Genomic DNA, 276,329 nt, shown 5'->3' with positions numbered 1-276,329 from the left:
CCTGCAGGTAGGGGAACACCTCTAGTCTGCAGGTCAAACAAGCCCATTTGCCTGGAAGGGTTCAGCCTGGTGACAAGGATCAGCCGCTGCTGGCCATTGACGCACTGCTCTTCCTTCTGGCCCTCTCACAGCCCTTCCTTTGGAATGGCACTCCCGTTACCGCTGCTGATACAGTTGCAAGGCTTTAATTACAAAGTCATTACTGCTACATGGCTGCAGCAGCCACACATGAAGCAACTCTCAGCAGCTATAACAGACAGCTGAGATGGCAAATTAGGGGAAAATAGCACCAGACAAACCAGATTTTACACTTCAGTTTTCTAATGAGGACCATAAGAAGCACTGCAAGTAAGGTCGGATTTACACGGGGAGGTTAGCGCTTACAGAAACGTTCCCTGTCAAGCTGCTGGGAGGGTGGCAGAGCAGGGACATGAAAAGGCAAGCAGCACCAGCTTGCAGCTGAAGAGCTGCCACACTCACTACACGGCACATGTTCTCCTAACTCAAGAAGGAAGCCTAAAGCAGAGAGCTTATTTTATCCAGAACTGGTCTCCCCGGTGGCTTTAATGTGTCCCTGCCATTTCTGCAAATTCATAATGGTTGGACTTCTGTCTTATCTGGGAACTGGCAAAGGGACAGGTAAGTTCTGCCTCTTCAGTGTGCCAAAAGCAGGTAAAGCTCATGGATCCAATGCTATGATTCTGCAAGCACAAAATTTATCTCTAGCACTGTGGACGACAGACACTGGGACAAATTCCCAGTCTACAGAAACAGTGGAAGAAGCATATGGCATCCTTACTCTGTTTTAAAAACTTGAACCAAAACTGAGGGGAAAGGGAAAAGCCAACACTAGCAAAAAACATCCATAAAAGAATGTCCCACAAAGCAGAGGCTCAGCATAAGGGAAAATGTAATATGTTTGAATAATAAAGAAAACATAAGGTCGATATTTTTACACTACTTTCCAAAGCATCTGCATTTGCAAGATTTGATCCATCTGGCCTCTCTGCCAGATGTTTCTTATACTTTTTGTAGTAGAGATGGGTGAGAACAAGCAGAGCTCATCTCTTTGCTCAGAGCAGCCTGCATGGGAATGATTGTATTCCCACTTGCCTGCCTTGGAGGCAACCTGAGCTTCACAGGGCTTGGCACGAAAGCAATCCAAATCACGGATTGTTGCAGTTCTGCACAATTTTCAATATGACAGTAAAAAAGGTTTGGTTTGGATTGAGCAAATAATTGCATTCAACTTCTACATTTGTTGTAAAGCAAATTTCTAACCGTTTTTCATTGAAGAGTTCTGAAAAAGATTACATGAATTTTAGAAATATTTCCATCACAAAATCCAAGTAGTCTACAAAACAAAAGCTTTGATAAAAACTGTGCTACATTGGAGAGTAGAGTCCTCCTGCCAAAGCCAGGCAGAATCTCATCTGCTGTGAAATCAAATCTCTATTTGAAGGCACATAATAACGTAGGTACAAAAAAAAAAACACTCTGTTCCCTGCCAGCAGCTAAACTCATGCAGTGATGTGCATGAAGGACATCTTCCAATACTCACACACTCAACACTTCCTCTTCTTCTTCTACCAGCAAGACTAGCTTGCTCAGAGGTGTCCGGACCAGGGAAACACAGGTACATTTACAGTGTGGTTTGTGCTCTCAGCCATGTGTTTTGTGAACACCTGCCTCATGCTTCTGACAGTTTCCTGTGCTGGGGGTCACCACTGTGCTCCCTGCTGCTGGGGCTGCCTGTCGGGCTCTGCCTTCCCCTGGGAGAGATTTTCCTGGTAAAACAGAGGTTGGATATCAAAACCAGCTGCCATGAGCAAGCATGGCTGCATGAGAGTGGCTGGAGGCAGAAGGGGACATCTGCAGCCTCAGGGCTGGGGCTCTGAGGTCAAAGCCCGACTTTGACTGTGGCAGCTTCCTCAGGGCAGCACGACACTGGGAGGAACTCCCGCAAGGGCTGGGGGGCCCCCAGGAGCTCTACCACCTCGTCTCCAACCACCTCTCATTCAGAGGCAGCACACTGTGCAGCCAGCCCGCAGCACTAGCACCCCAAATTAAGCCCCCGATGCTGCTGCACTGGGTGTAAGAGTCAGACGTTTGATACCACCCTGGGGCCAACACAGAAACCAAATTAGAATGGTCTTTTTTATTCTTAAGGCTATTACAAGATGAACATAACATGGAAGTCTTCAGTTTAGTCCAACATGCATGACTTTGCTCTCACAAGTGTTTAACACTGTTTTTGTGAAGTCACTTTGGATGGAAGTCAGACGGACCCCAGAAGTCCCTGCCAACCTCAGCCAGCCAGTGATTTTGTGAAAAGAGCTCTTGAGTTCAAACATAGGAAACTGATATTTTGTCAGGGTGCAGCCACAGGTTATTCCACCTATTCTCTGCTTTCAGTGTTAAATGAGTAAATGTTGCCTTCCTCAGCAGCTCTAGGGGACATGGCCTCTGCTTGAAGGGAGAAAAAGAGAAGTGTTCATCCTTGAAGTAGTTCCGTCCTGTATCAAATACAACTCAAAGCACAGAAAAGAATAGTGAAGTTGTTTTAAAACAAACTTAGTGTTTCTCATGGGTAGCTAGTGCCTCTGTTACAAAACTAAAGAAAAATGTGCAAAACATTCTCAAATTAAGTTGAAAGTCTTCTGTGACTAAATGCAATATTTACTAGAAGTAAATCTGGTATTTACAGATTTGTTTTTTTCAAATGCTTTGAACAGAAACAAGACTTTATAAATACACTGGAAAGTGTTTAAACTTCAGCCAGGGTTAAATGTTTCACTTCATAAATTAGCATTGGCTTTTGGTTGACGGAGGAGTAGTTCAGCATGACAAAGGAACGTCGTATGGGCTTTTTGATGAAGAACAGTTTATGACAACCAGTTTCCAGTTTGTAATTTCTATACAAGCCCATGTTATATCATGTTACAGAGAGCTAAGCTTGCTTTGGAAATAATTTGTCCAATTATGCTATCCAAGTATAATCAGCACTAAGACAGCATGGGGAGGAGGGACATTTTCTCTTCATACCACAAAATATGCTGGAAAGCATGAAAATTAGAGGCAAACATTGTTGTAGAAATAAGAGAAACATTGCTCAGATTTCCTAACAGAGCTGTCGAGCATGTGGTTTAAGAACTGCTGAAAGAATTAAGGGCACATTCCTGTCCACTTGAGTCAACAATTTTCTTCGTATAAAAATTACAGTTTTAAGCTTACTGTTGTGGAAAGCAAACACATTTACTAGTTTTTAATAGAGAGTTAATAGCTTTTAATGTAAAGCTTTCAGCCAGGATTCACTGTCTGATGAAGTTTTACCCAAGAAATACATTAAAATCATTACTGGTCCAACTACCCACAGCCACTTGTTTCTGTCATTCAGGAACAGAGTATTGCCAACATCCTGACCTAAAACAAGGTTATTTTTATAGCAGTTCTTAGGGAAAAAAAGACACCTCCCATACCTCCTACAGACAGCCCCGATAAGGAACCTTTACTAGTCAGGTGAAATAAAATCTCTCACTGGCTGGCATCAGCACTGATGTCCTGCCTTGAGTGGGACATACGGCAAAGCATAGGACAAATGCAGTTGTTTCAGAAATGCAAGCTGCAAACTAGATTTAAGATAATACAAGTCTATATTTTTTAATTGTAGGGTTCCATATTCTACGTAGAGTCTGTAACCATCATACAATTTCCATTTTTTTAATTTCATTTTGCATTTCATCAGCATGCCACAGTAATAAGAATAAATGGTTTAGTCACAAAATGCTAAGAAACAAAAGGAACCCATAATTAAGAACCATGTTCATCTCTTACGGAAGGGTTATTAGGGAAGGGAGAGAGAGGTGATAACAGAACAAAGCGCTATTCATTCAGAAGTAAAGCAGTAAGTCCATTTCTGCTCCTAAGGATGTTAGACTTTACTATTGATCCCTACTGCAATAGGGTGAAATAAAATGTTATTTATTTTATTATCCAAAGCTTAAAGCCGGTTGTGTGAAAGGAGTGCAAAATAAAGGGTTACCAGGCATTTAATCAACAGACGCTCCTGCTGCCTGCTGACATTAGGACAGCAGTTGTGCTGTTTTGGCCCAGCGTCTTTGCAAAGCTCGCAGATGTGTGGGTGTCTCGTTCCTTCAGCATGCTGCGTGCCTCTGGAGAGCCACGCTGAACCGTGCACGTTGGGAACCTTCCTGCAGTGCAGACGCTTCTGGAGGCACACACAGGACTAGCTAGCGTGTGAATACAGGAACAAATCCGAAAGCTGTTGTTTCTCAGTGCTGTGAAATCAAACCATTGCACAAAGAGAAACAAGAGCTTTAGCCAGTTAATAGATTTTAAAATTTATATTCTTGGAAACACTATTTAAAAGCCTTTATAAGCATTTGCAGTTTATAACACAGATACAGGCTTAGCAGCTACCTGCATCACAAAAGCACAGCTGGGGAGCTCGCTGGTGGCAGTTCAGGCCTGGAATGAGGACCGTGCTCCTGCCACCCTCCTGCTGCTGCCTGCTTACAGCTCCCTGTGCCAGGCACACCCGCGGCTGGGTGCAGCGCTCAGCCCCTCCGGCCACCCTGCATTGCCCTGCAGGAGGATGCATTTTGGCTGCCGGTGCTGCTCCCCTGCAGGAGCGGGGCCGCCTTTGAACGCTCCTGGCCTCAGGACAGAGCAGCCTTGAGCACAGACAGGAGGGAGCCAAGCTCCGGAACATCCATCTCAACATTTCTGGGAAAGTTAAAACAGCAGCTGAGCGAGTCTGGTATTCTGCTGCTTTTGCACATTTTGTTTGTTAATTGTTCTGCTCCCATCTCCTGCTCTTGGAGGCACAAGTTTGCCTGCTCCTTTCGCTCCCTGTCATCACTGAGGCTTTTCAATCCAAAGCTCAATCCATTCCTCCCTGCGTCAAAAGAAACTTCTACACCACTGAAAGATGCAGACAGGATGGAGGAACCCCCTTGCTCTTTCCTGTGTGCTCCCATTCCCTCACCCCTGTCTGCCTCTTCCCATAGCAAATGCCTTGCCTTTGTGGCAAGATTCTGCCCTTCCTCACTCTGCTGGCAAGCCAGGCTCCTGGCGCTAAGGATTCCTTAGCTGTGGTTTCTCTTTTAATACATAACAGACAACACGAAACAAAAAATCCAAAACAGTCAATACCTATCCAGCAAGCTTATGGTTTATAGGCTGCATTGTGAATGAAGATGTCTTAAAAAAAAAAAAAAAAAAAGCTATATTACGTGTCTGGAATTTGTTTCAGCTTTATAAAGTTTAACACATCTGTCAGTTGGTGAGTAGCTAATTTTTTCAGTAAAGAAGTGAAATCACATAGTTAGATGTCAGATTCACATGCAATGCTACATATAGTCAGCTTTAAAAAAAATCATTATTTCTTCTTAGTGCAATAAAAAAATGAAGGTTTGCTTTTGGTTTTGAACTGTGTTCAATTAAAGACTTAGTAAGACAAAGCTTTAGACTCTTAATGCATTACCATTTAATTTTTGAATGCAAGCCAAGGAATAAACAGAAAAGAACATTTATTTTAGTGGATGTCAAGTTACTTCCAAATGCTCTCTACTCCACATCCCTAACAGAAAGCTAATAAAACAAACCAGATTATGCTGGACTGAATGCAATGGATCCCGAGGCTCAGAGCCTGACTCCTCACCAGAGGATCACTGCTTCCCCAGGTGTCCCCAGGGCCCTGCCACACCTCCAGCTGCAAAAACGCCCCACGGGCACCGAGCAATCCTCCCGTGGGTGCTGCAGCAGGGCAGGCCCAGGAGCTGCCCTGCAGATTCAGTACTGAGAAGCAGAGCCAGTAGTTACAGCAGGGGTGCACACAAGGCAGACAGGGTCTGTCACTGCACTTTCTACAGCTTCCCAAAATTTGAATTTGGCATTAAGGCTTATGCCAGCAGCAACAAGGAGACAAGAAATGGGAGTGAGGTACAAGATAAATTTAGTTTTATTGCTCTTTCATCTGTATGAAAGCATCAGATTTCTTGAATGTTGTTAGCACAGCAGTCTGATATTCTATAAGAGATTTTTCATGGAAGAAAACTGTTTTGGAATGCTTGCAACACTCATCCTTGGAGAGCATATTACATTCAGTAATGGAAAGGTCATTTGAATTGACTTATGGTTCTGACACAAACCAACAGAAACATACAGTTAAGTCTGAAATATACAGCATGTTTCCAAAACAAATGAAACATAATAGCAGTCACTTAGGAAACCAGTAAGAAAATGCTGTGCTCCACCAGTCTATTCTTGCCCTACGTATGTGCTAACACAAAAAACGTTTGTTCCATTTGTCACCCCAGAAGGTTCCCCATCTCATTCCTCTCTTCATTAAGCTCCAGATCAGCAAGCAGCTCTAGAAGAGCTAGCAGAGATGGCATTTCCTCCTGTTTCCTCTAAACCCTGATAAACACCCACAGAAGATAGCACTGGTGGAGCCAGTTTGCAAATGTCTAACAGTCCACCCTGTTGGGGCAAAACCTGATTCCAAATGTGTTTTAAATGAAGTATTGTCTAAAAATAAGTAATAATGAAGTATTCCACAGCTAAATAAATGCTATTACAAACTTAAGTGAGCTTTTTTGGATGTACCTGATCAGATTATAGATTCATGAAAATGGAATGAAGTTTGCTTTGGTAAAAACAAGTTGTGAACTTCTGGACCCAAGAAACCTAAAGCTATGTACTTGCCTACAACTCCAGAGCTCAGGGCCATCCCACTGAAATAAAGCTGGAAATGCCTTGAGTCATACAATCAACTCAAAAAATCCCACCTTTCCTTTCAATCAATAAATCAATAGCATGATACAAGTAGCACAGGTTTTTAAACATTACTGTTATGAATTTATTGGGAATTATACTGATGACTTCATTAGTATAAATGTGAGTCCAGTAGCCTACATTGAACGTATTTACTAGTACTGCTTTTACAGCAGAAAGTACTGCTATTTACAGCAGAAAAGTTTTATATTATAAATTTAAAAGTATATTTTCCTGTGGAAGCTTATTTTATGCGAGCCACCATAAACGTTCAGTAAGTGAAATAACATAGATATATATATGTAAGCTAAAACATTCTTACTTCCTATACTGTAAGAACAAGAATATTCCAGAACAGTCATCTCAGGCTTTTCCCTGTAGAACTGGCATCTTTCCTTCCCTTCTCCCCACATCTCAATACAGAAAACCTCCAGTTTTCTAGTGTTGACCTTGACTTAGCAAGATCTGCGTAAGAACACCATTTGCAAGAGATCTTATGTCCTGCTGCTGCTGCTCTTCAGTTCTAAGCCTCCAAGTTCCTCACTGAATGGAACACAGAACAGAAGTGCTCGACCAAGCAGAGGCTGAGCGTACACTCATCTAAAAGCAGCCCCAGTAGCTCTGTGTACATAACATCAGGCAGTCTGACTCACCCTTCTAACATCTGAAAATAATGAAGTTCTCTGGTTAATTAAAAATGCTGACAAATAGAGAGCAAAATTTACCAGCTCTGCAGAAGAAAGACTGCAGCTGAGAACTGAAGAAAGTCTACATGACCTTAAAGAATTCCACTTCTAAAATTTTAATTGTGAAATAAAACATAATACAATTTAGAAATACTCTCATCTGTAACTTTGAAATAAACCACCACACCTCATTTCTTTTACCTGAGATGTATCTGCTTATTTGGGGAGGCAGGTGGGGTGTTTTATTTTTATTATTATTTGTTTTAAACTCTGTTTACCATACAAAATAAAGGACAGTGTGCAGGTCCACCTTCATAAGGAGATCACAAATTTTTACTTCATCACAAGCAAAAATTATCCATGCCTTGCACCAACAATCAATTACTTTTGTTTACAGATAGGTTTTAAGATTCTCGTTAATTAACAGCCGGAATATCTTCCTTTAGTTATTGCACTATACCTGTAGGTTACACAGGGTTATATATTTTTAAGCAATAATATATTGCTCTTTGGACTCACTTATTCTTACTTAAGACACCAGCAAACTCCACTTAGCAATTGTCACATAGTTAAAGATGGCATCATCTACTAAACAACTGCTATTCCAATTCCCACTGATACATTATGTCAGTAATGAGAACCTACTTAGGGATGTGTTTGTGCACGTAGTCATGACATTTTTGCATTACAGGAACTGTGATCACATTTTATAAGTTAATTTAGTGTTATCCTTAGAGCATAAGAAAGTACAGCCTTACCCAAACCATTATAATAAATAAAATGTGGAAGTCATATTTTTTGAATTGATTATTTTGCTATCTCCAGGAATTGGTATCTACTGCCCAGTAGGTGCTGAATGCCTCCTGGTGGTGAAGTACCCTCAATTCAGTGACCACATTTACAGGTAACACTTTTTAAACTATCATGCTGGGCACTCAAAGGACTTTCAGTTCCAACCTAAAGCATATACGTACACCTGGAAGTGCACAGAAGACAATGGAAATACCAGAGATTATTTTGGCAGGAGCTTAAAATAGGAATCTATTCAAGCAAAGAACTTGAGAAGGCTTATCTCTGCAAACCCAGACTTGAATCCCTGTCGTTCCTGGCTTGCTCAGTTCCCATCAAGCTACATGAAGTCCAGCACCTCTCAGACAGGTTTTGATGCGTTCTTTCTCCCAGTGCACTGGTCTCTGAGCCAAGAGAGGCAGGCGATCCCACATTGCCTTTTGGTTTAACAAATGAGCACAGAAACCAACCTGAGGAACTGAAACTGTTGTAAAACACATGGACCAAGTTTTCCTACCGTCCAGGATCCAACCCAGAAGCATTCAGCAGTAGAAGCCTTACCAATTTCAATAAAGCATCATCTCTGAAATGCACAGAAGGAGAAGAAAATCCACACATTTATATGAACTCTTCATCCATATCAGATTATAGAAATGAATAACTATAAGTTTACAGAAAAGGAGGAAAATACTGAACTAGCAAGAGTGTGTGATAGTCAACCTATAAAGTAGCATAAGGTGCTGTGATTATTACTGATTCTTAGTTTAATTTCAGAATAAAAAGAATATCTTACTGTTCATACAAATATTTTATGATGGCTGTTTCTCACCTTGCCCTGACAATGACTTAAACTTGCAATGCTAAATGCAAAGCAGAGTGGGCAACAGCAGCCTAAGCCACAGTTTCTGTTTTAGTGCCTTTGCCTTTGAACAATCTACTACAATGGACTACCATGCTGGGACCCAGGACAAACTGCAAGATTTTTCTTTCTCTGTGAAGTGTCATTCAGAGATGGCCCCTGAAGTTTCACAGGATTTTATATCTGATCTTGTATTTGTCCAGGTAGACTGTTTATGCTGAAATACTCTTTTCCAGAAAAAGTAGCTAAGACAATAAAAATGCTTCTTTGAATTAAAATTAAAAAGCTCTATCATCATAGTATCTTTAATAATAAAAAAAAAAAAAAAAAAGAAAAAAGAAGAAAATTTGCTGACTTATCCTATCCATGTAAATTCATAACGGACATCAATAAGCGATGGCATGCCTGATTAGGTATCTTTACAATTAGTTACAGAAAGCAACACAAAGGCTCTCCTAGATCTGATTTCTATTTCACTTTTGAAATTAAAATATTTTAACTAATTTTTGAGATTAACATTGAAAATATCCAGTCTACATCTGCAATATTACTTTAACAGCAATATCTGCATTTCAGTTCATCTGCTGCTTGAATATATTTGCAGGTTAACACCTCTGCTTGCAAGGTGGTCTGAAAGGAGATTGACGATCTCATTATAAATCATGTTTAGTCACCCAGTTTGAGAATATGTTCCAATAATGAGGAGAGCAGATTTTGCAAAGGCATACAGAGTTAAAAAAAAAAAAAAAAAGTTAGGTGATCCCTCTTTATGCCCATCTCCAATAACCATCCAGGTAACAGAGAAAGATATTACAACTTTTCAAAAGGCAAGAAAACAGACCTTTCTTAATGAAGTAAGTTACAATGTGTGTGCCCGTATTGAATGCACTAAGCAGGAGTTTTTAATGTGCCTGTCAATACTGTGGATAATTTATTAGGCCCCACGTTAACTGATATGGTTAAAGTTCAAAAGCCATAGTCAGTGGGTGTCCTTGGCTGCTCAGACCCAGTGCAGACATCAATAATAACCTATCCCAATCAGAAAAGATTAATTACTTTCTGGTTTCACATGTGAGATGCTCAAAGGTCAGGAGGGTAGAGAACAAGAACAAAAGAAAGCCTAAGCTCGTGACAAGCAGATTGCAGACAAAGCTGCTTCTCTGCTGTGACCTGTCTGAACTAAAATGACTTGAAAACGCAGGGTCAAGGTGCAGAGCGGTGAGACAGCTGAATTCCACACAGCATTCTCCACACCCTATAGAAGAGAATAGTTTTCCTTCTTAGAGATTCATAGAATCCTACAAGGGGCATAAGAGTTTAGCTATTGGTGAAAATTTATGTTTGTTTGCAATGTGTTAGCATTGACCAAATTCATCTCTGTATTTTAAAATTAATTCAATATCTGAAACAAATACTCCAAGAACTTTAATGTAACTCCTGAGTTACACTTTGCTCCTGGTTCTTAAATCGTGTTCTATCTACACTTATAAATTTGCTTTTTTTTTTGTTTTGTTTATGTGGGGGAAAAACATTACTTATCCAGCAGAAAAGGAAAAAAAAAAAAACCTACAAAATATTTACACTGTTCTCCATCCTGTAAGTTCCAAGAACAATGCTAATTTACTTTCACATCCCCTCTAACAGTAACTTACTTGAAAAAAATGGAGAAAACTTAGAAATTAATGTACCTGACCTACAACTCCGCCTTTCCCTAAGATAAGAATCCTTGAAAATGCCTTATTGCCTTAAATTTTAAGTCTTTATTACTGATACAAAATGATGGTCATGAACTAGCAACTGACAGCAATGTTTAACCAAGCAGCAATACACCTTATACTGTTTTTCAACTATTGGCGAGAGTACAAAAAATACATATATACTAAAAATCAGAGCAGTTGCATTGTATGTTATGGTACCTCAGTCAGAAGGACCTCAGTCTCCACAAGTCCTTCACTGCATCACCAAGAGAAATCTGGACACCACTGGAGGCTTTGCAACAGTAGCAAAAATAACCTGCAAAAGAAGTATAAAACATGTGAATACAATATATGGAGAATACAGAAAATCAAGGAAAGCAGAGGCAACAAATAATCAAATTATATGTTGTTTACACGGATAGTCACTTAGCTTTTTACACTAATTTTATGCTAATTGAATTTCAGAGCATTTCAAACAGCTGGGAAGAATCAACATAGGTGCCAGAAGGTATTGAGTTCCTCATCAAAACAAAAACATTGCACCTTGACTGGTTCTAGTTATCACCCTGACAAATCTGTGTCCCTGTAAGTTGTGTCCTCTGGTAAAATGCTAACTATTAATACCTGTCAAAATACAGATGATATTTAGAAGGTCCAACTTTTTAATGTAGATGTTAACTGCAAAGCAGCTTGTTTTACTTTAGATGCCACTCTCTGTTGCTAAACATACTCAACAGTATATAGAAAGAGACCTATTGTCTCCTGGTAAGATTTTTACATTGCTGTAGTTTCACTGAAATCATCTGTATTTCTTTAGGCAGTAACAGAGGTGTAGGAGTGGAAACAGGACCAGGAAATCCGAGGTGCATTGTGAAGTCAGACTTTCCCTTCCGAAAATTAACAAGGCCACTGATTTAAATCAAAGTACAGCTGAACTCCAACAGGATTATTGTCATGAGATTTTGGCAGTAGGAAATGAGAGTGGAATCCGTTTTCCCATAGACTAGCTGCCTTGTTCTCTCTGCATCAATAGAAATGTTTATTTAAGCTTTGTCAGCATTAAATGCTAAAACACCAAGGTTCAAACTGTATGCCTGAATGTGTTTCCTTATATGTATGAGAAAAACATGATCTTCTGTAGATCTACTCCTCTGACATATTGTTTGGTTTCTTGGAGCGTTGTATACAGCACTGCATTGCATAAAGCAGGTATGGCTAAAAGTCCCCATATTAATATTTGCACAAATACACTAGCAATTTAAAAACACTAATTGTATTTTAAGAATCAATGGATGCTTTACTGGGAACTTGTCCAATTCATTACAATAAAACTAAAGTGCCTAACCATGGCCTTGAGCCACAGAAGTGTACCTAACTGTGTTATTTTGAAAATTCCCAGTGAGGCACTCAGAGAGTTGTGCAATTCTTTTAAAGGCTGTCCAACAACCCACTGAGTCAGCCCTTAACAAAACTTTATCATACTTATGTTAGTTGTTCTGTTAGAAACCTGCATTTCACAGTCTGCAGAAAAAGACTCGCTTTAAAACTTACTTAAAGAAACTGATTTATACTACAAGCTTTAATCAGGTGCCAGTTATGGTACTGCTCCTGGAGGTGCTGTGGTCACATCTAAAAACTGCCATATTTGCTTTAGAAAACCAGATAGGATGACCTGAAGATTTGCAGAGAGTGTACCTTATAAGTCAAAGTAAACTTTCCCTTAATGTCTAAGAACATGAATACATTACATATTAAATTAGAAATTTCTGCATGCTCTTTAAAGTACAGTTTATTTATGTTCTTGGGTGCTCAGCCTCTGAAGCTAAGATCTACAGCTCTGAAGAGTACATTGGAAATACCACAGTGAAATGTAAAATACCAGTCTGGTTCTGGCTCTGTCTGTCAGAATGGGTCAGAATGCCTAATTGTGCATAAAAGATTCTGATATTGAAGATGTCCTTTGGAGCATTTAGGTTTGACATTTAGGTTAAGGGAAGCTGAGAAGATCTCACTGAAAGTTGCTGCTGAAAGTGCCACGCATTTTTTTGCTTACAGCCTCATCCCAGCACTCATTTTGTTAGGAATGGAGGAGCATGGACATACAGCATCTGCTCCCAGAGAAACAGGTAGCAGCAGGGGCTTCCTTCCAGATGCAGCAGTTACTGCTGCAGACGTGAACCGGATGCTCTCTTACTGTACGTTTGTTTCAGGCTTCAAAAACTTTGGCAGATGCAACTGCCTTGTCACATCTGCTTTTTTTTTCCACATGTAGGTTATGGTAGAAGCTTTATTTTTTTCAAGGGAAAATAGTTTTTGATACAAATACTGGAGCTGAGTGATTCCTCTAGCACTGGCCATGTATCATTTGATCACTTTTAACAGATTCCTATCCTCCTACTTGATTATTAAGGAAAAATGAGATGGTAGGCAGCTTTGTGCCCTGTGAAGTACTTCACACAGGATTCAATTCTTGGATAGATTTGGATCTTCTACATTTCTATATGCTTTATTTTTTCAACATGAATTTTAAAATAGCATATTCCTAAAGCAACTGACATTCTCCTTTATCACAAATGTTAATATTTTGTTTTGCTTGGTATCACTCTCCTATTTAAGAAAACAGTAAGACAATCCAGTTCTGAAAAACGAGACACTTGATCTGGTACCATACAGAGAATTGGCACGGAATGTATTAGGAAAATTTGGCCGGCAAGAAGCTGTGAAGAAAAAGACAGAACATGAAAACATTTTGCAAAGAGCCTCTAAGGAGAACTGGTGTGATGTGGAGAGAAAGGATGTCCTTGTGCTGTGAGGAATGGAATGAGGCAGAGTGGGAATGTTGTATGGCAGGAGCTGAGACACCTGGAGTAGGAGTAGGGGTCGGCAAAATCAGCCAGAGCAGTCTCACGAGGGAACAGTAAACTTTGGGGGTGGGGGGGAATGGCCGGGATCTGCAATGGAAGAACAAATTAAAAAGTAAACAACAAACAAACAAAAACCAGGTACATTATTCAGACTAGAATTTCACCAAAAAGTTACGCTGCTGCTGATGCACAGAACACATCCTTAGGGGGTTCTTTAAAATCGCGACCTGCCCTGTTAATGTAATGTCTTTCAACTACTATAAATAAAGGGATTGTTCACAATTTCCTTCAAGATCTCAGCCTTGTGATTTATCACAATTAGCTTGAAAGAAACCAGTAATATACCTAAAAGATACAGAAACCTTGGGCAACAGCTCCTAATGTGCATAGACAGCGTAAAGCTCCCCTCTGCTGCTTTCTGCTGCTGCCACACCAGGAATAGCAGTATTCTCATATTCTGACTTATTTGCAAGGTTGCCCACTGCAGATGCAGAGTTGCTGCCTGAAGAGTAACAGCATTCTCATTTTCAAAAAAAAACAAAAACAAAAACAAACACATGAGGAATCATTCCTTTCATATATCATTTGCTTTCTGTGACTTCTGTGACATCATTCTCTAAAGTTTGAGTCGTATTTGCACTTATTCCCTGAGGAAGAAGAAAAAGAAAATGCTCATTAAAAGGTAAGCAAAAAGTCAAAAACCAAAATAACAACACTAAATTATGAACTCTAATACAAGATGGATTGAAAAGCCTGTGTATATTTGACTTCATAGGCCTGGCTTTCTTCAAGGATACAGAGCTGTAAGTGATGCTGAAATACATAATGAACTAGGTGTGTTTAGTTCCAGAGTCTAGACTTCTGCTTGGTTGGAATGGTATTTTTGCCTGGAAAAAAAGATCTCAGAATTGAAATCTGGAACTATGAATTTTACACTAATAACACCGAACTAATGTTCAGGAGAGCTGCCTTATTTCCTTGCTGTGCCACAGGTATGTCTGTAGGTCTGTACCAACCACCCTGCCAACGGGACCCCTCTCTGCCCGGAGCCCCCCTGGTGCCAGGGGTGCCTCGCTGCACACCCAGCCAGCGCTGCCGATGCCCTAACGTGCAGGGCTGCCCCAGGTACACCAGGCTGATACGTACAGGGCTGCTGCTGCCAGTCATGGCTAAAAGCACGACGGCAGCAACGGTGCAACACAAAGTTAATGAATGTAATCTGACCGCAGTGAACTACCGGTGCTTCCAGAAGCACACAGACCAGAGTTGTAGTGATACACTGCCTTGCCTCCTTCCTTAGGCATGTGTTATATCATCTAAGTGTATATTGGGAAATGAACTGCAAAAAAAAAAAAAACAAACTGAAATTGGGTCCCATTTTTGGTATGTATAATTTGCTATGAAAATCCATCTCCAAAATACTTTCTTCACTCTACTTTCCTCTTAGAGCTACTCAGTCTACACTCAACCACCCTTTCTTGCCAAAATATAGTTTCATTTAACAAAAAGCTCCCTTGATTTTTCTGAATAATGACTTCCATCTAAAGCAATATCTTTTAATATCAGACACTCCAGAATTTGCCAGCAAAACAGAAAGATCAGCATGGGTTTTTCGAACCATTGTATTCTTTCATAAGTCAGGCCCATTAAATCACAACCGCATTAAAATGGAAAATATTCCACATGTTCTTCTGCAACCTTATGGAGGGAGAACTTTGTAGTTTTTGTAATTTAATACTGTGTTTCTCAGAAGCATAGTAAGAACTGGGTTTTAATTACAATACACATAGTGTATCCCTAGATGAATATGCTTTTCTTAAAGCTTTGACAAGGTACATTGTGTACTTTATATGTGTGTGTATATGTATTTAATTCTAATGCAGTTTTTCAAGCATGTGTTTTGGAAGAATGTTCTCGGAAGAAACTTTAGTCCCTTTTTTACCACAGATTATGGAGACTACTACAAATCATTTGAAAATGTCTTTTACATCATTTTTACCTCTCACCACCCCCCACCCCCAAATAAATAATTAAATAAAATCAGAGTGCATCACTTGAGAAGTCTTGACTTCAGCAATCTAGAAGAACAAAATAACTCATTACAGCAATTCAGCTTTGCCCTTCAGACTGAAGTTAAGGTTTAGAAATATGCCTAATGATACCCCTGCAAGCCTCTTTTTATCTCTCAGAGGAACAGAATTTGGAAGGACCAGGGACAGTGTGATATCTCCCCTTTTCTCCTTTCTCTTAAGGTAGCACCTAAAAATGTTAGCAAATAATTTAACGCCAGTGCTCAATTGAGGCTTTGTTGTTTTCCTGAGACTGAACGTGCCAGGTAGTACAAGTAGGTTAGTGTTTCTTTACAAAGTTCCCATGCTGAATCGCACTAAGACCACCCATGTGTTTCACAAGGACAACCACTGCAGTGATAATGAACCTCAGCCGTAGGTACCTCAAGTAAAGTTCTACCAAAATAGCACAGTATGGAAATAAGAGGCAAGCCATCTGAGTAACCAAAAATGTTATTTTAAATATGTAATTCTCAGAGAAGTATTGCTGATATGTGTGAAGGACTTAATTAATGTATTTATGTTCATGATTCTACAAGAACAGCGATATTCATATATTTTTTACCAAAACATTCTAAATGATTTTTTGTCTTTTTTGTTTTGTTTTGTTTTGTTTTTCCCCAGAACCAAGCTGACAAGAAAAGAGAAGCCCTTCTGTACGCACACCACAGCTCCTGTTTGGCACTGTGGCACAAAGGCAGATGTAAGTAGGTTCATACTGACTTCAGATGTTTTGGCTTTCCTCGCAGAAAACTGGGACATTTAGTAAAATTAACATGTCTCCAAGAAAATATAAATTCTATGGAAAGTGAAAAATCTCAGTAAATACATCTGGGTTGAAAATTCTTACTCAGTTCAAGTCATAAATGACGATCTTGTTTGAAGGGTCATTTGGAAGCCATGTGTCACCTTCCTTACAGACTTTCTTACACACATAAAGTGCCGTCCAGCATCATTTATGTTACGTGAATTACATTGTTTTTTTTCTTATTTCATGATATGCCTTGAAAACAATCTTTGCCTTATCTTTTAAGCTGGCAGTCCAATATATGTAAAACTGTAGCAAGACACTGTTAGAAATTGTTTAGTCAGATTTGTTTATAAACTGATGCAAAGGTCTGAATATTTATCTGTAAGAAAGCAGCAGCTGGCTGTTTGCCTGTCTAAACTTACCTAGAGAGTTGCACTGTGGTGACTTTATTGCATACTAATATAACTATTCCTTGTACAAAGTTTTTTGGTGCAAGTTTAGCACCTATATCAAATAGCAATAATTTCTCAGGCATAACTTTTCAGACAGATAAACAAGAGTACTTCTGCAAAAGAACATGGGGTTTATGTGACATTGCTAAGGGATTTGTTTTCTGGGACAAGGCTGATACTTTGCTAATTTGGAACAGAGACAGAGGAACAAATGTATACTGCAGACAGAACTGACGTATCCTGAGCGGGGGTTGGATAATCTGTGTGTCTCACCCAGGGTATCTAAACCCAGCTGCTGTTTGCTCTGCAAAGACAGAAATCATTTTGTGGCCAGACCATAGAGAACAGCAGCCGTATTGACATAACCAGCAATGCGCTGCACCTCCAACCAATTGATCTCGGAGGAACTACATAACTGACAAGAATCAGGGGCAAAGAGTGCCAAGTGGATTTGGCCCTTACTGGGATAAATTCAGGTACTGGGAAAAAAAATCAGTGGATTTTGCTGGCAGGCAGGGTGTTGCTGGTGGGTAACACTGTGGAGTAGGAGGCTGGGAGGACAGTAAGAAGCCACGCGCCTTCTTCAGGACCATCTGAAAGCTGCGTGACCGCACAGGTCCTAAATGCTGCCTTAGTGCAAGAGGTGATGGATGAGCAACTGCCTTTGGATGAGAGGGTTTGTGTTTATTTTTATCTAAGGCTGACTGCATAAAAATATAATCATCTGGCAACGATAATTTATTAAACTGCCACCGCAAAGTCTTGCAGCTCGAGAGCAGAGTGGAGAACAGTGCGCCTTCACCTTTCCTAAGGCGACAGAGCCACGGCTTCAGCCAGGCGTGTGGCTGCCGCCAAGCCCAGGTAGCAGAGCACGGGGAGACGAGGTGCCGGGACCCGGCTCTGCACCGGCAGCTGCTCCGCGCCGCGCCGGGCCGGGCCGGGCACCCGCGGCGGCGCCCCCCGGCAGGCGGCCGGCTGGGCTGGGCTGGGCTGGGCTGGGCTGGCCCCTCCCGGTACGGCCCCGGTACCGGCCCCGGGATCGGCCCCGGGATCGGCCCCGGTGTCGGCCCCGGTACCGGCCCGGGCGGGCAGGGCCGCGGGCGGTGCCGGGGCGCGGGGCGGAGCGGAGCGGGGCCGGTCGCTCCCGCAGCCCGGCGGCTCCACGCGCGGGGCTTTGAAATTGGTTAATTTTGTTTGGAATAATTACTGGCAAGAAAGGAGCTGACGTGTTCCTTCCCCAGGACAAATTGCTAGCAGATTTACAGCCGGAGTGGCGGTGCAGCGGCAGCCAAGTGCCCCAGGCTCCCCGCGGCCCCGCCGTACCTGCAGGCAGCAGCTCGCGGGGCTGCCTCCTCGAAACGACAAATATTTCATTTCAGTATGCAGAGCTAAAACCAGGGGAACCCCGAAAGCGGCGGCTCTGTTCCGTGGGGTGTTTTTTTCTTTAAGCTGCAGACTTTTGCTCGTAGTTGAGAACCGAGCGACTCCGCACAGATGGCACCGTAAATCCATAAATGCTTGTGTTTTGTTTCCTTGTAGGAATCCGCTGGCTCCCTGTCGCTGTGAAGGATGGCGTTGTAGTGTCCTCCTGCAGGATGACAGCAATGCACAGACGCAGACCCTGGTGGCTGGAGGTCCTCCTCGGTGCCTGCCTGGCCGCCCTGCCCCGCAGCACCGCCTGTCCCAGGCTCTGCGCCTGCTACGTCCCCACCGAGGTGCACTGCACTTTCCGCTACTTCACAGCCGTCCCACCACGCATCCCTCCAAACGTGGAGCGCATCAACCTGGGGTACGTCTAATGCCAAGATTTCAAATATTCTGACCAGTTACCTTGCACCACTTTGCATGTAATTACAAAGAGTTTTCAGATTTAGGGCTAAAAATTAATCAAGGCAAGGAATAAATCTTAGGCGGATGTTTTGCATTAATCAGAAGTGGTCGCAATGAGAGCTAGCAAAGTTGAAGACTTCCAACAGTGGGTGGAATCTTGGGGGATGCAAGAACATTAAAAAGCTTTGAACTTAAGTGAATCATTTTATATTACCTGAATATCTTGCATTTTTTAGTATGGAACTCTGAAAGAGCTTGAAATTGAGCTAATTCTTCCTGGAAAAAAAGATAGCTCAGAGCTCAGAGGGGACTGGAAATGCAGTATGTGTGTTAAAATCTTCAGAGACTTCTGATGTGATTTCAGAATGTCACATAATCTTATTTGCTGTGTTTTTATCCATCCAGTTTATGGAACTATTGCCTGTCTGAATATTTCAGCCTCCAAAATGGTTCTGTATGTTAAGTGGTCAAAAGAAACCAGGTACAATTGGCCTGTCAATGCAGTTTCCTGCAGGTATCCTGTCATACAATCAAATGAGAAAACCAATCAGCAATGTTTGACTGACCCTGGTATCACTTTTGATACACATAACCTTTGAATTGTCCGTATGTGTATGCAAAAAGTACAAAAGAACTTTACTTGGAAGTCTTCCCCCTCCTCTGCTGCGAGGCAATATAACGCGATCTCAGCTCCTGACTCCTGTCTGCCTTTTCCCTCCTTTGAGTTTGCCAAAGTTTTCCCAAAGTGCTGTATGTGAAGACTAAGGACCAATTCCTCTAGGCTATGGGTCACCTGAGGTGTGGGACATATATTTGAAATACGTTAATTGCTGCCATGGACAGGCCTTCTGTCTGGCTGAGGAATTAACCTCACTCACTTGTTACCATTGGACGTAGGAGGTGTGGCTGCAGCATGAGAAGATTCCTCTCATTGGGTCATGTAAGCATGGCAGTAATCATGATGTCAAAGGCACCACGAGCAGGTGCTCTGTATTTGGAAGGCTTGCACAACACCAGTTCCAGGATACTGGAGCATCAACACTCTGAGTACTCACGCTGGCTAGGTTTAGATGTGACCTATGGTCAAACCTCCTCTGACGGTAGAGCTCTCATTTGAAGAGCTCTCAGTGTTTCACTTTTGGCTTCCTGTTTAAATTCAGCCTCGATTATCCAGGCTGTGTGTATGCTCCTTGAGATCAGGGGAGGCAGAGGCTGTGTCTACATGAACAGGTAGCATGCACCGTTGAAGACCTGTGGAGTGGAAATGGATCTCAAGATGTACAACAGAGAAGAGCAGACAGCACGGTCCAGCCACCTCTCCTGACAGGAGGACAAAGGCAGGGCTGCGAGACCCTCAGCAGACCCCACCTGCACCATGGTCAGGGCTCAGCCATCGCTCCTCAGGTGCTGGCAGAGGAAGGGCACGGCCCAGGCCCCGTAGTTGTATGCGGGTCTCTGACCCCAAAGAAAGCTGTCTGTTGTGCATCATCTTCTCTGTGGTACGGCAGTGTTGGGAAAGCCCTCATTTAAAAGAGGCATCAATGTATTGCAAAATTCTACCATTCCATGAAAACCCTTTTACACTAAAGCCCAAAACCATCATTTTTGTCTGCATATTTTTGCAGTTATTTACCCTACCCACTTTGAATACAATCTTAAGGAAGCTGCAATGGACAAGTTACCAAATTTTGTGCTAATGTGAAGGTATGATTTAAAATTTAATCTTCACCATCAGAAGTACTCCCTACCTTTATACATATCCAAAGTGTTGTTCTTTTGTTTTTGTTTGATTTGTTTTAAAATTTGTGAAGTTTAGCTGTCTGACTAAACCCAGGTCTGGGATGAAATGTTTATTACAGTTACAACAGCTTGCTTAAACTGACTGAAACAGATTTTGCTGGCCTGGAGAAACTGGAGTTACTGATGCTGCACAGCAATGAGATCAATGCAATACCCAACAAGGCGTTCACTGATTTGCATTCATTACAGGTAAGAAATAAATGTTGGGGATGACCTAATCTCAGTTTTCATTATGGCCTTTAAACAATCTGACAGTAATGACTAATTTGTGGAGGCTGACCAGCGGTCTCTTGCCTCTTACTTTTCTGTTTCTAATTGTACCCATATGAAAGATAAGGGCCTGCAATACCCAATATTCTACTGGGAAATGTATTTCATTCCCAGGTGGGCGTTCAGTTATGGTATAAAAAGTGTAATGAAGATGTTGGTAGACATCTGTCAACAGTATCTTAACTGGCAACCACAACTGAGACTTTCACATGATAAAGATTATAAAGCTCCAAGTACTGTATTGTGGTAGTAAACTTGTTTTTAGTTAATTTGTCACAGTTATTGTCATAGTTAATTGTGTTTTTTTTTTATTATTTTGCTTTTTTTTTTTTTTATGATAGTTTTCCATTCAGATATCCCTTTCCTTTCAGTACAATGTAGTCCTGTCCCTTTCCATCTTTCATCAAAAAAAGACTCCTACAGAATTGAAACTGAATATATTACATATAAACATTTTAGTGTTTTAAAAAGAACTACAGTTCCTTGGTTTTATAATTATATATGCATGTAGATTTTTAAAATGTATTATTTGATGCCTGTTTTGTTCTTTAACTGAAATATAGTTTTAGTGGAGTTATATTTGGCAAATAAACTTGCACATTATTTGGATTTTGTAGTTTTTTTCTTCACTAATTTTCAAAATACAGAATTCCTTACTGTAACAGAATAATTCTAACAGTAAAAGTAATAATGAAAAGGGTGTCCTAGGTACCATATTTAACACCTGAGCAATATGCCAGATTTGTTCATCTCATAGTTACTGAACTTGAACCTGTCAGCAACAAAATGGCACCTCAGAGTTTAGGTTTGGCAAGTACACATCTCACATGACACAAATCCTGAAACTAGGAACAACCTGGTAGTTCTATTGTGCTTTAACTGGGACTTTTTGGGTGAGTAATTAAGCATTGATTTATTTTGTTTTTAATCTCTACATTTTGTGAATGTGACTGCAGAAATGGCCCTGATGGATGGTTGGAACAAGAAAGTATCCTTGTTGTCCTTTGCAGCTAACATTGCATTTAAAAATAACTTCTCCCACTGTTTGTTTTTTTTTCCCGGTCACTTGCATTACTGACCCATTGAAGTATTTTCACTTCACAGAGTAACCATCAATGAAAATTTGTTAGGAGTTTATAGCAAGTTATATAGGAGGAGTGTTACAGCAATATAACATGGGTTAATAATATACACTTGTCACTTTTTCATCAACAGGTATTAAAAATGAGTTATAACAAGGTCAGTGTACTTCAGCAAGATGTTTTTTATGGTCTGAAGAGCTTGGTACGGTTGCATATGGACCACAATAAAATTGAAATTGTAAATCCCAACATTTTCTACGGACTAACATCGCTAAGGTTGGTCCATTTGGAAGGAAACTTAATTAAGCAGCTTCATCCAGATACTTTTGTCACCTTGAACTATGTACAAATATTTAAAATATCCTCCATAAAGCACATATATTTGTCTGAAAATGCGTTGACTTCACTACCACAAGAAATGTTTTCCTACATGTCTGAGCTAGAGAGTATTTACCTCCACGGAAACCCATGGTCCTGTGATTGCAGTCTACAGTGGTTTGCAGAATGGTCGAGACAGAGGCCAGGTGAGCTGAAGGCTTTGTCTATGCTTTTTAACCCCATTATGAATTTTCTTTTGAATACAATTATACTTTATTTAAATATTCTTCCAAGGAAGACTGGAAATGCAACTACATCTGATTACTTTTTATTTGTTTCATGTAAATTACTGGCTTGTTCATACCATCTACATACTGATCTTTTAAAAGTGTGTTGGATGTGTTAGCAGCTGTACCACACCACATGAAAATCACTGCAAATTCAAAACTAAAGTACCAGATGTGAAGCATAAGAAGCTACAGGAAACTTGTCACTCCTTCATAGCCTGCCACTAACTGATTATGTATAGTAGACCATTATAGCACACTGACATGAACCTGATATTTTCTTTTGCACTTTTATAATTTCTTATTTTTTTCCCCTCTACTTAAAATGTTATTTTCTATCTTTTTTCCTTTTTTTTTTTTTACTCCTAAAATAGTGCCATGCATCTGCAGGAAATATATATATGTATATATATATATATATTATATATATCTATGTATAATATATTCTTCTAAGCTCTTCTCTCTATTATTTCCAGGAGTGATGGTTAACAGGATTTTTGTAGGTGTATGTAATCAGGATAAACAGATTAATGCCCTCCAGTTTCCTGAATTAAATGAATCTAGTGGCCCTAATCTGTTCCCAGGTACAGCTTTTCATAACAAAATGTTTTCCTTGGCCACTCTGAAGCTTCTGTGTGCTAGGAAAATCCACAGGGAATAAGGAAGCTAAATTTTACCTAACTCACAGGAACGAAGGACACATTGTACGTGATTCTTCAAAAAAAGAAATGAGAAACAGGACTTGAGGGCTTTTTGTTTCTGCCCTGAGAAGCTGCAGGTGGTAGCGTAGTGTTACCCCGAACTGCTCCAGCCTCAGCAGGAGGCGGTGGCCGCGTGCCCCAGCAGAGCGCTCCCAACACCAATGCCACTGAACGGCCCCTTACTGGGCGGCAGGAACAGTCACCAGGCAGCTTCCCTAGGGAAAACTCACAGGCTAGTGGCTACTGTAGGATGAACTTTGTTTGTATTTCACTCAAGAGAACAACTTGTTGGTAACTGTGTGTGTCTTAATGCTAAAAACTGTATCACAAAAGCTTACTGTTTTTTTTTTTTTCCCTTCAGATGTCATAAAGTGCAAAAAAGACAGAAGTTCTGGCGCTCAGCAATGCCCAGTTTGTGCTAGCCCCCAGAATTATAAAGGAAGAAACTTTGTCACTGTTCCTTCTGCATCTTTAACCTGCACTAAGCCAGTCATACATCACTCCCTGAAATTTAGAAACCTCACAGTGCCAGACGATGGGGATTTCAGTTCTGTGTCTACCAAGGACTTCATGGCTCCTATAGGATCCATGGTTTTGAACATGACTGACCAAGCAGGAAGTCGTGGCAACTTGGTTTGTAACATTCAGAAACCTAAAGAAACGTCTCCACTGTCATTTGACAAAGATGGCAACAACACAATACTGAAAACATCATTCACAGCATTTCTGGTGTGCGATATTGCTTATGAGCATATCCAGCAGCTATGGAGCATACTGGCCCTGTACAGTAATTTCCCCCTAAAACTAGAAAGGAATGCCCTAGCAACTAAAATGCCTTTTACTGCTTACCACTATAAACAAATCTACTCTGAAAAAGATGAACTTCACACCAATGTAGAGGCAGAACTGAGAGCCGAACCACCTTGGTTAATGCAAAGCAAAGTAGCACTGCAGCTAGACAGGACAGCAACCACACTTAACACGTTGCACATCCAGTACTTCACTGATGCCCAGATTATTTTGCCCAGTCCTGACCAAAAAAAAGTGAGAAATAACTGGACAATCATCTCCAGGGACAATAAAACACAAACACAGCACACTGTTTTAGTTGGGGGGACCGTAGAACTAGATTGCCAAGCAATTGGAGATCCAGCTCCTGCAATAGAGTGGATATTAGCTGATGGGAGCAAAGTGAGAGCCCCTTATATCAGTGAGGATGGCAGAATTATAGTAGTTAAAACTGGAACATTTACGTTACGAACAGCTGACACCTTTGACACTGGGCTTTATCACTGCATAGGCACGAATTACAACGACGCAGATATTCTCACATTTAGAATTACTGTGGTCGATCCTTATGTGGAACACAGCAGTGTAAATGGAGCCCACCTTTCCACATCTGTTGGCAGCACACTCTACCTTCCCTGTACATCTGCTGCTGTTCCAGATGCTGCTATTAGCTGGGTGTTACCTGAGCGTGTGATTCTTCATCATTCTGTCAGAAACAAACACATTTTTGACAATGGTACCTTGAGAATACAAGGGGTAACAGAGCAAGACAGTGGCTATTTCAGATGTGTTGCAGCCAATCAGTACGGTGTTGATCTTTTGGTTCTCCAAGTGCTAGTTAGAAAGGACAAAAACACTCCACAGAAAATGCAGGTAGCTGTGGGAGAATGGGAAGAGAGTGATGGCTCTGGAAACGCAATGCTGGCCTCTGCTAGAAGGCATACAAATCCTTCAGCTCCTCTGGCTCCCTTGATAGCTAATGAGGAATCTGCTGCCCCAGCATCCAGGAACCAGGTCACGCAGAGTGCCTATAAAAGGCACAGTTACGGGAAACCATCCTACCGTCACTACAGGGACAAAATGGGCAGGAGGTTTCGGGGGCAGAGGAGACAGTTTGTTTCCTCAGCCAGGAGGGTTGACCCGCAGCGCTGGGCAGCCTTTCTGGAAAAAACAAAGAGGAACTCGACTCTTGTAGAAAAGCAAGAAGTTGAAATAAAACCAGCTATTCAAGGTCGTCAGCAATCAAAAGCACCTGTGGATGAGGAGGAAACATCTGGTGATCTCTCATCTCCAGAACAAGAATTCATGATACCAGTAACAGAGAGTGCCACTGCATCTCCTCTGGGGAAAGCAACACCGAGTGTGGTACCTGCAGGGCGCAGCATGCCCACCAGTAACAGTCCTGCTGGCTCAGCCTCCCTCCTGGCTGCAGAGGCTGTAGCTCCGCTACCCTCTCCTTCTTCACAGTCTGTCTCGTCTGACAGCAGGCAGCCACAAACATATCTAAACCCTACAATTACAAATTCAAACTCATGGGAAAGACCTGCTTTAAGTCAAATATCAGCAAATGTTATAAAACAATCAACTCAGCAAAGACTGGTATCTCCTGGAGAAAGTCCCAGCCCGCAATTAAATCCTGTGTCTTCAACACCCAGGGCAGATGTTACAGACACCAGTAAACCTGTAACTTCTGAAAATACGGTGGGCAAGCTACATGTTTTTACAGAGTCTACTAATAAGATTTCCACCAAAACGGATCATCAGATATCTGCAGCAACAGTCAGTGAACCAAATCCTGAAACCGGTCACGTTTACCTTCATAGCACCCAGAAACCAGTAATTACTAAGCTGCCACTGGGCTCAAACACCATTACTCATCAGAAAATTCAAATTATTCAGGATGTTACAACTCATGCACCTCAGCAGCAATATGGAAGAAGGAGAAAAATTTCTGGTAGGAGAAAAATTGTCAGGCCAGGGCGTATTCCAAATATGAAAGAGCACAGGTACCATTTTGGGAAGCAAGACTCTGTCAGAGGAAACACAGCTCCAGGTGTCCTCTTGACTTCAAAATATACATCAGATTTACCTACCTTAAATAATTTAAGCAGCTCCATCAACCTAGTTAGCCCAGAAGCACCTCTGCCCTCCCCCTCCACCATGAATATGTCATTAGAGCACCCAGCAGGAGCTGTTCAAAACACAGCACTCCCCACAGCAGCGAACAGCGAACATGCTGCAAGGCAAAGAACTACTTCTGCGGTGATGCCTTTCTTTACAAAAAGCACCCAGGATACCCCCCAACAGAAATCAGAGACCAGTGCACCATTTCAGACAAGTACTTACAGAGTCCAGCCTTTTAGCACCAGACCACCAACAGCAACCTACACAGCTCATGTTACTGCAGAAATTGCACACACAGTAAGCACTAAGATACCTCCTACCCTTGAATCACTCTCACCCAACACTAAGTCTAGAGCCTCATCAAAAAATTCCCAAGGAGGAAAAATTACTGGGGAACATCTCTTTGGAAATGACACTCAGAAGGAAGTACTGAAAAAGCTACCAGAACACCAGACGGATGTGTTTCCATCAACAGAGGTATCAGTATTGCTTCCTAAGACTACAGCAGCATTACCTACATCCAAAATTTCTCCTTTGCCCTTTACACCCATTTCAGTGGGTGGGGATCCCAGTAGTGGTTTCCTGTCTTTAAACAAGTCCGTTCATTATGACAATGGTAAGTCAGGAGAACATCTCCCCACTGCAGAGCTGCATTCTCACCCTACTCCTGCAGCTAGCACAACTGAAGAACAGGATGTAGCAAGTTTGAAGCCAACAGCTATACGTATTGTTACTCCTCAAACTGACACCAAAATCACCAAAAGTAAAACATTCAGAGTGGGAAGAAAGAGAGGTCAGAGGAGGAAAAGGCCCCCTAAAACATCTACTTCACGAAGCTTGACCACAGGCCATAGCACTACAGCACTTCCTCCTGGGAATACAGCCATACCTGCCGTGACAACAGTCAAATCAGCAGCCACGCCTGCAGGTCTTACACCTGCACAACCTCTCCCTGAGAGTGCAAGAGCGGTCTTAGTGACAGAAATGCCAGTGCCATGGAGCCTTGCTGCATCAGATACAGCTCAGCACATGCCTACAGCAGCTAAGCAGACATCAGCGACCCCAAGCACACGGATGAACATCCAGTCTGTTACGTTACCACCCAGTGGGCTTATTCCTCAGACCCCCACCACAACAACCCAAACCACACCACTGCTTTCAAAGCCGTTCAGTGCCACAAGCACACAACCCACTCCAGTTGGTGCTGGATCAAAACCCGCACAGCAAATCAAAGCCACCACAACGGCAGGTGAGATGGAGAAGAAAGTTACCCGAGAAAACCACGTTGCACAGCCCACGTTCCCAGGAAGAAGTGAGCCAAGTGCCGGAGCTCCTGCAGCCACGGGCACCGCTGCCCCCCGCGCTCAGCATCCCACCCCGCTGCCAGCCCCAGCAGCAGCCAGGACACCCGCACCTACGGCAGAAGCCTCCTCACCTCCAAGTGGGGGGATCGGATTCAGGCAGAAGCCACGTACTGAAGGCACAGAGAGAGGCAAAATATTAGCTGGCAGCACCCTGACTGTTCCAGAGCCATCCCAGACTGCTACTCCGTGTGCTCCTCCGTGGGGTAGGGACAAGAACAATCCTGCCAAAGGCAGGTCTGACAAGAGACAAGATCAAGAAACTACCACCAGGAGCCCTATATCCTTCCACCCTTTAAGCAGAAATCATTTTGCAAAGCCCAGAATAATTGGAGGAAAATTAGCTGCTTTTACTGTGCTAGCTAATTCAGATGCTTTTATTCCTTGTGAAGCCGTCGGTAACCCCCAGCCAACAATACAGTGGACCAAGATATCAACAGGTAAGCTTCACAGACCTCTCTGGAATTTACCTCCTGCTCTTATCTTGTAACTTGGCAGATGGTTTGTAGGACAGAGTTAAATATTGCTTCATCTAGGAGCACTGTGAAGTGATAATACGAACTTGGAAATAGTCAGAAAAATGTTACATTGTTTAATACCAATTATGAAAACAGTTGCTTATGTGAATTTTAAACATACATATATAACCTATATTTAATGCTAGTTCTGCACTTATTGCCTGTTATTTCAGAATGATGAGACAAATGAAAAGAAAAAACTGTCTATGGTAACAAACCATCAGATCCAGTTACCACAATAGCAAAGTATTTTTGAACATGCAAAGCCAAGTTACAACCATGCTAAAATATTTTTTGGGTGTGCAAAGCCTTATCTACCTCATTCAAGCCTTGTCTCTACTGAGGAACTAGGTTTTGTCTTAACTTTAAAGCTTTTCTACTGCAAAAAGCAGTAATTTCTATTTTATAAGCAAATTATTATTTCTCTCTTTCTTACCACTATCATCTTGGTTATTTGGGCAAAGCAGACCAGGATAAGGAAAGCGTATTCAGGCGCGGAGTACAAAAGCAGCAGAGCAGGGAGGGCCTGATGTGCTGTGCTGTTTCCCCCCACTTCTGCAGGGCCCCCTGCTGCAGAGAGCCCGGATGGCAGCAGATGGACGGTGTTTGCCAACGGCACGCTGTCCATCGCGCGGGCAGGCCTGCAGGACCGCGGGCAGTACCTGTGCTCGGCGGGCAGCCCGCTCGGCACGGCGCGGCTCCTGGTCACGCTGTCGGTGGTGGCCTACCCGCCCCGCATCGCCGGCAGCAGGCCGCGGCTCCTCACCGCACACTCCGGGAAGGCCGTGGCAATGAAGTGCCAAGCTGAGGGCAGGCCTCCTCCCACGGTCTCGTGGGTCCTGGCCAACAAAACGTACATCTCCAGCTCTTCTAAGGAAAATGAAAGAGTTCACGTGCAACCAGATGGCACTCTAATCATCGAGGAAGTCACTGTTTATGACAGGGGCCTCTACACATGCGTGGCCAAAAATCCAGCAGGCACTGACATGCTGGTTGTGAAGCTGCAGGTCATTGCGGCACCTCCTGTTATTTTGGAGGAAAAGCGACAACAGATTGCAGGAACGGTGGGGGAAAGCCTGAAATTCCCTTGCACCGTGGAAGGAAATCCTCATCCCAGTGTCCACTGGGTTCTCTTTGATGGAACAGTGGTGAAACCTCTGCAGTTCGTAAATGCCAAGCTGTTCCTGTTCCCCAACGGCACCCTCCACCTCAGCAACCTCGCCCCTTCCGACAGCGGGAACTACGAGTGCATAGCTACAAGCTCGACTGGCTCAGAGAGGAGGGTGGTAAGCCTGCTGGTGGAACAGAGAGATACACTTCCCAAAATAGCTGCTGCCTCTCAAGAGATGACGCGATTGAATTTTGGGGATAAATTGCTTCTGAACTGCACAGCGACCGGGGAGCCAAAGCCCAGGATAATCTGGAGGTTACCTTCCAAGGCAGTTGTAGACCAGTGGCACAGGTAGGAGTCTTTTTGTTGCCCATCTCTTTGAAAAATTCAAACACTGTTTTCTCCAATGCTTATGTAAGGGGCAGTTATGTCACTGAAACAATACATTGTGAACTAAATTCATTTTCAGACTTCCAATGCTCGGTATTTACCTTCAATATTTTGTTCTGTAATTCTTTTCCTCTTTCCCCATAACAGAATGGGAAGTCGAATCCATGTGTACCCCAATGGATCCTTGGCTATTGAGGCAGTTACTGAAAAGGATGCAGGTGACTATTTGTGTGTTGCAAGAAACAAAATTGGAGATGATCTGATACTGATGAAAGTCAGCATCACAATGAAACCTGCCAAGATTGACCAGAAACAGTATTTCAAGAAACTGGTACCATATGGAAAAGATTTCAAAGTGGACTGCAAGGCCTCTGGGTCACCTGCACCAGAAATATCCTGGAGTTTGCCAGATGGGACTGTGATCAATAACGTGATGCTGGCAGATGACAGCGGACACAGGTCTCGCAGATACGTCCTCTTTGACAATGGGACTCTGTATCTCAACAAAGTCGGCATAACAGAAGAGGGAGATTATACCTGCTATGCCCAAAACACGCTGGGAAGAGATGAAATGAAAATACACATCACTGTCGTAACGACAGCTGCTCAGATAAAGCACAGTTACAAGACATACATAAAAGTGAAAGCTGGAGACACGGCATTATTGGACTGTGAAGTTGTTGGAGAACCCAAGCCAAAAGTATTCTGGTTGCTGCCTTCCAGTGACATGATCTCCTCCTCGACAGACAGATACTTCCTGCACGCTAATGGTTCCCTGTCAGTGAGTCAAGTCAAACTGCTGGATGCTGGGGAGTATATGTGCGTTGCCCGTAATGCTGGAGGGGATGATACAAAATTGTTCAAACTGGATGTTGAGGCTAAACCGCCTATCATAAATGGTTTATACACAAACAAAACAATTATTAAAGTGACAGCAGTGAGGCATTCAAAGAAACAAATCGACTGTAGGGCAGAAGGGACACCTCCCCCTCAGATTATGTGGATTATGCCTGATAACATTTTCCTAACAGCTCCATATTATGGGAGTAGGATTGTAGTATACAAAAATGGAACACTTGAAATTCGGAACCTGAGACCTTCTGACACAGCAGATTTTATCTGTGTGGCGCGTAATGACTGGGGAGAGAGCATGTTGGTGGTGCGGCTGGAGGTACTGGAAATGCTAAGGCGACCAATGTTTAAAAATCCATTCAATGAAAAAATAATAGCAAAACCTGGAAAAGCTACCACACTGAATTGTTCTGTGGATGGAAACCCTCCACCTGAAATAAGCTGGATGTTGCCTAACGGCACGTGGTTTTCCAAGGGGATCAAGACTTCCCAGTTTCTTACAGGAAGCAATGGCACTCTTACCATCTACAATCCTAACAGAGACAAAGCAGGGAAGTATCGCTGTGCAGCTAAGAATAAAGTTGGCTACATTGAAAGGCTGATCATCTTGGAGATCGGCCAGAAGCCCAGTATTCTGGTGCACCCCAAGGGGCCAGTGAAGGGCATCAGTGGGGAATCGTTATCGCTCCACTGCCTGTCTGACGGGAGTCCCAAACCAAACACAGCGTGGACCCTGCCAGGTGGCTTTGTGCTGGACCGACCTCAGATCAATAGGAAATACATTCTGCTGGAAAATGGCACTCTAGTTATACGAGAAGCTTCCATTCACGACAGAGGGAATTACGTGTGTAAGGCCCATAATAACGCTGGAGAGTCATCTCTAACTGTTCCTGTCATTATTGTAGCCTATCCCCCCAGGATTACAAACAGACCACCACAGACCGTACATACGATGCCTGGTGCAGCAGTTCAACTCACCTGCATGGCACTGGGAATACCAAAACCAGAAATTATGTGGGAATTACCTGACCACTCGATACTCTCTACAGGTAACCAAGGCCAAGCATCCAGGAGCAAACTGCTTCATCCCCCAGGGACACTGGTCATCCAGGATCCCCGGCCGTCAGATTCTGGCATGTACAAGTGCACGGCAAAGAACCATCTTGGCAGTGACTTCACAGTAACGTACATTCATGTCATTTGAAATAAGAAAAACAGAATGAATAGCAAAGCCTACAGATGGACTGAGTTTATTCTTGGAGTAAGTTTAATCAAAGGCAGCCAAAGGCATGTAAGTGCCTAAATACATTTACAGTATTCACTCTGCAATGACCATGCAAAAAAGGGAGAAAGGGCTTGGGGGAAATTAGATCTAGCGTTACTATCTACCATTGATTCATGATTAAATGGACTTAAAAATAATAAGGCACTTTTGCTCTACCAACAAACTTGGAATATTCAATAAAATTATTTTCTAGAAATGTACCTAGAGACATTCAGAAAAGGATAAACTTTTTAAATAGTTTAATGTTGTCCACCTTGTATGATGATCATGAGCATGGATCACATAAAGCAAGAGTATCTGAGAACCAAAGAGCAGATTTAATTGTGATACAAATTACCTTATTATGTTTGATTATTCAGTATGTTTTGTTTTTTGTTTTTTGTTGTTTTTTTTTTTTAATAAATATTCAACGGTGAAACATGTAGTGAATTATTTTTAATAATACACCTTTGTTTCATAGTCTTTTTGTAGAATTTTGGAAAGATACTTACAGAAAAAATTTGTTCTAATTTTTAAAAAGAGAGTAAGCTCTGCTTAACACTGTTTAAAAATAATAATACAGACTGGATATAGTAACAGTCCAGGTTGGTACAATTTTCCAGTTGTCACAAAATCGCTTTTAAAGATTTCTGACTAGAAAACAATACATCAGTCTGCATGTAAATTTAGAATTTTGCTTTCTCAATTCAGCAGGTAGGTATAAAGCTCTGAGTTTCTTACTCATTTTCTTCCTGAGGTTAATGCCAGGATAGAAGGGTAGATTTGCAAATTCGGGACATACATGTATCATAGAAGAGATCATGGAAAAATCTGTGTTGCCACTTGCAGTCCCAGCTGGTCTAGCAGCCTGCTGCACCCTGCATTGCATCCTCCGTGGGGAGGAGCAGGGCTGCACAGCCACGTGGCTGAAGCCACGGCTGTTTGGCAAGAGCACTGTCCATATCCATCGCAGGAAGTCTGCTGGATATACAAAGGGTTCAGTGCAACCATCCCTGCCTCCTGAGTTCTGTCTCTTTACATCTTTAAAATAATATTTTAAAAAAATGAAGAATTGTAACATGTCTTTTCCGGCCTATAATATCTACCACTTCTAAGAAGAGTCTGCAGTAGAACTCCTCAAAGATAATGCAGTAACAGCAGCCGAACCTCCTGCATTAACATCTCAGCAGCAGCTGATTAACCCATAAGATACTCAGGGGTGAGAAAGTATTCTAGTGCCAAGAGCTAAATGCAGATTCTACCTCATTTAATCACATTATAATCAGCTTGGGGATTTATTTTTAAGACTATAACCTCAGCTGGGATTACTTTTGTGCTGGCTCGATCATTTCCTGACGTAAGTCGCATGCATGCAGTTCACTGTGTGCTTGTTCCTTCCTTCTGTAGTGCTGACAGAGTACCCCCAAACTGTCTGGATTACATGAATCTCACTATGCAATATCTGTAATAGCTACTTCTGCTAGGAAGAACAGTGAACTCTGACACAAGGGATAAGTAAACCTCTGTTAAAAAAAATATAAAAGAAGTTTATGCAAGTAAAACTTCCCTGACTATTCTAAAAGACAATCAAAATATACGGAATTTAAGTATTTATTAAATCTTCCTGGATGGGATCATATAAGGCAAGTATAACAGTCTATAGCTTGAATGATTCCTATTGTTGTAAAGAATATAGAAATAACCTTGTAATATGGGATATCTGGGACACAAATTCCTGAGATTTTGGTGCTGGGGGTGTTCCCTCACTCACCATTGCCCGGCCTTCTGCAGCTCTCTGCGGTGTGTGCCATGCATCTGCCCCCACCCTGCAGGACACCCGACTACACCACCACCTGTAAACTCCATGTATGGCAGATGAAGCATACTGAGTTAATACAGAACAGCAAAAAAGCATTCCTATGTATATTTTTAATGCCCTGCTTGTTCCATATTCAAAATGAAAGCATTTAAAATATCAAGTAGACTGACTCCTAAATTACATAAAATAGTAATAAATTTATTCTTTTGTTTTAAACTCAAAATTATGACATATTTGAACAGGTTTAAATAATGGTTTGATTCGTAATTTACTTGTAGTTTTGCACTCGGCTGATGATAAATAATGCATTACACCACTGAAACTCACTTAGCAATCAAGCATCAAACCCAGAATTTTAAATAGTTAACATACAAAGTAAGTAGTAGTAGACATATATAACAGGAATAACTCATATAGGGCGACTTCAGTATACACACGTGTCAGCTACAGAAACACTGAAACAGCAAGAAAGACTCTGGTGGCTTTTCCACCCTCTCCTTGTGAACCCTCGTATGAGATATTCTTACTGAACCCATCGAGATACAGAGTCGTCTCCCGTCAGGCTTTACCAGGACTCAGAGGCTGCCCTACATGAGCAGAGTAAAACCTATTCTGACTGCTCAGTCCTTGTTACTATGTTTTGTACTCTTTCAACTGATCACCAATGAACTTTATATTGAAAGGACCAAATATGAAAATACACTGCTACTTCTAGTAGGTTTATTAACATTACATTGTGGCTTTTAATATAAATTTTAAGAGGTTCTAATACAAGCAATAAACCCACTTCAGCACCTTCTGACCACAATGAGAGCGAGAGAGAATTGTTACTTTAAACAAAGAACTTTATAAAGTGCATATGAAAATTACAGTCAAATGAATACAATTTAAATTAACACTTGTTCTACCATTAAACAAAGATGTGAATATTTTAATGAACAAATCAACTTCTATGCCAAAATTGGAAGTGCCTTTCAATTCAGTAGTTTGGTCCAGTGCAGTTCTTAAAAAATAACAACAAAAAAAAAAGAATAACAAGAAAGTGTTTCCCACAAATAAATAAATCCAGCATTCTTTGTCCTCTTTAAAAGTAACAGGACCTAAAAAGCACCAAATTCATAAAATCTGCAATAACATTCTTCAAGTAGGCCCACACATCCCTACATTTAAATCTAATTAAATGCAAAGGAAATCAAAACCCCAAAAAAACTTGTTACATATTCACATCAACTGCAGCACAAAAAAATAATTATTGAAATAAGAGAAGAAAACGAAAGTTTGCTTTCTAGCAATAACTAGTGCATTGAAATTTGAGTGTTCTGTTCTTCAGTGCAAACGTAACACTACGTCTCCTTTCCATCTTTTTCATTTAGAAGTGTGAAGGATGCCCATATTGATTCACTCCTTGTGGCTGGTTACCTGGTTGACAAAGTAAAGGGAAGTGTTTGTGCCTCACGACTGTACTCTACAAAAATACAGAAAAACACCTATATTTCACATAGCAATAGCAAGTAATAGTCAACACATTCCCTTATATACCTGTCTAATGCACGCACGATTTGCTAATTTCCTCGGGGACTTTGCCAGCAGTATGGCTATGGAAGTGAGGGGACAGAACGGGCAGCAGATGGTGAAGGGGCCACCAGTCCTGCAGGTGCCTCCAGAGACCAACAGAAGTGCAGGGGATGTGCAAGCACCAGAATTGTGCTACTACATTGCAGCTGGGGTCTGTAACCTGCTGTTAAATGACTTACACGCATGCATGGCAGGACTTAAACAGGCAGACTGTCTCCAGAAAAGTAATTCCATGCCCCGGTACAGACACACACGTGTATGCACAGACTCCTACTTACTAGAGAGCTGCTTCTGGAGTTGCCTGACCAGTGCCGCCGTCTGTTGCTGCTGCTGTGTCTGTTGTAAGCCTTGCCGTGGAAACTGCTGAAGTAATCAGAAAGATGGAAGAAAGGAGCATAGCGTGAGTGGCATGTCAAGTAACAGCAAAAAGTGTTCAACTTGTGCCTTACCACATGTTACAGAAGTGCAGCCGTGAACAGTCACGGTGCTGGCGGACACTCAGCTCTGTGTGTCCCCAGCACAAGGATGTCTGGGGGTCAGCCCCCCACCTTCTCCAGCAGGGCTGTGATAGGCATCAAACACGGCACTGAGTGAGCAGAAAACCCTCAGCAGCTGCCCCAGTGCCCTCCTGAGAGCTGCGCTGCCGAGCTCCTGGCAGGGCTGGCACAGGAGCACCGCTGCTGGCACGGCAGGTCACTGGGACACCACGACCCATCCCACCCACCTCCAGGCTGACACCACCAGGAGAAGATCCCAGCATTTCTTCAAAACTACTTTCTTCTCTGGGTCTTTTAAAAAATTCCTGCCTTGCTCCTCTGCCAGCACTCACAGAACCACGTGGCGATGAGGCTGAGCAGCGGCAGAGAAGTGCTGGGGAGGTGGTAGCGAACAGGAGGCAGCCCCAAAGCTGCTGCTGCCCGGGAAGAGCCAGTGCTTCACAGGAGGCAGTAACACAGATGCTCATGTCCTGATCTTACAGCAGCTGCTCCAGCTGGGCCTTGTAGTGGGGAGCTATTTCAGTCACCTAACCCAGGAGGAAACACGAGCATGCGAGCTGCTGACAGCGCAGGTAGAGGCCAGCAGAAGAAAGGCAGACCTGCCTTCGATGCAAATCCTGACCAAATTTTAATGGCACAGTAAGGAGACGTGGAGCACACTTAAAACTTACAAAATGTTTGTTTTCTTCATTCCCTGAAATTTTACACTTTTCCAATGATGTTGTAGGTATCACGTGTGTCCAGTCTCTGTTACAAAAAGCTCATCTTTTCCAGCTCTGGAGAGGCCAGTATTCATCCCACAAGTCACTTTAAGCAGCTTTACTGTCTGCTTTGTTCAAAGCTAAGGCAAATCAAAACTGCTAATCAAAATTAACAGCCTTGTGGGCATTTTTAAACACTTGCAAGTATTTTAAGTGTAATGCTCAAAAGAAACTTAAGCTTCCAAAAAAACGTTTCTCCCAGGGCAGTGGCACTTCAGATAACAGGAGGGATAAGCACAAGGCAGAGGTTGTTTGGTCCGCTGCAGGGCTGTAGCTGCGTGCTTGATTCTTGGCTCCAGAGGAATGGGGACTGCTTGGTGCCCGCCCAGCTGGGCACGCTCATCCGCGGAGCAAACCGGTCATCGCTCTGACCCTGACCTGAAACCCACAGGGATCAAGGCAAAGCCCTCACAGCGTGTGCCACTAAGCACAGTGGAATTAGACACAAAAAGCATCCAAAGAAATCTGCTGTTAATGAAGTAAATCATGACTTCGATTGCTTCAAAAGCACCCTTGGTGTAAACGCACCGACTTTCACCAATTTGCACACTATCTGTATCTACATCAAAGCAGAATTTAATCTCTAATTGGTCTATCTGACAGCCTGCATTATTCCCTAGCTAGACAACAGTCTATTTTTCATGTAAGCCTAGGTAGGAAAAGAAGCACCACTTTGTTTTTAACACCTCTACCTGTCGTTCAGGAGAAAACCATTCTGTTTTACTAACTTACTGATCAGACAGATATCACAGTACTGGGTTATGATGGACAGATCTGGCACAGACCATCTGAAGCAAAGGTACTGTTAGGATGGATACCTCTCTGCAAAAGCTTTGCATACACAAGAGGCATTTATTCCCTCTGAAAACCCAGGTGTCACCTCTAGGAAAGAGATATCTGTGTAACAGTTACCTTCAGGCTCTCCAAGGACAGAAAGCCAAAGGCAAGGCCCTCACACTTCCCTACTCCAGGGAGGAAAATCGTGATGAATGAGACGCTGCTCTGCTAGTGCTGAAAACAAACCTGCACCATTTATTGTATTACTTATCTTCAGGGCCTCTAAGCTCTTCTCTCAGTCCATTCCTACATCCTGTAACTTTCCTTCTCATTGGATGTGGTGAAAGGACACTGCTTCTAATTAAGTAGCGGGTTTTGTTTGTTTTTAAATACAGCATCCACAGATTCTGCATAATAACATATCCAACCACGTTGAAAACCTGATGTACTGAATAAAAATATTCGATGCTCTTGTCCATCACATGCCCTACAGAATACACCCATGCTTTAATTCAGTGAAACTTCCTGGTTACTGAAGGGACTTTTCAGTGTTTTAGTAAGACTTCAGCTTCTTTTCCCTTTCTGAAACCAAATCCTTTACTTAAAATACATTGTGTAATCTTCTGGCAAACAGTTCTTAGTAAATGCTGAGGTCAGTCAAAAGCATTAACTGTACCAGGGCTTCTCAGGGACGTGAAACCAGCAAAAAGCATCCTGCTGTGCTAAGTGTTGGAAAAGCCAGCCAGCAGCCAGGCAGGTGCTCTGTCTCCACGACAGACAGCCTTTCACATGCAGTTTGTTCAAGATAAAAAAGCTATTAGGAAAAACTCAAAAACGGATGTAAATAATCCTTCAATAGCTATCAGATAAACATCCTTCATTTATCCTTACTCCTGCACCTACATGCTGCCTTCCAGTTTCTCCATAAGATTGTATTGATTAATGCTTATAAACTCAGCAGTTAGCAATTCCAATTTTTCCATTTTTCTAGAACAACCTTTTTCTAATTATCCTCAACTACCTTAAATGCATCTGAAAAAAATGACAAAGTAGAGAAAACATGGACAGCAGCACTGCAAATTCAGTGTAAGCATCCATAAAAGTTATTTGGTAGCGATAGTGATTTAGCAAAATCATACAAAAAACTATGAAAGGCTCCAATTCAGCCTAAAGGAATGTCTTAAAAATAAGTTTGTTTGTACAATTGCCTTCACGCAGCTCTCTTATATGACTAATCATTTAATTTTAAAGGACCTTCAAACAATATAACCCTTTATTTTTCTCCCCCCAAAAATGTTAGCATTACAACCTAAATATCAAAGGCCTGAAGTCACCGACAGCCACTGTGAACTGAATTAAGGCAGGGGCAGGAGCCTGGCGGCAGTGGAGCAGCCACGATCCGCAGCCAACACCAGAGGGAGTGCGGATGCTCACACAAACACAGCACAAGCCTGGCAACACAGGACAATGCTGACAACCAGCACCGTATGTTTCAGAGTCAATGTTTTTCTTAGCGTTACAGCAAAAACTTCTCCCACAAATAGCCTCACGTTATCCTGTGTTCACCTTAAAAGCCTTCAATACAAAGACATAAAAATCCACCCATTTACGGGCATCAGCAGCAATGCAGCAACTGTATATTTCTCATCAAGCTATTAGCTAGCAAGGGCTATTCATTATTACTTCTTTTTTTTTTTTTTTTTTTTTTAACTAGGATAACGCTTGTAAAAACACATAGCACAGCAATTATAAACGGAAAAAAAAAAAATCCTGCAGAAGTAAGATGCTAATTCACCTTATCTTGCTGCTGTGGGACAACTAAGTCCTTACACTTCCAGAGGAAAAGATCCCTGACTTTTCAGTGAGTCTTACAGTACTTGGTTCTGTACCAGATTTTAAAAATAATCATTTATTTATGCCTTAATAGTAGGGGTGAGGATGATTTCACAACCTCTCATTTTTTTTCCCTCTTTGAACTCGCACACAGACCTAAGGCAGCTAGTCTCATCAGGCTTGTTTTACTGGTGATGGAAAAGAGATGTACCGAATTAGCAAAGCACCAGTACTCATTTCGTAACTGCATCCCCAAGCACTTCTCTAAAGAACTGCTATGGGTAGTTTTATTGCTTGGGATCTCAACCATTAGCTCTCGTTCAATATTGTTAGCATAATTTCAAAAAGATGCGTTGAAATGAAGCGTTTGAACCGCTCCCCCTTCCCAACACACACAAATCCTTTTTTCAGCAGAACACCTGGTCATAGCTGGCCCAGCTGTGGTAACGGTTCTGCCTGCACGGCTTTGTGAAGCACAGAAGGGCAGGGGGCAGCTGCACACCGCGGCCCTGGAAGGAGCACCTCTGAAAAGCAGCCACCCAGCCATGCTGCAGGGGCTGAGCAGGGCAGTGCACGAGCCCCCTGCCCAGGGCCTGTGCTGAAAGCTGCTGGGGGCAGGCGAGGTGCAGGTCCCAGCTGCCTGTCCCGCTGCCCGTCTCAGAAGCGACAAAGCCCACCCTGTGCTACGCCTGCCCCCAGCCTCACGTTTGCTTACCAAGGGCTGCTGCGGCTGCACGGGCTGGAGACCGAGCGTCTGTGGCTGCTGCTGGCCCTGCTGCTGCCCCTGCTGCAACTGGAAGAAGGAGGGTGTTGAAACGAGGGTGCTGCTGCTCACACACTGCCTCAGGGAACGACCACGAGCCCAGCCAGATGGCTTTCTGTGACTGCTTTACAGGCTGGGATCTGGCCCTGCTTACAGCACTGGTCACTGGAGGCCCCATGTGGGAGATGAACCTCACAGCGCTCCAGTTCTGTTCATCTTCTGCCACACCAAGGCTCACGAGGCCATTTTTAATATATACAAAATATATAAATAGCTGGTATATTTTGTTTATTATGTCAAAAAAATCTAGACAAAATGCCTTATCATTTGACAAGAGCTGGCACAGATAGCTATTGCATTAAAATGAGAATATGAAAATAATTCCAACCATCAAAGGGCACGGGAAGAATTTTTAATATAATTTACTTCCCCTGGGAAAAGCCTTACATACTTAGCTGATAAACCAATGCTTACCTCCAAACTAAAAATATATCATCAAATCAGAATTAAGATAATAGAACAAACAGGTCTATTTAATTTAATTATCAATTTAATTTCAGTATATAAGGCCCAAGAGGGTAGATAGAGCATAACCACTGCTTTTGTCCCAGTTCATTCAGCTAGGCTATTCTCAAATTTACCTTTTCCAAAAGTGTTCTATTATCCTGAAAAACTGAAGTACTGATTTTCACACATATGCCTAGAGGTCTCTTTTGGAAGTCCCAGATATAAGCAATAAATTATTGCACTCAAGTGAAACCAGTTGGGATTAACAGCAGCCAGCTCCTCTACTTTAGGCTTGAATGCACAAGTGAGGCAGTAACTCCATCCCCTGCTACAGTGATGTTTACATTCCCTGCAATGAAGCAACCCTTGCCTTTGGTGCAGTTGGGTCTCTCACCTGGAAGAGTCTCTGCTGTCGAATCTGCTGCTGCCTCTGTCGCATTTGCTCCTGAGGCAGCTGTGCCGAGTTCAGGTTTGGATGAGGACCTGTGGTTGATGCACTGTCCAGTCCCCCTCCTATCAATGAATTTGGCTGCAAAGGCTGATGGCTCAATCTGGTTGAAAAATAATAACATAAAAAAGGAATTGTACTCCATTTGTAAACAGCAAAAAGTTAGTCTAGGAGTACTCAGCTACAAGGTACAACATCAGACTTCTACAGATTTCGAAGATGTTAAGTTTTACAGGAAGAATGTTTTTCCAAATATAAATGCTATGAGATATATCCCATAAGAGAGGCTGTACCATCCTATTGCCTGGCAACTGATATAGGTAATAATTTGACTTCTGCTTTTCTATGTTTCAAGCAAGACTTCCATATAAGCACTAAAATGTTCTGGCCAAAACATCTCTTAGGTGCATTTCCATGAACTTAAAACTGATTGTTAGGCTTCTTAATTTCTAAAATACTGAAAAAAAAAAAAAAAAAAAAAAAGAAAAAAAAATCAAGAAATGCTATCTTAGAACATTATAGTAAAAAAAAAAATCTCCAATTCAAGACTTTCACTGGAAACTCTAGTTTTCCACTCAGGATACTCTTTAACAATCCTGCTTGCAGATGTTGTTCCTGCTTCATTTGCTTTCTCTTTCATTAACATTTCTTTACCACTGTATTTTTCCTGTTTCTTATAGGCTACGACTCAGATTTATTTTCAAACTCAAGTCAATTTAGTGTATTCAGGCTGAACTGAAATTCATTTGTCTATTGCTAGTTAAACTACCAAATTGGTCTTGTGTTTTCTTGACTACAAAACCTGAAATATTTATTCACATTTGATACTGCACACTTATGTGCATAATACAGATACAGCTTATAGAATAGGGAGAGGGGAGCAGGAAATAGGACCCAACAGTCACCTTTAAATGAAATTTTATGCTCCACAAACACACAGGATACAACTGGGCTACAACCTGTGCCAAGACCAAGTAGGGGGAAACGAGAGAAAGGCAAATTTATTGCTAGTTAGACCCAGCATTAGCTTCATTTTGATTAACTTTAAGCAAAACTTTAGACCTCTAAATCCAAGTTGCCATTAAAATCTTGCAATGTCACCAGCTACGAGAACAGCAGGACCTCACCGCTGAGTGCCTGTCAAAGGCTGGATGTATGCAGCAGCCTGCTGCTGGATGTATCCACTCGGCTGCTGCTGCATCTGCCTCAGCCTCTCCATCAGCGCGGGGCCGGAGTGAGCCGCTGTGTACGCCCGGGGGTTGTAGCTGGGGGAGAGCACCACGCCGCCGGGCTGCTGCTGCTGCAAAGGCATCTGTGTGCTGTACATTGTGTATCCATGAGGCATGCTCTGCGTGGGAAACAGACAAGAGAGAGACTTCACTGTGTAACTTAACCCTATTTAAATTAGCTTCATTATAAAAGAAAGAGATGGCTTTTATCAAGGAACTAAAACCCGGCAACTAGAAGCCATCAGTGCGAGGCAGGGTCCCCCATGCTGGCAGTGCTTCTGCTTGCAGCTTCAGGCAGCTTCAATGGGGCTGCACACAAAGGCCCCAGCCTGGTCTGTGCCCTCCCTCCCTGAGAAGTACTGGGCAAGAGCGGGGCTGTGCTCACTGCTCCACCTCCCCTCTCCCCCTGCCCCAAAACCCCAAGTTCCAGAATGAACACATGCACAGCATAACAGAGGTTCATTTTAAACTGTTGCTGGTGTCAATATCTCACAAAAAATAGGTCAAATTTCGGACTTCGCTCAGAAGTATGATTGTCTTTACCAGCAACGTCATTAAGGGAAAAACTGCAAAGTGGCTGCCTTACATTTACTAGCTGCAGCGTGCAGAGAGCAGTGAACACCCCAGAACAGGGCAACACCACTGCCCTAGGCCACATGCATGAGACAAGCCCCAGGCAAACCTTCAGCACGGACAAGCAGACGGGAAGGTGAAGGAAGCCTGTTTAAAAAACATTTTTAGGCACTCACTCCACCAGAGCAGCACAGTACCTGTGCTTGCTGCAACCCTGGGTACTGCGGGAGCTGAGCCGGGGGGCGAACTTGCGGAGTGAACAGAGCAGCTTGGTCCATCGGCTGGCCCTGAAAGACACACACGGATTGGGAACGGCCCCTGCGCCCTGAGCAGCAGCCACCCCCAGACCCACCACCGCATGTAACAAGGAGCCAGGGAGAGGCTTCACCACGTCCTTCAAAAAACGGCACTTTGCAACTCCGAACTGTGCTGAACTGCACTGGCTCACAGGGAGGTGGGAGAACTGACTGATTTCTGACACTGCCCTAACACTGCTGTGGTGAAGAAACAGAAATTTACTGACCAGGGGTTTCCGCAGACACCCTTTAAAATGGAGTTTTGCAAAGCATTTCTTGCGCTTTAGGAAAAAATAAATAAATCTAGCTGGTCTTCCAGACAGAACATGGAATTGCACTGGAAACTCAGAGAGAGTGATAATCTCTAGTTTAAAAACACAGTTGAGCTTTCTCAAGCTACCTGACTGCTAGTTTTTCCACAGATGAAGCAGTCCACATGCTCATTAGCAGATTTCTTGATGACATGCAAAATATTTGTATGATAAATGGCTATGCAAACATTTCCAGCTCCCAACAGCTCGGAAATATGCTTTGTATTTCTGATCAGCAGAGAGCCTACTTTGCTAACTTCAAATTGCCTCCAAATTTATGCCAAACTAACAGCAACTCATTTAAAGATTGCATTAGTATGATTTGAAGCACAAGAAAAGAGGGAAAAAAATGGACATACTTCAAGACCAAGATTGTAAAAAATTGGTGCGTGAGAATTTGCCAGAAATGCAAATCAATCAGTTTTTTGTGGTATTGTGATGTTGCAATTAATCATTTTGAAAATTGTTCTACTCAAGGAATCTTAGTAGCGGACACAAGCTGGAAGCAATGGTGCTCCCTCCACTTAGCTGTCCGCTTCACCACAAACAAAGAAATAAAAAGGCAATTGACATCGTAATCTGGATATTCATACAGAGAAATATCATAATTTAAGGCTAGAAGTCAGTTTGATAACACACAGCAATACCACAATCGGGCTACCAGCTGGAAAAGAAAACAAATACAAATACCAATGGACAAAACCACTGAACCACCAGAGGAACCTTCCTTCTTTATCTGCTCCCAGCCCTTCAGTAGTAACTACACCAAATGATAACAAGTCTGAAAGTGTCTTGCAGATCGGCTATTAATTTGGACTGTGTTTAAAAACAAGGTCCCAGGAAATGAGCAGAGCTGCCTGGCCCGTGGGCCCACGGTGAGCACAGCACACGAGTGCTGCAGCTGCAGCCCCGCCAGCCCCGTGGCACCACCGCCTGGGGCTGGGGTCCCCAGCTGGGGCTTCAGGGAGGGAATGCACAGAAGAGGTCACGAATCAGGGGCAAAGCTGCCATGGGATGCCACGGGGTTGGCACAGCGTTTGTTTTTAATACTTTCCTTTCTTTTAAAGCTGTGACTGACATAGCTGGGGCTCTGGTGCAGGACTCGGGCCACTGCTAAAGGAGCCACAAGGGCCAGACAAGGTGGAAGGGAGCACTGTTACGACAAGCTACACTAAGCAGGCAGAAGCTATGCTAAGGATTTGTTTTAAAAACCAGCCAATATCTCTGGGAAAATTCTGAAAAACAAATCAGGGAGTACCAGAAGTGCGAACAGAAAAACATCTATATCGCTAACTACTGCCAGGACTGAAAGCAAATTTAGCTGGAAAAACATCTGCAAAAATCAGATGGGGAGCTCTCAAAACAAGCACCTGCTAGGTGAGGAACCGAAAAGCTGAGCAGCCTGTATACCTTGCGCACAGCATGCCCATAAAACACTGATCAACTGAAGACGCATCTAGTACAGTGGTACCAGGGGCAGGGGAAAGTGCTCAAAAATTAAGATTTTTTTTTGAGAGATAGAAGAAGAAAAACAACAAACAAACAAAATAAGCGATCATTTCTCTGAACAAACTGCTTCCAAAACTCCTTTGTAAGGTGCCAACCATGAAATAAATAAAGATGTAACCTGAATTCACCCAAAGGTGAACAGTGAAATCTGATAACACTATGACTGGTTTTTCAAAACAACAACAAAACAGGGCCTTAAATATGCTCAGCACTAACACAAATGACCGTGTGGGTTGATTTGAAGTCAGTTTCCACAGACAGACTCAGAGACATGCTCCACGTTTTGTTTTCTTTTTGTTCTCCCAGTGACAGCTCACCTTGCGTGCCCCAAACCAGAATTTCTCCACTCATGCCCACGGGTGTAACCAGTGTCCCTCTAGTGTCAATGGAGTTATATCAATGGAAATTGGGTTAGGCCGAAATTATGTGTGAAAATACTAAACGAGCAGATGCATGATCCCAGCAATATGTGGTGAAATCCACAAATGGCTTTTGTCCACAGACCTTCTTCTCACCGTTGAAACACAGACAAAGCAGCAGAGCTGCCGTGGGGCTGAGAGCTCCAGAGCAGAACACCCTTACCAAAGACCACCACCCGAGGCACCACCACCCAGCCCAGACAAGTGCTACAGACAAATCCAAGAGTGAAATTTAAGCAAAAAGCTGTTCATCAGGCAGGAGATGGATCAATTTATTTCACTGCAGCACATGGCAACAGAGTAAATTCCCGTGTTGTGAGTGAGAGCTCTGCATTCCTGAGCAGCAACAGCAGGGTTACTAAATTCAAAGGCATAATTTAGTAAGAGTTAACTGAACATGCAAGCCAACTGCTGCAAGCCAATTGCTGCAAGCCAGAATTGTGCATGCACATTAAAAAAAAAAAAAAAAAGACGAAGGAAAAGAAGGGAGAAAAACCCCACCACTTTTATTCAATTCTGATGCAATGTTACAGCAATAACCATTGTTCTCTTTGTTCTACTTACACCTTAAACTGAAACAAACACAACTTAGTGCTTTTTCATATTAAGTATGTGACCATATTGCATTTAGAATGCATTTGCTCTTCTATGTGGTGTGTGAACTGGTAATCACACCAGCTATGGTATTGTACCCTGATTATGAATCAAATCTGGTCAAATCTGACTTCAAGAGTAGGTAGTGAAACACTAACACTTATTTAAGTAAGAACAACATCCTATGGTGATAAATCTGACAGACTTCACTGCATACTTGCTGCATATCTAGGTGTGCCTGATGAGCCGTAATACAGTGATCTGTACCCTGTCCTGCAGTGCTGCCAAGTAGGACCTGTAAATACTGCGTATCTATAAAATACTGGCAAACAGGGTAAGCAGAAAAGCCTTTTTAAAAATAAATTTTGTTTTTCCAATTAGTGTTTTTGACAGCATTGCAGTTTCCCTAGGATAGGAAGAAAGTCCTGAAAACTAATTCTGAAGCAGCTTTTCTCATTGACCATATCTGGCAAACTTTCAAACATGGATATTCGGGATGAAACTTCATGCCACAAAGACAGATGTCATCTCTTCTCACGAGAAATGACTGAATTCTATGAAACTTTAGTATCTAGCTATTAACTGTTACTTATATTGGAAGAAACAAAACACGGTTATTCTAACAACTGCACGTCCTGCAGCTCAGGAACACACCACCAGGCACTGTACTGCTGTGCCTACGAGATGAAGTATTTTGGAAACTGCAGTTCACATGGCCCTACGTGCTGGCTGTAAAACCTACGTGGTCCATCCTTTGCCTCTTAGCCAGCCCACAGGGCTGCCTCAGCAGCCACCGCTACTGCACTGCACGGCACAGTGAACACCACCACGGTGGAAGGTGGCAGAGTGGAGCAGACCCAGGCACCAGCAAGGAGACGGGGGCAAAATGGGAAGGCGCAGGTCATGCTTGGATGGACATGGCATCAGGCTATCTTGCAGCTACTCTAATCTTTCACAGAGAGAAACACAACATTTTCTGAAGAGAAAAAAAAAATCAATGATGCAGTTATTGGGAATATTTGTAAGAACAAAATATTTTGTATGCAAGTATATCACAGCCTTCCCGCATGCAGCCACTGCACTACCTAGCCACGGGGGTACCCAAAGCGTATCATTCTCATCAAAAGCAAAGTGTGCAGCCTGTGTGTTGAAAGAAATGCATGTTTGTGCAAAAGAGAAAATAAAAAGAAGAAAAGTTCATGATCTCAGATTGGTTACCATTACGTTGTCAAAGCCATCCTGAAGGGATACAGCAGAGCTACAGACATCCTAAAGGAAAAGGACAGGCGAGAAAATAGCAAACAATACAGAGAATATATATTATTAGGCTCAGCTTGTTAGTACAGTAGAACAGCACCTTTACAGCGCTCACCTGAATGTACTGAAAGAATGCTGGTGTTCTGAAACACTGACAGAACCCTTTCCAGTGTCTCATGATGCTAATGAATCTCCACACTTTTATAAGATTTATGAACAGAAACTCAAAACATGGAAAGGAAACTGCCACCCACTGGAGCCTATTTATTCTATATATAGTATTCGACATTTTGGACAAACCATAATTATTTGTTTTCAAGAGCACAGCATGAATGATACAGCACTGAAGGTCAGAGTCCTTGTGGACTAGTTTCACAGAACTCTTTGGAGGTTTCATGAAACACCAGTCCTAATAATTTCAAGCTGCACAGGTAACTTCATTCTCCAGCTGCTGAGATATAAAATCCAAAGAGGAAATCTTCCCCGTTTAAGCTCAACATAACAACCTACACCACATAGTAATAATATTTACAAGTCATTTTCTTCCTGAATTTCCAAATACTACCTTCAGGCTTCTACCTGTACAGCATTTCCTGCTCTAAATCCATGACTACAGAAAGAACTACCGCAAATTCCCAAAGGCCACTTGGCTGAACTAAGGCACCAGCCAAGCGTGCAGGCGGGTGTCCTGCTGGGGCAGGCTCAGAGAGCATGCAGAAGTTCCAGTGCCACCAGTACCTTGGAGGGGTTTCTCTGGTATCAGTATTGCCAGCAAACACTCAAACACGGAAAGCAAACTGAACGGCCTGGTGAATTGCTCATTCATTTTACCACAGTGCAAGTTTCCAAATAATGTCCCAAATTAATCTCCCCAAACAATCTATAAGCAAAAAATTAGAAGTATACAGCAAAACGTGCCCGTCTGTGGTATTCCCCAGGATGCTACAAAGGATGCCACTGTGTAGAGGTAGTTTGGAGACAAAAGATTGGCTTGACTTGGTTTACCTCAGCTTAATTTGCACTGACTTACTGCTGACACAAAAAAAGGGCTGATACAGACCTGCCGAGTAGATTGAAGAGCACCCAACATGTCGTTTGTTAGCTGAGACATGCATTTGGACCTACCCAGCTGAACTTCAGTGCAACTGTTAGACTGGGCATGCCCTCATAACAGTATTGAATATGAACCATATTTTATGAAAAAGTTCATGACAGACACCTTATTAAACTTATTTAGGCCTCGAATCACATCCTCCTGATAGGCTGTTTCTCATTACTGACAAACTGCCTAGGCAGTACTTCAGAGCAAAATCTAAGCACTGTTCTTAACATTTCAGATATGGGTATTGTTTGAAACCAAAAGGCAAATCCAACATCCTTTGTCCTCTAAATACAACAATGTTAAAAAACAGATTTATTAAGTGTGAGAATACTATGTTTTTCTAGATCTTCAATAATTACTTTTAAATCCACCTAGCCATAAGTAGTGAACATCATTTGTTTACTAAAGGCTCTTATTGAAACCTGCATTCTTTCATAATAATTGAAAACCATTTCAACCTAACACTCAAATATTGAGGTACAGTCTAATGTAAGAGGTAATTCAAGGTTCCTACTGAACAGGAAGCAATGGCTCACTGTAGAAGCCGTTATCCTAACATTTAGGGCAACTGGTCCCTAGTGCCTTCTAGTGCCTATTGGACACCAATGAGGGATCAAATATCCACTGTACCACTGACTTTACAAAACACATAGTAGAGGAGGCTTTTTAGTGGAGGCTTTTTTTCTTTTTTTTAATTTTGATTTTTCTTTTAAAGGAAGGTAGTATAAGACACACATACAGGAAACCCTGGTTTCATCGTTATGAACAGCCCATCTACATGTAAAACTATTCTAGCCCATCAGCAATTTAAGCACTGCAGAGGGCTTTATGTGCATCATAACAGGGAGACTGAAGGAGGGATGATAAGGACAAGGAGGGAGCTCTAACGAAACAGACACAGCATGTGAAAAATTATGAGAATACTTGCCAAAAATTTTGATTATTTTAAGCAAGCGGGATACATCATAAAGTTTGAAGGCAAGAACTCAGCATAAGGATAATACAATACAGATGACTGCAGTGAGGGGAGGAATGGGTAGAGTAGGTCTTTAAAAGTAAAAGTGAGCAGTTACTGGTTGTACCGCCAAATACTGTACATGCATGTTGTTTATCTGGGATCCAAAAGAAAAAAATTATTTTCCTTGGTTCTTATGCCATCGATTCAAAATCAGCCTGGCTGTAACCATATTCTGAAAATTATCTTAGGCTCCGAAGGGAGTTGCATAACAGGCATGTGTGGTTTGGCACACAGCAGCAGTACTCTGTAAAAATGTTAGGAGAGTACCAGCTGCTTCTACAGAACATGCACATCCATGTGCACATGTGTATGGATTTGGCTGCTGCTGGACTTCCTGGAATTTTTAGGAGGTTTGTTTGGAGGTACATAGCACCATGCTAATTCCGTCATGAAAGTCACTGGTGGAACAACAGGGAACTAGAGTAACATCAAGTAGCAGAAGCAAAACCTGATTTCATGAAACACGTTAAAAATAGAAAGGGCTAAAAGGCCAAAGGGCAAATGAAGTTTAAAAGCAGATGGTCCTGCCTAAGCAATATTTAGGGTGTTACTGTGAGTGTAAATGTCAGCTGGCTCTCCACTCCATGTGCCTGTTCAGGGCAAGCAGCCCCAACACAAGGCAAAACCACTGTGTTGCTCTTCAGCCTTTGGAGTTTGGACAAACCTGTTGGAGAGATCGTGCCTGTGCTTGCTGCCTGAGCAGCCGCTGCTGCTGCTGCTGCTGCTCTTGCTGCAGGAGTTTCATCTGGAGCAACTGCTGCTGAGGTGTGATTGCGTGGATAGAGGGGGGCTGCATCATGGTGCCAGAGCGTCGCTGCAGCATGTTCGACAGGGCTTGTTTCGTATTAGTTGGAACAAAGGAGCTTGTTGGATCCAGTCTGGAACCACCTAAAACCCACCAAAAACACAAATGTTTTCTCTGCCATCTGCAGGGAAGTTGTTAGTACAGTTCACTGCTAATTCATCACCTCCTGTTTGATTAGACCTACAGTAATGATGATAAACTCGTCTCTGTAAAGGCAGACAGGGAACTGGATTAAACCAGATTACTGGCCTGAAAAATTGAAAGGGCAAAATTGCTTTGAAGACTACCACTTGTAAATGAGAATGAAAAGTAAAAAGGCTATGGGCTCCTACATGTTCTACATCAGCCAAGATGTTTGACTACTACTGAAAAACAAAATTTGCATGTCACATCAAAAGCATGATACGAACAGCTCATTATGTCAAATCATGTTATCATGAGGTGGCAGTAACTTATGCATCGGCACTACTTGAGAAATAACAAGTACATATAGGTCAACAGACTTAGGAAGGTACATCTTATACATGTTTTTTAAAAATCATAATTTTCTTAATTTTGTAGATACTTTCTGGTATTTTCTGAAGACTTTTATGTATCTTAAATGCAGATCTAGTTATATTTGGAGCTTCAGAAAAAATATTTAACATTTATAATTGGAAACAAACTTCCAAGCTTCTGTGCATAATATCCGAGAAGGACAGAACATCTATTTCAAAATCTGCTGCCCACAAGAACATCTAAAATATGTATGTTAAATTATATACACATAAAGAAACAAAACAAGCATACAAAAAATTGAACACATCTCAAATGCTGAAAAAAGCTAGCCCACAGATTTATTTATTCCATCTAGCAGATGTTAAATTACCCACCATGGTTCTTGATGTGAATCAAAGAAGAAATAACTCCAGAAGAAATAACCCGAAGGTCACTTGTTCCTTTTAATCATCCCTCTCATTTAACTCCTCATTGAACTTCTACCAGCTTTTTATAAGAAAAATTCATCAGCATCACAAAAAATCCAACACAAAATCCACCAAAAAAAAAAAAAAAAAAAAAAAAACACCAGCAGGTCATTTTTGCTTATCTACCAGGAGAGTTTAACAGCTTAAGAGACAGACCTACAACTGCTAATGGAAGGTTCTTCTAAAAATGTCTAACTAAAGGAATAAAACCAATGGCATCAGCCATCACAACCTGCTTCAGAGAAAGTTAGGTACAAAATCTGGTTGTAGTAAGTCAAATTCTATCATAGATCAAATTAAAAAGGCCCAGTGAGTGAACCCAAAGCTTACACATACCTGGTGGGAGGGGTTGGTTCTGCACAAAGAAACCAGGCTGCTGTGGCTGTCCCATGATGTTGTAACCCCACAAGGCAGACTGAGGATGGTGCATCATTTGAGAGGAAATAGGTGAATAATTGGGAGGCACTCTGTATAAGTTGTTCTGTGGATATTCCTTAAAATACACAGTAAAAGTGAATGTAACTGACATTCATACCTTACTAACTCATAAATAATGCCAATTTTCCTACTAAATTATTAAAGGATAGAGACAGTTCCCATTGTCGTTTGCAATGATGTAAAAAACAGATTAAGTCTCAGGCTGCCCACAGGTAATTAACACTAAACTTCTTAGAGACACCATCCATTTTTACCTTATTAGCAAGTATTTTCTGCAGGCTATAATTAGGCAAAGCAAAAGCTCCGCTTGCTGTATCAGTTTATCAATAATGGGATGAACTTAACAGAAATATCAAAAAGGCCAGAAAACTATATTAAAATTATACCTGTTTCAAACACAACACGGTGCCAAACCAGCTGGATGCTGTCAGAATACTGTAACATCTACAAGGCATACAACTATATCAGCAGCACTGTGGAAAGGCTGCAATCATGCAAAATGCTGCTATTGTAAATGTGCATTATTATTCAGGTGGTGCCGGGTCTGTTTCTCAAATGCCCGGCTCTGTGTGATTCTTCAGCTGAGGAACTCACACCTCAAAACAACATTAAAGCCAGCAAGCAGCTGGCAAGCAGCTCAGAAGCCAGAACAAACGGCACGGTGAAACAGTTTATCTGTGTGGAAGAGGTTTTTTCAAACTGGTTTCTGTTTGAATGGGACCTCAGTTTGAACCAACATGCTTGCTTTCAAACATAATTTGAGCAGGAGGTATTTTAGAAATTGACAGAGAATCTAAGTGCTGTAATTGTACTCCAAACAAGAGAAAGCACGTTTGTTGCCTGAATAATATTAGTGAGTTAAGTTCCAGTCCAGCATATTTTATATCGCACGTAAAGTCCTAAGCCCGGTACACTTCTCTACACTGATTCTCCTGGAAGCTCTCTCTGATAGAAATACACCCTCCTGCTGACCATCTCTATCCATTCCCTTTATTAGGACCAGGTCTCCAGGTGGGGGAGAAATTTCTGAAGGTAGCTGAGAGAGCACTATGCAACGTCAGATGCTCCAGCAAGGTATTTCAAGTTTTGCACAGGGCATCAACCACTTACATCAGTCCTTGAGCTTGACTTTGACTTTCTCTTCCTGCCTTTTGTCTTCTTCTCATCATCCATGCCATGTTTTCCCTGATCTGAGAGCTCTCCTGACTTTCTTTCTGGTTCCTGAGAGACAGGTGTGGTAGGCTCTTCCTCCTCCTCCTCTGGAGGAAGGGGCAAGGGCTCGAGGTAGTAGCTCCGTGGCTTGGGTTTGGGGTGTGTGTGATACAGGAGGAGATGCTGCTGCTCTTCGTATTTGATCACTTTCCTATCGACACGAACTGTACCAAACCATGCCCAGGAGAGAGGGGCGGGATTTTTATGACCTTCAAATAAGTCCCAAGGGGACACTTTTTGTTTTGTTGAAACCTGAAGGCCCTGTTTCAAAACAAAAGTGAAGTTAGCATGTTAGGAAAGTTGAACACTAGAGCAAACTACTTGCTTTTGTATGATTTGAGTCAGAAAATCCAGTAACAGTTTTTCTCCTCCACGAAATACACCAAGTGCATAACGGTGGGATTTTAACCTCCATCAAGGCTACCACTAGCTGAAGCAGTTACATTTCTATAGTACTATTTGCTTGTAGCCATGTTAAATATTTCAATTTCCATCTAACGCATTTCAGAGGAAAAGTCAAATAATTAATCTAGTTAATCTGAAGATTGCTAGAAGTTTACATATTTAAGTAAGGGGGGGTAAGGATAAAAAGCTCCACCCTTCTCTCCTAAATAAATTCACCTTAAAAAATACATATCCTTTTATATTGACAAAAATTCCAAACCAGCTAACACACTTCTTATTTTCCTTTTCTTTCCTGTCTTTTGTAAGCAGGATCTCCCCCCAGCTTCCTCTCAGCACGTAACAGATCAAAAGGTTTCCAGGTCAAATGAGCTCTCAGATGTAGGATTCTGCTTGAAAAACAAATCCTTTTGTAAGAGCTGCTGCTGTTCAGCTCCAAGTCAAACATAATCTTCCTTTTTGGCTGATATCAGTCAAGACCCTGGATTGCAAAATCAAGCAAGCTTATGTCAACACTCATTACATTAGGAGTTACAAATTGGCCGTGTACCCTGTGGAATTAATGAGGTAGGACATGCAACAAACATCATTCACTTCTAGTTTGTATAGATGTTGATGGACAAACTTTAAACAAACTGAAAAGTGAAAGGTTATCCAAACTCCTGAACTTGCATGGCTGGCATAAAATTGTTTCCATTGAAGAAGCATGTACATCAAAAGCTCTGAGGCTATTTGCAAGCACTGGTGAGTTGTTAGGAAGAGGACAGACCCATTGTCAGTGCGAACGCAGGGCTGGTGGTGCTGCTGTATCATACAACTCACACCAGGTTGCTCGGACTCATCCAGCTCCCCGAGCGCCCCTCTATAAACCCCGTCCTGGTTTCACACACTGTCCAAGAACTTTCACATGGATCATGCGAGAAAAACAGTGCACATGTATTTCAAACAAATATATTTGGTAACAAAAGAACAGTCAGTCGTTTGCAACTCTTTTTAACAGTGCTGCTCTTACAAGCCCAGCATCGCTCAGCTTTCACATCATTGCTCATAGAGAGCCTACTTGTATAACACATTGCACTGCTGAGGCTGAAGTTGTGGTAATGACTGCATTGGAAAGCTGCACTACAGCAGAAATACGATACTGGTTTTGATACTGTGTGCATGCACTCTACAAGCTGTACCCGCTTGCTTGAATTTCCCATCACCAAAAAATCATGAAAAAAATTAGATGAAAGTAAACATTTACTCTTGCCTGTTTCTTATCAATGGAGTCAAATCCTGCAATTTTGTTGCCCTTGGTGTCAATCAAGGATCCCATAGGCTCACAAGTAATAATATCACATGTCTGCTTTGGCAAAGGGAGCAGCTGGCGAACCTTGTCAATGCTTTCTGACCGCTTGTCTCCCAGCTCTTTCTAAAGAATAAATAAAACAATCAATCAAACAGAAAGGAGAAAAAAAAAGGAAGAGAAACATTGCACGGCTTTCACTATTAGAAAATGTCCAGTTTCTGAATGAATCATTTCCCTGTACTTTTACTAAATTTAAACAAATGGTTTTGCAGAGCTGGTTATTTTTTTGGTTTGTTTTTTTGTTGTTGTTGTTAGTTTCTGGTCTTGTTGTGTTTTGTTTTTTAAGAATGTAAGTTATTATTTCATCTCTTGTTTGAGCAGAATATAGAAACCATATAATACAATTTAAATACAAATTTAGTGTCTCAAACATGAATAAAAGTAATTAAGTCTCTTTCAGGGTCCCTAAATGTAAGGTAATGAGAAGAAAATCTTAGTAGACTGTCTCCCCACCCTCACATTCCTATTTTATTTAATTTCCTTCTTTTGTTCCTTATTACCACTAGTGCTACTTCATTCTCTCCTCTTTTTCCAAGGCCTTCCCAGATACTAGAAATGGCAAGATGAAAAGTTGAAAATGTGATTCAAAAGAAATGCTGAAAATGGCGAGATGTAACACTTACTTTTAACTTTTTCACTAAATTCATATAAGCCCTTTTGTTTTCCTCAGGCCCTCCTTGAGAAGCATTTGACAAGTCGGAGGCAAGTGTCCCGTTGATGAGAACGCCCAGCATGTCAAGCACAGTTGTGAACAATTCACTGAGAGTAAAATTACAAGTGTTACCCGAGGAATTACGCATTGCTAAGAGATCCAGGGACAGATATTCACAGCAAAAGGCACAAACACAGCTCTTTAGACAAGCCGAATTTTTCAGTGCTTTCTGCATGCACACACAACTCAGTTCGCATGCACCGGCCCCGGTGTATACATGCAGGTGAACTGTCAGGATACACACACAGATCTTACACACCACAGCTCAGAGCTACACACAGCACAAAGAGCTAATAGTCATTAGGAACTACAGCTCCGGTTTGGGAAACTGCTAGAAAAACATGCTTGTTAAGAAGCTGTGTAAATAGTGTTTCCAGTGCTTTCCAAGACAGAGATGTTCCCCAGCTGACACCAGCATTGAGCATGTAAGTTGCACTCAAGCAGTAATATGGTAATAATAAGAAAAATATAACAGTAACATCCATGCAATCTAGATTTAAAGGCACGAAGGACATTGATTAGCTTGTTTTAACAGCGCAGACATACTTGTTGGTCTGCATATCAACAGTTCCTGAAGTGATTATCTGAAGGAGCAGAAGTGCCCAGTCAGTGGTCCACTGGGTACTCCTCTGCACAGTATCAAACATGCCACCTACCTGCAAAATAACACAGCAGATAGCAAAGCTCTGCATGTATCTCACAGATGCATGCTTCCTCATCACGTGTTACTTATGAATAAAACTGCCATCCAGTCCCATGTGTTCTTGCGTGCTGACTGCCACTCTGATGTACTGAGCTTAAACAACTTTTTCTCCCTACCCCATTCTTTCAGAAAAAAAAAGCTTCTCCTATGAAGGAACTACAGAAAAGCAAAATAGTACTGCACTGCTCCTTCAGCTTCCTATCTTCACTTTCATGTTTGACGCAACAAATTTTGAAGTGTATGAAAAGATTCTTAGAACTGAAAAGGTACTGAAGTAAAACCTTTTAGTTATTGCCTTCCCCCCACAAAAATTAGACAATAAAATCCACTGCATAGAGAAAAGGACCTAAAGAACAAGATAGCATTGACTGAAAATAAAAACTGCTACATGATGTATTTGACTCCACAAACAATTTTTCCCAATTCCTACGAGTATTTTATGACACTGTAAAACATGCCTTTTCGTTGAGAAGGAGCCATTTCATCAGAACTGTTCCTGCAAAGGATGAACCTGCATCAACACAAGATACCTGCTCAGCTCATGAGCCTGATTTCCAAACCAGCCAGAATAGAGCCCAAACCCCACATTTCAAAGATACAACACTTCTGGCTAATGCAAGCACGGGTCAAGCCTTCAGACAGTGCCAACTCTGTACAGGAATAAGCATCTCCCTGTTACACAACAGGAGGCCTAAGGGAGCTAACGCAAACCAACACTGGTCTTTCCTCGCTGGTGCACTGCAGCCCAGGGTCCTCCTGCTCTACCATGATGCTCCTGTCAGCATTGCTGGTATGTGTATTATCCCTGCATGCAGTATCTGCTTCGAATCATCTTGCCGGTTCCCCATTTTACAACTTTCCAAAAATATTTTTTTCATGTTTATAATCACACTAAATCCTTCACTTTTTATGCCTGTAGTTGTCTCACTTCACGATTCTTCCCAATGCTTAAAGCTTATTTCTACATTGTACCCTGCTCAAGAAACACAGACTGTTTCAAATCTCAGTACCTGCTTTTAGCTCCTACACCTTGTTGACTTTACGTCTAAGATTACTCCTTCAACTACATATGTAGGTTATTGTTTACAAAGGGATAAAATCTTACTGCTTTAGTAATAAACCACTTATTACCCATATCAAGCGTTGGCTCAAGTCCCCCTGCCTTGAGCCAGTGGCAGCATATGGTTTCCCCCTCTGGTTGCACCTGAGCAGCTTCCAAGGAGGTGGGAGAAGAACAGTGCTGCAGTATTACTCCTGCCTTGGAGCTCCCTCACTTGGCCTTACAAAGTCTCTATACACCTACATCACTGTGCTAAATGAGCTGCAGTGACCCTGACATCTACTACAGAAGTTTCAGGAGATGTGGGACATTGAACGACTCAATGGAAACTTTTTAAATCAATTGATATTCAAGTAGTGGCAACTGAAATTGCACATGTAAATTAAACAGCCAAATACTACATTTCCCGAGACCTCCAAAAAGATCAGCTGTATTGCCTAATTCCATAAATCCCTTGCTTGTCACAAGAGGATAAACCAGCCCATCAGTAGACAATAACCTTCAGCGTCTAAATAAAGGTGATACAATTTCTGATATTCCAGTGCCACCGAAAGGATGAAAGCAGCACAAAAACAAGGTGTGAATTGGGCATAGTCTGTCCTTCCTACTCATTTTATATGAACAATGCCCAAACACTATGGCCAGGAAGCATGAGCTGAAACAAGAGAGATGGGAAAAGCAGAGAAACCCCTGTGATGCCACACTGAGGCACGGGGAGCACTAATGGCCTTTGCTGCCCCTGGGAGCCCTGGCCCCTGCACTGCCCAGACACAGTAGTTCTTGCACCTTACCATGTACTTCAAGTAGCTGCTACATCTCTTTATACCAACAGAAGAAGCATGTAAGTTTTTCTTACCAAATTAAGACGAAGTTGTAAGGCTTCATGCATCATTTGTCTAGCTTTAACATCATCCTGGTACCGTTCTTCCCTCCAGTTACTAAGGATCTAAAAGAAACCATTTGAGTAAGGTTGTTTTCTCCCTGTAGAGGAATTTTCTCCCCTTCAAGTTTAAGTATTTGTGACCATTACCTCTGAGGAGCCATAAAAGATTATTAACCTTTCTTATCGTCATGCCTGTTCAAAGCTTAGAGCATATTAAATAAAAAACAAGGAAGGTAAAAATTGAATTTATACAGGGTTAATACTCTGCTATCAATTATGTGACTAGATCTTCCTATTGTAGCAAAAAGAAAATAAGGATCTTCGTTATGCATTTATTAAAAATAGAGTTCAAATATCCTATTTAACTGCTCACCATATGTATCTAAATGGATCTCTTGTCCTGGATGCAGCTTCCCAACAGAATCCTGTTGGGTGCTCTGGATGAGAAAGGACCAAAACCTTAGGGAATCTGGACCAGCTGCATTTCAGAGGAGAAACCATACCTCTAAAGAAGAATCCAAGTGGCAGTAACACCCGGGAAAAAAAGATCAAAGGAATGAATTTAACTAGGATGTGAACCAAAGTCTGAGCCTAGACCTGCAGTGAGAGCAGTATGGGCAAATACCAGCCCTACAAGTATCAATTTTCACTGCCACAGTAAGTTAGAGAAACTAGAGACAGAAAAAGGAAACACATGTATTCCCACTACACTGGGTACTGCATATGTTCACTCAGAGGACTGTATCTAGGATGTAGCAATATTCATGTAGGCTGCAGCATCAACCAGATGGGAACAAGGAGGCTACAGCAGAATCAGAGCTTGTGAATGAGCGTAAGTGAAGGAAAAGTTGTAGGGATAGTTTCTCTGGGCAATAGACCAGTCTGGGACTAGCAATGTTAAAACAAACAAGCAAGAGCAAACAAATAAACAAACAAAAAAACTCACAACTTAACTGTACTAGCTGGAGAAGATTAAAGCTTTTCCCAAAGATGTTAAGTTTCAAACTTATAAAAACTTTTTTCTGACCAAGCTAGAGACTGAGAAGACTCTTCCTCTCAGAACAAGCATCAGTTACTGTGTTTCCTGGAAAGAACTGAAACCAGTCTCAAGTTCAATAGATTTTTCCATAACAATTTAAAAAATAAAAATAAAAAAATTACTCTCATAAATTGATAAAACACTTCCCCATTCTTTCTTCCTTGGACTGTTCCTTTTGGTAGGCCATGCACTATAATTTTCCTGGCTTGAAACTGTCCTATAAACATAAAACTGATGACACAAACATCCAGTGAAGGGTGCTTATGGTTATGTGCTTGTTTTACCTGATTAACTTGATTCTGCAGTGATGTTAGAAGCCCTTCCCGTTGCTCATCCTGGCCCTTAAGGCAAGTAAGTACCAAAGAAAGGAAAGGTTGCTGACTCAAAAGAGACATGCTTTAAGAGAAGCAAACACAGAAGTCAATTAGTAACATTATTTTAATACCCCCCAAATCTTCACCACCTTCCTTGTTTTGTCTATTTTTTCCCCCTGGAAGTGGCATTGCCTGCATCTATGTCTGTTTCTGTTTTAGTAAATTAAAGTCTCACATGACAAATTAAAAGAACATGCACATAAATAGGAAGAGCACCAGCCAGTATAAATGCACACGTTATACATGCCATTACTGAGAACCCACCTAGCTCAAGGCACGGAATGACCAAGAATTACATGGACACTTGAAGGCCTGACTCAGAAGCAGAGCATGCTATTTGAAGACTACTTTCATTAAACAGGGAGATAATTGTAGTGGAGACTAGGCAGCTGAAGTTTCTAATCCATGTTAGTGGTCTGAAGTGAATCCCGAGGTTCCCCTACAAGCACTGATTAGAATGTAAGCCACCTAAATTCCACTTAAAATTTTACACGGGTTTAGTGTATGTAAACTGAGATGCAGCTTTAAACGTTTTTAGGAAACTTTGTAAAGGTTTTCAGAATACATACATACATACATATAGTAAAGGGCATCCATTATGAACATAAAATTTAGACAAACTGAAAGAAACAGAGACAAATCTGAAACTACAACATGTAAAGTAGAAGAGAAGTAAAAAACGTCAGCAAAGGTATTTGAGTAACATTTCGTGCAATGATTTTTACAGTTTTAGGTATGTAAGCTCCTAGAAAATTACATGCATCCTTAAACGCAATAGAGACGTATCCATGCATACACACATACATTTATTGTAAATTTTCATTTCAGCAGTTATTTTCATTTGGCAGTTAACCTGACTTCAGCATTTTATGTGACAACTAGTATTAAGGAATGGCAAAATCTCTAGGTTCCGTAAAACAAGCAAATTAGAAAGTCTGCAATTACAGAAGTCATGTTAAACAGGTTTGTTTGTTTGTTTGTTTGTTTTGTTTTCATATTTGAGGAACACCCATGGTAGGAACATGTGTTCATTTACTCATTCATTTCCATAAGAAAAATTTACAACTTGCAAGATAACTATTATCACAATAGTTATCCTTGCTACACAAAGTGGGGTTTGAAAAAAAGATACAACAAACACCCTGTATAAGATTTTGTCATGATCAGAGTAGGAAAGTTTGGTTTTGATTGAAATTGAAAGGTTTCAAAAAGCCACTGGTGAAATCATTTATTGTTGCAATTATAACAACCTTGTAAATGCTTTTACTTCTGTGCATGGGACCTGTCATGGAGGAAGGGCTTAACAGTTTCTACAGCATTTTATTTGTGGTTTGAAGGGATTCTTCTTTTAGGTTTTCTAGACATGATCTCTCCCATACAAAAAGAAAGCAGAGAGAGGTTCCATACTCCCTTTTACTGATGCAAAAAAACCTGGCAAATTGCATGAGAGCCAGTGAATAGCAGAAGAGCGCTGAAATACCCAGAAATACCTAGCAAAGAGATCAGTAAAGCAAGATGTCATTTTTGTCTATCAGTGGAACAGGCAGGTACTACAAATGAAGTAGAAGGACAAGGATTTAATTCAAAAAGTGAACACGGCAAACCTCTCTAGACTGATATATTTGTTACATGAGAAGCTTCTTAAAGAAAGAGCACAAATGAACTAGGGTCCAACCTGACACAGAGTAACAGGCATATAGCAATTGTCGGGGAAAGAAAAAAAATAAATCTTTTAACCCTATGGGTAAAATAAGCTAGTTGGAAGAGGCTGAAAAAGAGCAGATTTAAAAGATTCCACAGAATTTAATGACAACCATAAGTCAAAAATCAATACATGCAAGAGTACTATAAAGTGGTAATGCCCAATTATTGGTCCCTTGTTCAGGGAAAATATACAGCATGAAAAACATGGAGGATGAATAACAATGCTCACTAATAACACAAGAACAATAAACTTATAGTGGTATCATATGTAACAGTCAAAAACCCTGAGCCTTTAAGAACTGATTTGCTTTCTCTCTAACAAGTGTACTTTGGAAGAGCTTTCCAAGAAGAAAGACGGTCAGTATTTGAAGCTAAGAGGCTTTGTTGTGTAGAGTGTTTAACGTAATTTACATCACAACTGGAACAAAGTAAAAACAAATAATAAACACTGTACAAGAATATTTACTAAATGAAAAATCAATAACTGTTAAATGATTAAAATTCTCATTCCTTTGGAAAAGTTAGAGATGAACTTCAAGCTCCACTACTCTCCACAGGAATTAAGTGACATCTTAGGACAGTTACGGTATCTTACTGGCAAGGAAGTGGCCTACCGCTACAGAAGGGAAGAGACAACAAGCCCTCTGATTGTCCTTTTTAATTTCCAACATTACCCATCAGCAAGCTGCAGAATAGCCACTGGAAGACGTGTTACAAAGCTTTCACATTTTGTCTTCTGAAACCAATGGCATTTTTCAGACTAAATGAAACCTGAAACCTGTCTCGGTTTGACAACTTACTGCTCCAAAGAAGTGAGCCAATGAGGCCTTGTGAAGCAAAAACCCAGTCCAGTATACCCCTCCTTCAAAAATACCTTCTAGATCTGTTAACAGAGATCTCCCAAGGTCATACCTCTTTTGCTTCTGTCTATCTCTTTCCTTCTTAGAAGATGACCCCAAATGTTGTCCTTTCTCCAGCTCTTCTCCCGCAGCTTTCAAGACCCTACCTTGAACTGAGGTAGGCAGTTTTGCAATCAAGGGAGCCACCAGCCATACTCCTCGCCTCTCAGAAGAGCTAGAAACAGAGCAAACGTATTTCAGCCAAAATATCCATGTAGTTTTGCAACCAGTACTAGCTGTTAAAAAACTGAACTGCTTTAATAAAGCAGTTGGCAAAACACGTCTGGAGTAACTAGTGTGGAATGAACAATCATAATTTCTGATTTCCAAAAATTCAAGAATAGCAACTACATTTATTGTTAAACAAAAGTAAATAGAAGTAACCTTCAGGTAACTCATTTCTGTACATTCCTGCTTCAAGTGCAAAATGTCTAGGCAATCTATGCACAATTAAGCATCACGTTGGCTAAAATAATTAAAAAGGTGCTACAGAAAATACCTTAGGAATGTCTTTTTACCATTCTGTCTTGTATTACTTGTGTCAGCATTTCCAACAGAGTTTGGATTGAAGAGGCCTATACCAGAGTTAGAAGAGTTATTGTTTAGATCAGCGGATTGCTGAAACACCTCTATTGTCGCCTTTGCAATATTATCCAACAAGCTGTTCATTTCAGCCACAGACCCAGAACCCTACAGTAAAACATAAGCAAACTAGCACATTCATGGTATGTTTGCTCATGGACTACGTTAAAATTTAACAGTCTTATCTAAACATTTAATGCAAAAAAGTAAGTTTGAAAACAAATACTCACAGACTCCTTCATGCACTGCTTGATCATTAGTTGCAGCTCCAACCAAGACTGACGGAGAGTCCACTGATCTAAATTCTGTGAAAGAAGTAACATTACAAATACAGGTGTCAACACTTCAAAGGTGTGAGGGGAAGAAATATCTCATAATTGAATGTATTATATGCAAAAGCCTTCTTACAAGCAGATCATCACAATCACTACTCTTTTTAATAATCTAATGGCATTCCAGAATATCAGACCCACTCAAGAAACTACGTTAATGGTCCACCATTACTCAGTAACTGTGCAACTTTTCTGAATAAAAATCCTGCTCTCTGCAAAATATGAGTTTAGTTAAATACAAATACAGAAAATGTAATTAGTATTTTCTTTAATAAATATATTTAACCATTGTGCTGTCATCCAAATAGACACGTTTGTATTTAGTACAAGGCCATCTAGACATGATTAAAGTAAACTAAGCAGCTAAAGTGATTGTTTTGCAGAACACCAATCAATTTTTGTTCTGGTCTGGCTATTGTTGACTCGACACAGTTGAGATTTCACAGAAAATCCATTTTTGTAAGATTGAAGAATGAAATAGTCCTATAGTATTTGGATTTGAAGAAGCAATCAGTTTAGGACCACGTGGATTGCATTTGAGCATTTTCCACAGAGCAGGAGTGTCTTTCAAGCCACTGCTGTCACAGAGCCCTACTGAGACAGTATGCATCTCCACCTAAACATCCCCAAAAGCAGCTCCCTTTTCAGCAGCTCCTTAACGGCTGACAATGATAAACAGCAACAATGAGCATGCAGCACACTTGTTTCCTCCAAAACTGTGAAATCAGAAGTAGAGGCACCAGAATTTTGTAAGATGTTTACAGCAAAGACTAGAGATCCTGAGCACATATAATGTTTAAAGAAGAATTTAATGCTTGATTGCACCAGGAATTGCAAATCATCATCACTTTGTGCTGCTGCTGAATGACAGGTTAAGAGTTAGTACCTCACAGGTGGGTTTTGAACCTTCTTTTTCTCCGCTGCATTACCTGAAGTATGCGTTTGATGTGCTGCCTCTGAGGGTTGTCTCCCTCAGTGCATTCTTTAATACCATGAGGATAGCAGATAAGTTGAAGAAGTTTCTGTGCTTGTTTGTTTGAAAGAACAGGATCCAAAATAAGATCTTTGTCTGTGCATAGCCTCTCAGGTTCTTTTAAGCAGTGTTCTCCAACCCATTCCTGTAAGTAACCAGATAACAGATTCAGAAGATAGTTTCAATGTTCAAATATTACCTTTCATTAAGCTAAGCAGAAAAGTGATTTTCTATATGCAAAACTTAAAAGGAAATATGGTTTATCAGAGATTAGAAACGTCATCTGTCATTCAGTACCACCTGAAAGTACGACTGTTAACTGTTTTCAAAAATTAATTTCTTCCAAGCTTTGAAGAACTTCTATAATTTGAAAGCAACTTTGTAATAAAAGAAAGACTACGGTAAAAGCACTTTGAACAGACAGCTGATGGAGTGGTCCTATTGTCTTCTCAAAGTGCTTGAGAGTCAGGTGGGAAAAATACCTCAGATCTGATAGAGCACAGGGAGACGCTAACAACCAACTTATGCCATTATTTCCCCCACTAACATACTACTCAGTCTATTAAATGTCTCTGCTCCAAAACAGGAAACCCAAAGAGAACTCAAATATTTAAATATTTCAGCATTCATTTTATACCAAAATACGTTATCCTTTTCAAATAAAATACCATTGTTTCGCTAAATGAAGACAGAAGAGTAGTTTTTACAAATTACCTGCTGGCAAATAGTTCTTAGCACATATCTAGCATACTCGCTTAAACTAGCAGTTTCTATGGAAACAGCTTTTCCACATGATTTCAGTGTGTGAGAGGAACCCCACATTTCATCCTCATTGAGGTCTTCTAATAAGCCTCTCATAGTGAAGTCCTCGCTCTTCAAGGGGTTGACACTGCTGCTGCCGATCTCAGCATCACCTGCAGAGCAAAGGACACAAGCACAGAGTGAACTTTACCCAAGGCCCCATGCCTCTAGACAGGGACATCTGCACAGGCACAGGCTAGCTGAGGAATAAAACAGGAGCAAAGCTTTTTCTTTTAAAAAAAAAAAAAAAAAAAAAGCAGCAATAAGTTTTAGTGATCTGAAAATTGCTACGGCCAAAGTATTGTCTGCTTGCTTCATTTTGCATGGTATCTTTTTGATGGATATTTCAGAAGCAGAAAAACATTTATACAGATCAAGCACAACTAAAACCGCCGTGCTCCACAGGAAAGTGGAGCACCTTCGAATGCACGGACTTGCTTTGGCAGATAAGGAAGTGTTGGGTTACTCATTGTTCTCAGATGTCTGATTTTCCAAGCCTTCTCTCTTACTTTGATTTATTAACACTCCATAGATCAAGAGACAAGTCTCGACTGATGGTACCCTCAGTTGTCTTACTATGAACTTTTCTACCAGAAGGATGGAGCTTCATGGGAATGGACAAGGGCAGCACATGGTGAGGGAGCCCTGGAAAACGTGGGAGAGCTGATCTTCCCTGCAAGGCATCAGCTCAGCTCTGTGCCAACATCTGCCTGAAACAAGCAGGGGTGAGCAATGGAGGAAGGAAAAGCAGTTAGGACATGATGCAAAAAATTAGACCTGTAACAGTCTATGTTAAAACAGATGTTTAAGGCTTTGCAGCCGTGGACAAGAAAGTAGATGCAACTACAGCATGTAGAAGTGGAGAAAATAGCAGAAAATAGCCCAAACTACTGCATGTAATAACACCCTAGAGCCTGTGAGGCCTTCCAGGAGCGTGCAGGTGAAGCAGGCTAATATAGCCAAATTGTTAAGTCAGCACAAACTCCTGTGGATCACACCTGCTTGACCATATATGATAATTATCCCCTAGAAAACCTCTCAGTTTACCATCAACATCAACTAACACGGCATGACAAGGCGAAATGGTTTGTTTCAGCACCACATTAAATATTTACTCTTTTAAACATCCACTTCCACACCATGGCCTCTGGTTGTACATTATGCTAGGATTTCTTCCTAAAATCGACAACTACCAGCAAAATATTAAAATAAGGAGACTGACAGTGTAAACTGACTGCCATGTGAGTTGCAGTGAAGACACAAACAAGCTGTGTGTCCAGATCTTTCTTCTTATCACCCTGCACCAAGACCCTATTCAAACCATGTCCCTGTGTAGGGATGAAACAGCAAGTGTTCACACTGCACAGTATTAGTGAAGAAAAATAACAGATCTCAGCACTCTGAAGAGCAAGAGAACATAGATAATGGCCATAAACGTATTTCAAGCTCACTTTCAATCTATCAGTCCATCTCTGCTAGCTATTTCCTTAACTTCTTTCCCAGCATAGTCACGTTGTTAAGGACTATGAGCTTTTTGAGAGTTCTGAGACACAGACCAACAGAGAACATAATGTTAGTACTCTAGCTGGAGGTATACCGCTGTTGGTATATGCACATCTGGGAGAACTTGTTTGTTTAATTGGATTTACTTAGCTCCAAAAATACACATCACCACAGTTCCCCAGAGCTTTACCTGAACTTAAGCCAAATCAAAACTCTGAGATAGTTATTTGTTTGAATAAATATTACACTCCTTGTTCATGGAGAGTTGCTTTGCTTAGCAGTGATTCTTTTTTAAGTTTCTCAATGACTGACAGACACAACTTGTGGAAAGCACAGAAAAAGGTGGGAAAAGTGATCTGAGACCTTATTTCCTCTTGAGCGTGACTTGCCTGAATTTGAAGTGTACTGGGACTTGGTGGCAGGGGAGGTCAAAATGTTAAAAAGCCACATCTGCTTGCAGGCTCATCAGCTAGGGCTGACTCACCAGAGAAAAATGTTGTCTCTTGACCTGTGGGGGAAACACTACTCATATGCTACAGAAGCACAGACAGCATCTACATTTTTCTTCTGTCACCGGTGCTTTTCTTTCCCAGTATATGTGAAGTATCACACAACTTTAACCCAAGCCCTAGAGCAAAAACATTACGCATGACTCTGCATAATCTTACCAAGCATCAAAATTGCTTTTAAGACTGCAAACACAGCTCCCACTTCTATACTGTTGTGAGCAGCAGCCAAGAGGTGACGATCACAAGAAGAGCGAATTCCAGGAAATAATTTCCCTATGGAAAGAAGAGCAAATCTTTTGGAAAATGGTTATGCTTTACCATCTAAAATTTCCTTTGTACAAAATCCTTTTCATCCCAAACAGCTATAGAAACACGATAACTGAATGAAGAATCGAATGTCATAACTGAAGTGGAAGACCAAAGGGTAAGTCATTAAAATCAAGTGGGATACACGGTGTTCTGGTTTTGGCTGGCACAGAGTTAGTTTTCTTCGCAGTAGGCTTGCATGGTGCTATGTTTTGGATTTGAAATTAAAATAGTGGTGATAACAGTGATGGTTTTGTTGCTGCTGAGCAGTCCTTACAAAGCGAAGGCCTTTCTGTTTCTCACACTGTCCCACCAGCGAGGAGGCTGAGAACGCACAAGAAGTTGGTGGGGGGTGGACAGCCAGGGCACTGAGGGCATGTCAGTGATGGCATTTGTCTTCCGAAAAAAACATCATGCATGTTCAGCCCTGCTTTCTTGGAAGTGGCTGAACATCTGCCTACCAATGGGAAGTAGTGAATGAATTTCTTGCATGTGCAACTTCGGTTTTATGTATTAAACCATCTTAATCTCAACCCACAAGTTTTCTCACTTCTGCCTTTCCGATTCTCTACTCCCCTAGGGTGCAGTGAGTGAGCAGTTGAGTGGGGTTCAGCTGCCCACCAGGGTTAACCCATGCCACATTGTTGTGATGTATTAATATCAAATATTAAAATAAGTTATAATTACTTAAATAGAAAAAGGAGCCAGTCATTTCACTGTTTCTATATAAACAGCAAATTTAGCCACAATGAGATGTTGAAGTGTATTTTGGTTTTGACTTCACAGATGTAGGAAATGACTTCCTTTACCTAGTCTTCATAACAAATGAGGCAAAATTAATTAATATAAATGCCTGTTGCATGGTTAAGCCTAATCCCACAGTTTAGAAGCAGACTGCAAAAGCCATCAGTGAATGCTTTTTCTGACTTCAAGGAGAAGATACGCAGACTGAAAGATAGGGAGGGAGAAAGGAAAGACAAATCTACCACCTTTCTGAAATGGTCAACTGAGGCACACACAATAGAAGTCTGCAATGTAGTCACATCTTGTTTGATCTGTACTACCTGCTAGAGTTCTAACATGACTCTCCCTTTCCATTTAAATTAATCTCTATTTCTAGGGAAGCCTGGAGCCACGTAATGTATTTCTGTTATTCAGACAGTATTCACAGCCTTTACTTATTTTGTTCAAATTTGTTAAGTGAGGTTTATTCATTTCTGTTGAATGAAGAATGTTGAAAAAGAAGCTACTATTGCTTTTAGATGGAAAAACTTGACGTCACTTAAGAGTTTAAAATAATCGATTTCAGTTTATTTTTGCCACAGAAATAGTCCTGTCATCAAGTTCTCTGAAATGCTTAAGAGTCAAAACACACGTTATTTTAATGGTTATTTCGTTTTAACTGTCAGGTGCTTGTTCCTTGCCCTGTTCCTTCCTCTTTTGGTCTGTGGCAAAACCACCCAAGTCAGACCACAGAATATTCAAATTTTTAAAAATTATTAAAAAAAAATCCAAGAGGAAAGATACATTAATGGATTTTGAGGACGGTTTTCCTCGTGCTTCTGTTGGACTAGATGTTCTACTGTGCCTTACTTAAAATCACATATAATTTCAGTTTACACACAAGGCAACCAAGCTGCATTATGTGTATTCCTATCAGTTTCTACATCACTGCAGGATGACCCACATGCAGCATGGACACACAGGACATTTTTCCAACAAATAAGAATAGTATACATCACCTTTTAACTAGAGAAAAATCTGTGATTTTAAGCAGGCTGTAATTTCTAATTGCACCATGGATATTTTCACACATGAAATCTGAAGCCACCCAAAAACATCCAGATTCACTCTCTGAAATGAAAGGACCATGCAGCAGGCAGCTTACCTGTTTCCTGTGGAAAGAGGCAGACCTGGGGTGTCCTGAAGAGGTGTAGGAGAAGCCGACAGGTCATCCTGGCCCCAGGCTCAGCATCTGGATCCCCGCAGGCTATGGAATATGGGACATGGACATTGGGCATCTACCCAGGACCTCACAAGTCACGCTGGCAGGCCTGGAAAGGTTCTAATTCACAGCCCCATTTTAAATGTAAATACAATAATTTCATCAACAGGAATCAGCATTTATGGCCTTCAGTCATTAAAAAAAAAAAAAAAAAAACACACAGGAAAGAATAGTATGATTTTTGTTAAGCAAGGGACCTAATTAATGGCAGAAGAGAATAGATGGCTAAACTGCCTTTTGATAGCCAATGAAAAAATAAGAAAAACAAATCCAGGCAGAAAATGAAAAGAAATGGGATGTGGCCAACAAAGGGGACCATAGCCGCTGTACTCCAGGGTGGATGAAAAGATGGTGCCAGAGAGAAAATTGATGCCAGAAGGAAATGAGAGAGAAATGCACACTGTGGGCTACAGAGGATACATAGAAAGGTGAGCTTCCAAAATGTTTCACAGCACAACCCAAGTAGATCTGGCAGACACTTGGTGATACTGCATAAAAGAAGAGGACAGAGCATTGTCAACAAATCTGACAGCACTTGTCAGCTGTGGGTTCTCTGATCTAACCTGGCAGCACTCCTTTTGCGAACTGCAGGGACATACATGCTGTAATGTACAACAGGTGGCGATTCACTACTTATTCAATCATTGGAAGCTCACTAAAAAGTCTTGAGTTTTTCATTCTAAGTTTTTCTCTTAATACATTCTTACCAGCTGCAAGAAGAGAAGGCAGTGCAACGTGCTGAACTACATCCTCCAGAGAAAAGCACTGCCGGGCAATCAATATAGCAATGAAAGTGGCCAGGGAATCATGGAATGACAGGTCACTCACCTGGAAAGAAAAACATTGCTATGCTTCACGTGACAGTGCACATCTCGCTGCCATGATTATTAAAGAATTAACTACTAGAATAAACAGCAAAATGTACACACATATGCATGTCTCCACATTTTAGTGCATTACCAAACTTTTAATGACAAATAATGATAGCTTTGAACTTAATTTTAACACAGACCTATTTCAAATAGCACAAATTAATTCCAAAATAAAACTCACTCGTCCTATAAAAACCTGGGACCATTTTATCATTCTATAAAAATTGATAATACCAACACTCATTCCTTAGCTTAAGGACAAGAATACATCCCCAATGTACAGAGCTGCAATCTGTTCCTAAACTACAGCTTAATATATTGGATCAGATATTGAGTAACGTTAGTCACCATAATCCTGCTGACTTATCAAGGCTATGGTAACTTATATCGGGTGAGTTAAGAACAGCAAAATGTACCACAAACTCTACAATTTAAGAACCAACACCAAACACAGGGTCTTTAAAACAGTTATTTACACACCCATCAGCACTTCAGGAAAAGTATGCCAACATCTGCTCCTTTCCAAGAGCACCTCCAATATTCTGTAACATTCCATAATAAAGTAAGAAAAAAATGCTGACAAAGAGAAATCTCTAAGCGCTGCCCAAATTTTACATTCATGTTGAAGATGTAGGTAAGAATAAAAATCAGTCAGGAACCTCATGAAATGCCTTGAATACTGATGGCCATAGGACCAACTTTGTGCCCAGCATTATGCACTGAATGGAGACCTTACTATACCTCTAAGTGCACCTGAGGTAAGTAAGTATAACAGGGACTTTAGAAGACAGTGTGGACTTACATCGACGCTGCAGAGCAGATCATTGAAACCCCACACATGATTTGAAGAGCAGCAAAGAGCTTTTACAACCCCTAGCCACTCTGAGCTCAGCACCGTGCAGCATGCCGTCAGCTCCGCACAAAGGTTTGCTATGTCATTAATCCTACGAGAGAAGAGAAAAACAAATACAGAAGCAAGATCTTTTGAATACAATTAATATTTAGGTCAAAGGAAATCGATGTTTGAGAGAAGAACCGGTGTTTCCTTACTTAAGGGGAGGGTAATGTCCAAAGGTGATTACACTCCTAGTACATGTAACCTATGCGAATCGGCTGTGGACAAGTGCCGCACCTACAAGCAACACGCAGCTGGCACTCACACACAGCAGCGTGGGACCTTTATTTTCTGTGAGCCCAACTCTGTGCACCTTGCCCTGGTACTCGCTCCCCTGCCCGTGCTGAGCCGACCAAAAAGAGGGACGGAGAGCCAAAGCCCCGCCGCCCGCAGCCCCCCGTGGCAGATGGACGCCCTCCCTCCCTGTCGGGGCACGCGGGGCTGTGCTCAGCACGGCCCTGCAGGCAGCAGCTCTGTCCTCGCTCACGGGGCACCGGGCAGCAGTGTCGGTGGTGCATGGCCACAGCCCCCAGGGCTGTGCACTGTGCAAGCCCAGCGCCGCTGCTTAGGGGGAAGGAGAGGGACACGAAATCAAACGGCATGAATGGATCTCATTTGACCGACTGCACACTGTGCAACGTGTGATTCAGTGTGTGACTCAGAGTTGGGTAACACTGCAAAAAACAGAGCAGAGCTGACTCATCCCAGTGCAAGTTATTTTTTCCCTGTTCCACAGCGAAACTCGTTCAGCCACATGTGGATGTTGCTGGTCTACAGAATCGCTGCTTCTTGGCTGCTCTGCTCCCCAAAGTGCCCCCCATCTCCTAGATGGCTTCAGACTGGGGACGGGGAGAAGGGTACAGGAACAGCACACGCTTTGGGCAGAAGCCAATCAGGAAAAGAAAAAAAATCCCCATTTCCTCAGGTTTTGTGATCTGTCAGTAACCTTAACAAAGATGGTCAGCTACTGCTGCACCTAGGCCTAACTATCAGGATTAAGAATTTCTTACTAAAAATTGGAACATAATTGGAACAGAACAGCAAATTCTGGTGATTTTCATTGTTTAAGAGGAATAAGGTCCTGGAGGCAGGGATAAATGCTAGATCCAAAATTGGTGCCCACTTCAACCTGCATTAGGGACTGCAGAACAAGAAACTAGGGCAAAAAGTTTCAACACCGTAACACCACATTTGCACAAGAAGACGGTCTATATACAGAGGAAAGAGGAAGCAATTGAGAAAAGAATGTATGAATTATGACAGAAAATGTACTGTCAGTGGAAACCTCAACACTGATGTTAGTAATTTTACTGCACGAGTTCTTCACACTACTTCTTGTCAGTATCTTGAGATCATCTAGACAGATCTAACAGCCGTAAGGTCCAAGAAGTGACACACAGGCTCAGACAGAAGCTGCACGGTATGGTGACAAAAGGCAGCACCTGCTGGTGTCAGAAGACAGCCATAGCAAGACAAAGCAGGAAAACCTGGTAAGTGCTGATCTCATCCTAAACCTGAATTGTTGGAGAGCTGATGGAACCATGCACCATGAGGTCTAAACTACTCCTAAAATGTAACTGACAGTTGTTATAACTCTAGTAGCTTCTATTTAATAAAAGTTAATACTTTATACATAAGATTTTGACACATTACATATTACACGCAAAGATGAATTTCACTATGAAAAATTAAATTACAATATTTAATGATTTAAACATCAATTGCATCAGAAGGAAGCAACCTAGTGCAGAACCTTCCTTCATTTACAGGCATCTAACGGTTAAACACTGTGCTGGGCCATGCTACCTGACGCAGCACACCTACTGGTACAAGAAGCTTACTGCCTGTCCTACTGTGAGTACTTCCTACTCGTTAATCCCTTCTGTTAAACTATGCAGATTGATTTAATGAATGAAAGTGAAGGGAAGCTGACAAAATAAGCTTTCAGCAATCACAAAGAGTAATGAATGAAAATGATTGCAACAAAGACACAAAGCAAGCAGGTGAAAGGAAGCCTCACCTGTACCGTGTAAAAATCCATACAGTTCCAATTCCAGAAGGGTTTGCCTTACCTTCCTGCATCTTGATGCCCCATACACACATTCATTAGTGCATTGCAGACAAAGCTGTAGCGGTTGGCTGCGTTATCACTCAGGATCTTGCCCAGCATTGAGTAGTTAACGCTATGAGCTGAAGGATTCTCGATAAAATCTAGCATGAACTCTGGGTCCCACAGCAGATTGGAATTTGAAGGCTGAACATTGCTGTATATTGTTTGCTTCACCTTAGAACAGGCACTACTGAGGACCAAAAAAGAGAGAGTTGCCCAAAAAAAGTATTTTGCACAAATACTATTGAACATACCCTGTGGGGTCAGAAAGTTCTAGTTTGATTACCATTCTGTACACAATCTCGTTTTTATAAGAAGCTGCTATGACATCTACTGCCATGGTGAGTGGCTGGACAAAGGAACCCACACACGTTCCTTTCGCGCAGTAACTTCCCAGAACACCACAGGCCTTTCCAGTGAGCTATAATGGTGCTTCGTAACACTGCTCTCCCTCCTCTTTTGTTATGACACAACGAACTGCAGCAGCGGTAAGCAGAGTTAGTTACAGGAAAATGTAAAAACTTAGCTAACTTACCTCCCCCCTATGTCTAGTGATAATGTGACACAATTGACAACTTTTTGAAGGATGAAGTCAGTAAACAGAGAAAAGATACATAAAAGTCATGTTTTGGCATTTAAAATTATGACAAAAGACCAAGAAATAACAAAGGCTAGCAATACCTATATGTTAATCTGCTTTATTTGGTGGTGGGGGTGGAAACATAGAAATATACTATTAGAGAAGAACATAAATTTCACACGCAAAATAGTCTAAGGAGTGTTTGTCTCATGTGTTAGATCTTACACCATAGCTGGGAACAGCATCCACACAGACAAACTTCATTGATTTTCTATCCAATGTTAGAAGAATTTTGGTCAATCTCTTGCAGTACTACGGAAAACAAATCAGCTCCATTAAAACCTATGAAAGTGAAGGCAGGGGGAGGATCCAAAGCTGTGTTACAGCTGCCGCAGCAGCTGACCCAGTGCCGATGGTCCCCACTGCCCTTACACCACACGTGCTCCCTGCACTGCTAACCACAGCACAGCGAGGAGGGCCCCAGCAATAGCTCCTCCACGGCAGGTACTGGCACAAACGCAAGGACTTCACGGGCTCAGGTCCACGTGCTGTGCTGCTGCACTTGGCACACGCAATAGGATTTCATCCATAAAGGTAAAGCAGCAAAGGCAATGTTCCATTGACAGCAAACTTAACTGAAAACAGGAGTCTGCATCAGCCTACAGGTTAGGCAGTAATAAGAAAAATCGTGTTACCACCCACCTGAAGAGGTCTCCAAACTTGCTTCTCAGGTGACTACAGGATACATACAGGTCATAGAGGTAAGCTAAAATACACCTTTCTGGGGAGGAACATTCTGAGGGATTAACGACGTGCTTGACCACCCCACACAACCTGCAAAGATAGAAACCATTCTGAGTTCATTCCAACACAGCTTAGAAATGCATCTCATCCTGTTACATGTTGCATAAACCCCATTAGCTGGGTAACACGATTACAAACGTTGCATCTACAAACTGATGGGCTCATTTGAAGTTTGGTGTCACCTGTGAGTTTACATGGGCTCCAGAGAGGACAGAACTCCCTCCAGGGAGGGGAGCCCAGGGAAGAATCAAGTGAATGGGTAACAAACTGAGATATACAACTCCCACCTGTTCCTAGGCTACCAAGGGCACAGGTCATACCACCAGGAGGGAGCAGGCTGCAGTTGAGCCATCTGCTCGGCACTAGAGCAAGCACAGACCTGAGCTTGCTTGCAGCCTTCCAGCGCTGCTGCAGCAGCTTCCAGTGCCATGCACTGCTTGGTCTCACTACCTAAACCTACACACATTTTTTGTTTAGAAGAGAACAGAAGAAATACTTTTTTGGAAAAGTGTAGCTGCCACGTACCCTTCAAATACTTGCGCAGTTTGCTCCGAGTTGAGAATGAGGCAGGCATGATAACGCCGCAGGACAGCAACAATGCAAACACACAGCCCTGTTGTGTAGCTTCCTGCCAGGCTGGATGACTTCAGCAGCAGCTCTGCCTCCACAACACTCAGCTCGTTCAGCAGCTAAAAACACATACACAAAAACAACCAGCTGAAAATAACTTCCAACCTAAAAAAAATAAATTAAGGAAATACTACATGGCAAGCCAAAACAAAATCTTTTTCACTAAAGAACAAAGGAAAGAGGCAGCAAAATCAACTGTTACAAGTACAGAACATGTCCCTCAGACTATTTTCAGAAGAACACAATATTTCTGGCACCTACATGCTTTACTGTGTAATAAGATGCTTGCGCCTGAAACAGGGAAGCCCATACTAAAATACATTGTGCTAAAATAATCCAGTTTTTTATTAACTATATATATTTTTTTTTTATTTATTTATTTTTTAATAAAGTAGATCTGTTCACTGCCCGTAATGGTCAGCGAGTAGGACAGAAGGGGAAGTATCTGGGTAGTTTTTTCAGAGGTTAGGAAACTGAAAGAGAGAAAGTCTCGTGACAGCAGATCAGGAGAATATAATTGGTTTGTGTTTTTTTTTTTTTCCTGGTTTTACTTAAAAATGTATCACAGCTGATGTACCTATTAATAAAATTAACTCTTCTTACCTGTATTGCAAAGTCTATCAGTCCGTTGATGTTCAGTGCTGGTTCCATGAGATCAAAGATAAGTTGTATATGGTGAGCCAAGGGAAGATGATAAGATGTTCCTGAGGCAAAACTAGTTATTTGTTCGAGAACATTACTGGAGATCTGTGAAAATAAATGTTGAAAAGTTGTATGATAACTGACGACTTCTCAGAGACACTAGTGCTCCAAAAGTACTAAATTTGTTAATTGGTAATAGCAAATTACAGCATTTTGCAGATAAAAGCACTAACAAATCATGCATAAGTACAGAGTATATCTTTACCATCATGCCAGTCAGTTGTAACACTTTTATTTGCTACATAGACAAAGCAGAAAAATGCTGGTCTACTGCTTTATAGCTAAATGTCAAATTGATATTAATACCTAAAATAATTACTTTTTTACTCTGTGGGATCTTTTGAAAATTCAATTTTTGTTTAAAGGAGACAAAATCTATTTTCATCCTACTGTGTTGTGCTGTTTTATTGAAATAATTACTCAAACGATATCCTGCAAACAAAACAAATGTAATGAATTCATTCAAAACACCAGATCTAGTGATGTGTTATAAATTAAGTATCAAACATGAACCTCTTTTACTTTGTTTCTTAGGCTAGCCTGAGGTTATTGAAAAATACTTTAAAACTAGAAGTAATGAAAACCTATGCAGATACATTTGCACACAAGTCCTGATACAAATCAGGAAAAACGGGCTTGTCATTTAAAATAAGTTACGTTCTCAAGTCAGCCACTAACGTAGTTTTTTAATGCTAAATGTTAACTATAAATTTAAAAAGAAAGGAACAAACTGTACTATCCATCTGTTTCTCAAAGAGACAGTCAGTTTGTTGCACAAACACACAGAAAAGAGCTCACCATCCTACATGCACACAGATGCAGTACCATACCTTTTACATACACGAGAGATTGACTGACAGGTATCTAATTTACCAGTGATCCCTAAACAATAACATTAACTGAAATGGAAAACTGATTTCACTTAAAAAATCATGACACCTATAACAGCCCTCAAAGCTTCTTAAAATTAATAAAAAAAGTCCAAATAAACCAAAACAAACTGCCAAATACCTACTGAAACAGATATTCTAAAATACCAGTGCAACATTTTTTTCTCTTGCCTTCAAAGACGCAGTGCACTCAAAATTCTTGGTACATACAAAACATTTCTAAAAACCTAGATTCGCTTCCTATTTGATCTCTCTACAGCAGAATATAAAAGGCTACAATTTTATACATGGGAAGTACCTGAGATGTCACCTGATGTTGATCAAAATATGACAGTTGCTGTAGTTTTGTGAACACCGTCTCAAGGGTTGGAAATGCTTCTTGTTTGTTCTTCCTGGCTTTTTGCCCTTCATCCCCAACTTAACAGATAAAAATATTTTGGTTATTTTATATCTAATGGAGCCCTAGTAGCTCTGCAATATTACTGCTTTATAACACAGTTAAAAAAATTTAAAGCTTCACTCATGACTACATAAAACCCTTCTTCTCTCAGTTTTCCAAAAATACTTGGGGTAAATACAGAGCATAGCAGGTAACCATGTAAAAGCTACTTTAAGGTTATTCCAGTGCAAGAAGGCGCCGTTCAATAATAACCGACAAATAGTCACATTGTTTTACTAGGAAGGTAAGGAATATGTGTGTAAGGGCTGGCCAGTATCTCATACTCCAGGCTTTAGCCCAATGGCAGTGTTGACAGGCAAACTGCTACAATGCTAAATAGGGATTTCTAACCACAGCGCAGGGATTTCTAACCACAGCAGCCTTCTCATGTCCCGGTGCTGCAGCACAGCAGGTGCACTCCGTGCTGTGGGAATGCAGCACCTCGCCCAGTGATTGTCAAGGGGAGGAAAGCCAAGGTAATGATCAAACTTGCTGAGCACCTCAGCTCCCGTGATCTTCTCTACAGGCTACCGTACAGCACTGTTAAAGCATTTACCACCCGTTTCAGTAGTGCTCTTCTTATTCAGAATTTTCAGGATGTCTTTGGTAATCTTCTTCAATTGATGTCTTGCTTCGTCACGCTCCTTACCAACACCATAAAGAAGAATCATGCGCTGGTTACACTCATGACTTGAAGATTCATCCTGAAAAGACCAGAAGGAATGAAGCCTCTTTTTTAATTATTTTTTTTCTGTTATCACTTGCAGAAACCCAATAGCCCAGACTGCAATACACAATAACAAACTCTTCATCACAACAGGCACCTCGTCTGATTATTCACATGGAAAAAATCACTGAAAAGGGTTAAAATACAGAGGGAAAAATGTAACTTCGTATTATGAATTCTATAAATATCTGTAAAGACAGAGTCAGAAGATGCGTAAGGGTAATCACCCTTAGCTGCCCCGTGGATTGATATTCAGTAGTAAGTCAGTAAATAAAAGATGTCTAGAAACTGTATCACTTCTCTTGCTACATACAAATCCATTAAAAAGATGCACCCCAACAAAATTGTGTTCTGTACATCCAAAAGAAATAGACATACGTATATTTTACTTAAATTCTAAATGGCTATATTTAGTCTTCTACTAAAATATATTCCATAATGTTGATGCACAATAACTTAAAAACTTGGAGAACTGATTTGCAAGTCATATAAGGTGTAAATATTTCGTGCAGTAATATAATTACCTTCTCCAATGACTGTTTCTCTTTAAAAATGAGATTGCTTAAAGTTTTCAAACAGATAAGGCTGTGTACAAAAGTCATACTAAACAGCACGCACCACACAAATCACAAGGCAAAAAGATAGCAGGCGGAAGTGCACTCTACACTCATAACGTTGCAGTCTTACAAAATACATGACCTCTTTTAAAAATAGTGTCTCTGTCAAAAGCAGGAAGTAAACCTCAAATTATCTATAAAATTCTATTTCGCTCTCAGTTCTAGAGGAAACAAAAGGAGAAGCACTGACAGCATCACCTGGAATCTGCAGCTGTCTCTCTGGCTGAGAAACCAGTTCAAGCCAGAGGAAGGTCTAAGTGGCAGAACTGGGATGTGAAGCTGTTCCTCCAGCTTCTCCGGGCCCCCAGGGACTTGCACATGAACACTCCTGCCTGCTGCCACAGCGTGGAGCGAGAGGAACCGCAGGCGACCCTCTGCCAGCAACGTAAGCTTCGCAACACAGGAAACACGAGATTTCATCACTTCTCAACAGCCCACTACGGTAATCGCCTCTGTTTTATGGTTTATTTGTTGGTTTGTTTTTTTTTTCCTGATATTGCATGCTTAGTGAATACTTATTTCATTAGGATGACACTCGGCAGCGAAATCTGTCATGTGCTTCACAGCAAAGCAGATTTAGAAATTCCTCTCCAAGTCTTACAGACAGAAGTAAAACTTTGCAGGTCTGTGAGAAAAATGCTGGGGATGCTCAGGCACTGGCTGACAAAGCTGCAGCTCCTCCAGGCGCCTTATTTTACAAAGACAGAGATCGTTCTGAACGATAGCAATTTTTACAATCGCATCGGTACACACCCGAAAGCCGCTCCTTTGGTAATACCAAACTGACCAATTCAACACCCCTGCCTGGCTCCTTCTGGCACCCAGTTCGGATCAAACCCGGTCAGACCAAGGCTTTCAGATTAGGAGCAAGTTTTCCACTGAGTCCCTGCTACGAGTTAGGGGGATGCGCACGGGCGGGCGTTTGCGGTGAGTGGCCAGGCGCTGCGCTCTGCGGGACAGTGCCAGCAGCACTCCCACGCTGCTTGGCACTGTGGTTCAAGTCAGCAAAGTTTGAGATCTATTTGCAACATGACACTCAATAAAGTAACTGATTCAGAAAACTGACAGGATAAACTAGTAGTAAGGTTATACATTAATACTTCGAATACAAATGCCTCTTACAGACCATGCTGGCAAATGTGTAAGCACTGCAGTGAGATGCTGCTAGCTAACTGCTGGCATGCACAACCAAAGAGCAGCCACTCATGTCTCACCTCTGTCCCCCTGGGAGAAGCACACAGGGACTCGGGGGGCCACGTACACCCCCTGGACCCAGCCCAGTGTTGGGAGCACGGCGGCAGCCTGCAAGTGGCTGCTCCCACTGAATGGCAAAGGGCATGGGGGGAAAGGGAGAGAGCAGCCTCAAGGGTAACCAACAGCAGGCTGGAGTAGTGCCTCTGGGAAACAAAGACAGTCAGCCAAGCAGAAAAAAAATTAAAAAGGGACATTTGATTACTTTTTACTTCAGCCTGGCACTGTTAAATCTGCAGTCAAAAGGAATTTAGCTGCCATCTCTCTTCCACACTAAGAAGGATGTGGAAAAGGATGTTTCTCCTTCTTTGTGAGAAAAGGAGGTAGTTTGTACAGCCGCGTATCAGACAGTGAAACGGCAGCCCTGCCGGCCCACACCACGGCCTCACTGCTGCTGCACTGAGCTGCTGCATCCTCCCCGCTCACAGCCCCATGCAAAAATTAAAAATAGACTAAAAAGGCTGAAGTCTCACAATAGATATAAGCCCCACTTGGTTTATTTTTCTTTTGTTTGTTTTCACAAGGAAGGTGGAAAAGACAAAATGCAAGTGAAAGCCACAAACAACTTCAGCTACGCTGGCAACGGCAACAACTGCAGCAGCGATAACAAAATCAGTCAGGTCATCTTTCCTTTGCTTTACACACTTCTCTTCCTGGTGGGTCTCACTATGAATGGCCTGGCAACATGGATCTTCTTTAAAATATCCAGTAAATCCAATTTCATCATCTTCCTCAAGAACACTGTAATTTCTGACATCCTCATGATCTTGACTTTTCCATTTAAAATCCTTAGCGATGCAAAGTTGGTACCGTGGGTGCTGAGAGGATTTGTGTGCCAGGTCACCCAGGTCATATTTTACTTCACCATGTACATTAGCATTATGTTTCTTGGGCTAATAACCATCGATCGCTATCAAAAAGCCACTTCACCATTCAGAACATCAACCACAAAAAGCCTTTTTGGTGCCAAGATCCTGTCCACAGCAATCTGGATAGCAATGTTTACTCTTTCATTACCCAACATGATTCTAACAAACAAGGAAAAAACAGCTGTGAATGTAAAAAAGTGTGCTCTCCTGAAATCTGACTTTGGCTTAGTCTGGCATGAAATCGTAAACTATATTTGCCAATTTATCTTCTGGGTTAATTTAGCAGTCATAGTTGTATGCTACATGCTCATAAGTAAGGAACTGTACAAATCCTACAAAAGGACAAGATGCACAGGAAAAGCATCTAAAAAAAATGTAAATCTGAAGGTTTTTATCATAATTGCAGTGTTTTTTATTTGTTTTGTGCCATTCCACTTCACTAGAATTCCTTACACTTTGAGCCAAACAAGAGACGTTTTTGAATGTTCTGCTCAGAACACTTTGTTTTACTTAAAAGAGACCACGCTGTGGCTGACATCACTAAATGCTTGCCTAGATCCATTCATTTACTTTTTCCTTTGCAAATCATTTAGAAAATCCTTGCTAGACACGCTACGCAAACACACAGAATCGCCAGAACTCCGAGCACAGATGGCAGTGCAGAATGAAGCAGACGACACAGACGAGACACCACTCTAGCACCATGCAGGGACACTAACCATGTCCCTGCTTGGCCACGTACGCTTATTTGGGAGACAAGGAGAAAGCAGTAAAATCCTGCTGAAGGTTATCTCAAATTTTGCCAACACCTTTACAGATTGCCCTACAGATGAAGCACAAACACACTGGAACCGACATCACTGGTTGCAGAAATGGCAAAATTAGAAAGCTTGAATAAAACAAGAGCACCGTCTGATCACAGACTCCATGCTTGTCAGAATTTCTAAGGAAAAAGTTAGAATTTATAGTTGGAGCTGCAAGAAAAAAATAAAACAGTCATGAAATGCTACAGAACAGAAGATGACATGCAGAGATTTTACAGAAATAGCTTAATTTGGGCCAGAGTAAAGTCCATAACAATACAGGAGCCAACAGATGCAAACAAAGTCCACAACAAACATAGTTTTTAAATACACAAAGTTCTTACCTTGCATGCAACCATGAGATAAACAGAAATATAGGACATATGTAGGTAAACTACCTGTGTAGATTTTTGGGAACAGTAACATTTAGCTTGCAGTTCTTAATCCATTGACCAATAATTATTTTATGTCAGAGGAAATTATTTCATCACCAGGCTTACCTTGATGTGTGTTCAATCTTCAAATGCTTCACCTTATTATATGAAAAATAAAAAATGTACACTTTTATAGAGTGTATAATGCACTGGAAAATGCACAAAGATTCAATCTACAGAATACTTAGATCTTAGTGAAAGAAAAACTAATGGTACAATTTTTACTTATTATTAAGGGCAGCCTGTTTGCACTATACAAGAATTGTAACCATTTATGCCTTTTCATTTGGAAAAGTGGGAAAAAGGAGGAAGGTATTCTCAGGAACAATTGTCATTGTAATTACACATGAAAAATACGCAAGGCAAATGTAATAAACTATGTTTCATTTAGTGTAGCTGCAAAACAGCTCCCAGCCAGAAAAGACGTTCCAGCAGCAAACAAGAGCTCAGACCTGCCCCAAGCTGATCCTACAAGTCCTGCCTACACCTCTCCGGTAGTCATCTGGTCCCTGGCGGGGCACAGGGAGCTTTCAGGACTGATATCCAACTTCCTAAAACATCAGAACACAGTTCAATTACTTCAGCACTCAGCCTTGGAGCCGATGCATCTCCTATAACCTGCCTGCCAAAATCAAGGATTTCACAAACTTTTTGTGTATGGCTTATGCTGATTACAATCAGTGCTGGGTCACACTGCAGAAGCACTATTATTTCCCTGAAACCAGCAGCATTGCCAGTCACTTCTGAGTGCATTTTTGGCAACCACCTGGGCCCAGGAGACTGCCCAGCTCCCAGCTGGTGCCTGGAAGGGACTTGCGGGATGCCCCTTTTCCACCTAACGCCCATTCTCCACATTCTTTGCACACACACAGAGATTTATTATTTAATTATCTGCCAGCTGCTCCTCCTGATCAGATGGTGTGCTCAAGCAACAGACACTGCAGCTCCCTGCATACCACACAGATGTCACCGATGCCGCACGCAGGCACTTAGTACCTGCCTCTGAAGCTGGCAGCATTGTCAAGGTGTAAGAGAAGAAAACGTGGAAGAAGCTGACTTGGCAGTTGGTAATAGGATATTGCAACAGTCCATCTCAGCTTTATGTTGTCTTTGAGGCATGTGCAGAAGTCAGGTCAGGCAGCTAGGGGCATGTCAAGCTGATGATGTTGGAAAGGGTGACTGACTCCTCAAGGCACTGTGCCCTCTGCCAGACTTTTAACATCAGCATCAGCGTGTGCTATGTTAAAATGTACATGCCAATACACGGACGTTATCAGTACAGCCACAGACTGAGAACCTCAAAAAGCAATCCAGATCTGCTCACAGAAGGACGGCTTCAACATGAGACCGTTCCCACACCACACCAAGCAGGAAGCCAGAAACAGCTGACACAAAAGCAAGATAAATCACATTACTCAAACAAAACATTCTGTTTAAAGAGAAACGCATTGCATTCCAACATAATGCATAACAAATACATAATAAACACATAAAAAATAAAAAGATATCATGAAGCAGAGGCAGCTTTTGCCAGAAAGAGAAAGTCTCTATATTTGGCATGCCATGTCACCCAGCCACACTGGCATCGAAATGAACCAGAAATGCCATGCTGAAGATCAGAAGTAACGCTCAGGTTCCTGTGTGGGATTAACAGTTCCACAAAGAAAATACACCTCACATTTTAAGATTTTTTTTTTCCTTCTTCTCTTCACTGAATCTTCATCAGGAATTCAAATATTAATTATTGTCCAACAGATTTCAAAGCTTAACTGTTCATTTCAGTGTAAACCACAAAATACAAAGACTGAATGCATTTTTTCTTGCCTTCGGTGGTCTATCTAGCCAATTACTCAAGCTACAGAGGGAGGGTACAATTTCTGAAAATGTCAGTGTACATGATTTTGTAGCCAAGCAACCTCAATGCTTCATCCCACTTTAACAGCAGCTTTGAGCAGACTTTCTGGTGATAGATCTAATGCCAAATAGCACTGTCCAAATCATGGGAATTCACACACATAAGCTACGTTTGAAGATTATCCTGAGAAACTGTCAGGAAACGTTCTTTGTTCATTCTTCTCACTTCTCTAAAGGACCCAAATAGTAATGGCACAGTGTAGTTGATCCACACAAACAAAAATCCAGACAATGTGCCTGCCTTCACAGATATGGTCATTTTTTTCCTTTGTCAGTAGAGAAGAAGGTAATATACTTTTTGACAGAGACCAAAAGGAAAAGAGAGGCAACAGCAAACGTGATTAACTAACTTGGATGATAAGTGGAAATGAGGAAGGAAACAACACATCACCACCAGCAGAAAAAGTTTCTTCATTCTACACATTTCCCCATTCTTAATACTTTGCTTGAGGCTTCTGTCAGCAGAGGAACAGCAGATGAAGTGGAGATAGCCAAAGACCCCTCTTCAAACCAGCTGCTGCCAAGTTTGCTCAGGTACTTGCACTATTGGAGCGTTCATGTGGTATGACGGGGCACTTGGGCATCTGGCTTTCAGATATAGGAGGCTGATAACCAGCGGTGTGCATCTTATTCTCAAAAACATTATTTAAATATGTGCTGAGAAAGGAAAAATGGTACATGCTTGGTACAAAATACCAGAATTCACCTTCCCAGAGGCACCTTGGTTTTCAGCCACAACTATAAAATTTGTATTCAATGTTAAAATACGTGCCCACGTAACGACAAATGGTTCTCTAGGCATTGTGCTGTTATACCTCGCTATTATGTTATCTTAGGCCTCTGTAATGAATATATACCATTGCAACTTTTCATTAGACATTAGTCTGTAAACCACTTAAACTTTGACAAGGTTTAGATTTAGTATCAGCCAGTCTGTTTAATGCATGTTCCAGAGTTTTTGTGTAAATTGTATAAACTTGCTAATCACTGCCAGGAACATGTCATCCTGAATACAAACTGTTACGCTGTATGTTTTCTCTCTCTTTTTCACTCAAGCCTATTCTGAAAAATGGAAGACTTTGCGAACGAGAGTACCATCAGCAACTCCAGCGGAGCACCCTTCTCCACCCCATGCCACCGAGACACCAGAGTTACCCACCTGGTCTTCCCGGTACTCTACACACTCGTCTTCCTCCTGGGACTTGTACTGAACAGCCTGGCAATTTGGGCTTTCTTCTATATTCCAAGCACATCAACTTTCATTGTCTACCTGAAAAACACCTTAGTATCTGATTTCATAATGACACTGATGCTTCCTCTGAAAATCCTGACTGACTCTGGCCTTGGACCATGGCAACTCAAAGCCTTTGTCTGCCGCTTTTCAGCCGTAATATTTTATGACACCATGTATATTAGCATAGTGCTCCTTGGTCTCATTGCTTTTGACAGGTTTCTCAAGATCGTGAGACCCTTTGGGAAGTTCTGGGTGCAGCATGTGACCTCAGCAAAGATCCTCGCAGGTCTGGTCTGGTCCTTCTTCCTTGTTCTCTCTCTACCAAACATGATCTTATCAAACAAGAAAGCAACACCGCAATCTGTAAAGAAGTGTGCCTCGCTGAAGAGCTACTTTGGGCTCAAATGGCATGAAGCCGTCAATTACATCTGTCAGCTCATCTTCTGGACTGTTCTCATTCTTATGTTTCTGTTTTATGTAATTATTGCCAAAAAGGTATATGAGTCTTACAAGAAAACACAGAAGAAAGAAAACAAAAGGGAAAAAAAGGTCAAGGGGAAAGTATTCATCATTTTTACTGTGTTCTTCTTATGCTTTGCCCCCTTTCATTTCAGCAGGGTTCCCTACACCCTGAGTCAAACGACAGCCCGAATGGAATGCCATCTGCAGAACCAGCTCTTTGTCGCTAAAGAAAGCACTCTTTGGCTGGCTGCCACCAACATCTGCATGGACCCTTTGATATACATGTTCTTGTGCAAACCGTTTGTAGAGAAGATATTATGCAGGAGAGTAGGCACATTTCAGAAAACAATTCATACAAATGCCAAATCCGAACTGGACACACGAACGTCGGCAACTGAACCTTGATTCTGTAGCTCATATTCATTTGTGGATATTTGTATATTGTGGAGAAGTTAAAAAACAATGTTTTACTTCTGCTGTAGAAAATTAAAGGGCGGTGGTACTGTAATGCTACTACTAAATAAAAGCGGGACACTGGATTTCCATATTTATGCTCACCGCTTAGCTTTGATAGGCAAAAAGCTGTCCCTCACATTGCCACCCCAGATCTAACACTGATCTTCCCCCGAGCTCTGCCCTCTCATTGGGATCACCGTCACTAATCAAAGCTGGGGAAGCCCAAGTGTGTCTTGGTTGTGCCTGCCCAGCCACGGTTCTGCTGCACTCGCACCACAGAGATCTGTATCACCTCAGTCAGACACTAATGCGACTTCACAGCTGTAACCACACCAGTCTGAATAAAATAAAATAAAATTAAATTAAATTAAAAAAAAAAACCTGCATTGGTGATGCATAAAACTAACAGTGGTCAGCTTGTAGTCTTGCACTGCTATGCTGGCTCTGCGAAGTTAACAAGAACTAGAATGCCTTCGCTTAAGAACAGGATACCGACTAATGCTATCTGCTTTAAGCAAACAAACAAAAACCCTTTCTTATTAACACTTAAACATCTTACTGACAGATGCTTCTAAAGACAATTTAGCTTTATTTGGGAATAAAACACAGAGCTCTTGATTTTGTATGTCTGTAATTTCCCCCCGGGTGCCAGCTCAGCTGGCTGGCTGTGGGGCGGGGAGGAGGAGCTGTACCTGACAGAGGGAAGGAGGACACGCTCCGCTCCCATCCCTCCCCGCCTCTCATACACATAATTACTTTCCTGCCACCTAACCCTGTTTCCTCATCCTTCCTCTCCACCTCCGAGGAGATGTTTGGGGAGGACATGGTTCTGCAATACCTCAGCCCCCAGGCATATGCCATGGCTGGTCGGCAGAGGACCCAAAACTCCCTGCAAAGAGCAGCCCTGAGCCGTGCAGCACGCACCCTACCTCCCTGCCCACCAGCAGGCAGTGCCCAGGAGCCTCCCCTTGGTCGCCTGTTTTTCCCTTCCCAGAGCTGATGAGTGGAGAAGAAAAGGCAGCAAGCAGCGCTGCCTCCCCACTCAAACACCCAGCTCCAGCTGGCTCGTGGTGCTACCCACCTCTCCAGCAGCCAGCCCACCAGGGAAGGCCAAATCTACCACGCCTGAAGAGAAACTGCTTGTAACCCAGAGCCCTGACATTTATTCCACTGTTTTAAGACATGAAAGAGACACCAACCATTTATTGACTTCAATTCTAGAAAATACACTTGACATCTGTTAAAATTACCTTAGACTTCAGCCAGCAGCTTTCTGGCTTCTCCAACAACCCCCTTCTATCTCTGCTTGTCCCTGACATACCCACCACCCGGGGACTACCTCTTCACGTGCTGCTCAGGCAAGGTGGCACTGCAGAAGGGGCCCCAGGGAAGGCACCACAACTTGCTCTCTTCCATCATCCCTACAGATTATTGTAACTGCCCTCACCTCGCCTGCCCCACTGCACTGTGCCTGGACGCTCACCTCTTGTGGCCCTTCTGCTCGGTGACACTGTGGGACAGAGACGGGAGAGTCCCCAGCGCCTGGCTGAGAATCAGTCTCGGACCTTACCAACAAACTTCACTTCTCGAGCTCTCTTGCTAGCTTTGCGTCTTTCTCACGTGTGCCAGATGCTTTGATTACTACTTGTTTGTTATTTCTATAACTTTAAATATTTACAAAAGCCCGTTGCAGTCACGTAGCTTGCTCCATACAGCCTGATTTTTTCAGAGCTGTGTTTAGACTACTGTGTATTAATTACATCTGCCTTTAGGTTTCCCCAGCCTCTGCCACACAGGTAGATGTGTTATTTAGCAGTTTCAACTCTGTATCTTCTCTACTAGGCACGTCACATACTTTCCATAAGTACAACACCCTCTCACAACTGGAAACTGAACTAAACCCCAGCCAGCTTCCAACTGGTTCTGAACTTCTCCATAAATCAGTGTTCTCTCAAACAGTGTCTTCCTCTCAGGATTAAATACTACTCAGGAATTAAGTCTTCTCTCCCACACCCATGCAGTGTTTAACAGGATTTATTTGGCTACTTTAGTTAAAGCAAATATATTAAATTCTTAGTTATTAAAATACTACGGTAGCAACTGCATGAAGAAATGTACAGAGGAGTCTGAAAATGTTCCACTAAGCCTGCTGACACACACAGCAATTAATGTTGTGGCTGAAGCTCAGCAATGGGGGAAGACAGCTTTTACATTAGCTGCGATATTCAAGCAGGCAACCTCCCGAGGAAATCTGCGTTCCTGAGCTTTGGGTACACTAGGGCAGAACCTAGCACAAACCTTCTCATTTGTACTGCCTGGATCACAATATGCTTATTTCATGCTGTGCACAAACCCAGCCTGGCAGCACACGCAGTTAAGCACCAAGAGCCTGTATGTAGGGGTGGGTGTAACCCAAAATGGGATGAGGTGCTCCTTAAACACGGGGTGTGCCAAAGGTTTCAGAGGAGTCTTAATCACCTGTTTCTCAGCAGCGGCATCTCAGGTAAAGGGGAAACAGATTTACCAAAATCTGCCACAGAGAAATGCCAGCTGACTGCAGGGATATCGCTTTCAGGAAAAGTCCCCTAAATTCTAACATTTGGGATCTTGCACTTCTTTTCCGACAGTTTTTAGACCCCTGCCTCCAGACAGAAGTAAGAATGGTAACAGTTAAAATATCTCAAAGTTTAGGTCTCTTCTTTTTTCAGGCTCAAAAAAGGCTAAAGCAATATTTTAAATCTTACACGAACTGAGAGAGATTTCAGGAAGAGGCTTGTGTCAGACGAGGAAGCCAGCAGCCCGGACCACCGCAGCGAGTACCAGCAGCACGGCACAGGAAGCTGCGTGGCCGGGCTCTCCGGAGTTCCCCAGCGCCACTGAGGAGTGGGTGTGATTCCATACAGTCTAGCAGCAAATTCTGTGGTAGTCACCATTTTTCAAAATCTGATTTTTCTCCCAACATAATTTGGAAAGATTGGTACCGACACTCGTGCCCCTGGAGCTACCGGGACACCTGTGCTTCTAGGTCCAGCAATTGTACAGGACAGAGCAAACTCCTGTGACATTGAACATCCTTACTACAGTCCATCATCATCATGAGGCTGCAATGAGGCTTTTCCTTTCCACTTCCAAGTTTTCGTTTGCTTGGCTTGTTTGTGCTCCAGACTACAAACAACACACAACCTAGAAACTAGAAAGCTGGCAGCAGGCCTAAAACTTGTTCAGACAAATGAACTTTACTCCAGGCTCCCATGCTCCTGGCTTCACATGAAAACTATCGATGCTTATTCTCAGTTTTTCTACAGGTTGTTGGTTTACCAAAAAGGGAACTACAGAGCACCAGGCAGTCAAGTTTTGCAGGAAATCAATGTTATTTGGGCCCACAAAGGCCAACTGTACTTCTTATTTTGCTTGCTTTTAAGAAAATATATTATACCTTTGCCTAATATATCCACCTTTTTAGCCTTTTAGGTTTTGCATCAGACCGCCTCTTCTCAGAGGGACAATAAACACCTGAACACCTAAAGACAAATTTTGCACTTCGTATGTGCCCTGACTCTCCAGTTCCACAGTACAACCCTCTCCAACGATGCTCATATGACTCTGAGCACTGAGAAGACTCTCACAGCACTACCTCGGTTAATTAGAAATGCAAAAAAAACAATTTGCATCGTGAATAAGAACTGGGAAGCCAAGCCAAGCAACCAAGATGTTACCCATACGACTACACACAATCACACAGGGCCAGCAGGGTGCATGTGAAGATTGAGGGCTCTAGAACTGCCTTACACCTACAGAAAGGATCCGCCAGCCATGGCGTGCACCTTCCGATCAACAGAACATGAGGAGCTCGAGGATGAAGAAAGAAGAAATGAGCTTTATTAAAATGAATCCTTCAGTTAGGTCCCTTCCTCCCTTTTTATTTATCAAATAAAAAAGCTAGTTTCATGCATTATCCAGGTGGCTAATCTGCTTTAAAAATAAACCCATAGCTTGCACCGCCAAATGTGATAGTAAAGGAGTTTTACAATAAGGCGACACAGTAATTGCTGTAATAAAGTTGTTCTGACTCTTAGGTAATCTGAGAGTTGCTCTGTAATCACCAGAATACAAAAAGGGACATCCAGCCTTTGAATAATGTGAACAATAGCAAAGTTACAGGTTAGCTTTCAGCATTTCTTCACACCACAGCTTCACATTTCTGTGGTGCTGCTTTTACGACAAGCTCTGTAGCATTTCCTTTTTATGTGCTGGCTAGTCTAGACCTGCTCCCGTCTGAGGACTGCCAAAAAGCACACCTGAGTTAAAAGCCTGCTACGGGATGCTCTGACAGTGCTTTCTAATCCATTAAGTTCCGCTGATATATCAAAACACAGAGATCTTAAAGGAAAGTTAATGCATCATATTGAAAAAGAAAAATACAGGGTACCAGCTATTAAACTATCAGATCTCTGTGAGAAACTGTTTTAAACTTTTTCATTTTCTCTTCTACTCTCTTCCCTTCTTCCCCATGACATATTCCACAGAGCTGTTCAAGATCCCAGAGACAACCCCTCTGTTACAGACACCTGAAGAAGAGCACAGATCTCACCAACGGGAGCATATCGCTCCCTGCAGCTGCAGCGCAGGCTGCCAGGCAGGCTGCACACACACTGCAAGACCCATCACGGGCATTTTGTTCAGTGCCCAAACTAAGAGGTCCTCAGAGGAGCAGAGACTTCAGATCCTGGAATTTTGGGTTGTCCAAACATCCCAAAGTAGGACCACCTATGGCAAAAAATCCCAATGGAAGCAAGAGGCAGATTTCTCCTGCAACATCTGCCACATTCCTCAGAAACGTCACACTGAGAGCATTTCTCTTCAAGGAACTTGAAGGTCTATGTGGCCTGCAACAGGTAGGTGTCCGCATCAGCATCTGGGTGAGTGGTCAGACACAGCTTGAGAGCCGGGTTTCTGAAAGATGGGAACTTTGAAGAGCCCAATCCTAGCCAATTTTCCAGGTGTGGAAATGAGGATACAGGATTGTGCCTGAGACCAGCTAACAGCTGAGCAAGCTGGTGAAGTCCTAGACTGTGAGAAGCCAGCACGAGGACTCAGCTTCACCCAGCTCTCCCTTCTGGGGAATTGTCCAGACACAGTTTGGCAGACCAGGACCGTGAGTATGAACCTCACTCAGTGCCTTGTCTCCAGGACCCTGCCAACAGCAACCCGCTTACATGCTAAGCCTGCTCTCTGAGCAGCTTTTTGAAAGGATGCACTACCTGCAGTGCCAAGTGGAAACTGACCTGAGATATCCTGAAGATAATCTGTGCATGGAACAGCAGCCACAGACCATGACGTTACTCAGCCGCAATCCTTTGCACAACCAGGCCCCATAAGGTACAGACTAAAAATCACCACTGGTAATACCTGAAGGAAAAGACTGAGAAATCACCTTGTTAGAGCTTAAACTCAGAGGCACTAATAGGTCTAAGCTGCAACAAGGCTACTTTATAGGTCCTTTGGACTCTGATAAAGGGAGAGGAGACCACAGCGGTGAAAAAGTGGTGCCAGGGTAAGATGCAAATCTGAGTCTAATCAGAGCTGACTCCAGCATCATCAGTTAGTACTGAGGAAGAGATCTGAGAAATCCCCAAGAGAGCTAAGAAACAAATAGCAGTTGAGAGAGGAAAAACAAAACAAAACAAAACAAAAAACAGGCATGGAGCTGCTAAGCTGCGGAACACAAGGCAGAGTTGAAAGCAGGTGAAATGGTGGCAGGCACACACTGTTCTACTTAGCCATGTGCTAGGTCTGAGAGACGCAGAAATGTAGGCAAGGCTCCTCTACCTAACTACAGAAAAAGCCGTGTGCCTGTAATAGCAACTATCACTTAACGTTAGAACATCCATCTCCTGAGATCAGTTTTGCAACTTCTAGTAATAAATCTAAAAACAGATGATAAACATAACACGTGTTCCTGCTGCCTTCATTTCCATTATCTGTTTTGCCTTGCAAAAGCTGGTCTTCAAAGATGAGCCATGTCAGAAGTCTCCTAAGATCAGGGACTGTATCTGATTGAAGGGAGAGGTCCCGAGGCAAGAGGGAATTTTACAGTTTGCCTGCTAGTGAGCAGAGAGCAGAAACGTGAAAGTTATCACAGGTTTCCCCCTGGACACGCAGTCAGGAAGCAGTTCACCAGCACGGGGACAGCAACAGGTAGGTCTGGCTCCTGCTCCGTCTCCAGCTCCTCCCAGGCCTCCAAGCAGCTGTCAAAGGGACCTGTGCAGAAGACCTTCTCCAGCGTTAGAAGAGCAGCACTGGGGATTCAACTACCCAGAGCTTTGAGGAAAAAAAAAAAAAAAAGTGTATGGAGAAATGCAGGCAGAACAGACAGAAGTCCAGTAAATGTGACTTGGCAGCCACTGCTTTAATAGTGGGAAGATTATTTTCATTCCTGTCGATTTAATGGAGAGAGGGTATCGTTTATAACTGTTTTCTATTCAAGAAAGCTAAAGAAATGGGTTAACATCTTCATCCTCTACTGACACACAGTCACACACACAATTTTGTCCTGATGTAACTACTTCTGGGGTTACTTCAATGTTCTTAAGGCACTAGGCTATCTTCCTCTAAACGTGCATACACCCAGGACCAGTGGCAGCAGGACTGCAGGAGGCAGCGGGCCCGCAGTCAGAATCTCAAAGAGCACCATGACAGCAAAAAGGACGAAGTGAACAGACAGTCTAGTCATTTTAGCTGGAATATTTAGTTACAGACTTAACATTTTGCTTTCATCCTACACGCTATTTAGAAGAGAGAATCTGCTCAAAGTACATTAAAGATGTCTAAATATAGTCAAATTAATAATTGACATGATAATCTTCATTAGCAGATATTTGCATCTACCCAGCACAAGAGTTTTCAGTTTACACACATCACATCACACACATCGCATTAAATTCACATTCACCCTGCAGACAAAACAGCACTGACTGAAAGGCACAGGCAGGGCTGCACAGGTTGCAGTACAACATGATTTCAGGCTGCTCGCAACGTCTCCCTGCAGGACGGCGGCTGCCTTGAGCAGGCTCTAACCCACCTCTCAGGTGAATCACCGTCTGCGTCCTGGGCGCTCGAGCTGCTCTGGAGCCAGGAAGTGAGCGGGGAGCGCGCTCGCCTACCCTGGCATGTGAGTCATTCCCGGGAATGAGAGAGCCAGTTGCTCCAGTTGCTCCTGGCCAGGGGAATTTTGCCTCTCTGATCAGGTACCGCAAAAAAAAGCGATTGGAAGCAAAGAAGCTTACTTCCAGATATGGTTTATTTAAGTACCTTATCGCGAGAAATACTCTCATGACTATTTGAGTTTCAAGATGCACTCTGGAGGAGTCTAAGGCACTTTCGAGATGCAGCTAAGAGGCAAATGGAAGGCGACAATGGTGGCAGGTAAGTGATTTTTGATGGTCTGAAAAGCATTTGATAAGTTGCTCTCTAAATCTTCTTGCTCTTAACCACCCTTAACTGGAACCCTAAGTGGGAATTAAGATGCAGTTGCTGAAAACAGGACATGGAACCATAAGCGGAGTATCGGATCCATTAAAAATGTGAAAAGGTCTTAAATAGTGAGACTTAACTAATCTTTTATTCATTCAATGGCAAACGTCACTTGTTATCTTTTTCCTAATGGCAAAAATTTATATATTTCTCCTAGTTATTCTTTCTAACATACTTTTGAAAGTGCAGGAAGGTTCACAGATTTAATAATTTATGTCTTGACAGGGCTTGAAGTCATATCAAGTAAGATTCAGTAAATATAACATCTGAATTTGATGTGAAATGCTTGTATTCTATCCTTTTTGCCTCTTTCAGTAAAGGAAAGCATACGTGAATTCTCTTAATTACATTATACAGAATAAAGGTTTCTCTTCCTTCATACTTCACTCCGATCATGTTAAAACTTGTCCAGATCACTGGAAAAACCACATAGCTCTGAACTAGCAACTCAAACTACGTGTCTGATTAGTCTCAAAGTTAGGGAAATATATGGGGTACTTTTAAAAACCTATGTCATTTAACAAGTATTTTAGATTGAAGCGATTATTCTTAGCTATGAACAACTGAAAACAGCAGTGCAATTGAAGGTTTAAAAAAGTTTGTTTTATATGTTAAAAAATGGCTTAGTGTTTGTGCTCTACGGGGACTGCAGACATCCATTTGTCTTCTCATCGCATACGCTTGGTCTTGTTCTGATAGGGCTTCATACTTTTGTCCATCCTTTTAAAGAAGATTTTGCAATCTCCCTGTTAAAAGAGAAACCAGGAAACACTCGGCCGAGGTCACTAACTCCCTTCCAGAAGCGCAGGCCCTGCTCGCATGGAAGCTGCCGGCCGTTCTCTGGCTGGGAGCCGTCCGGCATTTCCCCGTGGCCCCACTCTCACTCCCCTTCACCAGGCAGGAGCCCTGCAGGGCCCCCATGCTGCTGGGCTGCCACCTCCGCGGGAGGACCTCCAGCCGGGGACAACCCCACGGTGGGGAACAACAAGGACCAGCTCTCGCGCGAGAGAGAGAGAGAAGCTGAAGGGTGTGAAGGGATTTTAGAGACAGAAAGCATCTGTTTGCGTTAGGGGCGTGTGAGAAAAAGAGCAGTGCATTTTCAGCAGCACCGAGCCGCCGGTTCCTCCCTGCCCGCCTGCAGAGGGTTTGTTTCCCAGCACGGCCCTGCTGTCTCACCCTCCGTGCCGCCCTGGCTGCCGGGGCCTCCCCAGGGCAGGGTGGGGAGCAGCGGGGAGACCAGCTCGCCCGGCACCCGCGCCCGCAGCCCGGCCTGCGCCGGCACGCACCCACACCGCTGCTGGGCAGGCGCCCGGGCCCACACCGAGCACCGGGCGGCGGCTGCGTGGCGATGGCTGCGTTCGCCAAGGCAGCCCCTCGCTGGCCCAGCGCCCGTCTCAGCCAGGGAACCCGCCGCACTTGCTGCACGTAACCTGGGGTGGGAGATACCCGGACAACCAGCAGCAACGGGTGGGAGAGACCTCCTTTTACGAGGAGTCGCAGCTCAGCTTTGCACAGCGGAGTTCAGAAGGGCCTCCTCTCCTCTCCTCTCCTCTTCAGCCACATGAGTGCTGGGGAAAGCCAGCCCAGGCACCTGCGGTAAGACTGCAGCAGGAAACTCAAGGCATGAAATACTTATTAAAATTCTGGAACCAAGAGAAAACGTGCCTGACGTACACCAGTGGCTACTGATCACCACACTGCTGTGAGAGACCAAGCTGCCAGAGACACAAACCCAGGTGCTGCCAAGAAGGCACCAGAGGAAGTGAGCAGAGTCCCACATTTCAGCTGTCTTAACCCTTCCCAACATTTAATACCCCAGTACCTTCTTTAAACCAAACAAGCCAGGCAGTGCATTACCAAAAGCAGGCTTCCACATCTGACCAACACCAAACCTCAAGAGATAAAAGTTATCACAGTATGCTACAATTCTTGGTTTTAATGGGGAAAATGTTGCTGACACAAGGAAGTGACAACTGATCGGGAGCATTATAAATTGGCCTTGTGTCACCTTCTGTGCAGCAGCGGCCTCTGCCCCTACAAGGAATGGCTGGGAGCTGGCAAAGCAGCTGGGCCAGGCGACGAAGAAAAGCTCTCTGGGTCCCACACACTGAAACCATGCCCAGGATTTGCAGTCTGTTGATTTCTGAGAATGGCAGACAGGCTGAGAGCACTTCATGAAAAATCAGGGTTGCAACAGGCTGAATTTCTCCCAGTCATACCCAAAAATCCCCACGTCCTTTTCCTTCCTTTTTGAAACACTGGTTGTGCTGCAAGTAGCTGGCATGGTTAGTCCCATGTCACAGCAATATACACCAAGGCACAGAAAAACCCAGCTGACTACAGTAAATGAGAATTTTTTGTCCTTTTGCAATGTGAATTAGAATTGCATATTAAAAAATAATAGAAATTGTTTCAATGCAAAATAAAATCCCTAAAAGTGAGGCTAGAATTACATAAAACTGATTGACATTACCTACACGCATGTACCAGCACTTTTAACTACAAGATTTCTCACAGCATCCCCCGTACACCTGAGACACAAGACAGGCGTGCAATAGCCAGAGCTACAATAGGTGAAGGTACAGCGCAATCAATCACACATCCTCATTCTTGTTTCTACACCTGGACATCATCTTGGCTGTTTTTAAAGTTTCAAGTTTCTCAGCTCACTGTTTTTCATTGCACAAGGCCAATCACCACACTTAAAGCCTAGCCTGCAAGAAGCTGCAGCCCGAAGTCGGTCTCCACCAGGAAGAGGCAGAGGCCGCCTGCGCAGCCCGGCAGCAGCTCCCCACGCCAGCTCTGCCGCGGCGCCGAGCCGAGCAGCCGCCTGCCTGCTCCTCGGGAGGCAGCTCAAGGCCACCCAAACACCAACTGCTGAAACTTCAGCACCAGACTGCTTACCGCCTCAACTGCTGTGTTTATAAAAAACTTTTAAAAGACTGACTTCAGGATAATAAAGTGTATAGGACAAGTAAGGAACAGCCCATGGAATTAAAGGAAATTAACTGACAAAAATTTCCAGGCTGCCTGTTGTGCCAAGAACAGAGCCCACAGAAACACAAGCAGAACAGGAATAGAAGGGCTGGGGGAGAGACTTGTGAAGAGATTAAAAGAGGGAAAAGTTTAAGTTATTCTGGGAAAGTACATCTAAATGTGAACCTGCTTCTGGCTTCCCCCTTGGAAGGGAAGACTAGAAACGTGAGCTGGCAAGGGACTAAAAACTGCATCTTCCAAGCAGCAAACGAATGGCGATCCTGTTGGATGGAAAGGGGACAAAGTTTGCAGGTGACCAGACTGGGAGGACCGGCTGATACGCCAGAGGGCTGTGCTGCCACGCAGGAGAAATGGGCTGCAAGAACCTCTTGCAGTTCAAAGGGAAATGCAAAGTCCTGCCCCTGAGGAACAGCCCCAAGCACTGGGACATGCTGGGGCACCCAGCTGGGCAGAGAATGAGCTGGTGGACAAGCTGAACCTGAGCCAGCAAAGTGCCCTTGCAGCAAAACAGGCCAAGAGCCTCCCGGGCTGTTCTGAGCAGGGACTTGGATTAGACAAGCAGTCTCCAGACCTGCTTCCCAACCTCACCTATTCTGTGACTCTGTAAAGGGGGCCCTTCTCTTACCCCAACACAAATGAAATGAGAGAAGTTAATAGAGAGGGGGAAGGGGAAAAAAAAAAAAAAAGATTTCCACAGCTATCAGCACAATGGTCATGGATTCCTAGGAAGGCCAATTGAAAGGAAAAGCACATACAAGCTGCTGACAGGAAGGGAAAGGATGAAACTGTCTCCAGCTTCATACTCATCACTGCCATCCAGATGCTGACACGATGCGAGAGATCAGCTAAGACGTGTGGTGTGGTGAGGGGACGGATCCAAGGCAGCCAGCACAAGGACAAAGACACTAAGAGAGCCAAAAAGATGGGTTGTTTTTTTCAGGAGCTGAGAAGCAAATGCCAGACAAACAAAGGAGACTGTGACAGGGACCAGGAGAAGAGATGCACAGGCAGAGGGCAACCCAGTGGTGGTGCTGGGGGAGAGGCTGGGACTGTGCTGCTCAGCTTCAGGACTGCCACCGCAACAAGCCTTGCTCAGAGCACAGCCAGTGGAAGCTGCATCCTGCATGGCAGAGTCTTAGCAGGGGTTCAGAGAAAGCAACTTAACAGGGCTACAACACAGCTTCTACTATCAGCAGGCTTTGCACAACCAGAAGCAACCATCAGCAGCATCTTCTTGACAGAAACAAAGGAAACACTCCAGGGTTAATCCTTTCCTCCTTCCTAATTAGAGGCTGCCATACTGAAAAAACATTAATTATCCCAACTCTGCCATCATGGCATTGTCTTCTTCATTTTCACATAAAAAATAATAATAATAGTAATAATTGCAACACTTAACTCCTCTGCCACCAAGAGCCATTTACCTGCTGCCCAGTGGGGTACCTTTGTTGGCAGTTCTCTCCTAAACCTTCATGTAAAGCATGAGAAACCTTCATGCAGCCTGAGAAACAAATTTTAGCACTACGCTTCATACAATGCTGCTTTAGAAATGGCAGTCAAAGTGGTGGCCACCAAAGAACTGATGCCTAGAATCTTGTCACTCTCCCTCCCAATTTTCGAGTGTAGCAGATTAAAAATCCCAAGAGAAGCATAATTGACCTGAGTGCCCGCAGAGCTGAGCACATCTGCTTCACAAAGTTACACTGACCAAAACCAAGGAAAACGTCTCGCTCAGTATTTGAGATGTGCACCTGCACGGCTTAGAATCAGACCTTTGTTCCTCTTTGGCACAAGATTGTCCTCTGCTACAGAAGCTGGCTGGGCATACGCATGGTACTTTTACCTTCATGTACAAAGGCTTAAGAAAGACTAAAACCCAAACTTGAGTAAGTGACTGCGAGTGGGAAGCTCTGCAGTTTACAAGAATAGCTGACAGAATTTTTCTCAGGGCCAACTCCTGAGCTAAGTGACCGCGGAGAAGGAAGTGCCCGCTGGCCACGTGAGGGGACGGCTGCCCCCGGAGCAGGTGTCAGCACAGCGCTGGGCACAGCCTGCCACGGGACAGCTCTGCTCCCGAACCACTCCTGTCGCTTGTCTTTTATTGGAGACCGCTGGGTAGGGCAGGACAGGCGGTCAGAACGCAGCTCTGCCACGGGCTGAAGGCAGACGGGCAGCAAGTTTCAGCACAGCTGGGCTGGGGACGGGATGTGCTGCTGTTCAGAGACCCGTGAGAGAGAAGTCTGGGATGGAGGGGGAAGTGCAAGGAGGAACCTGAAAACCAAGAAGGGGGTTTTCTATTAGATACTAAGGCAGACAAGAAACCTTCTGAGCCAAGGCACTGGTTCCTGTTTGTGGGTATGACTAAGCAGACGGCACAGTTGAAGACGGTTGTACCTTCTTATTGCCTCTTTGCAATCCAGTTGGCTAGGTGCAGCAGCATTTCTGCTTTACGGAGAACCAGCAGACACGGCTGGCACGCCTCTCTGCCAGCAGGCCCCCAGGGGCACGAAACCCCAACGAGGGCTCCCCGAGGAGGGCTGCTTTCAACTCCCTCCCAGCCAGCCCACCCCGAAGCAGTCCCCAGGCTGCAGTGGCCAGCCCGTGACAGCTGGCCCAGGCAGGCAGCTGGCAGCAGCACCACTGCTCGCTCAGCCCTTGGCCGGCAGGCAGCAGCGAGCAACCCAGCTCCCCATCACCAAATTAGAAACCAGCCGAGGTGGGTCCCCAGAGACCCCGGGGCTGGCCCTGCTCAGGCAGGGGCAGCTGCACCCACTGCTGGGCATCTTCCTCCACCTCTTCTCCGAGCACCTTTGCTGGCGTCTGACCGGCCTCACCACAGAACAGTGACTCCTCATGCTCAGCTGCAGCCTCGTGCTTCAGCCTGTGCCCGGTGCCTCCTGCCCACGCAGCGGGCAGCACCCAGCAGCGCCCAGCTCCTTGCAGCAGTGCCATGGGCAGCAGCCGTCTGCCCGGTGGGTGCCCTCGCACCACGTGAGCTCCACCAGCGCTCACGCTGATGCCAGTAGCACGGCAGAAGAGAATAGCAGAGAAATACTAGAGAAGAGAAGAAATAACATTAAAGCTTGCCCAAGTGATGCAGGCAAGGAGTGGCTGGACATACCCAAGGGAGCCTGTGCACAGGCTCTGTACCTGCCACTTGCCAGCTTGCAGATGCAGTGTGCACAAGTACACTGCAGCCTGCACCAGTGTATTTTTTTCCACATATCTTTACAATTAACTGTCAGTGATTTGGTCCTGATGGGCAACAGAAAAGAAAATAATTGCAGCCAGCCAAGTACAAATTGAATAAACTGCCCCACATTTCTAATGCTTGCTTTAATTCTGCCATTTACCAGACTTTAGGCTGACAAATGCAGACTGGCAAGGAGTGACACACCAAGAAGTTAGGTGCTTAAATAAACAAACACCACTTAAAACTCCACAGCCCTATGAGCTAGAATATTCGTTCAAGTTCACAAAGAGAATTTTCTAATTTTTGAGAAGTTGCAAATAAGAGATAAAGGAAGAATAATTAGATTTGAGGATACAGAATTTCTTTAAATAGTGAGGCAACTCAAAGCCTTAGTCATCAGCAAAACCATGCAGTCATTCTGTACCCGTATGACACTGAAATATGCCATTCAGCCTATTGCTTCATTTCTCATCTGAGGCTCTATCAGTCATGCATATAAACCAGTCTATCAACATTAGCAGTGGCGGATTACCTCATCTGTAAAACAGCATGTAATTAACCTGTATTTGCTGTAGCTGACAGCCTTTAGGGAAATGATAGAAAAAACAACCAACCAAATATATAAATGACAAGAAGTAATAAGTATTCTGCTTTAAAAAGCTACCTGAATAAAGGAGCAGCTTCTAAGGATCCAAGCAGAACACATTTGTATGGAAGTGTGAGGCACGACGTTGGAGAAACGCGGTTAGGATGAAACTGGTCAGAAGAAGTGTGTGAAGAACTGGACAAAGAGTTAAAAACCAACCTTATCCAGCACAGAAATAACACGTTCAAACAAGTGAAAAACCCTCTATCAGAGTGCATAATCAGTGAACAATTACAAAATACCTTAAAATGTTCTTTGAAGAGACGACAGTCTTCACTCACCGTTCGAAAAGAACATTTTATTCTGGAGGAGGCTCAGGGGAGACCTTCTTGCTCTCTACAGTTACCTGAAAGGAGGTTGTGGGGAGCTGGGGGTCGGCCTCTTCCCACATGTAACTAGTGATAGGACTAGAGGGAACGGCCTCAAGTTGCAGCAGGGAAGGTTTAGGTTGGAAATAAGAAGAAATTTCTTCTCAGAAAGAGCAGTCAGGCACTGAGACGGGTCAGGCACTGAGACAGGCTGCACAGGGAGGTGCTGGAGTCACCGTCCCTGGGGATGTTCAAGGAAAGGTTGGACGTGGTGCCTGGGGACATGGCTTAGTGGGTGACATTGGCGGTAGGAGGACTGTTGGACCAGATGATCTTGGAGGTCTTTTCCAACCTTTATGGTCCTATGTGAAAAACTATGAACTCTCCATAGGTGATGACCTTCATCTAGTTCCTCAAGTCTACAATCCAGTGGTCTTTATCAGAACTGGAGCTCTCAGAGCCTAGGGATACACCAGGTTTGACTCAGTTGAGCCCTGATCTCTCACCGTACCAGTGTAAATAACAAAGCCATGCTACTTAATGTGCTCTGTCACAGAACTCCTTAGCTTGACAGGCTCTGATGGGAAACTGAACACCTTTGGACTTCTGAGCCTAAAGCAGGATTGTTTCTGTGCATCCAGAAATTTGGTCACACAATCAATTCTGTGCAGCAAGGACCATCATGCCTGCACCTCTCTGCTGTCCTGCACAAACCTGTTTGAGATATTAAAGCTTCAGAGCTACAACAGCATAAGGGAAAGTCTGTAACACATAATTAGGGCAGCCAACAGCAGGTGTCTTCTCTAACCTCCACCCCATGCACGCATGGAGGCCTCTCAGCTGAGCTCAGCTGTGCTGGCAGGGCAGGATACCCAGTGCTGCTAACGTGGGTTAGCTGTCACAGTCTGTAATTGTGGACAGTTCAATTTCTTTTTCCAGCCCATGCTTTACTGGGAATTGTTTGGAATATGTTTTAACATTAAAACCATCCATCAGGAATAAGATGACACAGAGATACCCATTCAGGGGCTTCATCCTAATTGGTCTGCAAGAAGAAGGAGCAAGCTCCCACTATGGTTTCAAGGTGACCCGTACCTCCCTGGGCAATCTAACTGTTCTCACACCTCCAGCAGCCAGGAAGATGCACGTGGCAGGGACTTCTCATAGCCAGTGCCCTGGTCAGGAATCAATAAGCCCATGTGGGATCTGCTAAGAGAAGTGCTGACTTGAAAAGCATAAGAGAAGGGCTGCTGCTGCTTCTGCTGTCCATGCTGCACCTGGAAGGGGAACAGAGCACGGTGACCGAGTGGCTGGACTGCTTCAGCAAGCAGAGGTTTTGCATGGACTGGGGAGATAAGCAAACTGCACCTGAGCAGACCTGTTACAGAGCAAGCATGGGAGCTGCGCTGATATCATCAAACCTGACAGGCACAGCTGGGCCCATCAGGGACTGGGGACTGTATTTTATGCCCCAGAGTGGTAAGATACATGCCTGTCTGGGGAGAGCCTTCTGTGGCAGTGATTTCCACATCACTGGTCCAAGTGATTGCAGTCAGTCCCGTGCAGCAACGCTCAGCTACAAAATTACGGACTGAAGCCCAGCACTCGGACCAGTGGCTTCAAACAACATACGAAACAGAATGCCGTCCGCAGTGAGGAAGGAAACCAGTAAGGTCCACAAACAGCAGGGGCTTCAAAGTCTTAAGCTGCTGTGGATGCCCTGTCTCTGCCGACAGTAAACCTCAGGATACAGATGGGAAAGTGAATGGTGCAAGCTCAAAGGAGAGCCCAGACAAAAGCAAGGCTGAGATCATATGCAGCTCTCTCATCAGTGTCAGAACACCTTTGGGTATTATTTCTTTTTTGGATGCAAGTCAGGAGACCAAACCTTTGGTGAGTGTTGGGGCTGTTTCTGTACAAAAATGTGTTGACCTGTTGTCAGACTTGTACAGTCTCTTAGTGGTAACATCCACCTAAAAGGATAGAGGCACGGGTGCAAACAGGCACAAGCCTCTTTTAACAGAATTTAAAGTGGTTTCCTTTAGGACCTGGAGTAACTGACAGCCCACGAGAAGCTTGTTCAGCACAGATCTGATCCTCAGCTCCATTGAGTCCTACAGCGCTTCCCAGGGTTACTGTATGGGAACACCAGATCCATCAGTCACCCTGCTCTCAGGCAACACAACTGGCGTTTCACCAACTCCTCCGTGCCGAGGATCTGGGAATGCACTTGCCTGAAGAGCCTAGAGCAGGGAGCTTTCCAGGGACCGGGACCAGGAATTACACAAACTTAAAAGGAACTCTGAAATGCAGGGAAATAGGCTTCTATTTGCATAAGATAGAGAGATATGCATCTTTTCATAAAATCACTTGTCCTTTTGATCTCAGTGCCTCCTGGGTAAAAAGGGATAGCTGTGAATTACAAACAACAGCAAGAGTGATGGAGATTTTTCTTATTGTCTAGGAGGAAGGCTACTGCTTGTCAGCACATCCCTCAGTAGAAGACAAAATACCTAAAATAACTGACAGTCCCATTAGGGACCCCAATTTTTATCAGAGCAAATAATGCCATACCAAAAGAAGTCAGACCGAGAAAAAGCCTAAAATAGCAGAATCACAATTTTACTGAGGCTTTAAGATGTAATGATTTGCTTTACTGCCATCTAGTGACAGTTTAAAACTTTTTCACTCCCTGTCACTAATACAGTGATAATCGTGTAAAACAATTAAGATCTGCAAAAGGGCATCAGTAATTTTATCCTCTGTTCACAGCCACAGGAGAAGCAGTCAGGTCCTGCTGAGGTGTGAGCTATTTAGCTCTAGTTTTCTAATCAAAACTAGTAATCAGAAAGTGAAACAAGGAAAAATTGTTACACTCAAATAATAGAAGAATAAACCAATCATCTGGGATGTTGCCTTATAAATTGATACTGTCAAATTTTCTTTATGAAGCTTTTTAACTTCAAGAAATGAGGAGTTAAAAAAAAAGTCTATAAAAATAAGCGTCTGTCAGGAATCAGGCACTGAAATGGCCAAGATAAAACAAACAAACAAACAGGACATCCAGACATGAACTGTCAGGAATAAGGCCAAGCCTTTATCACAGAGTAAGGAACCAGCTGTAGTGGCAGACCAAAGGCACGAGGTGCTCCAGCCAGCACATTGCGCTGCCTGGAGACAGGCTTTGCCTGCTGCAGGATCCAGGGTTGCATGTTTGCATCTCCTTGTACACTAAGCTAGCTTTAAAGCCTAGAGGTGTGGTGTAGAGATACACACCTGCACGGTACCAAAGCCAGGAGCAATTCGTGGCCAGGTCATTAGAGGCTCATTAGTCAGACTACATTTTTTGGAAGAAAAAAAAAAAAGAAAGAAAGCAAACAGGCATTAAGAAGTTGAATACAACACGTTTTCACAGAAAATAACAAACTTTAAATGAAGTTTTCTTGGATAAACTCCACATGATCATGAGGCTGAGGACAATACAAGTTTGCTACCCACTGGCACCAACTGCTGGGAAGCAGAGGGGACAAAGCGTGGCAGAGCTGGCCCCAGTGTGGCTGCTTGCCACTTGCCTGGTGCAGACACAGGGAGGGAGGGAGGAAGTGAAACCCCAGAAAATATTACCTGAGGTGTTTCAGCAGAGAAAACAAGCCACCATGAAACAAGCTTTTATTAAACCTCATTTGCGAAACAGTGAACAATATCTGTCAATGGGGTTCAAGGAAAATCATCTTAACTGAAGCAGATGCAGAGAAGGACTGGTACCTTCAAGACTCAAAAAAGAGAGAGAGAAGAGCTGGGATTGCTTAAACACAGTAAATGATGTCTCGGTAAATACAGAAATGTCCCTCTATAAACAGAGGGACAAATATCAGAGGTGGGGAAGGTTTCATTAAATGAAAGGCATTGGTACAGGAATAATGGAGACAGAAAGTGGCCACAGATACTCAGGTTAGAAGCTGGAGTAATGTTTCTAAGTAATAAGCAATAAAGCTCCAGCACAGCTGTGTTAGTGAGGCAGAAGAAGGGAAATAGCTTTACAGTGAATGCATGGGCTTACAAAAACCCAGCTGGCAGGACTGCCAGCAGCGATGCAGATGCCCGGCTCCAAGTGAGCTGCGGTAGGGAAGATCCTGACAGCAGAGCAGCTGCACAGCCCCCCAGGGCCAGCCATCGGCTCCACCTCAGGCCCTTCCTAGGGAATTCTGGCCAAAACTTGCTTCCCAGAGTTCTCCATGTTGCAGAGAGAAATACGGGAACTTCTGGTTTGCTTTAACTTCAGTCTTTTTCCCCAGAATGCGGAGCTGACGCAGCCCCTGCTGACTCCAGGACCTGTGGCTGCCAGTGGGGCTCCTGAGAGGTGTTCCAGCTGACGACCTACAGCACCACAAATAATGGGGTACAATTCGTCCTATGGAAAACTGCCAGGTAAAATAACGCTGGAAATTGAAGTGCCTGAGAAGCGCTTACTGTATTGCTTACTATCAGTTCCTACCAAGGCTTTAAAGAAATAAGTCATCTCAGAAAAGGTTGTCTGAATACTGCCACGTGCTGCCCCCATGGGTTGCAGTCCCAGTTCACCAGCCAAGTTCAAAGCACAAATAATTTCTTGATTTTTCCCTATTTCTTGATAGGGAAAAAAAAAAAAAAAAAACAACACAGAAAAAATTATAACAATCTGAAGTTTGTTCACAAATATTTATATGTGAAACCTTAAAATACCCAGAGGCTGTGATTTTTAAGTACATTTAAGTAAATTAACTTTTAAATTATCATTTTAATAGGCCCAAGGAGACTCTCCAGAGTCCTGTTTCTTGACAAACACCATCTGAGCTCAAACGCTGTCTATCTGCCAAGACAACCAAGAGCGCACACCCTGCTCTTACATTAATTTTCCTTGTGCTGCTTCACAACATTCACACCCAGGTGTCAGTAACATCCTATAGCCAACTCAGGGATATCCTACAGCAAGGATAACCCCGCTGCCAGCACCCTCCCTGTGCCGGCACCTCAGCGTGGAGAGGCCTACAAAATGAATGCACATGCCCTGCTTCATTCCCTGATTAGGTGACTAAGGGCAGGATTTTATAAAGTCAGTGCAAATGCCCATTATCCTCACAGTTATCAAGTTTCCTGTATGAAAACACCTCTCCTGGAAACTTTGGTAATGTACAGAAGAATTATTCCTGAACTGCTAGGAAAACAACAACAGGAGCAGGTGTGGTAGGAAGGGACGAAAGCATTAAGCATTTACAACTTTAACTTAAGACAACCTTCATACAAAATAGCTTGGTACAAAGCATGAAAGCCACATATTAAGTTCATTGAATCCTATCAAAGGGCAGGAGGGGTGCTTGTGAGTATCACAAGAACTGCTCAAATGGACATTCATTTACTCGCTGCATTTTCCTCCAGCTGTAGTATTGGCAGAGGCACCTTTGTATCCAGCGGGAAGCAGCAGCCATTGTGCTCAGGGGTTGATAAGCCACAGATTAATTTACTTTAACGCATGCAGTACTCAGGACTGCTGTTTCAGGCTCAGGTTTTCTGAGCTGGCTGACATGAGCAGCCTCTGGGATTGCCCAGAGAGGTGACATTTTCTAGAGGATGGTTCTAAAACTGCTCCGTTTATAAAACACTAAAAACATACTTCAAAATTGTTCTTTTCCATAGCTCCTGTAGATGACCATCTGAGCCAAGACAACAGTACCGCATCGAATCACACAGCAGGCCTCCTCGGGAACTCCACGCAGAACGAGTTCACCACCATTGTTCTGCCTGTGCTTTACCTCGTTATTTTCTTGGCAAGCATCCTGCTGAACGGCCTAGCAGTATGGATTTTCTTCCACATCAGAAATAAAACAAGTTTTATATTTTACCTCAAAAACATCGTGGTTGCAGACCTCCTCATGACCCTGACGTTCCCATTTAAGATAATTCAGGACTCCCAGCTGGGCCCATGGCACTTCAACTCGTTCCTATGCCGGTACACCACGGTTTTATTTTACGCCAACATGTACACTACAATCGTGTTCCTCGGACTCATCAGTATTGACAGGTATCTGAAAGTCGTGAAGCCCTTTGGAGACTCCAGGATGTACAGCATCACCTTCACTAAGATCTTATCTGCCTGTGTGTGGGTAGTTATGGCTTTCCTAGCTTTGCCAAATCTGATCCTTACAAACGGCTACCCGACAAAGAAAAATATAGACGACTGCATAAAACTTAAATCACCCCTGGGAGTCAAATGGCATACAGCTGTCATTTACATCAATACCTGCATGTTTGTAGTGGTCCTGATAGTACTAATAGGATGTTACATTGCAATCTCCAGATACATTTATAAATCAAGCAAGCAATTCATCAGCTCGTCAAGCAGAAAGCGAAAGCATAATCAAAGTATAAGGGTTGTAGTGGCTGTGTTTTTCACTTGTTTTCTGCCGTACCACTTGTGCAGAATACCCTTTACTTTTAGTCATCTAGACAAGCTGCTAGATGACTCTGCACATAAAATCTTGTATTACTGCAAGGAAATGACACTGTTCCTCTCTGCATGCAATGTTTGTCTGGATCCAATAATTTACTTCTTCATGTGTAGATCATTCTCCCGAAGGCTGTTCAGAAAATCAAATATGAGAACCAGGAGCGAGAGCATTAGGTCGCTTCAGAGCGTCAGACGGTCAGAAGTGCGCATATACCATGAGTACACCGATGTCTGAAGTCACCCACACAGAGACTTTTGCTAATTTCTGAGAGTATTTGTATAACATGTAAATAAAATGTATCTTTGAGTATCTGACCATGGATGTTCATTAAGGACTGTGCAGACACGTACAGCTTTTCCATTTCAGCTTACTAACATCTATCTTAAATGTCAAAAGCCTGAATTCACACAGAGATCAGGTTCACTTCAGATTTTTTTACATTTGTTTTGTTTTCTTAAGGTCAACAGAAACTAAAGAAATCCAATGTCAATATCTTGTAATTTAAAGAATGTTCTCATTAACCAAGAGAAGCTCTTTTCCCGTATGGCTCAAATGCCAATAATTATTTCAGTCTCATAATGCTCCTTTATTTTCATTTCATTTTTAATGCATTTTTCACTCTTATTGATATTCTATCAGTTCTTCCGTTCTGCTTTCTAGCAGAAATACTTTAAGACAGTAAAATTGTTATTTTCACCTATAATTACTGAGAATGTGAGAACAGCAAAAAATTTGCTTAACAAACCAAAAATGCACGGGTTGTACTGGCAATGCCTGACACTGAAGCCAGATGAAAGGCATCATGTGCTGCAGTTACATGTGCAGAGGAGGAGGAAGAGGGTGACCACTGAAGGTGCAGGCCACGCCAACCCGTGCACACATCTGTTCCAGAGCTGGGGACAGGGAAGTACTCGTACCCAAGGGTGGTTTCACCACTGGCTAGCCCAAACCACAGCACTGCTCTTGACATGGACCACGGTTGGTGAAACAACGTACAGGGTTCGTTTTTAAACACAGACAATGTCATATGTCAGAAAAACGTTGTCAGAATGAAGCTACTTTTGCCTGCCTAGTGGCACTAACATCCCCACGTAAATGGTTCCGGAGCCCCACGCCTCACACGGCTTCTCCCTGAGCCCAATGGCCCCGACAAGACACAGTGCCGTGACGGACAGCAATGCGGAGCTGCAGGCAGCTCCAGCAGAGCCGGGCGTGTTCTCGCCTTGGAGCAGGGTCTCAGGGGGCTGCTGCCAGGGGACAGGGGATCTGCGGGGCTGCTCCTCACAGACGGCACTCAGCTACCTGCCGACAGCTCCTCAGCTCCGCTCCACCACCTGTGTCAGCAGCAGCAGCCTCCTTTCCACAGGCCCAGCCTGCTGCAGCACTTCTCATCACTTTTCAGAATATCAACATGAGAAATTCAAATACTACCCTAGTTTAAGTCTTTTCTCAAAAAACAAACCAAAAACCATTAATTCTTTAGGTTCTCACTTCCCTCATGCTAAGGGAGGGCACAACAGAAAACACTCGTTAACAGACTCACGTGTGACAGAAGCGAGCAGCAGACACGAAGCTGAACACTCAGTTTCACAGCACTTTCTATGCCTGCTTAATAAAGCACGAATAAAACTTAAGGTACCAGGAAATTTTGTTCAAAATTATTTATGTTGGCTGCTTGCAACTCTTGGAAACTAACAGGGTCCCTGATAAGCAGGTGAAATCCTCTTTCGGACAGTTCAGGCTGCACCTCTGGGCTGTTATTCAAGCTGTGGGACACAACCCGACCGGAGGAAACGCTAAAGGAGAGCTTCCGAAGCCAAGGCAAGAAAAAAGGAGTAATAAAGAACCAACGCAGAATCTGCTGCACGAGGAAGAGTTGACTAATGACTAAACTACTCAAGAGAAGACAGAAGTCCTGAAGAGTCCCCACCAGAGCTCACAGTGACTGGGACATTGCAAGTGATTTCACTGGGGCCCGGGGGCCTCCACCACGCAAGCAGCCGACAGCGGTCAGGAGGAGCAGTCGGCAGCCAGGAGCTCGCAGCAGGCTGTGCCAACATCCCCCTGCTCATCACCACCACCAGGTCGGGCAGGCTGCAGAGCATTCCCTGGGAGCCAGGTGGACCGGGGCTGAGCGAGGTCCACAAAGCTGTGGCAGCAGCTCCTCGGCCCCGGGAAGCGCACGGACCTTGCCGCATGGTGCAGAGATGCACGTACAAGTTCCTGCTCCTCTGACAGCTCCGTTTTACAAGGACGGGCAGCTCTCACTGAACAGGGCTGGTGTACCCCCCACACGCCTCCCTGCCCCAGGAAGCCCCAAGAGGAGCTGGAGCTGACTCCAGCCAGCACAGAGCGCTGCGGATTCAGGGCACACCACGGCAGAGCTGGGTGGCTGCGGGTGCACGCCCGTGAGCGCCAGCCGCAGCTCGGCAGCGCCCAGCAGCCCGCAGGCAGGACCCCGCCGCAACAGCCAGCACGGGGGGACCCGCAGGGAGAACGCATTTGGCCTTTCAAGGCTACAAGGGTGTGTTTGAAGTTAGGGCGGTCAACTGAGCAATGCTTACGTGAAATGTTTTGTCCTGTTATTTCACTGGGGATTAAATCAGATTTGCTCAGAGTAAAAGCTCCTCATAAACTAAACAAGCAGCCAACTTAAAAAACATAGATTGCAAGGAGCTGACGAGCGATGTATTTTTGATATGCATCTTATGCAACGCAGTGAAATTGCACAAACAGAAGATGGCAATAGTCCATCATCAAGTGCCTTATTCATATAAGGAATTGCCCTTTAGGATAGAAAAAAAAAATGAAACTGCAGCTTTCAAAGAAGAAAGTAAGATATTCCACGAAAATACCTCTGATGAAGTATTACACAGAAATGAGTGTTTCCTTCTTTTTTTAAACAGCAGTTAGTTTAGTTTTATATTCCATTTTAAGCACAGAGAAAAAGCTGAAGTGTAAGTACTACAGATAATATTTGGATTACATAGCTGAATTAAAACAAGTATTATAAAGCTACTTATATTGTTGAGGGGGGATCACTTCTTGAAAGGAGGGGTGCTTTGGATATTTATCCTACTTAAAGTACAAATACTGTAAGTGGCCAAAATACCACAGAATAAACCCTACTTTCCAATCAGCTCTGTAGAAAACCAAGTTTGCACACAGAATATCAAAGGCTAGTTCTGGGACTGAATTTGCTATTTTGTGCTCTTACGGGTTTTTGCATATACAAAACTATATTAAGAAAACCATTTTGGGAACTGGGTTTCATAGTTCAAATTCTCTTAAGCTTCAAGTGGAACTGCATATTACTGGCCTGGTTTTGCGAAATAGTAATATTTAGGACTGCGAGGTCAGTATGTACACAAAGACACTAATAATCAAAGACCTTCTTAGGTATTATGTGGTTAAAGAAAGTGATGAGCGAGTGCTTCTCGTCTCCCTTTTACGACACAAGTAATAGGGAATCACAGAGGGGTTTATGGCTTATGAAACTGCATCAGACAATTACTCTGAGAAATTCACACACCCCTCCCCGGGGCTCTGCTTTGCACCTTTCGTCACTGCTGCAACATCTGCATAGCTACAGGACGCAGCAGGTACAGACAGCTGGTCTTCTGCTTTAAGGGACCAAGATCACTTCCTATGAGGCTGCAACATCTTCATCTTCATGTCCCCCCTCGCGGCACACTCACCACGTGCTTACCACCCAAGGCTAAGACAGACAGCTCATGCTATGACGGGTTCCCAGATCTTTCCACGGGCTCAGCACGCAAAACAAGTGGCTATCATCACACTTGTACTTTCTTGTAGCCTTCTCCAACATTAATCTTTTGAGTTGAAACGCTCTGCCTACCATACAGGTTATCCTGATTTACCCCAAACCACTGTTTGTCTTGCAACACAGGGATATGTATGCATACAGAGCAAGAAAGCTTGAGCCCCTCTCAGAATCACCACCTGTCTCCAGGTGTATGGTTGTCTTCCTATCCACTCAGCCACTCCAGCAACGCCTGAAGAGCTACATGAGTGGAAGCATCCCCTTCTCTGTTCTGAACTTTCATTCCTCTCTATGTCTATTACTTGCTTAGATTATTTAAATTGCTAGATCTTTAACTAAAGCTCCATTTAAAACAAACAAACAAACAAACAAAACATTTAAAAACAGTACTGGGGTTACAAGAGTCAAGTGATAATGTGCTGGAAGCTCATGTTGTTGCTTTCCACCCAGATCAGTTCACTTTTGACACAGGGCCATAGTGCAGCGCACACACTACTTCTTGCTCCTGTGATACAAGTTTTAATGGCCTAACGCTATTTCCCGTTACAGCCCCTCCAGGACCTTGCATGACTCACTGCCCGCTCCTTCAGCTGTAGTTCTGGGGTTCCTTATTTTCTGTACTCTGCCCAAGTTGAAATAAAAAAGTGCAAGAGAGTTCACAGGAAAAGTCTCAGATCTTGACCAATAGCTGTTATTTCAGAGAAACAGGCCGGGACAGAAGCACGCCTAAGTTTTGATCATGAAGCTTGGGATTCCTTTTTTCTTTTTTTAAACAGGACACTACATGTGCAAGGTGTTTTTTCAGGTGGAGGCATGACAGCAAATCAGACCCAAGAAAGCAAGGAGCGCACAATTCATGAACACTGGTGAAAGTTTTCACTTCAGAAACTTTGCATTACACTGCAATTGAGTCTCCATGCCACAGAGCTACCGTGGAAGGAATGTTACTTGAACATGTACTTAGAGACAGCTCTAGACCACAACCCATGCAAGACTTTTGTCACTACATATAATATGCCCTTTGGTTTCGAGGTTTTCCTAACAGTTACCTTTGCCAGGGCTTTCCACCAGTGCAGCTTCCTAAACACCTAAAAAAAAGGAAAGTAAAACCCCCCAAAAGTTCTAGAAGTGTCTTCATATTGACACACGCTCAAGCCTCACGAGCTCTGCAGCTGTCCCTGTGTGTGGCGTGCCCCCAGACTGGGCTCACTCCGACGTGCCTTGGCTCCCACCTCGGACAGCCTCAGCTCTGCCCCCCCGGCCACCCCGACACCCAGCGTGCGCATGGGAGCCACAGCGGTGCCGCGGGGTACGGCCAGAGACTGCCAGCTCACCCTGAGACTGGTCACTGGCAGCTCCCGAAGCCTACCCAACAGCGATGTAGAGGCATCTCCCAGTCAGCAAAACAAAACTAGGCAGAAAATATTTGCTGGCAAGCTGTGATAGGCTAAAAACTAAACCCGTAAGTCCTGCAGGGCTTTTGTAATTAGCGTGCCATCTAGCGGGATTATCCTACACAAATATTTATCTTGTTCATCCTGCTTTAATCAATTCACGGCGCCTGGCCACAGATATAATACAATCTGCGTGGTTTCACATTTAGTAGGGCTGGAAGCACTGAGTACTTCATTAAAAGGTTTTGATAATGAGGCACAAACCTCTAATAAGACTGGTAGACAGAGACATTGCTTATATATGGCAATAGTTTGGTGGGGTAAGACACATTTAGGAAAAAAACAAATCTGAACCTGTCAGCCCCATTCCTGTTTGCAAAGGTGTGAGAGCTACCACCCCTGTCAGCAGCCTCATCAGACATGACCAACATCACCACCACCACCAGAGCCCTTTCAGTGGGCAGTGTGCCCTGATACACTGTCAGTGTCCTCCCGTCTGACTGTGAGCATGTATCCTCTGGTTCTGATGTAGAAGTCAATCAGCAGGACTATAAAATGGTTTCCTTTCACAGGCACTGAGCTCAAACAAAAGCTTCAAATGATTTTTTTAATAAAGAAAAAAAATAGACTAGAAGATGTGTGATTTGGGGAAAGAAAAAGACTTCTATGGCTAAGGGTAAAATACATTATCAGTTGTTCTTAAGACACCAAAAGCATACGATATATAGCAAAAGTCTTTTCTGGCAATCAAGCTCACTGCTTTCTTTCCAACCCCTTGGAAACAGCAGCTGTATCTGTAGATCCTTATATACTAAAATTGGCTGGTATGTTGGAAAAACATCCATGTTTGCATAATGAAGTGACCCTTCAGTTTGCCCTGATGTCCAGAACCATTCCAGCAGGGTGAAACTGCACACAGAGCTGAGACTTCCTACCCACCCGCAGAGCTCTTAATCCTCTGCCCCGGACAGCTGGTTACTTCTCTGAAGCACGCAAAAAGCTCTCTGTGCCCTACCATCTAATCCATCACAGAATTGCAGCTTGCACTCGAAAGCTCTGCATTTCTTGTTCATTTGAGACCTCACACAGTCATGTAGAGCTGCAGACTTCAGACTCACACTGAAGGCAGCATTTTGACTGATGTACTTCAGTAGCTTTAGTTTAACAACTCTGGCAAGCTTTAACCAAGGATGACACTGCAAACCAAAAAGTACAGTCATGCCTTTAAGCAAACCTACAATGACATAATTTCATAATACAACATACAACACAAAAAAGTCATCCCCAAAGCTGCTCACCCCTGGATTCCGCTACCTTTCAACATATTACCATATTTTAAAATAATTTCATACTATGAAGTTTGAGCTGCATCATGAGTCCTGCACAACTTCAGGGAAACTACCAAGCACCCACACATTCTAGCACTTCAGCTGGTGTCTGAGTTGCCTCTGCCTACTGAGAATTGCCTTCCCTTTCCAGTATGTGCTGGCTCCCTGAGATCTTCAGAGAAGAAGACCACTAACACTTCACTTCTGGTTTCCTGGCAAATCATGTTCTGCTTCTACTGTTCTTCTTCTAACAATAAACAAAATGGAAAAAATGATACAACAGATGAAGTAAGATGGAGAAAAGAGATATCCCTAACAGTCCGAAAACAAGATGACTGTTTAAAGCTGCAGGAACAGCCTTGAACATTTAGCATGAAAAGGGCCCTTTTTAGGGGCTGTTTATAAGCTCTTCCTCCTTTACCTCAATATTTTAAACACATAGGCAAAATTATGTTCCTCGCTCACTATTAAAGGCAAGCACCGTCATCTTTATTTCCTTCTGGGCAATAAAGTTTGTGACTGAAAGGCTCAGACTGCAAGCCTGAGCAGCGAGGTCATGCTGCCCATCCAAAATTCCCACTCAGTTTATTTTAAAATACTTTGGGTGCAACTCCCCAGAAATATTTGGCGAAGTACAGAAAACAACCCTTGACTTTGCAAGAAATAAGTGGCAACGTTCAATCTAAAAAAAAAAAAAAAAAAATTCCTCTATAAAACTGAGATTAAGCTTCCCCTCAAGGACAGACTGCATTTAACTACCTTTGCATAGCTCATTCTGGGAATTTAGCTGAATTACATTACGTAAGTAGAGCCAAACAAAAATAGTTATGAAAATATCTTGTTAAGTTTCAGCAGACATTATTCTGAGAAGTCATGGAAGTCAGAACAGTCATCATGGGTTAACACGAAGCCTGCCGGTGCGGAGAACAAGCATGCTGCATTCCTTGGAGTACTGTGCTGTGCTCTTCGCTGTGTCACAAAGAAGCAAACGAGCTTTGCTAAAGAAAGCTTGGACCCCCAGTAGTGCAAACAGTGGAAATCAACTGCAGTATCAGTTTGCTTACTGAGTTACTCAGTCTAAATCAGCAGTTTTACATAAATATGGTGCTAGCGTTGTTTTCTTCAGAGAAGCAGTCTCTCTCTGCAGAACTATCGTTAAATATTCACTCACTCAACATCAAAGCTGAAAGTGCTCACTTCCAGAACGCTATTAAGCAAAGTTTTAAAAAAAAAAAAAAGTACTGCCAACACTAATTTACAAAGCATGTGTTGTTCAACGCATCCTTACACTGAGCTGAAAAGCCATCTCCACCATATGCACATTACTCAAGACAGCTTTCCTTTAATGTTGACAAGAACAAGATGCTTCACTTTCTGTTTCAAAGCATTCTTTTTCTTTTTTCTTTCGGGGGGCAGCAGTGGGGTAAAGGATATCCAAATGACAACAAACCAAACTAAGGAGTAGAAGTACTTCACAACATCAAAGTTCCATTTCTAGGCTGCATTAGGGCAACTCAACATTTGACAGGAGACACGAGGAAAGCAAGTTCTAGAAAGCGCAGAGAACCGCTTTTATGCAGACAGGAATTTTTCAAGGCAGACTCTCGATTCAAATCAAGCCTTTCAAATAGAGAATAACCTGTAATCAAAACCCAAATATGCAAAAACCTTGCATCCAAAAGTGCCCTAGAATTTGCCTTGTATTGGAATTCAACAACTTCAGATTGGCATCTGCTTTACAGACGCCTGCCCTGGCAACTTTGTGTATTATGAGCACATTCAATCCATGTGCTTTCATTAAAAGCCAGAGGTGTCTAAACCACAAATTCTGTCCCACTGACAAATGCACATCTTTTGACAGATTTACACCATTCCTACCTAGAGATGACATCTGTGTCTTCTCTGTGTACCTTCTGCTTTAGTTCCTGCAGGATTGGCGTATCTTTTAAGGAGTTCCTATTTACAGCTTCGCAGTCCTGGAGCCTGGTCTTGATACTACTGCAATGATTTCATGCTTACCAACACTCCTACGTGCCGCAATGCCAAGAACTAACAGAGAACCATGGATAGAAATCAGCAGGTTTCTCCATGAAGCAACTCCTTTCTTGGAAGAGTAAGGCACGCACGCACACACCCTGCGGTAGCTTTTCAGTTCTGTGCAGACTTAGGGGCTTACAGGATCAGCTAATCAGCATGGCAGATGGCAGGGAACATGCCACTGCACTGCTGAGATGGTTGCCAGATGTGATGCTTCCAGGAAACCTCTGGTATGTAAGGAGAATTAAACTTTTAAACCTAGCAGACCAGTCCCCCAGTGCCGCAAGACATTTTAATTGGCAACAACTTTGAGTGCAAACAGATAATTTCATGGGCTTTCTGACTAAGACATTGTAGAGCACAGGATCAGGGTATTTGGATTTTACGACTCTAAAAAAGGAAGTTTTCAGGCCAAGCACGGAAGTTAACTGTTCTTAACTTATAATAAAAGAACGACAGATTCACATGACTTAAAGTTTTCATAGCTATCTTCATTGCAAAAGGAAAGACAGTATGCAACTATGTACAAAACTCAAATGTGACCATTTCCTCATGTTTATTTGGTTATGACCTTGAGGAGTACTTATTGACCAACGGCATCCCAGAGCAAGCTAAGATCTTCTCTCTTACATACAACAGATTAAGAAGTAAGTGTGATGCATTTCTCCCTGTGACCGCAGTGCAAGACTGCTCAGACAAGCAGTCCCAGGACAGGACGAAGCTGCTGGACCACCTTGCTCAGCTGCTGCAGGAGGGGACAGCGGGGTCTCAGCCCTGGCTTTCCCAAGGCAGGAGTACTGCACGGTCAGCACACACGCAGTCCAGACCACTCACCTGCGTTTGCATCCACCTCAGTTAGCTAGGAAAGGTCTATTTTATGGATTGAAAAATAACAAATTACTGAGCCGCTCAGAGATGGAGGCCTGTGATTGCACTGCAGTTCTGCTAACTAGCTCAAGAAAAAGCATAATGCTTCAGAAAAACATAAAAGAAAATGTTTTACACTGTAGAGAAAAGCCCTAGCTCAAGCTTCCTGCGTCCAGGAGCAGATGAGGAATTTATGGGCAGTTTTGGTTTTCAAAGAAGCTCCTCTTATCCTTACGTTTCCCTTTCAAACTTGCTAGTTTTTGCAAACTACACTTTTCTTCCTCCTTTGTGATGATTTCATCCGGACACAAATGGACGATTGCTTACTGCAATTTTAGATTTAGATGAGGAAGCTATTGGAAAAAGTTTGTTGTGAGTCACAATGTGAAAGTTGATCCTGGTCCCAAAAGGGATATTGAGGTTTCTGCTGCTACTGCTTCTGGGAAAGAAAAAGAAAAAAAAAAAAAGGAGGGGTGGGGGGATGGACACAACCAAACAACAGGAAAAAAATAAAACAGAAAAACAAAGAAGGGTTTTTACAGAAGAAATTACAAAGCCTGCCTGCCTCAGAGAACTGCAGGCTTGTAAAGCTCTTCTATCAGCCAAAGCCTTATCTGACCCTCTCCTCTCTTCCTTGCTCCATAAATAACATGACAAGAGGGTAGATGGAAAGAGATGAAAAGTTGGATTGTGTGCCTTCTGGGGACGATCTGAAAAGCCTTTTGCATCATCCTGCCTGATCCTTGCCCTGGTGCAGAAGACCGCCAGCCAGAGGAGGAGCAAGCAGGGCAGGACTCACCCTGGGGCGAGCTGCCTCGGCCGGGCAGCGCTCAGAGCACCCGGCTGCAGCGGGGCCACCGGTACGTCGGGCAGCCCCGGCACTGGGCAGGACTCTCCTGAGGAGACGGCGGCACCCTGGCACCCTTCCTTGCCCATCGGGAGCCAGGGCTGGGCACGTGCCAAGCGCAGGCAAGGAGCTGGAGCGCTTCCCAGCGGCACACCTCTGCTTGTCTTCACAGAGCTGGTGGCCTGGTCTACTGCCAAGCCCGGACTAAACTCGGGACCGCATCTCAGACCACAGACCCAGCTGTAAGAAGGAACAGCGTTTGCTGCCAGTAAGTGCTGTCCTGCTCACTGTAGGAAACCCGGCTGCCAACTCACAGACCTGTGTCATGCCTCTCAAGCTGTATTTCTGCTTTCTGAACAATCAAAGAGAATCTGTACCTTCCTGAAGCGTGCTTCAGCTAAACAAAGTGCTATCCACAACCACCAGGCTTCTCCGAGGACCCCAGCCCTGCCTGAGACGCTCACCAATGCCAGAGCCCTGGTAAGGGGACGCGTGTCAGCACCGCCGCCACCCCCTGCGAACTGCCCCCGGGTCTGGCAAAGCACCGGGACAATGCTGCTCCCCCTGGCTGCTCGCAGCCCGTCTGCAGCGCGTGACACCCGCATAGAGCAGGGAAGCAGGAAAATGGGCCCCTTCGAGCCCCCAGCAGAGAGAGGAGAGGGCCTGAGCAGAACACGGGACCGTGAGGATGCCGGACGAGCAGGAAAGCAGCTGGCACGGGGAACAAAATGGGCCAGGCCGTGCAGGGCAGGGGTGCAGAACGGTCACGCTCGTGACATGGCACGGGGCAGCAGGACAGAGGAAAGGGACGCAGCAGCCACTCCTCTAAGCACCACGGGCCACCGGGTTCACTGCAGCAGCCATGCAGGCAGACGGGGCCTGCTCCCTGCTGCCGGGCTGTGCCCCAGGCTGCACGAGCCAGAGCAGGGTTAAAACCTGCAACCTCTGGCACTCACCGCTTCTTCCTGAGCTACCAGCCTAACCCTCTTCTCTCCCAAGACATCTGAAGAGCAATGACTCTTTAGGTCAGATGGATTTCCTTCGGTTTGCCTGGGAAATGGAAGCCTGATGACTTGAGACAGGACACACGAAGTCTGCAGGACAGGAATGCTAAAGCTGCCGCCCACCAGCACACACGGCATTTCACACAGCAGAACCTGTGAGAACCGTACCAGAGAAGCATGCTGTTACCGGCAAATCCCCGGGGGAGCCACAGGTGAAAGAGCCAGAGGTGTGGTAGTGCAGCAGGGACTGCGAGGAGAGGAGGGTGCCCAGATGCTGGAGGAGGTCAGCCTCTGACACCCAGATCCTCCACAGTCCCCAGGCGGCCAAACCTCCACATCACGGCAGCTGCCCACCGGGCCTGTGCTCAGACTCTCAGAGAAGCTGAGTGCTCAAAGTTCATCTGAGATGAAATGTAAGGCACTGTAAGAACACTAAATGAAATCAACCTCCAAATTCATCACCTGAAGGCAATGATTAATTGACCATCATGGCTTCAACCAGGGAGTCTTAGAAATAAAAGAGGGATAAGAACACTCACGATAATGAAAGGCAATTTTGTTAAGGTCTCTGAAGATATCACCGTTATTTCACTGAGAGAGATTCAATGCAATTAAGGAGACTATTAATTCAAGATACCAAGCCTTGGCTCTGAGTACAGGACGCGTACACTGCAGCAAAGCATTAGCAGGCCACGCTTGGGCCCCTCCTAGTAAGGACATACACGCTCACAGAAGGAAAGTCCATGAGGAAATTGTGTGTTCAAAGGCGGGCTCGGGTCGTGCACTGTGAAGCCAAGATCAAGTCATGTACTACATGTTTATTAACACTACTGTATACCATTTACAAATTTTACTTTAATATAAACATCAATGCTTTCCCAGATTAATAAGAGATTACATTTGATTATCCTTTACCATATATTTCAGCTGGTTTTGTGCTTGGCTTTGAAGCCTCTCAGTAAACATATAGGAAAACAGGAAGGGAGGAAGACGGACGTGTGGCTAAGTTGAAAAAAATATAATAATAATAATAATTTGAAAAAAAGAAAGAAAATAGCCATACACCAGGGATTTATCACTTGTCCCAAGAATAAATCTCTTGGCGTTTGAGCACGCCCCGAGCAAACACGACATGAACTCCTGTTCAGGACACTCCCATTAACAAAAACAGAAGCTATCAGGGTAGCAAGCTTTATAGAAAAGGTCACAGCAAGGCCTGGGAACAGCTTGGAGAAAGAAAACAGCAACCCTTAAGCCTACTGCTTGGCTAACTGCACAAATGTGTCTTTTTTGAAACCAATTCAAAGCTGATCTTCGTGGAAGTACGTGTAAGTACACTAAAATAGCACCGACCAGCTGTAGCACTTGACATTTCGACCACATTTGGTGAAGCGGCTCACCAACTTTTTGCTTCTGGAGATCAAGCTCGATTCTGAAACTTCACCACTATCAACATAGATAATGAAGATAATATTTCAAAGCATTCACTGAAAAAACTGGCAGACTACCCAGCTGCAAAGGAATAACCCAATGGGTAAAGCAGAAAAAACAGGAGACTTCACTCTAACCTGTAAGTAACGATCTGCTGCAGCTTACACCATTCCTACAGTGATTCGTGTTGTAAGGCAATTGTAAAAGGGGTATTCTGTAAATTTATTTGATAGCTGAAAAGTCCTTCCAGGTGAAAGATCACACCTCTCCGTTACACATTTCTGTATGTTATTAACATTCTTGAACATTTTTTTTGAAACTTTTAAATAACTACTGCTGTAATTTTAAAAAAGAATAATAGACAAGGGACAACAGGAAATCATTCAGGTGCTATGCAAGCCACAAACAAGTTACTTAAAACACAATTGAACTGTAAATAAATACAACAGACAAGGCAAATGCCTATTAGTCTGAGACATGGAGCAGACTAAAGCTGCTGCACCTAAAGCTGCCGATCTGCACAGACAGGGATTGTTCTGGATTTGTGTAAACAGCTGAGGTGTAATCAGCAAAAGATATTCTTCTTAAGCAACTATTTCTGTTTTAATTTTTGATCAAAGAAACATAACTAATTTAAAACATCAGAAATGGCACTAAAAAACAAACATGATCGATTAATAAAGAATATTAAAGGGAACAATTTTTTCTGAGACATTTGTCTCCTTTTAAATAGCCAGTTTTAGGACAATAAAGCTATCAGTCATTAAAATATCTCACTGACACATTTGTACAGGAATAATTCCAAATTTGATAGATCCATTGCTACTAAAAGCTGGTCTCTTTAGTCCTCTAAGCAAATCACCAACAGACTGTTCCATATACCATAGTCCTAACTTTTACAATCACTGCTGCTGAATTCAAATATTTAACTGATGGGAGACAGGAAGGATTTGGAGATTTTTTTGTAAGACTTAATTAAAAAGCCTAGAATATTTGGGTTAGATCTGAAAATGATTCCATATACAAAACAGCTCAAAGCATTGCCCAGGTTTCAGTGTGAATACCAGGAATCAGATACCGATGTGGGCTCTAATCTTTCAAAGATAAAAGACCGCATTTTTAGAAGAGCTCAGAGCCTTGTCTAAAAATCAGAAATGAAAACAGAATGAAAATTTCAACTTCTCATCAGGAAAATGAGGCTGTTAAATTTCATACATAAAAAAAGTAGCACAGGGACCCCTGGACAGTAAGAAGAAACGAAACAATTACTGGTGGTTTTTGCAAGACTGAAATTCTCCCCTCGAGTGTTCTCACAACCAAACGAGCTCACGTTGCCCTTCAAAAGCTTGCTATTTTAACGAGCAAATAAATGATCTTATCTACAACAGCTCTTTATACCAGTTGGCTCTCCTCACTGGCTTTGTCCTTCAGAACACCAGAAATTAATCATAAATGCTGAGAAAACATAACATATGATCTAACTGTCTGGAAAAATTTTGGTCAGGAAAACCTGCTATAAAATGATGTCAATGCCAAATGCTGTCTGCATTAAATGAGCCATTTTACGTGGTACACCATCTCCTGACATGTTAACAACAAGTTCTTTGCTGAAGTCATTTCCGAGCTCCCCAGAAGCCACCCGTGGAAGGCAGCACAGGGAGCACGGCTCGGGCAGCTGGAACGCTGTGATCCGTGGAGGCGCTGAGCCCCGGAGATGTGCCCAGCCACAGGGCAGGGTGCTCAGCGTGCTCAGCACCTCCACCAGTCCCCCGGTCACGTAATTCATCCCCACTGCCCGCTTCCCAGGCTGGTGCAGCAGACCAAGTTGCTTTGATCTAACCTGGAAGTAACAAGTTACTTTATTTTCCTCATCACTAGGTCACCTGAAAATGTCAGCCTATTTTATTTATTATTTTTTTTTCCTAAATGGCGAGCAGATGGGGAGGAAAAGAAGGAAGAGAGGAATAAACTGAACAAATGCTCAGTAGTCAGTTCTGCGTCAGGTTTAGAAACAGATGTTTTACATCCATCTTGAAATGAGAATGCACTTACAACTGTAACCAAAAAAAAAAAAAAAAGTCAAAACCTTCTTTTATTGCAACACTGCATACTCTGAAGGATGCCAATGGGACTCCTCTCTGCCTAGTCACTGGCAGGAAATGTTGGGAATGCACTGAACCTACAAACTTGGGGGTTGTTTTTGCAGACACAAGGAATGAGAAACACAGACACAGAATCATAAATTTATAAGGTATTGTGTATGCCATGTTACACGAATAAGTTGAATTCTATTTATTCTTTCTTCCCGCAAGAATTATATAGCCAACCAAAAAAATACACACAGCCAGGAGCAATATAATCCCAAAAAAGAGATGTCACAAAAGATGTGGTGGCTTTATTCCATGTTTGTTTGTTTTTTTTGTTGAAATAACACTTGACTGGCTACAGGGTATCGCCAGTTTCTCTCAATCTGAGCAACTTGGCTGCTCTCTTCAGGTAGAAATGAGGAGGAAAAAAAGTCCAGGACTTGCACAGGACTGCTGCTGTCCTGTGCAAAGCAAAGGGCTGCAGACAGACCAAGGTTAAGGGTCAGGGTGAGATCCTGCCCACCAGGTCAGCCAAGGGACTACAGTGCTTGGTGATGCTAAGCAGGAACACTGACAGAAGGGGTGACTGTGTAGGGCTTGGGGATGAGATGCACACGGGAGGAAAAAGCAGACTTGGGACTTGGCACTTGGGACGGACAGTACAGAAACCCTGGCAGTAACATTGGGACTGGCAAGTCACGTATCTTAAGAAAACCCCAAAGGACTTTCTGATTTGGAGGAAAGCAGCAGTTCAGTGACCTCCTGCGGCAGGAGATGGCATCCCATGGACCCACCGTGTGCCCGGCAGCTCCGCTCCTCTGGGCAGCACAGCCGGGTGCCTCCAGAGAGCAAGTAGGGACAAGGCCTTTCAGAAAGAGCTGCGTGTCGGACTAGGTGACAGCAAGAGCAGACACATTTTATCACGAACACAAATGACACGGTGCACATGACAGGGACAGAAGGCCCCGATCTTACCCACACAGGTTGTGCTCCAGGTTGAACACGGCTGCTGCCTCTGTGGCTCTGTCCCTGACAAACGGTGAAGTCCTGCTGAAAGGCCCAGGGCTCCCCTGCAGCACTTATCCCTAGGTGGGCTATACAGGAGAGGCACTGGGGAAGCCCCCAGCACCCCAGGGTTACACTGTCCTACCTGGCAGCACACACGGCTCTAACAACTGTCCTGTCCTGTTCCACACAGCTCAGCCGGCAGGAGAGGCTCCGTGCCTGAGAATGAAAGGCTCTCTAGACCCTTAATACCTTAAGAAAAACCACCATAGCAGTGAAATCAAGAAAGGTAAGAATATGTCATTGGTACTAAAAGATTTACAAAGTCTGCCTTGTCCTTTTTTTAATCAACCATGGCCAGTTGACAAATGTGCTAGCACCAAAATTGAAATTTGTCTAGGGTTTCCTCCATGCTGCTAGAGACAGTGTAGTTATAAAGTTGTAAGCAGAGAAGCAGAGATCCTCCTACTTCCCGCAGTCTCACCCCAAACCTTACCCATTATCATCACATAATCCTAACACACCTGTTCACCTGGTAGTTTTATTCCAACACCCACTGACCACACCATCTATTCCCATTGAAAACCCAACCAAACAGAAACGAATGCCTCAACAACTCGAGCTTAAACTGAAGGACAGGACTGCAGGTCTCCTTATGGGAGAACAACCACGCAGAGATTAACTGAAGGCTCTGGGTGCAAGCAATGGTAATTCATGCTCCATTTTTCCACTTAGAAAGCAAGTTCCAAACCAGCAACTGAGTTTGTCAGCCTTTATAGCATCTTCAAAAGAGATACACAAAACAATACACCAAATGAAACAATTCTACCTATGTGAAATAGAGATCCCATTTCCAGTTACTGCAAAGTTGAATTCAGATTCCAATCTGCTACACAGGGGCAACAGCCACTGACTGTGAATTGTGGCAACATGGAAAACACTTTCTAATAGGCAGGCTGGGCTTTTTTCCCTTTCTTTCTTTCTTTTTTTTTTCCCCACCCAGCTCTGTGGTATGTGGCTTCCAGTTGCCTTAGTTTTCATTTGCCAGTGAAGCAGCAATATATCTGTATTTGTTCAGCCTTTGCTACAGAGGGTAATCCACCCCCATACGCCTTCTGTCGAAGGAAAGCAGACAGCAGATGTGATTTCTCGGGCCCTTCATGGGGATCATCTAAAATTTAAGTCTGAATGACTTGAGAGCACAGTTCTAGCTTTTATTTCATGCTGATACACAGACCCCTGTATGTTGTGCTACAAAAAGTAAAAATTTAAAGCAAACTGTGCTAGCTGCACATAAGGCTTTCCTTCAAGTGAGCATTAGAAAATATGGGCATATACTACTTATTCCCAGTCTTGGCTAACAGAAGCATGTTTACCATGACTGTACACAGAACAGAACAGTTGTACAAGGAATATTTATATCCCTAACATGTTTCCTGGTTAAACCAGTGCTAAAAATACATTCTGGTCCTTAAGGTTTGATGTAATGCACTTAAGAGTCACTGAACCATTGTGGCTCAGTCCCGTTTTAAGTTCCCAGCACATAGGCTCACATATACAGAAAAGGAGGGTACAGGTCTCGAAGACAACGGACTCAAGTCCAATCTAAAAACAAATGGATTTTCAGAACAGCAGCATGCCCTTGAATATCATCCAAAAGTGAGACTGAATCACTTGGAAAATACTTACTATGCATCCCCCTTGGAAATGAAAATGTGATTTCTCAGAAGTATGCCAAGTTTACTTTGAAACAAGAGTAGAAATCTCATACTAATTAATGGAAAGCACACCACCATTTTATCTTACTGAGATAATCTTTCCTCTGCTTCTAGGAACAAAGATATTGTAAGATGTTCAACTCCAGCACAAACTCCTCGGGAAACAACTGCAGTTACGACACAGTAATAACTAAGACAGTCATTCCCCTGGTCTACTGTTTAATTTTCATAGTAGGATTCCTGCTGAACAGCGTGGCAGCATGGATCTTTCTATACGTCTCTAGTGAGAAGAGTTTTATTGTCTATCTCAAAAACATCGTTGTTGCTGATCTCCTGATGAGCTTGACGTTTCCTTTCAAAATTCTTGCTGATTCAGAAATTGCACATCCACAGCTCAACATGTTTGTGTGCAGATACTCTGCGGTTGTTTTTTATACAAATATGTATATTGGAATAACATTTTTTGGCCTCATAGGTTTTGACAGATACTATAAAATTGTAAAGCCTTTATTCACCTCCTTTGTTCACACGGTTAACTACAGTAAGGTTATCTCTATAATCATATGGTTATTGTTTATGTTTATATCCCTTCCAAATATGATTTTAACTACTGAAATCTCTAAAGCAAATTATTCCAGAAAATGTATTGGTCTTAAAAGCGAGCTTGGCAGACAGTGGCACGAGGTGTCAAGTTACATTTGCACAGGGATTTTCTGGATTGTTTTTCTCCTACTAATCATTTTTTATACTTCAATATCAAAAAAAATATATAGCTCCTATAAAAAATTCAGAAGGAACTCAGACGTTACCAAGAGAAAAACCAGTCGTAATATATTCAGTATCATGTTTGTATTTGTCATTTGCTTTGTACCTTATCACTTCTGCAGAATACCATACACTTTAAGTCAAACTAGCTCACAGTTCAACTGCCAGTCACAAAGAACTCTGTTCTATGCAAAGGAGTTTACTCTCGTGTTGTCTGCTGCAAACGTGTGCCTTGACCCCATTATTTATTTTTTCCTCTGCCTACCTTTTAGAGAAAAGCTGTATCAAAAACTGCACCTCAAGATGAAAACTTCACATGAGGTTGACATTTCTAAATCTAGAAGATCAAACACGCTTCAGGAAAGTGTGAATATTCTGTAAGTTTAGGTCTGTAAAATAACACATGCTTGAAAGTTACTCAAGAACACAATGTCTCAGAAAGACACTGTGCTGAGAAACAGCAATAAAACAGAAAAAAAAAGTTTCTGAGTAAAATACCAAGTGGTGTTTCTCTCTATAAAAAGATTTTTGCATGCTATCAGTATATTTACTATGTGTTATTTCAACTGATGCTATGATTGCATTATGGTGTGATATGATCTATCCGGATCTCCAAAAAAAGAGAGAGGAATAACTGGAACAAAACATTCTGGGGCTCCAGTGCACAGTTCTCTGAAAGGATTATCCAACATCCTAACCATCAAATTGATCTTGTGCTCCTCGTGAAGCCAGGCACGACACACATGCATAGCAGGAAAACAGCCTGAAGGGCCTGGGAATGACTGATTGTCCCACCTCGACTGGAGCAGACTGCTCCAAAGCAGCATGAAAAGCTGAGCACAAGCCCCTCTCTGACTTGGCCTCTACCAGCCAGCTGCAGAGTACCGAGATCCTAAGGGGAAGTTCTGTGGGTATTCACCAGCTCGCAGAGCAAAGCCATGGTACCTTCCAAAAAACCAAGCCCAGTGAAGGCAGAAGGGCTCAGGGTACGTTCAGGCTCACTCCCCACCCACCCCAGCTACTCCCATATCCTCCCTTTCTCCCAGCCTCTCCCCACCCTGTGCATCAGCCAGCAGCCCGCTCCGTGAGGAGCTGGCCCCAGCTCGGAGGCACCGCCACCTGTCCCTCTCCATCGCTCCTGCAACCACGCTTCCCAGACCTCGCCTAGGTCTTTAGACGCCTTTCTCCAGCACTGACCAGGAGCGGGCTCTTTCCTCGTGCCTGTCCCTGCTGCGAGACACCACCACCCACGGCGGGGACCAGCAGAGGGACCCGCGCTGCCCGGCTCCTTGCAGAGGTGGGCACGCGGCCTGGCTGCACGTGTAATGCTGTGTGCTCAGGAGAGAAAATAGCAGTTATTGCAGCTGAGCCCCAGAAAGCATCCAAAAAGTCTTCTGTAGCTGAGTACACAGAAGGTGGAGACGTGTCAGAAGTAATCCCAACACCAGAACCACCCACATAAGTCTTTGGTGCACCCAGTTCGAACCACAAGGCACCTAATGGTTTTATAGGTCACCAGATTTTTTTGTTTCTTTTTTCCATGTTTAGATGTTATTTTTCCTTTTTCCTCAGAACTGATTTAACCATTTTGGCAGAGATGCTGCTCACACCAGCACCCCATTCTTTCTTTGCACCACCCTTCCGATCCCTAGGGGTCAGCCTAAGCATTCATCATGGAAGATTTCAAACCCAAAGTCAAAAATTCAGCAAAGCTTAAGTGCATTTTTGGTGGCTTATGATGAGAAGTGCTCAGCAACCTTAATTACAGCAAAATCTACCACCTGCACCTGTAATTTACAAACAACAGTGATCACCTACATTAGATATATAGACAGGGGTATAGGATGAAACAATTAGCAGTATAAACAATTACAACTCAGTAGTCTCATGTTCTCATGTTTCCTCTCCTCTTGAAACACTTGTGTTGGAAGTGTAGACCATTTCTGAGTGATGTTTGGCCTGACTGAGGAAAAAAAAAAGACTGAATCCTGCATTTCAAGTTAAAAATAAATAAAACTATGCAAAGATTGGCTTTGCATGGTGAGCATAACACCATAAAATTAGTTCACATTTGCTCAAAACTGAACACAGGATCATTCCAGATTATGAAGCTTTGCAAACATCTCAACAAATATGGTCTGAACTTTCATCTTATGACTAAACCTAAAACCAGACATTCTTAACTTGTTTTTTCACAAGGCTATGGTACATGACTTGTAAATTCCTGTGGATTCTCAACTACAACAGAGTGCTAATGTTGCTTTTTCAGTATTGTAGTCAGTACCTCAGCCCTCCTAGCTTGGTTTAAAGAAAAAAAAAAAAAAAGGTAAGGAAGGTGGGTAAAGTAAAAGCATTTCCCTTAAATAAAAATAGTACAGTGGGGATATATATTTTAATTGCTTCCGGCAAATGTCCAAACGTTCAGAATTTTAATTTTTAACAGAAATAATCCCTACACACTGTTAAATCTGTAAATTAGTTTACAACTCTAGAAAAAACACGCATGAGATTTCCAAAGCTTGGATTCAAGAAAATAATGAATGATGACCTATGACACTGCAAAATCCATACGCCTCTATCCCTGATCGGCCATAGAATTTAAGTCTAAGACTTACATATTAGAAGGAAAGACAGGTTTTTGTTATTTTTTTAAAAAGAAAAGATGGAGTCCAGAGGGTGTCACACACCTGAAGTCCCAGTTCAAGAACGTGGGACCAATCTGTACCCTGAGGCAGTTCTAAGGACTACAGGAAAGAGTCCACATGCTGAGGCAGACCCAACCATAAATGTCTCGTCACCCGTGCATAAAGCAAACAACAGACATTGAAAGTTTCAGGCTTGAAGTTGGCAGAAGAGTGAAAATGTCACTGCCTTCAGGTCTGCAGATATCAACAAGTTTAAGGGACTATTCACCATCAGCTCTCTAATGCAGACAGAGAAAGCAACTGTGACCATCTTCCTTACACTCCAAAAGCCACAAAAGCACGCTCCAAACTGCGGCTCTCCTTGCCACGGGTCCCAGGGCTGCGCCCGCCCGGCTCGTCCCGCAGCACCCTTCTGCCACCGCTCTGGGCACAGCACCCGGCACGGCCCCGGGCAGGGAGCTGCCGCCTGCCCCGACGCCCATGCTAGAGAAAGGAAGCAACAGAGGCACCCCTGGGTTGTTCCACGAACACTTACGTCTTTCTGGCACCTCTCTTCTAGGTAACTTCCACGTGGTTTAGCTATTTGAATGCTGGTTTTAATTGCGTCAATCAGAACATTTAAAAACCACAGATGCATTCAAAAAACACCAGTAGAGGCAGCAAGGGGAAAAGATTAACATGCTATTGGACTATGAGCAAACAGTCGCAGAGAGACAGCGAGCATTAATAGCCTGATGCCCCGGAGACCCCGGAGAGCAGTAAGCCAGGTACGTGCTTTCAGCCTTTGTTCCAGTTCCTCGTCTATGTACATATAAAGCTTGAGATCAGCTCTGCCAACCGCCTCGAAAGTCAGGTTCGAGCACTCAGCTCTCCAGCCCGTGCTCCACCCGCAGGCAGCGTTACTTGGCAGCGGCCATGCTGTACGCCTGCAGGCTCAAATCCCAGCCCGTTTCGGGGTTCAGCCCGCGGGGCTGCCCGTCGGCAGGCACGATGCCACCCCCGAGCCTGGCAGAGGCTGCACCATGAGCACAGCAGACCCCAGACCCCGCGCGGGAGCAGAGCATCAAGCCCAGCGGGCCAGAGAGCGCTGCCTGCCCCTCACCTGCACTGCGCACACCAAAACTTCACACGGTTCTGTTACGGGTTTTAGGACAATAGAGGCCACCTGCAGAAAGCTAATTACAAGGCACAAACTACTTTTTTCCTCCATTTTAAACCACTGGAGTGTTTGTAATCATTTGTGCTTATGTAAACTGTAACAGAAATTACCATACATCTGGATACGTATTTTACAGCAGAAAATAAATACGCAGATGCAGTAGTTCACTTGTATGTTAATATCTGAAACAATACAGTGAGATACAAAGTGTTGCAGTTTTAGGCTATGCAAGAACATAAATGCATTGTTCTTAGTTCCAGGAAATGCTAACAAACATACCTCCATCCCAGCTGACATTCTGGGCAGCACTCAGGCAGCAGAGCAAACCAAAACAGAACTTGGCTGGGGAGTAGTAGATTTAGTTTAAAAAAAAAAAAAAAACATAATTTTCTACTTTTCTTCCCAATAATTTCTACTGAGCCTAAAAATGAGGTAGGCAAAATTATTTAATAGCTACTTCTTTCAAATAAGCTTTTTCTAAAGGTGTCATTAAAATACGCAGTTAATTTATCCTCTGTTCAAGTAGGAAGAGAGACAGCAATTGGCAAAAACTTAGAACTGCTGAGAACAGTTTGGTCATCTGGCTAACACTTCTGCATATCAGTTTGACAGTATATTAACTTCAAAACTCCTCATACACTTTTTTTTTTTAGCAAGACTGCTACAAACATTACTAGTTTTAGATGTAGTTTAAACTGTTCCAGAGTTACAAAGGTTACAGCAATGATTATTAATCAGATGCTTAAACAGATTAGAAGCTTTCTTTTTGTATTTTTTTTGAAGCAAGCATACAAGACTGCTCTTGTAAAAATTTTTCTCTGAAGTCTATATGCTGTCATGAACAAATCCTTGTACGTTTCTAGACATTTCTGACAACAACAAAGCTCTCAAACATCTGCGAAGTAGCATGAATAGCCAGAAAAATATTTCTTCCTGACTGCATTTTTTTTCATGAAATTATTCAAGCAAAATTCTCAAATAACTACTACTGTTGGTCAGGAAAAGTTGACGTCTTGTTTTTTTGTAGGTTCTTGATATCTCCTGACAACAAAACCAACGCGCACAAGAAGTTTACCATGTCAAACGTTTCGCAATGCTATATCAAAACAGAAATGGAACCCTTCACCTATTTTTACTACTTAATTTTTCTAATGGGTTTTCTGGGGAGTTGTTTTGCACTATGGGCATTCACACAAAAAGGTCAAAAACAGAAGTGTATGAGCATCTACTTAACTAACCTCTTAACGGCAGACTTTCTGTTGACATTGGCATTGCCAGTGAAGATAATTGTTGACCTAGGAGTTGCGTCCTGGAAACTGAGAATATTCCATTGTCAAGTTACAGCCTGTTTCATCTACCTGAACATGTATTTATCAATTATATTCTTGGGATTTGTAAGCATGGATCGTTGCCTTCAGCTAATGCACAGCTGTAAGATCTACCGCATTCAGGAGCCTGGATTTGCCAAGATGTTGTCTGCAGTTGTATGGACAATGGTTCTCCTTATAACAGTGCCCAACATGGCTATTCCAATAAAAACCATTGAAGAAAGGCCCAATGCAGGGTGCATTGATTTCAAAACAAAATTTGGAAGAGACTGGCACGTGTTTACAAATTTTGTATGTACAGCAATATTCCTGAACTTTTCAGCTGTGATACTGATTTCCAATTTCCTTGTTGTTAGACAACTCTACAGAAACAAATACAGTGAGAGTTACGCGAATGTGAAGAAGGCGCTGATCAACATATTGCTTGTAACAGCAGGCTACATCCTGTGTTTTGTTCCATACCACATCGTTCGCATTCCCTACACTTTGAGCCAGAATGATGCCATAACCAACTGCTCTCTGAAGCAAACGCTCTTTCAAGCAAAAGAATCTACCTTGCTGTTTGCAGTATCAAACCTCTGTTTTGACCCTATTCTGTATTATCACCTTTCCAATTCATTCAAATTGAAAGTTACTGAGACTTTCATAGCACCCAAAGAGACAAAGGTTTTCACAGATGAAGAGACAGAACACAGAAACAAACAGCAGGTGCAGACATACGGATTGTGAACTACATGGAAACTGTGTGCAAATACAGGATATAAACAGTGACTGTGCTATTGGAAGCACGGCTACCAGGGTCAACAACATGGGTGTTGGCAGAAGGAAAAAACTTGAACAACAGTAATAATTGCTTTGTTATACATTTACATGGTAGGTCTGAACTAGAAGAACGTTTGATACTGCTTTTCAGAAATATTTCCATGTACCAGTGACAACCTATGAAGAATCAGCAACACTTCAGAATAATTTTTTTCATACTCAAATATACATTCTAATTAGTTACGGTAAACACCTGAACTCACCCTAAGTAAAATATTGCATACTACATTAAATGACTTGGTGCAATGAAGTGAAGATATTTTTTTTAAAGTGGAGTTCATTACCTGCACAGCTCTTCATAGATAAAATTAACCTAAAAGCATTTTAAAGAGTATTACTTATTCTGGAAAGCAATTTTAAGCTGAACTGTTTAGAAAATAGTGTATTCGCTTACATTTCACCTGCAGTTTTCATAAATAAAATAAATTTATTGTTCTTATCAACTTCCACTGCCTTCCTTTGCTGCTACTTCAATGAGTATGAAAAAAAGCTAACAGCACATTATTACAGAAAATTCAAGGAAATTTTAAAATGAAAATACAAATTAAGTATAAATATACAGTGCTCTCTTAGCTTGTTGTATTTATTACAATGTATAAAGCAGATGTATAAAGCAGCAACTAAGTGTATTAATAATGTATTTTACAAACACTTAAAAAAATGCATATATAAAATAGTCAATAATTAAAGTCAAAAATCAATTTAGATAGGCAAAGCCTAACTACCTGGATTAGCTTCATCTGTAAACCAAAAATATTTCAGAAACAAAAACAATCAATTTACATTTTTCAAATCCTTAAAACGTGCAAAATATAAATTAAACTTTAAGCAAGCACTCAAAAGTGGCCTTAACAGAAACATCTCATTCAGTATTCTCCTAACAACAATTCATCTGCAACGACTCATAACGCAAACTCTGTAGAGGAGGAAAATTAAAGCAAAGATAACTGTGGTTATCACATCATACACTCAGCTGACACTTCCTTTACTGGTAGGATTTAATACTGTTAAAAAGTTATCGTCGTTTCAAAATAACCATCATCACCACCAAGCAGATACATTCTAGTTCCAGGATTCCTCAGTATTTGGGCGCTTTTTCCAGTGGAGTTGAAAACATGACAAAAATAAATAAATGAATAAATAAAAAACAACCAAACGAGAGTTTGATATCTAGAATGTTAATCATGGGGCTTTATTCAGTTCCCAACAGCTCACAATTAGAATAACAGCAGCAGACAAAAATCCATACTGCAAACAACAGGGAGTGGGTGGGAGGAATCAACACCATTCCACCCCTTACATTCCAGAGCTTCTCCCTTCAGATATGTTGCTATTCATCCATTTGTCCAACTATCGAATTTTCTTTTTAGCAAAGTTTCATTAAACCCCGGAACACGGTGTTTGCAATGTGGTACTTGTCTCCTTACTCTAGTAAGTCAGCATGTATTATTATGCCTCTTACGCATTTTTCCAGTTAACGTCCTCTGGATAAAATAAAGATGCCTGTATGCTGTACTAAAGCCATCCTGCAGCATACAACACGTGCACACGGGCAGAAATAGCCTCATGTGAGCCACCTGGAAGCCCTTCAGACAAAGGTCACTCAGCTCTCTATGCAGAGAGTTCTTTCTTTAAACGCTTTGCCATCACATCAGGCAGTACCGTTACGCGCACAAAGAGAATACACTCACCAGTGGTATAGGGAAATGCGTTGCGTATTGCAAATGGCGAAGGAGGTCATAATTGGATGGAAAAATCAGTTCTCTGAGTCTTTCCCTCTTCACTGACTTCTCACTGGTAACTGAAATTCTTCTGTCTAAAGAAGAGTTCATATTCTCACAAGACTCCCCAGGCATCGGAGAAAAAATCTAAGTCATGTAAAACAAACATTTAAGATAAGTGTAACCTCTAACTTTCAAAATTCATCAATTCCAGAGATACAATTTTGTTCTTGCTTACTTCACTTTACAAATATTTGAGTGTTTTTTCAAAGACAGACAAAGCAAGGGAAACAGTAATCTAGCCTGAAATATAACCAGATACGTACATGTTATATCTCTATGCATAGCTCATTGTTAGACAAGTTTTAAACTAGCAGTATTCAGTCAGGAAAAGAAAGCATATTACAATTCAGAGCAATTTCCACTCTTATGCTGTTGTGACATGGAAAATGCGATGAGACAGTCCGGTGATTGAGGGAACATAATGAGAAGGGTGAAGTGGAAGGTGGCAGAAGACAAGAGACATTGTAGGCAGGTATGGATATGCATGAAGCCATCAATATGACAGATGCTAGGAGAAAACAGGGGTCTCAATATCCTGCAAGTGGATATGCACCAATAGGTCTGGGCACAGGAGTCCATGCAATGCAGAACGAGGACCAGTGCAAAGGAAGAAACTAGGAGATTCAAGAGTAATCCAGAATCAGGCTAACAGTTAGGAAAAGAAGAGGAGGAAACAGACTTGGAAGACAGAGCAAAGACAGCAGAGTCACTTGAAAAGCAAAAGGTATCAATTGGGGCCCCTCAATGTTAAAGACGTGGGTGTATCTGCATATTTCTTCATGCTTAACTGTACTCTGAATATGCTGGGGAGCAGAGGAAAGCGAAGAAGAGAGGAGAGTGTGTGCACATGTGTGTTTACGTGCATATGCGTGCACATGGACAGCTAGAGGACACACAGTAAAGCAATGCAGTTGTCACACAGCAGGGGTGTACAGAAGGAAGGTCATGCACCGCCAGAATGCATCAGGCACTGGCTCCAAATGACACTGGCTGTTGATGGAAGAAGCGAGGTGGTGCTAGGGGCACAGAGAGGCATTGTCAGTGACAACAGCAAGCAGCAGACACAGGCATCGAAGGCATGCAGAAAGTTGAAAGTTAAACCTACTGGAAATTCCGAACCAAAATCTGCCTTAAAGTCACTCTTGTCTACATCATCAAAAATACTAGTGGTTCCTGAGTCAATGCCCATATGTTCCATAATACTATGATCCTAATAATTGTCGGAGAGAAAAACAAGCATCAGTTACATTTTATTGAAGACCTATTCAACTGATCATAGGTAAACGCGAGCATGCCACCGATAAGAATCAAGGAAGAAGTACTGATGGTAGGAAGATTTCAGGTAACTATTTTTAAATATTTATGAAAACCTTGATTCACAAAAGTGAATTTCAATCTCAAGCCTAAATCCACAAAAGGATAGAAAAGAGCAGGAGCTGAAGGGGAAACAAAACTTCAGCATATCTCCACGTGCAGTTGTGCTCCCAGCGATACCTACAGAACAGAAGGCAGACTCTTGTACCCGCCCCAAATTTATTTGCTATTTTGTTGTACCATGAAAAGCAACTTGGAGAAACCCCCTACATCTTAGCACAGATTTGGCCATGAGACCTGCAAAACAGATGTATACATGAAATGAAAAATAAACGAGTGCACACTTTAGCTGGCCACAAGCTCCACAAGGACTGTGTAGCAGAACAACAGGCTGCATCTTATCACACAAGTACAGATGTGGCCCATGGACTGGATTTTAAAGTCATCTTCCTCTTCAATTCATTTTAGAAAAGATTAAGAACTGCTCATCTGACGGAAGACTCAGGATTGCACATGGACTGTGCATGCTGGAATCATGAGGTTTCACTTTATGCTCGTCAGTTCGTGGCTGTTCAGCACACAGTAAGCTCCTCATATCTGCAAGCAGATTACCAGGCTGGAACTGCTCATAGCTGCACCGTGCCATCACATCCCACACAACACAGGGCAGTGGGGCTTACCCCAGGCTTACTGCTGATTCCACCTGCTTAAAGCTCTCTCTACGCTTCACTAAAGCACACCTGCAAGTAAGTTTTTCCCCTGGTAAATTCAGAAGCCTACATTATACCTTTTAGTTTGTCCCGAGTTACTCAGATCACTAGAGAACTGACAGCTCAGCACATTAGCACCAAAACTGCGAAACTTAAGTTACATACAAAAGTGAAGCCAACAAATCACTTTCAGTTTTCTCTAAGTGAGAGAGATAAAGAGATAGATTGAAAAGAAAAAAAAAAAAAAGTAAAAACAGAAGAAAAAAAAAAAAAACACCAAAAACTCACATCTGAAATAGTAATGCTTTAGTGAAAAATCTACATTTTATGAAACTGAGTACCAAACATGGGGGAAATAACATGAAGCCTTACCTCCATTTTCATGTCATGATCCTTAGAATAGTGTTCATCCACAGTTTCCCCATTAGGTGAACGTGATCTAGCAGTTGCAGTGATTGACAAGTCTCCACGTGATATTAAAGTGCACATGTACGCATCATGGGAGAAAACATCATGTCGAGTGAATTCAGAAAACAGCAGCACCAAATTCACAAACTCTGTCTTCTCATGATCACTATTTGGGTCAGCTATTCAAAAACCAAAAAAAAAGGACTGTAATTTCAACATATAAATATCTGTTTCTCAGCTACCCAACTCACAAACCCCTGCAAATTCATTTTAAAGTTCTAGGGGCCTGATAAAAGTGTCTCAGGCATCCCAGACAGCTTTATCATTGCCTCTGCGGAATGAATCACTTCCCAAGTAGTGACATACAACCTGCACGTTTGCTCAAGACACACGATGGACCTCCGACAGCAGTGGATGCCAGAGCATCCTACACTATCCACATACTGCAGCTGGGCAGGTCAGCAGTTAAGCACAATGTTCTGGTGTTTATTTATTCGATTTGTCTTTGAAATAAGTGAAAAGAAAAAAGGGGGGAAAGAGGGCAAGGACGTTCCTTGTGTGCTGAAAATTTAAGTTTATTGTGAAGCTTTGGATTATAACAGACAACGCAGTGACTGTACTTCTTCTCCAAAATGTTGTTACTAGGGTAAATATTACTGTCTTGTCTACAGTGCTTTCATATTCCTAATACAAAAGTTTTTAAAGTATTTTCAAAGAACTTATTCTGTGTACTTTATTTTAACTAATAATTGTGTTCACACACATCAGGAAAAAGCTTCTTTAAAGAATTGCATGTTATTTTGCCAACGACAAAGCAAAGTCTAGAGCAATATAATTTTTAAATTAAGTTTTCATTTGCCACAGCTATATTTAATTTTACTAGTTCCATAACAAAGGAAGGTTTGCAATATTGCAGTTACCAGAAAATAGCTCTGTACCACAACAACTACTTAGCAATAAAAACCTCCGGCTACAAAACTACCAAATCTAAATCATCAACATGCACTTACAGCAAATTACGCAATACAAGCTCAAATTAATTCAATATATAACAATTTCTATTTAGAATTGTCATTTGTTGTCAAACTAACAGGCAATTTGCAGATAAACAGTCAGACCTACATTAGTCTTTCCCCCACGTATGGTAAACAGAGACATTCTTTTGATTTCCACCCTACCACACTATCCTCTCATGTTTGTTGAAACTCCCATTACACTGCAGTATACAAGTTGCAACTACACGCCCAAGAACACACCAGTTCTAAGTGAGAACTCTTCTCTGCAAACCTTCCCCTTCCTGAACTGCCCACCAAGATGCGCGGAAAGGCACAAGAAGATCCTCATACAAACACCCTCACACACGAAGTGATTTGCCCTCAGTCAAAATATAGCAGTCACATGCTTTTCATTTTTGGAGACAAAGAATCTCAACCACCATAAAAACAGTATCACACAACAAAACTATTCTGGTCTTCTAAAATAACAAGGAATATTTCAAGCAAGGAAAACGTTCCCCAGCTATTCTCCATATGCTGTCTTGCAGAGCTACCCATGTGAAGAAAGATGATACCATATTTGAAACAAGGAAATCAGAAACACAAGTCTAAATAACACAAATAGTTTGGATGGTTTTGTAAAACTTGGGTCACCAATGACACGAAAATAGAGCAACACCAATACTCCAGAGTCTGCAACAGATTTTTAAGAATTTTCTCCTTTTTCGGATGTTGAGAGTTTTCAATATCATGTTTCAAACTACTTCAAATCCCCCTCAATTTAAGGGCACCAAAAAATAAAAATAAAAACATTAACAAGTACCAGAAACACGAGGTACAATATCAGACAGTTTTATTACACCAATACATTTCTTAGAGCAACCTACAATGAACAAAGATTTTTTTTTTTTTTCAGCCCACCCGTTTGCCACCTAACAGCTTTCAGTTTCAACACTGGTGCACAATATTCAAGTCAGTCACTTTGAACATGGATTTGTCAAAAAGAGGCAAGTGTTTGGTCTTAATTATGCATGTAGTGTAAGTAATTTCCCTAAATCTTTTACAGCCTAAACAGAAATAAACGTTGTTTCTTCCAAATTTACTTTCGTGGAGGAAAAAAAAAAAATACAGAAAAATCCTATAACAAGGTAAGAATTCCAAAAATAAATACATAAGAAAATCAAGCTGGTCATCACAGAAACTGCGAAACACCTGCTACAACAAAACAATGACTTCAGAAAGCAGACAGTCATTTCTGACCCACTTTGGAATACGAGGTAGTTCATACTCACATAATGAGGGAGCCTGCGTGTCTAAAAACCTCAGCAGGACATTCTGAAAAACGGGAAGACTGGAACCTGTCAAGGAGGCTGAAGACAGAGATTCCTTTTCATCTAGGACTTCAGATTCACCACATCTCTGCACAGTTAAATACATAAAACAGCATGTATCCACACACAAACACAGCCGGTGTTCCCACAATTTGCAAGCGAGGCAGGTGTCTGTGGGATTGCTTCCTACCTCTCCATAAAATGCAGACTCGCTCTAGAATGACACTTTTCTCCCATTACCCCAGTTAGGTTATTACTGAAGTGTTTTATTCACTTTGGATTACTTATTGAAAAGGAATACCTCTCACACGTACCACCACCTGCAATGGCACAATTTCATATAGAAACAACAAATTAAGATCCAGAACTTCCTTGACCAAAGTGAAGACAAAAGGTAACTCCTCTCGTTTGTGTCAGTGACAAGAAGTGTAGCAACAGGCAGGGCAAACACCTCGGCCGCGTGTGCCGGGGCGGGAGGCAGCAGCAGCACGCCAACTCCCTTCCCCCCGCAGTGGTTTGTGGCGAGGCGAGGACGATGCGAAAGCCTCGCACAGCCCGGCTGCAGAGGCTGCTCCGTGCAGGGCTGTGGGGTGCTGACAGCCCAGGGACCTGCAGCAAGGCTGTGGCTGACGCAGCGCTCCGTGCACGCTGAAGTGCAGGGCTGGAACACCAGGGAAGCATCGGCAGCTCCTGCAAGCTGCAACAGGACCACTACAGACAGATAACTGCTTACATCAAAGACATCGCTGTCGTGTTTTGCCTCTCCAGCGAAACATTATAATTTCCCCTGACAATGACTGCAGTTCTACAGAACGCAAGATGAAAATTACACTCAAGTTTTGCCTCAAAACGGTCTTTGTTTTGGAGCCATCCTCAAGTCCTCCAAGCAGGCGCACACCCACCTGTGTGCAGGGGAGATGCATGCCCCACTTTTCAAGGAACTCCAGGTACAGTGGCATCCATTTATTTGGACAAGTAGCTCACAGAATTAAAACAGTTCAAACAAAGAGGCATAAAACCACTCTCAGGCTGTAATTTCTTACCTAAGTAGACAGCTTTTTCATTTTATCTAGAATATAAAAACTGTAAATGGTAACAAAATCTCCAGTGTTCCAAATGCAATCAGACTTACTTTGTATTGAAAAGAGTAGAGATTAAAGTGATTTTTCTTTAGAAGTATCTTTCTTTTTAAGCATACTGCTTATGCTATTCTAGAAGTAGAAAGAACTTACTTCTGCTTCAATTTCTGCTTGTCTCTTCTCCAGGAGTTTGGCTACAGCCATGGCCCTGTGCTTACCAGACCTTTTACAGCTTACAGCCCATTCACAGAGTAGAGTTACCACAGCTTCGTCGTTTGGGGCTACCTGTTCAGTGCAAGAACAAAAAGAAAACCATTTCACCTACACATCCAACAGGCTTATTTATGAGCAAGCAGCTTTCAGCAAGCGGTGTTCTGAGGGAGGGAAAAAGCTGCTGTTTTTTTTTTTCCTTTACTACTAATGGATGCACAAGGTTGTTTAATTCATATTTTCTAATTAAACATAACCTAGAAGCAGAGGGAGCAGAAGAAGAGGGAAGTTCCAATTTTCACACTGCTGCTACTCAAATCAAAACTGTCTTTTATCATATTGTTACTTCACAAAACAGTAAAGGGTAAAATAGGAAAAGCATATCCCACAAAGCCTCTCAACCAAAATAACCACACAGAATTTGTGTTCTTTATAACAATTCTTCCAAACCTCCTCCACTTCCAGACCATGAATAGCACACCACCGACTCATACCAAGACAAAACAAAACCAAACCCACCAACTCCGGAGGTGTGAGGATCAAATAACCAAGGTCAAAAAACTCCCAACCAAAAAGCTCAACTTACTTCTGACCCGTACATGCCTAACAGGCCTTTTAAGAACAGTCTTTAGAAAATCCCCCCTTACCAAGTAAGAGCTATGCTATACATTATGTTTGTATCTTTTACATGTTTATCAAATCCCTGTTTGCACTAACTACCTACATTTTCAAAGTATTTTTCTAGTGTGCTACCGAACTGGATCTGCTGAACTTCCTCACTCCTGCCCAAGCTCGCTACTATATCTGAACATCGAACATAAGTAAGACCTGCAAAATAAATAGATGTGATTTCTCCCCTCCTCTAGGATTAGTGGAAACTACCTTTACAGATAAGCATTAGAAAGGCTAAATGTAGCTTCCCCAGAAAGTAGAAACTTTTTATATAGCAATTAAGAATTACAGGCTCCCAAGCATGAAAGTTACTGCTCCAAAGCTTTGCAATCTTGCTCCTCAAAAACACAAAAATGCAATAATATGCCAAAACACAAGTGGGGTACACATGGATACATGTACACACATCATACACACGCATTTCCTGAAATGCATTTCAATGGCCCAACAGGAGACACTAAATGATGAGGGCGGGGGCAATGGAGGGCAGAAGGGGAATGCTTCTCTCCAACCCGAGCGAAGCCACGCAGCAATGCCACCTCTGCTGTGGCTAGATGCAGCTGGCTGACAACCGAAGTATGGACACTGTGCATTTTCAAAAGGTCCGATCTCCACACTGGTTTCTTTCCCTTTCTGCCAACAACAGAAAGCACACCGCCAACAAAGAAGTGCATCTGTGCCCCAGGCAGACACCACCTGGGAGGGCTGCCCGTTCCCTGCGGCACCCCAAGGAGGGCAGCACAGGACCTGCCTCCTTCCTCCCCCTTCCTTCCTTACAGGGGACTGCACTTGGAAATGACAGAGAAGCTTATTTTCCTGAGTGAGGAGCAGGTGATGCTCCTGGGACCAAATCTGTTCAGAAAAGTAGGCAGGAAAGCCTTCAAGAGCTGAGGCAATGGGGTAGGGGCACAAATGCTGCAGGTCTGAGCTCCCTGGGCTGGGGCAACACAGAAGGGGACAAGAGACTCCAAAGGGAGGCTTACACGGGGTTCTGTTGAAGGTAAAATGGCTACGGCAGTGATCTTACAAGTTTTTGTTCTGGCCTAAAAAAACGACTTGAGTTCTTTGGTGAAATGTCAAATCCTAGAAGAGGAAAGCCAGCAGTTATTTACCCTTCGAGAGAAACAAGGGTGCTGTTCCTCCAAGGAAAACACGCAGCACAAACACTGCCAGCACACAGCACTGGCACACACACCTGCGTGCACACACCAGTATTTCCCTCAGACACTGTCAGTGAGCCAGGAGAGCCAGTCTGCTGCCCAGCTACCCTCACTGCTGCACTCAGCAGCATTTAGTGCTGCAAGGCGAAGCCACCAGGGCTGGTGCTCGGTGAGCTGACCGCTCCCACTGCACGAGGCAGCGGCTCGCTTACAGCTAAGCCCATGGTAAAGCTGGAAGTTACTTCAATTTTTTCAAGAAATGCTATGAACTCTTGCTTCTGCATAATACTGCAATGTGTCTGTATTAAAGTTATATTAAAAGGAATTAATAATGGATGGGTGTTTGTGCACTTCACAAGAATATAGCGTGAAATTACTCTGGCCATGATAGCACTGAGGTCTACACAAATTAAGTACAGATTAATTCTTTGTCTGTTCTACCTGAACGTCAGATTTTGCTGAAGGACTGATCTGTTTCAAGTGACAAACTGATTTATTTCCCAAACAAGAGGCAGACAGCCCTACAGCTCAGAAAGTACAGTCAATTCATTCTGTTTCTGTTTCTAAGTGAGTCATCTGCTAACACTGATATTTACTAGCGCAGGAATATAAAAATGAATTCCTAATTCTGTGCCTGTAAAAAGCAGAACTCCATTTTCAGAGATGGCTGACGGGTCAGACGGCTAGAACTGATTATTCACGTTAAAAAATCACAGTGCGAATTCTCCAGTTTCATGTACACAGAGAACACATGGAGGTGTTTATCCATCTAAGAATTTCAACCACACAACTTTTAAGCACCTAAAAACAGTAGGTTTGGTTCTCAGGAACTGACATGTTCAGCAATAAAAAAAAAGGCTGAGTACAGGTAACTATTTCAACCCCATCAGCCTTTGTTTGGTCAATATGCCATCACCAGAACTACTCACACACATCAAGCTCTTGCAACATGGGACAAGTGCAGCAGCTGAGAAAAGTAATGTTGAAGTGTCTAACCATCAAACACTTCTATCTGCTTCACAATGAAAATAACAAATGTATTTTATGGCTGTATCAAGTCCCTGCAATGTAAAGAATTATCCAGGAAACCTCACAGTAAGCAAGCCTCTCACACACAGGCAGAGGGGAGACTTTCCTAAGCAGCCCTCAGCTCAGCTGCATCAAAAAGGGAAGTGCTGGAACATCCAGTGCTGTAAAATCCTGTGCTGGGCTGTGCGCCCGCTGCTTTGCTGAGCGCAGCCCGTGGTTTGCTGCTCCCAGCAGCCTGTGATGCTGCTGAGCACGCATGGGGAGCTCTCGCTTCCTGCCCCTGTGCGGCAGCTTCACTGCTCCGCTTCCTTCCTCCTGATGCTGCCTCGCGATAGCTTACCTCATGATTTCCTCCCCTCTGATGCTATAAATGTTTACTTACACATGACAAGAATGCAAGTGAGTAACACCTCTTAATAACAACCAGCTTCTGGATTCATCTCATTTGGGACTTTGTATCTGCAGATGCTCCAGCCTGGAAAAGCACAGAGCACATTTCAGGAGGGCTCAAACTATTGCCTTAAAGAGCAGCAGCGAGATCACACTTGCACCCTTAAAGTTATGGGGCAGGAAAGCAGTGAGATCAGGTCACATGGTGCTCGATCACTACATTTTTTTGTAGGGAGGACTCAAGATGTGACAGAGCACGGAACAGACGTGGGCAGGTGAGACCTGGATCTCTGAGCCGCAGGAGGGAACTCTCCCACAGACAAGGCCCTTTCTTCAAAATTCCCAAACCTCTCACCATTCCTAGTGAGACAAAAACACTGCAAGGTGGCATCAGACAGCAGAGATTAACTACGTCTGGCAGCACACACCTTCCAAGCATGATTTCAACAAGTTTAGACACCTCGCTCACAACCGGGGCAACTTGCCCAACAGAAGTCCGCATGAGAGGCCTTAAAGCAACACCTGTATTCCGGGAGCCTTTTTATTGCTGCAAATGTCAGTTCCCAAGAACCGTACCTACTGTTTTAGGCACATAGGAGCTGTGTGGTGGAAAACATCTCACTCACAAATTCGTTGTTTAGCTATTCTGGGTCTTATAGTTATGACTTAAAATAGCTGCAACTTTCTGAAAGTCGTTAGTCAAGCCTTTTCAAAGAAAACCAAAGGTCTCACCTCCACCAGTTTATACGTAGAGCAGAAGGTGGGCGAAGATGAGCAGTTACTTGTTTAAAAAAAAAAAAAAAAAGAGGGAAAAGAAACACAACTATTAATAAAGGGAAGCACTGAAAGGATTAAACATGGTTGTTTCTGATACACTTGGAGATAGAGAGCCAGAAGTATTATTAAAACTGCTTTTTATAACTCAGAGCTCTTTTCCCACTAGCCCCTGCTTTTTCTATTAACTCAAAAGTTGCTACTAAAAATGAAGTTTGACTTTTGGTCAAGGTAAAGCCACCGCTGAGTACTCAGACTGCAAAATTTTTTTTTGTGACGGAGGCAGAAAGTATGACGTAGCATCCCCTAACTAGCTCAAATCGCTAAGCAGGAGGAAACCCCCAGCCCCTCTCACTTCTTTTAAACCCCTCAAGAAGGGGAGCAGGTGCGTGACTCACTGCCGCTGGGAAATGCCAGCGGCGTCTGTCGTAACCGCTCCTCCGAGATGTCACGCAGGCAGCACTGCGCCACCGCGCTGGGAGCCCCTTACGGGAAGCGCCCGCCGCACCGTGGGGATGGCACTGCCCTGCCACCGGGCACAGCACAGCCCTGCCACCAGGTACAGCACTGCCCTGCCACCAGGCTCAGCACTGCCCTGCCACCGGGCACAGCACTGCCCTGCCACCGGGCACAGCACTGCCCTGCCACCGGGCACAGCACCCCACCTCGTGCTGGAAGGAAGCTACAGCTTGTAGCAGACTGGCTCTCCTGGCCTCAGAGGTGCCTGAGGAGGATATGGGTGAGATAACACTGTATACTGTGTATATATACACACTTATGTACATACATATGTATAAAGGATATTCCTAAGGATATTCCTATTATTTTCAAAACATCTTGAAAATGTCTTCAAACAAATCTTTCCACAGATCTAAGCAAATGCTTTTTGCAAGTCAGGTCCGTGTCCAATGAAGCCAGCGTGTCTTTGAATCATGAAAAAGGTTAACAAAACAACAAACCTGAGTGCCTCTTGGGCAATACAGTTCAGTTTCGAAATGAGCATTTCTGTTTCAAATGTACTAGAATTATCATTTAATAACACTAACCAGCTTTTTTTTTTTTATTCAAGTCTACATAATGAATTTGGACTCACAATTCCAGTTTGCATTTTCAAATGAACTCCTCCATGAAAAAAGACCAGTATTTTTAAACTCCGAATTTGCTTTCTAAGAAGACAATAAACGGTTTCCAGAAGGCTGTTTTTAAATCAAAAGAGAAAAAGAAGGGGAACAATACTGGGGCACCCAGCTGTCTGCAGCACCCCTTCACCCCTCGCGGGCAGGCAGCTCCTCATGCTCACTCCCCCGGTCTCTTCCTCTACTTCGCTGTAGTTGTCTTAGGTAAAAAGAGAAAACAAACTGTTCTTAAGGACTATGCCACTTATTTATGTCACAGAAATTTTTTTTCCCCTCTCAGGCAAGTTTTGTACTAACTCCCTTCATACCTAGGTGAGCAGGAATATTATGTTGAATTTTCTGAAATAATGAAGGGTGAAAACACCTGCACAGACGAGTTATAGATAACCAAGCAATCCAAGCAACTGAACTAACGCTAACTGCATTATTAAAAACACTGCAAGACTGCTCAGAACATCCTCTATTTTCTCAGTGTTTGTGGAAACAGATTCTGATTCTACAGATTCATTTCAATTCATTTTATTTCGCTCATCCTGTTTCTCTTACCCGTCACGCATCCCAACATACTCAGATTTAGGTCCCCCAGGCAGCATCAAACTGTTAAATTCTAGCTTACCGAACTAAAACAGCATCACTAGACCTCCTTTCCCACAGACACAGGGGGTGGTGTGTTGGTTTTTTTTTGGTTGTTTGTTTAATTTCCAGCAAAGTGATCTCAGAAAGGCAAATATTAACTCTGCGTTTGTAGCAAGCACATTCGTGAGAACCAAGATTAAAAGCATGAGTTTTTCACTCTAAAATGAAAAAAACTCTTGGCATCATAAGAATTCAGTTGGACTTTATGCAGCCAGACTCTTGCAGACAACACAAGACGTAAATATGATTTCAGAGACCTGAACTTTAAAATCAATCCAAGAGCACAAATATCGATGAAGCTTCAGGATTTTACATAATGATACCTGCCCAGTAACATCCTCAGGGCTAATCCCCAATGTACAAGAGATATTCTGCGTCGAGGAGATGTCAGATGGAAAACACTCATGGCTATAATTAAGACCAGTATTTTTTTCTACAATACCATCAAAATGAAAGTGAATTTACTGCCTTATGCCATGTCACAGATTTCTAGATTTCAAAACCGCCTACCCAGCTTAATCTACTGAGAAACTCTATGCAAGTCAGTAAAGCTGAATTAGAAATGAAAGGTCTTTTGTATGTACTACTTTTGTTTTGTAGTCTTTTGAGTACTTTTGTACTCACTATGTTCACAATGTAATATCGTTCTTACCATACTAATTGTGAAATTTTACTTTTATTGGCTGCCAAACATTCACAGCAAAAGTTGTTATCAGTTGGAACTTCATGAATAAAAAGCTGAACATCTCACAGATGTCTGCACCGCATCCTGGTCTGCACGCAGAGCCTGGTGATCACCCTGCACCGGTAAGAAATCCTCCTGTAAGAGCAAACCCCGGCTGGGATCTATGGTTAAGGTTCAAACCAAGCTACTCATATGTGATTATGCAAGGACCATCATTCTTAGATCACAGGGACAGTCTGCAAGACACTGCAACGTAATTCTTATCTCCTATTTCAAGTCCACTTAATAATGCAGCATCAAGTCACTGGAGAAGCACTGGATTCTTCTATCACTGCTGTGGCCTCTCTCAAGAAGGTCAAGAACGGAAGGTTTGTCCCAGGTCCAGTCAAAACGTGGATTTAACATCACATCTCACATAGCTTCCGTGTGCCACCTTCACCATCTGCCACACGATGCTCAAAGTCTGAGCTTTGTTCAATGCATGCCCTCTCTGTCCCGTTTGTCCCACTCAAACTCAATGTACAGCCGCAGCTCAGCCCCTCACACCCCATTCTTTCTCCATTTTGGTCTCTCTGCCCCATCACCAGTGTTAGCAGGTTCTAGCCTTCACCATCATTCCTCCGCATCTCCCCATGGGATGCAGAGCAATCCTTACTCCTCCAGGGCCTAGGACACGTAGCCTTGCAGCTAACCTACACCCACCCACCCTCCTTTACTCCAGCCGCTTCCCCCAAGTCTTTTACTCCAACACTTGGAAGTAATCAACTGTATATTAAAATGATTCCAAAGAAATCAGCAGCACGTATAAAAGCAGCATCTGGAGTGCATTTGTGTGTGTTTAGACCCACTCAGCACCTAAGCACTTTGTAGCAGGAGCCACCTTCCTTCTGCTCCAGTATTTGAGGGCACCACTGATACATGCAAGCACTGGCATCACTTGCAATCTTCACAACAAAATTTAGCAATCCGACAGGAAAAAAACAGACAGGAAATAAGTTCCAAACACATTCCCACATCACAACAGGGGATAGTAGATAGCTGTCCTTCAAACTATGTTGTGCTTTAGATAATTACGTCAGCAGGCAGACATCCCTGAGATAGCTGCCTTATTCACAAAACAGAAGTCCTCGCAGGCTTACACAAGTTGTCATCTGAAATCGGAACATACAAGACCTCTTAACTTATGACCTTTTCTGCCTAGGAAAAACATCCTAAATTTATTAAGTGGGAAAGAAATAGAGAGACAAAAAAAGACAAACAGCATTTCATGTGGGAACATCCTTATGTGCTTCAACTTGCAGAGCGTGAGCCCGGTCCCAGGCAGCGGGACATCAAGCTGCCATCTAGTGGCTTCGCAGCCTGCTGGAGAAAGCAGGCGAGCCTCAGAAACACCGGGTAGGGCTTCGCTGGCCACGGGCACTCAGTCTGCCCACGAGGTAAGCAGCTAACAACAAAACTAATAAACATGAACGTAATGGTAAAAGCTCCAATGTGAAAATACACAGCAAGTACAGCATCAGATATTCAGCAACATGAGGCAACCTCATTTGGCTGCCAAAAGTTAAGCCTGAGGCGAGCAACAACAGTCTTGAAAACTCCAGAGGACTTTAGAAGCTATAGATTATCTAAATGTTTAGTTTCCTACCAGCCCCAAACCCAGTAAGGTACAACTCAAACTTTCAAGGTTAGGTTTTCTTCTCTCAGAAATACATTAAAAACCTTTTTGTCTGCTTTCCCTACAATATCCCATGACAACTGTGCAAACGTAGGTACACCACTTTTGTATGACAATGCTTTTCTTACTACTCATCGTTCTCCATCTCAGAGTAAAAGTATTATGCCATTAGAAGATAGGCAGCCCTGCAAATTAGCTAGACAGACCTTGATAAAGACGTTTGGTACCAGAGGCAGGGAACACATCTTTACGAGAGCTGTTCAGGAGCCAAAACAGAGGTATTTTCAAGGCAACCCAACCTCAGGTCATGAAGTACCACATAACAAACATAATAATAGCAGACAACTCGCAACAAGAACAGAACAGAATAATTACCTTGCTTTCAGAACACTCACTACCAACACTGCCTCTTGAAACACAAAAAAATGGTTTGTAAATACAATTGTAGCTGGAAGTTAGAAAAACCTTCTGAAATGTAGGAAGAAGGGGGAAAAAAAAAGATATAAAAACAAATGTAGAAGGGCAACAGCACGGAACTACATCAGCTGACCCCCAAAACAGATGCAAACAAAAAGCTAGCACTTAAAACATGAAACCCTATCCATTAAAAAAAAAAAGACTTGTGTGTTAAAAATCCTGACTGCATCCAAGCATCAGTGTTATGAACTTTCAGCAACTTCATCTGTCTGATATAACAGCTCTCCATTATCTATTTCCTCACCACCCTTAAATTTTACCTTTGCAGATGCTTGCTGCATTTGTCTTAGGCCCCTGAAAGGCTACAATCCATCTAATCACCTGCCTCTCAAAAGGCATAAAGTACTTCAAAATGCACAGAGTGGTAATCTTCATCCTGCTGTTCTGAATACCAGCTGTCCAACACAACAGACCTCTGCAGGAGGACAGAAGCTGGAATTCAACAGTTGGAAGGAGTGCCAGAACACGGTCTATTGAACACCAATTTTCCTTTCAAGAGCACAGGACAAATCTTACCAGGGCATGAACTGACTAAGGGATAAAAAAATTCAATACAGAAACCATGCAAGTTATCATTTCTTCCACATGAAAGTGGAACAAAAGCTTGAAAGAACCAGGATTTAATCTGAGCTATACAAAAATATTTAGCAATCACTATGTCAATACAATTCATATATTTCAAATTGAAGCCAAATTTTTAACATGAGTTATGATGATATGTATATTACATAACACGTCAGAGAAGCTAACATTATAACATATATGTGTACATAGCAATTTCACAGCTATATGAGATGTGTAATGCTGCAAGTACCACATAACTCTAAAGATTTCTAGTGCTTTGAGCTGGACTGCATAAGACTAAACTTGAAAATGTAGGAACTCTGCAGTCAAAAAAGGCTTGTCCCAGATGATTCAAAACACAAACATTGTTGCTGGCATGTGACAGCTGTATTTTTTCCTGTCATGATCACAGTAACGTGCTTGAAATACAAAGCCGCTGACTGGCAAGTCTTTGATTCCTACCTACCAGTTCTGAGCTTCACATGCAGAGTTGGTTGGCAGGTATATCTGCCTGGAAATATTTCCAGAAAAAAGAGATCTCATCTCCCCACCAACATACTCTGTTTGTTGCAAAAGTCATTATAAGACTGAATGACTATTACTATGCAGTGTTCTGTGCAATATAGGGCCTTGCATTATGATTATCAATCACTAAGAACATGAAGTTATAAAGAAAAAAAAGGTAAATTTGAAAAACAACTTTGCAAAAAATGTTTTTACAACATTAGCATAAGCAGCTATGACAGATTCACTACTATTTTCCACTTTGAAATTTTACTTCATAAGTGTATTGCTAGAGCCGGTTATTCTTTTCCCCAAACACCCTCCAAGAAAGCTGAGGAGTCTGACATTACACCACATGGGCCCAATGATGCTGTCATCTGCATCATGGGAAAAAAAAAAAAAAAAAAAAAAAAAAGAAGAGCAAAATGTTGAAGACTTTTGATAATGATTTTTATGATCTCTGAAAATGGTTTTAGTAGCACAGGTAACAATATAAAAAAAAAATACATGATTTTAAAATATTTTAATATATTTAATAAGCCATTAATATAAAACTTTCTACAATAGATGTAAAAATGTATAAAAAAAAAAAAAAAGAAAAAGAAAAAATACTTAATTCATGACCCAAAAGATGATCCAAAAAACATGTATTCTCCTAAATGAGTTTTACAGTATACTGCACTGAAGAAGTTATAACAGCAAACAACTACTTAGTCCTAATAAACCAAATGTTGAATAATAATTAAAAAAAGAAAAAAGAAAACACAAAGCTTTTGTATCAAGTCTATACTTACACACACACACAAACAATTCTCAAAAGTAAAAATAAAGTTCTCTGTCTACAGATTACACAGTGAGAAGAGTGGTCATTACCTCTTGGTTATCTTTATTCTGGTTTGCCCAGAAAATCTTATGATAAAGAGTCTCCATCGAATTGCTGGAATCTGATCTGTCAAAACAATGTCGATCCAACACTTCTAAGGTGTGCAAAACTCGGCTGATGGTCACCCCTAGATATAGGAGTTAGAGGAGGAAAAAAAAAAGTTTAAAAAGGAAGATGCTGTAGGATTTAAGCATTATCAGTCACAACCATTATAAGCAGCAGGACAGCACAGGATCCTGTATGACTCAGCAGAAGCAGGGACCATCCACTTGCCACCACCATGGAATCCATTTCTTGGTGACTGCAGTGGAGGGCCACATCACTACTGCTGGCAGGTTTACCTGTAACCACTTACGTCGCTGCCGTCCTCTAGTAGAGGAAGAAGCTGACACACTGGACTCCTAATGGTTCAAATTACAACAAGCAATTCAGTTGCAAAAGGCAAGTCTGAGCCACAGTACCACACTGAAGTTCAGAGGCCCTCAAATCATCTGTGAGAATGACCACCGATAAGTTTAGGCTGAGACTGCCCTAACACACACATGGATGGTAGCATCTGTTGATCAACAGATGAGCAAGCTGAACAAACAAATCAAACAAATCCCCTACACTAAGAATAGCACCACTACACAAAAGTTCTCTAAGCACAGAATGACCAGAAACAGAGAGCAGCCTAAAAGCCCATACAAATCTTTATTTGATGTTTATCTCACTGTTAAGTAGCTGCTCGTACTCTCGATAGCCTGATTTCGACAGATATTTTTTTTTGTCATGGAAAAGAAAGCTCAAGTACAAGCTTCAAAGAGTAAATGTATATTTTCTAATTTTGCATGTTTTACATACATATTTCAAGCAAGAATCTCTGTCCTACATAACCCTACCTAACCTGCAAACAAGCTCTTTCAGACACATTTCTTACCTAGGTAATCCAGGAGCTGCAAGTACCCAAGCCCAAACCTGATTTTTTAGCTTTTACCCAACACTTCCATATTAATGTTATATTACAAGTACAAAACCTGAGGACTCTGTGGAGAAACGCTGGCTGGCTGTTACATTACATCCATCTGTCAACTCTATTACTAGAATTAAGCATAGTGCACCAGGTTTACACTAACGAAGGAGAACAGATGCAAACGCTAAGACTCCCAACATTTACTTCATTTTGACTTGTCTTACCTGCAGTTGATTCTTGGCACTTGTCAAAAGACCACCGTACCTCCACAGCACGACCTCTTTGTTTTATCTGCTGTTCTACTTCATAAATCTTTGCCCGAACCTGATTAAAAAAAAAAAAAAAAAAAAAAAAAGGTAGTTGCTAATTAGCTGGTCATAGGAAGTCTCAATTTTCACTTCGAGTTTGAAGTGAAAAGTTTGAAGAAGAAACCTGTTGGTGACAGGTTTCTCACCAGGAGCAAGGTACCCTATCGCGTTCCCCAGCACTTCCTACATTTGGGAACAACAAACTAAAGTATGTTCTGCTAAAACGCTCTCATTACTTTAAAATTATTTTGTACAATAAAATATCTTTTCATGTAAGCTCCTTAGATTCAACCCAATGGAAGTTAACTTTCAACGTGTCTGAAAAGTCACATCTCAGAAATGGTATGACAAGCTTCCTCGTATTTGCCATTTTACGTCTTAAAGTAACTGAAAACATCTGGATGTAAATAAAATTCCAGATATTTTCACAAAATCGGTACCTGACTGAAGAAACTTGGGTCATCAAACACTAGCACATCAGCAGAACTACTGAAATATCTAAACTTAGGTATAGTCCTCATGAATGCAAATCACTTTTTGGGATATAAAATACATCTTAGTAAACAGAAAATGAAAAAAGCTTACCTGTTGATTAAATGATGAATTTCCACCTGGCATAGGTAAACTAGATGGAGCAACTTGAAGTAAATCCAGAGGTGAGCCTGGATTAATGTTCTTATTTTCATTTGTGGAATAATTCCACACCAAGGCACTTGGGCAACAAAGAGTTACAGTCTGCAAGCAATAGTATAAAATAGAAGTAGTACATGAAAGACAAGACCAACAATACCAGTAATAAGAGAGTCCATCAGACTCTCATCATTTTTGGCCTGTTACAGCGAAAGAAACAAAAGACAAGCCTATGCACAATCACTTTAAAACATCCATTTGAAGAAATTAAATTACTATGTTATTTTCCTTCTCCATTATTAAGAATTGTATTTAAATACATGCATGTTCAATTCCCATTTGTATTGCTTTTATAATGCCACCAAATAATATCACCAAAGGTTATTTTCAGTCAGATCCCCTCCGTGAAACACGAATGGGCTTCAGAAAAAGTCATTTTGGTGTTTAGCTTTCGGAAAGAAGCTACGTATGCAAAACTAACATTTAAGAAAATAATTAAAATGAATTTGTCTCTCAAAATCCTAAAACCCACAAGTCACTGAAGTGCACCAGTCACACAAATGCACCAAAACGTACCATCACACAAGTCCTTTTTTAGAAAAAAAACTACTCCAAACAATCCTACCATCAAAGACTAATAAGCACAAATGAAGTTTCTTCTGTCCCACTTTCCTAAAAACTGCAAAAGTTAGTAAGGCAACAGATGGCTTGTAACCCCGACAAAACCTGACCAGTCTGCACAGGCACCAAGCAGCCACTACAAGCTGGAGGAAGCAGGGAAATCTTCAAAGGTCTTCTGTCCAGCTGCACTCAGCAAAGACAAACTGGGTCTGGCATAAATGAGCAGGTTCACTGGTGATGAGAAGCTGCACAGAGCCTCACTGCAACCAGAAACTCCATCGCAGAGCGGAGGCTTGGCCGCTCCTGCCGGCAGAGCTGCTCCCTCCCGTGGCAGAGGTGCGGACAGACACACAGCACGCGTGGCTGTAAACTGAATGGTTACAGCCTCACAAACAAGGAGCAACTAAGCCCTTGCCTACCTGCAGCATACAACTGAGCCCATACACCAGCGGACGATGTTGAGGGCAGGAGAGGAAATCGGAGCAGGCCAGCTGTACCGGGCTCACCGCAGGACCAGGCGCGGTCGGACTTGGGGCTGCCAAAGGAGGGTTGCTTGGCCCAATTATCATGTGAGGGGAATGTGCAGCCACAAGGGTAGGACCATCGCTTAACAGTAACGACAGGCGTCTGGCACAAAAGTAAGCAAGGCGACGGGATAGGTAAGCTGATTGAACAAACTCCTCTGAATACTGAAATTTAAAAAAAAAAAAAAAAAAAAAAAAACTTAGTTTACTACTCCACATACTCATTTTTCATTAACAATCTAACACATAACATGCATAAACTAAAAGGGACTACAAAGGAGTATCCTAAATACAAATCTGTAGTTCAGTCTCTAAAAATTCATCTGTCCTGCAGGACCAGCTACAGAAAAAGAAACTTCCTATCAATTCAAGTTAAGAAGGATTAGAAAGTTTAAAGGTGTTTATATATCCCAAGCATGCACCATGCAATGTATTTCCCCAAATGTCTTATGTAAAAATCCCTACATAGATTTTAACACCGCAAATATTACAATCATTTAACATGTATGAGTCATGCTCATATTGATTCAATAAATCACACGGCTTTGAACCATGCATATACCTGCAACATTAGCGGCAACAACAGCTTAAGAAGATCATCATCAGTAGGTCTGATTTTTTCCAAAACATCCAGTATCCATGTCAAATACTCATGTCTCTCGAGCATTCCTTCCTTAAAGGATTTTAAATAAACGCATCACTCGTTAACTGGGAGCACTAAACAAGAAGGTGTGCAATTACAAGTTTAATTTCATTTCATTTCTCTCATTACCCATGGCAGCTACCAGGATGCTCATGCAAGGACCTTACATGCAAGGACCAACCACCATCACAGCATCCACATGGACAAGGGGCCATGACCAGGATTCAGAGTTATTTCTATTCCAGGAACAAAGCAGCATTCTTCCTTGGAGGCTTCTACCACCATCACTGCTCGAGCTCAGATGACCTTGGGTCAGTGTCTAGCAGGACTTCTGCTTACACTAAGCCACAACACATCTTCAGCTGAAGGCTGTGTGACTGGGGACCAGGTGTCCCAGCTCCCTGGCCCGTGCAGACTGCAAAGGTGGGCATGGGCTAGAACACCATGGAACTGAACAGCCAGGTCACTACTCAAACACCCAAGGCTTTGTGCTCTACAGCGACCGCAGCCTGACTCACAATCATTAAACACACCCTTAAAAGATGGGATAATATAGGAAGAGAGAGAATAATTGAGTACATTGCTGCAATCACAATCAAGGACGATAAGCAAATCAAAGTTTCTTCAGCTAGCAGATCTTTGAAATGAATTAGCATTTAAAATTTATGCAAGTCTTATGACACAAACTACCAGTAATATCTAAAATTCAACTTCCCGAGAATAGTGACCTCAAAAAAAAAAAACATTCACTTCTTAAAGTATTACCTGAAACATGTAAAATGACAATTTTTCATTATATTCCCACTGCTTCAAGGCTTGTTCCATCTCTTGAGGCATCACCACAGAGCCGTTGCCTTGGCTGGATGTCACATGGTAGAACTCTGCAACCTTTGCCAGCTGCTCCCGAAGGTATCTGGTTATAATTTGAGTCCATTCTGCAGCATAAGTTCACAATTAGAACACTTCAGATGATAAAAGGTTTCTTTCACAGTGAGAATTGAAACAAATTCATGTTGAAAAATATTTCTCCAAAGCATTAACACATGGTTGCATAATGCAGCACCCAGTGTGAATTAATGTTTTTTTTATGTGCCTCTCCTTTGCGCTGTTCCCAAAGCACATATATATACTGTCAGGCGTGCAAGCAGCCTGCTAGCTTAGCATGACGTAAAAAGCACAGATACAAGCTATGCCTTCAGGGAATCACCTGTCTCTTTCATCAGAGCTCAGCATTCAACCACTAAACAGCTTTGAAACAGATCAAATAAATACCCTTCATTACTGCCTTCCATATGGAGGTTTATTCCCCTCCTCTCTCCCCCTCCACATACAGCCACCAGAACACTAAACAGGTCTTTGCCCGAGCAATGGGATATACGATTCTTGCTGCAACCACTGAAACAGACACCTCCGCCGGATTTGTCCTCTGATGAGGATGCAGAAGTTCAGAGACAGCTCCTCAGGTCAGACTGACCTGCACGGTGCCGAGGTTTGCAATGAAGACTGATTGGCTTTTCTGTGTGATACCTAAGACAGTAGGTACCATTCACCAGCACACAAACCTACCCAGAACCATCAGCTTTTCTCTATGCTCCAGCCATGATTGTAAACTTAGTGTAACTGCGAGAAATTAGTAAATGAAAGTAGATTGCTTGACCATACACAGAAAGCTTTGGGAAAATAGGAATTGTAAAGGAGGCATACTCTGAACAGCGTAACTGGGACAACCAAGGGTGTTTGTTACTATCTCACAAACATCTGACAGTTGCATGTAACCAGCATGCAGCGTATTTTGGAAGAGCACACTCTGTCATGAATGCGTAATGCAATTGCTTTGACAACCTAAGCCTGTTCACTGCCAGAGTTACAGGAACTAGGGCTCAAACACAACTATTTTTACTGGTTACTACCCACCTCAGATTTCAGCTAGTGCTTTCCTTCTGTGGTTTTTTCCCCTTTGAATTTATAACTGGCAGTTCTGTTAACTGAATATTCTGCCATAGGATATACATTGAATGCCTTTCTAACCAAATCTGAAATTTCTGCATGAAGCTAGTGGGTTTTAGTGTTTTCATACAGCTATTTAACTAGATTTACCTCAAACACTCACTCACTTTTGGAAGAACAATTCCAAATCCACTATATCACACTTGTTTTCATGGCATGGTATGAAAGAATAATTTTCCCAAAGCAATTACCAAAATCTCTGTGCTACTGAGTTGGAAACAACACAACCACCTTTCTGTTACCTAGGGGACAGATCTAGAACATTTGGGGGAATGTCACACAGTAACACACATCAAATTACTTCCAAAATTCCAAAAAAAAATAACAGAATTTGGACAGACAACATAATATTCAGCATCACTTTCGGCACAGTTACAGTGGAAATCTGCCTCAGAATACCCGCTGATAAAACCACAGGCCCCTCCACCCAGCAGTACTCTCACTGGCTCTCCGTTCTCGTTGTGAAGCAGATGCCGCCGTCAGGCCAGCCAAAAGCAGAGCCTGAGCAGTTCGTGTGTGCCCCTCCACCACACACCACTGCCCTTCCCCTTCCCAGGAAGCGAAGAGCTACAGCTCAGAGCAGAGCAAACCAGATGACCTAGAACCTACCGCCGTGGAGTGGGCAGCCCTAGCTTTCCTTACCTTCTTGCTTTGCTTTCTCCCCCACTCCAAGACAACCAGAAAACAGAGTGTTTGTTTTAACTACACCATTAATGAGCATGCAACCAAAGCAAAGCAACGTCACCGGCCTTCCTACCCAGCAGCACCATTTCTGCCCCCCAGAACAGCCAGAGGAGCTCTCTCACCCTTAGCAGCGCTGCTCACAACGGATTAGGAAAGCAATCAACCTGCTCTCCCTGCCTGTTAAGTTTTCTGCTAGGGTCTACTCCCAGAAATGCTTATGAGAATCAACAGAAAAGGAAGACAACCTAGGAGGTTAAAGAGAACTTAAGGAAAAAAAAAAAAAAAAGAAAAAAAAAAAAGGCAAGAGGACAGCATTTAGGGCATGCCTAATGCCATTTGCTGACCTGCAGGCCGATACACCCAAGCCAGCCAGTGCTATCCCTAAAGCACAGCAGCTCACAGGCCATGCCAGACACATGGTACAGGCCTGCACAAAGATCCTCCAGACCAAGTCCTTGAGAGAAACAGAACAGGCAGGAATCAGCCTCACTGGCCACTGCGCCACACAGCACTGCCCAGCTACAGGCACGCACCAGACCGAATTGACGAGGCTCTCTGACTCCCTCCTGTCCCCAAGCAGGGCAAGGTCAGAAGCAAACACCACGCAAGGGAAGCCAAAACATGCTCATAGGGAAGCCTGTCAGTACTGCAGCCACCCAGAACTGAGCAAGGAATAAATAGGGGGGTAAAAAAGGGATAAATATATCATATTCAGCAAGTACTTCAGAAGACCATGCCACAAGGACCCCACATCTGTAACTATAATGAAAAAATAGGCGTAAGATGCTCGCCAGGAAACACTTTTTGGGCTTTAATTAGAAATTCAAAGTGAAAATGAATGCTTCAAGCCTAAAAATAAAAACAAACAAACAAGAAGTGAAAGAAACAAAATGAGTTAGTAGAACGATGTAAAAATTTCTCACAGCCGTATGGAGATGTTGCTAAACAGCATCTGATCACAGATGCTTTAAAGAAAAGGAAAAAGTTCATAACAGGTAGTGGAAGAGCTGTAGCTATTGCATACAAACTGAGAGTAGAACTAATACTTACCAGACCTTTGATCTCTAAAGGGTGCTCACTGTTTGGTCTACTGGCTTGGTGCCAGACAGTGTCATTTAACATCAATACTTAAAATAAATACATTACCACCTATGTTTTAACACATACACTTGCAAATTCATTTTGTTCCAGGCTTTCTAAATCAGCAGCTCAGTTTGCTCCTTGGTAAGGTTTATCTTAGCACAGCCTTTGCCACTCCTGGCAACCCCACAGAGACTGGCATCAGTGGTTAAGACACAGCGCAGTCAGCTCCTCAGATGCCGTGCATGGAGATTTAAGGACAAAACAGCTGGGAGGAGAACGAGCCAACAGGGCTGTATTTATGCCACATGGCTGTTTGTACTCTTTGACACACAATTCTAAGCAAAACCAATTAAAAAGACTTTTTATTCCCCTTCCCACTACACAGACTCATCTCCAGACATTCAGTAACACAAAAGCCACAAACGGGAATAACAGGTCCTTTCAGCCCTTACTATTCATTCGGACATTAAAGTTGTTTATTTACCTATATTTGGATCGGTGGCCTGGCGTTTCTTGATTTTAGCTTCAGAAATAGCAGCATAGTAGGCACATGTCATTTTGATCAGCCATGCTGCTCGTAGAAGTGGCACAGAATATTTTGCTAAGTAAGCAAAAACATCTTCTTTTTTACTGAGAATTGGAACCTGAAATAAAACAGGAAGCAAGTTATAGCACACAGTCCAAACAGCAGCTAGCACCTGCGGGTTAGCCCAGGACCCCTCTCCTCAAACCCTAACTAGCCAGACAGTGGCAGATCTCTTCAGCAACCTGGGAAACCACTAAGCTGACAAAGCCTCCTGTTCAGGCACATACAAAGAGGCACAACAAAAGAAAGGTACTGCCCCACACCTTCCCCAGGTTCCACCAGGAGCATCGTTCCCCATCTCTGAGATGCCTACAGGGCCACTAACAATCCTGCCAATACAACCAAAGACATACAACGTGCAGAAAGAGTCCTGCAAGCTGATCCTCAGAACTTCTGGAAATTAAGCACGTACTGAGATTTTGGTTATGGGTTCAGTTACACAGATGCTGTCAGTATCCTGGGTGCCCCTGGCTCAGAGCCCATGGTAATGGAGCGCACCAGGGAAAGCAGGTGGCCAGCTGCAAGACGTGTCTGTGCCATGCAGGGAACAGGGCTGCTCCCACAAAACTTCCCAGTGAAGCCACTCTGTTCTGTCACAGCACTCCTTAAGCCTTTCTGCATAAAGGTAGCATAACTTTTGAATATATTTTTAAAGCAACATTTACGAGTAAAAGACATTTCGCACCCAGTGGAGACAGAAGGGAGTGGAGGCACAAATAGTACGCTTGCTGTTCCCCTGCAAAAAATGCTTATTACTCCTTCAGGAGTATTCAACCTTCCCAAGAGAGTGCCTGGAGAACAGACACGCATCAATGCAGAAAAGCACCGCTAACCAAACACAGGTGATTTTCGGTAACACTCTTTTGTAGTCATTCTAAGATCTACCCAATTAGTTTCAAAGGGCTCTTAACATGCTTATGTATGTCCATAGGCCCCTTTTTGTTATTCTGTTTTTAAATCATAAATAACAAAAGAAGTCTCGCTGGTGCTTTTATTCAGAAAGTTAACCTCTAGTAAAGTTATAGGGAAACTTAGAGTTGGTGGTATGCTTGCCTCCCCTCCTCTTTGTTGAGAAATTGCAGAATGCAAAAGCAGGAAATAGAATTCAAGATCTTACTGCTATTTCTTTTGCAGTCAGCGGCAAAATCTCATTATTTCATAGGAGCTCATAAATTACCCATTACCCTAATCTCAGTAAAAAAGTTACACCCTCAATAGCCACATTTATTTTATATAGAGTTGCTAATTTGTATCCATGTGCCATTCTTCCCACTTCTGATTTTCAAGAAGCTACTTCTAGTGTTAAATAAAACACAAAATAATAAAACATTTGTTAAAAACAGATATAGCTTAAGCTCTAACCTTTTAACTTATTTTATGAATACTGCCTTATCCTTACAGACCAATTCAGTACAACCCCAGTACAATCCAAGAAATAGGGGAAGGAGTATTTTTATACCTTTTTTGCTAAAATAGTCAGTGGTTTACTTCCTGCTAAATCTGTGAACCAGTTGTGAATTGCACTCTGAGACCGAGCAGTAACCAGCCAGTAGTTATCTTTGGCATTTATTTGTGGTTTCTTCTTTCCTGTGTCCTGGAACGTGTTAAGTTTTAGCTTTTCTGCTAATATGCTGCTAAAGTAAGCGCCAATCTGGTGGGGGAAAAAAGGGAGGGAAAAATAATAACACACATGACAACCCGGTTAGCAAGCATCTATTGTACATTAACGCACACAGAATCCTTATCTGAATAGATGCAGTCATCACTCTAGTCCAGGCTATCAGCCTAATAAAGGTTACACTTTAAAGCCCTGCAGCTAGCAGATAGAGATTCCTGATATTAAAGTAACTGTGCAATGCTTTTGCAGTATTGCTATAAAAGCTGCAGGCCAGCAAAACCAAGCCAAAGACGACCAGGCCTCAAAGACAGCAGAAATGCAGCCACCACTTACAATGACTTCACTGTAAACCACCAGAGGCACATCACTCCAGGAGTTGAGTATCTCAGATTTAGGACCTGACACAGCATATTCGAGATGTGTCAGCGTTTTATAATGCAGTAAGTGTATATACCTGTTGTTCACTTCTAATAAGAACAAACTACACTGCCACAAGAACTGCATCAATTGCCTTTGCATTGTCAGTTACAGCAGGCAAAACTTCAAAGACTTGGATAAGCTAGTAAGTGTTCTGATTTCTACTCAAAATGCCTCCACTTCCACTCACTACCTTCAGAATGGAAAACATTGTAGGATTCCCTTACACAGCACTTTCAATACCAAAACAGCAGAGAAAAAAAAAAAAAGACCAAAAGAGGTTTTAGTTACTGTGTGAGGTTCTTTACATACCAAAATTACTATAATACAAATTAAATTTTAATTAATTTTTAGACCTGTCAGTAGGAATCAGGTGTTTGATTTTCAAATAAATACATTCATAGTTGGGTAATTTTAAAACCTATGAAAAGTTTTTAATGAGATACTGAACTTATTTTGGTAATTCTACACTTACATCTTCCAAACAACTATAAGACTATAAGCAATTCCTTGTGAATTCGTTTTACTTTTCAGTTATGTTCAATAGTCAAGACTAATTAAAATGTGAGACAGAAAGTACCTGCAGGTGGCAATTCTAGCAAAAAAGAATGTAACAAAAGCCTTTAACATTTCAACAATAACAACCTTGTCATTTACTTGTATCACTTCTCATTTCAGATTTACGCTCTACTAAAATAAAAGAGCATCACTGTAATAAGTAGATTCAAATATTCCAATAAGCCATAAAACATCATATATTTTAAGAGTCACTTTCTTGGAAAACATTTGTTAAGCTTCTTGATAAATTTCTCATTCAAAATTGTTTATTTGTGTTTTCCCAACAGAACAAAAAAGAGAGTATACAAATCTGGATAGTTTACTCTTTTTTTTTTTTTTTCCTAAAGAGTTATAACTTTCAGTTTGGAGGATAATAGCTAATATTTTAGTGATTTTCATTGTTCTTTTGTATTTCTAATATCTTCAACTCTCAAAAAAACATAGGAGAGCCAGGTAAGTTTCACTAAACTGTCCAAGAATATAATAGAAAACAGTCTGATGAAACATACATAAGACCAAGGCAAGGGAATGGTTTGTAAACACTAGGGACTTTCAGGGAAAGAGTCACTAACAGCTTTGTAAGTGAAGCAAATAAAAGAACGGGAGCAAAAAATAATGTGTCTTCTATAATGATGTGCAATAGCTATGTGTTGTTCTCAGTATGCATGTCTTCCTCTAAAGACTGGTAACACCAGGCAGCAGGACCACAGCTCAGCGGTCCTGGATTAGTTCTGTAATTAACTCTAACATGAAGACTTCCAACTAGAAAGCAAAGAAGCCGAGAACCAAGTACAACCATTGCCAGCTTGGTAGCAGGCTACACAAATATACTCCAGGTACAAAGCCAGGCCTTACCTTTGAGGCATTAATGACGATATTTCTAGCAGACCCATGCTCATCTCCAGAGAAGGCAGGCTGATTACTGAAGCCTTGCTTTACGTTCACTGCAGTAAGTTCATCCTGCAAAGAGTGTTTTAGGGATGAAAAAATGACATGACACTTCCCGAAGTCGCATCATTCTGAGAAGCATGTTTTATAAAGAAGTGTTATCTGTGTGCTAGTCCAGCACACCTGAACAACCCTTGAAATGCTTTGTACGCACAGGATGCCAGTGAAGGGAAATGCAGTGCCTCTCCTATCCTCTGGCTCCCATTCAGTGTTCTCCTAACTACAGACTTCAAGGCCATAACTTTATAAGGATGGCAACCGTTTTGTGGGAAGAGGGTTGCTGCCCACAGAAAGGGTAGCAGAAAACAAGGCTCATCCTCCTCGGAAGTGAATCATCTCTTATCCAGAGGCACCGTCACAGCTGCACTCGTGGCCAGCACCAGGGCCTTGGTGCCAGGGCAGCCAGCAGCACGGGGCCAAGTGCAGCGCCAAACGCGTCCCCGCGGGGCCTCAGGGGCGCCCTCAGCGAGCACGGGTCTGAGCTGCACAGGCCGGAGAGCTTGCTTTGGTTCTTCCTTGGTCTCTCCCTGAAGAGAAGGCAGAAAACTCCCTTGGCAAACCAGCCACCTGCCACCAAGGGCATTAAGCCCAGCCTGTGGACCACCTCTAGCAGACGAGATGTAAAAACCGTCCCCGAGATGACAATGAAATGACCCATGAAAACAACGAGCAACTGAAATGCAACCGAGCTAACAACAAGAATAAAAGAAGAGGAAAAAGAAGAATGTAGTAACTTTATTAGCAGATTTGATTACTGGTTTGGGGCACCTTCTCCCCAAAAATAATGACCCAGAAACTTCCATTCAGTTTATTCTCTTGTGCTTTGCAATGCGTTTTGCTTTTCAGTATTTTCTCAAAGTTTGTGAGTAACACAGAAGACAGCACTGTATTTAGAAGAAATCTAAGCTCTCTAGGGTTTATGAAGTTAGCAAGCCTCATCTAAATTTTAAATGAAATCAACAAGAAGTGCTGGAGCACTCCTCCACCCACACTATCCCCAAGACAGCCTTGAAAACACAGATGAAGGCAGAGATGAAAATGATCAAAGGGATTATAAGCAAATAAATAAAAGGTAAATGGCAAACAGATGGAGATATATGTTACTATTACAGCCATTTCCACAGATGACCCCAGCTCTGTTATCTTTAAATTCTTCCTCCTCTGAAGAAATCTGTCTAGATATAGCTACACTGAAAATAACTGAGAACCCTGTGTGGTACTGCTGTAGCTACCATTACTGTACGAGCAAGCTGGGGATGGACTGACAACACAAACACAGCAGTGTTTTGGTTCTGTCTGGCTCAGATTTCTCCCTGCCTCCAGCCGTAGTTCAGAAATTTTAAACACGGAACACAGGACAGTTGCATAACCAAACACCAGCCACAAATTAAATTAACAGACATGCCACCCGTGAACACAACACGCAGAGATACAAACAAATCAACAATAAAAGTTCAGCTGAATGTTCACAGGAGTTCTCATTACGCCTCACGCCAGCCCCACTAATGGCTCAGGGTTGTTTTCCACGAGCACAGCTGTCCTGGCAGAGGGCAATATTTCCTAGACGAAGCAGCAGGAAGCCCAGCACAGCTAAGCTGTACAGCGCTGAAGGCAGGCGGGCTGAGCATGCTTTCACTCGGCTCGATCCGCAGGCCCCTTCCTAACGAGAAGCAGAGGAGCACGGCACGCTGCTGTCACCGAGCGATCTGCGCCGGACCCGCCGCGCTCCTGCAGGGATGTCGAGCTTTCTTTCCAAATGTCAAGCAGGGCCTCAAGCGAGCCCAATCAAGACTTCAAATGGTTTTGAAGTTTAAAGAGCCAAACGAACACCCAAGCCCAAACTGCATTAATTTCCTTTGGAAAGTATTTTAATTGTTTCCCGTGGAATGCTTAAAACCTACTTATACATTTGCAGCACTTCCTTTGCTGAGCGTTTATGAATCCAACACGCACAACCCTTAGAGAAGCAAAGCCTAACAAGTTCAGACCAACGTTCACGGGAGCGGAGCACTGTCAGCTCCACGGGGAGTCAGACCCCTCACCAAACCCGCAGCCGTTACCTCCCCACACCGCAGCGTGAGCCCTGCAAAGCCTGCTTGAGGAGGCGATGGCAGCACCGGGCAGCGCAGTGCGGTCAGGGCACTCACACCTGCACCAGCGGAGCCAACACAACGTTATCATTGGGTGTTCTGGATCATCTAATTCTGTATTAATCTGCTTTGAACAAATGAGCTCCTGCAACTTCATGAACTCACGAACTCATGAAAGGAACAAGACGGACCTTAACTCAGTCATTCCTTTCAGACCCTCTCACAAGCTCCAGCTTTTGCTTTGTGCCTTTATTACAAGAGGCCATCCACTTTTGGCAGCCTGGAGCCACACCAGCACTGGCTTGGAGGCCTAACCCCTGTGAGGGAAGCTCCAGCGATCTGCCCTGTGCTGTGACCGCCGTGCCAAAAACCCTGCGTCAGGCTCACACCACTGAACAGCAGGTGCCTTCTGAACGGTGAGATCAAAAAGTAGCCCCCTAAGAGAGACTGGCGTACACCAAACACTATGCCAGTTACGGATCATCGAGCACCCCGGGACTCGTTAGGATGAGGGGAAGAAGGGCACCGTGCTCAGAGCAGCGCTGTCCCCTCAGCACCCGCAGCTCAGAAGCCACAAGCAGGACGAGCCGTCCCGGGCAGCCAAACGCCGGCACAGGCGAGTTTCTCTGCTGACGAGGGAGATCCAGGCTGGGCATCTATACACGGGTGGCAGGAGCCTAAAGGAGCACCACTCTCATAGCACTGAAGGGCCTAGAAGGACAGACACATTCCCAACCAGCGTAAGGAATACTGTGAAAAGGCCGAAAGACACTCGAGGTCAAAAAAAATAATCAGAGATGGCTTGGAAGATTAGCACTAGGCTGAAAGCCGCCCTGCGTGCTGCTGCCAGCCCCTCTCCCGGCACTGCCCAAGCCCCCCTCGGATGAGCTGCGGGCAGCGGGCACACAGCAGGCGGCAGCTCCCAGAGCCGCAGCGGGGCCCCTCCTGGCAGCCTCCCCCGGCACACAGCCCCCCCGCCCCGCCGGGCCCCGGGGCTGCGGCTGCCCCAGCCTCGGCCCTGCGCCTCCGGGGGCGGCCCCGGGCTCCGAAGCCGCCCGGCCCTGCCCAGCCCAGCCCAGCCCTGCCCGCGGGCCGCCGGCATCCCAGCCTCAGCCCCAGCCCCAGCCCCGGCCCCGGCCCCGGCCCCGGCCCGCCCCCGGCTCGCCGCAGAAAATGCAAGTCAGCGGCGGCTCCGCTCAAAAGTTTCGGGGGAGGCGCCGGGCCGGGAGGCGAGGGCGGCGGCCCGCGGGGGGCCGGGGGCTGGGGGCCGGGCACGGAGCGGCGGGGCCGGGCCGCGCTCACCTCCTTCTGCCGCGGGTCCTGCGGGTAGACGTCGGGCGGCCCCAGGCGCGGCCGCTTGAGCGGTCTCTGCTCATAGCTGAGGAGCCCGAAGGCGGCCATGATCGCTCATGTTCGCCGCTGGAGCGGGCTCCGAGCGCCAGGGAGCAGCACTCGGCGCCTCGCCCCCCGCCTCAGCCCCCGCCGCGCCGGGGGCGGGCCCCGCGCCGCCGCCACGGCCGGGCACGGGCACGGGGAGGGGGGGGACGGGGGCGGCCGGGCCCTGCCCGCTGCCTCCCGCGGAGCCGCCCCCGGCCCCGGGCTGCCCGCAGCGGGGTGGCAGCGCCCGGAGCCCCCAGCCCGGCCCCCCGGAGGCGCCTCGCCGCTGGTAGCACCGGTGCCGGGGCGGGGGGCGGCTGGCCCAGGGCGAGTCGTCGCCACGGACGTGGCCGCCCCGGGCTCCGCGCAGTGTCAGGCTGCAGCCGCCCCGGGGCAGCCCCCAAAAGCCCGGCCGGGCGCTGCGCGGCTCCTCCGCAGCATCCCTCCGGGGACCCCGAAGGGCCGAGGGGTCTCCGGCCTCTGCAGGAGGAGCCTGAGCAGGGTGCAGGGCCCCCGGGCCGCCGCCCCCTCTCCTGGCCCGTGCCCCACGGAGCGAGGCCCAGGTCCCCCTCCCGCAGGTACCGGGGGAGCCCCGCGCCCACCCCCGGGCTGGGGGAGCCCCGCGCCCTCCTTCCAGCTGCCACCGGCAGTAGAGGCGCGTGGTGCTGAGCCCCAAAGGCTCCTGCCGTCCCAGCAAGAAGGGCGGTCATCTCCAGTGCTGAAAACAGTGAGAAAACGGTAACAGAACCGGTGTCATCTCACAGGTGGGATGCGAGCCAGGCAGGACTTGAATGAGACAAGTAAGCCGAAGAAGGCTCTTTTCCAGTGCAAGGGAGGGGACCATCGGGGGGAACCTGAGGCCACAGCACAGCCTGCAGAGCAGCTCGTGGTGCCTCAGAGAGCAGCAGCCAGGCCAGCTGTTAGTTACCATCCCTTGCCCCTGTGCAACCAGCCACAGCAGTACTTTTACAATATCCCTTGGTTACTTCTGTTTGTCTTTTAACCTTGGCCTCAAACAGCGACTCCCTTAATTCTTGTTTCAGGATGACATTAACAGAAAGCCTGGAATCTAGTGCCTCTGAGGAAAAAGCAACAAAAAACAAAACCGAGTATTTTCGCTTCCCCTTCTTATCCTTCCTTTGTTGCGTCTTCTTTGGTTTTGTCATATATTCAGTGTAGTATTTGCTGCGGTGGAGCATGCAGCATTTGCAATAAAATATTTTCTGTGATCTTCAGATAGCTCAGCTTCACTTCTTTCCATTAATTACCTGAGGGATAAAATAACCAATTATTTCATTCGCGTGTTCCAGAAGAGGGAAGATGTTACAAAAACCTGTCAGAACGTTTATTGAAAGAGACCTTCCTTTTCTGCCAGTCTAACAAGAAAGCATGTAAATTTCTTTTCCTGTATCTTCTTTCCCTGTATTCGTTTGATAAACAAAGTATCCCAGGTACCAGGCAATATCATTTTAGCCACTCAGAAAGCAACATTGTTTTCCTGTGCAAATATAAAGAAACAGACCCTGTAAATATCTCCCTAGTGTTCAATCTAGAATCCAACAGCTAGATTTAGGAAGTGATTTGGACTGTCTACCAAGATACATATCAAGGGGTTTCTGAACAAGTCTGTCAGAATCCATAGGTGCTGATGACCGTTGCTGTGACAAGTTGCTCCAAAGCAAACTCCCAGACCACTCTCAAGTTGAGTTCCCAGCTTGCCTGCACAGAGTTCTCTCCAGCCCACTCCCCCGCTGCCTTTACACCACCAGCCACTGGTGGGCAAAGCCCTAGGAAGGGAAGAAGGTGGGAAGAAGGCTGTTGCATGGGCATGCATACGTTCAGGTCTTGCTTTCACTGCTACCACGTGGTGATAGTTACGCTGAAATGCTCCACTTCTTCAGGGAGTAAATGCATTCTGCTCAAGTGTTCAAAATCATCTTTAAAAATAAAGGTATTTCCAAACCTACTGCTCAGCATCATGCACTGTGCAAGATTGGTGGGGCCAGATTCCTGTGACAGTGCCATCTTTTGGTTACATGTCATGATCATGCATGAGGCAGTTTTATTTAAGCTTTAGTTTAGAAAAAGAATTAAAAAGAAGCAAGGCTGGGTACAGACATAGCTAAGGTTGTCTAAAAACATATGTAGTTAAACCAGACTTAGTCACCTTTAAGCTCAATTGATATGATACTCTTAAAACATCTGAAGAGCATTCCTGCCACAGACATGCATCCAGATAACTAACTGAATTGATTTGGAAAATAGAGAAAAACCCTTGTGTTGTCTAGAAATTGCTAGCAGCCAGTAAATCGATGCTGCCAGCCATGTGGCTGACCCCAGGCAATGCCCCAGTGAGGCAGCATGCCAGGGCAGCCCCAGGAGCAGCAGGGACCCAGCCATGGGCACCCCACCTGCACGGCCTGGAAAACCAGGCGGAGGAGTTTGCCAAAGCATCCTGCCGCACACAGCAGCCAGGGCAGGAGCAGGTCCAGCAGATACCAGCGTGCCAGGGCAGAGCGAGCGGCTGGATACAAGCGGGTGTTGCAGGGAGGGCTGCCTGGCCCAGCCCAGGCACCACACGCTGCCTCCCCGCTGCGTTAGGAGCACCCATAACGGGAGAGAGAACAGCTCAACGCTGCTGGCTCTAGAAGAACTCCTGGAAAAGTAAAGCCTTCTAAAAACTCTAACTTTGGATGGGAGATAGCCAGACAAGCAGCCAAGCCCGGTCCTGAAATCCTCAGGTCACCCAGTCAGACAAGGGAGGAAGGGAGCACTCCTCAAATTACAGAGGTTTCTTCTGTCACCTTAAACCTTCGTTATCAAGTGACACAGGATGCACTGAAACGCTCTGCAAACTGCCTTTTTCCAGGCTGGAGCGTGCAAACTGGAGTTACACAGCAGACAGAAGCGGAGAGGGAAAAGGCAGACGTCCCCAGCAGCTCACAGGGCAGCACGCCCCGCGGTGCCTCCCTGCCAAAGCCCCTGAGGAGGGGGCACTGAGGAGGGGGCTGCCAGCACGGCTGTGCTGGGCACCCAGCGCCTGCCCGCCGGGGCGATGGAGAGCTCCTCGCTGCCTGGCTGAGGCTGCTTCGCCCCAAGGACTTGGCGTGCCACCATGCCAGCCCAGCAGAAGAAAATCATCTTTTGCATAGCTGGGGTGTTCAGCTTCGCTTGTGCCCTGGGGACCGCGGCAGCCATCGGCACTCAGCTGTGGATTAGAGGAACGATCCTCTGCAAGACTGGAGCCCTGCTTGTCAACGCCACCGGGCAGGAGCTGGAGAAGTTTATCGGGGAAATCCAGTATGGGCTTTTCTATGGCGAGCGAGTGAGACAGTGCGGACTCGGAGGCAGACCTTTTCAGTTTTCATGTGAGTAAGAAAGGGGCTTGAATTATTTAACACTGTGCTGCTCACTGCTAGGGGAACCAGGAGGTAACTGCCCTGGAACCCCCCTGTTCGTACACAGACCTTAACAGGCATGAAATTTTATAAAGCCTAATGCTACCCTTACGGCATTTCAGTCTTTGGGTTTAAATTACTCTTTTCTGATACTAGCAAAGCCATACGAATATTTTCAGCAGTTTGTGTTTCAATTAACAGATGCTACATAAAAAAAAACATATCTTTTTGAAAGAGTAATTTCATATATTATTGTTTGTCAATTAATTTTTATCATCTTTCTGTGCATGTCAATATTACATCCTCTGCTCTGTCACAAAAGAAAAATAAACTAGCAGGAATGTCAAAGAAATGGGGGGGATAGAATTTTGCTGCTGTTGAGAAACAAAACAGCCAGAGATTAGTAATCTGCTGTATTAATTGGAAAAACATCTGGTTGATACTAGCTGACATTCAGACAATTGATCTGCAAATTGAACTTAGTAACCAACATTCAAAATCTTATGAAACTGTTCGCAGTGGTTTTGCTTTACATGTAATATTCATAACCTGTTCATCTTCAAGGGTAAGAAGATCAATGAAGTGATCAAGTGAAGACATTTTGCATGTAGCAACACTAAACAGATGATAACAAACAGTCATTTCTTATACACACTGCATGCCACCTGAAATTATTACAAAACAAAATTTGGAAGCAATCTGCTAAAGCAGCACTGGCAAATTGCTTACATGAGTCACCTAAGGCAAAGTAAGGTTACCAGATTAAGTGTCATAAATGGTCTGCTACATGTTTTTTCAAAGCAGTAGACCAGACTCATTTTACACAATATGAAGGCTTACCTTCTCTAATTAAATCCCATCACTAAGCTATTTAGCGAGCTGGAAGCTCTCGGTCCCGCTGCACGCTGTGGCTGTGAAGGAAGATGCGCTGCCCTGCAGGTATCGGCTGCAGGACGTTCTCAGAGCAGTCCACAAAGCCCCAAGGAACTCATTTCCTACCGAGGGTCGAGCTGTCCCTTCCCGTGAGCTGCTGCCTGCCCTGTGGCTGAGGCCTGCTGGGGCCCCTGGCCAGCGCTGAGGGGACCAGGGGGTCCTGCCTGCCTCAGACAGGGACCCAGCCCCGGCACTGCCAAGCAGCCACCCAGGCGTCCCATCCCACAGGGAAAGCCAGCCCGAGCCAGAGGCAGGCAGCTGGCTTCTGCTCCTTATCAGCTGCAGAGACTGCCAGGCCTTGAGACCATTTCCTTACTCAAGCTCCTGTCTGTTCACTTCTGCTTTAAGTTCATGGCGTTATGGCTAAAATATGTTAATGTACTGCTAGGGTGATTCCAGCAATAGGTTCTCTGAAAACAGACATCAGGCATTCAAAGCTGTCAGGAATTCCATAAAGAAAAATGGAAGAGTAATTCACTCAACATCAGTAAATGTCATTTATTTATTTAGAGAACTGAGGTTCAAGGCATGTGCTTTAATGCCTGTTGTCAGAATCTGAACCCAATGCTGGATTTAATCTCATGCCGAGACCCCCCAGGCCAGAAGAGAAGCTGTGATGTGCCTGTGGTAGGGCAGCATCCCTCCCTGGAGGGAGCAGGCTTCCTTCCAGGGGCCTGGCAGCCCAGCACGCTGCTGACAGCAGATCATCACCCAGGGCAGCAGCGGGAGCAGGTCTGAGGGGAAGCTAAGAGCCTCAACAGACCCGAAGCAGCCTGCCCAGCCTGCCTAAGGGCAGGATTTTACCTTTTAATTTCTGTCCACGCAAGTCAAACGTTAGTAGTGAAATACTTCAGTAGGTCCCACACAATGTTAGAAGCACATTGCAGGTTGTTTATCCACCCTGGAATCCTTTACATAGCACACGATGAAAAGGTAACACTGTGAGGAGCGTGCACCCAAACCACCCCCCCGTCACAGCCCCAAAGCTCCGTGAGCCCAGCAGCAGGTCCCGGCCTCACCTCCCTGCTCTCACCAACAACTGACAGCAAGCACTGATGTCGTCTTCACACGTTGTTCTCAGATCTTTTATTTGGACTAAAAAGCAAATGCAACAGTTACGTTAATAGGATTAATATTTAGAAAACAATGGCTGGGAGGCTTAGCAAAGCCTGCATCTACCAAAAGCATCCACTTTAGAGATGGGACACAGAGAGGCCGCCTCACGCTCCCTGGGGCTAGAGGAGACCCATCCCGTCTGAGCCAGAGCCCTCAGGAGCTCCCTGCGAGCAACGCAGAAAGCAGAACCACCACGTACAATGTACACGTCTGTTCTTTAATGCACTGAAGTGCACTTTAGCATGTCTAAGAAGAAAAGGCATGGAAAATAGGCTAAATGATTTAGTTCTATGTTTGCTCCCATTAAATGCTCCCCTCTGACCACTGTATCTCTTTTAATTGTAAAATGAATTTGCTCTGCCAGCAAACCCTGTTAGGCTGGGGAAAGCCTTCTGCCTCATTTACTCTTGCTGATTCTCATCTGTTTCTAGGTCAGCAGTTCATTTTCTAAAGGTCACTGCCATGCATACTGAAACACTATTTCATTCATTACAATGAAGGAATGTTTTTCTTTCAAGACAGCATTGTTACTGGAATTATTTTTTCCCCAATATGTCGCTAATAAAATTTTAATGACAAAAACTATAAATGCAGGTGCCAAGGGAAAGATTCAGCACAATGCAGTAGCATACTTGCTTAAAATAAACAATAAAAATCTGTATTATGAAACAAGCTCATGTTCTCCCAAAGGATTAGGTAGTGTTGCATGAACTAATGTTATTCCTTGCACAAATTCTGCACAAGCAAGGACTCTTCAGCCTTTTGCTGGCTATCTTGAATAGTACAAGAGTAAAATCATACTTTACAGCATACTAGCAGTACAGCTGTTCCTTACACTTATGAATACACAGCATTTGTAACTTTTTGGAGTACTTTACAGTCCAACAGACACAAGGTCTAGTTTCCAAAAACTGCTTTTTCTACTAGGATGAGATAAGCAATTTAGCCACCAGCAACAACTGGACAATACAGGGCTGTCAGCAGCAGCAGCCTTCCAGGCATGGAGATTCTCCCTGCACACCAGGCAAACCCACCCAGTCGGTAACGGGGCGAGCACCACACTGCAGCGTGCTCGCAGGGCTGTGCATGCAGTGCGGGCCCCACAGTGCCCTCTCTGCTCTCAGCAGACATTAGCAGCACAAAGTGGCAGTAACACAGCTTCGGGAGCAACGCACAAGCATTTGTGCCATTAATTTCCCTTTCGTTCAGTCAGGCGATAAATTGGCTTGACACCACATTACCTGCGTCTCTGTATTTACTGCATTGCAGGCTACAAAATATTTGCTGGTAAACATTTTGCAAGGTAGGTTAATTTACGTGAGGCTTATTCCTCCCAGCACATTGCAGCTGCAGTGAGGCAGCTCCAAGGTGTTATTACCCTGCTTTAATTGTGCCCCTGTGGATCAGCAGCAGCTAAGTGTGTTTGATGATTACTTCTGAAATATCCATTGTCACTAAACAAACATGAGTGATTAAAGATTACCCTTATACCAAGGCTGATCAACTATCCCCTGTGCCACAGCCAAGCAGGATCACACTTCGAAAAAACTGCATGAAAAATATTTAAAATGGTTCCTAACATTTGGCCTATGATGGTCACACAGGCCATTACACGGCTGAACCTCAGGCACAGCCTCTTGTAGATCAGGCAGCAGTAATTAACTGTAAATGCCAGATCTGACACAGCGTGGCTTCTGTTCCCACTGGTAGGGTCTCCTCGTGCTGCATGGACTCCCGAGGGCGGGCTGCTGGGGCAAGTGACATAGCAGCAAATGCAGCCAGTGCTAACACAGGCTTTGGAAACATTTATATAGCATAGAGCAAGCACATTGCATGGACTGCCTAACAGGCAGTGCTCACACATAACCAACAGTGTTTTTCCTCTTGACCCTGCTGAGCAGAGCTTTGCTGCAAAAGCAGCAGCGTTTTGCCAGCCAGCAGGGGAACCAGCACAGACCTGAACAGCACCAGGTTTCGTAGCCACACGCTTCAGTATTTGATACCTTGCTTTCTCTTTGTATCCTCCTTTCTTATTGCAGGACTTCACTTCTCATTAATTTATCTTCTCTTTTTGGCCACATGCTTCCAGATAAAAACATCCCTCAAATCTTTCACCTGTGGAAATACAGGGGAGAAAACTTCAATCACACAAAACACCCCATCTTTCAAAATTTCACTCTGAGTTTGTGGCACTTACTCCTATGATATAAGCTTTATGAATGACTTCCTCTATTTTAAAATAGTGAAATAAGATACTACTTTAAGAGATTCAGGTAAGTACAGAAATAGACACTTTAATAAAAAATAAAAACAGGAAAACATCAAGTGATAGGAAACCTGTCATTTTTAGTGTCTTCAAATCAAATCTTTGGCATTGTTAGTGGATTTTCACAGGGAGTTCCCATCATTTCCATTCTGTAAGCATCCACACACATTACCTTTCCCCAAATATCATCCATTCTTGCAGCTTTTAATGTCACCCAGAAACAGATCACACTGCAGCTCACCTGTATGTCAGTACCACAGGTTTACTAATATTTTCTTTTTCATTGCTAAACATGGACCTTTAAATTAACATATTTAGTGCTTTGGATTTTCGCTTTAAAAAAAGCATTTAACCAAAATTCTTTGGGCATAAGCTTAACAGAACAGCAGTGAATATTTGTGCAAGTCAAAGTGGTGGAATCACTGCTTTCAGATGTATTGGGAATCAACATTACAGCTGGGAGCAGTTCTTTGCTTTCCTAGCAGACAAAGCAGCCAAACCCCCACATTTCTACACTTGGGACTCACAGATAGCACATGGTATTCCAGACCCACTGAATAAGCATCCAAGGCACAGCAGAGCCTACCTCACACCCACCGAATGATCATCTCACATGCCCACAGGGTTGGGACCGCTGCATTCCCTGGGGCTTTGTCGTCCCACACCCCACACCAGGCGTGCACCAGCGGGACAGGAGCAGAGCCTGGCCTCCCCCTGGCCCCCCTGCAGGACTGGTGCTCCGGGCACTGCTCAGAGCACAGCTGTGAGTGATGGTGCTCAGCAAGGCACCTCTCATCCTGCATTGCAGTAAGCGATGTCTCACCTCATCCCCTCTGCACATGTATTCTGGAAAACAAACCGCACTGACCAGAACAATCCAGTCCGAGAGACAGGCTTTGTATGACTTGCTGATCACTCCAGACAAGATCAGGCACAAAAGTGACACTCGCATCAACCGTAACTAAGTTTGGATGCTAATAAAGGTCTGGGCAAAGCAATAAATATAAATGACGTTCCAGTCAGTGAATGAGCTAAGGAAATAAAATTTACCCTCAGTAAGCATGAGCATAAATGCAAGGAGTTTATTTCTGGATTTGCTGTCCACCTCCCCAAAAGACAAATCTCTGGCCAATGCCTCTGAGAGACTTGAGACTAAATCTGTTGCATTTGGAAAAGCACAATTTAAATAATTTGCACAAATTAGCAGCGAATTGCTTACATTTTTATTATTTATTTATTATTGCTTATAACTTTTAGTTTTTCCAGATCTGCTCAAAATTATCCCTGCAAGTATCCATGTGAGCGTCATTCTCTTCTGCATGGTGCTGATCATCTTTGCCTTGGTGGGAACAGGCTTCTTCATGTACAATGCTTTCGGCAGCCCCTATGAAACTTTGCATGGCCCTGTAGGGTTGTACCTCTGGACCTTCATTGCATGTAAGTACCATTCCACATCACCTGAATTTGAGATATATATATATTTTTTTTTTGGCTGATTTACCAGCACAGTAGACTATTAAAGACTACAGCTGCATTGACTCCAAAGTGACAAAAGGAAATCTAGGAGAGAGGTGGATAATTTTGCTGTATTGACACCTGGCTTTCCTCCAAATTGGAGTCAGGAGACAAAATGCTGAAGTTCCCCATGGCAGTGGGTGGTGGGACAGGCCAGCAGGTAGCAGAGAGACAGGGCAGGCTGTCCTGTCCCCTCTGTCAGGAACATGGGGACCCCAGCACAGCCAGTGGGCAGTGAGTCCCAGCACGAGATGAGTGGGAGGTCTGCTCATGACACAGCCTGTGGCTGGGGTTCTAGAAATAAGCTCCCAGTAAAAATGAAGTCATGATGGCCATAACAACACCATCAATACAGCATTCCATTGTGATGGATGTAATATAGCCTTGCTGCCAGGATTTCTGATGTGGTGAACATCTCTCGTGTTCTTTCAGGTTCCTGCGGTTGTCTCATCCTGATTCTCTTCTCCTCAGAGGTGAAGATCCACCACCTTTCAGAAAAAATTGCTAATTTTAAGGAGGGAAGTTTTACATTTAAAACTCACAGTGAACAGTTTGCAGATTCCTTCTGGATCATCCTAGGCTGCTCCTTGGTGCACTTCATGAATGCCCTCTTGATCCGCTTTGCTGGCTTTGAATTTCCTTTTTCAAAATCAAAGGATTCAGCAACAACCACTGGAGCAGTTGACCTGATGTATTAGATTTACTTAATTTATGAACATTTAAAGCAAAGAGGTTTATCACCGCTATCTTCAACAATCACCAAGAGTACTAACTTTTAAATGATTAGCTCTAGAGAAATTAAAAACAAGAGAAGGTTTTAGGTAGATGTCAATGTGACATATACAGTAAACAAAAGATAACATGCTATCTGGTGGCATCGAAATCAAAATACTCTTCCTTGGAGTAAAACCTTATCAGTATATCTACTCTTCCTTCCTCCAGGAACTTATTTTAGAAGTAGGTGGTGCCAACAAAATTAAATCAATAGCATTGAACTGAATCTAGATAGTAAGATAAGTACTCAACCATGTAAGAGTCTACGATCACCAGCAGCACAGTTTTGACCTTTACCTGTTGTAAGTGCCGTGATGCAACCATCACCACATCAGGGCAGCAGACCACAAGGGGAAAGAGCAGCAGGGCCAAGAGGAGAAAGCCCTCAGGCTTTGTGCCTCAGGCAGCAGGCACTACCCCAGAAACCCCTCTGGAGGGGAAGGCATGGCTTTGGCAAGGGCTCATGGACAGAACCCAAGCACCCAAACCCATCACTAACACTTTAAGCTTGTGTCACATGTGTGACAACACCATTATTTCTGTCCATGAGCTTCTCTTAATTTTTTTAATTCTAAAAGCCCAAACTATTACTCTGACCCTGAATTCCAAATTCCCCAGTGCAACCACTGCAGCTGTGGGTATGGCGTGCCTTTGGTTAAGGGAATACACTGCAAACTGTTGGTTTTTAACCCGACCAGCAGCTCAGCACCACACGGACATTTGCTCACCACCCCTCCCTCCCCCCAGGATTGTGGAGAGAATCAGAAAACAATAGAAAGTTTGTTGGTTGAGATAAAGACTTATTATTAGGACAGAAAATAAATAATAATGTGTACAAAATAAGCGATGCACAAAGCAATTGCTCACCACCCACTGACCAATGTCCATCCCATCCCCGAGCAGCACCCCAGCCAGCCCCCCCCACAGTAATTGCTCAGCTCGGTGCCACATGGCATGGAATACCCCTTTGGCAAGTCTGGGTCAGCTGTCCTGGGTCTGCCCCCCCTCCAGCTCCCGCTGCACCCCCAGCCTGCCCACTGGCAGGACAGAGCAAGAAGCTGAGATGTCCTTGGCTTGGTGTAAGCACTGCTCTGCAACAAGTAAAGCATCAGGGTGTCATCAACATTATCCTCAGCCTAAATCCCAAACACAGCACCCTACCAGCTACTAGGAGGAAAAATGACTCTATCCTAGCCAAAACATAAGACAGAAATATAAGATGTAGAGGAGATTCAGAGTACTCCCTCCTGCTTATGTGAGGGAGGAATCCTGGCTGAGTACTGCTGAGCAGCCGCTGTGCAGCACAGCAAGGCAAAGAGCACACCCAGGAACACAGCAACATAAACCCAAACCAGGCACCTTTGGTACTGTGCTACACCCACCCAAAGCCTCATTGTCACAATTATGAATAGCTCAGCCCAGAGAACAGCCAGTAAGCGCTCTCTCATTAAGCAGCACAAATAAACAAAAAGCAAAGCTCCTGGCAAACAGCAGCGATGGGAAGAGGCCTCAGACACACACAGCACGCTGCAGCTCAGCAGGGGCTGGCAAGGAAACACCTGAGGTTCTCCAACTCAAGACGCACAGGAAGCCAGCGGGGATGAACGCATCGGTCCCTGTGTCTCTGGACCTCTGCAGGTCAGGTAAAGCAGCCAGGCCACTCGCCCCAGGTAGGGCTATGTCAGCCCAATTACTTACAGGCAGGTCAAAAGAGCTTCACCTCAGCAAACACCACCTCCGTGGAGATGAGGCTCTCCTTGCATTGCACAGAACCGCTCTTCCAAGCAAACAGCAGAGGAGGTGCCCTAGGGGAGCAGGGGCTGCACCAGCTGCCCATTTATCTGCCCAAGTTGCTGAGGTTTCGGGTGCAGCTGCAAGCAATGAGCAATCCCACTCATCACCCCTGGAGTCACCTTGCGTCTCAGGGAGCCTTGTGCCTCAAGCTGCAGCATCTTACAAGATGACCTTGCTGACATTTATGCCAGTTTTTATACTTTTACTATGAATGGCAGAAAAACCATGCTTATTTTTGTAAAAGGTGTGTCATCTTTGTTCCCGCTCCACCGAGCCTCATACAGAATAACCCTGCCTCCCGAGCTGTATCATATACACCTCGTTTCTAACAATGTGTAAGCACTACTGCAGATTTCCACGACCACCAACATTTTTTTCACATTTTCCTTCTGAGCTAATGTGTGTTCTTGTTAATTAATATTAATGCATCTTCCTAACACATAATTTGTATTACGTTTCATTGTGTTACCACAGAACAAGTACTGAGAAGCAATGTTTCGCCCTTGTTCCTGGTGCTTTATGAACCCAATCTGCTTTCAGCCCTGCTGCCCCGCGGGGGTGAGAGGTACCGGCTGCCGTCAGCGCGGCGCCTGCCCTGTGCCCTGCCAGTTCTGAAGGAGTGAGCCTGTATCTGTAAGGCAAAGAACTGCACGGAGCTGCCTCAGTGCAGATCGGCCTTCTCACCACGTCTGCTGTGCAGAGGAGAGGGGCCCTGCTCCTGGGGAGCCCCTGCACAGAGAGCTCCTCTCTGTCCCACCCCATCCCCTCCCAGCCTACTCTCAAGTGTGAGGCCAGCTGTTGAAGCCATGCTTGTCCATTTTCCAAGGCAAATATAATAACTTCTTATTAGCAAAATTAAATTTGGACAATATTTAGGTTGGACCAGCTGAAAGCGACAGTTGCAGTGAGCATGAGACGCTCAGCTCATGCTCCTGGATCAACACCAGCACGTACTCTGTGGATCACTTTTAATCCATGAGCATCAACTGAAGTTTTGCTCTGCATCATTTCTAATTTCACAATTAAAAATACATATATACAGCTCGGAGAAATATGTAAATATATTTTGAATGTTCTTGAAAATTCAGATTTTTTTCTATCACAATAAAAAAAAAAATAGTACGCATGCGTGTCTGTGTGTGTGTGCATGCAGTGAACATAGCTATAACCACAAACACATGCTCTACATGTTACACAGGGCGTCTATCAGGATTATCCTGCCCACCCAGCGATGCCGCCCCAGAGGTGCTGCAGACACGGGTGCTCTGTGCCTGGTGACCCCATGCACGGCTGTGAAGGGAGCTGGGGCCGCACGGGTGCCTCTGCTGGCGGACTCTTTTGAAACAGATCCATTTTCGTGTTTGTTGTTGTCGAAGGTACTACGCCAAGCAGATGATTTATCATGCAGCACCCGCTTACAGAGTAAATGCAGTCAGCTTCTGTGCTGTGGCACTGGCAGCACGTCCAAACTGAAACCTACCTGCAGAAACTTTTCTATAGGGCACAGCCAGGAAATTACATGCGTCTGCAGATGCTGGGGCATGGAGCAACGAAGGTGGTGGTGCTGTGGGAGAGAAGCCAGAGGAGACCCCTGCCGGGGCGGCTGGTGCCCTGGTGGGGTGCTGAGGCCCTGGTGTCCCTGCGGGCAGCATCGCCATGGGGGGCGGAGGGTACTGCTGGCCCTGCTGGGGTCCTTCTGCCCCCAGCAGATGTGGGGCTGGAACCATGCAATAGGAGAAGTTAATGGAAGCGTGCAGCATCTCGCAGCACGTCCTGCACCACGGAGAAGCTGGAGAAGCCGGCAGGGCTGAGCCCAGAGCCCTGCTGCTGTGGGTGTGGGATTCCCCTGGGGGAACCAGTGACTTTCCCACAGCTCCCTCAGGCAGAGCCGCTGACCCTGCGAACACCCGCCTCTGGCAAGCTGGCAGGTACCTACCAGCATCCCCCTTCCTGCAGGTCGCCCGTCCCCAGCTGGGCTCCCCGTGAGCTGGTGGCTGCGTGGTGCCTGCAGAGCCACGTGGTGCTCTGCTCCGCTCCACAGCCCCAGCCCTCGCAGCCCCACGGTGTCCCCCCGCTGCGCTCCTGCAGACCGTGACCAGCACTGATGAAAGTTTAATCACGGCGTGGCAGCGGGAGGTGACGGTGAGCCTGGGGCCACAGCTCCGATGGACGAGCAGGGAGCTGGGCACCCCGGGCACCCCGGGCACCCCGGGGCGCAGGCAGCACTGGACGAGATCTGCAACAAAATTTCAGATCTGAACAAATGGAGGGAAATCTTTCGTTTCCGTGGGTAAGGGTTTTGTCCCCCTTTGTTATCACACATTTTAAATTCCAGACTTTTTGTAACATTATATTTCGTCACAAGACTTATGCCAACGCAGGAAAGGTTTTCAGGTACTTAGTAACGCGAGTGCAACAGCTTTTCCTCCTCTTCTCTTATGGAGTTCTTCTCCAGCTGGTCTCCCGTTCCTTAATGCATTAACAATGCCTCTGTTTTATTTTTTGACTTATATTTTATTTTGCAGTTTGGAAATCACTACTACTACTCATCAGGTAAGCGTTTCTCTAAAAGGTAACATTTTGTACTTGTCTACCAGTTTTTGCAACTGTTTTGCCATGTTATCCTATTGAAGAAATTACTCATCCCAGTGTGTAGTACAACAGCCTTTATAGAGACTTATTTCTTGTGCTCCTTTTCTAAGAAACGTGCGTTTTCTTCAGGTATTTAAAGGGATGTTTTCCCAATCTGAATCAAAATAGCAAAACATTTCAACATAAATCGACCTTTCTGTCTAAACATAACGGTTTTCATGGTCAGTGGTCAATTTTAGAAGATGGGGGAAAAAAAGATAGTAAGTGAAGACCACAGAATACAAGTATTTGGAGAACCTACTCCATCCTTAGGGTGACAAGCACTGAAGCTTATTTCCTGAAATTCGGACAAACACAACATTCTTCTACACTATAATCATTTGTTCGTGTGGGAGTTATTTTTAACAATTAGTTAAAGTTAGTTGGAAGTGAAGTATACAAATGCATATTTATCTGTCTAACACAAATATATCTAAGCCTCACACCCTTGTCAGTTTATACATAGTAAAACAACTTAGGAGCATAAAATTGATATTTGAAAGTAAATACCACGCACCTTTAAAACAAACAATTTGTAACTAAAAATTGACTGTTTACCCAGGTCTGTTTTAAGCAGAAATGTCCCCCGTTGCTGTTAGCCTGTCAGTGTTGAAGGGGGCTGTAAAGGAAAACTCGGCTGCGCGGGGCCCATCCCCACAGCCAGCAGGCAGTGTGGTGGATGGCAGAGCCGAAAACTGCACCCTGCAGCCGTGGTGGGGAAGGAGGCGAGCAGGGAGTGAGCACACGGGGCACGGGTGGTGCGGGGCTGGCGGGGTGAGGGCACAAAGCTGCTGCCACCAGGCACTACGGGCAGTCCTGCTGCTCCCCCTCGGCCCCGTGTGCCGTCATCTGTGCTCATGCCAGGGCTGGAAACCCTGGGAGCGCTCCAGGAGCCTCCAAACAGCTGCCCCTCTCTCCCTTCCTCCAGGGACGCCCGGGCTGCGGGACGGACGGAGGGCACGGAGCAGGCGGTGCCGGAGGGACCCCGCAGCCCCGCTGCCCTCCTGCGGTGCCGCGGCCTCCCCCGGCCTCCCCCAGCCAGGGCAGCCAGCCCCTCTCGCTGGGCATGGCGATGGTGAGCAGGGCTGTTATTTATTTATGGGACTCTTAAAAGCACGGCTGTAACACAACCTCAGAACCAACACACTACACTTCGCGTTAGATAATAGGCCCAACGGCAAGGCACAAAGCCTCCTGCTTCTTGGTGCTCTCCTCGGGAACAGCCTCAGAACAGAAGGCAGAAATGCAGGAGAGCAGTAGGATGGTTTTCTGCTTGCCCACAGCTGGTCTGCAGAGCATCAGCGCTTGGTGCCGGCTGCCCCTGGGCCTTCACCAAGGGGCTTTACCAAAAGCTCGGCGGGTTTTCTGCAGGGGGGCAGCAGAGGGGTCCCCAGTGCTGACCTTGCCTCCTGTGACCTCCAATACAAAACCCATCACCTGTCACTGTGCCACAAACATGATAAAAAGCTCAAGAGCTTGAAAAGCCTGGCCAGGGCTGCTGGGCTGAGCACACCCCCAAAAAAGGTCCCGTCCTGAAGAGACGTGGGCACAGAACTGCCCTTAGGGGCAGCTTCACAGGACTCCACCTGCTCCATGAGGAGCCCCCCCCCACAAGCCACATGGGTCCGAGCAAACAACTGGCATGTTCAGGGGTGTGTGCCTGGTGTTTTGCTGCAAGGCTGTGGGTCCTGCAGGAGCTGCACCCGGCACCTCTCCATCCCCTCCATCCCCAGGCGCTGCGGAAGGTGCTGTTCGGGGACACGTCCCGCATCTTCAGCCATGACTGGGCACAAGCACACTTCAGGTTTCGTGAGCCACACTCCGACCTGGCCTACGCTCTGGAGGCAGACAAGGTAACGCGCCAGTGCCGTGTCTGCACCCCGGGCCAGCCCACGGGATGTGGCAGCCAGAGGTGCACACTCCCACACCCGTATACCTGCAGACCTGCACGCACACCTCCTGTGCCCACTCTGGTGGCACAGGGTGGAAATACTGGAGCAGATTTCAGTGGAGCAGCTATTCTGATCCAGCACTGTGCTGCAGACACAAGCTCGAAATACCGCAGCACTAACTGCATCCAGGGACGAGCTGCAGGTTGCTGAGGGTGGGCACGTACAGGTATACTCGCCCATTTCTTTGGGGCAGTAGTCAGCCACTTCTTACTGCCCCGCCTGGACATGAAGGAGGTGAATTTATCTGTGTTTTAACTTGCTGAAATAGGGTGGTTCTCTTCTTCCTCATTTGCCATCACAATGCTGCCCCCCAAAGAAGCAGCAGACCAAGATACACACTTAAAATTGCAAATACTCTGGACCTGCCAGGAGCTTAAAATGCTTTTCACAAAGGCAGGTGAGGCTCCTTGAGGTCAAAGGACACTTGGGTGCAGTGCAGAAGGCAGATCTGCCATCGGCAGCAGGCAGGGCCCTGCATGCAGCCCCAATTCAGTTGGAGCCGTGCTCCTGCCAGCCCCGGTCCCTTTGTCACAAGGCAGAGGAGAGGAGGGAGAGCCCATGGTGCTGACCCTGACCCCTTCTCTGGGGCTGGGACTCCCACCTCGCCAGGATGCACACGGGCATCCTCCCTGCATGAGCACAGTAACAGGGCCACCACGGGCTCTTCTTGCATAGAGACTTCTTATTTTTAGGCACATAAGATCTTTTTCAATTTTCTTTTCTATTTATCTCAGAAGTCAGCAGCCATCCTGAATTACCAGGGAGAAGAGAAACACTATTGCCCTTGGTGCTGGCAGCGGGCTGGCTCAGATGGTCAGAATGCTGCAATTTCCAGCAGACCAGCACAGCTCAGCTTGCTTGGGCTCATCAGCACTGGCAAGTGTTTGCTCTGTTTCTAGGGAGGAACGAGAGCCATTCTGATGGCTGTACAAGGGAACATCATTAAGTATCTGCTCTTCGTAAGAAACACGGAATATACTCACCTGGAAAGGTAAGCAGTGAGCCTTCCTGGGGAAACACAAAAGCTGCTTCCTTGCATTATTAGAACTAATAGAACTAGCACCTGCCTCCAAGTTCTACCAGATGAGAGCTCACGTCAGGGCTGCAGCTACAGATGGAGACCTGCACCCTGCGGGAACGCCGTACCTGGCTCCCAGGCAGGGATTTTTCCACCCAACCTTTGCTGCTGCAGGAGCAGTGCTTGCCTCCTCGGCACAGCCCCTGGTGCTGTGGTGGCAGCGGGGCACCCCGCAGCACTCGGAGGGTCCCTGCGCCGCTGGAAATGCCGGGGGCGATGGGCCAGGCTGCGGGCACGGCTCCCTTCCTCAGTGCCCTCCTGCCTTCACAGCTCCGCTCCTTAGAGCTGCGTGGGCCTGACCCAGCATATTCAGGCAGGACGGGGCCTCTGGGGGCTTGGCTGTGAGCGGGACCACTCCAAGATGAGGGTGTGGGGACTCTCCGCATCCTCGAGGACAGGCCCACAGCCAGCAGGCAGCTGGTGGGGACATGGGGCAATGGGGACACAGACCCCTTGCTGCCACTGCCCCCGCCTGCCTGCCGCACTCCGCTGTGTCCTGCTCTGCAGATTGTGCAAAATAAGCCAAAAGGAGCAAGGAGAGGCCCTGGCTGCAGCCCTGGCAGACAGCCTCTGGGCAGCGGGAGAAGGTCGGGAAGCCACCGTCTGCCTTATCTCAGCAGCCACCCACTTCGTCCCTACCACAGACTACAAAGCAGACAACTTCACTGAACGGGTGAGTAAGAAAACACTTTCTGTAAACAATTTTTTTTAAGATATTTGGTCTGAAGATTTTAGAAAAAATAATAAAAAAAAAAATCTTATAAACCCATTCCCTAATTTATGACGCATCACAAATTATAAGCACACAGGGCCCACATCCCAGTTGGAGCTTGAAAGATGTTTCTGCCACCTCTTGAAGGCTTTAGGTGAATCCAGGGGCTGTAATTATTTTTCATTAAAGACTGATCTTTCTTCAGGGAAAAAAAAAATAATTAATAATAATAATAATAATAATAATAATAATAATAATAATAATAATAATAATAATAATAATAAAGTTGAATTAAAGCCTATAGCCTTTGACTATTTTCAAAGAACTGAACTCCAGAATTGAGGAATGGTCAGAGTAATTTCTTGTGTTACTTCTTCATTTGTCTGAAGGAAACACTGAATTAAAAAGCCCTGCTTCTTAATATAATGTCCCCTTTTTTTGTTTCTCACCTTATGCTTCTGCCCTGCAGATTCAGCTGTTTAACTTTTTTGAGAAAGCAGCAGCTCAGAAATTTATCTTCGACCACATAAATTGTGTACGTATGGAATATTTGCTGTATTCTGAGTTATTTTCTGCTTACACCTGATCTCTCACACAGAAGTGGGCCTTGCAGAGCTCAATAGCAGGGTCTTCAGCAGGACAGCCAGGCTGTTAGCCCCAGTCGTTCAGGGACCATTCCTGGTTGTTTTTTTTTTTACTACGGGAAATGATCCCACTGCCACTGCAGTCACTGGAACCTCACCACAGATGCCAGGCAAACAGGGGTAACATTTAAAAAACATGTACAAAAATAGGTTAGTCCAGAACTGGACTTTTTTTTTTTTTCTTTTCACTTGGCCCTATTCAACAGAACTAGTAGCAAAGCCAAAGTCTTCCCAGAATAATACCTTGTTCATTTGGCTCGTTATATTTATCTAGGGTTGATTTAAGCAGAGAAATTGTTTTAATTAAGCATCACATATGTGCCATAGTTCCTTCCCTGTGATTACTTTTTTCTTTTTCCAGTTTAAAAGTGAAGGAAGTAAGGGACTGATCCTGTTTTTGTACAGTTTACTTTTCTCAAGGACACTGGAAAGGTATGTTTCACTTTTTTAATTTTCTTCTAGTTTAGTTACATTTTATGAAATACTCTTTTTCTTATTTTAGTTACATGCCCACTCTTATACGAACGAGAAGAAGCAACAGTCAGAGGAATGTAGAGCTACTGGCTGAGTTTTGAGGAAAAAGAGGCTGATATTGTACATTAACGTGTGTCCTTCTCGTGCCTACACGTGCAGGAGCAGGCAGGAGGGAGCAGCAGAGAGGCGATGTGCCTGGCTGCACACACAGGAAGAACAGAGCACTGTACCAAATCAGGGGTTATTCTACTGGTAGCCATAACCATAGTTGCAGCTGATTAAACTTAAAAATGAAAATCACAAAAAGCTTATTTAAACACAGGAAAAATACACCAGCATAACTTCATTAGCAGAGGAAGCTGATACAGTCTTCCTACAGGCAATGTAACTGCATTTGTGTAAAGATGCTACAGATACAGAGGCATCACTGCACCAGGGATTTATACTAACGTGACACCGATGGCTATTTAGCAAAAAATTGCAGTGCTGCTTCAGATAGTTATATTCAGGTTAAACTTGGGTGTAGCTGAGGCACTGCCTGAAATCTCTGTTCCATTCTGCAGAAGGTTGGAAGCCAACCCTAGCTCTGAATGTTAACAGACATAGGCCTGAAATGAGAGAGCTCAGGAGGAGCATAAAATTCCTGTAGTGGGACACTACTGCTGTGCTCAAAAAAAGAAAAGGAAATGATTCTGTGAAATTTCTTTCTGTTCTCCGTATTAGTCAGACACGATGTATGACACTCCAGTCACTGACCTGGACATTACAGCGATATTTTGTGTCTGGTTGCACAGGGTCCAAAACGATTTAGGTGGCACGACACCTCACCTGTTAGAGTCCAGTTGTGGAAACGTCATCTGCACACAGGTAGGACCAGCCTCACTTGCCAAGTGTTTCTGTCATAGTTATTCCTCCTATGTCTGATTTTGGAAAACACCCCCACCCGTTAATCACCTAAAAAAATTGTGAGGCGACACTTGCTGTAGATGTTATCTGTGAGCTGCTGGCGGTGCCGTGGGAAGGCTGTTGGGAAGGCAGGGTCCCGCGGCCGCCCCGTGCTGTGTGGGGCCAGGGCCCGGGGCTGGGCACCCAGCGCCTCCCCTCGCGCTGCTGCAGCCTGAGCGGGGCCCTCGCCTGCAGGCACTGCTCCAGGTCGTCCTGGCGGGCAGCGCGTGCCCCGGCCGCCGCTGCGAGGTGGGCTTCCTGCGCTGGAGCCGGGAGGAGGCCAGGCACCACCTGCCCCCGGTGAGCACTGTGCACCCCATCTCCAAACCCGCTCTCATCCCCAAACCCACTCCCATCCCCAGTCCCGCTCCCATCCCCAGTCCCGCTCCCATCCCCAACCCCACTCCCATCCCCAAACCCCGCAGCAGATGAGGTGCTGGCAGTTTCCCAGCCCTCGCTGTGCCTCACGCCGTGCCTGGAGACACGCGTCGGGCTCCCATGAGGGCGGCAGCCCCCACAGCCCCTTAGGCACGGGTCTCCGGTGGGTAGTGCTGCCTGCGTACCTGAGCTGCCCGTTCCACCCCCAGGCTGGAAGCATGCTGAAAACCCCTAAATTTCCTATCTGGCTGTGCAGCATCAACGGGATGCACAGCGTCCTCTTCAGCACCAACAGGCTGCTCCTGTCCGACTGGAAGATGGAGCATGTTTTTCACCTGTACTTCTACAACGGGCAGCGAGGGCAGACGAGAACAGCCCACCTCACAGTAGGTGAGCACTCAGACGAACCCCGGGGGCACAGAGCTGCAGGTGTCACGTACAGGCGTGCGTGGAGCTGTGTTTGCGTAGTGCTGCGTGTATCTGCTTACATACACAGCCCAGCGGAGCAGTGCACATGCACTGATACAGACATATGCACACAGCGTGTTTGCGTTTCCGTGCCCAAGAGCAAGGTGCTGCCGGGTGCCCTGAAACCTCACAGGCCCTGGGCAGTGCGGGCTGCTCCTCGCAGCTCTGAGGGCACACTCAGGAAGGGCGTTCCGTGCTCCCCAGGCACTGCAGCCACCTCCACTTCCTCCACCCAGCCCTTCGGCTCTCCTTGCACCGTGGCATTTAAAAACAAGAAACCTGAAAAACATCACACTAAGGCCAAGTCTGCAGGAAAGAGGGGTGAAGGGAGATCCCCTGTCACGGTACGCAGCATGGCCACAGTGGAGGCTGCGTGCACCTGTGCAGAACTGCGACCTCCAAACATGCTGCAGGGCAGCGCTTCCCCCACCAGGTGGGCAGCCCACCCACAGCAGCTCAGCTCTTTTGCTTTTAACCTTTTTAAACTTTTTTTTTTTTTTTTGGTAGGGGGGGAGGGACACAGTGGGTTAGATGTTTTTAGATGCTTTTTAACTGCATTTCCTTTCCAGACACTCACTCACACCACTGGGAAGAGGGCCGCCCTGAGGACACAAGCAGCCCAGGGAAGAGGTCTCCGTCTCTAGAGATGGCAATCAGGACCAGGTGGCCAGGCGCGTCTGTCAGCTGGAACGGGACAGACCCCTTCTTCTGAGGCGTGCCGGCGTCTCCCCCTCCTGCCACAGAGCTCTGCGGCCTGCAGGGGAAGGGGCGCTGCCGCCAGCAAAACCACGCGCGGATGCCAAGCGGATGCCCTGCCGAGCCGGCATCACACCAGCTGACAGCCTGCACCAGTGCCGAGCCATCGCTGGCGACGACACCTCCCTGCACACGATTTTTGGGTGGTGGGATGCAGTCTGCTTCTCACTAACATTGGCAGAGGAAAGAAAAGAGCACGGCAACATGATTTCCTTCCAGGCAGAGATGTTAAAAAAAAATAATAATAAAAAAAAATTGCTGTGAATGTGCTGAACACAGTGAAAGTGAAAACAATATTGAGTGTTGACAATGCTGTGTGCATCAAATTTATTTAATCCAGTAGGTAACTAGTTTATCCAGTTGCAACAGGAAAGGTTTTCTCCCAGCTCTCCCAGCTGTGGCTTCTGTATCTGGATCGCTCCCTCCTGCTCTCAGCGACAGGCAGAGCCCCCACCCCTGCAGGGTTTGCGGGGTCCTGGCTCCCTGCGGCAGCCTGGTGGAGGCGGGCAGGGCGCACCGCTGCTCGCACGCACGGACTGCTTTCCACTTCCTTTTTTAGATGTTGCCCAAAAAAGATCTGTTAGTCATACCAAAGTGTGTGTTGCTAATGACAACTGTACTGAGAACAATAAACCTTTCTGCAAGTGATCCCAAAATGTAGACTCCGAGCTGACAAAAGAGAAGAGGAAAAAGAAAAAGAGAGGGGGGGGGGCATAAGGAGCCAGAAATGCATCTGGGATGGGAGAGGAGCCTGCTGGTTAGCAAGCTAACACGGGATCCGTACTTGTCCTTGCTCCCTGCATAGAATCATAGAAACACAGAAGGGCTCAGGCTGGAAGGGATTAAAGCCCCTCTAGATCCAACCCCCTTGGAGCAGTTTGCCAGGGCAATGAAGCAGCGCCTGCTGCCGCCTTGCTCCCGACACGCCGAGGTGACCACCACCGCCTGGCTGCACACAGCCAGCAGGCTCCCGCTCCAGGGGTGAGCTCCAGGGGTACCCCGGGTCTGCGCGGCCCCTGCAAGCCTCCCCTCGCCGTGAGTGTGCTGGGGGTGCTGGGCCCTGCTGGGCCGTGGGGCAGCAGGAGCAGGTCCCGGCCACAGCCCCTGCCCCCCGCCCCCACAGCGCCGCGCCCCGTGCACGCAGGAGCACAGGTGCAGAAATGCATGCGTGATTTCTACAGAAAGAAAAAAACAACAGAAACCGTGCTTCACCAGACCGATGAAACACACTCGCTGCCTCCCTCGGGCTTTCATCCTTCTTCCCCCACATTTCTGTGTCTTTTTATAACTTCAGTACAAGGCTAAATTCAACATGCTAATTCCCCTCAATGAGAACTAAGTTCTTGCTCGTTTCTATTAGTTAAACTTGGCTGGAAAAAAAAAAAATAGGTGAGGGATGGGGGAATTCAGCAGCTCTGACACCTCAGAAAGCTCTGTACCGGTGTCAGTGAGCACAGTACAGATTTTCATTTCTAGTCCAGGAATTTATTTGCAGAAGACAAATAAACCTCTCTCACGCCCCATGTGCTCAGGAGTGTTGTCATGCACTGAAACACAGGAGTATTGGAATGGGGGGGGGGAAGGGGCTACCTGAGAAACTGCTTAACACATTGGCAAGAAATGCAGGACACAAATCCAGACATGCAGATGAAACTCATGCCATGATTTGGCACCTTGCATGAGTCAGTCTCAAAGAGACAACAAATCTGGGAGTCCCGGAAAGCTCACCAACAATGAGTGACTTTTTACTCATTGAAAAGTCAGTAACCTACATGTGAAATAAGAAATTCATGTCCACATCCACAGAGATGCAGCCGCACCAATGCGGTGCAGCCACCTCCGCTCCATGCAGCACCCTGCCCCTGGGCCGCCCCACTGCCCCGTCCTCACCAGGGCTCCTTTCTCCATTTTTCCTGGCTTTAGAAAGCATTGTTTTGCTGGAAACAGTGAGTGCAAGGGCTTAGATAGAGCATCCTGCTGTGCCAGTGGGCGCCTCATACGTTTCTGGCACTTGCCCTGTCAGCTCAGCCGGCATGCGCCTTCCATACACCCCAAGCAGAAGAAATGACTCTGTTCAGGGTATATTTAAACCAACCATCTTCTCAAAGATGTTTTGTACATTATTTATGTAACAGGAGGCTTTGGAGTGCTAAAAAAAAAAAAAAAAAAAAAAAAAAAGTAAATTCAGTGCACTCAGAAGAAAATCTGAAGTAAAGATCCACTGCATGCAGGATTGTGAAAGGGTTCTTATAAGGGCCCAGGCCCAACCAGCAAAGCGAAGCACACCTTTTCACACGTTTTTGATGAGATGAGAGGCAATCTGCCAGTCTTAAAACACTGATAAAATGCAGAAAAGTTCCCCAGAGGAAACTGGGGCACCCCGGCAGCTCGGTGGACAGGCAGAGGGGTGAGGCGAGCCGCAGCGTGGCCACGTGCTCGGGGTGTGCAGCACACGCAGGCCTCCAGACCACAAGGTCTGCATGGGGCTGGCTGGAGAGGAGAGGAGAGGAGCGCTGCTGTCCTCACGCCGGCCCCAGCTCTCTCTTACAGCTGTTACAGGAACCAGTTGCAGCAGAGAAGGTGCTCGTCTCTGGTGCTGCGGGCGGTACCTCCCAGGGGAAGGACACCTGGGATCTGCAGAGCCCCACCTATGCCTTGTGGTGGCTCCAGAAGCCCCCACCCCAAATAAACTAAAACCAAAATGAAGCCAGGAATGGAAGAATGAGGGCTTGCTTATTCCCATTAAAAATAGATATTGCTGTGCCTTTGCTTACTGCTGTGCAAATTAACCGAAACAAGGAGCCTTGGGGCCCCTCACAGAGGATGTTTCCTGACAAAAACGGGGAACCTGTCTCAAAAACCAGCTGAGACCAACCCTGTGATTTGGACAAGAGCCAAGGAGCAGCTGAGTCTGTACAAAGGCAGCGGGCCAGCCAGGGGTGATGAAGAGGAGCTATCGGACTTCATCCCCACGACCCCTGATGACCATCACCACTGCGCAGGTGCAGATGGGAGGAGTTTATGGAAATGACTTCTTGAAGCTAATTTTAATACAAATTGGGGATAGGTTATGCATATGTATTGGCGTATTGGGAAACTTCATGCACATGTAACTCTTTACTGCATATAACCAAGGCCAGTTGCTGCATTGGGGTGCACATGCATTGGGGACCTATCCCACATGCGCCCGGCACCAAAATAAACCACATGCCTACTTTATAACTCACTTGCTTTGAGTTGTAGAGTTCTTCCACAAATCAAAACCACGTCATGTTTTCACTGTGCTCTAGATGAGATTTCCAGAGGTTTCTGCCAAGGAGATAGTTCAGTTCCTGACCTTGCGATTTCTTGAGATAAACTTCCCCCGAAATCTCTGTAAGAGATGCCAGGTTTAACGCCTCTCATCTCTGTGTAAGAAAGGAGGGAGCAGGAGCAGCACATCCACACAATCTGCTCTGCCAGACCTCACCACAGCACCAGAGGCTGGCAGCCTTTAAGAGAAAAAACAGTTTTGTGTTTTTTCACTCAGAAAAGAAAACCCCGTGGGTTTATCCAACTGACAGCCACCTCCAGGTCTCCCAGACTGGCTGCTGAACCCAAAGTGCTACACAGGCCAAGGAAGCACACACACAGCAGTTGGTCACAAAATTCTCACCTGGACCTCCTCTGTTCGTGGTGCCCAGCCTCCTGCCTGACTCTTCCCCATCCTGTAACCTCAGCTCCTCAGTCCTCAGCTGATGACATTTTTCAGCTTTGTTCTGTGGTGACCCTCCAGCCTGATGCAATTTCTGTAATTATCTAAGTGCTCCCAGTCTTTGGACAGGGTTTCCTAAATACTGAAAGAGCGATTGGACTTGAGGTCATCCACAGCCGTAGCAGTATCATGTACACGGCCACTGCCTATGTCCGTGCGTTGCTGATGTATACTGAAAACAAAAGCAGCAGCAGGACAGAGCATCACTCTTTCTTCATAGACTCTCTTAACTCATTCTTGTTTTTTTGCAACTCATCAGCCACCAATTTAATCTATAAAGAAGCTCTTGTGTCACACCTACAAGTTAGCTTCAGAAATGAACAAAGAATACTCTTCAGTAAGTGCTGCAGACCAGGAGCTTGGCATGGCCCAAGAAGGGCACAGAGAAGCCAGGCACAGGTCGGGCAGGAGGTGGGCTCGGCAGGTCTGCAGCCCAGCCTCAAGGCAGGGCCAGCCTGGGGGCTGCTGGGGTGCCCGGGGCTTCCTGCAGCCCAGCCCTGAAAGCCCTGGGGATGGACACGGCACAGCCTCGCAGGGCAGGCCAGGGGCAGCCCAGTGCTCGACTGTCCTAACGGTGGAAAAAAGTCCTTACATGTGAACAGGCATCAATAATTCAGGAGAAAACAAGAAAACATAAGTAAAGATAAAACTTTTTTTAAAAAAAAGAAAATCAGGTACCATGGGAAACTTACTGAAAGATTACCAGAAGATGGTTGACACACTGGGTATCAGTCATCAAAAACGCACGTGTGAGATTTTCCACTTCAAACAGAAAGGCAACACAAGCACAGAACCACTCTTCTGGGGACTTCCACCCACCCCACACGCGCCTAAGTGGTTATTTACATCCTCACACAGGTTTGTTCCAGTCTGGACAGGGTAAGTGTGTATATATATACATGTATATGAAAGGAAGCAGTAGTAGCATGTATAAACTACTGATTTCAGTCAATCCTGGTCAGGCGTTTTTCCCTTTTGTTTGTTTTCTTGGTTGGGTGTTGTTTTGATGTGTTTTTTTGTTTGTTTGCTTGCTTGTTTTGGGGGGATGGGGAGCTTGTGTTTTGTTTTTGTGTTTGTTTTTGTGTGTTTTTTTTGTTTTTGTTTTTTTTGGGGGGCGGGAGGGTGGTCAGAAAAGGACTCAGCACACCAGGATGAAGACTAGAGTCTCAGAACCTATTAACCTCAATTCTCTAACTTCAAAAGAAACACACACCTCTGGCAAAATTTCTGAAGATACAGGGAAACTTACTGAAACCTTATTAACTATTGCCTTTTTCAGTCATATAACTTCAAGAGAAAATGGTACAAGGTTTGAAAATAAAGCATTTCAACTGTACTATGCCTGAATCTATTCAATTTCCCCTCCCCTCCCAGCAGTTAACTATCAAGAGTACGGCTTTCAGCTGTGAACTCAGTTTTAATCAGAACCAGTTTGTTGATTCATTGGTGAAGATCCTAAGTGTAATTTTATTCCAAGATGCCAAAAAACAACCAAACAACAACAACAAAACACAATCACCTGAACTACATAGTAAAGGATTTCTCTTTGTTTTTGTATCTTGCGCTGTGTCATCTTGCAAGGTTTAACAGTACTTCACAAAGAAGAGAACAAAAAAAAAAAAAAAAAAAAAGCAGACTTTGATAATAAGGCACCTTCTTTTTAATGAAAGTTGAGAACAGATAGCGCCTTCATTAAAATTTTCACAAGGCTGAGAGTCAAGAATGAGTCATGCCGTTGTACATGCTAGGGGAACTTTGATAATAACACCATTTTAGGGAAGTGTTAATAATGCTTGCTGTGGGTATCTCAGAAGAAAGTATTGCTCATTTAAGGACATGAAGAGTCAAGTCACAAGGCGAACTCTTGCAAAACTGATGTATGTAATCTGAACGTTTTGCTGACTGGGTAACCTCGTATTTCGGTGCTCACAGCCACCCGGATGGGTTGTGCTGCTCAGGAGCACTGAAACAGGATTTTGTATGAGTTCAGAACCGCATCTAATCCCAGAGCAAGGAGAGCCACGAAATCACAGGAGGCCGATGACTGTCAAACTTATACAAAATACGCACCTTTACCTACAGCTCCGCCATCTACAAGAAAACGTTCATTTTTTTTCTTTGGTCTTGCTGTAAAACAAAAAGGACCTTGGAAGATTTCTGTCCTAAGACTGTCTTCACTCCTCCGAGGTTTCTAAGACGCGGGATGTTTATAACATCACATTTTATTCTCAAACTTTGTCTGGGGAATTAAAGCAGCCCAACTTATTGTACCACTGGTCCTCACACCCAGAACAGTGCTGCAGAAGTAACTCATTCTGTGACGTTTTTAAATAAAATATCCTTTATTGTTCTTTTTCACATTTTCCATACAAGCCTGTCCCGCAGCAGCGCGGCAGCCCGCGCCCCGTCCCCCCCGGCCCCCCCGTCCCCCCGCCCTCACACCCACGCCTCCGTTTCCCGGAGCCATCCCGTGTGCGCTGCCCGCCCCGGGCCGTTCGGCGGCACACACGGACTGGCAGCCGCGCTGCCCCCCCAGCCCCGCCGAGCTGCCAGGCGCGGGGCCCTGCAGGCAGCGCCGGCCCCGGGCCCGCTCCGCTCCGTGCCGGGCCGCGCGGCGCGGGGCAGCCCCGTCCCGGAGCATGCTCGGAGCGGCCGCGGGGGAGGCCGCGCGCAGCCGCCGCCGCCTCTTGCGTCAGCGCCGCGTTGGGGCCGGGCGCGGCGGGCTCCCGGGCGGCCGCGGCCCGATGGTGCTGGGCGCGCGGCGCGATGAGCCGCCCGTCCTCCGCCGGGCCCGGCGCTAGCAAGCCCTGCGGCAAGCAGCAGCCGCCGCCGCAGCAGCAGCAGCAGCAGCCGCACGCCCCGTCCCCGGCCGCCGCCGCTCCCGCCGCCGCCGCCACCATCGCGGCGTCCGGCGGCGGCTCCTCGGCCGTGCCCGCCGCCGTGCTGTCGGGGGCCGGCGGGCCGGTGTCCCCGCAGCACCACGAGCTGACCTCGCTGTTCGAGTGCCCCGTGTGCTTCGACTATGTGCTGCCGCCCATCCTGCAGTGCCAGGCCGGGCACCTGGTCTGCAACCAATGCCGGCAGAAGCTGAGCCTCTGCCCCACCTGCCGGGGCTCCCTGACCCCCAGCATCAGGAACCTGGCCATGGAGAAGGTGGCCTCGGCCGTGCTCTTCCCCTGCAAGGTAAGGGGCGGCCGGGACCTGCCCCGGGTCGGGGTCGGGGTCGGGGTCGGGGTCGGGGCCGGGGCCGGGGCCGGGGCCGGGGTCCCGCACGTGCCCGCAGCCCGGCGCTGCCCCCAGCACAGCAAGGGAAGAACTTTTGGGTCCCCGCTGGCCCGCTCTGTGTTCCGGCAGGTTTCTGAAGTGCCACGGCGTGGTGGGAGAGCCGCCAGCCTCTGGAAACAAGCCTGTAATGAATCTTTCACTGTACATCCTGGTCTAAACTTCTCCTAGTGTCTGGCATAATCAGTACTTTCTAAGACTAGAAGTTTTTTTGTTTTGCAGATGTTTTAACCCATGGTGATGCTCAGTTGAGAGAGAGAGTGAGTTTTATGGGGGTGGCAGGAATCCTGTTCCAACCCTCCCATTAGTTCCTTGCAATCCTCCTTCGGAAGGACAGGGTCTGATAAGCTGTCAGTTCAGTAACGATGCCTGAATTTATTTCTTTTTGAAGTCCATTCTGTCTCAGTCCTATTTCAAGTATTCAGATTAAACATTTAAGTCTTTTTTTTTTTCCGAGTAAGTGTTCTGCTTAAAAGAACAAGGTGAACTGCTCTAAAGTTCATATCCTTCCTAGTGCACATTTATCAGGGTGTGGGCAGTGCTGAGTGGGCCCTTTTTACATCTTCCCGGAGTCCCTCAACGCTTAGGCTCCGCAGTAGCAAAAGCACTTTAAAACCACAGGCTGGAGAGATGGTGGGACAGACACAGGAACTGCTGAAGCCATCGCTGACATGGAATATGAGAAGGAAGATCTGAAATAGGGAGCTGCCGGTGGCAACGTGAGGAGCAGCAGCCCAGCAGGACTGGTGGAGCCGAGTCCTGAGGTTTCTGGTGGGAGCTGCCCGCAGAGCAGCCGTGCATCGCAGGTGCCTGCCAAAGCCAGGCCCTAAACAGCCTTTCTGTAGCCGGCCCGCAGGAGCCAGGAGCCATTAACGATGCAACGGGAATAATGGCACCTCCGGAGTGAATCATCCGTGTTAATTCCAGCAGCTCTGCAAGCGCAGGCGGTGGTGAGAGAGCACCTGTCTGAGAGCTGGCTGCACAAGGCAGAGCGGGATGGCTGCGGGCACCGCACCGAGCTGCTGGCAGCGTGGGGCTGTTTCACCGCTCGGCTCCTGCGTGGGAGGCAGCCTCGTGGAGCAGGAGCAGATGGCACGTCGTGCTGCTGCACGGGCCCTCTCTCGGGTAAGCGCTGCTGGAAGGGCAGCGCGTCAGGTGCCCGGCAGCGGCTGGCTCTGAGCCTAAGGGAATAAGAGCAGTCAGGGCGTTTCTGTCAAGGTGTCTCTGTGTTGTTGGGTTTTGTTTTGCTTTTTTTTCTCTTTCACTAGGACAAATACTGGCCTAGTTTTCATTTTCTGAAGCGTCTCATCAGTCTAATCTGTGACAACTGGTATTCTCTAGTCATCCTTAGTGAAACTGATGCATCAACATTGGAACAGCTCCTCTGACCAGAATCCTTACCGTTGTTTTTTGCATTGAAACGCAACACTGATACGTGCAGCATGCAAATTTGCCCAGCAGCGGAACAACCCGGCAGGACACCTGCTCTTCCCCACATGATACAGTTAAACAAAGCATGGGAAAAAGAAGAACAAGCCTGCAGACTCTTCCCTTGAAGAGGATAAGGCATTCCTAACTTTGCCTGTCGGACTTTAATTTACTCCATTGGTAACAGGTTTCTAAAGCCTTTAATTGATGGGATTGGCTTGTTCACGCCTTTAGGTTTTCTTTCTCCATGAGTAAGGGAACAGAAACCAATAAAGATAAGTACGTTTCAGAAAAAGAAAAGAAAAGAAGAGCCTTCCCCTAACCCAAAAATCGACCCAACTGTCAGTCAAGGTTTGGTTCAGGTACATCAGCTATAAGCACTTCTGCAGATGGGCATTCTCTAAATGTAAATAGTAATAAAAAGACCAGCACATGTAAACCAATTAAGAAAGCAGTATTTCCAAAAGTTCTTCCAAGTGTTAGTTCTGTGGTTAACATCATGCTCTTCAAAGCAGTAGCTTGCAGACAGGAGGGATGCAAGTGAGGCTGGAGGTTTGCAGTGCCTGCAGGAAGCCCAGGGCATCAGATAGCTCAGCTTTTTGGTTACGGGACTGAGGGGACTGAGCCAGCAGTGTTTTGGTGGTCTCTGAAATGATCCCAGGCTGGGCTCTGTGCTAGAATCTCCCACCAAGGTGCGCTGGACTGACTGTGCTGGGTTAGTGTTGGCTTGGGGATGTTTGGGTTCTTGGTACAGTGCTCGTGGGCTTATGCAGAGGTGTGAGGATTTGGGAGTTGAACGGGCAGCAGTCAGTGTGCTTTGCCGTGAGGCGTTGTGCCAGCAGGAGGCCAGAGCCCATCTGGGAGCCGCAGCACACGGCGGGGGCTCTGGAGCGGTGCGGGGATGGCAGCGTGTCCATGCGGCTCTGGGGCCCAGCGCAGAGGAGCTGGGCAAGCTCTGCAGGCAGGCTCTGCATGTCTCTGGCAGCCCCTGGCCACGCTGCCATGACCGCGCGCGTGCCTCTGGCACAGGTGGGTTGTGTAGCTCAGGCCGCACAGAGCGTAAGACGGGCAGCGTGCCCGCCTGGCGTCCCGGCCAGCGGCCTGTTCCTGCCCCAGGCAGGGGCATGCTTCCTTCCTGCTCACCAGTATCTGTTCAAGGTCTCTCTGCCCCCAGTTGTCTGGGCACCCCCAAGTGCCCTGTGGAGGCAGAGGCGAATAGGGCTCTGCTTCACTTACCTTCTCACACCCTCTCTTTTATGTGGATTTTTTTCTACCATGAGTAATTCCTGTTCTGCTGCTTTCACTTTTCCCAAGAGCAGCGAAATGAAATTAGCATATGTTAATAGTTTTCACTGTTCTTTCTTAGACCCAGAAACAGCAAGGAGACTGTCAAGACTAATTCTCACATCAGTGCTTGCAAAGCCACAAGCACCCACTGCGGAGCTGAGCATCGCCCAGCAGGGTTCGTGGCGCAGCAGCACCCAGCGGCGGGGCGAGGACTGCCTCACCTTGTGCTGCAGCTGGCAGGCAGCGGCTCTGCTTCAGCAGCAGGATTTTTAACAAAGTTAGGGGAATCTTTTTTAAGTAGAATTTAAAAAAAAAAAAAAAAAAAAAAGGAAAAAAAAAACTGAGCCCCAGAAGACACGGAAGAACAACTAAAAGCAGTTGTCTTTCCAGAATAGTTCTGTGTAGTTCTAGAAATAACTCTGTGAGTAGTACCAGAAATAAGTAGGGCTGAGACATGATTGCACTGACAGAAAATGGGGATTTGGTGCTGCCTGCGTCTGCAGCCACTTTGAGGGTTCATAAATGATTTAAGAAAGGAATGCAGATAATGTAGTTCCCAAATTTACATGGCTTCTGGAAAAAAAAAAACAAAAACAAACAAACAAAAAAACTGTGGGAGATTTAAATCTTAAAATCACAGTAAAGTTACTGAAAATACAGCTTTTAGTGTCCAAAGCAAAATACAGAAAATTAAGTGCAATCATAATCACACGTAAACACCTAATTAATGAATACTAAAGTATTTTTTCCTCATCTTTTAAAAAAGTGCAAGTGGAATAATGTAAAAGTGCTCTTTAGCTATGAAGCTGACTTACTTTGTAAATAGGTTCTGCGACATTGAGATTTTTTGTCCAAAACCAGCTATGAAATAAATCTTGTGATTTCAAGGCTTCATGAACAGACATCAAAAGCCACTTTTAGAGCAATCTTGTGAGATATATTGTGATTGTTAGCTGCTAAAAGCTGGAATTGTGACCTGGCTAACTGAGCAATATAGCATAGGAGAGGCATTTTTATATTTAACCATTTAATCCAATGTATACTAGAAAGCAAGTAGAGCTGTAAGTGTTCTTAATTGTTATCTCCAGAGCTACAGTCCTCATATAACCACATGTAGTAGCAGAGGTCTGCGTGCTGCTGTGTTTTGCTAGCCTTTTGTAATGGGACCTGACAAACAGAGCTGTTCATGCCTGAGTTACCTTGGCAGTGGCCATGGAAATGACATGGAGACGGCTGCTCCTGATCTGTGCTCCGTAAAACTCTAGGCAGTTCCTGTTTGTGTTCCAGTTTATGGTAGAATTTACCTTCAACAGCAAGGCAAGCATATCCAATAGCAAAATCAGTGTTTGTTCACACACAGATAGCAGCCCTGTTGGGCAGGTCTGTGGAACTGCATTTAGCAATGTGTAATGGGGGGGGGTGACCCCTCATGGATAGGTACATCAGTGAGTTCTCAGCAGTGTGATTAATTCAACTTAAAGATGTTTTATGTATAACAAATAAATTGGCTTTTCTAGTTATAAAATACATGAAATAAATCTATGTACACAGGGCTTGATTCTTTGGGGGAGTGAAACATCATTCTTTCTAGCTGTCCTAGGAGTGGTGGCTGCATTTTGGGAGCTAGGACAGAGGTACCTCACGTAAAGAAGGTCTTCCAAGATCCTTTAATACAGCCACCTCTAAGTAGAGGTATTGCCATATTTCTGAGTTTTCAGATGGTTCTAATCCTTTGAAGAAAAAGGAATCCAGTAAATTCATTTTATTGTACTCTTAGGCTCCACTTTGCAGCAATAAATTGAAAGCCTTCCTGCACCTCACAGCCAATAGTACCATTCTGGATTTTAAAACTGGAAGGTGAGGTAAGGCTGTATATGAACTGAAAAGATATATAAAGATATATAAACTTACATATATCAGACTGATCACTCCCTCAGATTTTCTTCAGACACGTGGTAGGAGGTACGCAGAGATGCTGTATGTCCTTAGACCACTTCTGCTACACCATCGCTTCAAGGGAAAGAATGACAGGCTTCCTACGTACGCAAACCACTTGCAGACAAATAGCATATTCATGTTAGTATTGTATGGAAACTTCTGCATGTTATCTAATGCCTACTGTATGGCCTCTTCAAAAATTTTCTTAATTTAAAAAAAAAAGTAATTTTTAAGATTTTCAACAAACTAAAACAAGATCATACATATTTTTAAGACACAATAAACTCTAATAAAGTGGTCTTTTGCTTTTCTTTCTGATAAAAATGCATGCTTGTTTTGCTTAATATTTACTGTTTAATGTCTTTAATTGATCAGAGATCCCTTACACATGGAGGTCTGCCTATGTTACCCTATTTGCACATGTATAGGGCCTGTGCACTCTGGATTTAATGGCACAGCGCTCACTGGCCCTTTCCCAGGTGAGCTGTAGCAGAACGCCCAGCACTGCTAGCACAGCGGAGTTTCCAGAGGCACTCTACCAGGCAGCCAGTGGCAGCCCAAACGTTCTCTCTCACACGAATAAGACTCTGGGAAGCAGAGACTCACTGGTTTGGGGGCTGGACCCCACTGTGTGTCTCCAGCAGATCTCACATCACTGCTAGATGGGGCTGAGCATCTGTCACTGAGCTTGAATGAAAGCTTTGAAAGGATGGAAGGATCTTAAAAGCAGGGATGGATATTCTACAAAACGCAGGAGGAGGGAAAAGCACAAGGGGATGTAAATCCTTGTTGTGTCCCTGAACACTGCTGTTCTACATACATACAGGAGCTGGCAGGCTTTTTCTTTCCTGGAAGCATAATTTGTATCTCAAGCTACTCGTATACTGCAGGGAGAGTCTGCTGGCTGGAGCAGGATAGGGATTTGGACTTGGCAGTCTATTCCCAGCTCTGCTACTGATTTCCCTCGTGGCTCCAGACAAGTTACTTTAATCCCGTGTCCCTGCCTGCCTGCATTTATGAGGTCAGCAATACTGGCCTGTCCCTGCCAAGCACTTTCAAGCTTAGGCAATGTTTTCAGAATGCTTTAAGGCACTCAGATATCCTGTCAAAGTGAAGCCCAGACCAACACCTCTGAAGTGACATATATGGCAAAAATATGGAACGCTAAGTTATATATATCATGATGACTTCTGAGCTGTTTCCTCTTAGGAAAGCAAATATGGTGCTAAATAAAATACTGTGAAAACAAGTACATAATACTTCTAAAAACTGGAATACTAGAAATGGAGAGAAAGACAACAAAAAAGCATAAAACAGTCACATCAACCCAGGCATTAGTGGCACATGTGTGCTAATACCACATGCAGCCCTGGTTCCCGTCTCATCAAGGTCATAGTAGAAGTGGAAAAGGTAGAAGGTGCAAGTAGATCAAAGGTATTGTATAACCTGTACACAGGGAAAGACTTTTCAGTGTGAATGAGGGGTACAGTGAATACCAATGACGTTTACCAAGCAGCATGAGGACAGCAAGTTTTCTCTGTTCCTAGATGATCTTTAAGGGTCTCTTCCAAATGAAACCATTCTGTAATTCTGTTCACAACCTCCCATTGTCAGTAGGGCTCGCCAAATGTCCCCAGCAGCACTGTGTTCAGGAACAAACAAAAGGAGGTATGTCACACAGTGATGGAAAAAACCACCAGTGAACTTCATGTTCTTGCTGTGTTCACCACTGGTCACTTTTTGAGGCAGGATGTTGGTCTATGTAGACGTCTGGTTTTGCCCAACCAGCAGCTATATATTCTTACTTAGGTTTTTGTTACTCAGAGCAGCTCTTCAACACAGTGCAGTGCGATTGAAGTGTCAGCAGGGATATGAACGTGGGGAGAAAACAGAAGAAGTGTACGGTGACCATGCAGCTGGCACGGGATCTGTGTGTTTGCCTGATGGGGCTTCTCTCTTCGGCAGGAGGACAGTCCCATTGCACTGCAGCACACCTCTGCCCTCCTGCATCTCCTGCTCACATGTGGGAATAAATCCTTTTGCAGAGGATTAAGCAGCAGGGGCAGGCACAGTAAACGAAGGCCCACATTACCATATTATGGCTTATAAAACAAGCTCCTACAGGAGCCCAAGCTATAGTTTCTGTCCTGGTACTTCTAGCACTGTGTTGCAGCATGGGTGATTTGCCAGAACTGAAGAGGATTCTGTCTTTTTGCATCTCAGGCATGTAACCCTTTGAGCTGAAACCTCTCGCACTTGTATTAATCCAAAAATAAGCATTTAAATGTTGGGGTTTCCTTTGCTGACTTTTTAAAACAGAAGTCCATACAGACTTGTTTTTTTTCAGCCAGCCTTCTGGCACTTCAGACGTGCTCTTTAGGATGGCAAAGATGTGGTCCTCACATTTAGTCTCAAAGAAGAATGTCTGTCCTCAAGGAAGTGTTGTAGCATCTGTAAGCAGCCATGCACACAAGCTATAACCTTCGCGATAGTGCTAGCAGTGTTGTAGATAACACCACAGCTCTCTACAGGCTGGGGCAGCTATGCCCTTGGAAAGAACAGGAAGGATTTTTTTTTTTTCTCTCTAGAGGTAATGAGGAAGCAATGTAGTCAGTGTAGACCGCTGAACTCACTGTAGAAAAAGGAAAAGCATCCCTGTTTGTTTAAAGCAGATTAACCTTCAGAGGTGCCCAGTGACATTAAGAGAAGTCACGTGGTGCTTATTTGTGCACCCGCCTCACGCTCAGTGAAAAAATCATCATCTGTCTTCCCACTCCGCACAACTGCAATGTTGAAACTGTTCCAGTGTTAAAACTGTTGGGATTCTGCATTTTAGTTTAATGGAAATGCATTTGCTCTGTGATGGTAATTAGGTGTATTTATTAAAAATACACCACTCTAGTAGCTGTTTGCCCAAACTAGCATCATTTTTTTCATTTTAAAGAAAAGAAAAATTCATACCAGGACCACTTCAGCTGATCAGATCTAACTACATCAGCAAATCTATTTACAACTCAACCTTATAATCCATTTTATCTAAGTGCTTGCATTAAAAACAAACAACAAAGTACAGGAATAACCTATTTTTAAGATGGAAAAAAAAATAAGCTCAGCTCTAAGTTCAGAGCTAAATAAAAGTATCTAATATAAAATTTGCAATGAAAACGAGAGTTCTAGTTGATCAGAGGTGGGAGCAATGAACAGTTATGCTGGGCATGTTTCCTGATGCCTTGTATTTGGTCTTTTTCCAGTACGCAACGACAGGCTGCTCTCTGACACTACATCACACAGAAAAGCCAGAACACGAAGACATCTGTGAGTATCGTCCCTACTCCTGCCCGTGTCCTGGAGCCTCCTGTAAATGGCAGGGATCTCTGGAAGCCGTGATGTCCCACCTTATGCATGCCCACAAAAGCATTACCACCCTTCAGGGAGAAGACATCGTTTTTCTTGCCACAGACATTAACCTTCCAGGTGCTGTTGACTGGGTCATGATGCAGTCATGCTTTGGTCACCACTTCATGCTGGTGCTGGAGAAACAAGAGAAGTACGAAGGTCATCAGCAGTTTTTTGCTATCGTGCTGCTCATCGGCACCCGTAAGCAAGCGGAGAACTTTGCATACAGACTGGAGCTGAACGGCAACCGCCGCCGGCTGACCTGGGAGGCAACACCCCGCTCCATCCACGACGGGGTGTCTGCTGCCATACTCAACAGTGACTGCCTAGTTTTCGACACAGCTATAGCACACCTTTTCGCTGACAATGGAAACCTTGGAATTAATGTGACCATTTCTACATGTTGTCCGTGATATATTTGTGTAGTTAGTGAAACCCTTGGCTGTCTGACATAGTGCTTTACATTTACCAAGAATTTTCTTTTTGTTCTGTTTTTTTTTTTTTTTTAAATGATATTCAGCTATGTCTTTGTGTATGTTAAGGTTCCTAACTAGCCAGCATTTTTAAGTTTGGAGAGAAGAGGAACAAAAGTGTCCTGTAAGTAATATAAGCAAGAAAAGTTTTTTTAAATTCTTGGGTGCCTTAGGAAGATTTCCCCCCACACGGACACCTTTTTAAATGTAATTATATTTTATTTAAAGAGTGCTTCCATTAGACGTACGACTTAAAAGACTTGAAGGACTGCATTCCTGTTTGGAGTGCACCTGAAAGCCCTTTCAGCATTTAGGCTGTAAGTCTGTCTGAAAACAGACTTACTCTCACTGGTGACTTTTGAGAGTTTTCAGTAAGTGGGAAAAGAAAGAAATCCAAGCAACTTCTCACAGACCTCCCAAGAGACGTGGCTCAAAGTAGATCAATAGGTACTTCAGTGTTGCTCCTCCATTTCCTGCTACCTTATTAAAAAGGGATGGGCATAGATTATTTGCTGTGTTTTCAAAAAAAGGGGGAGTGAGGATGGCTGAAGCATAGCAGGTTTTACAGAGCATGCAAGTTGCCTGCTCTGGTCCATTTTAGGGAGACCAGGGAGCCCAGCACAAGGCACAGCTGCTCACGGCTGGATACTGGTGAAAGCAGGAGACACACAACTTAATACATCTCAAACAGCTAGAGCCAATAATATAGAAATATATTCAAGCTGTCTACATGCAGCTTCCCTTGGAGACATACTTGATTATTGTAAAAGACTGACTAGAATAATATAGCAAGAGCTTTATGGCCAGTGTCATGTCATTTGCTATTTAAGTTTTGTTGCCATATTTACTTTTATTTTGTAATAAATATTTTGCAAAAACTACACTGCACTAATGCACATGTGTGGTAGCGGCTGTTGCTTCCAGGTCGCTCGGTATTCCCTGCCTCGCTGAACACGCTGAGCTCTTCCTCCAGCCGCTCAGGGGCTGCAGGATTTGATTCCTAGCCTGACTCATGCAAACTGAAATCTCAGCATGCCACCAGAGCTGAATCTGCCTGCGAATCCCCCTCTGCTACCAGAAGCCTTCTGTCTGAATCAAGAAAAATACTAGTTCTGCGTGTGACTTCGCAGAGTATTAAGATTCCAGTTGAAAGAGGCAATATGTTGTGAGGTTACACAGCCTGCTGAATTACTCAGGAGGTAGTAAGCCCCACGATAGTGGAAAACTACATGATAAGTGACAGACGAAGCTTGGTGTGAATAAATATAAAATAATACATGAGGAAGAAAAATAGTCCTAACTATATGCTATCAGGGAAGAGATTTCTGGAGTTATGACACAAAGTCCTATACAAATAGCACACAGCATTTGGCAGCAGTCCATAGAAAAGCACAAGAGAATTACAAGAAAAGCTTCAGAGTGGGGAAGCTTGTTCTGTCCTTGAGAATTTGGAAGTGATCATGGAAAAGAAAAAAAAAAAAAAAAAAAACACGAGGAATTACTGTAATCTTTTTGTATTCGGTTCCTGTAAAGATCCTCCATTTGATCTCATTTACACTGTGCTGGCAGAACTCCAGCAGCATCAGTCAAATGTACTAATTTACTCCTGCTCACGCGGGATCAAAGTCAAGCTCTGGCTTTCACAAGAGTTAACACCTGTGCATTTAGCAGGACTTGTTAAGCAAGTGTTCCTAAGAATTTAATTCATTTTCCCGTATCTCAGTAACATTTATAGTGGAAGACAATTTTTCTTACTGACAGTTGGGGCTTAAGAGCTTTTTGTGTAAAACAAAACTGAAGCAAGTCTTTGACTGTAGCAGGATTCATGAAATTAAATTAGTTAGTCCTATGTTGCTAGTAACCCCCAGTAGATAATTTAACACAATTTCACCATGGTTTCCTACACCATTCAGGTCTTGTGAAGAAACAGATACCGTTTGTTACATGTTACAGAAGGGAAAAAAATAAAAAGAAACACCACCCAGTATCTTTCTTACAACTGAGTTCAGAATAAGGAATACCTCAGCGTGTACTGCCAATAAGCCTTGTGTTTCCCCTTTAGATCAGTGAATGAACATGTGACATTGGTTCCAACACCTGGTGAAATCGTTTCCTTTCTTACAAAACTGGGTGCCGAGGAGCTGGCACAACCTCCTGAGGGCGATGTCCGAGGTTGGGGCAGGAGAGGCTGGCAGGACAGGAGCACATTGCCAAGGAAAGCAGCAGCACATCAGTTATGGAAGTTTCTCGGAATACTCACAAACATCACAGAAGTCAGCCTGGTTTTATTAACAAAACTCCTGACCACAAACAAAGCAATCTGACTGAAACAGACAGAAATGCACCTTGGGAAAACACCACCGGAGGTGACCAGCAGCAGTGGGACCACTGCAGGGCCAGTGCCACCAGCTGGGGGAGAGCTCTGCCCGTGGCCTGCAGGCCCTGCAGCATGGCAGCGCCAGCACGGCCTGCATCGTGGCAGCACCAGCAGGCGTAGTGGCACGGCCATGCCAACACCACCTGACTGCAGCTTGTGACAGGGCGATACGGGGCATCAGGAGCTGTACCTTGGATTTTTTATTTTATTGCTGTTGAGTTGATACAACATATTGTTGAGTATTTTCGCTAAAAGCATTTCCACTTTAAACAAATGGAAAAATGCAAGGTCTTGCAGGAACCACTGAGTTCACCACAAGTGTGGCACTGCCTAAGCGCTTCCACGCTGTGGCTGTGCCATTGCCAACACACTCTCCATTTTTAAAAGTGAGTACATCGGTCATCCTGGGTAACACGGGTGCTTGTGAGGCCACCACAGCTGCAGACACCATGTCCGGACAGCAGAGCACATCCACGCTGCTGTGAGTTGAAGCCCAAGCCTGGGTCTAATGCCGCCCATGGCAGATGGCCCGTAGCAAACACGACACAGAGCTGTGCCACCCACACAGCACCCCAGCACATCTGAGCACCCACCCCAGCGGCACCAAGTTTCGTGAGCCCTGATCCAGCTCCCCTCAGGCAGGCAGCCACAGCCCCACCATGCCCAGGTCCCCGCGGCCCCAGTCTGCCTTCACGCCAGATGGCCACCCCGCACCACAGCCCCAGGGTGGCAGCAGTGGCTGCGGGCACTGCTCCCTGCGGGGCTCGCCTCATGCTGCTGGCACCAGCCCCAGGGCACAGGGCCTCAGGCAGTGCAGCCCGGCAGCGCCTGCGCCCGCCGCGTCGCCACGGAGACCGCACAGAGACCAGAGGCCGCCATGGCCGGGGCCGAGCGGCTCAGCACAGGGTCAGCCTCACCCCACGCTGCTGGCTGAGGGCCAGCCCCACAGCCCTGCTCGCGTGAGGGGCACACAGAGGAAGCCGGTATCGTCATCCGCGGGGAGCGCTGAGATGAGTGACAGCGGTGCTGCGACATGAGCAGACACCAAGCTGGGCACTTGGTGACACCCAGGCGAGATGGGGCAGCGGTGGTGAGGCGGCTGGGGGACGCCAGGGCAGCGAAAGCCCAGGCAGGGCATCCCAGGCACTGCGGGAGAGCGGGGTCGCGGGCACCGTGAGGCCACGTGCCAGCCTTCCACAGCCTAACTCGGGGCACATCCGTGGCCTTTAGACCAGACACGAGGCGTCCTTGGCCACAGCAGAAAAGTCAGGGTGAAGCCCCACTTCCTATGTCTAAACCGTTCTAATTTCTGATAACATACATTTGGAGAAGTTTTATTTATTAGTTTATTCTTCAAAGGCAACTGCTTTGAAGTCATTGCGTAGGACTAATACACAGGTTTCTGTCTTAAATTAAGGGAGATGGAAACGTCAGGCATTGCCAACCCCACCACTGTGCAGAAGCCACCAGGAATTTCAGTGTCCGTGCAAACAGAAGCTAGCTGGCTTTATGAACATGCCTACAAAAAATCACGTAAGAAACAGCTTTGCTGAAAAAGCCGGTTGTTCACCTGCATTCTTTCACACAGGCTGCCTGGTGCCCAAATGCCTGCTGTAGGCACCCTGCCATTTCCCCAGGATCTTCCTGCACACCAGCACTAGCCCAGGGGCAGCCCCAGCAGTCCCCTCACCATCCGCTGCAGAACTGCTTCCAGACGAACCTCTGGGCCCCCGCAGCATGTGCAGGAATGCTGCACCAGCCAGCGGGTGTAGAAGTGCTCAGCAGATGGCAGGAATAGCTTATTGTATTCTTTTGAGAGGTACTTCAAAGCCTCTAAGGACAGCTGAAAATACATCAACCTTTTTTCTCTTCCTGCTCAGCTGAGTCATCCATACATGTGACTCAGGAGCCAGCCCCTTCACTTACTGGGTGAAGCAGGTTGTACTTTAGCAGGCAATATGTTAAGATTAGGCAGAAACTAAAACTAGCCCTTTTGGGCACCCCATCAAGCATCCTTTGTGCATTTTCAATGCCAGGCAGTCACAGAATGGATGAGGTTGGGAGGGACCTCTGAAGATCATGTAGTCCAAACCCTGCTGAGCAGGATCACCTAGAGAACATTGTGCAGGATGGCGTCCAGTCCTCCTATGCAGGGGAACATCTGTGCCTTCAGGAGCAGGAATAGCAACCTGGGTTGTAAAACACAGCACCCCACCTAGACGTAGTGGGGAAAGCTGTGTGCAGATCCATCCCAATAGAAAGGGGGTGTGCAGAGCCTACAACAGACCAAGAATGCTCTCTGCTAACCCTTGGAGAACGTTTGGAAGGTCACTGCAAACATCTTTGCAGGGGAAAAGCATTACAGACTTTTTACTTTAGGTGGAGGTTCACATCTTCGCAGGATGACTGTCACTGTCATGGTTAAAGTACAGAAAAAAAAAAAAAAAAAAAACTTGTGCCAGTGGTAAGTCATCTACCTGTGTAGGAATATAGCAGTAGTAGATAGAGGTGATATAGAAGGCAGGTCAAGGAGGGGGAACGTCCCCTAGCATTGTAGCCTGGTACTGGGCTTCCTGGCAAGCCCTCAGTACTGCAGCACGTGCAGGGCTATGCCCAGGCTGCACAGTGCTGCTGCTGCGTTTTGCCCTCCTGAAGTCACTTCTTGGGTGGGGGTTGTGAGCGGTTACACTCTGTGACACAGCGTGATTGCAGAGGATAACTACATATATCTTTGAACTGCAATTTAAAAAAAAAAAAAAAAGTTCAAGCAAGCCATCAGCCACATCATTCAGTCTTTTAAAAGTATAAGCGACTCCTGTAACATTGCTTTCTGCACTAGTGCATTCATGTCCAGACACACTGCCAAGCAGCAGCTTCCATTGCAGGCCTGAGAATTGACCTGAGACTGCTGTGATTCTTACCCTGTCCTTTCCAACTACACACTTGGATTTTGTCATATTTTCAGAAGAGAAGGACTTAGAAAGGCATTTGGTATTTCAGCCTACCCAGGACTTCTTTATCTGGCTGAACATTTTCTGGAAAGCAGAATGAGCTTACTTAAATGGACAAGACAAATTGTGTGGCAGCAAAGGGAACTGAAATTCTTGATTAAAAGAACAAGGAAACTGCTTAATATGCCTGGACAGAAAGCAATGGCAGCTCACACACTGACCACATCAGTATTAGAACAGCAGGTGATGCACATGGAGCAGCAGTAAGATGCACACCTGGGGCAGCTGGGTGTTGGTAACACCACCTGCCTGGAGTGAATGTGGGGCTGCTGAGGACAGTGACAGAGACCCAGTCATAAGAGATTTTTCCTGTCACCTCAGAGGCCAAAACTCTCTTCCTTGCACTTACGCAGCATGGGCTATACGTAGAGATGAGAAAAAACAATTGCCTCTGTGACTTATGCTTCTCAGAACCAGAGAGACCGGAAATGTTTTAGAGTGCAATGCAATATTAGATGAGTGCTACAAGTCATTGACTGTAAGCAATAAGCCATCTCCATGACTTCAGTGGGACTGCTTTTAAGGTCAAGCCCATTTCAGGTCCTTGTGGCATTTAGGAAGGGTCACCCTCAGCTCCCGGGCAGCCTTTCTGAAGTTGTAGGAAGGTGTGCATTGAGGAGGTCTCAGGCCACTGATGTAGCTGGTGAGAAAAGGGTGACATGCCAGAAAAAAGGAGGTATGGGAGAGTCTAGGAGATCTTTTTCCTGGGAACACAGCAATGCTGTTCAATAATTCTCATTATTGCTATCACTTGCAGCCCTGCCAGACAAGTTCAGCAGTTTAGATATTTTGTGCAACTTGGAGGTAAGTACTCACCAAGTTCTGTATTTTTATACATGTATTTTGTGCTTCGTGTTTTTACCTTTGAACAAAGATATGACTCCATACTGCTATTTCTTTTTCTTCTTCAAGTTCAAAGAAGATTTTGTGGAGCTGTTCAAGCAGTCGCTACACACGCTCCCCTCTGTTGGCCTGCCAACTATTCTGGCCTACAGACCTGAATCATCATGGGACAGCATGCAGATCGAGGTGGGTCAGTAGCAGTTCCAGAAACCATGCTCCAGAGAAGCCAAGTGTTTAAGAAGTATATGCTCAGAAAAATATTTGAATCAGAAGTGCTAAGCACATGATATAGTAAAGAAAGTATGGTTGCCAAACAGCCATAGCAAGTACCCCTTCACCCCTTACTGCTGGGGACAACTGCTGTCTCTCTGAGGAGTGCTGAGCTCAGGTGTGCTGCCTTTGTGAGCAGAGGTGTTAAACAGTGGATTGAGCAGGCTCTTGGCAGCTCCATACACTATATGTCAGTTTCAAAACATGCTTTCAAAAAACAGATTAGTCTTTCAAAATATCTAGCACAAACATTAAAGTGCATCAGTGCAGCAGCTATGATTGCATCTAGCTGATTAAAAAAGCTGAACATATTTGACAAGTCTGCTGGTGATTCCTAATGAAATGACACAGATTCTGCTATGATTAACATAGCTGCAGTCAGGAAGCTTTTTCTCTGCAAAACCACAAGCAGTGTATTTGAAAGGGTTAATGCAGCAGAGTACTCAACTGCAGCATTCTGCATGCTCCAGAGCTTTCCCTCTCTTTGGGGTGGATGTGTCTCAAACACTACATTAATTCAATTTCTTTGAGCAGTAGCAGGATTTTTAATTACTACAGATCAGCTTTTCTTTTCAGTAGTTTCCTGAACTTAATGGCCTGATTTAAATTGTTCCAAGATATCACAGACACAGATATGTTTTAACTGTTCTTACACACGTGCTTTAAAACGTTGCGTTCCAAGCAAAGCCTTATTTTCCCAATATAAAACAAGGATTTGTGTGCTGATACTATACTTCTGTCATCCATACCTCCACTTTAGGTAGAGGAGGACTGCACTCCAAAGTGTGAGTTCTGTGGTAGCGTGCTGAAGCCATTTCCTTCCTTTGAGGACACTTGCCCACAGTCGCAGGATTATGAATCAGTAAGCTGGTGGGAAAGGATCAGCCGATGTTTACTGTGAAAAGGCCTGCTGCAGTGACACTGCTCTTCTGCCTTCCAGAAGTTCTGCTGCGAGCAGAATCGAGACCTCTATGAGTTCATTGTAAAGGAGACAAAGAATCGCGAAAGTGCTTGGAATGTTCCCATTGCTATCAAACCCCATGAGTCCCATGGCACCGAAGCTGAAAGACGCCTGTCAAAGGAGAGAGCGTACCAGAGGTACCATAAAGCGACTATGGAGAGTGCTGAGGATTTGCTTTTGTATAACAAACAATAGACTACTCTGGAGGGAAAAGAAGTGGCAAGAAAATAAAACTACAACAAGTGGGAATGAAAAAAGAGGAAAAAAAAGTCAGGCAACAAGCGCTTATACATGTATTCTGTCTAGACCCTCTTGGCTTTTCTTTTACTAATTTGTATGAGAGGGTGCAAAGCACGTGCTTTCTGTTCATAATAGATACAACATACACAGACACAGGTAGGGCCCAAAATGTAACTGCAGCTATGGCAGGGACAATATTTGGGTCTCACTTTTTCCCCATGTGCCAAAACAATGCTTGAATTTTTATTTCCCTATTTTGCTGCATAAATTGTGACACACATCTGGATTCCAATTTGCAGAAGCCTTAAGAACTCTGAGTTTGACTTCTGCTGCATTCTTTAGATATCTGTATAAGCTTAGGGCCTCCTGCTAAGCATAAGGCATAGGCTTAAAGAAAAGTAATGCAGCACACCTGGAAGTAAACTGCTAGTTTCCCTAAAGATCCTCTGCAGCCTGATGGTGTGACTACCTCATATTATACACAGAACACAAACCAAAGCCATTGTTAGGCATAGTCAAGTTTATAAGAAGCTAAGCAAGAAAAAAATAGTGAAAATATTCTTGTATATCACTTGTCTTGTTCATCTAGCAGACAGAACTCCTTATATTTAAAAATCCTCATATAAAATTAATTAACATGTTAAGCTTTGCTATCAGTAGAGTTGATACCATTGCAATCACAGAGTTCATTCACCAAAATCTCTGTATGGGAGAAATTTGTCTTTGCTGAGATAATGTTAGACAGATAATATGCCATTGTTTCCAATAGTTATTTGCAATTATAGTAGTGGAGAGAAAAACAAATACAAAAACTTGCATTCCTACTGCAACAATATCTAGCACTGCTAGCATTTAAAACAGAATATATGAAGTGTGTGCCATGAACGCTTTCATTTTCCAGGCAGCAGGAGAGACAAATGGCCAGACAGTTAGCTTTGCTAGCAGCTGAGACAACAACTGTAGCTGAATGTGAGTTTGCATTTATCTACATATTTATTTATCACAACAATGAATTTAGTGGAATTGCTCATCTCTAATGGTCTCTAATTGAATAGGAGGATTTATGCAGTGACGTGCTAGTTCATTGTCCAGTGTGCAATCCCATTATTTAATATAGCTTCATCTAATTTAATCTCTCACACGAAAAAAGCAAGAACAGTTACATGGCCATTGCACAGAGAGGACCTACCTTACTATGACTTTCAGTGCTTCTACCTGGACATTTCCACAGAGATGCACAGAAATTGACATTAGAGAGCTATAGGCTTGTAAAGCCAACCCCTTGGAAGGTAGGAAGGTTTTAGCTAATGAAGTGAGTACTCTGAACTCCCAGCTCAGACTACAGGTGACTAAGCAGCTTTTGGGATCTAGTGAGTAACAGCAAAGCCCTTTTGACTAAGAACAGGTAAATTGGGTTTCAAATATGGGCATATTTTCCACAGAATATGCCAAGACAATAAGGTATGCTCTATCATCTAGGGTTGCTTATTCTCAGTCCTTTAGAGCACAGAGCCACAAGTACTTTCTAAAAAATGTCATTACTTACACACATATATACATAGAAAACTGGACTCTGAAGTAGCCAAACAGCAAGGACAATCCTTGTTAGATGAAAAGCACCCCAAGACACTCCCAGGATGGAGCATTTCAGACAGAGATTTGCATTCCACCAAATTACTGTCTCCCTGCAGAGACATCAGGCAGCCCTGACATCAGAGGTACCAGCCCTACCTGACACACACAAACCTTTCCCTTTCCCTTTAGGTTCAAGACAACCTGGCACGATTTCTTACCTGCTTTCTCAGGAGCCACCATCTCCAACAGGCTGGACACTGGTACCTGGTGAAAGAACAGAAAAGCTCAAAGAGGAGCCCATCTCCTACAGCATCACCTGCTGTGACTTCACTGTTGTGGGCGGAAGGGCAAGTAGCTGCTGCTTGATGGGACGAGCTGCAGCTGGACTGCACCCACACTGCAGAGCAACTGGAGCCCTGCACTGGTGCCTTTAATGGGGCAGCTGTGTGCAGGATGTCTGTCATTCATTTTATTGTTTCTTTTCTAATCTTAGGTAGTGAAGAATGAACTGTTGGAAAAATACTACAAACATGGAGGAAAATTTCTTACCATGCTTCCAGATGGAACAGCGCAGATATTGTATCCTTACAGGGCTTACCTGCCAGCACTAGTCCAGGGCTGGAAACATAATGTTACGTGTGTTCTAGACTGCTTCATCACAGAATAACCTGGCCCACCACTTCCACTGTCAAACAAACAAACAAACAAAAAAAAAAAGCAGTAGTGAAACAGCTTAAATTGCCCTTGGTGTAAAATATTTTCAGATCAGCCAGTAACTCTGATGAAGGAATGGCACTTGTGTGTTTAATACCCAGCTTAAACACGCCAGCTTGGTGTTCACACCTGCTCCCAAGCTGTGATCCCATGGGGGAAGGCCTTGCTGCCAGCCCCAGTGAGACAAAAAACACCTGCTGTTCAGATGTTCAGGCCATTTTTTCCCCTGGTTGTTCCTTTTTATTTATTTATTTATTTATTAAGCTCTGTGAGGCCTGCCCCTGCTTCCTCTGTCTTCATTCATGTTAAGTTGGTCCTTTCACGTTGCAAGGCTTGTACTTTCAATAATACTTGTTACAGGCTCCACAAATGTGTCATTAAGGCTTCTAAGCAATTCTGCCCGGTTTATTGGTTAAAAAACAACAAAAAAGTGTACTCTGACCACTTATTTCGTCAGTGTACAGAAAACTAATGTAGAAAAACAAACTTTGGCCCTTTCCCAGGTAGCACTGGCTGCACACCACCATTCTGCCTTTAACACAATAATCCAGGTAGTACAGCAACTCCTATACTTTAAAGCAGTGTTCTGAAATATTTAGTATGTAAAAGCAGATCAAACACAAACAAAGGCATTGTGAACACCTTATCTGACAATAGCTATCCATCTGGAAATCTGGCAGTCATTGTTATACGAGCAAGAAAATGGTTTATTTGCATAGTACAGGAAGACAAGCACAATAACGCCAAAATACAAGCGCTATTTAAGTCCAATGGCAGAAGTACTTGTTATTACCCACACGGATCCGTATGGTATGTTTGTGTCAATCGTAGCATCTTTTCTGTCCACTGCACATTTTATATTTCAAAGGTCATAAAATGTATTTTTAGCAGCACTCAGAAATTAAAAGCATAGCATAACATAAAAGCAATATAGCATAGAGGAGATATGATCTGTAGGGAGAGCAAGTGTGTTTTACAGACTCATTAATGCCATTGGGAAAAAGCAGTCTTTCAGAGACACAGCAGTGTGTGCCAAGTTGATGCAGCATCCCCTTGTTCCGTGGAAATTCTTCCTATGAAGGGAGGAAGCCTTGGCTCAGAGGTGTTCCGGACAAAATTAAAATTAAACCTACCCATTTCCTCTCCCCACAACAGAGAAATATTTGCCCACAGTAGTGTAGAAATGCAAAACTCTGAAACTGGTTGTGAGTTTGTTTGTTGTTTGTTTTGCTTTGTTTTGTTTTTGCAAACAGGTAAGGAGGAGAAAGCACTCAGTGTGCTACTGGCCTCTCATTTTTATGCTTTTATTTTTGTATCCTGGCTGCAGCTGGGTAGTTTCCAAGGGCTGAGCACCCCAGAAGCAGCTAAGCACCACTCCCATTGCGCTGCCAAGCTTGTGGCCTTGTGCTGGGAACAAGCCCTGAAAAGAAGGTCTGTTCCCCATTGTGTTTGTGGGGGTTTAAACCGTAAACTGGCTGTGCCTTGGCTTGCAGAGCACTGACTTGAGATCCTGTCCCTGTGGGTTTGTCAGGGATATGGGCAGTGGAAGAGCAGGATGCACCACCTTGATGTGGATTTTCCTCTCTTTTAGGATAAACATGAATGTTCAGGGAGGGCAGTATTTGGACAAGGCAGGCAGCAGGGTGAGAAGGTGGACGTGGCCAAACAGCTTAACATCATCAGGACCCTGCGTCCCGCTCAGACCCATCTTCATCTCCCTGAACCAGCACGTGGGGGTCAGGATTGTGGGCCAGGACAAGATCACTGTTTCCTTCCTCGCCATGGGACAACAAGCAAAATTCAATGTGGGAACCAAAGTGCAGGTATTTCTCAAGTGTGCGGGCAGCTCTACACGCAGCTGCTCCCCGCAGCAGGAGTGGGGCAGCCGGGGAAGCTCCTGCCCACAGATCACACTCACCCCACGGTGGGTGCCCCCTGCCTTGCCCCACAGCCCCAGGGTCACCCAGCTCTGCAGGTCTCTCTCCCGGTGAGAGGCCTCACCCCAAACCCCATTCCTCGGTGCCAGCACGTGGCCACGGCTCCACTGACACCGCTCACCTCCACTCCTGCCAGGTCAGCCCTGCCAGCCGGCCATGTCCGCCCACCCTGCTGAGTGAAGACGACCTCCTGCTGCTGGCCCTCAGGGTGAGGATCCTGCGGCTCTTCGATAAACTGCGCGGATGCTTAAGCTTTCCATCCAATGAGCAGTGGGACAAAATCAAGCCTCCAGCATACCTTATGACGCAGACTTTGAAGATCTTACACCTTTGCACAACTTCTGACCTAAGTGAAGAGCTGCGCAGCTCAGTTAGGGCAATAGTAAATGCTCAGGTCTGACCAGCGTGTGTGATGTGAAGGCAAAATGAGCCAAGCCTGGGAAGAGACAGAGATGCCCCTGAAGCTGTGGCATCTGTGTGCTCAGCAAGGTTCCACCTGCAGCTTTTCCCTGCTGTGGTGTGGAGCCAAGGACAGGCTGCAGCCCTTCTGCACAGCCACTGTCCTGTGGCCCTCCCACCTGACAGGTGCTCAGCGTAAGTGAGGCTGAGGTGCAAGAAGCACCAGCTCACATTTTGGTGTGAGCTCAGGGCGAAATACATCTTGTCTGTCAGGCTTGAAGAGGGGCTTTGCCCAGGGTACAATAAATCCATGCTTGATGTTGGTGCATCGCTCCTGAGTGTCTTTTTTCCATCTCCCCAAAGAAACCAGCCCAGGCTGAGCAGCCATTTCAGCCCATAAATTTGGCACAAAGAGGAAAACAATCAGAGCACAGCTAAGGCACAGCCTGTGACAGGAAGGCAGGGAAGAGGCGTTCACTCAGAGGTCACCTGCACAGGCACCTCTCCATGCAGCCAGCATCTGCTGAGGACGTGGCACCCCCGGCATGTCCGGACTTCCCTGGAGGGAGCTGAGCGCCCTACAGCAGCGCGGCCTGCTGCAGCCGTGAGACAGCGATTCTCCCATGCAGAGGGAGACAAAAGGCCACAGTGCACCCAAAGCGATCCCGAGGCACTGCCTCAGCAGTGCTGGGATGTGGGGACAGTGCAGTTAATGCAGATACCAGATGGCACAGCCCCTGGCAGCAGCTCCTGAGCAGCTGACGGACCAGGAGGGTCCCACTTCACACCCGCACGGACCACGTGTCACCCTCTGCTAGGGGCCCGACAACCACAGGAGGAGTGCAGGCAGAGGCAGCGGGACATGGGCGCCTCACGACCCGGGTGCCTCAGGCCAGCCCCCATCCCAGCTCCCCACGGTTCGGACATTGGAAGCCAGGGGCTTCACTCGGTGCCTTGCCCTGCATTTGAGCAGCTTCGTGAGGTGGCTTCTGATGTCTTTGCTGTGCAGGGCATAGATGAGGGGGTTGATGAGGGAGTTGGTCTCACCCAGCAGGAATAAGGCGTCCTTGAGTGTGTCAGACAGGTTGCAGGAGCTGCAGGCGGCCTGCACGGTGCCCCCCACCAGGTACGGCCCCCAGGAGAGGCTGAAGCCGATGATGACGATGAGCACGGTCCGCAGCGCCTTGAAGTGGCGCAGGCGGGAGCGGAGGCTCCCAGCCTGGGCGCAGGCGTGCTGCAGCCGCTTGTGCTGCAGGTAGGCGATGCTGCCCACCGAGACGTGCAGGCACACCAGCACCAGCAGGGACGGAGCAAAGATGCCAAAGCAGATCGTGTAGAGATACTCGCTCTTGGCTGCATAGAGGAGCCCGCAGTAACCTGTGTAGTTGCTTTGCTGGAGAGAGGGAAAGATCAGAGGCAAGTGTCCAAAAAGGAAGGAGAGCATCCAGAGGACAATGAGGGAAAGGACCACGGGCGTTTTCTTTGGGAGGGTGGGGTAGGAGAGCGGCAGCCTCACCGCCAGGTACCTGTCCAGAGAGATGAGGAGCAGGGTCAGGATGGAGCCGATGCACGGCGTCATGCTCATGGCGATGCGCAGGAGGCAGAAGGACTTGCTGCGGTCGAAGTCCCCATCAAGGATGTCATCCAGCGCCTCACAAATGCACATCACACCCACCAGCAGGTCGGCGGTGGCCAGGTTGAGGATGTAGATGTAGCTGGTGCCTGGCTGCTTCCTCATCAGCTGGTAGACAGCCACAATCACCAGCAGGTTGGCCGGGGGAATGAGGCAGCTCAGGAGGGAGTGCAGCACCGTGTACAGGATGTTGACCATTGCCCCTGATGAGGAGGGTCGTGACAGATGCCCAGAAAAAACAGACCCCAGCACAAAGTAATCCTGCTGTGAGGAGAAGCGTGGCCAAGCTGGTGGGATGGGACAGAAGTGCTTCAGCTCCTCCAGCTGCAGATTGAGGCCAGGAGCATCTAAATCAGTCCTTTAAGAGGTGCTTAGTCCATCCCAGGAGACCTCTGGGACCATCCCAGTTGCCACCAGTCACCAGTGTTTTTTCCAGCACTTTCAGCCTCTCTTCTTCCCATCTGACTCTGTTCCACACCCGCAAGGATGCTCCAAGCGATGCAGAAGAGCTGCTGCTCTCATCCATGCCCGGTGTGAGTGGCTGCAGGGGGAACTCTCCGGGGAGGAGTGTGCTGCAGGGGCAGGGGCTGGGTTGGCCGGCTCCTGAGCACGCCCGTGACGCACAGCGATAAGGAGCAGCTTTCCAAGCAAAGCCGAGGGGGTGGATGGCAGCTGCTCCCGGGCACCCGCGGTCGGTGGGGATACGAACCTGGTGTGAGGCCGCTCTGCCCGCAGCAGAGGTCTGAGGAGGCCCCCGAGAGCTCTGTGCCATGCAGCCTCCTTCTCCTGGTGCCCACAGACCAGCCCTGGCACTTTGCATAGGAGTATTTTAGACCCTAAGGAAATGCTTTTGTTGAGGCGTTTGCAGACCAGAGTGTGGCAAATGTGACTGCTGGGGCTGCCTGTGCTGCAGCAACCCCTCTGCCTGTGCTGCCGGGCAGCGCACACGGCCCGTGGGGTCTGGGCAGCACCGCAGGTTTTGGAGGGTCTGAGACCAGGAGAAACAAGGGAGCACTGGAGATACCAGGGGAGCGTGGCAATACCTGGACAGTTCTTCACTGTCCCACAGCTTGTCGGGTTCTCCTGACAATGGGTCAGAAAAGATGCTTGTCTAACGTTAGCTTTTATCATACGCAGCTGTAAATGCAGCACTAACTGGAAGTGGCATGGTAAACAAGTTCAAAAATATTAAATCCAATTTATGTCAGATTAGGCTTAGGATAAACATACCATATTCATTAAATTCACATTTATGGCAGATCTGGAATTTACGTTCACCAGTTCAAGACAGATATTGCTTGCAAGCTCTTGTTAATGCGTGGCGTGATGGCTCTGCTAATGGCACTGCAAACACTGCTGGAGGAGTGCGTGCCCTGCCGCAGTCACGCACGGCACCGCGAGGCCCTGCCCGCCCCGGGAAGCTGCCTCATGTGGGCAGAAAGGGAAGCAGAGCTATCGGTCACGCTCCGTAACCTGCCCTTGTTCTCGTCTCATCACCACAGTGTAAATGCGTGCAGGACCTTTGAGAAAGGGCAGGTACTGGGTGTTCAACACCATAACTGAGGTTTAAACCCATGCCAAAGGCTGTAGCATGGTCTGCTGGGCAAAACTGCGTCCTCAGAGCACTGGAGGCAATGGGGCATCAGCACGTGCCCTCCGGCTGAATACACGGAAAATGCAGAGGGTCCAGAAAGCTCTGCACTGAGTATTTTTGGAGACAGAGAGCTTGGAGAGGGTGAATGGGAAACTGTGTGTGCTCAGCCTGAGGTACGTCCTCTTGGCTGCTGCTGGAGGTGGGTTCCCAGGCTCAGGGCACCCAAGGTCCAAACCCATCCAGCTGTGCTGAAGCTAAATTCCAGGAAGCATTGACTTCAGGCTGAACAAGTCCTCCTGGTTGGAGGGCCACAAGTATTGAGTTGTCATCTGGTGTTTGGTAGTTGGTTTGTGGGGAGGCTGTCAGATATTGCTGACTTCAGTGACGAGCAAGGCTCTTTTTTCCATTTTGTCGTTCAGTTTTTCAATTGGAAATGATCCGTGACTAACGTTCATGAGGCCTGGTCCAGCCCATAGGAACAATCTGCTCTGTGCACCCTACAACCCTACAATTACAGACATGAGCACAGCCAGCCTGTGCTCCCCTAGCAGAGCCGAGGGCTGTGCTCCTGCTGGATTTAAAGAACACCAGCCCAGGTTCTCCTGTACCTCACTACAACGTGTTGTTACGCAATCTTGCAGAGATGAAAGAAGAGGAATATTGTGGGCAGCGAGCAGATCATGGGCAAATATCACCAGGGTGATACCACAAACAGCTCACGGAAAATCATAGCCTAGCAACACATCTGTGCACTTATTTGTTCTGTCTGATCTGCCTGAAGTACGTATCTAATGAGAAACTAAAGCTCTCTGCACACCAGACATTTTGGTTAATATATTTCAGAAGAGATTGCGTGGATTACCTGAAAAGATGATTTCAGCATAGAATCAAGAGGCCATTGTATGTTTAATGGCTGTGATTAGCAACGCCTTTATAGCAATCGGTGTCAATTTTTCTTTCCTCTAGGTGGACAGAGCTTTGAAATTGTCTGAACCATTACTTAAAGCATTCCTTAAAGTCTTGAGGTGGGTCAAAGTCTGCTCTTACAAACCATGGCAACTGCCCTCATGACAGCTCTGCAGATTGCCTTCTTGTCTGATTTACTACCCCAGCAGAGAAAATCTCCCAGCCTCAGCTCCCCACCCAAAGGTAATTTTTGGTAAGAAGGACCCGGGAAGTACTTTACAAGGGGGGCAAAACTCAGTAGCTCAGGGCAGGAACAAAAAGCAGAGTGGGAGATGAGATGTCTCTAGCTCAGCAGGGGCAAGGCGCTGAGGATCCCAGCTGTGCTGTGCAGCCTCACTGGAAGCAGGTTTCTGCCTGTTCTGATGGCAGAAGGGGCTCAGCACGAGCCAAAAGAGCAGGGCCAGAGCAGGACCTGCAGCTACCACAGCTCAGCCCCAGCAGAAACCTGAGCGCGTTTATTCTCAAGGAGAGGACTCAGCCCTGGGCACAACTCCCTCCCAGGCAGGGCGAGGTGGAGCGATAGCGATGCCACCGCCCGGAGGACAGCCCCAGGACAACACCCCAACAATCAGAGCGCTGCAGCTTCCACAGACGCCTAATCCCACCCAGCACCTGCCGCAGCCACCCAGTGCTGGCTGCACAGCTCCCCAGCAGGAGCAACTTTCAGGAGCTTCCTTGCCACGGTGTAAAACTGCAGCCCTGGCCTTCACAGCCTCCCCCTGGTCCTTAGCACAGGAGCTCCCCGGAGCCCCCCTCAGAGGCACTATCGTAGGAGGCTGACCCATCTCATGCAAACCCCCATCCCCACACAAGTGCTGCGGTTCCTCACCCAGCCATGCACGGCACTCACAGAAGACAATGAACACACTGCTGACTTTGGGAAGTGGACTCTTTATGTATTTTTCGGTTACAATTCTAAGAATATCATCACCATCAGTGACTCAAACAAGGTACTTCACACAGTCAATGAGAACTCTTTATTTAAATTAATTTCCTTAGCTTCTATTGAGGACAGTGAAAGGCCCAGCTTTTCAACTCTTCAGAATGGTCACAGGAGAACCTCTTGAGCTGGCCAACACAATTTAAAAAGCAGTTGACCTGAATTTTTACTGAATTCACAAAATGATGCAATTACTCTGCATATAATTTTGTTCATATAATTTAGTATATACGCACTGTTCAACTCTGCCATATATTTTGAAAAATATACAACCCTGCTTTAACCACATTAGAGATATTTGATAAGACAGCTGTCAATTACTTAACAGATTAGGACAATATCAGACACTCCTATAACTTCATTTCAAACTACAAAAAGAACATAAACCCATATAAAATACAACAGATTAAACAAACTTTTTCCAAGGGATAATTAGGTATCAACTCAATCTGCCATTGTGTGAAACATGAATATAAAATAAGTTACAATTAGTAATGCCTGCATCGTTGAGCTGTGAACTGGTCGAATGAAATCTTAAAAAAACTATACAGTATTATTGCACTCCATGAATGTGCAGTATCTGGAGACACACCAGCACTGAAAGATGTCTTCCATTAAGGTTTTTTCAGGAGGCACGACGTGACTGCAGGAGAAGCATCCAGTCTGTACCAACAGCAAGCTGTCTTCAGTACAGGCCTTCATTGGTCCGAGACACGCGGCCCTTGGAAATCACCACTTAACTCCTGAAAACAGAGACACAAGTGTTACAGCAGGCAACACTCCTGAGTTAAACGAGCAAGCCATCAAAAAAAAGCCGTGAGTTAAATGAGCAAGTTAAATGTAGTCAGCACTGCCCAAACAGAATGCATTTGCTGTAAACTAGGAAGAAAGGCAGGCTACGTGTGCTTCGGGTAATAAAAACTGAATTATAAGCAGCGTCTCTTGTGAGGATGTAACTCCTGACAAGAGGGGATTATTATTATTTTATTCTGAACAGTTGTCTACGAGGATACGATCAGAGTGATACTACATCAGTATGAATTAAATAAGGAGATGCTAGAACACAGGCAGGGAGCCTCACTACCAGAGTCATCCGGATGTGTCGCGTTAATTTCCATGTGGATAGAAATACCACCAAAGGCTTTCTGTTTTATATTTTAACTTACATCCTCTTAGAGGGAACTCTACAAAAGAACAGTCTTAGCATGTGTTGTAAGCTTAAAAACGTCGAAATCTACTTTGCAACACAAAGAATGGTGTCTTGAGATTCTCTAAATCTGTACATACAGGATGTCAGGCTTCAGCATGCAGATCTAAGAAGTACTGGAAATACCCAACTTTTAAATAATTACATTTCTAAAATACAAAAGGACTTCACAATTAAGGCGACTTCTGCTATATTACCAACAGACAAACTGAACTTAACTGAATAAATAGGGTATGTCTGCAAAAATCAGAAGTCAATGGCTTCTCATATTCCCTGCACTGCTACTTCAACATAACATCTCTGAATTGCTCTCCCTGTTTCATGAAGCTGCGCAAGTGTTTGTGGAGGGAGAGCTCAACAGGTCAGAAGAGCTGGGCAGCACAGGTCTGTCACTTGAGAGTGGGGGTCTCTGCTGCCAAGGTAATGCCAAGCAATTGGTCTCCAAGTCCGAAGCATTCTTTTGCAAAAAGCTGTACCCCAGTTTTTTCAATCAAGAATTCACGAGTGGTCCCTTAAACGTAGATTCTCCACTTTTGCACCAAGATAGTTTTTTCCTGGCACATCTCTGTTCATGTGAAGAACCGTAAGCTAGATGTATTGAAAAGTCAGAACTGATGCTGGAACACTGAACTGGCTCAGCATAAAGCACGGAAGCATGGATATGACCACTCAACCCCTGCTTCTAACAGTCAAGGAACGTTTGCAAAAGGCTAAAATGGTACAGTACACACATAAAGGCAAGAAAGCATGTTCTACTTTCTAGGGTCATGCAATTAAATTCAGTTACAAACTGTAGACAAATCCTTCGCACACAGACTATCGTAAGGCACATAACAAAGCATGTTTTCTGATGTCTAATACAGCTCATTAACGCAAGGTTTTTTCTGGCCAAAGGAAAACCAGCTCTCAGTTTTGAAACAAACCCCAAAACAAAACCTCCTACTAGAACAGTACCTGTGAAATCATTTAACTGAAAGTCACTACAACTGTTTGGGGTTTTTCTTCAGTAAAACACTTTTTAATGAACAAATATCAAATACTACGTTCAATCTGCAACATGCAGCCCTTTATATCCAAGTGAACAGGCAGCTGGTGACTGGAAGAATACTTACAAGAAGTTTCAGTGCTGTTAGATGGGGCTATGATCGATGATGAGGCATTGACTCCATGTGCACGTTGAGCTTCATTTCATTATCAAGAATTTGTACAAGCTGCTGCATGGAAGGAAGGTGGCCGGACTCTAACTTAGACCACACCGGAACGTCTACCACAAAACACATGGAGAAAACACAGTTAAATTGACAAAGGAACACGTAGGGCCAGTTTATGCAAACTTTAAAAGATCCAGGAACCTACGCAGGTTGGTACTAATTTTTTGTTGAGAGAAATATCTGGATCAACACTGCTTCAGCTACTCTGATACGATGCAGTCAGCCTTTACAAAAGCTCTGGAGGATAAAACTCAATTTAGGAACTACTACACTGAAACGCACCCTGCACAATTATAAATAGAAAAAAAAAGCACACAACTAGATTATAGACCTGTACCTACAGCCTGAAAAAAAAATGTACTCTGTGAGGCTTACATAATCTTTAAAACCATAGAATTATTTGAAGGCAGAAGGTCCACAGACTCTTAACCTGAGACATCAGTACTGCTGTCTACCAGTACTGGAAATTCTGGGAATATCAATAGACTTAACATGACTGCAAGTCCAAACCATATTTAAAAACGAAAGCATCGAACTGGAAACTGTTCCTCTAGTTGATCGTTCCTTCCTTAATGCGCATCACACGCAACGAAAACACAATACAGCTACTCCAAGTGATCAAACATTCCCCTAAGGTTTTTTTACACTGCAACTGTTAAATACATGTAAGTGACCGTACTGTAAGACATGCACAATTTTCATCATGCACTGTGACACACAACATCTGCAGTTTGAGGATGGAAGGCATTACACACACCATCACGTCCTGGAACCCGCCCATTTCACACCACCAGCCCTCACCCTCCCAACCCGACGGCTGACCAACAGCTCTCACAGATCTCTGTACACACGCACCACGACTCCCAGAAGAGAAAGTTTGTGCCTCACCATTCAAAGTTATCTCAAATGCACCTGTTGACATACACTGGTTCTCAATCATGTTGCTCAGGAAGAAAACCATCATACACGCATAAACCTGGAAGAGAACAGAGAGAATCCCAGACACTTTGGCCACGTAAAGCACGGCTTATTTTATTCACTTAGAAATGCTGGAGTTTACAGGCATCTTTGTATTCCCCTTTACAATAATGAAGTAGTCTTGAAGTGGCATAGCCATCTTCCTTTCATCCTCTCTGTAAAAAAGATTTTGCACACTGACTTTCAAAGACAGGTATTACAATTGTTCTGAAACCACCCAGCTCACAGTTCTGACTCAAAGAAGCAAAGTCGCACCTCCTTTCTCCCTCCCTCCACAGATCTCTGCACATCTCAACAGCCCGTCTGCAGAAGTACGTGGCTAAGATGGCACTTGTAGGAGGACAAGGGAACGCGGATGTTCCTACACACTGCCTGTCATTTTCAGAGTAACACTCAGATTTAACACAGAAACTGAACAATGGCAGGTCTAGACACACGGCAATGTCAAACTGCCTCGTTTGCAGCAATTGCCAACCCTGGAGCATTTCTTCAAACTAATAATTTAGCATTTTCTTTGTGCACTGGTGCCTCATGAAGAACTGATGCAATCTCCAGCAATGCAGCACCTCACTCCATGGCCACCACAGCTTTAATTCCCTCTTCATGCAGAAGGGCACAGTCACACCGGGTGCTGCGATGCCTGTGGATTTGCATGGGAGATGTCAGCTGTTGAGGACACCACGGGCGTAGCACAGCCAGCCCAGCTCGGTCCTGCATTTGGCCCGTTCAACTCCACGTGGTGTGTTACAGCCTCTGTACGTCCACCCTGACTGAAGACACAGCCAGAGCTGCTGCACTGGGTAGCTCTGGGAGGTCCGTGCACCAGTGAAATACATGCAGGTTAACAGACTTATACGTTGCTTATACATCTGGAATAAGGTTATTATAAATCAGAGTACAATGCCATCGACCTGTTAGTATCAGCAGCACTGACTCACGGGGATATTCATCCCACAAGTCAGAGGCTGTCATGCCCAAGTAAGTTCTGGAAAAAAAAAAACGAACAGAATTTCAATTTGATTTTTCTAGCCACGATCACGTTGGATGCCTACTCTATTAAAATTGGACAAAAGCAACCACTGCAAAATAGCCCTGAGACAACAGAAAAAGGAAGCTGTAGTTTTAATAAAAATACCAGCTTGGCACTCTACCTGAGCCCTTAAGGAAAAATAAAATAAAATAAAAAAAACACCACAATGCCTTCTTAATAACCGCGGCGTTTCTTTAGCAAACAGTGTTACATCTCTATCAGTAATGTTGACCACATCTGTTCCTCTACAGCACCATCAGCTTGGAAAGAGAAATACCAGGAATTAAACCAAAAGTTACAGGAGCCTGAAGGCTCTGTTAAGACTACAGCGTGCTTAAGTCAGCAGCAGCGTTCAGTCCTCCCACAGCACCCTCATGAAGCCATGCTAAAACTGCTTTTCAAAAATAAAAGATGAAAGCAACCAGTTTACCTTATTTTCTTGGCCCCACTGCCAGATGCTTGGAGCTTGCATGCCAAAGAAAGCAAATGGATCCTTGCCAACAATTATTAAGCCTATTAATACTAGTTTGAAGACGGACAGGAAGGATGCTATATGCCTATCAAAAGACAACAGATAAGAGTGACTCAGAACGTTCCCATTACAACTTCACTGCACATTAGCCAAGATTTACCTCATTAGAATAATTTTCATAATGTACAATCCAGTGTTTCAGAGGAAATATACATTTTTTCAAGTAAATTTATCTGTCTTTAAAAATATCTTACCCATAAAAGCAACACACATGAACAAGAGCACACATTCTCAGGATACCAGTGTTGTATGCCACACACACAGATTTGTTCCTTTTTTCCCAACCAGACCTTACACAGAAATTTCAACTTAGGCACATCTAAACTAGACAATGCATTTAGCTTCTTGAGGAAGCTGTTCTGTATAACAGAGATGTGTTCAACCGGCATGCACTACTTCCTCTTAAAGCAGCTTTCCAGCAGGTGCAGAGAACTCCACGGAGCTCTGCAGGGATTACATCTATACCCAGAGAGCACTGAGGAACTCAAACTCGTACCAATCTTACTGGTGTGCTTATTAGGGGTAAGTAGGTCACGAAGTGGCTCAGAAGCCACCACAGTAACTAGTGTGTACACGATGGTTTAAGTACCAGCAGGAAACGCTGTTTTCATTTCTCCAGATTTCTTTGGGCTTTCCTGCCTTCCCCTGCGCTGAGGTTAAGGTCCCCCAACATCCTCCCCCCCTAAATTACGTGTTAAAAACAAGTTTTTCTCTACCCTACAGCCCTGACCTATTGCTAGAAACAGACACTAAGTGCATAAGCCTGAGCAACAAACCAGAACTTGTACCCAGATAGATCACGATGAAAAGCTGCAGAACTTCACCGTGAGCAACAGGGACCACACAGGTTACTTTGGGTTCCCTCGGAGCACACCAGGCCCCGTACCACACACAACCATCAGCTCTCCGTACGCACATTACCACACAGGTATCTGGAGGGGAGACAATGCCGAGCTTGCAAGCGATCACAGCAGCAAAAAAAACCCTTTCCTAAGTTTTGATTTTCTATTTTATTTAACTGCAAAGGCACACATCCACCGCTCCCCGTGAGCACACAGACTGGGAAAAAGAAGAAAACCAAAGGGCGCTGCCCGTGGTGTGCTCACCTATAGATCGGTTGCGGAAGGTAGTTCTCCCCTTCGATGCGGATGTCTGGGTACCGCTGGCTGATGACCCGCATGTACTCCTCAAACACCCGCCTGTAGCCTCAGGAGACGCTGCACACACGGCCCCGGTCACCGGCCCTGCGGCGAGCCCGGCACCGCCACAGCGCGCCCCGAGCCGCCGGGACCGAGCAGGAAGCTCCACGGCCTCCTGCCGGGGGGGGGGGGGGGGGGCTGCCCGCAGCCGGGTCACAGCGCGGCCCCGGCAGCGCCCCGAGCCCCGCGGCCCCGCCCCGCCGTGCCCGTGCCCGTGCGGCCCGGCCGCTGCAGCGCCGCCCCCGGCTGCCGGTGCGAGCAGGCCCCGAGGCGCCCCCCGAGCCGCAGCCGCGCTCCCCGCCCTCCCCTCGGCCTACCCCAGCCCCGCTAACGGCCCCGGCCCCGCCGCCTCCCCCCGCCCAGCCCAGCGCCCGAGGCCCGGCCCCGCCGCGGGGCCCTGGCGGAGGAAGAGGAGAGGAAGGGGGGGATGGGGGGGGGTGATCCCGGTCCCGCCCGGCGCCGCCATCTTGCGGCCGCGCTGCCTCACCAGATCTGGAACTTGAGCAGGGGCCCGGTGGCGTAGGCCATGCGCAGCCGCTTGGCGGGCAGCGCGCCCTGCTCGGCCGAGCCGCCGCCCGGCGCCGCCGCCAGCGCCAGCAGCAGCAGCAGCAGCCACGGCCCCGGCCCCGGCCCCGCCGCCCGCATCTCGCCCCAGCGCCGCCGCCGCCGCCGCGCCAAGGTCACGCGAGCCCCGCTCCGCTCCGCGCAGGCGCCGCCCGGCACCGGCCCCGCCCCCGGAAGCCGCGCGAGGCGGGGCCGCCACCGCCCCCCGGGCACCGCGGGGGGGGCAGGGCCGGGGGCCGGGCCGGGGCCGTCGGAGCTCTGCGGAGGGTGGCTCGGCCCCCGCGTTTCAGGAATTGCAGCCCGGTACCGGAGGCCCAGAAGCAGCGGCGTTATTAAATGCTCTTTATTTGGTATCTGCAGCCCGTACTTGCATAAAGGCCGCGTCTCTTTACATACAATAAAGCTACCAAGGCAAACCCCAGCGCCTGCCCGCCCCACACCCCACAGGACGCTTCTGATTTTTGTTTTTCTTGGACAGGCGTTACGAACATCAGCACATCTCTGCTTTGAACAGCAACAGCCGTGGCTGCCGTGCTGGTACTGGTTTACAATTTCACGTGCACAAATCCTCAAGAAAGCTTTTAAAAAGGCAAGTGTGCAGAGAATCTGTAAACTTCTGCATCATCGGTCATTTTCTGGAACCTTTTATTATGTCCAAGTAACTATATATTAGATTCTGGATGAAGGTTTTATTAACACCGTATTGGAGCTCCGTGACGTTTCAGAGGCCCAGCTCTAAGTCCTCCAGTTCCTGAAGGAGAGCAGTTTCTTTCTGAATCTTCTCCAGCTAGAACAAAAAAGCACAAGGTAAGACAGATGGAGCTTCTTATACAGGAAATCAAAAAAGCTGAATTTATGAAGGTAACTTTGGAGTTAGCCCGTAAAGCTAGAGGTACAGCGACAAATGCACACCTGGTGCCTTACCCCGCGGTATCACCCCTTACACCTACAGTATTTAGTTCAAAGAACGCCTGACTCCGTGCTTGAGCCAAGGGGTACTGCAGGCTGAAGCGATCCCATGTGCAAGAAGCGCACAGGGGTATCAGAGGGGGCAGCACAGGGGAGTTCTCACACTTGTTTGGCCGCTGTACATTGGCGTTGTTTGGTCGGTGTTAGTACTCATTTCCACATAACGCACAGGAGTGGCGTAACAGCAAACATGGCCCTATGATGAATCAAATGGATCATTTGATGGGGGTGCAGCAACAGAGGTGGGGACACCAACTAAACAAACATCAGGTTTGCTCTCTGTGCATTTTGTTGAATGCTTGCTGCTAGGAACTGTCTCTGATTTTGAAATTGAAAGGATGCATCACATCAAAATCTTACAAAATCTAAACATAATCATCACAAAGCAACACACACCAAACACCGGGGTAAAAGTCCAACACAAGCAAGCTACCCAAATCTTCACAGTACCTGATTCTTTTCTAGCTGCTTGCCAGCAGCTGCTTGTTCTTTCAGCTGCTCAATTGCCTTTAGTTTCTGTGAAAATAAATGTGTATAGGTGAACCAAGAACAGAAAAAACAGTCTTAAAGTTCCTGCACTTGCAATTGTTAGATTTACCAGCAGGCAGTTCTCAATATGGAAGGGACATTTCCTTTAAGCATCTCCAGATGCTCAATCCAGTATTCCCCACCAATAAAAGAGAGATTTATTTTTTTTCCCCCCAAGAACAAGACAACCTAGAGAACAGGAACGCTTAGTTTCTGAAACCAGAACACCATACGTCATCTGACTGAAGGGCCAAATCCATTTCAGAAGTGACTCCTACAGCATCGCTATCCCTCTTCACCATGTATGTTCCTTGGAGGCCCAGGACATAACAGAGGACTGTGAATAGCAGGAGGTGGCCAAAAGGAGAAAAAGCCCTGATGGATTTTGCAGGAATGGAGAAGATTCTCTTAGCCTTAACTGAGCAAATTCCATTCTAAAATTACTTAAATCCAAGAACTTATGAGACTGGCAGTAAACTTTGCACTCATACCAGTTAGGAAGAAACTCAAGCCATGAATCTGAGAAGGGAACAGTGATACAAGATTTAACAATGTTCAAAAGCTTGCTCTCTCCCTCAAGAACACAAAACCAAAACAAAACACCCTTAAGATTAGGGGAAGTAGATTTGTCTTGCTTAGAATCAAAGCATGTTCCCAGATCATCCTGGGCTGGTGAACGCAGACCAAGAGCAGGAAACTCCCACGGCTGCCTTTATAAAGCATAAAGGCATTTAAGCTATACTCAGTTGTGAGGATTTTGTTGCACATCCAGCAGTATTCATAATTGCAGGCTGGAATGCATTTCCATGCACCTTTCCGTAGCTTCTATGCTGTCTAGACTGAGATGACCTTCAAGAGTCTTGACAAGTGAAGACCTTCTACTATTCTACAAAATGAAAAAGCCAAGGAAGTTGGTTTACAAATTCAGGACATTACTATCTAAGTAAACGCTATCCTGTTGAGCTCGGGTCACCTTACAATCAGACTAGACCTTAAAAAACATCTCTTAGAAAAGTCTGTTGTTCATTTAAGAAATCCCCTTGCCTTTTTTAAGTTCTTTATCTTCTTGTCAGTTTCAGGATCTCCTGATGTCACAGCAGGCACAGCACTCCGTGGTGTGCTCTGAGACGCTGAGGACTGTGTAGATTCCTGGTTGCTATCAGCTTTGGCCTCCTGTAAGCAGATTTAAAAAATAATAATAAATCACATTATCTACAGGAAATACCTTAGATTACAGAAGGCCTGAAAAATCTTTTTCGTCATTTGAACTGCTCCATTTTGTATTTCTTCCTCCTCCGATTTGCTCATATTCTCTAAGATTTGTATGTGCCTTGCTACACTATTTCGTATTACCCATTATATAGGTAACGGCTTTCCTTGGAATGTCACTCATGTTTCTTCTTTAATTTCTACTTCATGAAGACATCAACCATACAAAGCATAGGAAAACACCAGTAAGGATGACATGACAGACATATACACAAATATTTTGTAAAGGAGACTGGTGGGTCATCACCTCTTCGAGACAAAGAAAAGGCTCAAAGACAGTGTAACAAATTCAGGAACATAAGCTCTTGTTGTAAGAAATTATTACTTCAGAAGTCTGTAAAATTCGGAGTGCTAATACCAAAAGCTGATTTTTATCTGCTTAGGTGAAGAACAGCAAAGAAATGAAACAGAAGAACAAGTTCTCTTTGGACTGCCCTGGTAACACGCCTCAGCCCTGAGCTGCAGAGCAAGCCCATTCTCACTTCTTACCCAAGTCTGGAAAGAACCTTGCAGGTGAAAAGGCAGAATTGCGTATTGACATTCACTTCATCTAACACCTGCAGCAACCAGCCTCAGCTGTTATTTTTAAGTATGACTAAGGCAGATGCAAAAGAATAACTAACACATCTACCGCCCTCCCCAGAAGTGAGCACATGCAAAATCAGTGGATGGGTTTCAGGAAAACTAATGTCATTGCTCTGAGACTGATCACTGGCATTGTGAAAATTAGTTTAACATTATCCTTAAAAGAATTACTTTTGCAGTACCTGTTTAGCAGCTTTCTTTGCTTCATGTTTCTTTTGATTTTTGAGAGCTGTTTTAGAGAGTGGCTTTTCACTGCTTACTGACTGTGGTTTCATGTTCTGAGGTGGCTCATCCTCATGCTGCAGGATAGGCAAAATTAAGTTTTGAAACCTCTATTCCATGTTGGTACAAAAAAAAAACAAACAAAAAACAAACAAAACCAAACAAAAACTTTCCAAATTTACTTAAGACAACACCGTGCACAAAGCTGAACTGTGATGGAAGAAGAAGTACGTGCCCTTCAGCTAGTGGAAGGCTAGTGGTAAAAAGGAGTTCAAACTCCTCCATTCTCAAGTTTTCCCTTTTAGGTGGTACTGTCTAATATTTCCTGAATATTTTACACATGTCCAGCAAAAGAGCAAAATCATTGTGTTTTATGGAGGTGGGGGAGGAGTGGAAATCAAACAGGAATAGAACAGCTTGGCGTTTTGCTTTTGCTGAGAACTTTTTAATCAAGCTCCCTGTGACAAGAAAGAAAAAATGGGTCACCGGGTTGTTTTATAGCTGTTGCTTTTGTTAGTGGAAAGAGTTAATTCTTTACCTCCCCCTCCCCAGCTCCTCAATTAACAGTTAACACATATGACAAGTTGGGAGCAGAGAGCAGGCTGGTAAACTGGGACCTATCCTAACTCAAGTACCCAATTTCACTGTAAACTAAATTTATAGTTTATTGTTCTTGTGCGTGTCGCAGAGAATGGCTTTAAAAGTCTGCAAACAACCTTGTGAAAGAACAGTGTTTGGACAAAAGAAAATTCTGTTCCTAGCACAAATTCTTGCAAACAGTGAGCAAATAATTGGTCGAAGAGGACTGCTAAGAAAACCTCTCAGGAAAAACGTAATACTCCTGTCACTTGGGTTACTCTTCTAATGTTCCTTATAAAAAATATACACATATTTGAGACCAAGCTTCAAAGATAGGCAAAACAATGAAACAGAACAATTTAGTGCATATACGGCAGTCTACTTACAAGCTTGGAACTTGTCACAGGTTTGTTTCTCAAGGCTGGAGGTCTGTATGCCTGGGCAGGTTTTGGCTCAGCACTCGGCAATTCACTCGGAACTGCTTGGTACTTGACTGCTTTCACTGGGAATACTCCATCCAAAAACGGCTGCCAGAAAACTTGCCACATTTCTTCATTTGATGGAACTTCATAGTGGTGTAAAAGAGAGCCAGTGTAGTGCCATATCTTGTAGCCATTACTGACTCGTAGCCTGGGAGCACAGGTAGCGGTTACAATGTGCTCCCCGTCAGGACACCAAGCGAAGTATGTGGAATCCGAGGCTACTGGTTTGGAAACGAGTTTGTAGCTTTTAACGTCCCACACTTCCATCTGTCCCCTGAGATTTCCAAATCCTGCTAGTACTAGGATGTGTCCGTGGGGGCTGTAGTAAGCAGCATTGCGAGGACCGGTTCCAAAATCAAACACAGGGTCACATTTCAGATTAAAAACTGTTGCTTTGGCAGGCATAAAACCATACACAGCACAAAACTCGACTGAATTGGGGTTCCAAACAACATCATAAATAGGACCATTTTTAGCTAAAGGAAAAGGAAAACATGCAGCCATTGTTATGAGATTATACTGTTTCACTTGCACCAAAAAGATACCAATGATTCTTAACTCCACGCTTTGCTAAAATCCTAAAATCTAATTATTGACTGAAAATGAATTCTGCTAACACTTACAGTAGAAACAAACAATAGTCTCATAATTTTAGTTAAGGTTTGCAACAATAACTGCAGCCATTCCAAATTACCTCTCTGGGGTCAGCATCAGCACTTTAAGCATATGGTTTCATGTAAAAAAAATCCTTTATCTGTTTTCCTCATTATTCAAGAATGGTATCTCAGGACCATCTCAAACTGTCCCACTGGAAACCTGCAAAAACAGGAATTTTATACCAGCTGGATAATAGTTCCTCTTCTACTCTATAGCATAGCTAACTTTGTAGAGCTAGAAGTGTTGACTTAAGTTACCTCTGCACCATGCTCCTGCATGGTATTTTTAAGGACAGATTGTGAAGCGGGAGAGGACAAAAAATGGCTTCACACATACTGACTAAAACTTGCTATTATTGGAAGCTATTCTGGGGGCTAGCGCATTACGAGATACTGAACAAATGGTGGATCAGTGATCTCAACTCATGTTAAGATACAGAAGGATGAATAAGACCCGTAGGTCACTATAACACTCCATAATCTGATTACCTTTACGTATGTTTCAGGTAAGTGCCAAGTGCATTAATGCTAATTCTTAACCTCGAACATTGACTCAAAATATCCAACTGAATTGAACCATTTGTTGTTACTCTAAATCCTCAGTATCTTCAGGAACCTCCGCATCTTTCAGCTGTGCATTCACACTGCATGCTTCCCCTCTTAAAGCTTTTCAGATAATGTTACCCCAATGCAATTGCAGAGGTAGAGGTCTGAAAGAAAATTACGTTTCTACAAGTTTCATGGCAGCAAGCTGCTGGAGAGATTACAGCAGCTTTATATGGGCTTCAGCAGCTAAGGCAAAGGCTGTAGCACATACTAGTCAAAACTGAACACCCCGCCCCCCACAATGCTTCTGTGAAAAAAGCTTCAAAACTGGACCTCGAAAGCCACCAGATGATACAAATCATAAGATCATTCAGGTTGGAAAAGACCTCTAAGATCCACAGGAAATGAGGCAGCACTCACTCCGAGTGCTCAGTATTTGCTTTCCTTAGGAAAGAAAAAAAGTTTTACCCTTTATCCCCCTTGAAAATTAATAGCTAAATTAAATTAGAATTAATGACAGACCTCTTGTTAAATAAAGATGCATTTGAAGTAAGTAACTTCAAAGGTCAAAGAAGGTTTTAATAAGAACGGAATTTAAGAACTAGTGTTCTTAATGCAGTAAACTGCCCCCAGAGAGATTCTAGACACTGAATTGTAACCGATTACTTTTCCTCGCAGTCAAATTAGCAACAAAGAGAAACGGGGCATAGTACTTGCAAACACAAGTTTTGCTACAGAAGGCAAGCTGGAGATGTTACCCTGATCAACGCTAGTATTGAAGGGCACATAGTCACAATCTCTCTGACAAAGTCACTTAGGTATTACTTGTTTACATCATCACATGCCCAGCGTTTTGAAATTTCACAACTGACTCGCTTCTTTAAAATCCCAAGCAAGAAAAGTATTTAACATAACAGCAAAAACTTAAGATAATGGAAAAAATACTACCCAGAGGAAATTTATGAAGACTTTCAGTACAAACAAGACACTGAAAATGAGTGCTTGCTCCTTCCAGATGGACATTACTGCCAGTATCAATCGCATGCCTAACATTGCCTGCAGGATTGTTCCATTTGGTAAAATACCTGCCTATTTCAGATCCTCAATCGTTGCACTGGCTCTGTTGTCCAGGTCCTTCCTCAGAAAGAAAACACAGTTCCCTTCCTGTGCACTCTCACAAGTAGATTATTTGTATATTTTAACTGAAAGCGCGTGCTCTGTGCTGCTGCCACTAGGACAACGGGTATAGCAAAGACAACAATTTAGCTACCGAAAACATACTGCAGGTTAAAAGAACACTTTTTAAATAATATTGCTTTTTAAAGAATGCTTCATTTTTGTAAAGAATACTTCATTACACTGACAAAAAAACACCATCAGACATTAAGGAAAAGCTGGTGAAGCAGCAATTCCCACTACTGAGGGCTCTAATGCCATGAAAAATTCCCAAGAGCGACTTACGTAGTTGTACGACCGCACTTTCTCCATTCGTTGCAATGTAGTGCAGAGTTTGCTCTCCATAGTACGAAGCACCTGTTTTATCAACTTCTGTACTAGCTATTACTAGCACAGCTGTGGCTAATAGAATAGACAGAGTTATTTCCATACAATTACTAAAAATAACAAGCTTTTTCACTAACTACCATGCACGAGGAGACATTAACTTAATAATGAACTTTACAATTAGTTGCACGCATATCAGTGCTTTTATCATTCTATTCTTAGTTGAGCTTTTCATAAACCCAAACAAAACTGGTATGTTCCTTTCTCAAATTTAAGAGTACAAGCCAAGGTACTACTCATTTACTACTGGATTATAAGAAAGTGAACAAACTTTTGCAGCCATAAAAAGATGTTCAGTAGCAGCAAGAGCATCTAATGCTTTTTATGTAAGGCAAAAAATAGGCATCCTGATCAGTCCTTGAATAAAACGTATCATCAACAGCTTTTGTATGTACATCTATTTTATGCAATCACACAGAAACCACACGTGGGCTATGTAATACCTTCCCTGTATTCCAAACAACGTGGGTTGAACTAAAGAACTTTTTTTTTTTTTTTAATATTATTCAGCCTGTTGCTCTCAAAGAGCAAAGCATGCAGAGGACTGTGCAAGTCATCTCAATCATGATTACATCTGTTTATACAATTTTACAGAACAGCTTACACTCTGAGATAACCTCACATTTACAGCTTAAATATTTTACCACAGAACACAAAATTAAATTTGAATTCGTTATTCACTTGCAAAATCTTCCAACACGTGAAATAAAAAAAAAAAATGAACAGTGCATTAACATTAATGGCTACCTTTGGTATTTATCTGCATATGCAAATAAAATGTAAAACCCACATAGTACACAAAGTAATTAAATGACAAATGGACAGAATGTCAGGTTTAAATATAGAGCTGCTATACCTTTTTTGTTCCATAGCATTGTCACCTTGTCAGCTTTAAAGAAACTTTTATTGGCAAGTGCAGACTGAGGGCCACTGAAGTTGGGATACTGGTAGAGTCTAACGAACGACGGTGCACCTTTACTGCCTGGAACATACACTGCAACCTGAAACAAAGTCATGAGATTTTATTGCAGACTATATTCTTGGTAGCACATAGCTTTGGTCCATTTACTACTCATACACTGTACTAAAATTGCAGTATTTTTTGGAACAAAAAAAAAGTTGGAAAAACATCCGAAGTACCTTGGTTGGCTGTGCTCCTGGAGATAACACAAAATCATTAACCTTTTGCAAATGCAGCTTATTTGTAATAGTGTCTGCAAAAAAAGAAGTCACAGATGCGATGACATTAATGACAAAATGTCAGCCTAGATTACTCAGTTATACCTTTTCATGAGTCTGTATCATGGATAACAAAGAGAAGTATATATAACAATAAAAGATTTATTCCACTAGGCAAGCAAACTTTAACCTCCCACTTCAACAAAGTAGAGGTCTGACGAGACCTGTTTTCTTTATTGGCATCTCCCTCTACTGAATCCACATATTCCACCAACAGTAGTAAACTTCAAGGAAAAAAAAAAACACCTGTAGCTTCACAGCCTCAGTTTTGCCATCAGTATCAGTTTTCTAAAGAGGCATTTTCAAATAGTTCATCGACAAAATACACACAACACAAAGAAGTAATCATCGATAACGTTCTCTACTGAGAATTTCCTCTCTATTTCCTACTCTCTATTTCCTGAATCTCATTAAATGTAAAAATACAAACCCAAGCCTTTTTATCTGAAAATGTGTTTCATAGCAAGTAAGTATTAAAAAGATAAACTAAACAAAAAAAGAAAACATGCTTCGTTAAAATGTAGCAATTTTGATTTTCCAGAATTAAAATAGAATGCAGATAATACTTCAAATAAAAAACAAGCAACAGAAGAAATGAGAGGAAAAAGTGGAAATTGAAAAAAAAAAAACAGAAGATGCCTACACAGATCGTAATTAAACTATCTTACAGAAACATTTGCTTACTGAAGTTGTTGTTCTCAAAGAAGTGCACTTCATTGTTTACATTCCTGGCACAAATGCTTTCATCATCTGCCCAGCAGGGACACCTACATTTAAAGAAAAAAAAAAAATTAGAAACAATGAGCATTGCTCATCTTCAGCAGTCTAGCATTTTTTCCTCCTATTTTACATCTAAATATGCTCAATCACAATATATTTCAGATGGACAATTGACTCTTGCCATCTGATAAAATATACAATTTACCTTGTATAAAATATATAACTGGACTTCCGATTATCACCTGCTCAGCTTTCTTTCTGATGCCAAATGATAGGGGATCTACACTAAGAAATACACAACTGTAACGGTGTAAGAAGTACTTAGCATAGTTAGTTGCTTTCAGCTAGTAGCAGGAAACATTTTGAAAGCTAACACCTCACCAAAAGCCCCACTTACCCGTATGAGATCTCAGAAGCCACATTTCTTTGCAAACATTAAGCACCTGGAAAAGTTACTTACCAGTTCTGCATCTTTTTCTGGATGAAAGACTTCAAACACTTCCCAGTTTTCACATCGTAAAGTTGTAGGTTGGGCACCCCTGCGGTGCCATCTTTAGCAGCTGCAACAGATACATGTATTAAAGTGGTGATCTCCTGGGATTAGATGTGCTTCACCACGATGACATTCCACCTCGTGATTCTACAAGCATCTAAACGTGCATCAGCTTCTTACAGGAAGCACCCCACTCCCTAACAGACAAGGCTCTAGGTTATTAATTGCTTCACCTGTTAACGTAAGTCTTCCTGCAGTCTGCCAGCGTTAGTTCTTATGAACTAACATTTGGAAGTGTAGGGTTCCCACTGCCATTACAAGACTATGGCTACCAACCCTAAGACAGCTTTTTAAATGCATGTTTGTGTTGGTTTTTGCTTGTTAGTTTTTAAATCAAGAATGCTCTCTTGGCAAAGAATGGAAGGAATATTCTACACTATTACGCTGTGTTCTCACAAGAATCCAACACATTTTGTCCAACACATTAACAGTCACAGCTGGATCTATAAGCCAAATAAAACAGCTCTACTTGTTTTAAATTTTATTTTTTATTTTTTACTCATTCTAGATATTACTTCATAATTCGATAAGACCGAGAATAGCTAAACTAGGCACATCAACTCCACACAGAGGCAGAGGAGAGAATAAAGCCCTCTGGACAAAGGAGAACACCTATGTTAGCTGTGCCCAGCAGAGGACATGACTCCTGATTTTCTTTGTCTATACACAAATACAAACTGCTTGAATGGCGTGTTGTCAAAACATACTCTGCACTAAGATCAGTTAGCTTTCTTTGGAAACGTGCAATTTACTTAACAGACAAAGAGTTGGTACATGTACTGATTTACTGTTGGCAAAAAATGGTCAATACCAGATGCTTTCAGAAGATGCCACCCCTCCCTCCCTCCTCCACTCTATATTTGATTAGCCACATGCTTTTTCTGTACACTTTCCATGCTGCTCTTTTAGGCAGTGAACATGCTACAATGGCAAACCAGGTAAAAAAGTCTGCAAACCAAATTAAAATGTGCACGTTACTTCTATATTACTTCTATGTTACTTCTAGAGTGGGTAAAATACTCACTTGTATAGGCCTGCCATGTGGCTAGAACATTATTCTTTGGTGAGAATTCAAGGCAAACTACTTTTGGAAGATCAAAGGAACGCAGTAATTCAGCACTGGTGACATTAAAAATATTCACTCTGGAACCAAAAAATGGTATTATCAATAAAACATGCTTATAACAGTTAATTAACTGCCAAGGTAACTTTTCATATATTTGACTCTCCCAGATCTGTTCCAGATTTGGCTGGTGTTGAAGAGATGATTTTTCCTCTCGCTTTTACCAAATTTTTGAAAGAACATGTTTTAAAACCAGATATCCAACCAGGACAGAAACTGGCTCCATGAAACACTGGTCAAAACGTATCGCATATTTTGATCTGCAACGCTTTGACTCTGAGTCAGAGACAAGGTATACTCCCTCCGTGGAGAGTCCATCCATGCTTCCAGCGTTAAAGTCGAGAAAAGGCCAACACAAAGATCTAACTGAATCCAAACATGCATTTGGACTACGTATTTTAAAGGTCTTTTTAAAGGTTTCAAGAGAAGTATCAGGAAGTAGGAACAAAAACCCCAACTAAGTCATATCAAGATTCCACAGAAACGGAAGCATTATAAATATGAGTAAAAGAGTATTTTTTTCATCTACTATTCAGAAAACAAAGCCGTTACTGCAAACGGCATAAAAATTAAACTGCATTTAAAGCACGTGCAAATGCTTTCATTAATAGCAATGGCCTTCACACACATAAGGTAAATGTAACATGATTGACTCAATTTACTTTATACAAATTAAATGATTAGGATCATAAATGGAACCAACTTTTCTCCATTGCACCAGGCAAAGAGGGAACCGTCCTTGCTAAAAGTAACAGCTTTGCAATTTTTTCCAGAGTCCCTAGAGAAATAAGAAACGCACATTAGTATTAAAACGCACTGCATAAGGTATCAAAAAAAAAAAAAAAAAGGTAAAAGAAACTCAAGTTTCTTCCCGCACCCCTTCGTAACAGAAGCAGTGTGATCTGCTCAGCAACCCGCCAGCTGGAGCAGGTGATCTCTGCAGGCCCCTTCCAATTCAGCTGTTCTGTTCTAGCTGTTCGGTGATTACTATCTAAGCAATTACACGTCAGGCAAGGGTAAAGACTTCAAAGCCACTGGGGCTTACTGAACAACACGAAAAAACATTTTTTTCATACATTTTTCACTTTTAGTCAGCATTTACTTCTCAGAAGAAAATCTGAGAAACAGAATCCAGTCCAGATTTGGACTCACTGACCCCTGTGGGTCCCTTCCAGGTTAGGGCATTTCTTCTATGCACAAGGTCACAAACCGTCGGAATAGCAGTACCTCTGGAACGCCGTACTCTCTGTGAACGCAGGCGGCCCGTTCACCATGTAAAGCCCTTCAGATCCTCTCACTGGAAAAGTAAACAGAAGCATGCTCATTCCCACGTCAGAAAACTGCCCAAAGACCGTAACTTGTGACCCCTGAAGCCCGCAAGTACTTTTCCCTCTTCTTGCAGTTTAGAGTTAGCAAGAACGAAGGTTGTAAAGGAACGTGCGGAATATCGGAGGCTGACCTGGCTTCACCCCACGGTAACTGCAGGATTAAAAAAAATAACAGGGAGCAGACCGAAGTCAGACGCCCGCAGCACCACTGGTGCCAGAGCAAAGAAGGGATCAGGCGCTCAGTGCCGGGCAGGGGGAGGCAAACCCAGGTGTTGGATGGAGCTGGAGGCCGGGGCCCCGCACACCCCGCTGGGGCTGTGCCCATTCGGGAGCTGGGGCTGTGCGGGGACGCAGTTCCACAGGCTCCGTGGGCAGCCGGTGCCCGCACGCTGTCTCGCAGCAGTCGCTTTTCTCACGTTTCAGCACCACTCCCTGCGTTCCAGCCTGAGCTCACTGCCCACTGTCCTGTCAGTGGGCACCACGGCACAAAAACCTGCCTCACCTCGTAGGATGACCTCAAGCTACAAGAACTGCACCTGTATGAGGAAGGAGGTGGGAAAACACCTTGTCCTCACGCGGCTGGCGGCCCTCACGGCTCGGCCTTTTTGCAAGAGGCACTTGCACAAAGCCTAACGTGCACAACTGCCACATCCTCCATCACTGTGAGGCTACACAATAGTCCTGCACAATGGAATCACAAAGAGCTGTCCAGATACTCCCCAGAGCAAGGATTAACTACCTAAACACAGGACGTGCATTGCCAAAGGACGATTATGTCGGATTTTTTTTTTCGCTGACATGAGTCTGGATGTGCCCTGGAATTCATTTCAACATTAAAGTTCAACTTAAAAAACAAAAAGCACGGAAGAAATACTGATACAAAATGTGCTCCAAATTTCATCTTTTTAGGAGAAATTGCCATGCTTATGGCACTAGAAAATAAGCACAAAATAGACAGACAGTCAGTGCAAAATCATGCATTTGGAATCGTTATATTGTGAATAAAGCTTTTTTTTTTCAGGTGGTTCTGTTACAAGCATGTTAGAATTGAAAATTAAACCACAAAAGGGGCAATTGCTACACAGGTATTAGCTGTGGTTTAAGTGTTTTCTTGGGATATCAAAGCTGCACACTTCTTGAGTCCTGGATTTTCACAGAATCACAGAATTGCCAGAGGCGGGAAGGTGTAGCACACACCCAAAACCAGCACTCGGCCTCTGAGAGCCTTCAGAGGGAAGCAGAGAATACGTCCATGACGTTTGCCAAGCTGATCTGCAGTATGTCTATCTCCTCACTGCATGTAAATAAAAACAGTCAGAGGTACGTTCTTACAAAGGGCTGTGCCAGAGATTCAAAAACTGTTTCCTTCTTGTTCTGAAATATAAGCACATATTATTACTCTTACATTACATATTACTCTTATATTCTGAGTATTCTTGCTGGCTTTTTTTTAAACAGGCTATGTAAGATTATTAATTAGAGTATAAATAGGTCAACGCAAATTTCTCAAGTACATCAGAGGTCTCTGATACCATTCTGCAAATAAATCAGCTTCTGATGTAAACGGGCATTTGTTGCAGGAAGGCCCCAGTCACTCTCGATATGGGACAGAACGATAAAGCACAAGCTTGTTCAAATGAAGAGGGATTAACAAAAATAACAAGTCCTTCACTGTCTCCAGCAAGTGTCTGAACTACTGTACGTGAAATGTTTCTCACAAAAAGTCCAAACATTGCAGGGACTCCGCAGGTAAGATCCTACTCATTTCAGTAAGAGGTCCTCATGGGGATGATTTACAGGTGAAGCCCACAAGCTACAAGATCCAATCTCACGATGCTGATCAAAGCAACTGATCTCTGGCACGCTTCATAATCAAGCTCGACTCCTGCCTTCCTACAGAAGCAGCAGATAGCAGCTTTTAATGTAAGACTTCTAGATCAGAAACAATCAAAACTAAAACAAAAATCTCTAAGTATACACCAAAAAGGCACAGCACCTCTGCTTTAAAAGCTAAGGCTAACAGCCTGTGTAAAATGGTGACATTTGATCAATCTACGGACGAAAGCTGGGGTGAAAGACTGCTTCCTCACCAACAGGGCTCAAGATACCACGACTCGCAGCAGCTCCAGCACAGCTGCAGACGCTGCCGCTGGGTTGTCTCAGCAAGCAGCAGGTCTGGCAGCACGCAGGGGGCTGCCCAGGACCCCGCAGGGCTCCCGCTCGGCCTCCTGATCACGGAGCCGTCGCGCAGCCACAGCAGCGCAGTGCCAGGAGCCAGCCCTGCCTGCAGCCACCCTCACGCTGCTCCTCGGAGCTGCCTCTTTACTTGCTGCGTATCCCCACTGCGCCTCTCTCCTGCACCTCAGGAACGATCCGATGGGCACGTTTTAACCCGGAGCGCGTCAGTTTGGCCAAACCCCTGCGTGCACAGATCGCTGCTCTCCGTGCGCCCCAGCACCCGGGCAGGGCCGGCTGCAGCCAACTGCCCCGCACCGGGCAGGGGGCAGGACCTGAACCTGCAGGAGGCCGCGGGCAGCAACGCGGGGCCGGGGCCAGCCCGGACAGCGGCACCCCCCGGTACCCCCGGAGCCCCAGCACGAAGAGCCCCGCTCCTGGAGCCGAGCAGCGGAGGCGGGCACAGGCCGGCGCCCTCCCGCCACCGGCGGCTTCACCGGGTTAAAGGAGAGGGGCGCGGAGCAGGGCCGCGAGGCGGCCGGGACGGCCCCGCAGGGACAGCGGCGGCACCGGCACCCCCGTCCCGCCCCGTCCCGTCCCGCCCCGTCCCGTCCCGTGCCCCCGCCGGGGGCGGCCGAGGCCAGGGCGGGGGGGGCCGGGAGCACGGGGCGGGCGCACGAGGGCAGCTCCCGGCGGGCGGCCGCGGCGCAGGGCGGCACAGCGGGACCCGGACCGGACCCGGCCCTGCCCCCAGCCCCAGCCCCGGCCCCGGCCCCGCCGGCCCCGTCCCGGCGCCCACCTGCCAGCAGCGGCGCGGGCGGCGCCATGTTGGCGCGGGGCCGGTGTCGCTTCCGCTTCCGCTTCCGGGTGAGCGGCGGCGCGGCGGCCGCAGGGAGCTCCACGTCGCGCGGCGCGGGGGGGGCGCCGCCGGGCGCGTGACGCCGAGGGAGCGCTTCCGCCCTGTGCGGCGCGCGCGGCCCCGGAAGCGCCGGAGGCGGGCGCGCGGGTTGGCGGCGGGCGCCGGGCCCGCGTCACGTGGTGGGGCCGCGCTTCCGGCGGGCGGCGCCGCGCGGTGCTGACGCTGGCAGCGGGGCCGCAGCGGGCGCAGCGCAGCGCAGCGGAGCCGGCCCGGCCCGGCCCGGCCGCACCATGGTGGCCAAGCAGCGCATCCGCATGGCCAACGAGAAGCACAGCAAGAACATCACCCAGCGAGGGAACGTCGCCAAGACCTCGGTGCGCGGGGCGGGGACGGGACGGGGCCGAGGGACCGGGATGGGGCTGGGGGCCGGGGCTGGGGCCGGGGACGGGGCCGGGGCCGGGGCTGGGGCCGGGGCTGGGGCTGGGGCCGGGGCCGGGGCCGGGGCCGGGGCTGGGGCTGGGGCCGGGCCGCCCGGTGCCGCCCGGTGCCGCCCGGTGCCGCCCGGCCCGGCCCTGACGCTGCGCGGTGCCCGCAGAGGACGGCCCCGGAGGAGAAGGCGTCGGTGGGGCCGTGGCTGCTGGCGCTGTTCATCTTCGTGGTGTGCGGATCAGGTGAGCGCCCCGGCCCCGGCCCCGCCGCCGCCCCCCGCCAACCCCCGCCGGCGGCCCCGCGGCCCGCTGAGCGCAGCCGCCCGCCCGTCTGCTCTCTTGCAGCCATCTTCCAGATCATCCAGAGCATCAGGATGGGCATGTGAGGGCTTCCCGAGCACCGCGACCGACTGCGCCCCGCGCCCGGCCGGCCCCGGCCCCGGACCCCCCGCAGGACGACGCCCGGCGCCGGCCATGCCTCATTCCAGGTCCCCTCACGAGTCATTCCGAGTTTTCTAGTCCGTGCCGCAGTGCCTTGGAAAGCACCACATGTATAAAGCAATAAAATTCTATTGTTGATCTACAATCGTGGACCTACTTATTGAGCAGAGCACGCCTCCGTGTTCTGCGCACACCTGCTAAGCTGTACGCAGTGTAGAGACCTGGGACCCGGCACCCGTACGCGCCGGTCTCGAGACCTGTGTAAGCCTCTGTATAGCTGGAAATGCTCTCGTTTAAAGTTGGAAGCCAGGATTTCTGTAGTACCAGAGTACAGATTTAAAGCATGTTCCTGCCGAAGCAGTCGGGCCGCACGGCATTCTGTTGCTTATCTAAGTGAATCGTCATCTCTGTGTGTGTAGACCAGCACTGCAGCATGTGGCAGTGCATTAGCGCTCAAATGCTTATCGTGACAGAAAACTCTATCCTATACCTCTTGTTCTAATAAATAGAAAATGCTTGTTTGTATAGCTCGTGGGAGTTACTTAACTAGCGACCAGCGTGACCGAGCAGCAGCTGTTTCTGACATAACCCGGTGCTGAGGTCTCACAGACTGCTCATCAGCGAGGGCGAGAGCTACTGAACTTCTCCCGGCGGCAGGCTGTGACTTTGCTGTAAATACTTCTTGGACAACCTTCGATGAGTCGTGCTTTTAAATTTTAAAATGTTGTACGGGGATGTTTCGTGCAGGTACCGGGAACCCTGCCCCTCCTACCCACAGTTCTGCTTTTATGCCTAACATCTGCGGAGCGTGGTGTGTCTCGCGATATATGCTCTAATCGTGTGTAAGGTAAATCCTGCTTTCAGCTCTGTTTCCTCTAACGATGGATCCACCGCTAAACTGCTTCCCTATGGATGGTCACAATTCCTTCTTAGTAACGTTGAAATACCAAGCGAAACCCTCCCTGCCTGTATAGAAGAATGTAACTTAAAATCACAATAGAAATGCTGCTATTGATCATACGTTATTGCTGATGGCCTCGGCTCTGCGGCGGCCTCTCCATGTCTGTTGCGATAAGTGAAGGCAGGCTTAAATCGGCCTGCTGTTGCATGCAGTTGCTAAAGGAAGATTATTTTTTTTCAGGTTTCTTAGAAATTTAAAATCTGGTTACATTACTAGTAATAGAAAAAAGTTTCTATAGAGATGAATTACGTGTCTGTTAGCTGTGAAGGAGCAGACTTCTTGCTGGTGTGAGTTGTCACCTTTCCATTTGAAGTCATTGGAACTGGTGTAAGCCAGCACGGCCCAGGCCGTGCCCCAGAATCCAGCCATGTGGCGTAGCGTACGCTCCTTATTCCTGGAAGCTCATATTTTGTAACCGGCGGGGGAGGGGAACTCTGTATAATCTCTTATTTTAAATAAAGTTCTTCTCAAATGTGAGCTGTGTTGCTTCTGGGGTTGGCAAACCGGTGCCTTACTGGGTGGTGGGGCCGCGTCACGCCAGCCTTAGCTCGGTGACCGTCCCCCCTGGGCGAGGGGAGCCCCCCGCAGCAGGCACTGCACACACCTCGGGCAGGCCTCGGGGGTCCTGCTTCTGCCCCAAGCCTCGCTCGGGAGGCCTCAGAATGGGCCGTGCTGCCCCCTCACCACCATGCCCAGAGTCTGATTAAATGTGTAGAGGACTGCTCGCTTTGGTGTAAATGTGGAACTCATCAGTGCTTGTGATGCTTTGCCTAGCCAGGAGCTGAGCGTGCTCTTTCGGTTTCTAGCACCACCAGATTCAGAAAAGCAGAAGCATGTTGTTAGTCATGTCTGAATGGAAGGACGTGCAGTAGCTGCTTTTGCTTGTAATTACAGTACGAGCAGCAAGCCCTGTCTGAGAGCCGGTGCCAGCAATGACCTCTGCCGGGTAATTACAGCTTGGCACATTGTGCCCTTTGGAAAGTGCTGCTGGATTTAAACCAGTGTGCTGGGTTCTCTGCATTAAAAATGTCAGAGCTGAGCACAGACCCGGTTACGTAAGGGATGAGGAAGCTCCGTAGTTAATGGGCTCGTTAGCAATCAGCTGGCAAAACAAGAGCAAGGACATTTTGCAGGTGACGTGGTATCAGATATCAGCAAAGTACACGTACAGCTAAGGAGGGCTGCAGCACAGAAAGGCAAGGAAACCACACTGCCTTTTGCAGCAATTACTGCTTGGGAGTCCGGCCTCCGTTACGTGGGCGGTTACATTGGGGCGTCCTACACCCGGCGGTGCAGGGTGAGCCCCCTACGCCCCACACCCGTACGCCCCACATGCCTGCAAACGAATGCTCGGGGACGATGCTCGTTTGTCAGACCAGCTTGATCACAACGTATGGGCAGCTGTCGGAGGGTGGGCCTGCCAGCTTTGAGCCATTTGTCTTTAGAAAAAATTTTGAGTGGTATCAGCGCTGAGGGAACAAGCAAGCAGCTGCCATGCCCTGTTGTTCCTTCCAGGGAACAGGTCTTTATTTCAGAACAACTTTGTATTCAACTACAAAACTTGACTCCGTTCCTGCATATAAAGCTGCTAAAAAACTTCCCTTGACCAGCAGGCTCCACAGACTGGGGCAGATCCCACGCTGTGTGCCACTGCGCGGCCCGGGAAGCCGAAGCAGCCGGCGCCCGGGCTGCCCGGCTGTGGGAGAGCCCAACAAATGGGGCCGGGGCTGCGGGGGCCGGTGGTGCACCCGGGGGGTGGGGGGGGGCTCCCGAGGCCTGGGGGGAGCCATCGGCCCTCTGGGCTTGGAGAGGGGCAAGGCGGAGGAGCCGGGGGGCCGCGGGCAGGAGCCCCGCTGCAGCACGGCCGGGCACGGAGCAGCGCTGCGGGGAGCGGGGAGCTGAGGGGCGCAGGGCCCAGCCCCGCCGCGCGGGGTCCCGGCAGCTCCCGCTGCTCGCCCCCAGCCTCCCGGGGCCGCGAGGCCGCCCCGCAGCGGGCCCGGCGCCTCCTGCCCGGCCGCGGCGGCCCCGCCGGTGCCGGTCCCGGAACGAGGCCCCGGCCCCGCCGCGCGGCGCCGCCTCGTGGCCGGCGGCTCCACAGCGCCCGCGGGCCCCGGGCCCAGCGCCCAGGGGGTTCCCCCCCGCCCCCCCGCTCCTCCCGGGGGCAGCGCCGGGCCCGCAGCTGCAGCGGGGCCGCCGCAGGCCGCGAGTGCTCCGCTGCTCTGCAGAAAGGAAAGAGAAGCGTTGGGGCAGCGCTGCCACAGGCCGCACAGAAACAAGTCGGAGCCGTTCACAGCAGCAGCGCAGCGGCAGGAGGGCGGGTGGCGGCGCTGGGGCCGGGCCCGGCGGGGAGCAGGGAGGCGCCCCCCGGGATGCGGCCAAGAGAAGCGCGGTGAATCGCGATCCTCCCCCAGGTCAAGGCGGTGACATTCCAGATCGCTGCTGGACTGAAACCTTACCTTATCCCCACGATGTGACCGCGTTATTGAAGAGAAAAACTTCTTCAGCCAAGACCGGCTCCCTGCCAGCTACACACCCGGCCCGGGCAGCCCGGTAAGGCTGCCACAAGCCGCGCCAGCCGCTGACAGGGCTGGGCGCAGGCACCTCCGGCAGCCTCTGCAGCTCCCCCCGCTCCTTTCCCCACAGCCGCAGGTGCTGTGTAGGGGGGATGAGGGCGCACCCCTTCTCACCAACCTGCTATCCAAGACTTTGTCTGAGCTGTTTCAGAACGTAGCGCCTGCCCCCACCATACCCTGCAGCGGCCAGTTCCAAAGTTCACTTTCTGCTACTTCAAAATAAAGGAAGACGTGAATGGAAACTTGTTTTTTCTTTTAAGCCGGTCACCGGGTGCTCCTCCTCCCCATCCATGAGCTTCAGTGACCCAGGGTCTGCACTCACCTCGTTCAGCACCCCTGGAGATGCTCTGACCGTGTTGCCTTCCCTTCCCTTCCCTTCCCTTCCCTTCCCACCCAGCTCTCCTCAGCGTTTCCTCCACATCCTCCATCACTTTTACAGCTTCTTGCATGTTCTCTCATACACTTTCTGAGATGCCAGGACTAATCCAGAACTGACAGAAAGCTAAGGCTTGTCAGTTTAAGACCTTTTTGCTCTAGCACGCCTTTTGATGCGGACACCATTCCTCCTCTCACCCACACCAGGCACACCCACAGCCACAGGGTCCACCTAATTTCCGAGTATCACAAGTCGAGCAGCTGAACTTCTCTACTCACTACGCTGAAGCGATGGAATAATGCCCAAGACAAGGAAGCGCAGCGGCACTGCTGCCTACCAAAGCACAGCATCACCTCCAACTGCCCAGCTGCACACAGCTATTTCCCCTAACGCAGCCGTTTTCCTGAGACCACCCGAAAGCCCCCAGCACTGGGCTTGGCCATGCGCAGCCACCCCCATGCGATGCAGGCGCTGCCTGGCAGCGGGCTGCCTTGGCCGGCTGTGACACAAAGACAGCAGAGGCAGGCTGTGCAGCAGCAGGACGCCGACTGAACACGGCTGTACATAAAGCCTGACAGCAAGACGATCACTGCTGGAGTCATTCTTCAAGGTCTCTGAAATCAAATGTGTAACAGCATCAGGATGAACACCGCGTGCTGAGCAGCTGTTACTCCTTTCTCTCTCCAGGCAGCAGCCTCAGACGTCCTCTCAAGAAGAGAAAGCAACAATCCAAAGACCATCTTCCGAGCTCAGTTCTGCCGCTTTATAGTATTCTCAGTACAGCAAGCAGTGGTATTCAAAGCTAAATACAACTTAACACCAGGAGAAAAACTAGATACAAAACAACAAAAACCCCTAACAGGAGCAAAAGCAAGCAAAGGATTAGGAACAGGATCAGCTTAACCTTGTCTCACCCCCCATTTCCAGCAACGTTTTTTTCTTTTCACCCACAATTAGGTGGATCTACTTGCCCTTTCAAGGCAGAGCATGCACAATGGCAACTCCACGCAACAGGATTACAGAATTACACAAGGAGAGATGTATAGAAACCAGGTCCATGGGAGTGCAGAAACGATCAGGACTTTTCTCAGTCCAATGGGCTTGCTTTTCTACTTCTACCATCATCAGGACACCAACAACTCCAATGTTTCAAATGCCTCCTTACTACCTACAATCCTTAAGAATGGGAAACACTGTACCTGTATATAGAGTTTGCTCCCCACACAAAAGTTTGAATCAATTACTCACCTGAAGGGAGGCTTCCTATACACCTAATTCCTAAAATCTCTTTTTACCAGCCAATCGTATCAGACAGGAGCTCCAGACACTCGTATCCTTGCTGTGCAGCCAGAGAGCTTTTGCTCACACTTGAGGGAAAATAAACTTCGCTACTGAAATAGTTTGTTTTCCAATTTTTATGCAAAACTCTTATTTCACTACATGCATGCTTATAGCAAGCCAAGAGCACCGATCTGTAAGTGAAGATATTTTAGTGTATTACACCAGTGAGTGCTTTTACACACACCCCCACCCCCACCATTTTCTGAACTGTGCTGTGAACAGATGCTTACCAGAAAGGGGTGGTGCTGTCAACTAGAAGAACACCGGAGATGAAGGGAAGTGAAGGGAAGGCACCAACATTCAGTTTCCAGTGTTGTTTTTTCTGTAACATATGAACGTGACCAGAGCTGAGACAAACACAGGGTGAGGACACGGAGGTAATGCTGGCACAATGACGGAACAGGCGCAGGCCCAGGAGCGAACCAGAGAGCCTGCTCTGGAACAGCAGCTCGCAGTTGTGCCCCACACCGTGCTTGGGGAAGGCGTGCTGTGCGGCGTGCTCTTCGGAGAACCTTCCCAAAAGTAAATGATTGGCTTTGTCACCAAGATACCAAACCAAACCAATACCTCAGCACGTCGTGATTGGTACAAGAACAAACCAGTAGAGTCACCGACCACATTAGAAATATGCTGTTCCCAGAACACCCCTCAAAAGCCACACCAAAAAAAAAAAAAAACCAAAAAACAAAAACCACACAGCAAGATTATTGCAAGAAAAGCAGTTAGAACTCCAGCACTGCAGTTAGAATTTCAGCATTATTCCACTACTGGCTCCCTAGTTGCCTTTGTTTTGATAAAAAAATACAGAATTTTAAAAAGCTACAGAATTTAGTTACATTGTAACAATATCTACAGCCATGAATTTTCAACAAAACTGCAATTTAATTTCAGAAAATGTGTTAAAATATATATTTATACATCAATTTGACACACTGTGTTAGTTTACACAAATGATGGTCTCGCTTGAAACTGTATTTATGAAATGTACATTTTTAATTTAAATACTCAGTATACACTGCACTTAATCTGCATGTTGCATTTATTAAATACATTAAAATCTGCAATGTAACAAAACGTTTTCTGCATACGAAATTCAAAACACCATTTTAAATGAACAAAAGATGGCTCACTTCATTTTTTTTAAACAACTAGTGCATAGCACACTAGCTCAGCTCCACCAACACCAGCTGTTCTTTCTTTTTTATTTGACATTGTTCACAGACTATTACATATTACAATAAGAGTGCTGGATAAAAACATGAGGTACGAAAGTGGTTCAAAGATTATAGGTCATGCAGATCATGCTAGACAGCAAAGAAAGTTGTGAATGAGAAAACACTAAATAAAAATACATAAAGAATGTGCATTATAAAATAAAAAAACTCAATTACACAGCTTTGCTTCTTTGGTTACAAAGTAGGTTGAACAATTTCACAGCTTTTTATTCCCACCCAAAAAAAAAATTATACGAAATGTCAAAAAGCAGAGGAATCGTGGCAATTTCTCTCTATTAGAAAGTAGAAACAGAAATGAGCAAAGTTTTCTTCATCAAAATAGCCCATCAATTATTTATTATATCACAATAACTGGTGACTACCTGTACAGATGCACTATGGTCTTCATACTTACACTCTATACAAAATTTACATTCAAGCTGGATCTTTACTACCGTAAATAAATACCAAAGGTAAATTGCCATTAGTGTTAGAAATATGCCAGGATTCTTTTGTTCAATTATTGCCTAAACATTTTATCTATTAAACGCAATCCCATCTATCATTTTACTGATACATACATTTATTAAAAAATTAAAAAAGTTCTGTGACATTGTTCATGTACATTATGAAAATAGCAGCCCTGTAATAAATAAAACAAATAAATGAAACTAATGTAGGCAAATGTTACTTATATTGAAAGAACAGTGGCTCTTAAGATGAATTGTTACTTCTTACAAGATAGCAAGGCTCAAAGTAATCCATGGGCAATGGAAACCTCGGAGAGCCACCAAAGCTCTTAAAGACCTCACTCTGGCACACCAAGCAAATGCATTCTCTGCATTAACAACTCCGTCTACCACTCCCCTTGTGCACTGATGACATAATGGACACCAACTGCACTTCATAACATATCAGTGAGGGAAAGCTCTTGGAGAATGATTGTCTAATACTGAAAAGGCCAAACACACAACAGAAGCATGGCTACTCGCTTTCATATAAAGTGGAAAGAACATCAGTGGCACACAAGGACAGACTGCTCTCAGGTTTTTTGTTTTTAAACGAGGCAAGAAAGCTTTACGCTGAGGAGACATTCGGCTGCTGTGGAGGTTGTGTTGGCTGTGGAGGCTGTGCTATCACTGCTTGCGCTTGTGAAGTGCTACTAGGATTGGCCTGTTGGGTTGAAAGTTGGGATAACTGATCATTGTTTGAAAGAGATTTTAACAGTGCATTTTCTCGTTCAAGTAAAGAGTTTCTTTCAACTAATTCTTTTATTTGTTCCTTCAGGACTTCCACTTCTTCTCTTACTGCATACATCAAATGGCTTTTCACTAGATCCTGCAAAGAACAAGTTGACAGTTACTCCAACTGGAAGAACAGTGCCGTTCCACCCCAAGCCCAGAATTCACTGCCTCACTATAAATAATAATTCATAGTTAGCCTGAACAAATTAGCCTTCAAGAACAGTTAACCTAGTGCTTTAACTCACTGTAAAGCGGCCCATACATCCAAAGCTTTGCTTGCAGCATTCAGCAGTAACCACGTTCCAGCACACAGCCACCTAAGCATGTTTCTGTTATCACTGACTTCTATCCCACCTCACCCCCACTGAAGAACAAGGAACACTGACGAAGTTAAAGTAACCTGAGTAGATACAGAACTTCTGAAAGGGTCTTTCTGTTATATTGCATGTATGTATAATCCTACAGAATATTAGGACAACAGTAACCTTCAGGTACTACCCTATCCTTATGGCCTTCGAGGCCTGCGTTAGCTGCTCAAATGAAGCTTTCTCCCATGAACAGCTTCAATAGGCAGGACTGCAGTACACATAAACCATCACCTGCCACCGCGTGAAGCCTTGTCACCTCAGTTATACTGAAGACAAAGCCCTAGAATTATGCAGCTACCCAGAATGGAAGCATCAGCTCTGAAGTTTTGACCTGGTGGTAGGAGTCCTGTGTTGAATCCCAAGCACTGAGGTATACAAAGGTCAAGAAATAAGAAAGCCCCTAAATCAGCACAAAGAAAAATCAAATTGAATTTAACTGAAGCTGAACTAACTGTGAAGGATGGCACAGTAAAATGGACAATGAAGAAACCAGAAATGAACATCACTAAAATAAGAGACTCGTGCTATTTTCAGCACTGCTTTAAATTCAGTCTCAGCTTGTTCACGGAAATTTATATAAAAATTCATTAAGAACATTTTTGGGCCAACGATGTAAGTGACAAGCATAAGCAAAATGTCACTAAGTTAAAAGTTAAAAGAAATACCTTGTTTGTGGTCATCCCATAGTTTATATATAAAATCCCTTTTTCAAACAAATCCTTTTTTTCTCCATCTGACCCAACTGAAGGAAAGTTACTGACTTGTAGGACAAAACAGCTGGAAACTTATGCTCAATGACAAACTGCTGAACCTATTAGAAATAATAGCTTGGGTTTCTTTACTTACCATTGCCTGTTCTATTTTGTTGTCAATGGCAACAACACTTGCACCAGATGCACTGTAAATACAAACAGAAAACTTTGTGAGCATTACCGTATCATTGCGTTAAAGCTCGGCACCCATAGGATTCCCAGAACATGTTTTCTGAAAGGCTAGAGCTTCAGGGTCAAAGGTTCAATGCATAACCACGTAATGTCCCCCCAGCCGTATTGCCTAGGACAGAGCACTTACGAGACACTGCTCCTTCAGCCTGTAATTCCTTGGACTGCAGGTATGACACAGGAAAGCACATTTGAATAGCCAGTAGAATGACTGCTTTAATTCCCTGGCTCATTTTTCAGCTTTCTTTCCTGGGGAAAGCAGGCATGGGATATTCATGAGGTCCGTACCTCTAGTTTAATTTCTGCTAAATTGCTTTTATAAAGCAGTGAAAAAAAAGAGTGTAATATTTGTTCTCTGGCTTTACTTGAAGATTACTTCCCATTAGGAAATAATTGGATCTGCATTGCCTTCACTACTTTGCAACCAAGCAGCGGTAGTCAATAGGAGTATAAGACATGTCCACAGACCTGTAACTCCACAAGACTCCACAAGAGCATTTACTCAGTTTCAGTGAATTCTCAGAGGATCGTGTTTAATGATCTAGAAAATGCACTGCCCTTTTGCAGCTCTGAGTCAACCTTGTTCCAAAAGACATACGAATGCAGAGCAGTCCGACAAAACATCTCAGTCAGTACAAGAAAGCGGGTGGCTTTTAGATTTACTGTGGCAAACAAGATGGTGGACTACATCTTTAAATATCAGATCACAGCAATTCAGGTCTTAGTATTTTTAGGCTGGCTGTTTTCAAGTCACAACACAGAAACACAAATCTGGGGGTGTCCCCTGATCTCCTCCAGACTGATTCTCTAGGTGGAGAAGAGGTGTAGCCCACCCCCGGGCATAAGACAGGATTCAGCAGAGGAACACATCCACGGCAGCCACAGAATAAATTCAAACCACGTGCATTTTCTGTCATCCCTTACTCTCCTTGTCTGACCTCCTATACTAGGTCCTGGTGATCCAACTTCAGCCCACAGCCCCGTGCCGGACACAAGACTGCAGTTCTTGGACTACTTGCCGGGCCTGCTAGTGACACCTACTGATATGCTCCACCAGAGGAGGAAGTTGCTATCAGCAGTGTGCAGCCACATTAAAAAAAAAGTTAATATACAGGAAAAAGGGAAGGTTTGCAGTCAGGCTTGGAAACTTGCCCCTTTAAGAGTACGTAACACTCGCTGATACCACACACTAAGAAAAAATACTTAAAGCTTTTTACAGTGAGTATCAGCAAGGTGGTCATAAATATTAGTTACGTATGTGAGACAAAGGCTCACTGCTGAAAGAACACGGCACTTCAGGGAAGCCCATTTTACAGAGTCCCACAAAAACAGCCGGTACCCAGCACTGAGCATTTACAAGTAAAGGGAATTGGCTTCTGAGACTCAGAAAGTAACAGCCTCTGGTGGCAAAGTAGACAAAGCCTGCCATCTGTAACTAAGCTGCTGAACACGCATTTACCAAGAAATGTGTTCCAGTTGTGCAGGGGCTCAACTTAAATGCCTCTACACAAACGCACATAGCAGGGGGGAAAAGGAGCAGGGGGAACCGGCACTTTCAGCTCAGTCTCAGGGCTCTGATATCCTAGGCATGGGATGGCTCGTGCAGCTGGAGCACCGAGAGGGACGGCTGCAGGCTGCTCCAGAGCCAGGCAGGGAAGGAGAGGAGGTGGGGTAGCCCTCTGCGTTAGGATGGGCCGAGTAGCCCTGGGTAAGTCAGGGGAAAGGGCTGTGAGGGAGGTACTGTGGCTGGAGCACGTTACAGAGCAGCCAACCAGGACGAGGAAGCAGAGGAAATTGTCTACAAGCAGCTGTAAGCGTCATGATTGCTAGCGCTTGCTGTCAAGGGACACTCAACTTCCCAGGTGTCTGCTGGAAATACAACACTGCAGAGCAGCAGCAGCCTGGGAGACCTGCAACGTGTGGGTACAGCTCCCTGCCCCGGGGTGAGGGGGCCGGCCAGGGGAGGTCACCGCACCAAGGTGAGACTTGCAGCAATCTGTGTCAGCTTTCACGACTACAGTTTTGCTTTTTAACCACCTCTCTCTGGGGAAGGCCCTTCTACCATATGCAGCAGATAGACAAAAAACTACTTAGTCTGAGAAATTCCTCATTTAGATGATTTCAACAATCCCAATGCCTTAAATATAGTTTTCACGTTTTGAGAAGACCATGGGCAAAACTAGATATGACTGATAACATTGCTTAGCTATAGCACACCATCAGGTATGCAGCTTTTGGAATAAAAGTGTTTTATCCAACACTTACAGCTTGCACCTCGTAATTCCTTACATAGGAAAAATATTCTTAATGTGTATATGCAACTCAAGAACAGCACTATTTTGTTTCAAATGCCTTGTCAACAGGGAAGAGAAGCCTCTTGGACCACCATTTACACACAAATGAAGAAAACAAGAAGAGAACTGGTAAGTCAAAGTGCACATCTGATTTCCAGTGTATATTTAATATATTAATATTCTATATTTAATGTAGAGCAATTGCACTTTCCAGAAGGCAGCACATTGTTAAAAGCTCAGTACAATTCTGACTTCACTGCTACAAAAATTTCTCCTGTGGAGATATGGTATCCCACAAGGGTGGAAAGATGTCACTCAGAGGCTTCAGTATCATCAACAAGCTATAATAATGTGAAACAATTCTTTGGTAGGCCTGACAGCACAACATATGCCAGTGTATAAATTACGGGCAGTATTGGTGTTGCACAGTGATCAGACAAGTGCTTTTCTGTAAAGTGTAATTCTATGGTTCAGGAAAACTTGCTTACTATAGACTATTCCAAAAAGTTGAATGACACTGTTCAAAGGAAAGTCAATAAAGTGTAAAAATTGAGGATCAGTAGATCGGAAGACAGCAAAAAAAGTTAATGCCTTAACGTTGACTTTGTTAATGGTAGGAGGAAAATTTAACCTTCAGCACTACCTGAAGGATGGATGCATTATAATCCATTTTGATGAATTCAACAGGCACCACTGTGGTCAGTCAGTATTTTCACCATCAGTGACTTTAGATAGACCCATCATCCCTCCAAGAGATTTGTACTTAACTTCACAATTCGCTTTGAAAGCTAGGTAGAAAGACTAAGAATTGAAGTTCCAAAAGAAAGGCATTTACAACTTAACTCACTCTGCATGGTTCAAAAACCAACATTTATCTTTACAGATTCCAGTCCTCAGTAATGCACGGATTTTGTATCAGCACTACCTGCAGTAGGAAGGTGAGTTACACACAGGCCCACCTTGGCGCTGTCAGGAACTACAGCAGGTAACAGCATTCCACATTTAAGTGAGACCGCGAGTCCTACTGACAGGACGTTGCAGGCCAGTTTTGAAGCTTGTGTGTTTCCAGTTTAAGAGCACGTCCTGTGTTTAGCCACATTACTGATTAACGTACTACCTTAGAGAAACTTATTGCGGGGAAGTCATCCCCCCAAAAACTCCCAGAATGCACAGGTTTCCTTGCATTTTCTTGCCTTTTTTTTTTGTTTAATTTAATATCAAGAGACACTGTACTTCCACATCCCACCTTGAGATACATTAAGCCTATCACCCAGCTTTGCTGACCCTGTGAGAGCAGGAAAGACTACCTGCAGAACCTACAGCAAGAGGTACACTGGTGGCAAGTGACATCCCCCAGCTAACACACGGTAACTCCAGCACTAGATCTATCCTGCTTTAGTTGAAGGTGGAAAAGATGGCATCATAAACCACAACCTGAGACATCCCTGAACTAGCTGACCTCCCCTAGCTCCTTCCTTGTTGCCACTTTAAATGAGACTTTGAAGTAACCTTTCTGAAAGGATCAGTAAGGTATTTCAGAGGTATTTGTTCCCTTTGTAAGTGAATTTCAAACTAAAACAATAAGGATGTTAACTTGTTCTTTCCCCTCACTGGGGAGTTACCATGGTCAACTATGCACCTCTTGACATCTTACCACTAGCCAAACTATTTAGTCCCCCCATAGAAGCCTTATCTCTTGTTTAAGGAGTTAAGGCATGTTTAACTGATCTCCTGCAACACTTGAAATTCATGGATGTTTAATGCTTCACAGAAAAATGCAATGGAAACTTAATAATATTGCTTGGAATTAAAGTTTACCAACAACAATGGCTGGTTTAGGCAAATCCATATGAAGCTCCTATGCTACCATTACCACACGAAGGAAATCAGGCCCCACAGCCATCATCCAGACTCATATGGATATGCCAAAAAGCCCTTACTCCCCTTCTTAATCCTCTGAAGTAATAGTGCCAGTCAAAAAGACTGCTGAGACTCATGCCCTGAGCAACACCTAGGCGAAAACTAAGAAGGGAAAACATTTGCAGGGCTCCTCACTTCACTACTATTTAACAGTTTGAATGTTATCATCACTCTTCCCTGCTGAGGGGTATTAGTGAGAAATACTTGCCTCTAGTTTAGTCAAGAATTTTTAGCAATACGTATCTATTGTGATAGCACGTAGCCACTTCGCTGGCTTCCAACAGTCCCAGGAGATGGCTGCTCACAGGAGAACAATCCGTACTTGTTCAGAACAATACTACAGTGACATAGGAAGATTTTCTTCTATGTTTGCACTAAATTCTCCTAACAAGTAAATCCCTGAGGTTCACAGACTGTTTCTGAAGGAGCTGCAGAACACAGTTAAAAAGCCTACGACCAGGTTTAAGATCATTATGTTCTGTAGCACGTGAACCGCTAAGTTTTGGGATGAGGAAACAAGGACTCTGAGGAACTCAGGACTTTCATTTTTTTTGCGGCAGAGACTTCTTTCACAAACCTGAGACCACAGAAGCCCCACACCACTTAACTTGCCATCAGACATCCCAGGCCTGAGAACGGGCTCCTGCTGGCACTGGAGGCTGCCCCTGCCTGCTGGGGCTTCCCTCTGCGTGCCCACGGCCCAGAGCGGGAGCACGGACTGGGCTTCAGCTCCCGTCAGGTTTTCACTGGAAATGCTTGCACCACCCCTGATGAAGTTGCTTCAACACTTTTACAAATGCTTGCTTTCACTATGAAGTGTTCAACAAAGATACAAGACTATTTTTCAGAAGCCACTTATATTGCTTTTTTCCTCCTGTATTTCACATTTCCAGTGCCTGTTTTGGACATTATACATGAATCTAGTATCTGTCTCAGTTGTAATCACTAGCAATTTTAGTTGCTTGGGTTTTTTGAATCCACTTCTGCATCTTAAGGATTATTTCAAGTTAGAGACAAAAATTAGAAACAGATAAATGATAGGCCTCACAGTGCATTTTTGGTTTACGTACCAACCTATACTCAAGTCCCTGAAGTTTGCTTCAGTTAACTAAGTCCTCGAACATAAATACTAACACTGTCCCATAAATACAGAGAAATGGCATCATCCAGAGCTCAACACAAAAATACTCATTTGTACAAGAAAAGATGTGCTTTTGAAACTTGGCCTAAAGCTAGCACTTTAACAAAAAACAGCAGGATGCATTAGCATTACTTTTAAGCATCAGTGTTGTAAAATATACAAATTATTGCCAAGCAAACTTTAAAGGATTCAGTTAAGCTTTTGCAAGTTGAAGAGCCTCTCAAGTCAAACGCAGCCAGTAGTGATGAAATTGTTACCAATACTTAAAAAAATAAAAATAAAAAAATAAGATCTATACTCCACAGAGCTTGCTAAGCAGTATTGTGACAGGCCAGAGCATCGCAAAACATTAAGTCACATAGTCACTAGGACTTAATGCTGACAATAAAAAAAAAAACCTTCAAAATCATTAAAGTGCAGGAAAGAAACCATTTGCAGCTACTGATGAATTAGTAATGCATCTCTGGCGAGTCATATCTGTAACAAATATGACTTTGTTGCACTTCATTGCAGTTTCTCGCCATGAATTCAATGCCAGCTTAGTAAGCTTACTTTGTCTTCATACCTTGTCACAGTTTGTGTTTGTTACCCATCTAGTTTAACTTCAGCAGAATGAAACAAGCCACTAAGCTTCCTTTCCTGGCCTCAAGCCTGAAAGATTTTAACTTTATTAAAATTGTGTTTAAATACATTTTCACAACCTTTTTTTTCTGACATAAGACTTAAGAGTCACAATGTCAAAGTTGTTTGTTTTTTTTTTGTTTGTTTGTTTTTAAGGAAGCTGTAAAATGTTTTATTGAAGGCCAGCTATTAGCTGACCAGCATTAAACTCTTTCAGCTTATACTTTAAGTAGTACACATGCATAATAAAGGAAGAAGAAAAATAGCATTTCAGACTTCAGTTATAAGTTTCATTACAGATATTTCAACTCCATGTCTGCTTTCAGACTTCCAGGCAACAGAGGTCCAACATGAAGTTCTGGACACAAGCAACAGTTCTGCGCAAATGAAATGACGAGAAACTTGCATAGAGCAAAGCCATTCATGCATACCTCAGCATGTATGCATTCCATATTTAAGCATTCATACCTATCCCAGAAGGTCTTTGACTCACGTAACTTGTTGAAATGGAACGCTTGGTAGAATGCAGTTGACGGATTCCTATGAGATCCAAGAATCAAACAGAGATATTGAAAATGGATATATAATATAAATACTAACTCTTATTCTACCAAAATAATTTAGCTATCCAGACAGGTTAAGTTTTCATCCACATGTTTAGACTTTAGAGAATACCTAAAGAAAAGACTGATTGGCTGAACGTCCTTACTGTTTCTATGAGTTTCCATTAAAGACGCATCGATTCCGTAATTCCTACTGATTTTCATGCTATTTTAGGTTGCTTCTGTAAAGGACTATACAGAAAAAGCTGCTAATGAAACATCTCCTAGCATGCTGACAGTCTCCTATAGGTAATCTGTGTAGCACCCTAGTGCTGTACATACCCACATCCAAGGCATTGCACAAAATGGCTCTAGAACACTACCCAGTGTATCTGTTCTACCTTACACCCTACTTCACATTAGAAACACAGGAATTCTCTAACTGGACTCCCGAGTCAGAGCTACATAGGCCACATCCAACCTACTAAAGATGAAAACTGAAGAACAGGTTAAGTTAAAATTGAAATACAGAATTGAAGATCTCGCTACCTTTGTAAGCGGTTGTCACAGCTGTCCTCACGCTTCCCCTGACGTACAACGGGCCGACTGCTGTTGGGCCCCTTGCTGAGCCCTAAACCTGAGCACCAGCTGCTGCCCTGGATCTCGCCAAGCTCCAGCAGACTGGTCACTTTTCTGAACACAGGACACGGTGGCACAAGTTCTGTCACCAATGCCAAACCCTTAAGACAGCCTGACTCCTCCTTGTTCAGTGCATATTTGCCCACAGATAGCAATTATACCAAGAGGGTAATTTGAAGACCATAATTATCCAAACACTCATCCGAAGACTGATTGCTGATAGGATACCAGAGGAAGCACAAAGTCAAAACTCCCCACTGCTAGTAGCTGGATCAGCATTACACCCAAGCTTAGAACTCATCAGTACTGCTGCGTATCCTGACACTGGTGTAGCTGTGCCAGCCCTGGAGAAGAATTTAACAACTTAGCTGAACAATCTTCAGAAGAGCTAGCATTGGCTCAAGCTTCCTTTTGAAGGCAGTTTTAAGATCAGAAGCTCATACCACCGTTAGAAGCACAGGTGTCCATCCCTTTTCTAAGTTTGCAGCAAGAATACTTCTTAAAAACAACTGTCTTCAAGGTAATTATTCCCATTTAAGCACAATTACTGTATGTATACTTGAAATCATAAGAAAAATCACAGAAGCAGCTCCATAAGACCCTATTAACCTGCAGTACCTTGATTCCCATGACAGCTGTATACAAACAGCCTAGCAGGGTTAGTAGCTAGTAACGCACGGCTCAGCACAGATCAGGAATCGCTTGTTTGTGGTGTCTGTCACTCCATCTCCTACCTTCAACTCTCTACCCTCCATGAATGTAGCTTAAAGCCTGCTGCAGATACTGCTTGATCAAACTGACCAAATACCATGATTTCATGTTAGAACTTATGTTTTCCTAAGTATTGCACGCTTGAGTGACAATTAATTCAAGTAATTATAGGGAGGAGCAGTACGTAGCAGCACAACAGGTAAAGGATACAGCAACATAACATAGGAAGTAACTGGCACCTGCAGACACAACAGCACTCCTTTGCTTAAAGGAAGGATGAGGCCCAACCTCTTCTTTCTAATTAAGATATCTCATGCATATGTAGAAGTCTCTTCCTCATAAATTGACTGTAAACAAAAAGTCATTTATCTCCCAGGATAAATTTACTTGCATCATGCAAAACCTATTGCTAGCTTTGAAAGGTTGTGGCTTACAACCACACAGCACATATTTCGCACAATCTATTTTTGCACTGACACCCTACATGCAATATACTCTCACAATTCTTAAGCAAGTATCTGGAAAATATCTGAAAAAGCACGAGCAAGTTTTCTTGTTAAATTCTCATTTTTACAAAAATCTCAGCAGCAGGGTATGTTACCTTAGACAACTCACATTTCCTACTCTACCTTAGACAACTCACATTTCCTACTCTACCTCACTCAAGACATTAATGGGGGGTGGCTCAATACAAAGAGCAAATCCAGAGAAGTAACTGATGTCTGACATGCAGGTCTGAGCCGATGTTTGAGCTCCAGGCTGCTGAGGCACCTGTTTTTAACCACATTAAACTGTGAAGGGTTGGAGAATTACCGAACTCCTTTCAGCTTGCTGAAACGAGCGAGAGAACTGCTCACAGCAGCAGCGCAGCCTCCCCTGCAGCGCAGCCACCACACACCAGAAGTCCCCACGGGACCCAGGGGCCGCCCGGACCAGGGAAGCTGATTCCTGAGGCTCCCTCCCCAGAAGCAGGCACCAAGCTTCAGTCCCAGCTGCTGGCAGGCACACAGCAGGGCCCAACAGCCAGCTAGACATGCGGCCCCCAGCGCTTCACCAGAGGAGCCCCACCAGGCATTTTTCTCCATCTCTGGTTGGAGAAGAAGAGGTGTTCCCAAGGATGGCTTGATCCCAGATCCCGAGCCTATGACAGCTGACTAGCACAGCAAGTTTAGGCATTCAAACTGCATCTCGCTTTGTACAAGAGTCCGTTTCTCTGTGACGAAGTCCTACAGGAGATTTATTTCCTCTAAACGCTCACAAACTCCAGTGTTCTCTACACACTCCAGAACTGTCTCTAACAGCAGTTTTAGCATGACAGAAGTTTGATCTAAATTTAAAGGATGACATTTTTAACAGTTCTGTGCATACCTGAAACATCAACTTTCCCTTCAAAAGGGAAGTCTGAACAATATCCGACCTCTCCCCCCACCTTTGGAAGGGTATCCTCCCTCCCACTGCTGTTAATCAGGGCACACTCGTGCCAAATTGAAACTTTACTCGAGAGAGCTCTGCTTTGCTAGAAAGCATGCCCAGGAAAGCTGGCAAAATTTCAAGTACACAGACAGATGCTGTTTCATTTGAATAAGGGTACTGGCTCTGGAAGTAGCAGTTACCAGCACGACCCACAGCGGCCTTGTTTCCACCTCCCACCTCCGAAGGAGGCCTAGGAGCATTGCTGCTCATTACACAGCTGAGCATGCTTCAAGTACTGGCCAACAGCAGCAGTTAAAGGCCACAAAAGGAAGAATACCTGAAGAATACCAAGAATTATTCAAGGTGTCGCAATAAATGTTCATACCACTCCACCTCAGACAGTTCTGTCTCAGTATCAGTGATTAACTGAGGATAGGGATGATGCAGAAGAATAAAAATGCCAAAGTACCCATGAAGGTGAAGAACATGAAACTAACAGGTCAAACAACCCACGTTCAATACCTCAGATGAAAATCAAAGCAAAATAGAAGCACCTATTATTACCTATACAGCAGCAAACTGGCATGGATTGCCATTTTAGAAGCTTATGTGAACCAAAAATTCTTTATGAAAAAAATTAACAGGCCTCATATAGAAAGAATACAGAAGATCTAATTATTATTAAATTAGTAGTGCTTTTAATGCCACCTTGCATGACATCTTTGTAATTAAGATCATGGCTTATTCAAAGTGGGTCCACAATTGATCAACTACTCTGTACACGTGGCTCTCCAAAAGTTCAGTGGAAGAAGGGAAGGATGCATCAGCCAGAGCTCTCCAGGGGTCTCCTCCGAGTCTGTTATAAGAAACTTTAATCCACGACTTGGGCAGTGGAGTACAGACTACCTTTATACCTGCAGATGATCTGCAAGCACTCTGGACAGCAGGAATAGAATTCAGGAAGATCTTGCCCAATTGGAGCAATGGTCTGAAATAAAAAGGATGCAATTCAATAAGGATAAGCACGAAGCATTATGCTCTGGTAGCAACAATCAGCAGCACAACTACAAAACATGGAATCAGTAGTTGAGTGCAATTCCACTGAAGAGAATCTAAGCAGAAGTATCGAAGTTGTGATATTTCAGTCTTACACAAGCTATGCATATACTAACTGAAGTCTTGTTTTATTTGGCCCCTAACTTAGATTTCTTACAGTTTCAGATGCAAACTGTCCAGAAGGATATAAACCTACCAAGGTTCAGGTAAGACCACTATAAGATGTTATTTTCCATTTCCTCCCTCTCCCCCAATTAATCAGTACCAAAAGTAGGAAAATTAAGCACTGAAGAGAGATGGAAAACAGTTCTAGGCTTCATGTACTTTAAAATATCTGCAAAGGAATAGAAAAATCTCATTCTTGTTGGGTATAAGCACAATAAGATTACTATGGGTTTTGGGGTTTTAACTTGCAGAAGTTTGTATTACACATCAGAATTGTTTTCCACGCAAACAGTAAGGAATAGAAAAGAAATCTTAAAGTAATGGTGGAATTCCCATCCTTGGTGATAGCTGTTGCTCCAAAAAAGATTCCAGGCCCTTACATGCCCAGACGAACCCATCGGCCCATCTTTCACAATTCTTTGAGAATTCGTGAGATCACTAGCAAGAACTTGGATTCTATTCAAAGGAAGAACTTTAATTTCTACAGGAACCAAATTTAACTATGAAACAGAATATAAAGAAGTAAAGAAAGACTAGTTTATACTCTGAAACCAAGCTGCCTTTCATTTCAACCATATAGTTCATTTACTTTTCTGGTGGAAAGTGAGTGATGATCACTCTAAAACAAAATTCTTTGTTGAACAGAAAGCTCATATTCTAGCATGTGAAGATGAGAAAGTATTAGTAAAGCACCCTATATTCTTGTGTTCCTGTTCTTAGAAGGTCATTAATTATAGAGTAATGCTCTTGCATCAGAAGGATGGGAAATTCAGCAGCAAGCTTCTCTTTCTTTATCCTCTGCACAGAACTTTATAGGAACCTGACTATGCACCCGCAAAATAAAACTGTTATTTAGCCATATTTATCAATGCACAGAAAAAAACTTCTAAAATTTATACAAGATTATATTGCCTAGAAGCATTTGAAACAGAAGTTAGTTTTCAGTTCCATGTTGTACTGATCACCAAAAGGCTGTTTCACTAGTAGCTTGCTATGTACCTAGGAGCTACAGCCTGCAAAGACTGACCACACTTGGTGTTCAGATGAAAACAGTTGGGGTGGTTCCTTTAGGAGTTGAACCAGGGGTTTTGTTGTCACTTAACAACAGCTTATCAGGAAACTCCCTGCGAAGTTTATTGCATTTTAAGATTGTGTTTAGCCTAATAACAAAATTCCTTTTCCACTCCTCTTTTAAAAGCTGTTCCACTTCTTATTTATAGTACTATAAGTCAACTGTGGGATCTCCAGATATTCTACCTACAAAACACAGTAACCAGAGTACAGAGCTTACATGAGAGACTTGGCAAATATTAAACTTGGGGCAGTCAACGTGGAATTAAAGAAGGAGAAAAAAGATTAAAGCTATCAAGTTGTGTTTAATTACACAGTTCCTTCTTTAAAGCCATTATATCTGAAATACATATGCTGAGAACAGCAAGAATTAGACTGTTGCATTCAGTTTTAGATGCATTTTAACTATTGCGACAGGAAAGGCTGACTAAATTAGCGGCCTGTTTTTGGGACAGTGGCTCCAAACCACCGTGGACTTTAAGGTTCATGGTCTACTTGAGAATGAAAATATCATTAAGTGGAAACAAAGCATTCAGCACAGGACTGAGCTCCACCAGAAAAATCAAATTTAACTGCTAAAAAAATCACTTCACATAGGACATGCTTAACAGCAGTTTTGCAACATAACTCAAGATGAAGGAGATAGAACAGCCGGATGTACTGCACAGCAGCAATCAGGATACTGTCTGCAGCACCAGCAATGCCTCAGATGCTTTACAAACAAGCTGTACACTCCCTCTCAATGCTTCCAGAAATGATGAAACTGCAGCTAATAAGCTCAAGTACGTATCACCTGAAATGCAACACCAGTCTGACATTAACAGCTTGGTTTCAACTAAGCTGCACCTCGAACTCCTGATGTTTGGATTTAAGGTATGAGAAAAAAACTCCAGTTTCCTACCAGAGTTGCCTATTCCTTTCCACAGGAAAGATCAGAGCAGTAGCCTGAATCTTCTCCACCAAGAGGATTTTGGAAAATATTTCTTTTTGTACAAACTAGAGCTCTCTAAGCAGAAAGTGAATGAGATGACTGTCAAGTGGTCACAGTAAGCAAGTCTGACAGAGCCATTTCGCTGCCATCCGCTTGGTCTGTTGAAATGATGGCATTAGCTTGCCCTTGCTCTGGGGGCCTGGACTCTGAAATAACACTTGTAACATTCTTCAGTCCCGACATTCGCCAGGGAAAAGAGTAAAAACACTTAAAAGAACTGAAGGTGAGAATACAGCATGGACTGAGCAGGTGAGATCAACATTAATAATGGTCACAGCAGAGGGATACAGCAAATAATCCGAGCACTCAGCACGCAGCTCTGAACAAAGCAGTCTCTGGTACCTCCACCGTGCCCTCCCAGGCAGGATCACCATTTTCCTGAGTTACGCAGAAGGGATGCCAACGTTCTCTACTTGTTACAGCAATGCATAGTTGCAGAAAACACTTTTCCACTTGACTCACCATTACATTTTAAAACATACTCAAAGTCCTTGATAGTCTTGTTCCAAAGTAGATCATACACCATTTCATAGCATTAGGGAACAGACATGCCTGAGGTGAGAGTGCTTTGTGAGACAACAGGTGACCCAGCCTCACTTCCACACTGAATTAGGATCTAATAGCAAGTTTTCTTCCCCATGTGCACTTTGGTTGCTTGGTTGATTTTCTCATGCCTTTTTTTTTTTTTGTTATGGTGATGTTTCTTTTGTTTGTGAGGCTTTATTTATTTAAAGAATTTGACTGTCGACTGTGGAAAATCTTGTCTAAAATACCAGAACCTTTTGAGACAACATTAAATTCAAACTAATTTCTGAAGTAGTTTAATATCTACAAGTCACATGGTACATTTGCTTTAGAGAAGCTAACCAGATGAGATGTCTTAGGTGCAACTATACCTAAGTATTCACTCAGGTCTACCGAGTTTTGCCACCAGTAAATTCAAGGCTTTTTCTGATTAATGTCACTTTGTATATACAAAAAATCTGGCAGGCAAAAGCTACCAAGCCAGTAGAACACAGGAACGTGAAAAGTGTGACTTCTCTCTTCGTTTTATTACAGTTTTTGAAAGCATGAGTGAACGTCTCTGTGAAGGAAGAGTTACAGCTCAATTACATTGGCAAGAATTAATGAGGACAGTGGGACAGTACGCTTCCTGTACACAGCGCTGTGAACTGATAAAAGGGAGGCACCTCATCGTAAGACGTAACTAAATAACAGAGGTCTGTAACTGCACTAGGTTAACAATCATTCTTGGAGGGAACTTTGCCTAAGAGTTCAGGTAGTGCTCATCTTTTACATTTACATTTAAGAAAAATACTCTGAAATTCAACTATTCCTTTCATACTCAGTTCTCAATACAAGAGAATTACCTTGACTTCTACTCTCAGCTTGGCTGCTGAAGAAGAAAGCATTTAGCAATACATATGAACTTATCACTACACAGGATTAGGCTCCTACTACTTGCTCTGCCCACAAACTAGACTTCACCAAACCTATTGATGAAAGGAAGAACAGTTTGATTATTGATGAAAGAGGCACTGCAGAGTGAACAGTTTGCTTGAGAATATTAATTTTCATAGAAAACAGCCCAGAATTGAAATCCCCCCAACTACATTGCACATGAAGTTACAGTACAGAAATTTAATATATTTTATCTACTAATAAATACTAGGAGTTCCTGTTCTTGAAATAAATATTGTTGTCAAAGATTTGTGAGAAAGAAAAAAAAGTAAAGGGAAATAGATTCAAGGAGACTCAGCAAAATCCTTCCTGTCCTTATTTATGTGACATGGGTCAAGAAAGCATCTCTTAGCAAACAGGTTTAAGTACTTCGCTTTTTAAGCGGATATTAGAATCTAGACTATGGATGGCACAGTTTGCATGTTCACTTCTTTGCCTTTCTACATCATTTACAAGTTCTTTACAACCTGTTTCATGCACGCGTGCACTCAGCTCAAATTATAACTAACACACACTCAGCACAAGGGCTACCACTTGGCTTCAAGATGTTATTTTAAAGAGGCACTGTAGGGTTGGTCAAGGCGTTCAAGGACCTTGCAACCTCCAAACCAGCACCAGGGGCAGGGGCTCTGGGCACAAACTGGCTCCCTGTGGCCCCTAGGCAATGCTTCTGTGCCGGGCGGGTGCCACAGGGTGCTGGGGTCTCCTTGGGGACCTTCAGAAGCTGCCAGGACATGGCCCTCAGCAGCCCGGCTGGGGCAGGGCTGCAGCAGAAGGACCTGCAGGTGCCTCCAAACCCAGCCTGTCCCGTTCTGTAGATGCCTTCTGCTATGGACAGATCTCTCTCGGTTTGTGAACTCCAATGAGCACCACACGGACAGGCCAGCTGTCAGTGTGCTAGAAGCTGACAGCGCTGTTATACTGATCAGTATTTCCACCTTCTCACTGCAGTGAGAAAAGAATTCAATCAAGCTGTCATGATACAAATATTATTCCTAGCTTCAGAGGGTGAACATATATACAAAAAACCTCTTGGAATAATTTTTTTCAGGCAGAGTAAGAAGACAAGCATCTGGCTGTCCTTCACGTGGCAGAACAGGCAACTCACCTGCCTTACATGAGTAAAAATAGATTATCCTGTAACGCAAAGCATTTACTAGCACTTAATACATGTTTGAATTTATAACTTTAAAAATAAAGGGATTTTTAAGAAGAATAATGAAGACACTACACTTCAAGCAACCTTTTATGCCTGGAGAACCTTCTTACTATAAATAATTTTATCTTTACAGTTTGTCAAATACATGACTAAAAGTAAACACCTGAGGCTGACAACCTAGATTTCTCTACCAGAACTGAAATACTCATACTTTGGCAGTAAAATTTTCACAGAATTTTAAAGAATCTTTGCTAACACAAAACAACTTCATGTATGCATTTTGTGTTTGTTTTTTTTTTTTTTTTCCCATGAGCAGCAGAAGCTATTAATCATCAGCTTTATAACTGAAAAAACATAACCTCAAAATGCAACAGGGTGATACTCAATAACCAGTACAGTCACAGGGAACAGTTCCTTTTCTCTTAATGGACCCTTTACTGTAAGGGAGTATCAGGAACTTGGGAGGACGCGTATGTCCGAGAGCAATTTCAGTTCCGGTAGCTTGGCAGTAGCTCAGGAGTCCTGCCTAGCTCAACAAACCTAAAGACTTGAACGTTCAGCTTTTAATGAGAGCTTTCAAAAAGCTCCCATGAAACATATGCTGTTATTTCTATCATACAAAACAGCATTGAGAAAGAGGCTGACTATGGAAAACTTGCACTCTGCTGTAGTGAGCAGAAAAAAAACAAACCTACAGCAGCTGAGCAAAATACTTGGGAGTATAAGGTACAGAGAACCATTTATTTCAGAGCTGGTATACTGCAGTCTTCAGAACAAGCCAAGTTGTTTAAGTTCATGAAATTCTTTCAAGTATTTTCCCCCTTTCTTCCTTTTAATAACCATCTCATCTGAAACAATTACACCTCCTTAGGTTTCAGATGGTATGGATTTGCCCTTAACAAAGGCATTTAACAGTGTACACTGGAAAACAGCACTGCCAAACAAGCAATCGCAATTTTCTGTTTAAACGCCTTTTAACACTCAAGAACATACAACATGTTAAGCTTTCCATAATCTAGAAAGCACTGTGACAGAGTTACTTTATGGAACTTTTGCTATAGGAAGTACACGACATGAATGCAACCAATTGCAGCTTTATTTGTGTTAACTATCCGTGGATAGCACCCACTGCACCGTCCACCTCGCAGGTCCCCTCTCAGCTGTGTTCCAAGTGCTGTAGCTCTGGCCACTGAACTGCGAGAGCACGCCCGCATCTCATCCTCACCTGCCTCTGCAAACCCTCTTACTCGGAGCCCTTTAGGGGAGATGAAATCACATTCAGATCCCTAGCTGCAGTGGAGTTCGGAGTTTTAATAAGTTGACAAACACAGTGAAGGAAGGGACAGAACTCAATAACAATGCAGTTCAAGTACTGCTTGCTGGTATGCATGCGCAGAGCGCTCATTCTTCAGGAGTACAACAAAATCTGCATCCAGGGCAATACATAAAAAAACTGACACCAAAGTTACCTCCATTCCTATGCTGTTTCTTTCTTCCTTACATTATGAATAGGGTCTCAAGAGCTCAGTTTCAACAATTATACTTTGTCAGCAACAATTAGTACACTACACAAAAAAGTGATTTAACTGAGCAGAGACGTATGCTGTGAAGAGGTCTGTACAGCCAGGTTTTCAACAGTTTAGCTGCTGCAGCTGACAGTCCACAATTGCAGCCATTCATTAGCATTCCTGGAATACAGCCGGCACAGTTCAAGCTGGTCAGCTATCTCTGGAAAGTGATCTATACTCTGCTCCTTTTCCAACATGCCTAGTAATATTTTGCCCCCAAAGTCTGCCAAACATGCAGGAGGCTTGAACAAGCTTTCTCAGTAACATTCTTTTAACAGAGGCAACATATTTCTTTTCCCCCAAGAGCCAAAATAAAATATTAAAGCAGCTACAACATTATGCCTGTCAGCTACAAATTTGGGTACACATGGACGTGAAGGTGAATGAAGAACTGATACGCTGATCCTGAAACAAGCTGCTGTTAAAGGCTAGTTGATGTGAACATGAAATCCAGTTCTAGCTGTTTTCATAGCATTTGGCAGACATTAAACTTAAAGTGGCTTGCAACGTCCACATCTAGCTCAGTAAGAGTAGCATTTCCTCAATCCTTGCATACTGCTGCACTTTATTCTACTTGTAGACACATTGCGAGGAAAGAAACCTTATGCAGTAGACCTTTCATAACTTGTACAGAATATATTTCTCTTTTTAACATCTTAGCGATTTTGATACCTAAACTGAGTAACAGAGCTTTGCTTTTTAAAGGAAGGCTGCGATGTGTCAAAGGCTTTTTTATTCTGGACCCCCCTCCCCGGTAAGATTTCATGGTTACTCAATTCATCATTATTCAGCAGGTCAACAGAAGGAACTGCAGTTTCATTTATATTGCCGTGAAAGTGTAATGGACTATCAAGGCAGGAAATTGAAGGTTTTTAGGCAACACATCTTGCAAAAAAATCAGTTCTACATCTACAGATAAATAGTTCTATACATGTATCATCTCCTCACACCTCAATGTGCGTATGCATCACTTCCTCCACTCCAATTTTAGATGTGGGACAATTTAAAACAGTAGACCGTAAGAGAGGAATACAAAGAACTTTTTCTCAACATTGGAGCTGACCAGCATCTTATAATAGGCCTCTGTCTCTTACTATAGCTCTCGGTCTGTTTTGAAAGAGGTCTCTTCCTAAACTATTTTACCAAACAGTTCCTCTTCATATTCGAAGTGGTGAAGGACTTACTAGATGAACTCAGGATATTTAGAGCTATACAGTATTCCCTGATGAATCATTATCTTAGAAGAGTACTATAAGAATAATCTGTACAAGTTTGTGAAGTTTCAAGCATATAAAAATGCTTAAATATAGTCAAAGGTGTCAGAAGAAATGCAGACACCTGCCTACAACCTTAATGTCACACGTTATGCTTGAAAAGAAAAATGCTTTCCACAGAGTTTCGAGCTCTTGCAATCACAAAGTAAATTCTCTGCACAAAACCAAGCGTTAACTTCCTGAACCCGCAGGCAGCCTGAAGCAGTGACTCACCATGTGCAAGCTCCCTTTGCGCCCTATTAGTTTTATCGCAGTGTCAACCCTCAGCCTATTAATGACACTTGAAGGTCTTCATTAACTATTTCACCACTGATTTCAGACCATTAAGCAGCTGGGAATAAGCCCAGGGGAGTAATGGTGTAATTTAAAGGCTGGAAAGAGGAAAAAAGCAGGAGAAGGAGGAAAACAGTGAACAAGCAGTAATTTTATAACAAAGCCTTCTCAGCGAGTAAAGCAAATATAAATTAAGTGGTAAAACAGCGCTTAACAAGCTGTTAGGCTTTTCTCCTTTGTCTGAAAACAGTGGAAGTAAAAAAACTTAGATCTCCATCTCCTACGTTGTGCAATGCGTGGGCCTGTTTAGGGTAAGCTTTCATTACTTACCAGCACTGCTACTAAATCAAGCTATTCCAAGCTGGCAGAGACACACACCACAGAGCTCCTGCTCAGTGCACCACTTCAGCAAATGACTAGGTTTTATCACCCAGCGCAGAAGCAGACAACTGAGAAGTACGCATTTCTTTCAAGATAACCACAAGTTAGTTTCCCTACTGCACGTCGTAGGGCAGCACGTACAAAGAACGCTGCACTCCGATCCGTTCCTGTTTCTCACTCGTGGCTCTCGTGGCCACGTTTCTGAGAAAGCTTCAGAAGCGAGCAGTGCACGAAGCAGTGCTGCAAGGTGGCTCAACCTCAAATAACACAAAACAAAAATAACTTTTAAAAATCACTGTTCAGGGCATGGCTACCAAGACCTGTCTCACTAGTAGCCAACACAAAGTTTGCAACTTAGAGCTCTAAGTCACACAAGTCTTCCCCTCACCATGAGGTAAGGGATTCACTTGTCACCGTCACGTCTGTTTCCACACTTTATATAAACATTACATATTACAAGCTATGCAAAATGAAAATCATTAACATGATTAAAAACAAGCTTTTTTTTTTTTTTATAAATATTCAGAGCTATTAAAAATACCAGGCTGAAATCAAACCTGATTTGCACTACGAAGAGTTTGTCAGGAACCCACTTGAAGTAGGCACGACCACCAGAGAAATTTAACTGCAGAACTAAGTCTTCTATGACTTTAATGAGAACTCAGCTGCCTTCAAGCCAGCTCTCGCTTGCATAAAGGTATCCGGAAGGTTACCACCTGAAATGAAGCTAGGCAAAGCTGCAGTGAGCACAAGGCCATTGTTACTGCAGAACTAACTCTTAAAAGACTAATTTGTCTTTGGGGTACCTACTCCACCCAAGACACCCTGACCCCACACGTGCAGCAGTTTTACTAAAAAGCACTCGAAGCAACACTGACAGCATTATCAGACAGCCTGGTGTTCTGAGGGAAGGGAAGGCCTAAGGATAATTTAGGCATATCAGACCTTTTCATAAAGGTGTTACTCCTATTTTTAAAGATACAAACAAATATAACACATATACATACGTTTCATTCCCCCCAAATGCAGTAATCCCAGCAATAAATGTTAATGACATGAACTCAATGCTTAAACTCTGCTTTCCTTGGAAGTCCTCTCTCAAAGGAGCAGTCAGTAAGCACAGCTTTAGCCATCATGCTACCCTCCAGAACAGTCTGACAAGTCTACGAGAATCAAAGAAATCCACGGTCCCTCTCTCAGGCCCTTCAGCACGCCTTCTCACATTACACGCTACACTACATAACTAAAATCGACAGTTCTTAATTATTTTTCGATTACAACCTCAAAATACATTTTCTTGCTTTCCGTTGTGTCTACATCTTCACTCAAGTAAGCAGTGTAAGTGGTATCCTTTTCATTCAAAGACCTATCATCTGTAGAGCTTCCACTACGTCAGCACCTAACACGCATGTCCAGATGCAAGTACTTGCCTCACTGACTGGTAATGTAAAATGCAGGATAATTTAAAAAACGGAATCGGTGCTAGAAGCTTGTAAGTTTTCCAAGATACCTCAACTGGTTGGCCCTCAGACAGCAAGGCACAGTTCAATACAGCAGTGGAGCGTTACTCTAACCCAGCTGTCATTTGGCTATTTTACACTAAGTTCAGGGGAAAGGAGAGGAGTGAACAGACTTCTTCACGCACTGAGCAATTATGTGTAGGAGGGCAGACAGTTTTCAGTCACTTTGATTCAGAAGATGAATTATTTGTGCATTAAGCAGCTTTCTTGCCCTTTTCTGCCCAGCTTTGAGAGAAAAGTAATCACAATTGCAGCCTGAGAAAGATTACAGTTTGCTACTTGCCTAAACACTCTGCTGTTTTGTACAATTCGATGAAAGCAAAATTTCAGTTAAGACTTTTTGAAAAATATGAACTGATAGAAAACTTGACAGTAAGTTGAAGGATTCTTTTACCCCTTACTAAAAGGTATTTTTATGGTGTTAAAAAATAACTCATACCTGTCTTCATCACCATCAACGGGAATAGATATGCCAAACACTGAGCTGGCAAGACTGTTCATAGGAGTACTCGCAGGTAACTGAAGAGGGTTTGCTAGAGCATCTGGAATGGGAGGCTTCACAAGAGGTTTATTTTCAGCTGTAAGAGAAAGTGGTGGCTGAGGTAGGGGTTCCGATTTTCTTCTAGTCTCATCGATCTGGCCTACTATGGGTTGAGCTTGAGTCTGAAACTGTCCAAGGTTTGACTGTGGCAGATTCGTAGGTACGTTAGGGGCGCCTTGTATTAAGGAGTGTCCGACATGCTGCTGCTGGACAACACCGGTACTTCTACTGACAGAAGTGTGGCTAGTCAGCTGCGACTGGACCAGCGTAACAGGGACATTTGGCATAGTAACAGAAGTGGTAGACACGCTAGGCACGCTTGTACCGGGCACAACTGCAGGCACGTTCTGAACTCCAGAAACCACGGCATGGGGAGCACCAGGCATTCCAGACACTTGACTGCTTCCACCCATTTGATGCTGAGTCACAGATTTCTGTTGCACAACCCCCGCGTGTCCAATCCCTTGCTGCACCACACCTCCTGGTTGCGGAACGGCAGTCTGACCAGCTTGTGTCTGGCCACTCTGCATTACTGCTGATCCCTGTCCGACCGCTTCACCCGGCTGCGCCGACACCCCCATCACAGCTGCTCCCACAGGTGAGGGGTTCTGGCCAGCCACCTGGCCCACAGGCAGGCTGGAAGCCACAGTACTTGGAACAGAGCCTGCAGCAGCTTGTTGTATAGCTCCTTGAGACTGCATAATTGTCATGTGTTGCATGTATTCAGACTGACCAGAAGGTTGCGTCGGCAATAGATGTACGGGTGGTGGAATCTGGGACTGAGAATAAGCAAATTGTTGAGGCTGAGTCACTGGTATGCTCGCTTGCTGCACCTGCTGCTGTGCCACAGGCATGCTGGGCTGGCCTATTGTTACACTCGGAGGTGCCATGCCTTTCCCATTGGGTCCAGCCTGTGCAACACTCTGCGTATTCACTTGTGGCTGCGATTGCTGCGGCACCATCATTTGCTGATTTGCTACTGAAGCCCCTGAAAACATAGGCTGAGCAGTACTTTGAGGCATGGCCCCACCTATGGGTTGTTGTGGCTGCTGTTGTTGCCCAATGACAAAACTAGGTTGCTGTAGGCTCATCTTCTCTGTCTGGAGCAGCTGTGACACAGCAGTAAGGGAACTGTCAGCTATGGAATCAGGGCCATGTGCCGATGCTGGCACAGCGGAGACCACGACGGAACCTCCTGTGGCACCAAGACCGCTGTCCCTCTCTTGAGCGGCCTGCTCGAAGGTGCTACTGTGCCTAATGCAATCTCCAGTCCTGCCCAGAACACCGCCACCATCAGAGTCCCGGTCATAATACTCCATACACGTCCATCGTCCTCGCCTGTAGGGCTCGCCTGTGCCATGGTCCAGCTTGATCACCCTGAAGCGGGAGCTGCACGCAGCAGCCACTGTCTGAGACATTGTCCCAGGGGCGGCAGCTGCAGAAGGCCCTGTGGAGGGCAAGGCAGTTTGAGCGCCGCTGCCTCCTGCCACGGCAGCGCTGGGGGCGGCAACCGGCAGGGGCACGGCAGAGCTCTTGGGCACAGCCCCCCCGCTGGGGGCCACGGCTGGCGGAGCCGCAGCTCCCCCGCCAGCAGCCGCGGCCAGCTGCCCGTCCAGGAGGAGGTTGGGAGAGACGCTGCCGGGAGTTTCGGCCTCGCCCACGTTGTTAAGAGTCTCTTCGGAGGAGCTCCGCTCGCAGACGTCCTCGGGGCCGTAGTCGGTGGCTCGGGAAACGTCGAAGATTTCAGAAGACACGTCCTCGGTGCGGGACTCGTCGGGGTCGTCCAGGCTCTCCGTGTCCTCGGTGATGCTGCTGGCCACCTGCGCCGTGGTCACGCTGGTGATCTGGAAGCAGCTCTTCTTCTTGGCCGGCATCTTGGACATGTTTCTGCCGCGGGGAGGGGCTCCGGCAGCCGGGGCGCGGCGAGCGCGGCGCCGGCCGGGGGCGGCGCGGGCTGTCACGGCGTGCCGGCCGGGCCCCCGGCGCTGCCGCGCATCCTCCGGCGCCTTCCTGCCCTGCGGCGGGCCCGGCCGCGGCGCTCCCGCTCGGGGGCCGCGCGGGGGGCGGCGGCGCCGCTCCTCCTCTTCCTCCCCGGCCGCAGCCCTCCTCCCGCGCCGGGCCGCGGGGCCTGCTCGGCCTCCTCCTCCTCCTCCTCCTCCTCCTGCTGCTGCTGCTGCTGCTCCCCGGCCCCGCTCCGCGCTTCCTGCCGCTCGGTTCCCGGCCCGGCCCGGCCCGCCGGGTGGGGGGCGCAGGGCGCGGCCCGGGCTGGGCAGGGGGCGGCGGCAGAAGCGCCCCGCGGCCCGGCCCGCCCGAGGGCCCCGCGCTGGCCGGGCGAGGCCCAGGCGGCCCCGCGTCCCCCCGCCCCGCTCCGCGCTCTACCTGGACACCAGCGCCAGGCGCATCCTGCTCGGAACCGGCCGCGGGCGGCTGCCGCGGGCGGAGGAGGCGGGCGGCGGCCCCTGCGCGGCGAGGGCGGCGGGCGGGCTGGAGGCCGGGCTGGAGGCCGGGCGGGCGGCGGCCCCTGCGCTGCGCTGCGCCGGCCCCGGGCGCGCGGGCTCCGACTGCGGCTCCCTCGCCCAAGATGGGGCTCAAGTCCTGCCGCGCGGCATGCCGGGAGCGGCGCCGCCCCGCCCCCCGACGCCGCGGCGCGGTGACGTCACGGCCCGCCGGGCCTCCGTCACGGGGCGGGGCCGCGCGGCCTGGCCCTGCGCAACGCGGCCCCGGCCCCGCCCCGCCGCCAGGGGGCGCCCCGGGAGCCCCGCGCTGCGCCCCCCGCCCCGCCCCCCCCGCAGCCTCCACAGCGCGGGCCGCTCCGCACGGCCCCTGCCCGGCCGGGCCCCGCAGCCCGCTGGGGCCTCTCCTCGCTGCTCGGCGCCCCGTGTGCTGCCCGCCCCTTTACGCCGCTACGAGCATCCTCAGCCCCGTTTCTCTCTGCACCAACCCGTCCCTCGTTACTCCCTGTCCTCCCGTTCTCCAGCGCCTGCCTTCTCGAGGCCCTTTGTTCTGCACGTGTTCGGGGGCCATGAGCTGAGCGCAGCCTCCTTCTCCTCTTTCCTTCTCCTCTTTCCTTTTTCCTCCTTAACGATTTGGATTCCCCTCTGAACTGCACCTCCAGTGCCTGGGGCTCCTGGTGCACAGGAGTTTTCCCTCGGCATGCGATGAGTTCCCCCCGGCAGCTCTCTGGAATAGCCTCTACCTGGTATCCGCTGGAGGATAAAACATCCTTCATCTTCTGCTTGCTGCCATCTGTTTTACTTCCTCTGGCCCTGCGATTGAACCTGCATTCTTAGAATTCGTCTTTTATATTCAGCCCTGACTTTGAAGAGGAAAGAAGACAATTCCCCAAACTTCCTCCCAAACGAATCCCCCCGACACACATGCCTTTGTTTCCTGTGCTCTCTGCACAGCACGATTTCAGATATACAAATGTTAGAAAGGAAATGTAATGCAGACAGTGCAAGATCTTTTAAAATGCATAATATCATCTCAGTACTGAATTGCAATGTTAAACTTTTGTATTTCAGTCTAAGAAATGTCTCGTGTCCGTGAGAATGTCTGGTTTTGGCATGGGATATAAGGTGTTAGGCCTTAAACCTTCCTTTAGCCCCAAAACTATTACTCCATATTCTGCAAGTTAATCGAGTATAATTTGACAAAACAAAGGAAATCTGTATTAGAGAAGAGAGAATAACGCTTATTTGACAAGTTTCATTTTAACAGGCAGCATTTGGATGTGTCTGGGAGTTTTTGAATTACTTACAACAATGGTGGATTAAATTGGAAAGATAAAGTCATGCGGCTGACAGTATATAACGGTGCAATATACTATATGGTAACAACATTTATATCACAGGTACCAACGGGGTCAGCAGAAGTTCTGTTCTGTTTTTTTTTTTCAGGTCACCATGAAAGCTGTAGGGATGCAAAGCATCTGGGGTTGTATGGGACGTGAACCATCTATAAATGGTGCTAATCTTTGGGGAGGATTTCCTAAGGGCAAGTAATGGCTAGCTACAGGAAACAGTCGAGACTTGAGATAAATTTTGTATATAGATTTTTTAGTTTTTAAATCAGAAGCATTTGGGCATATTAATACAATACATTCAGGACAGCATATAATACATCATTTTTTGGATAGCAATAAATTTTAAAACATTGTCCTGACACAGATAAATAATACGCATAGCAGTAGAAGGATGCAGGATGCCAGAACATAATAGGGAGCCAACCCAACAAATACTTTTTAATCAATAAGTATTTGGAGGACTGTTTATTGTGGACAAAAGTGTCACAACCTTTACCTCTCCAAAACATTAACATTTTCTTCACTTTGAAGTGGTACATCTTAAATATACAAAGATATAAGGTAGTTGTGAAGGTTCTTATTGGCCAACTATTGGATTTGTATGTGGTTATTTCATTGCAGTAACAAGTGAAACTGATGAAGCCTCTCTTAGGAAGTGATATTTTAAAAACCTGCAAGGAAGCCTTAAAAACAGAAGCAAGAGTTATTCTACTAGGTCTACCCCTACGTGTGATCTTTCAAACGATGAGAGGAAGGATATGTAATTAGTGGGATGAAGTTCATTCCCACCACATAGGTGTATAGACCAATGACAGATAGGGTAATGCTTTTTTCAACATTAAGTATTGAATGACTACCAGTAAGCTGTTCAGCAGGAGGCTGCTA

At 44.6% G+C, this 276,329-nt stretch overlaps 16 protein-coding genes and 2 long non-coding RNA genes across 68 annotated transcripts; 11 read left to right on the top strand and 7 right to left on the bottom strand.

Annotated features, from left to right (window-relative positions):
• The first annotated feature begins 17,288 nt into the window (after positions 1-17,288).
• Positions 17,289-32,127, top strand: IGSF10 (immunoglobulin superfamily member 10). 9 transcript variants are annotated; one of them, XM_068691905.1, is made up of 7 exons: positions 17,289-17,641; positions 18,505-18,754; positions 20,655-20,784; positions 22,081-22,471; positions 23,615-27,967; positions 28,607-29,507; positions 29,694-32,127. In XM_068691905.1, exons 2-7 carry the CDS (start codon positions 18,561-18,563, stop codon positions 31,600-31,602), a joined length of 7,878 nt encoding a protein of 2,625 aa, XP_068548006.1. In that variant the 5' UTR covers positions 17,289-17,641; positions 18,505-18,560; the 3' UTR covers positions 31,603-32,127. The 9 variants fall into 9 exon arrangements, with proteins under 9 accessions (XP_068548006.1, XP_068548008.1, XP_068548005.1 ...); XM_068691907.1 differs by lacking the exon at positions 17,289-17,641 and adding an exon at positions 17,712-17,826; XM_068691904.1 differs by lacking the exon at positions 17,289-17,641 and adding an exon at positions 18,030-18,343.
• A 1,531-nt stretch (positions 32,128-33,658) lies between these two features.
• Positions 33,659-164,615, bottom strand: MED12L (mediator complex subunit 12L). Of its 18 annotated transcripts, none has more exons than XM_068691913.1 (45): positions 163,968-164,615; positions 160,483-160,587; positions 158,494-158,685; positions 156,933-157,092; positions 153,440-153,609; positions 152,594-152,704; positions 151,927-152,196; positions 150,842-150,991; positions 150,173-150,272; positions 148,987-149,123; positions 138,355-138,486; positions 137,084-137,210; positions 134,761-134,975; positions 133,470-133,574; positions 132,272-132,448; positions 76,987-77,134; positions 76,290-76,408; positions 75,003-75,146; positions 74,295-74,458; positions 73,668-73,799; positions 72,348-72,575; positions 70,183-70,324; positions 69,216-69,336; positions 68,392-68,493; positions 66,357-66,470; positions 64,099-64,298; positions 63,341-63,529; positions 62,310-62,384; positions 61,997-62,187; positions 61,511-61,672; positions 58,805-58,916; positions 57,455-57,544; positions 55,382-55,491; positions 54,747-54,882; positions 54,019-54,186; positions 52,269-52,631; positions 51,057-51,213; positions 49,615-49,838; positions 46,792-46,842; positions 42,642-42,731; positions 41,770-41,990; positions 40,589-40,745; positions 39,640-39,717; positions 35,335-35,416; positions 33,659-34,946 (listed from the first exon to the last, which is right to left on the bottom strand). In XM_068691913.1, the coding sequence occupies exons 1-45, from the start codon at positions 164,064-164,066 to the stop codon at positions 34,897-34,899; spliced, it is 6,570 nt and encodes a 2,189-aa protein (XP_068548014.1). In that variant the 5' UTR covers positions 164,067-164,615; the 3' UTR covers positions 33,659-34,896. The 18 variants fall into 18 exon arrangements, with proteins under 18 accessions (XP_068548014.1, XP_068548017.1, XP_068548012.1 ...); XM_068691916.1 differs by having other exon boundaries at positions 33,659-34,968; positions 35,335-35,419; positions 163,968-164,614; XM_068691911.1 differs by having other exon boundaries at positions 35,335-35,419; positions 163,968-164,614.
• Positions 78,080-80,593, top strand: P2RY12 (purinergic receptor P2Y12). 2 transcript variants are annotated; one of them, XM_068691952.1, is made up of 2 exons: positions 78,080-78,216; positions 79,550-80,593. In XM_068691952.1, exon 2 carries the CDS (start codon positions 79,568-79,570, stop codon positions 80,591-80,593), a length of 1,026 nt encoding a protein of 341 aa, XP_068548053.1. In that variant the 5' UTR covers positions 78,080-78,216; positions 79,550-79,567. The 2 variants fall into 2 exon arrangements, with proteins under 2 accessions (XP_068548053.1, XP_068548052.1); XM_068691951.1 differs by having other exon boundaries at positions 78,086-78,216; positions 79,554-80,593.
• On the top strand, positions 78,089-85,815 carry P2RY13 (purinergic receptor P2Y13). Of its 2 annotated transcripts, none has more exons than XM_068691958.1 (2): positions 78,089-78,216; positions 84,102-85,815. In XM_068691958.1, exon 2 carries the CDS (start codon positions 84,115-84,117, stop codon positions 85,144-85,146), a length of 1,032 nt encoding a protein of 343 aa, XP_068548059.1. In that variant the 5' UTR covers positions 78,089-78,216; positions 84,102-84,114; the 3' UTR covers positions 85,147-85,815. The 2 variants fall into 2 exon arrangements, with proteins under 2 accessions (XP_068548059.1, XP_068548058.1); XM_068691957.1 differs by lacking the exon at positions 78,089-78,216 and adding an exon at positions 83,445-83,579.
• Positions 92,379-106,673, top strand: GPR87 (G protein-coupled receptor 87). The gene is made up of 3 exons (XM_068691956.1): positions 92,379-92,622; positions 104,170-104,302; positions 105,548-106,673. Exons 2-3 carry the CDS (start codon positions 104,269-104,271, stop codon positions 106,591-106,593), a joined length of 1,080 nt encoding a protein of 359 aa, XP_068548057.1. The 5' UTR covers positions 92,379-92,622; positions 104,170-104,268; the 3' UTR covers positions 106,594-106,673.
• On the top strand, positions 116,405-125,156 carry P2RY14 (purinergic receptor P2Y14). Its single transcript, XM_068691959.1, has 3 exons — positions 116,405-119,190; positions 122,337-122,432; positions 123,976-125,156. The coding sequence occupies exon 3, from the start codon at positions 123,994-123,996 to the stop codon at positions 125,005-125,007; it is 1,014 nt and encodes a 337-aa protein (XP_068548060.1). The 5' UTR covers positions 116,405-119,190; positions 122,337-122,432; positions 123,976-123,993; the 3' UTR covers positions 125,008-125,156.
• GPR171 (G protein-coupled receptor 171) lies at positions 127,886-131,019 on the top strand. The gene is made up of 2 exons (XM_068691960.1): positions 127,886-128,038; positions 129,458-131,019. Exon 2 carries the CDS (start codon positions 129,507-129,509, stop codon positions 130,485-130,487), a length of 981 nt encoding a protein of 326 aa, XP_068548061.1. The 5' UTR covers positions 127,886-128,038; positions 129,458-129,506; the 3' UTR covers positions 130,488-131,019.
• Positions 164,616-164,724: 109 nt separating the features above from the next.
• On the bottom strand, positions 164,725-175,863 carry LOC137861014 (uncharacterized). 6 transcript variants are annotated; one of them, XR_011099322.1, is made up of 6 exons: positions 175,743-175,863; positions 173,813-173,956; positions 171,493-171,604; positions 169,393-169,468; positions 168,281-168,351; positions 164,770-165,310 (listed from the first exon to the last, which is right to left on the bottom strand). It is a non-coding gene; the product is annotated as an uncharacterized lncRNA (long non-coding RNA). The 6 variants fall into 6 exon arrangements; XR_011099319.1 differs by having other exon boundaries at positions 164,725-165,310; positions 168,281-169,468; XR_011099320.1 differs by lacking the exon at positions 168,281-168,351.
• CLRN1 (clarin 1) lies at positions 166,682-175,747 on the top strand. 2 transcript variants are annotated; one of them, XM_068691964.1, is made up of 4 exons: positions 166,682-167,410; positions 173,013-173,196; positions 173,550-173,561; positions 173,665-175,747. In XM_068691964.1, exons 1-4 carry the CDS (start codon positions 167,158-167,160, stop codon positions 173,966-173,968), a joined length of 753 nt encoding a protein of 250 aa, XP_068548065.1. In that variant the 5' UTR covers positions 166,682-167,157; the 3' UTR covers positions 173,969-175,747. The 2 variants fall into 2 exon arrangements, with proteins under 2 accessions (XP_068548065.1, XP_068548064.1); XM_068691963.1 differs by lacking the exon at positions 173,550-173,561 and having other exon boundaries at positions 173,013-173,192; positions 173,703-175,730.
• Positions 175,864-176,993: 1,130 nt separating the features above from the next.
• On the top strand, positions 176,994-186,514 carry MINDY4B (MINDY family member 4B). Of its 9 annotated transcripts, none has more exons than XM_068691941.1 (12): positions 177,094-178,128; positions 178,364-178,391; positions 179,398-179,544; positions 180,203-180,322; positions 181,321-181,412; positions 182,007-182,172; positions 182,681-182,746; positions 183,217-183,287; positions 184,124-184,196; positions 184,470-184,574; positions 184,862-185,553; positions 185,690-186,514. In XM_068691941.1, the coding sequence occupies exons 1-12, from the start codon at positions 178,004-178,006 to the stop codon at positions 185,724-185,726; spliced, it is 1,722 nt and encodes a 573-aa protein (XP_068548042.1). In that variant the 5' UTR covers positions 177,094-178,003; the 3' UTR covers positions 185,727-186,514. The 9 variants fall into 9 exon arrangements, with proteins under 9 accessions (XP_068548045.1, XP_068548044.1, XP_068548049.1 ...); XM_068691942.1 differs by having other exon boundaries at positions 177,105-178,128; positions 184,862-185,464; XM_068691949.1 differs by having other exon boundaries at positions 177,397-178,128; positions 184,862-185,042.
• Positions 186,515-192,144: 5,630 nt separating this feature from the next.
• Positions 192,145-202,315, top strand: SIAH2 (siah E3 ubiquitin protein ligase 2). The gene is made up of 2 exons (XM_068691855.1): positions 192,145-192,813; positions 200,817-202,315. The coding sequence occupies exons 1-2, from the start codon at positions 192,397-192,399 to the stop codon at positions 201,372-201,374; spliced, it is 975 nt and encodes a 324-aa protein (XP_068547956.1). The 5' UTR covers positions 192,145-192,396; the 3' UTR covers positions 201,375-202,315.
• Positions 197,097-211,067, bottom strand: LOC137860975 (uncharacterized). The gene is made up of 2 exons (XR_011099293.1): positions 210,930-211,067; positions 197,097-201,095 (listed from the first exon to the last, which is right to left on the bottom strand). It is a non-coding gene; the product is annotated as an uncharacterized lncRNA (long non-coding RNA).
• ERICH6 (glutamate rich 6) lies at positions 203,618-214,084 on the top strand. 2 transcript variants are annotated; one of them, XM_068691854.1, is made up of 12 exons: positions 203,618-204,882; positions 205,229-205,344; positions 207,580-207,626; positions 207,735-207,851; positions 208,696-208,797; positions 208,876-209,033; positions 210,038-210,105; positions 210,901-211,062; positions 211,209-211,290; positions 212,083-212,235; positions 213,017-213,248; positions 213,499-214,084. In XM_068691854.1, exons 1-12 carry the CDS (start codon positions 204,845-204,847, stop codon positions 213,760-213,762), a joined length of 1,539 nt encoding a protein of 512 aa, XP_068547955.1. In that variant the 5' UTR covers positions 203,618-204,844; the 3' UTR covers positions 213,763-214,084. The 2 variants fall into 2 exon arrangements, with proteins under 2 accessions (XP_068547955.1, XP_068547954.1); XM_068691853.1 differs by having other exon boundaries at positions 203,619-204,882; positions 210,901-211,058; positions 211,205-211,290.
• Positions 214,085-214,632: 548 nt separating this feature from the next.
• LOC137861213 (glucose-dependent insulinotropic receptor-like) lies at positions 214,633-215,690 on the bottom strand. The gene has a single exon (XM_068692369.1). The coding sequence runs from the start codon at positions 215,590-215,592 to the stop codon at positions 214,633-214,635; it is 960 nt and encodes a 319-aa protein (XP_068548470.1). The 5' UTR covers positions 215,593-215,690.
• A 3,135-nt stretch (positions 215,691-218,825) lies between these two features.
• Positions 218,826-225,764, bottom strand: SELENOT (selenoprotein T). The gene is made up of 6 exons (XM_068691965.1): positions 225,539-225,764; positions 224,959-225,069; positions 223,751-223,877; positions 222,201-222,288; positions 221,214-221,365; positions 218,826-219,637 (listed from the first exon to the last, which is right to left on the bottom strand). The coding sequence occupies exons 1-5, from the start codon at positions 225,694-225,696 to the stop codon at positions 221,241-221,243; spliced, it is 609 nt and encodes a 202-aa protein (XP_068548066.1). The 5' UTR covers positions 225,697-225,764; the 3' UTR covers positions 218,826-219,637; positions 221,214-221,240.
• Positions 225,765-225,942: 178 nt separating this feature from the next.
• On the bottom strand, positions 225,943-241,130 carry EIF2A (eukaryotic translation initiation factor 2A). 2 transcript variants are annotated; one of them, XM_068691938.1, is made up of 14 exons: positions 240,952-241,130; positions 237,877-237,946; positions 237,353-237,427; positions 236,551-236,669; positions 235,434-235,533; positions 234,938-235,020; positions 234,155-234,228; positions 233,871-234,015; positions 232,913-233,029; positions 230,154-230,725; positions 229,149-229,265; positions 228,157-228,285; positions 227,035-227,100; positions 225,943-226,402 (listed from the first exon to the last, which is right to left on the bottom strand). In XM_068691938.1, the coding sequence occupies exons 1-14, from the start codon at positions 240,977-240,979 to the stop codon at positions 226,337-226,339; spliced, it is 1,761 nt and encodes a 586-aa protein (XP_068548039.1). In that variant the 5' UTR covers positions 240,980-241,130; the 3' UTR covers positions 225,943-226,336. The 2 variants fall into 2 exon arrangements, with proteins under 2 accessions (XP_068548039.1, XP_068548040.1); XM_068691939.1 differs by lacking the exon at positions 240,952-241,130 and adding an exon at positions 240,068-240,867.
• A 50-nt stretch (positions 241,131-241,180) lies between these two features.
• On the top strand, positions 241,181-243,318 carry SERP1 (stress associated endoplasmic reticulum protein 1). The gene is made up of 3 exons (XM_068691969.1): positions 241,181-241,385; positions 241,607-241,682; positions 241,785-243,318. Exons 1-3 carry the CDS (start codon positions 241,302-241,304, stop codon positions 241,823-241,825), a joined length of 201 nt encoding a protein of 66 aa, XP_068548070.1. The 5' UTR covers positions 241,181-241,301; the 3' UTR covers positions 241,826-243,318.
• Positions 243,319-248,105: 4,787 nt separating this feature from the next.
• On the bottom strand, positions 248,106-274,279 carry TSC22D2 (TSC22 domain family member 2). 8 transcript variants are annotated; one of them, XM_068691933.1, is made up of 5 exons: positions 271,538-274,279; positions 261,094-261,167; positions 257,343-257,414; positions 250,804-250,855; positions 249,544-249,683 (listed from the first exon to the last, which is right to left on the bottom strand). In XM_068691933.1, the coding sequence occupies exons 1-4, from the start codon at positions 273,520-273,522 to the stop codon at positions 250,815-250,817; spliced, it is 2,172 nt and encodes a 723-aa protein (XP_068548034.1). In that variant the 5' UTR covers positions 273,523-274,279; the 3' UTR covers positions 249,544-249,683; positions 250,804-250,814. The 8 variants fall into 8 exon arrangements, 7 of the variants coding, with proteins under 7 accessions (XP_068548032.1, XP_068548033.1, XP_068548034.1 ...); XR_011099302.1 differs by having other exon boundaries at positions 249,597-249,683; positions 261,086-261,167; positions 271,538-274,278; XM_068691931.1 differs by lacking the exon at positions 261,094-261,167 and having other exon boundaries at positions 248,106-249,683; positions 271,538-274,274.
• Between the last annotated feature and the right edge of the window lie 2,050 nt (positions 274,280-276,329).

The sequence above is a fragment of the Anas acuta genome, chromosome 9, assembly GCF_963932015.1.
Source record: "Anas acuta chromosome 9, bAnaAcu1.1, whole genome shotgun sequence".
Taxonomy (NCBI): Eukaryota; Metazoa; Chordata; class Aves; order Anseriformes; family Anatidae; genus Anas; species Anas acuta.
The sequence above is the reverse complement of the archived record's forward strand: the minus strand, read 5'-3'. Positions and strand labels throughout refer to the sequence as shown.

Coding starts and splice junctions, on each gene's coding strand:
- IGSF10 (XM_068691900.1), top strand. CDS start 18,480: ATGCTTGTGTTTTGTTTCCTTGTAGGAATCCGCTGGCTCCCTGTCGCT. Junction 18,755..20,654: donor GTGGAGCGCATCAACCTGGG/GTACGTCTAATG, acceptor TGTTTATTACAG/TTACAACAGCTTGCTTAAAC. Junction 20,785..22,080: donor CTGATTTGCATTCATTACAG/GTAAGAAATAAA, acceptor TTTCATCAACAG/GTATTAAAAATGAGTTATAA.
- P2RY12 (XM_068691951.1), top strand. CDS start 78,093: ATGAACACTCCTGCCTGCTGCCACAGCGTGGAGCGAGAGGAACCGCAG. Junction 78,217..79,553: donor CTTCTCAACAGCCCACTACG/GTAATCGCCTCT, acceptor TTCACAAGGAAG/GTGGAAAAGACAAAATGCAA.
- P2RY13 (XM_068691958.1), top strand. CDS start 84,115: ATGGAAGACTTTGCGAACGAGAGTACCATCAGCAACTCCAGCGGAGCA.
- GPR87 (XM_068691956.1), top strand. CDS start 104,269: ATGGGGTACAATTCGTCCTATGGAAAACTGCCAG. Junction 104,303..105,547: donor GTCCTATGGAAAACTGCCAG/GTAAAATAACGC, acceptor TCTTTTCCATAG/CTCCTGTAGATGACCATCTG.
- P2RY14 (XM_068691959.1), top strand. CDS start 123,994: ATGTTCAACTCCAGCACAAACTCCTCGGGAAACAACTGCAGTTACGAC.
- GPR171 (XM_068691960.1), top strand. CDS start 129,507: ATGTCAAACGTTTCGCAATGCTATATCAAAACAGAAATGGAACCCTTC.
- MED12L (XM_068691911.1), bottom strand. CDS start 164,066: ATGGCCGCCTTCGGGCTCCTCAGCTATGAGCAGAGACCGCTCAAGCGG. Junction 152,705..153,439: donor TGTCATTTTACATGTTTCAG/GTAATACTTTAA, acceptor AAATCCTTTAAG/GAAGGAATGCTCGAGAGACA. Junction 150,273..150,841: donor ATTCATCATTTAATCAACAG/GTAAGCTTTTTT, acceptor TTTTTTAATCAG/GTTCGGGCAAAGATTTATGA.
- CLRN1 (XM_068691964.1), top strand. CDS start 167,158: ATGCCAGCCCAGCAGAAGAAAATCATCTTTTGCATAGCTGGGGTGTTC. Junction 167,411..173,012: donor CAGACCTTTTCAGTTTTCAT/GTGAGTAAGAAA, acceptor TATAACTTTTAG/TTTTTCCAGATCTGCTCAAA.
- MINDY4B (XM_068691941.1), top strand. CDS start 178,004: ATGGACGAGCAGGGAGCTGGGCACCCCGGGCACCCCGGGCACCCCGGG. Junction 182,173..182,680: donor CAGACAACTTCACTGAACGG/GTGAGTAAGAAA, acceptor TCTGCCCTGCAG/ATTCAGCTGTTTAACTTTTT. Junction 184,575..184,861: donor CCAGGCACCACCTGCCCCCG/GTGAGCACTGTG, acceptor TTCCACCCCCAG/GCTGGAAGCATGCTGAAAAC.
- SIAH2 (XM_068691855.1), top strand. CDS start 192,397: ATGAGCCGCCCGTCCTCCGCCGGGCCCGGCGCTAGCAAGCCCTGCGGC. Junction 192,814..200,816: donor CCGTGCTCTTCCCCTGCAAG/GTAAGGGGCGGC, acceptor GTCTTTTTCCAG/TACGCAACGACAGGCTGCTC.
- ERICH6 (XM_068691854.1), top strand. CDS start 204,845: ATGAGCAGACACCAAGCTGGGCACTTGGTGACACCCAG. Junction 207,627..207,734: donor ATATTTTGTGCAACTTGGAG/GTAAGTACTCAC, acceptor TTCTTCTTCAAG/TTCAAAGAAGATTTTGTGGA. Junction 211,291..212,082: donor GATGGAACAGCGCAGATATT/GTATCCTTACAG, acceptor ATCTGACAATAG/CTATCCATCTGGAAATCTGG.
- LOC137861213 (XM_068692369.1), bottom strand. CDS start 215,592: ATGGTCAACATCCTGTACACGGTGCTGCACTCCCTCCTGAGCTGCCTC.
- EIF2A (XM_068691938.1), bottom strand. CDS start 240,979: ATGGCGCCGCCCGCGCCGCTGCTGGCAG. Junction 236,670..237,352: donor GCCTGGTGCAATGGAGAAAA/GTTGGTTCCATT, acceptor TTTTGGTTCCAG/AGTGAATATTTTTAATGTCA. Junction 233,030..233,870: donor AATGCTATGGAACAAAAAAG/GTATAGCAGCTC, acceptor CTATTCTATTAG/CCACAGCTGTGCTAGTAATA.
- SERP1 (XM_068691969.1), top strand. CDS start 241,302: ATGGTGGCCAAGCAGCGCATCCGCATGGCCAACGAGAAGCACAGCAAG. Junction 241,386..241,606: donor GGAACGTCGCCAAGACCTCG/GTGCGCGGGGCG, acceptor CGGTGCCCGCAG/AGGACGGCCCCGGAGGAGAA. Junction 241,683..241,784: donor CTTCGTGGTGTGCGGATCAG/GTGAGCGCCCCG, acceptor GCTCTCTTGCAG/CCATCTTCCAGATCATCCAG.
- TSC22D2 (XM_068691931.1), bottom strand. CDS start 273,522: ATGTCCAAGATGCCGGCCAAGAAGAAGAGCTGCTTCCAGATCACCAGC. Junction 257,415..271,537: donor GTTGATGGTGATGAAGACAG/GTATGAGTTATT, acceptor TGGATCTCATAG/GAATCCGTCAACTGCATTCT. Junction 250,856..257,342: donor TCAAAGACCTTCTGGGATAG/GTATGAATGCTT, acceptor TTGTATTTACAG/TGCATCTGGTGCAAGTGTTG.